Raw genomic sequence first — 288,358 nt, forward strand, 5'->3', positions numbered from 1 at the left:
TATTTTTACAGGAGCTCCATTTGCACTGGATTCCACCTTGCTTTTACTGTGTTAATCACAGCTGTCACGATGGTCTTACGTGATCATAACCTGTTGATGCCTCTTCCTTGTTTACCTGGTAAAGTTGTCCTGTCAACAATGTTTGAAATTTCAATAAAAAAGCAATGCAAAGTGTTTTGTTCAGTAGTTTTATTCCCGATTTATGTCAATGGAACATCATGAGACTTCACAATTGTACCACTAGTGGGGGGTGGACAGGTTTGAACCTGAAGTACACCTGTGGAAAAAAAGTTAGTGGTGTAGGAATTTCACATCTAATATTGCACATTTTTCCAAGTTTTAGCTTCTCAGCATAGGATTTACAACCCTCTGCAAAATCTGATTTCTGGCCAATGCAAATGAAATGTTTTCAAACTAAGTTTGCAGAATATTGACTCAAAAATTGCTCACAAAATATTGCTCATGTATTAAAGTAACCCTTTTGACAAATGGAGAGAATTTATTCCAGAAAAGGCTGAGGATGACACATTTTCTAAAACTAAAAAAAAAAAAAAGAACATACCATTTGAAGAATGGCACCTGGACTCATGTCATAAATGAGCAGACTTGGAAAGCAGTCAAAAGTCCTTGCACATTTATTTGTAAAAGAGCCAAGGTCTATCCATCAATCACAATTACACTGAAGTCAGGAGCTACTGTAAAGAGCACCATGGTCATCTGGACAGAACATGTGAGATAGAACCAGCAGTTAACAGCCCAATGGTGTTCAAATGTTGCATCAACAACGCTGGTGACTCCTGCACACTGGCTGTTCAAAGCATTTCATGTCTGGAAATATGCTTGTGCAGATGAACACAGAAATATGTGAAGGCAGATGGAAGCCCATGTACGGCAGGCATCACAGGCAAAGAAGCTGATGGACTTTGGAGATCCCAACCAAGCCATGGACCTAATTTGGCCACACTACACAAAGCAAAACAAGAGAGAAATGATTAGGAATCAGGTGACAAAGATCTCATTTTGTCATTGCTGTTGTTAAAATCCAGTGCACCTCATAGTGGGAGCATTAAAGACACTGGACTCCAGTTTTTCTATCACTACTGGAGTCAAACACAAATGCATCAGTGGCGGCTGCTCGTCTTTCAGACAGGGGAAGCTCATCGTCAGCTTACATAAAAAAAATTTTTTTAAAAATTGTCAAGTTATTTAAACATACATTCGGCCCTCCGTTCCTTTTTAAGAAAATGGTCAGTGACTTTATCGTACCAAGTAGGCGTCTTTTCCAGGGACTGGACCAGTGTCCTCTCTGCTTAGATTGCCTTGGCCCAGTGTGTTATGGGTGTAAGACTTCAGCCTTTTTAAACTAGAGATGCTCCTTTCACTCCGACCTAGCCGACAGTATGATTGATTTAACTATCTACAAAACGATATTCAACTCGAACAAGAAATGATTAAATTATGTAACTGAAACAAGAAAACGCTGAAATTATGTTGAATTGAAACAAGGAAGTACAATGAGTGTTTTATTTACAGTGCAAGAAATGAATGAGTAATTTCGTAGTGGTTTCTCTCTCTCTTTCACAGCAGAATGTGCGACGGTATTAAACTGAACTGTGTCAGTGAAGGAGTAGATCTGAAAACAGCTGTCAATCAAACGGGATTCAGCCTTTCGACTGATCCTCCAATCAGCACGTGGGATTCTGGCGTCCAGCCCGGCCGAGCTCCGCCCACAGCTCCATTCACCCCCAGAGACGTCCGGCGTCCAGGGGCGGGACAACATCGTGTCATTTATCCAATTACCGTCCAGTTTTCAGGCAATGAAAAAAACTGTTCCACTCAGTCCCATTGAAGCCCAGAGACGCCCGCAGTCTACGGACAAATGCACTGAGCAGAGATGGAGGAGAAAACAGCGCAACGGGAATGGAGGAGAAGTGAACAACATCGCCTCCATTGGTTTGTAAAAAAGCTGATTCTGAACGAACTCGTCTGTGAGATGAACGTGTTCTAACACATTTGTGGTCAATGAAATGTCAACACAACCGAACATATTTAACCATTTAATTTTCGTAATTTTAGGGGAAGCCGGGTTTCCCTTACAGTCTATGAGAAATCGCCACTGAAATGCATGTATACAAGACCTTATGACAGAAAACTGACTCAACAGTATGTTCTGATGATGATTTAGAGCGGCAGACAGAATTCCCTTTGAGTGAATTTCCCTTCACTCTGGTGCTCTAAGGAAACACATTTACTTTGAGGGGGGGCAGTCGTTGCTTTACAGGGAGGCTTGACCCAGGATGCTCTTGGACATTTTGTATCTGTGAGATGGATGAAGACCTAGGAAGTGGAGTGAAAACAGCATCAGAAAAAAGCATCAAAAAACACCAAAATATGCCCACATGCTGTGTTCTACACAAAACAGTCATCACTTCATTGCTTCATTTAATTCATTTGCAGCATTATTTTATCATTTCTTACTTTTTGGTACAATTCAGGCTTGTATCCTCACAAAATCCTTACTTCAGTTCATAGTTTATATTCATAATTTGTGTATTCCTGTTTAAAACTCAGCTATTTTTATGTTTTATTTTGGACATAAAGTCAGTGCTACAAACCTTAGTCATTTTTATTCATGCAGTCATCAACTTCAAATGCATATCTGTATCCCTGGTCCTCCACATCTACTGTCCTGCATGTTTTAGATGGATCCCTCTTCCAACACACCTGATTCAAATGATGAGCCTATCATCACACACTGCAGAAGCCTGATAATGACTGTCAGGTGTGCTGGAAGACGGTGACATCTAAAACATGTAGGATAGTGGCTCTGGAGGACCAGCGATCTATAGATATACATACATATATCTATACACATGTAGATTTATTATATCAATCTACAGTTTTACTGTTTGTAGGCAGTGCTGGCCAGTAGTGCACTGCTAGTAATATTACTGTAATTAAATTACTTTTTTCCAGTACTAAAGGAGGTTTGGTGCTGACTCCTTGAAGAAACACACTTTCTGCTCAGAGGTTTGAGAAGCTTCTGCTAATGAGATACAATCACTGTTTCACTTGTAAACATTAAGGCCCTGCTAAATGTTTCACTGCAAAGATAAACCAAATGTTAAACACTCTTCTTAGATCACATTCTACATTTTATTCAATGAGCTGATCTTTGCTGTTTTTATGAGGGACAACGCAGAAAGTATTACTTTAAAAGTCAGAATTTGAGTTCGTTCATTTGGATTTTTTGTTTCCATGTGTATTATTCACAGTACATTCCATACTGTGTCCCATCAGGTGATGAAACACTGCAGTGTTTACAACTCTAGGTTTTCTTCTGCACAGTTAAGGTAACGTAATGTTCAAATAAAATAAAATAAAGTGTGTTTAGTTCCCTAAGGAATAATCTGTTCAACATCAGGTTTTAGGGAAGGAAAATAATTATTAACTTAAAAGTAATGAAACTAATTCATTTAGCTACAAAGTCATAAGTAACCTAAATACATTTTAAATGAGTAATAAATGAAATGTAAGTTATTCCACTTTGTAACTTCACTGTTTGAAGGTGCATCCTAAAATACTCATCTTTGGTTTGATATTCTGTCCACTGAAAAAACAATGCCTAATAAACCATATAATACTAATCACTCAAATAATTACTGTTTAGCACAATAACCTAAAACAGCTGTTACCAAAAATATGGTGTGTAGTCTGGCAGTTTGTCACAGCACAGTAACACAAATGTAGAAGGAAAACTGAACATTAAACAACAACACTGGTATAACTAACTGATCTGATGAGGATCATATCCTTGCAGTTGTTTTCTACAGTCATAAAACAAGCAAAATACGTAAAAATATTTACCTGGAGTTCTTGTTCAGGGTGACATCCCCAGAGCTGGACTGGTTGACTGGAGGAGGAGTGAAAAACGCACCCAAACAGACAGAACCAGGAGGAAAAAAGACGAGTGTGGACCACAACAGAACCTGTACAATCTGTTTGTGCTTCATGTGTCTTTAATGTATTTGAATGAACGGGAAACACGGACCAAACCATTTTTGTGGTTAACTTGGAGGGGACGGGGTTAATACCAACAGCTCAAACAAAACTTTAAACAGCACTAACGACGCACAAACAAACGCAACCATTTCCACTCGATTTAGGGGGGGGGGGGGGGTGACGTCATGCCCGAAAATTCATCTTGTAATATGTATTAAACCAGTGAAGTATAAGATCAATGTCGACCCTTTTTGCTCATTTTGTCATAATTCGGATGAAACATTAACTCATTTGTTTTGGGAATGTGCATTTTGTCAAATATTTTGGTGTGACATCAATGTTTTTTTTAAATAGAAAGCTGGATATTTCTTTTAACTTCAAACTTGAAGATATTTTATTTGGTTTCTTTATTACTGATTCGCCCGTTCGGAAATTGTTTATTCTTAATCTCATTTCTTTATTTGCTAAATTTCATATACATACAAGCAAATTTGCTAATCAGAAACCCAGCTTTGTGGTATTTAAATCTTATTTGAAATCCTATTTAGACACACTCAACTTTTGCACCAACCCTAAAGCTGTGAAGACTAAAGCCTTATGTAACGAATTTAAGTTGTAATTTATTTATTTTTATTTAATTAATTAATTAATTTATTTATTTATTTATTTTTCTTTCTTCTTGTTTATTCCATTACTTTTATTTATTTATTTATTTATTTATTTATTTAAATTTACTTGTCTATCTATGTAATTGTATTTAAGTTCTTCCTGCGTCACCTCGAGCATTATGTTATGTGTTTTTTTTTTGTTTTTTTGTTTTGTTTTGTTTTGTTTTTCTCCATGCCATGTTCTGGTCTATGTGTATACAATATTTTGTAAATAAAGTATGAAAAAAAAAAAATCAAATCTATAAAACCATAATAGCACAAACGACAATTTTAACTGCACAAACCAGCACTAACGAAGCACAAACGAATGAGAATATTTATCCAGAGATTTTCGTTGGGTGGGGGGCCACTGTGGTGACAGTTCTAAAACAACTGATGATGGAGGAGGGGCTCATTACAGTTTCAAGAAAACAAAACTTTCCTGAGTTAATGTCATCCTATCAACACCTAACACAGACTTCAAAACTATCTACTTACTATTAAATACAGTGAAATGCATTTGTATCTGACCTTTAATGAAGGCTCCAAACAACAGAAGTAGACACACCACTCCTTGATGGGACATGTTTCCAGATGCTTCCCATCACAGTCAGCATGAATATACCACTGAAGGGCAGCCAGGTGGTCAGAACCAAATAGGTTTCATCTGCGGGTCACTGATTTGGAAATAATTATGTCAAACGTTATGTCATGAACAAATATAAATATTCAGAATAAATATTGCATTTAAGTGGAGAATGGTCTATTAAGTATGGTATGTATATGTGTTGTTTTGATCTTAAAACCTTTATATTTACATCATGTCATGCGTAAGTTTCACCTGTTTCACCGTCTAATGGAACAGTCCAACATGACAGGTTACGGGTGTACTGGCACCTGGGATGGCCCGGAAGTTGAGAAAAGGATGAACGAGGCAGAGAGAGAAAACTAAAAGGAAATGAGTGAGGCTTTTCTTTTTTTTTTTTCTTAGAAATGAGTGAGGCAGAGACAGAAATCTTAAAGGAAATGAGTGAGGCTTTTTTTTATTATTATTATTTTTTTTAGAAATGAGTGAGGCAAGGACAGAAAACTAAAAGGAAATGAGTGAGGCTTTTTTTTATTTATTTATTTATTTATTTTAGAAATGAGTGAGGCAGGGACAGAAAAGTAAAGGGAAATGACGATCTGCAAAAAAAAAAAAAAAAAAAAAAAAAAAAAAAAGAAGACGACGAAGTGGACAGAGAAAATAGACCCTTAAATCCTGAATGGACAGACTCATTTGTGTTCATACTTCCACTGGGAATATTAAACCAGTGTGTCTCATAAGTGCAGCCCCCATAGCACTTATTAATATATTAATAGTGCTGATATGAAGTAATTAATGAAGTTGACCCAGGGGCTGTTCTAGGATCAGAGGTTTAGGGGAGCTGAGCACCCAGAGTCCTGCAACTATGCAAGAGAAATTTCACTGTTTTGTATATTTTAACACAATTTCAGACCTTCATTCCCACATTTGTGACAGAAAAGCATTTCTGGGTAGGGGAAATTCTGTGACAAAACCATCAAATCTGATAAAAGTTTAAATGCTGAGCCACAGTAAAAGAGGACTGGATTGGAATCATAAAATAATTAAATCCTAACGCTAATTTCTGAAGAAGGCCAACTCATTCTGATACAGCAGCTCCTCAACATATGCACATAAACAGTACATGTCTGTTTCTGGAGTAAAACAGCCCCTATAGTGAGCACCAGAAATACTAAAAATGAACCTTGGAATTATTTTTTGGACTTTTATTTGAAATTCAATGCACAACATGTAAAACACATTAACAGAAATTTACATTTTCAATGTTTGTCTCTGCCTCTTTCGTTCTTGTCTGTATTATATAATACAAATACATAAATAAAAATAAACTTGTGTCCTGTTCAGAATAAAGTCCACTAATATATGTGAAGAGTACATATGCTTCTACAAAGCATTTAATGTAGGAAGAACACAAAACTTCCATGATGTATATGTAAAATTATATTGTGAATGGAATATTTTTCTTTCTCAGCTGAACAGTTACTGATTTGCCACTATTCTGTCTGTTTTCTTACGTTGTTCTTCCTGATCTTACACTCTTTCCTCTCCTTCTTTTCTTTCATCTCTCCCTCTTTGCACTGACAATCATACACAAATATATTGTTTTCAAGTTGATGGAAAAATGACCTAAATAAGAGAAAATACTAATAAGAATACTAATAAATAAAGTCCTCTCTCTCTTTGTACTGTTAACCAAAAGTCAAATAACCAAACAATGCCTTTTCTATCTAATAAGAGATATAAACTGATGCATTTATCCAAGTTATAATACATAATAATAACTAATAGAATATTTGTTTGCAGTGGAAAATGAACTCACACCATTTGATCTTACACTCATATCTGAACTCTTGCCTTCCACCTGACATACCATACTGTTCTTGAAGCTTGGTGAAGCTAAAAAAAAAACTCTGCTAAATCTCCTGTCATTCTTGCTGCTTGTTTCAGAAACAAAACATTGTGGATAAATGCTTCACCTCTGGAGTCTTCGAACCATCTCTTATTTTCATGAAACTGCATCTGCATGATCAGAATCTGTCGATTCCATTCTTACCTTGTAGACACACTCCTGAAGAAAAAAGCAGACACAGAACAGTGCAGTGTGTCATGTTTTTGTGGTACTGGAGGTTTTGTGTGTTATCACTTCAGCTCAGCTGACACCGAAACATAAGGTCAGGTATCAGTGACAAATAATGTTAACCATGATCTGACGTTTATTAATATAGACCAGGGGTGTCAAACTCATTTTAGTTCAGGGGCCAGATTCGACTAAATTTGATCTGCAGTGGGCCTGACCAATAAAATAATAACAGACTAGTATAGAAATAATTTCAACTCCGAACTTTTCTCTATGTTTTAGAGAAAAAAAGTTAATTTACATCATGAAAAGGTTTACATCTTTAACTATCCTTTCAAAAGATGTGAAAAACATGAACAAACTGAAAAAATAAGTGTAATTTTAACAATATTCTGTCTCAGTTTATCATTTCTACATGTACATTATAACTTACAGATCACAGTGGATTTGCAAATAAACAAAACATTTAATATCAGGCAGAATATTGTTAAAATTGTCCTTACTTCTCTTAAGGCATTTCAAGTTATTCACATTTTTTGCAAAATCATACTTTATTTGAGTGTAAATACATGAAAATATTTACATTTACAAAGAGAAAAATTTGGAATTGTGAGTATTTATTGATTATTATGATAGCATTTTACTGGTCCTGCCCACTTGAGCTTAAATTGGTCTGAATGTGGAACCTGAACTAAACGGATTGTTAATATCTTAGTGTAATTTTTGCATTTCACAAATTCATCCCAAGGGCCGGACTAGACCCTTTGGCGGGCCGGATTTGGCCCCCGGACTGCATGTTTGACACCTGTGATATAGACAGAATGAACTCTTTAACCTCTGATGTGTCTGTGGTGAGTGTTCTGAATGTATGATTTATTTTAAATATTCATAAAAATTCAACCGTTTGCTCAATAGGAAAAATTTCCAAACATGTTGATCAAATAGACCTTGGTCTTTCCATAGACATCTGAGCATGCTCAGTGCATCCCCCGCCGCCTGTGTAATGGGGGGGGCAAAACACAGATCAGTGAGTGAGAGTGACGTACTATAAAAATAGATGGTTTTGGCTTTTTTTGTTTTCCTTGTGGTTTTTCATCTTTACTGTTGTTTACAGTGTTGTAGTGATTTTTCTTTTTGTAATTTTTTTTTTTTTTTTTTTTTTTTACTGAGTTTTGACCGTGTAACTACTTTTTGGAGTTCAATTAAGTGCCAAAAAGCACCTGGACTGATTTAGAAAAAACAAAAACTACTGGGCCAAACTTCAAATACTTGTTCTTGTTCAGTGTGTTCCAGTTCACAGTTCATGTTCAACATCCTAAATCTCGTACTGATGTACATTCTGAGTGCCTTATTTAGTCAAAACCTGTCAAACTTCAATTCCTCACTTTGTCTTTTTCTTTAATTCCACCGTTTTGACCCTAAAAGACACAGCAAAGTACAACCACTGAAGACAAGGAACACAAGTCCATACTCACAGCAGCTTTTATGACACTGAAACAGAAGACAATTCACAGCAGCATGTTTACCTGGAATCATGGCTCAGGGGTTAAAGGGTTAAGTAAAATGTGATCACATCAATAAATATACCACATGCACATTATACTGTCTTTATAGCTTTATTTTTATCGTAAAATAGAAAGAAAACTACATATTTTCAGTGAATGACGTGTAATTTTCTACTGTTGCACTGCGTAACCGAACAGTCCCGTTCAACATCCAAATAACTTTCACTTGTACTGACTCGAACCAGTATCAGAGACCATATTTGTCCTGTGTTGGCTTCTCTGCACTGGCTCCCTGTAAAAACTAGGACAGACTTTAAAATACTCCTCCTCACTTCCAAAGTCCTTTATGGCCAGGCACCTACTGATCTGAAAGAGCTTTTAGTTCCATACAATCCATCTAGACCGCTACGCTCTCAACATGTAGGCTTACTGGTGGTTCATAGAATCTCCAAAAGTACGACAGGAGCTAGAGCCTTCAGCTATCAAGCTCCTCTATTGTTGAACCAGCTCCCTGCCTCGGTCCGGGAGGCAGACACCCTGTCTTTAAAAGTGGACTTAAAACTCTCCTTTTGGATGAAGTTTACAGTTAGGGCGGCTCAGGCTTAGTTCTGCTGCTACAGGCTTAGACTGGGAGACTCATCATGATACACTGACCTCCTCTCTGCTCCTCCTCTTCTCTGACCTCCTCTCTCCTCCTCTATTCACACCCCAGCAAACACATGTTACCGACTTGACTTCTTCCCCGGAGTCTCTGTATTTTATGTCCTGACAGGTTTTTCCTGGATCATCTCTGGACCTGCTGCTGTGGTCCTTCTCTCCTGCCTTCATCCTCATCACTCATTTATCCACATAGTTGTGATAGTGTTTATTATATAGTTACACAGATGGTGGAGGTTTCTATTATTGGTACTAACAGTTGCAGTAGTAGTATATCCACTGTTAGTACTTTTACTTGTAGTAGCAGTAGTATTAACAGTTATGGACATTAGTTCTAGTTATTTGTAATTATACTAACACCAGCTGTTCTACTTTTTAACAGTTCCAGTTCAGTTTGTTGTGCATCTATGTGTCTCCCCCCTCCCCCAGTCTCTCTCTCTTTCTCTTCCTTTAACCCTCTCTCTTTAACCTCAACTGGTCAAGGCAGATGACCATCCTCCAGGAGTCAGGGTCTGCTCCAGGTCTCTGCCTGTTAAAAGGATGTTTTTCCTCTACACTAACACCAACTGTTTGCTCCTGGAGGATTCTGTTAGTGTCTGTGAATTGGCTTAAGAGTCTGGTTTCAACTAGTTCTAAAAGGAAAGTGTCATTAGACAACTTTTGTTATGATTTAGCGCTATATAAATAAAAATTTGATTGAACATTGAAATTCAGACATTTTCAAGGATTTCAAGAACCCATACCATCCCTGCATTTTGTGCAAAATATTAAATGTATTAAAATTAAAAAGGTGAGTAGAATGTCATGAATATGATAAAAACTAATAATTCCAAATAAAAAGAAGCTAAAATTAAATGTTTGAAAACCAGAAAGTATTTCAAGTAAAAGTACTTCATAGTTTTTGTGCCAATAGTATATGAAGTACTAATACCAAATATACTAGATTCATGAGGTGCTTATTGGAAAAACTTATTTTATTCAGCATTGAATTTAGTCTTTTATACTATTTCACATGAGAACACTTTGGTAGCCTGGAGGGGATTTAGGAGTATGATTACTCCAAAAGTACACAGTAAAAGTAGTTCATAGTGTTTGTTGTGCTGATAGTATATGAAGTAATAATACCAAAAATACCAGATTGGAGGAAAACAATTTCATTTCATGATAAAAAAATGCCTTAAAACCATTTTATCCAACTTACTTTAATGTAATTATCAGATAAATAGTGCACATGAAAAACACTAGGGCAGGGGTATTCGATTAAAAATCACTGAGGTCCAGTTATTAAAATTTCCTGCAAGTAAAATGCCCAAACCGAAGTCCAACTTGTGTCTTTGTGCCTTCCCCTATGTCCACATTTTCAAAGGGTTTCAACAATACTTATTGTCAATTTTCAATGCAGGGAATGTTTATCAGACTGCAGAGCTAGATCTTTTACCACAAGTAAAAGTAGTCCCAGGAAAATACACTGAAGGCCTTTATTTCAGATTAAAGAAAACACAAACCTCAGTACAAAATAAATAAAGTGTAAACAGAGGTGAATAAGCTCTTTGCCTCAAAACAGGCTAATAACAGATAGGTAAGGTCTTCTACTGACTTCCACGTTTGTTGAATAGTGACAGAATTCCTTCCACACCTCCACCTGTTGTTTCAGCCCTGTAACACCCACTCATACTTGGGCATGGGCCGTGGTACATGCTTGTGAATGTAACATCTGCAGGAAAGGTGTGAATGTATTCAAATACTGTACAGACTTGGGTACACAGTGTGAAATCGCCCTAAAAACAACAGTTTCCCGCATCAACTTTCCTTGTTTTGGAGTGAGACATGCTGTCATCACTGTCTCTTCCTCTCTGTTCTGGTGTGTGTGCCACGCAGAGTAAACAAACGATTTGATTGGCTCATCTGAGTGAAGCTGTTGTCGTATTAACTGGAGTAGCAGCACCTGCTGTCTATAGCCGCCACAGTCGGAAAAAATACTTAATGAAAATGATCTATTCTCATGAATTTATCAGAGATTGGTCAAAGGTTTGGCCCGAGGTCTTCCATTTGGTGATGCCTGCACTAGGGGCTGGCTGGACCATGCAGAGGAGAATCAGGGCTGGCTTGACCACAGCCTAAGTTTGTGACTGAAACAATGTTCCAAATAAAACATATTATCGACGTCACAGAGCTAGCCCTGCGGCTAATGCAGAAGTGTTTACTAAGTGTTTGACTGAGCTACCAACAGCCACTGTAGTAAAATACAATGTTCAAGGCAAATGTTTGAACAAAATGAGCATTCTACACCTGTCTAGAAGGAAGACGGCCAACTCCAGATTTGTTTTCTTTCCTTTTAACTCCCTTAGTTCTCTCCATCGGTTCAAAGCAATGCAGAGGTTTACTGGTGTTTTAGCCAGCTTTCTGCCAGTCCAGCTCCAGTTCCAGTGTCCACCATTACAACAAAATAAATCCCAGAAATCCCTTTCTTTAGGAAAAAGGACAGATTTTACTCCTCACTCGTTCAGCTTACTTCTCACAGCTAAACTCTGCCGGTGGGTGTGGTGTTGTCATAGTGATGTAAGTCTGCCATAAATCAGTCCAGTCTTGTCCGACCCGACCAGGGAAGCTGGAAACAGCATTTGGATATAACCTATTTTGGTGCTGATAATCTCATTATAAATTGCAGACTACAGTCTACTATATAAAAATGAGACTTTTTCAAGATCACATAGAACGTGTGCACAGGACCTTTAAAGATGTTCAACCAAGTCTTCTTACTTTTGACACTACAGATTCAGTCTTTTACTGCTGGGGTTTTCTGCTCTGGGTTGGCCCTTGGTTGATGCTCCTCAGCAGATCCCCTCTGCCTCAAAGAATCAGTGGAAGTTACTTCATTCTCCTCCTTCAGCGGTGTTCTGGTTGATGGCGTTCTGGTCCAGCAAAAACACAGTAGAATTACAAGCACTTTACTGTAATGTTATTTGTACAGTATTTCTGTTGCGAAATAAAACTGAGCAGCTGTTACTATGGAAACAACAGCTGAATATTCAGTATGAAATCATGAAATGTGGACTGCACCTGAATTTGATTTTGCAAAGTTTCACAGATGAAATATTAAACCATAAATCCTGTACAATTCTATTATAAATATATTATAAAGACTTACTTGTGAGTGTCTTTGAGTTCCATTCCCACTTCCTCATCTTCATTCTCCTCATGGTCACTGTGAGAAAGACTGAAAGATGAAGAAAAGTCCAAGTTCAGCATGTGTCAGTGATGTATCTGTGTGTGGTGTTAAACATCTGTCTCAGTGAATCACCCAAGTTAATAATTATAAAAAGTGGACACTGAGTTGAAACATGAAAAGTACCATTTCATATGTTTTTTGAACAAAGATGTGATGACGACAGCAACAGCACCAGCACAGACCAGAACCACAGGCACTCTGATCCTGGTCAAACCTGTGAGAAAAAAAGGAAAACAAACCTTTAACATTTATAAAGTAACAACATAACAGAAGAGTTAGTGGTCTGAGTCCATGTGGACTGAACTTACTGTCATCACTGTCACTGGGTGAACGTTCCTCATCAAAACCTGGGGAAAAAAAAACAAACCATGAAAAGAAACTAATCACCAGACTATAAGTGTGTGTCTTTGAAAACATTTCTTACCAGGAATGGTTGTAAACACCTCTGTCTCAGAACCAAAGGCCAGTCGGACTGAACATCTAACTCTAGTACTGGTTCTGTGCAGACCTGACAGTACAGCTGTAGTGTTGACCGTCACTGTACCGTTAGTGTTGGGGACTCTGACGGTACTGGTGTGTGAAAAGTTTTGTCCCTGGACACTCAGAGTGACAGTGGGAGCAGGTCGACCAGTGGCTGAACAGGACACAATGAACTCTGCAGTAGAGGACGATTTACTGACATGTAGAACAGGTTCATTCAGCTCTGCAAGGAAAACACATGAACATACATGAGTGGGTTCAAGAGCAGGAATTTCCACTGGTATCAAAGAAAAGAAACACACATTCAATGATGCAGGAAGGTTTTTACCATAGATCTGGAGGCAGGTTTTGCAGATGATAGCCCTCTGGTGTTGGATGTTAAACAGACAGTTATAACATCCTTCATCCTGCTGCTTCACATTCTTGATAATTATGGTGCTGTTCTGCAGTCCAGCATCTTTAAACTCCACCTTGTCTCTGAACGCTGGATTGACTGTTTGGTTAAAGTACTTGTCACTGATGGCCAGATTAATCTGAGGTGAAATCTTCTGCCATGTGACTCGTACAACATCTTCAGATTTCATGAGATGACAGTTGAGGAAGGCTTCACCTCCTACCTTCACTGAAGTATTCCGAACCTGAGCATTTACACCTGAATGAAGGAAAACACAAATAAATATGTAATGTTTTGAGCAAATACAGTTTGGGAATAAATTAAATGACTCTCACAAAGTAGTGATAAGTAAAGACATCTCATAAATGAGTCTCTCAGAGCCATAAGTGTTTACTTATGTGGAAATATGAGGAAGAATAAAAAAAAAGAAAAAAAATCAGAGAAAAGACATATGACATGTTTGCTTTTACAGGTTTAACCCATAAAGACCCAAACATCCACCAGTGACCAAAACCATCTACTGATCTAAATGGTTTAATACCTGTTGATCCACTAATCCTATCAACACATGCAAATAATTGGTGTAAAATGCAGTTTGTCATCTTTCATGGTCATCAGATATGACCCATTTGGACGTTCAGAGGCTCCGTAGTGAAAATGGAAACCTGCGTGAAGTTGGACCCCCACCCAACGAAAATCTCTGGATAAATATTCTCATTCGCTTGTGCTTCGTTAGTGCTGGTTTGTGCAGTTAAAAATTTTGTTTGTGTTATTATAGTTATTGAGTTATTAACAATTCTTTTATAGGTCATTCAGAGATCAGCCAGCCCCCCCACTTGCTCCAAAATTAACCAAAATACTGGCGTTTGTTTGTGCTTCGTTAGTGCTGGTTTGTGCAATTAAAATTGTCGTTTGTGCTATTATGGTTTTATAGATTTATTTTCAGCCGATGACGTCACACAGCCCCCCCACTTCCTCTAAATTGAGTGGAAATGTTTGTGTTTGTTTGTGCTAGTTAGTGCTGTTTAAAAGTTTTGTTTGCGCTGTTATGGTTTTATAGATATTACATTTATTTTCAGCTGATGACGTTGTGCACCCCCCCGCTACAAATTCACCCGAAATGGTCTTTAATGTATTTTTACAGGAGCTACATTTGCACTGGATTCCACCTTGCTTTTACTGTGTTAATCACAGCTGTCACGATGGTCTTACGTGATCATAACCTGTTGATGCCTCTTCCTTGTTTACCTGGTAGAGTTGTCCTGTCAACAATGTTTGAAATTTAAATAAAAAAGCAATGCAAAGTAAGTGTTTTGTTCAGTAGTTTTGTTCCCAATTTATGTAAATGGAGCATCATGAGACTTGACAATTTTACCACTAGTGGGGGGTGGACAGGTTTGAACCTGAAGTACACCTGTGGAAAAAAAGTTAGTGGTGTAGGAATTTCACATCTAATATTGCATGTTTTTCCAAGTTTTAGCTTCTCAGCATAGGATTTACAACCCTCTGCAAAATCTGATTTCTGGCCAATCAGCTGAAAAGAAATCTTCTAATATCTATAAAACTATAATAGCAGAAATGAAAATTTTAACTGCACAAACCAGCACTAACGAAGCACAAACAAATGAGAATATTTATCCAGAGATTTTCATTGGGTGGGGGGCCAACTTCACACAGGTAAAATACAAACACCGTCATCTTCTACAACACTGATTCACCAGTAAAACCAGCATAGTCATAGTCACGTTATTGCTCTTTAGAAATCAGTGAGTCAGTGTAGGATGTCTTCTGTAGAATTATGTGTTTATGTGGTAAGTTACTCAATCTTCATTGTATTAACTGTACTGATATAAGGCATATTTAAAATACCAGCAATGACAGTAATAATCACAAAGTAATTCCATAATACATTTATTTAATGCTGCTGAAATATGTAAGTTATTTGAAAGTACATTGATGTCATATTTAAATGTAATAGTATTGTGACATGGGTTAGAGTTGGAAAGGAAGTAAAAACTGTATCACAAAGTGTATGAAAGGTTGCAGTCTTTGCCAGATTTGACCACTAATAACATTGTGACGTCCATGATATTTGAACAGGAGAAAGGAACTGCAAGTCTGCAGTTTATAGTCTTTGTTAAATTTAAATGTCAACAGTGTTGAGTCATACATAAGTCATTGACACAATAATAATTCTAATATTTCTAATATTATAATTCTTCATAAAGAATTGCATCATTGGCATGATGACACCAGAACAATTTAGGAACAAAATATCACAACAGGATACAGATTGTTCTGCCAATGGCTCTCACTCAGGGTGCAACTTTACAAATTACAAAAAATACAGAAAAAAATAAACAAAAAGTCCAATAAGCATTGCCATACACATATTAAGTCAAAACTAGTACTAACACAACAACCCCGCTGAATTCTTGAGCATAAAAATAACACATTTACAACATAGTACCCACTACCATAATGCACTGTGGCAAACATGCCACAATATTTTTTTGTTGTTTATTTTTTCACTGATATTCCTCAGCCAGTCATTTGCATTTGTGTACCTTCTTTTTATCTACTGTACACACATTATTACTGAATATTCAGCCCATGCCTATTGGAAGTATTTGTTCACACAAACTCAGCTGCTTTTATTTCTATCCTTAGCTTCAGCCTCCATATCAGTGGGAACAGTTCTACCACAGCTGATGATGGAGGAGGGGCTCATTACAGATGCAAGAAAACAAAACTTCCCTGAGTTAATGTCATCCTATCAACACCAAACACAGACTTCAAAACTATCTATTTACTATTAAATAGAGTGAAATGCATTTGTGTCTGACCTTTAATGACGGCTCCAAAGCACAGAAGAAGACACACAACTCGTTGATGGGACATGTTTTCAGTGGCTTTAAATCACAATCGCCCGAATAAACAACTTCAGCTAAACCAGGTGGTCAGAACCAAATAGCAGGCACGTGCATACATAGTGCCCAAAGGGAGCTTGAGCCCCTGCCCTTTTTGCCTCGAAGAAAAAGTGCCCTTTTAGTTGTAAAAGAAAACAGCTGTATAAAAACGCCACGGTTATCTACCGTACGCACTTCCTAGTTATAGCGCGTCATGGTATTGTCTGTGTGTTGAGTCTGATGCTTGTCTGTCTGCTGTCTCTCACTGAGGGGCGGGGCTTCCCTATGCTGCACGCTCACATGCATGTACGGAGAGAGAGAGAGAGAGAGAGAGAGAGAGAGAGAGAGAGAGAGAGAGAGAGAGAGGTACAAACTGTGGTCACATCTCCAGTCTATGTGTAACTCCTGCACAGATGAGACAGAACAGTGGATTGACTTCAACCTTTGTGGCCTATCAAGCCCCCCCTAAAATTACTTGAATGTATTGAATCACAGCGGAAACAGGAGGAATCATCCACTCCACTTGATTTTACTGACAATTTACATGTATGTCCAGATATTGAGTTTATTTTGCCTTTGCTGCTGTGAATGTGTCTACAGTAGGAACAGGAAACTCAAACAGCAGTCACAGTAGGACTGTTTTATGTGGAGCCTGGACTATTTTTTTTATTTATTTTTTTATTATTATTATTACTATTTAAATGAAAGCTGTGTTGATGTGCACCTTGGGAAAATATCATATTAGCCTTAGCTTACCAGTTTGGAAGTTATGACTCAGTTTTGGGGAGTTGGGAAATTGTTCTAGTTTATTGTGTAGCTCATCTCAGGTCTCAGACTATGTTAGCTATGCTACATCAACAACAAATCATTGAGATCAACATGTTGACTGCAGTCCTGTAGGCATGCAGGCTGAACTACAGACTAAACAGGACTGTTTTTCTAGTATTTATTTCTATATTTTTGTCAATGTTCAATGTTTCACAGTTGAATGTTCATGTGTTACAATCTTTATCTTCAACAATATATAGCCTGATAAGCCAATGTTTTATAGCTTTGTAGAATTGCAGCTGAATCGCGTGTCCTCCAAACCTCAGTATTATGATACATTTTGACAATAATTTGATGACACAAGAGAAACAGCAAGTGCATCACTCACAGCTACACAATATACACAGCTATGTTGTTGTTGTTATCTATGGCTATTTTATTAATTTTACATTAAGCCACATATTGTGTTATTAAGCCCTGAAAAAAATTTGGCGCACACATACTGCTCTTTTGTGACTTTGAGCCCCTGCCCCTCTATAATCCTGCGCACGTCCTTGGCAAATAGGTTTTAAATGTGGGTCATTGATATGGAAATAATTATGTCAAACGTTATGTCATGCACAAATATAAATATTCAGAATAAATATTGAATTTAAGTGGAGAATTCTCTATAAAGTATGATATGTATATGTGTTGTTTTGATCTTTAAACCTTTATATTTACATCACGTCATGCGTAAGTTTCATCTGTTTCACCGCCTAATGGAACAGTCCAACATGACAGTTTACGGTAGTACTTTCACTGTGAATTCTACATTTTATGACTCTTGTGACGTGATTGATAAATTTGCGACATTTTATGCTTTATTGCAGAGGTCACTACCAGACCGGACCCAGAAGCTGTCCCATATGGAACCCGGACCTACAGCCGGTGGTGGGACACTTCTATGTGAACCGGTGAGGTTGCTTCAGTGCCAGACAGTATCATCTGGAATGTGTCGTGTGGCAGCTTGCCTGATCGAAGCATCTCATACCCTATTAAGAATCCAGAAAACAGGTGGAGTGAGACCAGTGAAGTGACGTAAAAGGAAATGACGATCTATAAAAACTAAGCAAAAGATGTTGATAGTGAAAATAGACCCTTAAATCCTGAATGGACAGACATTTGTGTTCATATTTCCTCTGGGAATATTAAACCAGTGTGTCTCATAAGTGCAGCATCCACAGCACTTATTAATATTTTAATAGTGCTGATATGAAGCAATCAATGAAGTTAACCCAGGGGCTGATCTAGGATCAGAGGTTTAGGGGAGCTGAGCACCCAGAGTCCTGCAACTATGCAAAAGAAATTTCACTGTTTTGTATATTTTAACACAATTTCAGACCTTCATTCCCACATTTGTGAAAGAAAAGCATAGCATTTTCGGGGTAGGAGGAATTCTGTGACTAAACCATCAAATCTGATAAAAGTTTAAATCAAGGGTGTCAAACATGCGGCCCGGGGGCCAAAACTGGCTCGCCAAAGGGTCCAATCTGGCCCGCAGGATGAATTACTGAAATAAAAAAATTACACTGAAGATATCAACGATCAAGGATGTCAAAATAAATTTAGTTCAATTCCATTAAAAGTGGGTCAGACCAGCAAAATACTATCATAATAAACTACAAATAACGAAAACCACATACTTTTCTCTTTGTTTTAGTGTAAAAAAAAAAAGTAAAACTACACAAAAATGTTAACATTTACAGACTAGCTTTTTACAAAAAATGTGAAAAACCTGAACAAACATGAACAACCTGAAGTGTCTTAAGAGATTTAAGAGTAATTGTACCAATATTCTGTCTGTTATTAAATGTTTTGTGTATTTGTAGATCCACTGTGATCTGTATGTTGTAATGAACATGTGAAAATGAGAAGCTGAGGCCAAATAATGGCATAAATTGTTAAAATTACACTTTTTTTCTTAATAAATTTCATTTTGGTCATGGTTTGTTCATGTTTTTCCACATTTTTTTAAGGATAGTTTGTAGATGTAAAAAAATTAATAATGTAATCTTCCTTTTTTCCCTCTAAAACATAGAAATTAGACATACAAATTTTGGAATTGATATTGTTTATGTATTATTGTGTTATTATTTTAATGATCCGGCCCACTACAGGTCATATTGGGCTTTATGTGGCCCTTGAACTAACATGAGTTTGACACCCCTGGTTTAAATGCTGAGTCACAGTAAAAGAGGAATGGATTGGAATCATAAAATAAATATATCCTAACGCTAATTTCTGAAGGAGGCCATCTCATTTCGATACAGCAGCTCCTCAACATATGCACATAAACAGTACATGTCTGTTTCTGGAGTAAAACAGCCCCTATAGTGAGCACCAGAAATACTAAAAATGAACCTTGGATTTATTTTTTGGACTTTTATTTGAAATTCAATGCACAACATGTAAAACACATTAACAGACATTTACATTTTCAATGTTTGTCTCTGCCTCTTTCATTCTTGTCTGTATTATATAATACAAATACATAAATAAAAATAAACTTGTGTCCTGTTCAGAATAAAGTCCACTAATATATGTGAAGAGTACATATGCTTCTACAAAGCATTTAATGTAGGAAGAACACAAAACTTCCATGATGTATATAAAAAATTATATTGTGAATGGAATGTTTTTCTTTCTCAGCTGAACAGTTACTGATTTGCCACTATTCTGTCTGTTTTCTTACGTTGTTCTTCCTGATCTTACACTCTTTCCTCTCCTTCTTTTCTTTCATCTCTCCCTCTGTGCACTGACAATCATACACAAATGTTTTATATTAAACTAGATGGGAAAAATGACCTAAATATGAGAAAATACTAATAAGAATACAAACAAATAAAGCCCTCTCTCTCTTTGTACCGTTAACCAAAAGTCAAATAACCAAACAATGCCTTTTCTATCTAATAAGGAATATAAACTGATACATTTATCCAAGTTATAATACATAATAATAACTAATAGAATATTTGTTTGCAGTGGAAAATGAACTCACAGCATTTGATCTTACACTCATACCTGAACTCTTGCCTTCCACCTGACATACCATACTGTTGTTTTAGTGAAGCTAAAAAAAACTCTGCTAAATCTCCTGTCATTCTTGCTGCTTGTTTCAGAAACAAAACATTGTAGATAAATGCTTCACCTCTGGAGTCTTCGAACCATCTCTTATTTTCATGAAACTGCATCTGCATGATCAGAATCTGTCGATTCCATTCTTACCTTCTAGAAACGCTCCTGAAGAAAAAAGCAGACACAGAACAGTGCAGTGTGTCATGTTTTTGTGGTACTGGAGGTTTTGTGTGTTATCACTTCAGCTCAGCTGGCATCGAAACATAAGGTCAGGTATCAGTGACAAATAATGTTAACCATGATTTGACGTTTATTAATATAGACCAGGGGTGTCAAACTCATTTTAGTTCAGGGGCCAGATTCGACTAAATTTGATCTGCAGTGGGCCTGACCAGTAAAATAATAACAGATTAATATAGAAATAATTTCAACTCCGAACTTTTCTCTATGTTTTAGAGAAAAAAAAGTTAATTTACATCATGAAAAGGTTTACATCTTTAACTATCCTTTCAAAAGATGTGAAAAACATGAACAAACTGAAAAAATAAGTGTAATTTTAACAATATTCTGTCTCAGTTTATCATTTCTACATGTACATTATAACTTACAGATCACAGTGGATTTGCAAATAAACAAAACATTTAATATCAGGCAGAATATTGTTAAAATTGTCCTTACTTCTCTTAAGGCATTTCAAGTTATTCACATTTTTTGCAAAATCATACTTTATTTGAGTGTAAATACATGAAAATATTTACATTTACAAAGAGAAAAATTTGGAATTGTGAGTATTTATTGATCATAATGATACCATTTTACTGGTCCTGCCCACTTGAGCTTAAATTGGTCTGAATGTGGAACCTGAACTAAACGGATTGTTAATATCTTAGTGTAATTTTTGCATTTCACAAATTCATCCCAAGGGCTGGACTAGACCCTTTGGCGGGCCGGATTTGGCCCCCGGACTGCATGTTTGACACCTGTGGTATAGGCAGAATGAACTCTTTAACCTCTGATGTGTCTGTGGTGAGTGTTCTGAATGTATGATTTATTTTAAATATTCATAAAATTTCAACCGTTTGCTCAATAGGAAAAATTTCCAAACATGTTGATCAAATAGACCTTGGTGTTTCCATAGACATCTGAGCATGCTCAGTGCATCCCCCGCCGCCTGTGTAATGGGGGGGGCAAAACACAGATCAGTGAGTGAGAGTGACTTACTATAAAAATAGATGGTTTTGGCTTTTTTTGTTTTCCTTGTGGTTTTTCATCTTTACTGTTGTTTACAGTGTTGTAGTGATTTTTCTTTATGTAATTTTCTTTTTTTTTTTTTTTACTGAGTTTTGACCATGTAACTACTTTTTGGAGTTCAATTAAGTGCCAAAAAGCACCTGGACTGATTTAGAAAAAACAAAAACTACTGGGCCAAACTTCAAATACTTGTTCTTGTTCAGTGTGTTCCAGTTCACAGTTCATGTTCAACATCCTAAATCTCGTACTGATGTACATTCTGAGTGCCTTATTTAGTCAAAACCTGTCAAACTTCAATTCCTCACTTTGTCTTTTTCTTCAATTCCACCGTTTTGACTCTAAAAGACACAGCAAAGTACAACCACTGAAGACAAGGAACACAAGTCCATACTCACAGCAGCTTTTATGACACTGAAACAGAAGACAATTCACAGCAGCACGATTACCTGGAATCATGGCTCAGGGGTTAAAGGGTTAAGTAAAATGTGATCACATCAATAAATATACCACATGCACATTATACTGTCTTAATAGCTTTATTTTTATTGTAAAATAGAGAGAAAACTACATATTTTCAGTGAATGACATGTAATTTTCTACTGTTGCACTGCATAACCGAACGTTGGGTTACGGTGTAACCCTGGTTCTCTGAGAATAGAGAATATCTCTCCACTACATATAGAATATATGTTATGGGATTTACTGACATCCCCGCAGCTGACGTGAAAACTTCTTTAAGACACACCACGCCCACCGTGGCTTCCCCTGCGCCCTATAAATAGACCCAGCTGCGCAGGGAACAGCTGATTCACTCTGATTTGAACGGGTCCCGAGCGGCCTCGATGTGGAGAGATATTCTCTATTCTCAGAGAACCAGGGTTACACCGTAACCCAACGTTCTCTATCGTATGAGAATATCTCTCCACTACATATAGAATATATGTTATGGGCTCTGTAAGACACCCCGTGAGGGTCCCAAGGAGACAGAGCAGACACCGCTCCAATAGCAACCCCATGAGGTAGTATCGAATGAGACGTCACCACCCCGAGTGCACATTATTTACAGTGTGTACAAAATCACCACAGAACTATATACAATACGTACGCCTATAAGGTGGCGACACCGCAAGACGCTATGTGCCCACCACCAGCTGTACGTGATCCTTGCATACCCAACCCTGCCAGACGCAAGGGCTGGGTACAAGGAAGAGGTCACTCAGATGGCCCACACTCTGCAAGGCCACTGACTTGGATCTTGACATCACCCTGGCCAGGCCCGAGGTCTACTGGCCAGGGGCACAGTGAATCAGTGTTTAGGTTGACATGGCCCCCAGCACACGCTCCCCAAAGGAGGTACGGGTGGCCACATTCAAACTATAAAATCTGGCAAAAGCATTAGGCGTAGCCCATGTGGCTGCTGCACATACGTCTGAGAGGGCAGCTCCCCGCCACAAGGCCCAGGAGGTGGATACGCCTCGTGTAGAGTGCGCTTTCACTCCCTCCGGCGCCGGCTCACCTGTCTCACTGTATGCTCGGTGGATAGCCTCCACCACCCAGTGAGAAAGCCTAGCCTTAGACACCGGCTCCCCCCGACGCTGAGGCTGGAAACAGACGAACAGCTGATCGGTCTTCCTGAATGCAGCTGTCCGTTGAATGTAAATCTTGAGTGCCCTAACCGGGCACAGCGCTGACCATTGTGGACCCCCGCCTGCCCCCTGGGAAGGCCTAAGGGCTCGCAGTTCCACTGATTGATTTATGTGAAAATCAGTGAGCACCTTAGGTAAGAATGCCGGGTTCGGACGGAGGATAACCCCTGCATCCTCAGGAAGGAAGCGGCAGCAACTCTCCTGCACAGAGAGAGCATGCAGTTCCCCTATCCTCTTAGCAGATGTAATTGCAAGGAGGAAAGCCAGCTTGAGTGACAGCCACTGAAGGCTCACAGTTCCCAGGGGCTCAAAGGGCACCTGTCCCAAAGCTGACAGGACCCTGCTCAGGTCCCATGTCGGGATGGTCGGCCTATGGCGTGGCGCCAGCCTCTGTGCCCCCTTGAGGAATTGTGCTACGAGGCTAGCATCCTGTGCTGTAAGCTTAGCCGCACCAACACGAGAGGCTTTTATGGCTGCTACTACACCCCTCAGGGTGGAGCTAGATTTACCTGACTCAAGGAGACCTTGCAGGTATTTGAGTACCTCCGGAGCCGAACATGACATTGCGTCGACCTGGTTGGCCTTGCACCATGACACAAACAGCTCCCACCGATAGGAGTATGCTGCCCTAGTCGATGGAGCCCGAGCATTCTGCAGGGTATGAACCACTGAACCAGATAGCCCCATTTCTAATAAGCCGGCCCTCTCAGTGGCCAGGCCCATAGATCCAGCCCCTGTGGAAACGGGTGGAACAGCGTCCCCTGCGCCTGGCTCAGCAAGTCCCGGCGAACCGGGAGCTTCCATGGTGTCCCGTGCAACAGCGGTGTCACCCATGAGAACCATGTCATGTGTGGCCAATCCGGTGCCACCAGAACCACCTGAACTTCCTCCTGACTGATCCTCTGCAGCAGGTTCGGCAGGAGGCTGAACGGGGGAAAAGCATAGAGCAGCCCCTGAGGCCACTGGTGCACCATGGCATCGCAGCCCAGGGGAGGCGAGTCTCTCTCGATGGAGTAATACAGTGGGCAGTGAGCATTCTCCTTCGAGGCAAACAGGTCGGCCACCGCTCTTCCAAAGTGGTGCCAGATCTCCTCCACCACTGCCGGATGGAGCCTCCAGTTCCCTGGATGCGGTCCCCTCCTGGAAAGGAGGTCCGCCGCCACATTTACCACACCAGGCACATGCATTGCCCTGAGTGACAGGAACTGCTTGTATGCCCACGTCCACAGTCTGTGTGCTATCCTGCTCAGGCGCAGAGAGCCTGTGCCTCCCTGTCTGTTGATGTACGCAGCTGCCGTGGTGCTGTCGGTTCTTACAAGCACGTGGCAGCCCTGTAATACTGGGAGGAAATGCACCAGGGCCAGGTGGATTGCCCTCCTTCGTGGACAGCACCCCAACCTACGAGGGATGCATCCACCGAGATCACCTGACGCCGCAGCACAGGACCCAGCCTGCTGCCTCTCGCCAAGTTCTCTGAGACCTTCCACCACCTGAGAGCTGTGCACAACCTCCCGGTAACAAGCACCGACGCCCGTCGATGCCTCTGAGGGCAGAGCCCCAAGCCGTATAGGCACCTCTGTACTGGCCGCATGTGCAGGAGAGCTAGTGGCACCACCTGAACAGCAGCGGCCATGAGGCCTAACAGGCGAAGACACAGCTTCCAAGTGACCCTGGCCCCCAGGTAAAAGAGCTCCAGACATTCCCTGAGGGAATCCTGTCTGGCCGGAGTCAATGCCACCAACCCAGTCCTGGTATCCAGCCACATACCGAGGAACTGGATGGCCTGAGATGGCTGCAGATTGCACTTTTTGTCGTTGATGCGCAGACCCAGATACTGGATGTGCATCAACAACATCTGGACATGGCAATGACATTGCTCCTCTGTCTGAGCGCATATAAGCCAATCGTCCAGGTAATTCAGTATTCTGAGACCCTGCCGCCGCAGAGGGCCTAGGGTCGCATCCATGCATCTGGTAAATGTGCGGGGAGCCAGCGATATCCCAAAGGGGAGGACACAGAATTCGAAGATTTTGCCGTCGAAGGCAAACCTGAGGAATCTTCTGTGGCCCTCCCATATTGGAATTTGGAAATACGCGTCCTTGAGGTCGACTGTTGCGAACCAGTCTCCCACAAGGACTGCTTGCTTCACCCGCGGTATGGACAACATCTTGCACTTCAGGGGCCGTAGAAACTTGTTCAGGCCCCTGAGGTCCAAAATGGGCCGGAGTGTCCCGTCGCGTTTTGGGGTCAGAAAATAACGCGAATAGAACCCCATCCGCCTGTCTTCGTGCCCCACTTCTCTGATGGCCCTCTTGGCCAGGAGACTGGACACCTCTGAGCGCAAGATCTCTCTGTATTGGTGATCTGCCACGATGGTAAAAGCAGGTACTGAAGTCACAGGGGGGGCGCTCAAAAACTGAAGACGATACCCCCGAGTCATTGTTGAAACAACCCAGGGGTCCACCCCAGGGACTCCACCCCAGGGACTCCCATGCCACCTGAGGCCCCTGAGGGTTTGGGCGGAAAGTGGGAAAAATGGCGTCAGGACAGAGACTTGGGGCCCTGGGGAGCTTTGCCCCCACGCCCTCTTTGTCCTCTCCTGCTGCGTCGCCCTGCCTCCAGCTGGATCCTCAGATCCGACTGGGCCTGACTAGCTTGATGCTGTTGTCGGTGCACCTGCTGTGGCCGACGCACCTCTTGCCAGCCCGTGGCCTGCCTCATGGCATTTGACATTTCTCGAGCCGCACGACGAGCCTCCTGCGCCTGCTGGATCATTACCGTCGCCTGTGGCCCAAACATAGCTGTCGGTTCTACAGGCAGCCTGAGTAGACATGCCCTGTCGTCAGGCTGCAACTGGGACTGCGACAACCACAGATGGCGGCGTGCTTGCCAGAAACCTGACATGGCCTTGCCAGCAGCCTCCCCTTGCTCTCTCAGAAGCTTGGGGAGAAGTGAGGAGACCTGTTGGAGTTCCTCTATGAGCTGCCCCCCAGACTCCTCTGAAAGCTGCTGGGCTAAGTGCCGCTGATACAGGGACAATATGGCCGCCGTGTTGGCCAGTTTTGTCTGGACTGCCATAGCCCCATGCATCTTTTCCAGCAAACTGTCCATCACCTTGCAGTTCTTGCTCTGGCTCTTCCCTTTCCCCAGAACCGACTGTGAGGGAGCTACCAGAGCCGCCAATGGTGCATCCACAGAGGGTAGCGGCCCACAGCCGATCCTCTCTGGAGTGTGAACTGCAGTCATGGCCCTACAGAGCCCGGACCAGTGACCCATTGCCCGTGGGGTTCTAAACTGCTTCCTGACCACCTCCTCAAAGTCTGAGAGGAGGGGCACCAAGAAGCGCGTTGAAGGTTGAGACCCCCCTTTATCATCATCAAAACGTGATGGGCCCAGCCCTTGTATAGGTGGCATTTCCACCCCCAGAGCCGCTGCTGCTCTACTAATAAGACCTTGAAGGAGGGGAGACCGCTTCTCATCGAGCTCCCCCTCCTCTTGCTGGTCCGCAGCGAACCTATCTTCCTCTTCTGAAGGAAACAGGTTAACATCGTCATCATCCCCCTCCACGTCTATAAATGGGGATGCGGGGCGTTCCTCATCTGAGGGCCCTGGGGGAGAATGTACCACCCCGGCTGGGCCAGACCTGGACACAGACCGCACCCCCCCCACTGCATACACAGTCAGGGGGCCGGCACTGGGGCCCATACCAGCCTGTCCAGTTTCTACAGCCATAGGCTTGAACCGCTTGGCAGCCTGTAGGCCTATAGTAGGGGTCTCCCGTATTGTGCCTTGTCTATGAAACAACCGGCAACGTGCTTCCCTTTGCCTTGCTGACATGCAAAAGCAACTCATACATGCAGCAGGATCCTCCCTTGCTGCCAATGCATGCTCCTCTCCCAAGCAATAAACACATATGTCATGGGGATCGTCTATGGGGATCCTCCCCCCACAGCCCATGCACAATGGACTTTCCCGGCTCGTCATTGCGGTGACGTCACCGTCACGTGACCCGGAAAAGTTTATGGCGTTTTGTTTGCTAAGTGTGTTAGCTTCAAGTTTGTTTCCTCGTGAGTCTTCCCCTTTTTTCAAGAATAGACTCACGGAATGGGGCTTTATGGGGAGAGAAGCTATTTCTTTTGGACGCTGTTGTGCCACTGCCGACACAACACACAATATACAAGGAAGCAACTTTTTTTTTTTTTTTTTTTTTTAAAAGGCAAGAAAGCCGTCCCGGAGGAAAATGCTGGCCGTGCCCGCGACTTGTCGCATCTCCGGCCAGCTGTACCTATACGGCACAATCCTCCTAATGGACAACTTCCCCACGCTAAAAGAAAAAAGGAGGAGATATGAGAGAGGACGCTGGCTGTACCCGCGACTTTGTCGCTTCCTCAGACCAGCTGTACGCTCAGTACCCTCAGCTCAACTTCTCCAAAGAAATACAGGAAGCAAAAAAAGGCAACTTTTCACCCTGAGAGGAGTCTAACACAGACCAGCTCTCTACCCGAAGGTATGTGGATCGCACAAAAAGTCACCGTTCGTCTCCCTCTTTTTCGCTCTCACGTTGTCTGATCTGCAGTGAAAATCAGAGAATCAGCTGTTCCCTGCGCAGCTGGGTCTATTTATAGGGCGCAGGGGAAGCCACGGTGGGCGTGGTGTGTCTTAAAGAAGTTTTCACGTCAGCTGCGGGGATGTCAGTAAATCCCATAACATATATTCTATATGTAGTGGAGAGATATTCTCATACGATAGAGAACAGTCCCGTTCAACATCCAAATAACTTTCACTTGTACTGACTCGAACCAGTATCAGAGACCATATTTGTCCTGTGTTGGCTTCTCTGCACTGGCTCCCTGTAAAAACTAGGACAGACTTTAAATACTCCTCCTCACTTCCAAAGTCCTTTATGGCCAGGCACCTACTTATCTGAAAGAGCTTTTAGTTCCATACAATCCATCTAGACCGCTACGCTCTCAACATGTAGGCTTACTGGTGGTTCATAGAATCTCCAAAAGTACGACAGGAGCTAGAGCCTTCAGCTATCAAGCTCCTCTTTTGTGGAACCAGCTCCCTGCCTCGGTCCGGGAGGCAGACACCCTGTCTTTAAAAGTGGGCTTTAAACATTCCTTTTGGATGAAGCTTACAGTTAGGGCGGCTCAGGCTTAGTTCTGCTGCTACAGGCTTAGACTGGGAGACTCATCATGATACACTGACCTCCTCTCTGCTCCTCCTCTTCTCTGACCTCCTCTCTCCTCCTCTATTCACACCCCAGCAAACACGTTACTGACTTGACTTCTTCCCTGGAGTCTCTGTATTTTATGTCCTCACAGGTTTTTCCTGGATCATCTCTGGACCTGCTGCTGTGGTCCTTCTCTCCTGCCTTCATCCTCATCACTCATTTATCCACATAGTTGTGATAGTGTTTATTATATAGTTACACAGATGGTGGAGGTTTCTATTATTGGTACTAACAGTTGCAGTAGTTGTATATCCACTGTTAGTAATTGTATTTATAGTAGTAATATTAACAGTTATGGACATTAGTTCTAGTTATCTGTAATTATACTAACACCAGCTGTTCTACTTTTTAACAGTTCCATTTCAGTTTGTTCTGCATCTATGTGTCTCCCCCCTCCCCCAGTCTCTCTCTCTTTCTCTTCTTTTAACCCTCTCTCTTTAACCCCAACTGGTCAAGGCAGATGACCATCCTCCAGGAGTCAGGGTCTGCTCCAGGTCTCTGCCTGTTAAAAGGATGTTTTTCCTCTACACTAACACCAACTGTTTGCTCCTGGAGGATTCTGTTAGTGTCTGTGAATTGGCTTAACAGTCTGGTTTCGACCAGCTGTAAAAATAAAGGAAAGGTGTCATGAGACAACTTTTGTTATGATTTGGTGCTATATAAATATATTTGATTGAACATTGAATTTCAAACATTTTCAAGGATTTCAAGAACCCATACCAACCCTGCATTTTGTGCAAAATATTAAAATGGATTAAAATGAAAAAGGTGACAATAATGTTATGAATATGATAAAAATGAATAATTCCAAATATAAAGAAGCTACAATTAAATGTTAGAAAACCAGAAAGTATTTCAAGTAAAAGTAGTTCATAGTTTTTGTGTTAATAGTATATGAAGTACTAATACCAAATATACTGCATTCATGAGGTGCTTATTGGAAAAAATTATTTTATTCAGCATTGAATTTAGTCTTTTACACTATTTCAGATGAGAACACTTTGGTAGCCTGGAGGGGATTTAGAAGTATGATTACTCCAAAAGTACACAGTAAAAGTAGTTCATAGTGTTTGTTGTGCTAATAGTATATGAAGTAATAATACCAAAAATACTAGACTGGAGGAAAACGATTTCATTTCATGATAAAAAAAACGCCTTAAAACCATTTTATCCAACTTACTTTAATGTAATTATCAGATAAATAGTGCACATGAAAAACACTAGGGCAGGGGTATTCGATTAAAAATCACTGAAGTCCAGTTATTAAAATTTCCTGCAAGTAAAATGTCCGAACCAAAGTCCAACTTGTGTCTTTGTGCCTTCCCCTATGTCCACATTTTCATAGGGTTTCAACAATATTTATTGTCAATTTTCAATGCAGGGATTATTTAACAGAGTGCACAGCTAGATCTTTTACCACAAGTAAAAGTAGTCCCAGGCAAATACACTGAAGGCCTTTATTTCAGATTAAAGAAAACAGAAACCTCAGAATAAAATAAATAAAAAAGTGTAAACAGAGGTGAATCATCTCTTTGCCTCAAAACAGGCTAATAACAGATAGTTAAGGTCTTCTACTGACTTCCACGTTTGTTGAATAGCGACAGAATTCCTTCCACACCTCCACCTGTTGTTTCAGCCCTGTAACACCCACTCGTACTTGGGCATGGGCCGTGGTACATGCTTGTGAATGTAACATCTGCAGGAAAGGTGTGAATGTATTCAAATACTGTACAGACTCAAGTACGCAGTGTAGCGGTCCCTCGGATTAAAATCTCAGATCCAGAGCGTTTCCTACAGGTGCTTTAATCTTAGTTTGCGACACCGTGAAAACTACACAAAAAACACAAAATAACACAGTATACAATTGAAACAAACAATTCACACTAAACATTCACAATAATTAATACATTAACATAGCACTGCACCTCGCTCCGCTCTCCGAGGGCGCTCTCTAATGTCCACAATGAAGCCGTCTTTGCTACTCAACGTTTAGCTCCGTCTACACATTACAACAGTAAACCGGACAAACACGGAGATACACAAACAAAACAAAGCAAACAAAAGGCATACAAAATGGCTCAAACAAGTCTCAAACAAATACTCAATATAAATCAATTATATTTTACATTTTACCGTATTCTCAACTCCGCGGCTCCACACTAACAGGTAAAAGCCGGAAGTGTAACTCAACAAAAAAAAAAAACACACGAAGAAGAAAATGTGAGACTTTCAAAATAAAAGCATACACTAAAGAAGGCGCTACAGGATCACAATTTGTTGTAATCAATATAAATCATTTCATGCAAAGTCATTTACACGCAGTGTGAAATCGCCCTAAAAACAACAGTTTTCCGCATCAACTTTCCTTGTTTTGGAGTGAGACATGCTGTCATCACTGTTTCTTCCTCTCTGCTCTGGTGTGTGTGCCACGCAGAGTAAAGAAACGATTTGATTGGCTCATCTGAGTGAAGCTGTTGTCGTATTAACTGGAGTAGCAGCACCTGCTATCTATAGCCACCACTGTCAGAAAAACATAATTAATGAAAATGATCTATTCTCATGAATTTATCAGATTGGTCAAAGGTTCGGACCGAGGTCTTCCATTTGGTGATGCCTGCACTAGGGGCTGGCTGGACCATGCAGAGGAGAATCAGGGCTGGCTTGACCACAGTCTTAGTTTGTGACTGAAACAATGTTCCAAATAAAACATATTATCGACGTCAAAGAGCTAGCCCTGCGGCTAATGCAGAAGTGATTACTAAGTGTTTGACTGAGCTACCAACAGCCACTGTAGTAAAATACAATGTTCAAGGCAAATGTATGAAGAAAATTAGCATTCTACACCTGCCTAAAGACGGCCAACTTCAGATTTGTTTTCTTTCCTTTTAACTCCCTTAGTTCTCTCCATCTGTTCAAAGCAATGCAGAGCAGGGCCGTGCAGAGAGCTATAAAGGGGCAGGGGCTCAAACTTCCAAAAGGGTACATGAAAACGAATAACCACCAATTACAAAGTTCACATTTAGCAACAAGCAACATTATTAATCCACAGCAAGTCAAAGATTGACCAAATGGTCCAGATCAATGTCCTCAATACTGGGTGTGTCCTTCCTGAGCCCTAACACAGGCTGTGCACCTTTTGCGCATACTCTGGATTCACCTCCTGATCCTATCTTGGGGGATGTTGTCCCACTCTTCCTGAATTCAATTCAATTCAATTTTATTTGTATAGCCCAATATCACAACAAGGTTATCTCAAAGGGCTTTACAGAGTCAGTTGGATGTAAACAACAGTCAAATAAACAGCAAGAGGATGAGTAACGTCCTGGGCATCCCCTGTCCTTAGACCCTCCTTCTCGGCAAGGAAAAACTCAAAACCCAGTGGGAAAAGGGAGAAACCTCGGGGAGAACCACAGTGAAGGAGAGATCCACTCCCACGGACGGACAGGCTATAGATGCACCAGGACTGATGGACGTCCATTTGCAGATGTAGTTCTAGTCTGCAAGGATGCAGTAGGGTGGACACATGGGGGGTCCATCCCGCTGGATGAGACAGGCAGGGGCGAGGAGGCCCATCCACAGTGGTGAGGCCGAGGACGTCCATCCAGACAGGTGGGGGAGGGGGTCAGGACACAGGACAGGGCAGGACACAGAAGGGTCAGCGCAGATTCTGTCGTCATTGGCTCCCAAGCGGTTACAACTGAAAAAGTAGCCACTCCCCCGGAGGGGAGTGGGGAAAGGGGACACCGGGTGAATAGTACTGCACAGACTAAGTTGGCTAAATATTAAAAATATAAGTGCAGACCAGAATGGTACGTAGAACCAGAAACAGGAGATAGGACTCAGTGCCTGTACTTCCCCCAGCATTCTTGCTCCTAGGGCAGCTTAGACTGAACTGTGGGTTCAGTCTGGTTTGAACTAGCCTGACCATAAGCTTTTTCAAATAGGAACGTTTTCAGCCTGACCTTAAATGTAGAGACTGTGTCGGCCTCTTTAATGTTAACTGGAAGCTGATTCCATAAAACAGGAGCTTGGTAACTAAAGGCTCTAGCTCCTACTGTACTTTTACAGACCCTGGGAACTACCAGTAGACCTGCATTCTGAGAACGAAGGGTTCTGTTGGGATGGTACGGCACCAGAGCATCTCTGAGATAAGAGGGGCCCATACCATTAATGGTCTTGTATGTGAGGAGGAGGATTTTGAATCTAATTCTAAACTCGATTGGAAGCCAGTGAAGGGCTTGGAGCACAGGGGTGATGTGGTCTCTTCTATTTGTTCCTGTTAGTAATCTCGCTGCCGCGTTCTGAACCAATTGAAAACTTTTTAGGGAGCTTTTAGGACATGCTACGAGAAGGGAGTTGCAGTAATCTAATCTAGATGTAACAAACGCATGAACTAATTTTTCTGCATCATTTTTAGATTGAATATTTCTAATTTTGGCTATGTTGCGCAGGTGGAAGAAGGCGGTTCTGCAGGCTTGGTAAATATGTGGTTTAAATGATAGATCTGGGTCAAATAGAACTCCTAGGTTTCTAACTGTGGCGCTGGAGGCTACACTCACATTGTCCAGAGTGACTATCTGGTCAGTTAGGGAGTCTCTCGCATTTTTAGGGCCTATTATAATGACTTCTGTTTTTTCAGGGTTAAGTAAAAGATAATTAGCGCTCATCCAGGTTTTAATATCACGGACACAGGAACTTAGTTTATCTACTTGTCTGGTCTGATCAGGTTTAATTGATAAATACAGTTGTGCATCGTCTGCGTAACAGTGAAAATTAATGCCATGTTTTCTAATAATGTTACTTAAAGGCAGCATGTATAATGTAAACAAAATGGGCCCGAGGACCGACACTTGTGGCACGCCGCAACTAACTCTGGAATATGTTGATGATTGTTGGTTTACATTAACAAACTGGTACCTATTAGATAAATAGGATTTAAACCAGCAGAGGGCTGCTCCTCTGATGCCTATGTCCCATTCTAATCTCTGCAGTAAGATACTGTGGTCGATAGTGTCAAAAGCTGCACTCAGGTCCAATAAGACCAGGATCGAGACCAAACCATTGTCAGCAGCTAATAACAAGTCATTAGTTACTTTGACTAACGCAGTTTCAGTGCTATGATGAGCATGAAAGCCAGACTGGAAGTGTTCAAATAAACTATTGTCCTGTAAATGCTGACACAGCTGTTTAACTACCACTCTTTCAAGAACTTTTCCTGAAGGGCCTGGATGAGCATCTGGCAGTTGCCAGGTGCTGGATGCCTAGCATACACGGATCTACCAAGAATATCCCACAGATGTTCAATGGGATGGAGATCTTTGACTTGCTGTGGATTAATAATGTTGCTTGTTGCTAAATGTGAACTTTGTTGAACTACCCTTTGTCATATTTTACATTATCCTCTGGATACTCATCCACTGTTTTGTTGTTTGTTGTATTTTGTTTGTTAATTAAATGTTTTTTGTTTTTTTTAAGAACAAGAAAGAATTTGTTTTCATATTTAATAAAATGGTGTGAAATGGCATCACATAGAATATGTGATAAGTTTCTTTTGAGGTTCAGTTTCTATATAAGTGGAAACAAAGATGTAATGTGTAGAAGTTTTTGTGTGTTAATACCCTGCAAAAATCTAAATCTTACCAGGTGTATTTTTCTCATTTCTAGTCCAAATATCTCATCACACTTAAAATAAGACAAAATCACCTAAAGAGGAACTTTTCAGTGAGATATAAGAACTTGGTTTTAGACAATAGATCTGGAAAATCTTATTTCAAGAAATCTTAGTAAGATAATTTTCACTTGTTCCATTGGCAGATTTTTTTGCTTAATTCAAGATTTTTTTTGCTCAATTCACCAAAAAAATCTGCCCATGGAACAAGTGAAAATTATCTCTGTAAGATTTCTTGAAATAAGATTTTCTGGATCTATTGTCTAAAAATAAGTTCTTTTATCTCCCTTACAAGTTACTCTGTAGGTGATTATGTCTTATTTTAAGTGTGATGAGATATTTTGACTAGTAAATGAGAATAATACACTTGGTAAGATTTGGATTTTTGCAGTGTAAGTCCAAGACAAATTCTTCAAAACAGATGTTAAATTATGTATTAAAGCATGACAGTGAATGTTAATAACTAGAAATACCTTCATTTTACATCTGGTTTTACACCTACTTTTACAGTGAAACATTGAATATTTAGTTTCTTTTCATTCTAGGACATATTTATGATGATATTTAGGTTTTCCACAGTTAAGAAATAGCCATGTAGAGGAAGTGTTAGCCCAAGCCAAACCATTTAACATTACATGATAATAATAAAGTTTATATTGTAGTATTTACAGCTGTATCATTTGATATTGACCAGGTTGATGGGAATATTTGTGGAGGTTTGTGGTTATTTCAAATAAGATTCACTCAAGATGTTTGAGGCGAACACAGATATTACGATAATCGATCCAGCAGTTTCTGAAACGAAACCAGAAATGTCAAAGTGTCGGCACTGATGAAAGAGTCGAGGAATTTTACATAAGTTTTATGACTCTTGTACAGCAAACAGGCCGGATTTAGATATTGGATGAGAAGAAGACTTGGATGTGTTTTCTTTTTATGCAATATTATATCGGTTTAGCAGAATTTAATTACTTCAGCACATTTTAACCCATTAAGACCCAGTGGTACTTTTATGGCAGCTTCTAAATGATTTTTTTCTCTCTTTTTAACATTTCTCATGTGATTTATCACCATTTATTATAATAAAAACCTCTGTGTTTTGTATTTTTCAGTGTAAATCACTTCCTTTACTCTATATTTAATTTACTGATCATGTAGATGTTCATTAAAGCTCAGAGTAAACTTAAAGGTATTCTGCAAAAACAGAGAAAACTGAAGAAAAAGTGACTGTTTCAGCAAGTGAGGACTATTACCATGTGTTACAATTTTGCGGCTAAAACTCAACAGTTTATGGAAATAAAACAGAAGCAGATCTGTGTGAGTGCTTCAGCAGGACTCAGACTCAGGTGGACACCAGCTGTTACAGTGTGCTAGTCTGGGAGCTAATGCCATGACGTGACGATGATATTGAATTATTTATTCAATTACGATCGGTTTTTGGCCCCAAAACTATAGTTGTTGAAGAATAGGACCAGGACCAAGAGACAAGTGAATGTTTTGGGCAGATAGTGGGTGGACTCTCACGTACCTGGAATCGCAGCTCTTCCCTCCTCCTTGTTCATTCTCCAGACCGCATGACATCTGTGCGCGCGCGTGTGTGTACGGTGTGACAGAGATGAAAGGGCAACATGACCAGGTCCAGTGACAGCCAAATTAAACCACTCTTAACATTTATTATCATTGATCAAAAATAGCATTTGGATATAACTTATTTTGGTGCTGATAATCTCATTTGAAACTGCAGACTACAGTCAGGGATATATACAAAAATGAGACTTTCTCAAGATCACACAGAACGTCTGCACAGGACCTTTAAAGATGTTCAACCAAGTCTTCTTACTTCTGACACTGCAGATTCAGTCTTTTACTGTTGAATTTTTCTGCTCCAGGTTGGCCCTTGGTTGATTCTTCTCAGCAGATCCCCACTGCCTCAAATAATCAGTGGAAGTAACTTCATTCTCCTCATTGAGCAGTGTTTTGTTTGATGGCGTTCCAGCCAATGGCGTTCTGGTCCGGGAAAAACACAGCAGAGTTACACACACTTTACTGTAATGTTATTTGTACAGTATCTCTGTTGCGAAATAAAACTGAGCAGCCGTTACTATGGAAACAACAGCTGAATATTCAGTATAAAATCATGAAATGTGGACTGCACCAGAATTTGATTTTATAAAGTTTCACAACTGAAATATTAACCCATAAATCCAGTACAATTCTGTTATAAATATATTATAAAGACTTACTTGTGAGTGTCTTTGAGTTCCTTTCCCACTTCCTCATCTTCATTCTCCTCATGGTCACTGTGAGAAAGACTGAAACATGAAGAAAAGTCCAAGTTCAGCATGTGTCAGTGATGTATCTGTGTGTGGTGTTAAATATCTGTCTCAGTAAATCATCCAAGTCAACAATTATAAAAAATGGACACTGAGTTGAAACATGAAAAGTACCATGTCATATGTTTTTTGAACAAAGGTGTGATGATGACAGCAACAACAGCAACAGCACAGACCAGAACCACAGACACACTGATCCAGGTCAAACCTGTGGAAAAAGAGGAAAAAACCCTTTAACATTTATAAAGTAACAACATAACAGAAGAGTTAGTGGTCTGAGTCCATGTGGACTGAACTTACTGTCATCACTGTCACTGGGTGAACGTTCCTCATTAAAACCTGGGAGAAAAAACAAACCATGAAAAGAAACTAATCACCAGACTATAAGTGTGTGTCTTTGAAAACATTTCTTACCAGGAATGGTTGTAAACACCTCTGTCTCAGAACCAAAGGCCAGTCGGACTGAACATCTAACTCTAGTACTGGTTCTGTGCAGACCTGACAGTACAGCTGTAGTGTTGACCGTCACTGTACCGTTAGTGTTGGGGACTCTGACGGTACTGGTGTGTGAAAAGTTTTGTCCCTGGACACTCAGAGTGACAGTGGGAGCAGGTCGACCAGTGGCTGAACAGGACACAATGAACTCTGCAGTAGAGGACGATTTACTGACATGTAGAACAGGTTCATTCAGCTCTGCAAGGAAAACACATGAACATACATGAGTGGGTTCAAGAGCAGGAATTTCCACTGGTATCGAAGAAAAGAAACACACATTCAATGATGCAGGAAGGTTTTTACCATAGATCTGGAGGCAGGTTTTGCAGATGATAGCCCCCTGGTGTTGGATGTTAAACAGACAGTTATAACATCCTTCATCCTGCTGGTTCACATTCTTGATAATTATGGTGCTGTTCTGCAGTCCAGCATCTTTAAACTCCACCTTGTGTCTGAACTCTGGATTCACTCTTGGACTAAAGTACTTGCTATTGGTGGCCAGATTAATCTCAGGTGAAATCTTCTGCCATGTGACTTGTACAACATCTTCAGATTTCATGAGGTGACAGTTGAGGAAGGCTTCACCTCCTACCTTCACTGAAGTATTCTGAACCTCAGCATTTACACCTGAATGAAGGAAAACACAAATAAATATGTAATGTTTTGAGCAAATACAGTTTGGGAATAAATTAAATGACTCTCACAAAGTAGTGAAAAGTAAAGACATCTCATAAATGAGTCTCTCAGAGCCATAAGTGTTTACTGATGTGGAAATATGAGGAAGAAGAAAAAAAAAAAAAGAAAAAAAAAATCAGAGAAAAGACATATGACATGTTTGCTTTTACAAGTTTAACCCATAAAGACCCAAACATCCACCAGTGACCAAAACCATCTACTGATCTAAATGGTTTATTACCTGTTGATCCACTAATCCTATCAACACATGCAAATAATTGGTGTAAAATGCAGTTTGTCATCTTTCATGGTCATCAGATATGACCCATTTGGACGTTCAGAGGCTCCGTAGTGAAAATGGAAACCTGCGTGAAGTTGGCCCCCCACGCAACGAAAATCTCTGGATAAATATTCTCATTCGTTTGTGCTTCGTTAGTGCTGGTTTGTGCAATTAAAATAGTCGTTTGTGCTATTATGGTTTTATAGATATTAGATTTATTTTCAGCCGATGACGTCACACAGCCCCCCCACTTCCTCTAAATTGAGTGGAAATGTTTGCGTTTGTGCTAGTTAGTGCTGTTTAAAAGTTTTGTTTGCGCTGTTATGGTTTTATAGATATTACATTTATTTTCAGCTGATGACGTTGTGCACCCCCCACCCCCCCGCTACAAATTCACCCGAAATGGTCTTTAATGTATTTTTACAGGAGCTACATTTGCACTGGATTCCACCTTGCTTTTACTCTGTTAATCACAGCTGTCACGATGGTCTTACGTGATCATAACCTGTTGATGCCTCTTCCTTGTTTACCTGGTGAAGTTGTCCTGTCAACAATGTTTGAAATTTCAATAAAAAAAGCAATGCAAAGTAAGTGTTTTGTTCAGTAGTTTTGTTCCCGATTTATGTAAATGGAGCATCACGAGACTTCACAATTGTACCACTAGTGGGGGGTGGACAGGTTTGAACCTGAAGTACACCTGTGGAAAAATGTTACTGGTGTAGGAATTTCACATCTAATATTGCACGTTTTTCCAAGTTTTAGCTTCTCAGCATAGGATTTACAACCCTCTGCAAAATCTGATTTCTGGCCAATGCAAATGAAATGTTTTCAAACTAAGTTTGCAGAATATTGACTCAAAAATTGCTCACAAAATATTGCTCATGTATTAAAGTAACCCTTTTGACAAATGGAGAGAATTTATTCCAGAAAAGGCTGAGGATGACACATTTTCTAAAACTAAAAAAAAAAAAAAGAACATACCATTTGAAGAATGGCACCTGGACTCATGTCATAAATGAGCAGATTTGGAAAGCAGTCAAAAGTCCTTGCACATTTATTTATAAAAGAACCCAGGTCTATCCATCAATCACAATTACACTGAAGTCAGGAGCTACTGTAAAGAGCACCATGGTCATCTGGACAGAACATGTGAGATAGAACCAGCAGTTAACAGCCCAGTGGTGTTCAAATGTTGCATCAACAACGCTGGTGACTCCTGCACACTGGCTGTTCAAAGCATTTCATGTCTGGAAATATGCTTGTGCAGATGAACACAGAAATATGTGAAGGCAGATGGAAGCCCATGTACGGCAGGCATCACAGGCAAAGAAGCTGATGGACTTTGGAGATCCCGACCAAGCCATGGACCTAATTTGGCCACACTACACAAAGCAAAACAAGAGAGAAATGATTAGGAATCAGGTGACAAAGATCTCATTTTGTCATTGCTGTTGTTAAAATCCAGTGCAGCTCATAGTGGGAGCATTAAAGACACTGGACTCCAGTTTTTCTATCACTACTGGAGTCAAACACAAATGCATCAGTGGTGGCTGCTCGTCTTTCAGACAGGGGAAGCTCATCGTCAGCTTACATAAAAAAAATTTTTTTAAAAATTGTCAAGTTATTTAAACATACATTCGGCCCTCCGTTCCTTTTTAAGAAAATGGTCAATGACTTTATCGTACCAAGTAGGCGTCTTTTCCAGGGACTGGACCAGTGTCCTCTCTGCTTAGATTGCCTTGGCCCAGTGTGTTATGGGTGTAAGACTTCAGCCTTTTTAAACTAGAGATGCTCCTTTCACTCCGACCTAGCCGACAGTATGATTGATTTAACTATCTACAAAACAATATTCAACTCGAACAAGAAATGATTAAATTATGTAACTGAAACAAGAAAACGCTGAAATTATGTTGAATTGAAACAAGGAAGTACAATGAGTGTGTTTTATTTACAGTGCAAGAAATGAATGAGTAATTTCGTAGTGGTTTCTCTCTCTCTTTCACAGCAGAATGTGCGACGGTATTAAACTGAACTGTGTCAGTAAAGGAGTAGATCTGAAAACAGCTGTCAATCAAACGGGATTCAGCCTTTCGACTGATCCTCCAATCAGCACGTGGGATTCTGGCGTCCAGCCCGGCCGAGCTCCGCCCACAGCTCCATTCACCCCCAGAGACGGCCGGCGTCCGGGGGCAGGACAACATCGTGGCATTTATCCAATTACCGTCCAGTTTTCAGGCAATGAAAAAAACTGTTCCACTCAGTCCCATTGAAGCCCAGAGACGCCCGCAGTCTACGGACAAATGCACTGAGCAGAGATGGAGGAGAAAACAGCGCAACGGGAATGGAGGAGAAGTGAACAACATCGCGTCCATTGGTTTGTAAAAAAGCTGATTCTGAACGAACTCGTCTGTGAGATGAACGTGTTCTAACACATTTGTGGTCAATGAAATGTCAACACAACCGAACATATTTAACCATTAAATTTTCGTAATTTAAGGGGAAGCCGGGCTTCCCTTACAGTCTATGAGAAATCGCCACTGAAATGCATGTATACAAGACCTTATGACAGAAAACTGACTCAACAGTATGTTCTGATGATGATTTAGAGCTGAGACAGAATTCCCTTTGAGTGAATTTCCCTTCACTCTGGTGCTCTAAGGAAACACATTTACTTTGAGGGGGGGCAGTCGTTGCTTTCCAGGGAGGCTTGACCCAGGATGCTCTTGGACATTATGTATCTGTGAGACGGATGAAGACCTAGGAAGTGGAGTGAAAACAGCATCAGAAAAAAGCATCAAAAAACACCAAAATATGCCTACATGCTGTGTTCTACACAAAACAGTCATCACTTCATTGCTTCATTTAATTCATTTGCAGCATTATTTTATCATTTCTTACTTTTTGGTACAATTCATGCTTGTATCCTCACAAAATCCTTACTTCAGTTCATAGTTTATATTCATAATTTGTGTATTCCTGTTTAAAACAAAGCTATTTTTATGTTTTATTTTGGATATAAAGTCAGTGCTACAAACCTCAGTCATTTTTATTCATGCAGTCATCAACTTCAAATGCATATCTGTATCCCTGGTCCTCCACATCTACTGTCCTGCATGTTTTAGATGGATCCCTCTTCCAACACACCTGATTCAAATGATGAGCCTATCATCACACACTGCAGAAGCCTGATAATGACTGTCAGGTGTGCAGGAAGACGGTGACATCTAAAACATGCAGGATAGTGGCTCTGGAGGACCAGCGATCTATAGATATACATACATATATCTATACACATGTAGATTTATTATATCAATCTACAGTTTTACTGTTTGTAGGCAGTGCTGGCCAGTAGTGCACTGCTAGTAATATTACTGTAATTAAATTACTTTTTTCCAGTACTAAAGGAGGTTTGGTGCTCACTCCTTGAAGAAACACTTTCTGCTCAGAGGTTTGAGAAGCTTCTGCTAATGAGATACAATCACTGTTTCACTTGTAAACATTAAGGCCCTGCTAAATGTTTCACTGCAAAGATAAACCAAATGTTAAACACTCTTCTTAGATCACATTCTACATTTTATTCAATGAGCTGATCTTTGCTGTTTTTATGAGGGACAACGCAGAAAGTATTACTTTAAAAGTCAGAATTTGAGTTCGTTCATTTGGATTTTTTGTTTCCATGTGTATTATTCACAGTACATTCCATACTGTGTCCCATCAGGTGATGAAACACTGCAGTGTTTACAACTCTAGGTTTTCTTCTGCACAGTTAAGGTAATGTAATGTTCAAATAAAATAAAATAAAGTGTGTTTAGTTCCCTAAGGAATAATCTGTTCAACATCAGGTTTTAGGGAAGGAAAATAATTATTAACTTAAAAGTAATGAAACTAATTCATTTAGCTACAAAGTCATAAGTAACATAAATACATTTTAAATGAGTAATAAATGAAATGTAAGTTATTCCACTTTGTAACTTCACTGTTTGAAGGTGCATCCTAAAATACTCATCTTTGGTTTGATATTCTGTCCACTGAAAAAACAATGCTTTATAAACTAATTAATACTAATCACTCAAATAATTACTGTTTAGCACAATAACCTAAAACAGCTGTTACCAAAAATATGGTGTGTAGTCTGGCAGTTTGTCACAGCACAGTAACACAAATGTAGAAGGAAAACTGAACATTAAACAACAACACTGGTATAACTAACTGATCTGATGAGGATCATATCCTTGCAGTTGTTTTCTACAGTCATAAAACAAGCAAAACACGTAAAAATATTTACCTGGAGTTCTTGTTCAGGGTGACATCCCCAGAGCTGGACTGGTTGACTGGAGGAGGAGTGAAAAACGCACCCAAACAGACAGAACCAGGAGGAAAAAAGACGAGTGTGGACCACAACAGAACCTGTACAATCTGTTTGTGCTTCATGTGTCTTTAATGTATTTGAATGAACGGGAAACACGGACCAAACCATTTTTGTAGTTAACTTGGAGGGGACGGGGTTAATACCAACAGCTCAAACAAAACTTTAAACAGCACTAACGACGCACAAACAAACGCAACCATTTCCACTCGATTTAGAGGGGGGGGGGGGGGGGCTGTGTGACGTCATGCCCGAAAATTCATCTTGTAATATGTGTAAAACCAGTGAAGTATAAGATCAATGTCGACCCTTTTTGTTCATTTTGTCATAATTCGGATGAAACATTAACTCATTTGTTTTGGGAATGTGCATTTTGTCAAATATTTTGGTGTGATATCAATGTTTTTTTTAAATAGAAAGCTGGATATTTCTTTTAACTTCAAACTTGAAGATATTTTATTTGGTTTCTTTATTACTGATTCGCCCATTCTGAAATTGTTTATTCTTAATCTCATTTCTTTATTAGCTAAATTTCATATACATACAAGCAAATTTGCTAATCAGAAACCCAGCTTTGTGGTATTTAAATCTTATTTGAAATCCTATTTAGACACACTCAACTTTTGCACCAACCCTAAAGCTGTGAAGACTAAAGCCTTATGTAACGAATTTAAGTTGTAATTTATTTATTTTTATTTTATTAATTAATTAATTTATTTATTTGTCTTTCTTCTTGTTTATTCCTTTACTTTTATTTATGTATTTATTTATTTAAATTTATTTACCTATCTATGTAATTGTATTTAAGTTCTTCCTGCATCACCTCGAGCATTATGTTATGTGTTTTTTTTTTGTTTTTTTGTTTTGTTTTGTTTTGTTTTTCTCCATGCCATGTTCTGGTCTATGTGTATATAATATTTTGTAAATAAAGTATGAAAAAAAAAAATCTATAAAACCATAAGAGCACAAACGACAATTTTAATTGCACAAACCAGCACGAACGAAGCACAAACGAATGAGAATATTTATCCAGAGATTTTCGTTGGGTGGGGGGCCACTGTGGTGACAGTTCTAAAACAACTGATGATGGAGGAGGGGCTCATTACAGTTGCAAGAAAGCAAAACTTTCCTGAGTTAATGTCATCCTATCAACACCTAACACAGACTTCAAAACTATCTACTTACTATTAAATACAGTGAAATGCATTTCTATCTGACCTTTAATGAAGGCTCCAAACCACAGAAGTAGACACACCACTCCTACATGGGTCATGTTTCCAGTTGCTTTCCATCACAGTCACGCATGAATATACCACTGAAGGGCATCCAGGTGGTCAGAACCAAATAGGTTTCATCTGCGGGTCACTGATTTGGAAATAATAATGTCAAACGTTATGTCATGAACAAATATAAATATTCAGAATAAATATTGCATTTAAGTGGAGAATGGTCTATTAAGTATGGTATGTATATGTGTTGTTTTGATCTTAAAACCTTTATATTTACATCATGTCATGCGTAAGTTTCACCTGTTTCACCGTCTAATGGAACAGTCCAACATGACAGGTTACGGGTGTACTGGCACCTGGGATGGCCCGGAAGTTGAGAAAAGGATGAACGAGGCAGAGAGAGAAAACTAAAAGGAAATGAGTGAGGCTTTTTTTTATTTATTTATTTTTAGAAATGAGTGAGGCTTTTTTTTATTATTATTATTTTTTTTTTTAGAAATGAGTGAGGCAGGGACAGAAAAGTAAAGGGAAATGACGATCTGCAAAAAAAAAAAAAAAAAAAAAAAAGAAGACGACGAAGTGGACAGAGAAAATAGACTCTTAAATCCTGAATGGACAGACTCATTTGTGTTCATACTTCCACTGGGAATATTAAACCAGTGTGTCTCATAAGTGCAGCACCCATAGCACTTATTAATATATTAATAGTGCTGATATGAAGCAATTAATGAAGTTAACCCAGGGGCTGTTCTAGGATCAGAGGTTTAGGGGAGCTGAGCACCCAGAGTCCTGCAACTATGCAAGAGAAATTTCACTGTTTTGTATATTTCAACACAATTTCAGACCTTCATTCCCACATTTGTGACAGAAAAGCATTTCTGGGTAGGGGAAATTCTGTGACAAAACCATCAAATCTGATAAAAGTTTAAATGCTGAGCCACAGTAAAAGAGGACTGGATTGGAATCATAAAATAATTAAATCCTAACGCTAATTTCTGAAGAAGGCCAACTCATTCTGATACAGCAGCTCCTCAACATATGCACATAAACAGTACATGTCTGTTTCTGGAGTAAAACAGCCCCTATAGTGAGCACCAGAAATACTAAAAATGAACCTTGGAATTATTTTTTGGACTTTTATTTGAAATTCAATGCACAACATGTAAAACACATTAACAGAAATTTACATTTTCAATGTTTGTCTCTGCCTCTTTCGTTCTTGTCTGTATTATATAATACAAATACATAAATAAAAATAAACTCATGTCCTGTTCAGAATAAAGTCCACTAATATATGTGAAGAGTACATATGCTTCTACAAAGCATTTAATGTAGGAAGAACACAAAACTTCCATGATGTATATGTAAAATTATATTGTGAATGGAATATTTTTCTTTCTCAGCTGAACAGTTACTGATTTGCCACTATTCTGTCTGTTTTCTTACGTTGTTCTTCCTGATCTTACACTCTTTCCTCTCCTTCTTTTCTTTCATCTCTCCCTCTTTGCACTGACAATCATACACAAATATATTGTTTTCAAGTTGATGGAAAAATGACCTAAATAAGAGAAAATACTAATAAGAATACTAATAAATAAAGTCCTCTCTCTCTTTGTACTGTTAACCAAAAGTCAAATAACCAAACAATGCCTTTTCTGTCTAATAAGAGATATAAACTGATACATTTATCCAAGTTATAATACATAATAATAACTAATAGAATATTTGTTTGCAGTGGAAAATGAACTCACACCATTTGATCTTACACTCATATCTGAACTCTTGCCTTCCACCTGACATACCATACTGTTCTTGAAGCTTGGTGAAGCTAAAAAAAAACTCTGCTAAATCTCCTGTCATTCTTGCTGCTTGTTTCAGAAACAAAACGTTGTAAATAAATGCTTCACCTCTGGAGTCTTTGAACCATCTCTTATTTTCATGAAAGTGCATCTGCATGATCAGAATCTGTCGATTCCATTCTTACCTTGTAGACACACTCCTGAAGAAAAAAGCAGACACAGAACAGTGCAGTGTGCCATGTTTTTGTGGTACTGGAGGTTTTGTGTGTTATCACTTCAGCTCAGCTGGCATCGAAACATAATGTCAGGTATCAGTGACAAATAATGTTAACCATGATTTGACGTTTATTAATATAGACCAGGGGTGTCAAACTCATTTTAGTTCAGGGGCCAGATTCGACTAAATTTGATCTGCAGTGGGCCTGACCAGTAAAATAATAACAGACTAGTATAGAAATAATTTCAACTCCGAACTTTTCTCTATGTTTTAGAGAAAAAAAGTTAATTTACATCATGAAAAGGTTTACATCTTTAACTATCCTTTCAAAAGATGTGAAAAACATGAACAAACTGAAAAAATAAGTGTAATTTTAACAATATTCTGTCTCAGTTTATCATTTCTACATGTACATTATAACTTACAGATCACAGTGGATTTGCAAATAAACAAAACATTTAATATCAGGCAGAATATTGTTAAAATTGTCCTTACTTCTCTTAAGGCATTTCAAGTTATTCACATTTTTTGCAAAATCATACTTTATTTGAGTGTAAATACATGAAAATATTTACATTTACAAAGAGAAAAATTTGGAATTGTGAGTATTTATTGATCATAATGATACCATTTTACTGGTCCTGCCCACTTGAGCTTAAATTGGTCTGAATGTGGAACCTGAACTAAACGGATTGTTAATATCTTAGTGTAATTTTTGCATTTCACAAATTCATCCCAAGGGCTGGACTAGACCCTTTGGCGGGCCGGATTTGGCCCCCGGACTGCATGTTTGACACCTGTGGTATAGGCAGAATGAACTCTTTAACCTCTGATGTGTCTGTGGTGAGTGTTCTGAATGTATGATTTATTTTAAATATTCATAAAATTTCAACCGTTTGCTCAATAGGAAAAATTTCCAAACATGTTGATCAAATAGACCTTGGTGTTTCCATAGACATCTGAGCATGCTCAGTGCATCCCCCGCCGCCTGTGTAATGGGGGGGGCAAAACACAGATCAGTGAGTGAGAGTGACTTACTATAAAAATAGATGGTTTTGGCTTTTTTTGTTTTCCTTGTGGTTTTTCATCTTTACTGTTGTTTACAGTGTTGTAGTGATTTTTCTTTATGTAATTTTCTTTTTTTTTTTTTTTACTGAGTTTTGACCATGTAACTACTTTTTGGAGTTCAATTAAGTGCCAAAAAGCACCTGGACTGATTTAGAAAAAACAAAAACTACTGGGCCAAACTTCAAATACTTGTTCTTGTTCAGTGTGTTCCAGTTCACAGTTCATGTTCAACATCCTAAATCTCGTACTGATGTACATTCTGAGTGCCTTATTTAGTCAAAACCTGTCAAACTTCAATTCCTCACTTTGTCTTTTTCTTCAATTCCACCGTTTTGACTCTAAAAGACACAGCAAAGTACAACCACTGAAGACAAGGAACACAAGTCCATACTCACAGCAGCTTTTATGACACTGAAACAGAAGACAATTCACAGCAGCACGATTACCTGGAATCATGGCTCAGGGGTTAAAGGGTTAAGTAAAATGTGATCACATCAATAAATATACCACATGCACATTATACTGTCTTAATAGCTTTATTTTTATTGTAAAATAGAGAGAAAACTACATATTTTCAGTGAATGACATGTAATTTTCTACTGTTGCACTGCATAACCGAACGTTGGGTTACGGTGTAACCCTGGTTCTCTGAGAATAGAGAATATCTCTCCACTACATATAGAATATATGTTATGGGATTTACTGACATCCCCGCAGCTGACGTGAAAACTTCTTTAAGACACACCACGCCCACCGTGGCTTCCCCTGCGCCCTATAAATAGACCCAGCTGCGCAGGGAACAGCTGATTCACTCTGATTTGAACGGGTCCCGAGCGGCCTCGATGTGGAGAGATATTCTCTATTCTCAGAGAACCAGGGTTACACCGTAACCCAACGTTCTCTATCGTATGAGAATATCTCTCCACTACATATAGAATATATGTTATGGGCTCTGTAAGACACCCCGTGAGGGTCCCAAGGAGACAGAGCAGACACCGCTCCAATAGCAACCCCATGAGGTAGTATCGAATGAGACGTCACCACCCCGAGTGCACATTATTTACAGTGTGTACAAAATCACCACAGAACTATATACAATACGTACGCCTATAAGGTGGCGACACCGCAAGACGCTATGTGCCCACCACCAGCTGTACGTGATCCTTGCATACCCAACCCTGCCAGACGCAAGGGCTGGGTACAAGGAAGAGGTCACTCAGATGGCCCACACTCTGCAAGGCCACTGACTTGGATCTTGACATCACCCTGGCCAGGCCTGAGGTCTACTGGCCAGGGGCACAGTGAATCAGTGTTTAGGTTGACATGGCCCCCAGCACACGCTCCCCAAAGGAGGTACGGGTGGCCACATTCAAACTATAAAATCTGGCAAAAGCATTAGGCGTAGCCCATGTGGCTGCTGCACATACGTCTGAGAGGGCAGCTCCCCGCCACAAGGCCCAGGAGGTGGATACGCCTCGTGAGAGTGCGCTTTCACTCCCTCCGGCGCCGGCTCACCTGTCTCACTGTATGCTCGGTGGATAGCCTCCACCACCCAGTGAGAAAGCCTAGCCTTAGACACCGGCTCCCCCCGACGCTGAGGCTGGAAACAGACGAACAGCTGATCGGTCTTCCTGAATGCAGCTGTCCGTTGAATGTAAATCTTGAGTGCCCTAACCGGGCACAGCGCTGACCATTGTGGACCCCCGCCTGCCCCCTGGGAAGGCCTAAGGGCTCGCAGTTCCACTGATTGATTTATGTGAAAATCAGTGAGCACCTTAGGTAAGAATGCCGGGTTCGGACGGAGGATAACCCCTGCATCCTCAGGAAGGAAGCGGCAGCAACTCTCCTGCACAGAGAGAGCATGCAGTTCCCCTATCCTCTTAGCAGATGTAATTGCAAGGAGGAAAGCCAGCTTGAGTGACAGCCACTGAAGGCTCACAGTTCCCAGGGGCTCAAAGGGCACCTGTCCCAAAGCTGACAGGACCCTGCTCAGGTCCCATGTCGGGATGGTCGGCCTATGGCGTGGCGCCAGCCTCTGTGCCCCCTTGAGGAATTGTGCTACGAGGCTAGCATCCTGTGCTGTAAGCTTAGCCGCACCAACACGAGAGGCTTTTATGGCTGCTACTACACCCCTCAGGGTGGAGCTAGATTTACCTGACTCAAGGAGACCTTGCAGGTATTTGAGTACCTCCGGAGCCGAACATGACATTGCGTCGACCTGGTTGGCCTTGCACCATGACACAAACAGCTCCCACCGATAGGAGTATGCTGCCCTAGTCGATGGAGCCCGAGCATTCTGCAGGGTATGAACCACTGAACCAGATAGCCCCATTTCTAATAAGCCGGCCCTCTCAGTGGCCAGGCCCATAGATCCAGCCCCTGTGGAAACGGGTGGAACAGCATCCCCTGCGCCTGGCTCAGCAAGTCCCGGCGAACCGGGAGCTTCCATGGTGTCCCGTGCAACAGCGGTGTCACCCATGAGAACCATGTCATGTGTGGCCAATCCGGTGCCACCAGAACCACCTGAACTTCCTCCTGACTGATCCTCTGCAGCAGGTTCGGCAGGAGGCTGAACGGGGGAAAAGCATAGAGCAGCCCCTGAGGCCACTGGTGCGCCATGGCATCGCAGCCCAGGGGAGGCGAGTCTCTCTCGATGGAGTAATACAGTGGGCAGTGAGCATTCTCCTTCGAGGCAAACAGGTCGGCCACCGCTCTTCCAAAGTGGTGCCAGATCTCCTCCACCACTGCCGGATGGAGCCTCCAGTTCCCTGGATGCGGTCCCCTCCTGGAAAGGAGGTCCGCCGCCACATTTACCACACCAGGCACATGCATTGCCCTGAGTGACAGGAACTGCTTGTATGCCCACGTCCACAGTCTGTGCGCTATCCTGCTCAGGCGCAGAGAGCCTGTGCCTCCCTGTCTGTTGATGTACGCAGCTGCCGTGGTGCTGTCGGTTCTTACAAGCACGTGGCAGCCCTGTAATACTGGGAGGAAATGCACCAGGGCCAGGTGGATTGCCCTCCTTCGTGGACAGCACCCCAACCTACGAGGGATGCATCCACCGAGATCACCTGACGCCGCAGCACAGGACCCAGCCTGCTGCCTCTCGCCAAGTTCTCTGAGACCTTCCACCACCTGAGAGCTGTGCACAACCTCCCGGTAACAAGCACCGACGCCCGTCGATGCCTCTGAGGGCAGAGCCCCAAGCCGTATAGGCACCTCTGTACTGGCCGCATGTGCAGGAGAGCTAGTGGCACCACCTGAACAGCAGCGGCCATGAGGCCTAACAGGCGAAGACACAGCTTCCAAGTGACCCTGGCCCCCTGGTAAAAGAGCTCCAGACATTCCCTGAGGGAATCCTGTCTGGCCGGAGTCAATGCCACCAACCCAGTCCTGGTATCCAGCCACATACCGAGGAACTGGGTGGCCTGAGATGGCTGCAGATTGCACTTTTTGTCGTTGATGCGCAGACCCAGATACTGGATGTGCATCAACAACATCTGGACATGGCAATGACATTGCTCCTCTGTCTGAGCGCATATAAGCCAATCGTCCAGGTAATTCAGTATTCTGAGACCCTGCTGCCGCAGAGGGCCTAGGGTCGCATCCATGCATCTGGTAAATGTGCGGGGAGCCAGCGATATCCCAAAGGGGAGGACACAGAATTCGAAGATTTTGCCGTCGAAGGCAAACCTGAGGAATCTTCTGTGGCCCTCCCATATTGGAATTTGGAAATACGTGTCCTTGAGGTCGACTGTTGCGAACCAGTCTCCCACAAGGACTGCTTGATTCACCCGCGGTATGGACAACATCTTGCACTTCAGGGGCCGTAGAAACTTGTTCAGGCCCCTGAGGTCCAAAATGGGCCGGAGTGTCCCGTCGCGTTTTGGGGTCAGAAAATAACGCGAATAGAACCCCATCCGCCTGTCTGCCCCACTTCTCTGATGGCCCTCTTGGCCAGGAGACTGGACACCTCTGAGCGCAAGATCTCTCTGTATTGGTGATCTGCCACGATGGTAAAAGCAGGTACTGAAGTCACAGGGGGGGCGCTCAAAAACTGAAGACGATACCCCCGAGTCATTGTTGAAACAACCCAGGGGTCCACCCCCAGGGACTCCCATGCCACCTGAGGCCCCTGAGGGTTTGGGCGGAAAGTGGGAAAAATGGCGTCAGGACAGAGACTTGGGGCCCTGGGGAGCTTTGCCCCCACGCCCTCTTTGTCCTCTCCTGCTGCGTCGCCCTGCCTCCAGCTGGATCCTCAGATCCGACTGGGCCTGACTAGCTTGATGCTGTTGTCGGTGCACCTGCTGTGGCCGACGCACCTCTTGCCAGCCCGTGGCCTGCCTCATGGCATTTGACATTTCTCGAGCCGCACGACGAGCCTCCTGCGCCTGCTGGATCATTACCGTCGCCTGTGGCCCAAACATAGCTGTCGGTTCTACAGGCAGCCTGAGTAGACATGCCCTGTCGTCAGGCTGCAACTGGGACTGTGACAACCACAGATGGCGGCGTGCTTGCCAGAAACCTGACATGGCCTTGCCAGCAGCCTCCCCTTGCTCTCTCAGAAGCTTGGGGAGAAGTGAGGAGACCTGTTGGAGTTCCTCTATGAGCTGCCCCCCAGACTCCTCTGAAAGCTGCTGGGCTAAGTGCCGCTGATACAGGGACAATATGGCCGCCGTGTTGGCCAGTTTTGTCTGGACTGCCATAGCCCCATGCATCTTTTCCAGCAAACTGTCCATCACCTTGCAGTTCTTGCTCTGGCTCTTCCCTTTCCCCAGAACCGACTGTGAGGGAGCTACCAGAGCCGCCAATGGTGCATCCACAGAGGGTAGCGGCCCACAGCCGATCCTCTCTGGAGTGTGAACTGCAGTCATGGCCCTACAGAGCCCGGACCAGTGACCCATTGCCCGTGGGGTTCTAAACTGCTTCCTGACCACCTCCTCAAAGTCTGAGAGGAGGGGCACCAAGAAGCGCGTTGAAGGTTGAGACCCCCCTTTATCATCATCAAAACGTGATGGGCCCAGCCCTTGTATAGGTGGCATTTCCACCCCCAGAGCCGCTGCTGCTCTACTAATAAGACCTTGAAGGAGGGGAGACTGCTTCTCATCGAGCTCCCCCTCCTCTTGCTGGTCCGCAGCGAACCTATCTTCCTCTTCTGAAGGAAACAGGTTAACATCGTCATCATCCCCCTCCACGTCTATAAATGGGGATGCGGGGCGTTCCTCATCTGAGGGCCCTGGGGGAGAATGTACCACCCCGGCTGGGCCAGACCTGGACACAGACCGCACCCCCCCCACTGCATACACAGTCAGGGGGCCGGCACTGGGGCCCATACCAGCCTGTCCAGTTTCTACAACCATAGGCTTGAACCGCTTGGCAGCCTGTAGGCCTATAGTAGGGGTCTCCCGTATTGTGCCTTGTCTATGAAACAACCGGCAACGTGCTTCCCTTTGCCTTGCTGACATGCAAAAGCAACTCATACATGCAGCAGGATCCTCCCTTGCTGCCAATGCATGCTCCTCTCCCAAGCAATAAACACATATGTCATGGGGATCGTCTATGGGGATCCTCCCCCCACAGCCCATGCACAATGGACTTTCCCGGCTCGTCATTGCGGTGACGTCACCGTCACGTGACCCGGAAAAGTTTATGGCGTTTTGTTTGCTAAGTGTGTTAGCTTCAAGTTTGTTTCCTCGTGAGTCTTCCCCTTTTTTCAAGAATAGACTCACGGAATGGGGCTTTATGGGGAGAGAAGCTATTTCTTTTGGACGCTGTTGTGCCACTGCCGACACAACACACAATATACAAGGAAGCGACTTTTTTTTTTTTTTTTTTTTTAAAAGGCAAGAAAGCCGTCCCGGAGGAAAATGCTGGCCGTGCCCGCGACTTGTCGCATCTCCGGCCAGCTGTACCTATACGGCACAATCCTCCTAATGGACAACTTCCCCACGCTAAAAGAAAAAAGGAGGAGATATGAGAGAGGACGCTGGCTGTACCCGCGACTTTGTCGCTTCCTCAGACCAGCTGTACGCTCAGTACCCTCAGCTCAACTTCTCCAAAGAAATACAGGAAGCAAAAAAAGGCAACTTTTCACCCTGAGAGGAGTCTAACACAGACCAGCTCTCTACCCGAAGGTATGTGGATCGCACAAAAAGTCACCGTTCGTCTCCCTCTTTTTCGCTCTCACGTTGTCTGATCTGCAGTGAAAATCAGAGAATCAGCTGTTCCCTGCGCAGCTGGGTCTATTTATAGGGCGCAGGGGAAGCCACGGTGGGCGTGGTGTGTCTTAAAGAAGTTTTCACGTCAGCTGCGGGGATGTCAGTAAATCCCATAACATATATTCTATATGTAGTGGAGAGATATTCTCATACGATAGAGAACAGTCCCGTTCAACATCCAAATAACTTTCACTTGTACTGACTCGAACCAGTATCAGAGACCATATTTGTCCTGTGTTGGCTTCTCTGCACTGGCTCCCTGTAAAAACTAGGACAGACTTTAAAATACTCCTCCTCACTTCCAAAGTCCTTTATGGCCAGGCACCTACTTATCTGAAAGAGCTTTTAGTTCCATACAATCCATCTAGACCGCTACGCTCTCAACATGTAGGCTTACTGGTGGTTCATAGAATCTCCAAAAGTATGACTGGAGCTAGAGCCTTCAGCTATCAAGCTCCTCTTTTGTGGAACCAGCTCCCTGCCTTGGTCCGGGAGGCAGACACCCTGTCTTTAAAAGTGGGCTTTAAACATTCCTTTTGGATGAAGCTTACAGTTAGGGCGGCTCAGGTTTAGTTCTGCTGCTACAGGCTTAGACTGGGAGACTCATCATGATACACTGACCTCCTCTCTGCTCCTCCTCTTTTCTGACCTCCTCTCTCCTCCTCTATTCACACCCCAGCAAACACGTTACTGACTTGACTTCTTCCCTGGAGTCTCTGTACTTTATGTCCTCACAGGTTTTTCCTGGATCATCTCTGGACCTGCTGCTGTGGTCCTTCTCTCCTGCCTTCATCGTCATCACTCATTTATCCACATAGTTGTGATAGTGTTTATTATATAGTTACACAGATGGTGGAGGTTTCTATTATTGGTACTAACAGTTGCAGTAGTTGTATATCCACTGTTAGTAATTGTATTTATAGTAGTAATATTAACAGTTATGGACATTAGTTCTAGTTATCTGTAATTATACTAACACCAGCTGTTCTACTTTTTAACAGTTCCATTTCAGTTTGTTCTGCATCTCTGTGTCTCCCCCCTCCCCCAGTCTCTCTCTCTTTCTCTTCTTTTAACCCTCTCTCTTTAACCCCAACTGGTCAAGGCAGATGACCATCCTCCAGGAGTCAGGGTCTGCTCCAGGTCTCTGCCTGTTAAAAGGATGTTTTTCCTCTACACTAACACCAACTGTTTGCTCCTGGAGGATTCTGTTAGTGTCTGTGAATTGGCTTAACAGTCTGGTTTCGACCAGCTGTAAAAATAAAGGAAAGGTGTCATGAGACAACTTTTGTTATGATTTGGTGCTATATAAATATATTTGATTGAACATTGAATTTCAAACATTTTCAAGGATTTCAAGAACCCATACCAACCCTGCATTTTGTGCAAAATATTAAAATGGATTAAAATGAAAAAGGTGACAATAATGTTATGAATATGATAAAAATGAATAATTCCAAATATAAAGAAGCTACAATTAAATGTTAGAAAACCAGAAAGTATTTCAAGTAAAAGTAGTTCATAGTTTTTGTGTTAATAGTATATGAAGTACTAATACCAAATATACTGCATTCATGAGGTGCTTATTGGAAAAAATTATTTTATTCAGCATTGAATTTAGTCTTTTACACTATTTCAGATGAGAACACTTTGGTAGCCTGGAGGGGATTTAGAAGTATGATTACTCCAAAAGTACACAGTAAAAGTAGTTCATAGTGTTTGTTGTGCTAATAGTATATGAAGTAATAATACCAAAAATACTAGACTGGAGGAAAACGATTTCATTTCATGATAAAAAAAACGCCTTAAAACCATTTTATCCAACTTACTTTAATGTAATTATCAGATAAATAGTGCACATGAAAAACACTAGGGCAGGGGTATTCGATTAAAAATCACTGAAGTCCAGTTATTAAAATTTCCTGCAAGTAAAATGTCCGAACCAAAGTCCAACTTGTGTCTTTGTGCCTTCCCCTATGTCCACATTTTCATAGGGTTTCAACAATATTTATTGTCAATTTTCAATGCAGGGATTATTTAACAGAGTGCACAGCTAGATCTTTTACCACAAGTAAAAGTAGTCCCAGGCAAATACACTGAAGGCCTTTATTTCAGATTAAAGAAAACAGAAACCTCAGAATAAAATAAATAAAAAAGTGTAAACAGAGGTGAATCATCTCTTTGCCTCAAAACAGGCTAATAACAGATAGTTAAGGTCTTCTACTGACTTCCACGTTTGTTGAATAGCGACAGAATTCCTTCCACACCTCCACCTGTTGTTTCAGCCCTGTAACACCCACTCGTACTTGGGCATGGGCCGTGGTACATGCTTGTGAATGTAACATCTGCAGGAAAGGTGTGAATGTATTCAAATACTGTACAGACTCAAGTACGCAGTGTAGCGGTCCCTCGGATTAAAATCTCAGATCCAGAGCGTTTCCTACAGGTGCTTTAATCTTAGTTTGCGACACCGTGAAAACTACACAAAAAACACAAAATAACACAGTATACAATTGAAACAAACAATTCACACTAAACATTCACAATAATTAATACATTAACATAGCACTGCACCTCGCTCCGCTCTCCGAGGGCGCTCTCTAATGTCCACAATGAAGCCGTCTTTGCTACTCAACGTTTAGCTCCGTCTACACATTACAACAGTAAACCGGACAAACACGGAGATACACAAACAAAACAAAGCAAACAAAAGGCATACAAAATGGCTCAAACAAGTCTCAAACAAATACTCAATATAAATCAATTATATTTTACATTTTACCGTATTCTCAACTCCGCGGCTCCACACTAACAGGTAAACGCCGGAAGTGTAACTCAACAAAAAAAAAAAAACACACGAAGAAGAAAATGTGAGACTTTCAAAATAAAAGCATACACTAAAGAAGGCGCTACAGGATCACAATTTGTTGTAATCAATATAAATCATTTCATGCAAAGTCATTTACACGCAGTGTGAAATCGCCCTAAAAACAACAGTTTTCCGCATCAACTTTCCTTGTTTTGGAGTGAGACATGCTGTCATCACTGTTTCTTCCTCTCTGCTCTGGTGTGTGTGCCACGCAGAGTAAAGAAACGATTTGATTGGCTCATCTGAGTGAAGCTGTTGTCGTATTAACTGGAGTAGCAGCACCTGCTATCTATAGCCACCACTGTCAGAAAAACATAATTAATGAAAATGATCTATTCTCATGAATTTATCAGATTGGTCAAAGGTTCAGACCGAGGTCTTCCATTTGGTGATGCCTGCACTAGGGGCTGGCTGGACCATGCAGAGGAGAATCAGGGCTGGCTTGACCACAGTCTTAGTTTGTGACTGAAACAATGTTCCAAATAAAACATATTATCGACGTCAAAGAGCTAGCCCTGCGGCTAATGCAGAAGTGATTACTAAGTGTTTGACTGAGCTACCAACAGCCACTGTAGTAAAATACAATGTTCAAGGCAAATGTATGAAGAAAATTAGCATTCTACACCTGCCTAAAGACGGCCAACTTCAGATTTGTTTTCTTTCCTTTTAACTCCCTTAGTTCTCTCCATCTGTTCAAAGCAATGCAGAGCAGGGCCGTGCAGAGAGCTATAAAGGGGCAGGGGCTCAAACTTCCAAAAGGGTACATGAAAACGAATAACCACCAATTACAAAGTTCACATTTAGCAACAAGCAACATTATTAATCCACAGCAAGTCAAAGATTGACCAAATGGTCCAGATCAATGTCCTCAATACTGGGTGTGTCCTTCCTGAGCCCTAACACAGGCTGTGCACCTTTTGCGCATACTCTGGATTCACCTCCTGATCCTATCTTGGGGGATGTTGTCCCACTCTTCCTGAATTCAATTCAATTCAATTTTATTTGTATAGCCCAATATCACAACAAGGTTATCTCAAAGGGCTTTACAGAGTCAGTTGGATGTAAACAACAGTCAAATAAACAGCAAGAGGATGAGTAACGTCCTGGGCATCCCCTGTCCTTAGACCCTCCTTCTCGGCAAGGAAAAACTCAAAACCCAGTGGGAAAAGGGAGAAACCTCGGGGAGAACCACAGTGAAGGAGAGATCCACTCCCACGGACGGACAGGCTATAGATGCACCAGGACTGATGGACGTCCATTTGCAGATGTAGTTCTAGTCTGCAAGGATGCAGTAGGGTGGACACATGGGGGGTCCATCCCGCTGGATGAGACAGGCAGGGGCGAGGAGGCCCATCCACAGTGGTGAGGCCGAGGACGTCCATCCAGACAGGTGGGGGAGGGGGTCAGGACACAGGTCAGGGCAGGACACAGAAGGGTCAGCGCAGATTCTGTCGTCATTGGCTCCCAAGCGGTTACAACTGAAAAAGTAGCCACTCCCCCGGAGGGGAGTGGGGAAAGGGGACACCGGGTGAATAGTACTGCACAGACTAAGTTGGCTAAATATTAAAAATATAAGTGCAGACCAGAATGGTACGTAGAACCAGAAACAGGAGATAGGACTCAGTGCCTGTACTTCCCCCAGCATTCTTGCTCCTAGGGCAGCTTAGACTGAACTGTGGGTTTAGTCTGGTTTGAACTAGCCTGACCATAAGCTTTTTCAAATAGGAACGTTTTCAGCCTGACCTTAAATGTAGAGACTGTGTCGGCCTCTTTAATGTTAACTGGAAGCTGATTCCATAAAACAGGAGCTTGGTAACTAAAGGCTCTAGCTCCTACTGTACTTTTACAGACCCTGGGAACTACCAGTAGACCTGCATTCTGAGAACGAAGGGTTCTGTTGGGATGGTACGGCACCAGAGCATCTCTGAGATAAGAGGGGCCCATACCATTAATGGTCTTGTATGTGAGGAGGAGGATTTTGAATCTAATTCTAAACTCGATTGGAAGCCAGTGAAGGGCTTGGAGCACAGGGGTGATGTGGTCTCTTCTATTTGTTCCTGTTAGTAATCTCGCTGCCGCGTTCTGAACCAATTGAAAACTTTTTAGGGAGCTTTTAGGACATGCTACGAGAAGGGAGTTGCAGTAATCTAATCTAGATGTAACAAACGCATGAACTAATTTTTCTGCATCATTTTTAGATTGAATATTTCTAATTTTGGCTATGTTGCGCAGGTGGAAGAAGGCGGTTCTGCAGGCTTGGTAAATATGTGGTTTAAATGATAGATCTGGGTCAAATAGAACTCCTAGGTTTCTAACTGTGGCGCTGGAGGCTACACTCACATTGTCCAGAGTGACTATCTGGTCAGTTAGGGAGTCTCTCGCATTTTTAGGGCCTATTATAATGACTTCTGTTTTTTCAGGGTTAAGTAAAAGATAATTAGCGCTCATCCAGGTTTTAATATCACGGACACAGGAACTTAGTTTATCTACTTGTCTGGTCTGATCAGGTTTAATTGATAAATACAGTTGTGCATCGTCTGCGTAACAGTGAAAATTAATGCCATGTTTTCTAATAATGTTACTTAAAGGCAGCATGTATAATGTAAACAAAATGGGCCCGAGGACCGACACTTGTGGCACGCCGCAACTAACTCTGGAATATGTTGATGATTGTTGGTTTACATTAACAAACTGGTACCTATTAGATAAATAGGATTTAAACCAGCAGAGGGCTGCTCCTCTGATGCCTATGTCCCATTCTAATCTCTGCAGTAAGATACTGTGGTCGATAGTGTCAAAAGCTGCACTCAGGTCCAATAAGACCAGGATCGAGACCAAACCATTGTCAGCAGCTAATAACAAGTCATTAGTTACTTTGACTAACGCAGTTTCAGTGCTATGATGAGCATGAAAGCCAGACTGGAAGTGTTCAAATAAACTATTGTCCTGTAAATGCTGACACAGCTGTTTAACTACCACTCTTTCAAGAACTTTTCCTGAAGGGCCTGGATGAGCATCTGGCAGTTGCCAGGTGCTGGATGCCTAGCATACACGGATCTACCAAGAATATCCCACAGATGTTCAATGGGATGGAGATCTTTGACTTGCTGTGGATTAATAATGTTGCTTGTTGCTAAATGTGAACTTTGTTGAACTACCCTTTGTCATATTTTACATTATCCTCTGGATACTCATCCACTGTTTTGTTGTTTGTTGTATTTTGTTTGTTAATTAAATGTTTTTTGTTTTTTTTAAGAACAAGAAAGAATTTGTTTTCATATTTAATAAAATGGTGTGAAATGGCATCACATAGAATATGTGATAAGTTTCTTTTGAGGTTCAGTTTCTATATAAGTGGAAACAAAGATGTAATGTGTAGAAGTTTTTGTGTGTTAATACCCTGCAAAAATCTAAATCTTACCAGGTGTATTTTTCTCATTTCTAGTCCAAATATCTCATCACACTTAAAATAAGACAAAATCACCTAAAGAGGAACTTTTCAGTGAGATATAAGAACTTGGTTTTAGACAATAGATCTGGAAAATCTTATTTCAAGAAATCTTAGTAAGATAATTTTCACTTGTTCCATTGGCAGATTTTTTTGCTTAATTCAAGATTTTTTTTGCTCAATTCACCAAAAAAATCTGCCCATGGAACAAGTGAAAATTATCTCTGTAAGATTTCTTGAAATAAGATTTTCTGGATCTATTGTCTAAAAATAAGTTCTTTTATCTCCCTTACAAGTTACTCTGTAGGTGATTATGTCTTATTTTAAGTGTGATGAGATATTTTGACTAGTAAATGAGAATAATACACTTGGTAAGATTTGGATTTTTGCAGTGTAAGTCCAAGACAAATTCTTCAAAACAGATGTTAAATTATGTATTAAAGCATGACAGTGAATGTTAATAACTAGAAATACCTTCATTTTACATCTGGTTTTACACCTACTTTTACAGTGAAACATTGAATATTTAGTTTCTTTTCATTCTAGGACATATTTATGATGATATTTAGGTTTTCCACAGTTAAGAAATAGCCATGTAGAGGAAGTGTTAGCCCAAGCCAAACCATTTAACATTACATGATAATAATAAAGTTTATATTGTAGTATTTACAGCTGTATCATTTGATATTGACCAGGTTGATGGGAATATTTGTGGAGGTTTGTGGTTATTTCAAATAAGATTCACTCAAGATGTTTGAGGCGAACACAGATATTACGATAATCGATCCAGCAGTTTCTGAAACGAAACCAGAAATGTCAAAGTGTCGGCACTGATGAAAGAGTCGAGGAATTTTACATAAGTTTTATGACTCTTGTACAGCAAACAGGCCGGATTTAGATATTGGATGAGAAGAAGACTTGGATGTGTTTTCTTTTTATGCAATATTATATCGGTTTAGCAGAATTTAATTACTTCAGCACATTTTAACCCATTAAGACCCAGTGGTACTTTTATGGCAGCTTCTAAATGATTTTTTTCTCTCTTTTTAACATTTCTCATGTGATTTATCACCATTTATTATAATAAAAACCTCTGTGTTTTGTATTTTTCAGTGTAAATCACTTCCTTTACTCTATATTTAATTTACTGATCATGTAGATGTTCATTAAAGCTCAGAGTAAACTTAAAGGTATTCTGCAAAAACAGAGAAAACTGAAGAAAAAGTGACTGTTTCAGCAAGTGAGGACTATTACCATGTGTTACAATTTTGCGGCTAAAACTCAACAGTTTATGGAAATAAAACAGAAGCAGATCTGTGTGAGTGCTTCAGCAGGACTCAGACTCAGGTGGACACCAGCTGTTACAGTGGGCTAGTCTGGGAGCTAATGCCATGACGTGACGATGATATTGAATTATTTATTCAATTACGATCGGTTTTTGGCCCCAAAACTATAGTTGTTGAAGAATAGGACCAGGACCAAGAGACAAGTGAATGTTTTGGGCAGATAGTGGGTGGACTCTCACGTACCTGGAATCGCAGCTCTTCCCTCCTCCTTGTTCATTCTCCAGACCGCATGACATCTGTGCGCGCGCGTGTGTGTACGGTGTGACAGAGATGAAAGGGCAACATGACCAGGTCCAGTGACAGCCAAATTAAACCACTCTTAACATTTATTATCATTGATCAAAAATAGCATTTGGATATAACTTATTTTGGTGCTGATAATCTCATTTGAAACTGCAGACTACAGTCAGGGATATATACAAAAATGAGACTTTCTCAAGATCACACAGAACGTCTGCACAGGACCTTTAAAGATGTTCAACCAAGTCTTCTTACTTCTGACACTGCAGATTCAGTCTTTTACTGTTGAATTTTTCTGCTCCAGGTTGGCCCTTGGTTGATTCTTCTCAGCAGATCCCCACTGCCTCAAATAATCAGTGGAAGTAACTTCATTCTCCTCATTGAGCAGTGTTTTGTTTGATGGCGTTCCAGCCAATGGCGTTCTGGTCCGGGAAAAACACAGCAGAGTTACACACACTTTACTGTAATGTTATTTGTACAGTATCTCTGTTGCGAAATAAAACTGAGCAGCCGTTACTATGGAAACAACAGCTGAATATTCAGTATAAAATCATGAAATGTGGACTGCACCAGAATTTGATTTTATAAAGTTTCACAACTGAAATATTAACCCATAAATCCAGTACAATTCTGTTATAAATATATTATAAAGACTTACTTGTGAGTGTCTTTGAGTTCCTTTCCCACTTCCTCATCTTCATTCTCCTCATGGTCACTGTGAGAAAGACTGAAACATGAAGAAAAGTCCAAGTTCAGCATGTGTCAGTGATGTATCTGTGTGTGGTGTTAAATATCTGTCTCAGTAAATCATCCAAGTCAACAATTATAAAAAGTGGACACTGAGTTGAAACATGAAAAGTACCATGTCATATGTTTTTTGAACAAAGGTGTGATGATGACAGCAACAACAACAGCAACAACAACAGCACAGACCAGAACCACAGGCACACTGATCCAGGTCAAACCTGTGAGAAAAAGGAAAAAACCCTTTAACATTTATAAAATAACAACATAACAGAAGAGTTAGTGGTCTGAGTCCATGTGGACTGAACTTACTGTCATCACTGTCACTGGGTGAACGTTCCTCATCAAAACCTGAGGAAAAAAAACAAACCATGAAAAGAAACTAATCACCAGACTATAAGTGTGTGTCTTTGAAAACATTTCTTACCAGGAATGGTTGTAAACACCTCTGTCTCAGAACCAAAGGCCAGTCGGACTGAACATCTAACTCTAGTACTGGTTCTGTGCAGACCTGACAGTACAGCTGTAGTGTTGACCGTCACTGTACCGTTAGTGTTGGGGACTCTGACGGTACTGGTGTGTGAAAAGTTTTGTCCCTGGACACTCAGAGTGACAGTGGGAGCAGGTCGACCAGTGGCTGAACAGGACACAATGAACTCTGCAGTAGAGGACGATTTACTGACATGTAGAACAGGTTCATTCAGCTCTGCAAGGAAAACACATGAACATACATGAGTGGGTTCAAGAGCAGGAATTTCCACTGATATCGAAGAAAAGAAACACGCAGTCAATGATGCAGGAAGGTTTTTACCATAGATCAGGAGGCAGGTTTTGCAGGTGATAACCCCCTGGTGTTGGATGTTAAACAGACAGTTATAACATCCTTCATCCTGCTGGTTCACATTCTTGATAATTATGGTGCTGTTCTGCAGTCCAGCATCTTTAAACTCCACCTTGTGTCTGAACTCTGGATTCACTCTTGGACTAAAGTACTTGCTATTGGTGGCCAGATTAATCTCAGGTGAAATCTTCTGCCATGTGACTTGTACAACATCTTCAGATTTCATGAGGTGACAGTTGAGGAAGGCTTCACCTCCTACCTTCACTGAAGTATTCTGAACCTCAGCATTTACACCTGAATGAAGGAAAACACAAATAAATATGTAATGTTTTGAGCAAATACAGTTTGGGAATAAATTAAATGACTCTCACAAAGTAGTGAAAAGTAAAGACATCTCATAAATGAGTCTCTCAGAGCCATAAGTGTTTACTGATGTGGAAATATGAGGAAGAAGAAAAAAAAAAAAAGAAAAAAAAAATCAGAGAAAAGACATATGACATGTTTGCTTTTACAAGTTTAACCCATAAAGACCCAAACATCCACCAGTGACCAAAACCATCTACTGATCTAAATGGTTTATTACCTGTTGATCCACTAATCCTATCAACACATGCAAATAATTGGTGTAAAATGCAGTTTGTCATCTTTCATGGTCATCAGATATGACCCATTTGGACGTTCAGAGGCTCCGTAGTGAAAATGGAAACCTGCGTGAAGTTGGCCCCCCACGCAACGAAAATCTCTGGATAAATATTCTCATTCGTTTGTGCTTCGTTAGTGCTGGTTTGTGCAATTAAAATAGTCGTTTGTGCTATTATGGTTTTATAGATATTAGATTTATTTTCAGCCGATGACGTCACACAGCCCCCCCACTTCCTCTAAATTGAGTGGAAATGTTTGCGTTTGTGCTAGTTAGTGCTGTTTAAAAGTTTTGTTTGCGCTGTTATGGTTTTATAGATATTACATTTATTTTCAGCCGATGACGTTGTGCACCCCCCACCCCCCCGCTACAAATTCACCCGAAATGGTCTTTAATGTATTTTTACAGGAGCTACATTTGCACTGGATTCCACCTTGCTTTTACTCTGTTAATCACAGCTGTCACGATGGTCTTACGTGATCATAACCTGTTGATGCCTCTTCCTTGTTTACCTGGTAGAGTTGTCCTGTCAACAATGTTTGAAATTTCAATAAAAAAAGCAATGCAAAGTAAGTGTTTTGTTCAGTAGTTTTGTTCCCGATTTATGTAAATGGAGCATCACGAGACTTCACAATTGTACCACTAGTGGGGGGTGGACAGGTTTGAACCTGAAGTACACCTGTGGAAAAATGTTACTGGTGTAGGAATTTCACATCTAATATTGCACGTTTTTCCAAGTTTTAGCTTCTCAGCATAGGATTTACAACCCTCTGCAAAATCTGATTTCTGGCCAATGCAAATGAAATGTTTTCAAACTAAGTTTGCAGAATATTGACTCAAAAATTGCTCACAAAATATTGCTCATGTATTAAAGTAACCCTTTTGACAAATGGAGAGAATTTATTCCAGAAAAGGCTGAGGATGACACATTTTCTAAAACTAAAAAAAAAAAAAAGAACATACCATTTGAAGAATGGCACCTGGACTCATGTCATAAATGAGCAGATTTGGAAAGCAGTCAAAAGTCCTTGCACATTTATTTATAAAAGAGCCAAGGTCTATCCATCAATCACAATTACACTGAAGTCAGGAGCTACTGTAAAGAGCACCATGGTCATCTGGACAGAACATGTGAGATAGAACCAGCAGTTAACAGCCCAGTGGTGTTCAAATGTTGCATCAACAACGCTGGTGACTCCTGCACACTGGCTGTTCAAAGCATTTCATGTCTGGAAATATGCTTGTGCAGATGAACACAGAAATATGTGAAGGCAGATGGAAGCCCATGTACGGCAGGCATCACAGGCAAAGAAGCTGATGGACTTTGGAGATCCCGACCAAGCCATGGACCTAATTTGGCCACACTACACAAAGCAAAACAAGAGAGAAATGATTAGGAATCAGGTGACAAAGATCTCATTTTGTCATTGCTGTTGTTAAAATCCAGTGCAGCTCATAGTGGGAGCATTAAAGACACTGGACTCCAGTTTTTCTATCACTACTGGAGTCAAACACAAATGCATCAGTGGCGGCTGCTCGTCTTTCAGACAGGGGAAGCTCATCGTCAGCTTACATAAAAAAAATTTTTTAAAAAATTGTCAAGTTATTTAAACATACATTCGGCCCTCCGTTCCTTTTTAAGAAAATGGTCAATGACTTTATCGTACCAAGTAGGCGTCTTTTCCAGGGACTGGACCAGTGTCCTCTCTGCTTAGATTGCCTTGGCCCAGTGTGTTATGGGTGTAAGACTTCAGCCTTTTTAAACTAGAGATGCTCCTTTCACTCCGACCTAGCCGACAGTATGATTGATTTAACTATCTACAAAACGATATTCAACTCGAACAAGAAATGATTAAATTATGTAACTGAAACAAGAAAACGCTGAAATTATGTTGAATTGAAACAAGGAAGTACAATGAGTGTGTTTTATTTACAGTGCAAGAAATGAATGAGTAATTTCGTAGTGGTTTCTCTCTCTCTTTCACAGCAGAATGTGCGACGGTATTAAACTGAACTGTGTCAGTGAAGGAGCAGATCTGAAAACAGCTGTCAATCAAACGGGATTCAGCCTTTCGACTGATCCTCCAATCAGCACGTGGGATTCTGGCGTCCAGCCCGGCCGAGCTCCGCCCACAGCTCCATTCACCCCCAGAGACGGCCGGCGTCCGGGGGCAGGACAACATCGTGGCATTTATCCAATTACCGTCCAGTTTTCAGGCAATGAAAAAAACTGTTCCACTCAGTCCCATTGAAGCCCAGAGACGCCCGCAGTCTACGGACAAATGCACTGAGCAGAGATGGAGGAGAAAACAGCGCAACGGGAATGGAGGAGAAGTGAACAACATCGCGTCCATTGGTTTGTAAAAAAGCTGATTCTGAACGAACTCGTCTGTGAGATGAACGTGTTCTAACACATTTGTGGTCAATGAAATGTCAACACAACCGAACATATTTAACCATTAAATTTTCGTAATTTAAGGGGAAGCCGGGCTTCCCTTACAGTCTATGAGAAATCGCCACTGAAATGCATGTATACAAGACCTTATGACAGAAAACTGACTCAACAGTATGTTCTGATGATGATTTAGAGCTGAGACAGAATTCCCTTTGAGTGAATTTCCCTTCACTCTGGTGCTCTAAGGAAACACATTTACTTTGAGGGGGGGCAGTCGTTGCTTTACAGGGAGGCTTGACCCAGGATGCTCTTGGACATTATGTATCTGTGAGACGGATGAAGACCTAGGAAGTGGAGTAAAAACAGCATCAGAAAAAAGCATCAAAAAACACCAAAATATGCCTACATGCTGTGTTCTACACAAAACAGTCATCACTTCATTGCTTCATTTAATTCATTTGCAGCATTATTTTATTATTTCTTACTTTTTGGTACAATTCATGCTTGTATCCTCACAAAATCCTTACTTCAGTTCATAGTTTATATTCATAATTTGTGTATTCCTGTTTAAAACAAAGCTATTTTTATGTTTTATTTTGGATATAAAGTCAGTGCTACAAACCTCAGTCATTTTTATTCATGCAGTCATCAACTTCAAATGCATATCTGTATCCCTGGTCCTCCACATCTACTATCCTGCATGTTTTAGATGGATCCCTCTTCCAACACACCTGATTCAAATGATGAGCCTATCATCACACACTGCAGAAGCCTGATAATGACTGTCAGGTGTGCAGGAAGACGGTGACATCTAAAACATGCAGGATAGTGGCTCTGGAGGACCAGCGATCTATAGATATACATACATATATCTATACACATGTAGATTTATTATATCAATCTACAGTTTTACTGTTTGTAGGCAGTGCTGGCCAGTAGTGCACTGCTAGTAATATTACTGTAATTAAATTACTTTTTTCCAGTACTAAAGGAGGTTTGGTGCTGACTCCTTGAAGAAACACTTTCTGCTCAGAGGTTTGAGAAGCTTCTGCTAATGAGATACAATCACTGTTTCACTTGTAAACATTAAGGCCCTGCTAAATGTTTCACTGCAAAGATAAACCAAATGTTAAACACTCTTCTTAGATCACATTCTACATTTTATTCAATGAGCTGATCTTTGCTGTTTTTATGAGGGACAACGCAGAAAGTATTACTTTAAAAGTCAGAATTTGAGTTCGTTCATTTGGATTTTTTGTTTCCATGTGTATTATTCACAGTACATTCCATACTGTGTCCCATCAGGTGATGAAACACTGCAGTGTTTACAACTCTAGGTTTTCTTCTGCACAGTTAAGGTAACGTAATGTTCAAATAAAATAAAATAAAGTGTGTTTAGTTCCCTAAGGAATAATCTGTTCAACATCAGGTTTTAGGGAAGGAAAATAATTATTAACTTAAAAGTAATGAAACTAATTCATTTAGCTACAAAGTCATAAGTAACATAAATACATTTTAAATGAGTAATAAATGAAATGTAAGTTATTCCACTTTGTAACTTCACTGTTTGAAGGTGCATCCTAAAATACTCATCTTTGGTTTGATATTCTGTCCACTGAAAAAACAATGCTTTATAAACTAATTAATACTAATCACTCAAATAATTACTGTTTAGCACAATAACCTAAAACAGCTGTTACCAAAAATATGGTGTGTAGTCTGGCAGTTTGTCACAGCACAGTAACACAAATGTAGAAGGAAAACTGAACATTAAACAACAACACTGGTATAACTAACTGATCTGATGAGGATCATATCCTTGCAGTTGTTTTCTACAGTCATAAAACAAGCAAAACACGTAAAAATATTTACCTGGAGTTCTTGTTCAGGGTGACATCCCCAGAGCTGGACTGGTTGACTGGAGGAGGAGTGAAAAACGCACCCAAACAGACAGAACCAGGAGGAAAAAAGACGAGTGTGGACCACAACAGAACCTGTACAATCTGTTTGTGCTTCATGTGTCTTTAATGTATTTGAATGAACGGGAAACACGGACCAAACCATTTTTGTGGTTAACTTGGAGGGGACGGGGTTAATACCAACAGCTCAAACAAAACTTTAAACAGCACTAACGACGCACAAACAAACGCAACCATTTCCACTCGATTTAGAGGAAAGGGGGGGGGGCTGTGTGACGTCATGCCCGAAAATTCATCTTGTAATATGTATTAAACCAGTGAAGTATAAGATCAATGTCGACCCTTTTTGCTCATTTTGTCATAATTCGGATGAAACATTAACTCATTTGTTTTGGGAATGTGCATTTTGTCAAATATTTGGGTGTGACATCAATGTTTTTTTTAAATAGAAAGCTGGATATTTCTTTTAACTTCAAACTTGAAGATATTTTATTTGGTTTCTTTATTACTGATTCGCCCGTTCGGAAATTGTTTATTCTTAATCTCATTTCTTTATTTGCTAAATTTCATATACATACAAGCAAATTTGCTAATCAGAAACCCAGCTTTGTGGTATTTAAATCTTATTTGAAATCCTATTTAGACACACTCAACTTTTGCACCAACCCTAAAGCTGTGAAGACTAAAGCCTTATGTAACGAATTTAAGTTGTAATTTATTTATTTTTATTTAATTAATTAATTAATTTATTTATTTTTCTTTCTTGTTGTTTATTCCTTTACTTTTATTTATTTATTTATTTATTTATTTATTTATTTATTTAAATTTACTTACCTATCTATGTAATTGTATTTAAGTTCTTCCTGCGTCACCTCGAGCATTATGTTATGTGTTTGTTTTTTTTTTTGTTTTTTTTCCATGCCATGTTCAGGTCTATGTGTATATAATATTTTGTAAATAAAGTATGAAAAAAAAAATCTATAAAACCATAATAGCACAAACGACAATTTTAACTGCACAAACCAGCACTAACGAAGCACAAACGAATGAGAATATTTATCCAGAGATTTTCGTTGGGTGGGGGTCCACTGTGGTGACAGTTCTACAACAGCTGATGATGGAGGAGGGGCTCATTACAGTTTCAAGAAAACAAAACTTTCCTGAGTTAATGTCATCCTATCAACACCTAACACAGACTTCAAAACTATCTACTTACTATTAAATACAGTGAAATGCATTTGTATCTGACCTTTAATGACGGCTCCAAACAACAGAAGTAGACACACCACTCCTTGATGGGACATGTTTCCAGTTGCTTTCCATCACAGTCACGCATGAATATACCACTGAAGGGCAGCCAGGTGGTCAGAACCAAATAGGTTTCATCTGCGGGTCACTGATTTGGAAATAATTATGTCAAACGTTATGTCATGAACAAATATAAATATTCAGAATAAATATTGCATTTAAGTGGAGAATGGTCTATTAAGTATGGTATGTATATGTGTTGTTTTGATCTTAAAACCTTTATATTTACATCATGTCATGCGTAAGTTTCACCTGTTTCACCGTCTAATGGAACAGTCCAACATGACAGGTTACGGGTGTACTGGCACCTGGGATGGCCCGGAAGTTGAGAAAAGGATGAACGAGGCAGAGAGAGAAAACTAAAAGGAAATGAGTGAGGCTTTTCTTTTTTTTTTTTCTTAGAAATGAGTGAGGCAGAGACAGAAATCTTAAAGGAAATGAGTGAGGCTTTTTTTTTATTATTATTATTTTTTTTAGAAATGAGTGAGGCAAGGACAGAAAACTAAAAGGAAATGAGTGAGGCTTTTTTTTATTTATTTATTTATTTATTTTTAGAAATGAGTGAGGCAGGGACAGAAAAGTAAAGGGAAATGACGATCTGCAAAAAAAAAAAAAAAAAAAAAAAAAAAAAAGAAGACGACGAAGTGGACAGAGAAAATAGACCCTTAAATCCTGAATGGACAGACTCATTTGTGTTCATACTTCCACTGGGAATATTAAACCAGTGTGTCTCATAAGTGCAGCACCCATAGCACTTATTAATATATTAATAGTGCTGATATGAAGTAATTAATGAAGTTAACCCAGGGGCTGTTCTAGGATCAGAGGTTTAGGGGAGCTGAGCACCCAGAGTCCTGCAACTATGCAAGAGAAATTTCACTGTTTTGTATATTTTAACACAATTTCAGACCTTCATTCCCACATTTGTGACAGAAAAGCATTTCTGGGTAGGGGAAATTCTGTGACAAAACCATCAAATCTGATAAAAGTTTAAATGCTGAGCCACAGTAAAAGAGGACTGGATTGGAATCATAAAATAATTAAATCCTAACGCTAATTTCTGAAGAAGGCCAACTCATTCTGATACAGCAGCTCCTCAACATATGCACATAAACAGTACATGTCTGTTTCTGGAGTAAAACAGCCCCTATAGTGAGCACCAGAAATACTAAAAATGAACCTTGGAATTATTTTTTGGACTTTTATTTGAAATTCAATGCACAACATGTAAAACACATTAACAGAAATTTACATTTTCAATGTTTGTCTCTGCCTCTTTCGTTCTTGTCTGTATTATATAATACAAATACATAAATAAAAATAAACTCATGTCCTGTTCAGAATAAAGTCCACTAATATATGTGAAGAGTACATATGCTTCTACAAAGCATTTAATGTAGGAAGAACACAAAACTTCCATGATGTATATGTAAAATTATATTGTGAATGGAATATTTTTCTTTCTCAGCTGAACAGTTACTGATTTGCCACTATTCTGTCTGTTTTCTTACGTTGTTCTTCCTGATCTTACACTCTTTCCTCTCCTTCTTTTCTTTCATCTCTCCCTCTTTGCACTGACAATCATACACAAATATATTGTTTTCAAGTTGATGGAAAAATGACCTAAATAAGAGAAAATACTAATAAGAATACTAATAAATAAAGTCCTCTCTCTCTTTGTACTGTTAACCAAAAGTCAAATAACCAAACAATGCCTTTTCTATCTAATAAGAGATATAAACTGATGCATTTATCCAAATTATAATACATAATAATAACTAATAGAATATTTGTTTGCAGTGGAAAATGAACTCACACCATTTGATCTTACACTCATATCTGAACTCTTGCCTTCCACCTGACATACCATACTGTTCTTGAAGCTTGGTGAAGCTAAAAAAAAAACTCTGCTAAATCTCCTGTCATTCTTGCTGCTTGTTTCAGAAACAAAACATTGTGGATAAATGCTTCACCTCTGGAGTCTTCGAACCATCTCTTATTTTCATGAAACTGCATCTGCATGATCAGAATCTGTCGATTCCATTCTTACCTTGTAGACACACTCCTGAAGAAAAAAGCAGACACAGAACAGTGCAGTGTGTCATGTTTTTGTGGTACTGGAGGCTTTGTGTGTTATCACTTCAGCTCAGCTGACACCGAAACATAAGGTCAGGTATCAGTGACAAATAATGTTAACCATGATCTGACGTTTATTAATATAGACCAGGGGTGTCAAACTCATTTTAGTTCAGGGGCCAGATTCGACTAAATTTGATCTGCAGTGGGCCTGACCAATAAAATAATAACAGACTAGTATAGAAATAATTTCAACTCCGAACTTTTCTCTATGTTTTAGAGAAAAAAAGTTAATTTACATCATGAAAAGGTTTACATCTTTAACTATCCTTTCAAAAGATGTGAAAAACATGAACAAACTGAAAAAATAAGTGTAATTTTAACAATATTCTGTCTCAGTTTATCATTTCTACATGTACATTATAACTTACAGATCACAGTGGATTTGCAAATAAACAAAACATTTAATATCAGGCAGAATATTGTTAAAATTGTCCTTACTTCTCTTAAGGCATTTCAAGTTATTCACATTTTTTGCAAAATCATACTTTATTTGAGTGTAAATACATGAAAATATTTACATTTACAAAGAGAAAAATTTGGAATTGTGAGTATTTATTGATTATTATGATAGCATTTTACTGGTCCTGCCCACTTGAGCTTAAATTGGTCTGAATGTGGAACCTGAACTAAACGGATTGTTAATATCTTAGTGTAATTTTTGCATTTCACAAATTCATCCCAAGGGCCGGACTAGACCCTTTGGCGGGCCGGATTTGGCCCCCGGACTGCATGTTTGACACCTGTGATATAAACAGAATGAACTCTTTAACCTCTGATGTGTCTGTGGTGAGTGTTCTGAATGTATGATTTATTTTAAATATTCATAAAAATTCAACCGTTTGCTCAATAGGAAAAATTTCCAAACATGTTGATCAAATAGACCTTGGTCTTTCCATAGACATCTGAGCATGCTCAGTGCATCCCCCGCCGCCTGTGTAATGGGGGGGGCAAAACACAGATCAGTGAGTGAGAGTGACGTACTATAAAAATAGATGGTTTTGGCTTTTTTTGTTTTCCTTGTGGTTTTTCATCTTTACTGTTGTTTACAGTGTTGTAGTGATTTTTCTTTTTGTAATTTTTTTTTTTTTTTTTTTTTTTACTGAGTTTTGACCGTGTAACTACTTTTTGGAGTTCAATTAAGTGCCAAAAAGCACCTGGACTGATTTAGAAAAAACAAAAACTACTGGGCCAAACTTCAAATACTTGTTCTTGTTCAGTGTGTTCCAGTTCACAGTTCATGTTCAACATCCTAAATCTCGTACTGATGTACATTCTGAGTGCCTTATTTAGTCAAAACCTGTCAAACTTCAATTCCTCACTTTGTCTTTTTCTTTAATTCCACCGTTTTGACCCTAAAAGACACAGCAAAGTACAACCACTGAAGACAAGGAACACAAGTCCATACTCACAGCAGCTTTTATGACACTGAAACAGAAGACAATTCACAGCAGCATGTTTACCTGGAATCATGGCTCAGGGGTTAAAGGGTTAAGTAAAATGTGATCACATCAATAAATATACCACATGCACATTATACTGTCTTTATAGCTTTATTTTTATCGTAAAATAGAAAGAAAACTACATATTTTCAGTGAATGACGTGTAATTTTCTACTGTTGCACTGCGTAACCGAACAGTCCCGTTCAACATCCAAATAACTTTCACTTGTACTGACTCGAACCAGTATCAGAGACCATATTTGTCCTGTGTTGGCTTCTCTGCACTGGCTCCCTGTAAAAACTAGGACAGACTTTAAAATACTCCTCCTCACTTCCAAAGTCCTTTATGGCCAGGCACCTACTGATCTGAAAGAGCTTTTAGTTCCATACAATCCATCTAGACCGCTACGCTCTCAACATGTAGGCTTACTGGTGGTTCATAGAATCTCCAAAAGTACGACAGGAGCTAGAGCCTTCAGCTATCAAGCTCCTCTATTGTTGAACCAGCTCCCTGCCTCGGTCCGGGAGGCAGACACCCTGTCTTTAAAAGTGGGCTTTAAACATTCCTTTTGGATGAAGTTTACAGTTAGGGCGGCTCAGGCTTAGTTCTGCTGCTACAGGCTTAGACTGGGAGACTCATCATGATACACTGACCTCCTCTCTGCTCCTCCTCTTCTCTGACCTCCTCTCTCCTCCTCTATTCACACCCCAGCAAACACATGTTACCGACTTGACTTCTTCCCCGGAGTCTCTGTATTTTATGTCCTGACAGGTTTTTCCTGGATCATCTCTGGACCTGCTGCTGTGGTCCTTCTCTCCTGCCTTCATCCTCATCACTCATTTATCCACATAGTTGTGATAGTGTTTATTATATAGTTCCATAGATGGTGGAGGTTTCTATTATTGGTACTAACAGTTGCAGTAGTAGTATATCCACTGTTAGTACTTTTACTTGTAGTAGTAGTAGTATTAACAGTTATGGACATTAGTTCTAGTTATTTGTAATTATACTAACACCAGCTGTTCTACTTTTTAACAGTTCCAGTTCAGTTTGTTGTGCATCTATGTGTCTCCCCCCTCCCCCAGTCTCTCTCTCTTTCTCTTCCTTTAACCCTCTCTCTTTAACCTCAACTGGTCAAGGCAGATGACCATCCTCCAGGAGTCAGGGTCTGCTCCAGGTCTCTGCCTGTTAAAAGGATGTTTTTCCTCTACACTAACACCAGCTGTTTGCTCCTGGAGGATTCTGTTAGTGTCTGTGAATTGGCTTAAGAGTCTGGTTTCAACTAGTTCTAAAAGGAAAGTGTCATTAGACAACTTTTGTTATGATTTAGCGCTATATAAATAAAAATTTGATTGAACATTGAAATTCAGACATTTTCAAGGATTTCAAGAACCCATACCATCCCTGCATTTTGTGCAAAATATTAAATGTATTAAAATTAAAAAGGTGAGTAGAATGTCATGAATATGATAAAAACTAATAATTCCAAATAAAAAGAAGCTAAAATTAAATGTTTGAAAACCAGAAAGTATTTCAAGTAAAAGTACTTCATAGTTTTTGTGCCAATAGTATATGAAGTACTAATACCAAATATACTAGATTCATGAGGTGCTTATTGGAAAAACTTATTTTATTCAGCATTGAATTTAGTCTTTTATACTATTTCACATGAGAACACTTTGGTAGCCTGGAGGGGATTTAGGAGTATGATTACTCCAAAAGTACACAGTAAAAGTAGTTCATAGTGTTTGTTGTGCTGATAGTAAATGAAGTAATAATACCAAAAATACCAGATTGGAGGAAAACAATTTCATTTCATGATAAAAAAATGCCTTAAAACCATTTTATCCAACTTACTTTAATGTAATTATCAGATAAATAGTGCACATGAAAAACACTAGGGCAGGGGTATTCGATTAAAAATCACTGAGGTCCAGTTATTAAAATTTCCTGCAAGTAAAATGCCCAAACCGAAGTCCAACTTGTGTCTTTGTGCCTTCCCCTATGTCCACATTTTCAAAGGGTTTCAACAATACTTATTGTCAATTTTCATTGCAGGGAATGTTTATCAGACTGCAGAGCTAGATCTTTTACCACAAGTAAAAGTAGTCCCAGGAAAATACACTGAAGGCCTTTATTTCAGATTAAAGAAAACACAAACCTCAGTACAAAATAAATAAAGTGTAAACAGAGGTGAATAAGCTCTTTGCCTCAAAACAGGCTAATAACAGATAGGTAAGGTCTTCTACTGACTTCCACGTTTGTTGAATAGCGACAGAATTCCTTCCACACCTCCACCTGTTGTTTCAGCCCTGTAACACCCACTCATACTTGGGCATGGGCCGTGGTACATGCTTGTGAATGTAACATCTGCAGGAAAGGTGTGAATGTATTCAAATACTGTACAGACTTGGGTACACAGTGTGAAATCGCCCTAAAAACAACAGTTTCCCGCATCAACTTTCCTTGTTTTGGAGTGAGACATGCTGTCATCACTGTCTCTTCCTCTCTGTTCTGGTGTGTGTGCCACGCAGAGTAAACAAACGATTTGATTGGCTCATCTGAGTGAAGCTGTTGTCGTATTAACTGGAGTAGCAGCACCTGCTGTCTATAGCCGCCACAGTCGGAAAAAATACTTAATGAAAATGATCTATTCTCATGAATTTATCAGAGATTGGTCAAAGGTTCGGCCCGAGGTCTTCCATTTGGTGATGCCTGCACTAGGGGCTGGCTGGACCATGCAGAGGAGAATCAGGGCTGGCTTGACCACAGCCTAAGTTTGTGACTGAAACAATGTTCCAAATAAAACATATTATCGACGTCACAGAGCTAGCCCTGCGGCTAATGCAGAAGTGTTTACTAAGTGTTTGACTGAGCTACCAACAGCCACTGTAGTAAAATACAATGTTCAAAGCAAATGTTTGAACAAAATGAGCATTCTACACCTGTCTAGAAGGAAGACGGCCAACTCCAGATTTGTTTTCTTTCCTTTTAACTCCCTTAGTTCTCTCCATCGGTTCTAAGCAATGCAGAGGTTTACTGGTGTTTTAGCCAGCTTTCTGCCAGTCCAGCTCCAGTTCCAGTGTCCACCATTACAACAAAATAAATCCCAGAAATCCCTTTCTTTAGGAAAAAGGACAGATTTTACTCCTCACTCGTTCAGCTTACTTCTCACAGCTAAACTCTGCCAGTCTGTGTGGTGTTGTCATAGTGATGTAAGTCTGCCATAAATCAGTCCAGTCTTGTCCGACCCGACCAGGGAAGCTGGAAACAGCATTTGGATATAACCTATTTTGGTGCTGATAATCTCATTATAAATTGCAGACTACAGTCTACTATATAAAAATGAGACTTTTTCAAGATCACATAGAACGTGTGCACAGGACCTTTAAAGATGTTCAACCAAGTCTTCTTACTTTTGACACTACAGATTCAGTCTTTTACTGCTGGGGTTTTCTGCTCTGGGTTGGCCCTTGGTTGATGCTCCTCAGCAGATCCCCTCTGCCTCAAAGAATCAGTGGAAGTTACTTCATTCTCCTCCTTCAGCGGTGTTCTGGTTGATGGCGTTCTGGTCCAGCAAAAACACAGTAGAATTACAAGCACTTTACTGTAATGTTATTTGTACAGTATTTCTGTTGCGAAATAAAACTGAGCAGCCGTTACTATGGAAACAACAGCTGAATATTCAGTATGAAATCATGAAATGTGGACTGCACCTGAATTTGATTTTGCAAAGTTTCACAGATGAAATATTAAACCATAAATCCTGTACAATTCTATTATAAATATATTATAAAGACTTACTTGTGAGTGTCTTTGAGTTCCATTCCCACTTCCTCATCTTCATTCTCCTCATGGTCACTGTGAGAAAGACTGAAAGATGAAGAAAAGTCCAAGTTCAGCATGTGTCAGTGATGTATCTGTGTGTGGTGTTAAACATCTGTCTCAGTGAATCACCCAAGTTAATAATTATAAAAAGTGGACACTGAGTTGAAACATGAAAAGTACCATTTCATATGTTTTTTGAACAAAGATGTGATGACGACAGCAACAGCACCAGCACAGACCAGAACCACAGGCACTCTGATCCTGGTCAAACCTGTGAGAAAAAAAGGAAAACAAACCTTTAACATTTATAAAGTAACAACATAACAGAAGAGTTAGTGGTCTGAGTCCATGTGGACTGAACTTACTGTCATCACTGTCACTGGGTGAACGTTCCTCATCAAAACCTGGGGAAAAAAAACAAACCATGAAAAGAAACTAATCACCAGACTATAAGTGTGTGTCTTTGAAAACATTTCTTACCAGGAATGGTTGTAAACACCTCTGTCTCAGAACCAAAGGCCAGTCGGACTGAACATCTAACTCTAGTACTGGTTCTGTGCAGACCTGACAGTACAGCTGTAGTGTTGACCGTCACTGTACCGTTAGTGTTGGGGACTCTGACGGTACTGGTGTGTGAAAAGTTTTGTCCCTGGACACTCAGAGTGACAGTGGGAGCAGGTTGACCAGTGGCTGAACAGGACACAATGAACTCTGCAGTAGAGGACGATTTACTGACATGTAGAACAGGTTCATTCAGCTCTGCAAGGAAAACACATGAACATACATGAATGGGTTAAAGAGCAGGAATTTCCACTGGTATCAAGAAACACACATTCAATGATGCAGGAAGGTTTTTACCATAGATCTCGAGGCAGGTTTTGTAGGTTTTGCAGATGATAGCCCTCTGGTGTTGGATGTTAAACAGACAGTTATAACATCCTTCATCCTGCTGCTTCACATTCTTGATAATTATGGTGCTGTTCTGCAGTCCAGCATCTTTAAACTCCACCTTGTCTCTGAACACTGGATTGACTGTTTGGTTAAAGTACTTGTCACTGATGGCCAGATTAATCTGAGGTGAAATCTTCTGCCATGTGACTCGTACAACATCTTCAGATTTCATGAGATGACAGTTGAGGAAGGCTTCACCTCCTACCTTCACTGAAGTATTCCGAACCTGAGCATTTACACCTGAATGAAGGAAAACACAAATAAATATGTAATGTTTTGAGCAAATACAGTTTGGGAATAAATTAAATGACTCTCACAAAGTAGTGATAAGTAAAGACATCTCATAAATGAGTCTCTCAGAGCCATAAGTGTTTACTTATGTGGAAATATGAGGAAGAATAAAAAAAAAGAAAAAAAATCAGAGAAAAGACATATGACATGTTTGCTTTTACAGGTTTAACCCATAAAGACCCAAACATCCACCAGTGACCAAAACCATCTACTGATCTAAATGGTTTAATACCTGTTGATCCACTAATCCTATCAACACATGCAAATAATTGGTGTAAAATGCAGTTTGTCATCTTTCATGGTCATCAGATATGACCCATTTGGACGTTCAGAGGCTCCGTAGTGAAAATGGAAACCTGCGTGAAGTTGGCCCCCCACCCAACGAAAATCTCTGGATAAATATTCTCATTCGCTTGTGCTTCGTTAGTGCTGGTTTGTGCAGTTAAAAATTTTGTTTGTGTTATTATAGTTATTGAGTTATTAACAATTCTTTTATAGGTCATTCAGAGATCAGGCAGCCCCCCCACTTGCTCCAAAATTAACCAAAATACTGGCGTTTGTTTGTGCTTCGTTAGTGCTGGTTTGTGCAATTAAAATTGTCGTTTGTGCTATTATGGTTTTATAGATTTATTTTCAGCCGATGACGTCACACAGCCCCCCCACTTCCTCTAAATTGAGTGGAAATGTTTGTGTTTGTTTGTGCTAGTTAGTGCTGTTTAAAAATTTTGTTTGCGCTGTTATGGTTTTATAGATATTACATTTATTTTCAGCCGATGACGTTGTGCACCCCCCCCGCTACAAATTCACCCGAAATGGTCTTTAATGTATTTTTACAGGAGCTACATTTGCACTGGATTCCACATTGCTTTTACTGTGTTAATCACAGCTGTCATGATGGTCTTACGTGATCATAACCTGTTGATGCCTCTTCCTTGTTTACCTGGTAGAGTTGTCCTGTCAACAATGTTTGAAATTTCAATAAAAAAGCAATGCAAAGTAAGTGTTTTGTTCAGTAGTTTTGTTCCCAATTTATGTAAATGGAGCATCATGAGACTTGACAATTTTACCACTAGTGGGGGGTGGACAGGTTTGAACCTGAAGTACACCTGTGGAAAAAAAGTTAGTGGTGTAGGAATTTCACATCTAATATTGCATGTTTTTCCAAGTTTTAGCTTCTCAGCATAGGATTTACAACCCTCTGCAAAATCTGATTTCTGGCCAATCAGCTGAAAAGAAATCTTCTAATATCTATAAAACTATAATAGCAGAAATGAAAATTTTAACTGCACAAACCAGCACTAACGAAGCACAAACAAATGAGAATATTTATCCAGAGATTTTCATTGGGTGGGGGGCCAACTTCACACAGGTAAAATACAAACACCGTCATCTTCTACAACACTGATTCACCAGTAAAACCAGCATAGTCATAGTCACGTTATTGCTCTTTAGAAATCAGTGAGTCAGTGTAGGATGTCTTCTGTAGAATTATGTGTTTATGTGGTAAGTTACTCAATCTTCATTGTATTAACTGTACTGATATAAGGCATATTTAAAATACCAGCAATGACAGTAATAATCACAAAGTAATTCCATAATACATTTATTTAATGCTGCTGAAATATGTAAGTTATTTGAAAGTACATTGATGTCATATTTAAATGTAATAGTATTGTGACATGGGTTAGAGTTGGAAAGGAAGTAAAAACTGTATCACAAAGTGTATGAAAGGTTGCAGTCTTTGCCAGATTTGACCACTAATAACATTGTGACATCCATGATATTTGAACAGGAGAAAGGAACTGCAAGTCTGCAGTTTATAGTCTTTGTTAAATTTAAATGTCAACAGTGTTGAGTCATACATAAGTCATTGACACAATAATAATTCTAATATTTCTAATAATATAATTCTTCATAAAGAATTGCATCATTGGCATGATGACACCAGAACAATTTAGGAACAAAATATCACAACAGGATACAGATTGTTCTGCCAATGGCACTCACTCAGGGTGCAACTTTACAAATTACAAAAAATACAGAAAAAAATAAACAAAAAGTCCAATAAGCATTGCCATACACATATTAAGTCAAAACTAGTACTAACACAACAACCCCGCTGAATTCTTGAGCATAAAAATAACACATTTACAACATAGTACCCACTACCATAATGCACTGTGGCAAACATGCCACAATATTTTTTTGTTGTTTATTTTTTCATTAATATTCCTCAGCCAGTCATTTGCATTTGTGTACCTTCTTTTTATCTACTGTACACACATTATTACTGAATATTCAGCCCATGCCTATTGGAAGTATTTGTTCACACAAACTCAGCTGCTTTTATTTCTATCCTTAGCTTCAGCCTCCATATCAGTGGGAACAGTTCTACCACAGCTGATGATGGAGGAGGGGCTCATTACAGATGCAAGAAAACAAAACTTCCCTGAGTTAATGTCATCCTATCAACACCAAACACAGACTTCAAAACTATCTATTTACTATTAAATAGAGTGAAATGCATTTGTATCTGACCTTTAACGACGGCTCCAAAGCACAGAAGAAGACACACAACTCGTTGATGGGACATGTTTTCAGTGGCTTTAAATCACAATCGCCCGAATAAACAACTTCAGCTAAACCAGGTGGTCAGAACCAAATAGCAGGCACGTGCATACATAGTGCACAAAGGGAGCTTGAGCCCCTGCCCTTTTTGCCTCGAAGAAAAAGTGCCCTTTTAGTTGTAAAAGAAAACAGCTGTATAAAAACGCCACGGTTATCTACCGTACGCACTTCCTAGTTATAGCGCGTCATGGTATTGTCTGTGTGTTGAGTCTGATGCTTGTCTGTCTGCTGTCTCTCACTGAGGGGCGGGGCTTCCCTATGCTGCACGCTCACATGCATGTACGGAGAGAGAGAGAGAGAGAGAGAGAGAGAGAGAGAGAGAGAGGTACAAACTGTGGTCACATCTCCAGTCTATGTGTAACTCCTGCACAGATGAGACAGAACAGTGGATTGACTTCAACCTTTGTGGCCTATCAAGCCCCCCCTAAAATTACTTGAATGTATTGAATCACAGCGGAAACAGGAGGAATCATCCACTCCACTTGATTTTACTGACAATTTACATGTATGTCCAGATATTGAGTTTATTTTGCCTTTGCTGCTGTGAATGTGTCTACAGTAGGAACAGGAAACTCAAACAGCAGTCACAGTAGGACTGTTTTATGTGGAGCCTGGACTATTTTTTTTATTTATTTTTTTATTATTATTATTATTACTATTTAAATGAAAGCTGTGTTAATGTGCACCTTGGGAAAATATCATATTAGCCTTAGCTTACCAGTTTGGAAGTTATGACTCAGTTTTGGGGAGTTGGGAAATTGTTCTAGTTTATTGTGTAGCTCATCTCAGGTCTCAGACTATGTTAGCTATGCTACATCAACAACAAATCATTGAGATCAACATGTTGACTGCAGTCCTGTAGGCATGCAGGCTGAACTACAGACTAAACAGGACTGTTTTTCTAGTATTTATTTCTATATTTTTGTCAATGTTCAATGTTTCACAGTTGAATGTTCATGTGTTACAATCTTTATCTTCAACAATATATAGCCTGATAAGCCAATGTTTTATAGCTTTGTAGAATTGCAGCTGAATCGCGTGTCCTCCAAACCTCAGTATTATGATACATTTTGACAATAATTTGATGACACAAGAGAAACAGCAAGTGCATCACTCACAGCTACACAATATACACAGCTATGTTGTTGTTGTTATCTATGGCTATTTTATTAATTTTACATTAAGCCACATATTGTGTTATTAAGCCCTGAAAAAAATTTGGCGCACTCATACTGCTCTTTTGTGACTTTGAGCCCCTGCCCCTCTATAATCCTGCGCACGTCCTTGGCAAATAGGTTTTAAATGTGGGTCATTGATATGGAAATAATTATGTCAAACGTTATGTCATGAACAAATATAAATATTCAGAATAAATATTGAATTTAAGTGGAGAATTCTCTATAAAGTATGATATGTATATGTGTTGTTTTGATCTTTAAACCTTTATATTTACATCACGTCATGCGTAAGTTTCATCTGTTTCACCGCCTAATGGAACAGTCCAACATGACAGTTTACGGTAGTACTTTCACTGTGAATTCTACATTTTATGACTCTTGTGACGTGATTGATAAATTTGCGACATTTTATGCTTTATTGCAGAGGTCACTACCAGACCGGACCCAGAAGCTGTCCCATATGGAACCCGGACCTACAGCCGGTGGTGGGACACTTCTATGTGAACCGGTGAGGTTGCTTCAGTGCCAGACAGTATCATCTGGAATGTGTCGTGTGGCAGCTTGCCTGATCGAAGCATCTCATACCCTATTAAGAATCCAGAAAACAGGTGGAGTGAGACCAGTGAAGTGACGTAAAAGGAAATGACGATCTATAAAAACTAAGCAAAAGATGTTGATAGTGAAAATAGACCCTTAAATCCTGAATGGACAGACATTTGTGTTCATATTTCCTCTGGGAATATTAAACCAGTGTGTCTCATAAGTGCAGCACCCACAGCACTTATTAATATATTAATAGTGCTGATATGAAGCAATCAATGAAGTTAACCCAGGGGCTGATCTAGGATCAGAGGTTTAGGGGAGCTGAGCACCCAGAGTCCTGCAACTATGCAAAAGAAATTTCACTGTTTTGTGTAGATTAACACAATTTCAGACCTTCATTCCCACATTTGTGAAAGAAAAGCATAGCATTTTCGGGGTAGGGGGAATTCTGTGACTAAACCATCAAATCTGATAAAAGTTTAAATCAAGGGTGTCAAACATGCGGCCCGGGGGCCAAAACTGGCTCGCCAAAGGGTCCAATCTGGCCCGCAGGATGAATTACTGAAATAAAAAAATTACACTGAAGATATCAACGATCAAGGATGTCAAAATAAATTTAGTTCAATTCCATTAAAAGTGGGTCAGACCAGCAAAATACTATCATAATAAACTACAAATAACGAAAACCACATACGTTTCTCTTTTTTTTAGTGTAAAAAAAAAAAGTAAAACTACACAAAAATGTTAACATTTACAGACTAGCTTTTTACAAAAAATGTGAAAAACCTGAACAAACATGAACAACCTGAAGTGTCTTAAGAGATTTAAGAGTAATTGTACCAATATTCTGTCTGTTATTAAATGTTTTGTGTATTTGTAGATCCACTGTGATCTGTATGTTGTAATGAACATGTGAAAATGAGAAGCTGAGGCCAAATAATGGCATAAATTGTTAAAATTACACTTTTTTTCTTAATAAATTTCATTTTGGTCATGGTTTGTTCATGTTTTTCCACATTTTTTTAAGGATAGTTTGTAGATGTAAAAAATTTAATAATGTAATCTTCCTTTTTTCCCTCTAAAACATAGAAATTAGACATACAAATTTTGGAATTGATATTGTTTATGTATTATTATGTTATTATTTTAATGATCCGGCCCACTACAGCTCATATTGGGCTTTATGTGGCCCTTGAACTAACATGAGTTTGACACCCCTGGTTTAAATGCTGAGCCACAGTAAAAGAGGAATGGATTGGAATCATAAAATAAATATATCCTAACGCTAATTTCTGAAGAAGGCCAACTCATTCTGATACAGCAGCTCCTCAACATATGCACATAAACAGTACATGTATGTTTCTGGAGTAAAACAGCCCCTATAGTGAGCACCAGAAATACTAAAAATGAACCTTGGATTTATTTTTTGGACTTTTATTTGAAATTCAATGCACAACATGTAAAACACATTAACAGACATTTACATTTTCAATGTTTGTCTCTGCCTCTTTCGTTCTTGTCTGTATTATATAATACAAATACATAAATAAAAATAAACTTGTGTCCTGTTCAGAATAAAGTCCACTAATATATGTGAAGAGTACATATGCTTCTACAAAGCATTTAATGTAGGAAGAACACAAAACTTCCATGATGTATATAAAAAATTATATTGTGAATGGAATGTTTTTCTTTCTCAGCTGAACAGTTACTGATTTGCCACTATTCTGTCTGTTTTCTTACGTTGTTCTTCCTGATCTTACACTCTTTCCTCTCCTTCTTTTCTTTCATCTCTCCCTCTGTGCACTGACAATCATACACAAATGTTTTATATTAAACTAGATGGGAAAAATGACCTAAATATGAGAAAATACTAATAAGAATACAAACAAATAAAGCCCTCTCTCTCTTTGTACTGTTAACCAAAAGTCAAATAACCAAACAATGCCTTTTCTATCTAACAAGGAATGTAAACTGATACATTTATCCAAGTTATAATACATAATAATAACTAATAGAATATTTGTTTGCAGTGGAAAATGAAGTCACAGCATTTGATCTTACACTCATACCTGAACTCTTGCCTTCCACCTGACATACCATACTGTTGTTTTAGTGAAGCTAAAAAAAACTCTGCTAAATCTCCTGTCATTCTTGCTGCTTGTTTCAGAAACAAAACGTTGTAAATAAATGCTTCACCTCTGGAGTCTTCGAACCATCTCTTATTTTCATGAAACTGCATCTGCATGATCAGAATCTGTCGATTCCATTCTTACCTTCTAGAAACGCTCCTGAAGAAAAAAGCAGACACAGAACAGTGCAGTGTGTCATGTTTTTGTGGTACTGGAGGTTTTATGCGTTATCACTTAAGCTCAGCTGGCATCGAAACATAAGGTCAGGTATCAGTGACAAATAATGTTAACCATGATCTGACGTTTATTAATATAGACCAGGGGTGTCAAACTCATTTTAGTTCAGGGGCCAGATTCGACTAAATTTGATCTGCAGTGGGCCTGACCAGTAAAATAATAACAGACTAGTATAGAAATAATTTCAACTCCGAACTTTTCTCTATGTTTTAGAGAAAAAAAGTTAATTTACATCATGAAAAGGTTTACATCTTTAACTATCCTTTCAAAAGATGTGAAAAACATGAACAAACTGAAAAAATAAGTGTAATTTTAACAATATTCTGTCTCAGTTTATCATTTCTACATGTACATTATAACTTACAGATCACAGTGGATTTGCAAATAAACAAAACATTTAATATCAGGCAGAATATTGTTAAAATTGTCCTTACTTCTCTTAAGGCATTTCAAGTTATTCACATTTTTTGCAAAATCATACTTTATTTGAGTGTAAATACATGAAAATATTTACATTTACAAAGAGAAAAATTTGGAATTGTGAGTATTTATTGATTATTATGATAGCATTTTACTGGTCCTGCCCACTTGAGCTTAAATTGGTCTGAATGTGGAACCTGAACTAAACGGATTGTTAATATCTTAGTGTAATTTTTGCATTTCACAAATTCATCCCAAGGGCCGGACTAGACCCTTTGGCGGGCCGGATTTGGCCCCCGGACTGCATGTTTGACACCTGTGATATAGGCAGAATGAACTCTTTAACCTCTGATGTGTCTGTGGTGAGTGTTCTGAATGTATGATTTATTTTAAATATTCATAAAAATTCAACCGTTTGCTCAATAGGAAAAATTTCCAAACATGTTGATCAAATAGACCTTGGTCTTTCCATAGATATCTGAGCATGCTCAGTGCATCCCCCGCCGCCTGTGTAATGGGGGGGGCAAAACACAGATCAGTGAGTGAGAGTGACGTACTATAAAAATAGATGGTTTTGGCTTTTTTTGTTTTCCTTGTGGTTTTTCATCTTTACTGTTGTTTACAGTGTTGTAGTGATTTTTCTTTTTGTAATTTTTTTTTTTTTTTTTTTTACTGAGTTTTGACCATGTAACTACTTTTTGGAGTTCAATTAAGTGCCAAAAAGCAGCTGGACTGATTTAGAAAAACAAAAACTACTGGGCCAAACTTCAAATACTTGTTCTTGTTCAGTGTGTTCCAGTTCACAGTTCATGTTCAACATCCTAAATCTCGTACTGATGTACATTCAGAGTGCCTTATTTAGTCAAAACCTGTCAAACTTCAATTCCTCACTTTGTCTTTTTCTTTAATTCCACCGTTTTGACCCTAAAAGACACAGCAAAGTACAACCACTGAAGACAAGGAACACAAGTCCATACTCACAGCAGCTTTTATGACACTGAAACAGAAGACAATTCACAGCAGCACGTTTACCTGGAATCATGGCTCAGGGGTTAAAGGGTTAAGTAAAATGTGATCACATCAATAAATATACCACATGCACATTATACTGTCTTTATAGCTTTATTTTTATCGTAAAATAGAAAGAAAACTACATATTTTCAGTGAATGACATGTAATTTTCTACTGTTGCACTGCGTAACCGAACAGTCCCGTTCAACATCCAAACAACTTTCACTTGTACTGACTCGAACCAGTATCAGAGACCATATTTGTCCTGTGTTGGCTTCTCTGCACTGGCTCCCTGTAAAAACTAGGACAGACTTTAAAATACTCCTCCTCACTTCCAAAGCCCTTTATGGCCAGGCACCTACTTATCTGAAAGAGCTTTTAGTTCCATACAATCCATCTAGACCGCTACGCTCTCAACATGTAGGCTTACTGGTGGTTCATAGAATCTCCAAAAGTACGACTGGAGCTAGAGCCTTCAGCTATCAAGCTCCTCTATTGTGGAACCAGCTCCCTGCCTCGGTCCGTATCTTTAAAAGTGGACTTAAAACTCTCCTTTTGGATGAAGCTTACAGTTAGGGCGGCTCAGGCTTAGTTCTGCTGCTACAGGCTTAGACTGGGAGACTCATCATGATACACTGACCTCCTCTCTGCTCCTCCTCTTCTCTGACCTCCTCTCTCCTCCTCTATTCACGCCCCAGCAAATACATGTTACCGACTTGACTTCTTCCCTGGAGTCTCTGTACTTTATGTCCTCACAGGTTTTTCCTGGATCATCTCTGGACCTGCTGCTGTGGTCCTTCTCTCCTGCCTTCATCCTCATCACTCATTTATCCACATAGTTGTGATAGTGTTTATTATATAGTTACACAGATGGTGGAGGTTTCTATTATTGGTACTAACAGTTGCAGTAGTAGTATATCCACTGTTAGTACTTTTACTTGTAGTAGTAGTATTAACAGTTATGGACATTAGTTCTAGTTATTTGTAATTATACTAACACCAGCTGTTCTACTTTTTAACAGTTCCAGTTCAGTTTGTTGTGCATCTGTGTCTCCCCCCTCCCCCAGTCTCTCTCTCTCTCTCTCTTCCTTTAACCCTCTCTCTTTAACCTCAACTGGTCAAGGCAGATGACCATCCTCCAGGAGTCAGGGTCTGCTCCAGGTCTCTGCCTGTTAAAAGGATGTTTTTCCTCTACACTAACACCAACTGTTTGCTCCTGGAGGATTCTGTTAGTGTCTGTGAATTGGCTTAAGAGTCTGGTTTCAACTAGTTCTAAAAGGAAAGTGTCATCAGACAACTTTTGTTATGATTTAGCGCTATATAAATAAAAATTTGATTGAACATTGAAATTCAAACATTTTCAAGGATTTCAAGAACCCATACCATCCATGCATTTTGTGCAAAATATTAAATGTGTTAAAATTAAAAAGGTGAGTAGAATGTCATGAATATGATAAAAATTAATAATTCCAAATAAAAAGAAGCTAAAATTAAATGTTTGAAAACCAGAAAGTATTTCAAGTAAAAGTAGTTCATAGTTTTTGTGCTAATAGTATATGAAGTACTAATACCAAATATACTAGATTCATGAGGTGCTTATTGGAAAAACTTATTTTATTCAGCATTGAATTTAGTCTTTTATACTATTTCAGATGAGAATACTTTGGTAGCCTGGAGGGGATTTAGGAGTATGATTACTCCAAAAGTACACAGTAAAAGTAGTTCATAGTGTTTGTTGTGCTGATAGTAAATGAAGTAATAATACCAAAAATACCAGATTGGAGGAAAACGATTTCATTTCATGATAAAAAAACACCTTAAAACCATTTTATCCAACTTACTTTAATGTAATTATCAGATAAATAGTGCACATGAAAAACACTAGGGCAGGGGTATTCGATTAAAAATCACTGAGGTCCAGTTATTAAAATTCCCTGCAAGTAAAATGTCCGAACCGAAGTCCAACTTGTGTCTTTGTGCCTTCCCCTATGTCCATATTTTCATAGGGTTTCAACAATATTTATTGTCAATTTTCAATGCAGGGAATGTTTAACAGAGTGCACAGCTAGATCTTTTACCACAAGTAAAAGTAGTCCCAGGCAAATACACTGAAGGATTAAAGATTAAAGAAAACAGAAACCTCAGAATAAAATAAATAAAAAAGTGTAAACAGAGGTGAATAAGCTCTTTGCCTCAAAACAGGCTAATAACAGATAGGTAAGGTCTTCTACTGACTTCCACGTTTGTTGAATAGTGACAGAATTCCTTCCACACCTCCACCTGTTGTTTCGGCCCTGTAACACCCACTCATACTTGGGCACGGGCCGTGGTACATGCTTGTGAATGTAACATCTGCAGGAAAGGTGTGAATGTATTCAAATACTGTACAGACTTGGGTACACAGTGTGAAATCGCCCTAAAAACAACAGTTTCCCGCATCAACTTTCCTTGTTTTGGAGTGAGACATGCTGTCATCACTGTCTCTTCCTCTCTGTTCTGGTGTGTGTGCCACGCAGAGTAAACAAACGATTTGATTGGCTCATCTGAGTGAAGCTGTTGTCGTATTAACTGAAGTAGCAGCACCTGCTGTCTATAGTCGCCACTGTCGGAAAAAATACTAAATGAAAAATGATCTATTCTCATGAATTTATCAGATTGGTCAAAGGTTCGGCCCGAGGTCTTCCATTTGGTGATGCCTGCACTAGGGGCTGGCTGGACCATGCAGAGGAGAATCAGGGCTGGCTTGACCACAGCCTTAGTTTGTGACTGAAACAATGTTCCAAATAAAACATATTATCGACGTCACAGAGCTTAGCCCTGTGGCTAATGCAGAAGTGTTTACTAAGTGTTTGACTGAGCTACCAACAGCCACTGTAGTAAAATACAATGTTCAATGCAAATGTTTGAACAAAATGAGCATTCTACACCTGTCTAGAAGGAAGACGGCCAACTCCAGATTTGTTTTCTTTCCTTTTAACTCCCTTAGTTCTCTCCATCGGTTCAAAGCAATGCAGAGGTTTACTGGTGTTTTAGCCAGCTTTCTGCCAGTCCAGCTCCAGTTCCAGTGTCCACCATTACAACAAAATAAATCCAAGAAATTCCTTTCTTTAGGAAAAAGGACAGATCTTACTCCTCACTCGTTCAGCTTACTTCTCACTGCTAAACTCTGCCGGTGGGTGTGGTGTTGTCATAGTGATGTAAGTCTGCCGTAAATCAGTCCAGTCTTTTCCGACCCAACCAGGGAAGCTGGAAATAGCATTTGGATAAAACCTGTTTTGGTGCTGATAATCTCATTTTAAATTGCGGACTACGGTCAGGCAAATATATAAAAATGAGACTTTCTCAAGATCACATAGAACATCTGCAGAGGACCTTTAAAGATGTTCAACCAAGTCTTCTTACTTCTGACACTACAGATTCAGTCTTTTACTGTTGAAGTTTTCTGCTCTGGGTTGGCCCTTGGTTGATTCTTCTCAGCAGATCCCCTCTGCCTCAAAGAAACAGTTGAAGTTCCTTCACACTCCTCCTTGAGCGGTGTTCTGGTCGATGGTGTAGTAGTCAATGGTGCTCTGCTCAGTGGCATTCTGGTTGATGGCGTTCTGCTCCGGCAAAAACACAGTAGAATTAAACACACTTTACTGTAATGTTATTTGTACAGTATTTCTGTTGCGAAATAAAACGGAGCAGCCCTTACTATGGAAACAACAGCTGAATATTCAGTATAAAATCATGAAATGTGGACTGCACCAGAATTTGATTTTGTAAAGTTTCACAACTGAAATAGTAAACCATAAATCCTGTACATTTCTGTTATAAATATATTATAAAGACTTACTCGTGAGTGTCTTTGAGTTCCATTCCCACTTCCTCATCTTCATTCTCCTCATGGTCACTGTGAGAAAGACTGAAAGATGAAGAAAGGTCCAAGTTCAACATTTGTCAGTGATGTATCTGTGTGTGGTGTAAAACATCTGTCTCAGTAAATCATCCAAGTCAACAATAATAAAAAGTCGACACTGAGTTCAAACATGAAAAGTACCATTTCATGTGTTTTTTGAACAAAGATGTGATAACAGCAACAGCAACAGCACAGACCAGAACCACAGGCACACTGATCCAGCTCAAACCTGTGGAAAAAAAGGAAAAAAAAAAAACCTTTAACATTTATAAAGTAACAACATAACAGAAGAGTTAGTGGTCTGAGTCCATGTGGACTGAACTTACTGTCATCACTGTCACTGGGTGAACGTTCTTCATCAAAACCTGTGGAAAAAAAGCAAATCATGAAAAGAAACTAATCACCAGACTATAAGTGTGTGTCTTTGAAAACATTTCTTACCAGGAATGGTTGTAAACACCTCTGTCTCAGAACCAAAGGCCAGTCGGACTGAACATCTAACTCTAGTACTGGTTCTGTGCAGACCTGACAGTACAGCTGTAGTGTTGACCGTCACTGTACCGTTAGTGTTGGGGACTCTGACGGTACTGGTGTGAGAAAAGTTTTGTCCCTGGACACTCAGAGTGACAGTGGGAGCAGGTCGACCAGTGGCTGAACAGGACACAATGAACTCTGCAGTAGAGGACGATTTACTGACATGTAGAACAGGTTCATTCAGCTCTGCAAGGAAAACACATGAACATACATGAGTGGGTTCAAGAGCAGGAATTTCCACTGGTATCGAAGAAAAGAAACACACATTCAATGATGCAAGAAGGTTTTTACCATAGATCTGGAGGCAGGTTTTGCAGGTGATAGCCCCCTGGTGTTGGATGTTAAACAGACAGTTATAACATCCTTCATCCTGCTGCTTCACATTCTTGATAATTATGGTGCTGTTCTGCAGTCCAGCATCTTTAAACTCCACCTTGTGTCTGAACTCTGGATTCACTCTTGGACTAAAATACTTGCTATTGGTGGCCAGATTCATCTCAGGTGAAATCTTCTGCCATGTGACTTGTACAACATCTTCAGATTTCATGAGGTAACAGTTGAGGAAGGCTTCACCTCCTACCTTCACTGCAATAGTCTGAACCTCAGCATTTACACCTGAATGAAGGAAAACACAAATAAATATGTAATATTTTGAGCAAATACAGTTTGATAATAAATTAGACCACTCTAACAAGGTAGTGATAAGTAAAGACTTGTCATAAATGAGTCTCTCAGAGCCAAAAGTGTTTACTTATGTGGAAATATGATGTATTAAAAAAAAAAATCAATGAAAAGACATATGAGGTGTTTGCTTTTAAAAGTTTAACCCATAAAGACCCAAACATCCACCAGTGACCAAAACCATCTACTGATCTGTTTAATACCTGTTGATCCACTAATCCTATCAATACATGCAAATAACTGGTGTAAAATGCAGTTTGTCATCTTTTCATGGTCAATGGATTGTACTTATATAGCGCATTTTCTACACCAAGGCGCTACCAGAGCCTTGGGGGAGCAATTTAGGGTTCAGTGTCTTGCTAAAGGACACTTCGACATGTAGGCAGTCGGAGCCAGTATTCCAACCACCGACCCTTTGGTCATTCAATGACCCGCTCTACCAATTGAGCCATAGCTGCCCCACCGACATTTATTTTAAGGGTGCACCCAAATTTTCCAATAAGGAACAGTTTATTTGCTGGCTTAGAGTGTCGTTTTATATGTTCATGTGTTTTATTAATACAATTCAACGTTTACCATTCCATCGTCGCATCCTTTTTACTCACTGGTGTCTCTGTCTTAATCATCACCCCTTTTCATGAACCTACAGCAGTGGTCTCCAAACTACGGCCTGCCTCCACATCTGGCCCGGCCCCCTGAACAATACCAGAGACGCATTACGATTTTTTTTTTCAGTCTGGCCACGTGATCGAGACTTATACACACACAGAATGTGACATTCTATTCCACCCTTCTGCAGTCTGTGCCCCTATCTGAACCCTCCCAGAAAAAAAAACCTAGACTCACCCCTTTCAAATAGAGCGGAATAATGGTGAAAAGGTTAGGTAAGAGAAAAACTGATTCAGAATGCAGGGTATTTAACCTGCAGTGGACAAATGATTATTTTTTTGTTCAATGCAAAGAAAAGGCTGTTTGTCTCATCTGTCAAGAGGCGGTGGCGGTATTCAAAGAATACAATCTGCGCCGACGCTATGAATCCCATCACAAAGACAAGTATGATAGCTTACAAGGCCAAATGCGAGCAGACAAACTCTCAAAGCTAAAAAGTGGACTGTTAGCTCAGCAGAATACATTTGTACACCAAGCTCAGCTGAACCAGTCATCCGTTCAGGCCAGCTTTCAGGTTGCTCAACTGATAGCAAGCAGTGGTAAACCTTTCACTGATGGAGAGTTTGTCAAGAAATGTTTGAATGCTGTCGCGGAGGAGGTGTGTCCCAAGAAGAAAGATGTCTTTAATGCCGTGAGTCTGTCAGCGAGTACAATAACCAGACACATTGAAGAAATCCGGGGTAATGAATATGCCCAGCTGCAGCAGAAGACGAAAGAATTTGACTTTTTTTCATTAGCACTGGATGAGAGCACAGACGTGCAGGACACAGCGCAGCTGCTCATTTTTATTCGTGGAGTTAGCACAAACTTTGAGATGTGCGAGGAGCTGGCAGCCCTCCAAAGTCTCAAAGGGACTACGACAGGGGAGGATATTTTCAGCAAAGTATGCCAAACCATGGAAGAGTTGGACCTGGACTGGTCAAAGCTTGCCAGCATCACGACTGACGGGGCTCCTAGTATGGTGGGCGCGTCTCGGGGTCTAATAGGACGCATGAGATGGAAGAACGGGGTCTCACCGCCCCGCTACAAGTCCACTGCCTAATTCACCAGCAAGCACTGTGCTGCGAAGTGTTGAAGTGGGATTCTGTCATGAAGGTTGTGGTGTCATGCATAAACTTCATCAGAGCAAAGGGACTTAAACACAGGGAGTTCCAGCAATTCCTGTCTGAACTGGAGTCTGCGCACGGCGATGTGTTGTACTACACAGAGGTCCGATGGTTGAGTCGGGGCAGAGTTTTGAGGCATTTTTACGAGCTGCTACCCGAAATTAACATATTTCTTCATTCAAAAGACGAAATGGTCCCAGAGCTGATCGACCCATAATGGAATGGCACCTCGCATTTTTAACAGATGTGACAGAAATGCTGAACAGCCTTAACTTGCAGCTACAAGGCCAGGGGAAACTCATTTGCGACATGTATTCCCACATAAAAACATTTGAGGTCAAACTAGCGCTGCTTTTGGAACAAGTGAAAAGCACACCTTCATCCATCTCCCTGCTACCCAAAACCTCTCTGCAGAAAACCCAGCGGTCCCGTTCCCAGCTGAAAAGTGTGTGGAGCACTGGAAATGCTGAAGGCGGACTTCAGTGTGCGATTCCGTGAACTACATGTTAATGCAAAAGAAATCCGTCTTTTCCAGAACCCCTTTGCTGCCGACACTGATGAAGCCCAGCCTTCTTATCAGTTTGAGTTGGCCGAGTTACAGAACTGTGATGTTCTGAAAGACGCATTCAAGCCCAACAGTCTCATTGACTTCTATGCCGCCCTCCCAAACAACATGTACCCTAACATATAAAACCATGCAATGAAGATGTCCAGACTTTTTGGCAGCACGTATATCTGCGAGCAAACTTTTTCACACATGAAACTCCTGAAAACTCCGATGAGATCAAGATTGACAGATGAACATCTGCATCAGTGTTTGAGACTGGCTGTGACTAGAATGGAACCTGATATTCAACTTCTCACCAGCCAGATGCAGGCCCACAGTTCACACTGATGAACATACATAGGTAAGCTCACTTTTCTGACTTGAATGAGTCATTCTGAGTATAAACAAATATAATCAGAATAAAATCTACTGGGATAAAATCCATCTCCACATACTGATAGTGAAATGTATTGTGCTGTGTAGGTGCTGTATCATTTAGTTTGGTTTCTCAGCCTGCTTGCTTTGTGGTTTTCACAGGGAAGTTGATGAGAGAGAGAGCTGCAAACAGCGGTGTCTACAAGCCTACTGGAACCTACAAAAGGATTATAAGGAAGGAACACAAGAACTTTGAGAGACTGCTCATATGAGTCATTTAAGTAAGAGATTCTGCTCTGACAATTAAGCTGAACTTTTACTTGTTAAGATTGTGCATGGCATAACAGAAAGTTAATGTTCCATGGACTTTTTTTTTCTGTGAAGAACCCAGAGAGGGTTATTTGGTTATTATTTATTTCATAAATAGTATTATTATATATTTCCTGACTTTATTTTTTCTGTGAAGAACCCAGAGAGGGTTATTTGATTTTTATTGATTTCATAAATAGTGTAATTTTATTTCAGAAATAGTGTTATGTATTTCCTGACTTTTTTCTGTGAAGATCCCAGAGAGGGTTATTTGGTTATTTATTTCATAAATAGTGTTATTTATTTCATGAATAGTGTTATTATTTATTTCCTGACTTTTTTTCTGTGAAGATCCCAGAAAGGGTTGTTAATATTTGGTTATGTGTGGCTTTCTGGAAAACAATAAATGTTTATGTTTAGGCACCCCTGCGATCGTCACACCTTTTCTGTTACAAACTGACCCCAGCTTCCCCATCAGAGAAGGGAAACGTTATGTGGCCCTCAAAGGAAAAAGCTTGGGGACCCTGACCTAGAGTATTCTGGCCCATCAGTGTCTCCCTCAGTGTACGGGTTACATAATATACAGAAAAATAAAGCAAGTTCAATAGAGACCAAATGTACATTCATAGTGAGGATAAAGCAGGTTCAGATAATCAAAGAATGAATGAATGAATGAATGAATGAACGAAAGTTACTTTTAAAAACATTAACACATTAGAGTTGCCCAGATTTAATCTCATCCTAACAACATCAAACACAGATTTCAAGACCATCCATTTACTATTAAAAAGAGTGAAATAATTTTGTTCCTTACCTTTAATGAAGGCTCCAAACCACAGAAGGAAACACACCACCATGTTCTGGGGCATGTTTTCAACGGTTTTAACCACATTTGAACCTGCCACTCAGATGCAGCCAGGTGGTCAGAACCAAATAGGGTTTAACTGTAGGTTATTCATGTGGAAATAATTATGTCAAAAGTTATGTTATGAATAAATATAAATATTCAGTATAATAATTGTATTTAAATGAAGAATGTTCCGTTAAGTATGATGTGTATATGTGTTATTTTGGTCTTAAAACCTTTATATTTACATCATGTCATGCGTCAGTTTCACCTGTTTCACCGTCTAATGGAACAGTCCAACTGAACAGGCTACGGTAGTACTTTCACTTCGGATCCACTGTTGTATGAGTCTTGTGATGTCATTGATAATTTTGCTGCTTTTTATTCTTCATTGCATGGCTCACTACCAGACCGTGGACCGGGTCCGGACCCAGAAGTTGTCCCATATAAAACCCGGACCTACAGCCGGTGGTGGGACACTTCTATTTGAACCGGTGGGACTGTGGTGGGTTTTTAAAAGAGGAAGTGGTTTAGTGGATGAGGAAACGTTCAGACCAATTAGACGTGCGGAAAGTCATCCCACGTGATATCTGTTAACCAATCACATCACATCTGTGAGTTCAAGTTCACCGCAGAAGCTGAGAAAAAAACAGTTGAAAAAGGGGGAGAAAAGTAAAGAGAAAATGACACTATGCAAAAAAGAGAAGTGGACAGTAGAAATAAACCCTTAAATCCTGAATGGACAGACTCGTTTGTGTCCATACTTCCACAGGGAACATTAAACAGTGTGTCTCATAAGTTCAGAAATCACAGCACTTATATTAATAGTGTCGATATGAAGCACTATTATGAAGCAAAATATAAAGGGTTTGTTTCATAATAGAATTAATAAAGTTAAGCACTTTATTTAAACATGCACAACTGTCACATGTATTATTTATTGGGGCTGGCTAAGTGGTAACAGGTGAACAGCCTTACTATATTTTTCTTTGCCCCTTCACAACTATTAGGTAGAAAATGAATGATACTGCATTTTGCAGGGAATAATGAGCACTTTTGGATGTGACTGAAAAAAATGTTTTAACCTAATTTTCTGTCTTAAAAAAAAGTAAAAACCCCTCGGTACACATGGACAGAAAATTCAAATCTGTTTTTGACCACTTTATAAAACCTGCCTTAAAGTGCAGCTCCAATTGTCATTAAACTATAAAAGCTTTACTGTTGGTCCTCTGGGTGTCTGTTTTGCCAAACAGTAAACAGTTTGGATTTATTCAGTATATAAGGTCATGAAATAGCAAGAGTTTTACTCAGTGTTTCAGTAAGGGATGGACACAGTCATCATGGTAACAGATGGACAAGGGAAAAGAATTACAAGTTTCAGTTATTTATTAAGCATATTTATTAGTATACACATTGCATATCTACAAAGTCAAACCTTAATAAACTAATTTAATACATTTTAACATTTATCTATCTCAGTTTATTAGATATTTGTCACCACTGTAAAAGTAGCAAAAGGTTTTTGAATTGACCCATAAGTATAATATAGGTCCAATAGAAGAGCATCAAAGTTATGCTTAGAATTGCACTGGCAGACAAAGAATGCACACATGAATTTATGGTGAATATAATGCCATCTAAGTATTTTTAAAATATTTTTCAAAAAAAAAAAAAAAAAGTCTTGTGCTGGGCACAAGAAGGAATGTACTTTCAAAATATACAAGTCTTCAAAAGGTGATTTTGAATGTATTTTTAGATCTAGATGTTAACCTTCCCTTGGCCAGCCCCATTCATTTATTTTGTCTTATTTTGAAATGCAGCTCTGCTTTTATTTAATTTATGAGGGAACATACCAGAGTGCTTGTGCAGGTCTTGAAAGTATTAAATAAGTATGAAATTTTGATATGCTGTTTTCCAGACCTTGAAAAGTCTGGAATTTTGTGTGAAAGTCTTAATAAAGTTTCTCTCATAGTTGAATTTCAGAGTATGATCAAAGGCGCATAATCTTGCAAGATAAGAAATACATGAGGGAAGCAAATAAAAACAATATGATTTCGCCAACCAGCTGGTACTGGAATGATTCTAGTGAAACGTATTTGTATGATATCTATGCACTTTTGTGATTTTCACGTTTTGAAAATGTTTCTGAATTATGCATTCATTCATATATTTATTGAAATGAACTTTTCTACTACACACAACAGGTACAATCTCAGCCAGAAAAGTAGGCACACAAGTAGAAAAAATACATAAAGAATGACAAAGGTCTGGGGAAAAAACTGGACTTTTCAAAAAGTTTGGAATTTTTATTTGGATAAAGAACAAGCACCCTGTGTACATATCTGCAGTTAAACATATATGTTCAGTTCTGTCTTATGCAACAATAAATATTGTCAAAAAGTGTTTGAATCATACTGAATTCATTTAATTTGCCAGTCAGGTACTACCAGGCTACTTAAAAATATATCCCACTTAAATAGTTAGACATTAGGATTTTCCTGGACCTTTGCTTTAAGAAATGTTCTCTAACTGGACCTCTTTAAATTTTAGTTGAATACGACCTGCTTTATTGGATAGAGATATTTAAAGTCAGGTCATGTAATGAATGGAAAAGTCAACAACATTTATTAAATATATGTACTATATATGACTTAATCAGAGACGCTCATATAAAACTAATGGTATTTATGGACTAAATCACTGAACGAGTAAAGAAATTGCCCTAATAATAATTCGTTAATATTTTCATCTTGTCGACCACAGAAAGAACAAAGAATCATTTGATGTTTAAGTAGATAGAGATGGTGGACATGAAACTTCACGTGTAGCTGCAAATCAAGCCATTTTCTGTAGATTAATGATGAGCAGAACTTCCATGTGTAGCTTCATATGCGTGAAAACAAGTGAGTGCACTAGTGTAAATACATTTAAATAGAAAACTGAAGGATCTAATTACAATGGTCTGAAAACACCTGAAATCAGAGGAATGCACCCATGCATTTTATTAGACCACTAGATTATCTGTCATTTAATTTTCACATTTATGTAATGATTCTGTTCGAACAAAATCAATAAAATGAGGATTTGACAGTTATTTCTCTACTTTGAAGAAACAGAGGATGTTCAGTCCACCTACTAAGATTTTTGAGTCATCAAAAATGTAGAAAACTAAAGAAGTCTCAAGATTATAAACATGTTTTGGTGTCATTGAGGTAATAAATATGATACTGACCCAAAGGGTTTAGAGAAAACGTGATAAGATCTACTGGTCAGCACCAATGTTTGAGTATAATAATCTTTTTTCTAATTTGGTTTGTTTCTTTCTTTATTATTATTATTATTATTATTATTATTATTATTATTATTATTATTATTATTATTATTATTATTATTATTTGGTTTGTTTCTATAGGGTCTCTAACTTGACAGGATAGTGGATTAGACAGAACCATAGAACTGTATTTTATACTGTTTTACATGCATCTTATTTGTTTGTTTGTTTGTTTGTTTGATTGTTTGTTTGATTGTTTGTGTGTTTGTATGTTTAGCACAACAACAAACCAAACATCAGGACAAGCAAAGAAACAAATTGTGCAGGTGAGCTCAGAAAACCCAGCGGGGCTTATAAAATGAATCTCACCTCATTACAGCATTAGCTTAAAGAAAGACAATAGGAATAAAACAATAATATACAATGTACAACAAAAATATAAACAAAGAATAAAAGCAAAAGAGTATAAGTGTGTGTAAGGGGTAGGTGAGTGTGTGTATGAGGAATATTTCAATGTGTTGAATCAGATCTAAGCCTATTCCTTATTCTGTAAAAACACAATGAAAAAACATTACACAGAAGTGATATAACACATTATGCAGGTTTTAATTTTTCATCAAATACAGATACATACATGTATTTAGGAAAATAAGTTAATAAATATCAATACAAGAATACAGGTTTTGATTGTGTCTACAAACACACAGATCATAAGTGGTAATATACCTAATTAGTCATGTTAAAGTATATGTTTCTCGTGTGTATTTGTGTCTGCAAGTCAACAACATACAGAAACATTAACCATGTGCAAGAATGCATGAAAGTGCGACTATTGTTAACACATTTACACAAAACAAAACATATTACGTGTGTTGGAGAAACTGTAAGTTAAAGCATAGTTTTATCCATCTCTGCGCACTTTGCCTTGAACTCCATTCTCCATCTGGATCAGCAGACATGACGACTACAATCCAAGGTTCACAGACATATTTGGCCTAAATGATGTGTGTCCTTTACGAGTGTGCATATGTGCTATGTTAAAGTTAGGCAGATACCTGAAAAAACATTTTACATCTTTTCCCATGAGTTGATTTTCATAAACCTTTTCCTATATAATACATTCAGAGAGTCTTATGAGGGTTTTCTACATCTGCTCATAGAAAAATCACTCCTTAATGTGCAATTTAAACTTATATACTGTTATGGAAATGTTCAACTGATAACCCACACACAAAGAGGAGGAGAGAAAGTTAGAGTTAAAATAAATAAATGCATTTATTGAGAAGTCAATCACAGAGAAACTATGTAAGTGAAGTCTCCTTAAACAAGAGAAAACTAAAGATTATATAGAACCAAATCCAACCCCCTCAAACTATGATGTCATTCCTTACGTACATCGTACCACCCCATACTACTCCTTCTCTGCTCCGTGAAGAGGTCATGATGACCTCTTCACTCTAACCTTGCTTGGATCCAATCTGGAGTGCAGGCGCCATCCTCTATCTACACATTCAGACATTTAGGTGTTTGGGTTTTAACTCAAGGCAAGAACTCCGTTCCTGGGTTGGGGGTGTTACAGAGTGGTAAACATCACACATAATGAATCATGACTCAGCATTAAAAGAAGATGTACTAACAGTATAAAATATAAAGAGTATAAAATATAAAAAGTAAATTTTTCCACCACATTTCCTCCCTTTTGATTATTCAACCGAATCAATCATGCAAAAACATAAAATTTACGTACAAGTATCAATAAATGATTATAAATTATTATCAACCCAAAGACAATGTAGCCAAATTTCCAGACTTTGTGTCTTTTTTCTTTTTAGATCAGGTTTGACATTGGAGGACAAATAGCAAAATACTATGAAAAAAATACTATAAACATCCACCCATGATCTATCTGCTTTTGGACATCAGTCAGAACAGTAATTTCCAGTTTCACAATTTTTGTTAATTTGACAGGATTACACGTTGCTTTCTTCATACACCATCAAATCATCATCAAGATCATCTAAGTCATCAAAATCATAATTATCATCATCATCATCATCAATCACTTCATGCTATACCATACTAAAAGTACCAATCACACTGCTAATCATTGAACGTATTATTGGAATGATGCAACAGGATAATCCGAGGAGTAATACAAACACACCAAAAATCACAGCAATAATTTTCATCAACATTGCCTTCCATCCCCCAGACAGCAGCCAGCCCCAAAAATCCCAGCCTGTTGTAGTGTATGCAGTGTTTTCCTCATGTAGGACTCGTCTAGGGTGATCAAACTGATTGTGGAAACATCAGGTACATAGGTACAACACTGGTCGCCAATAAGATGACAGACACCTCCCTTTTCAGCCAATAGGAGATCTAAAGCTGCCCTATTCTGTAATGCGACAGTGCGGAGAGCTTTCATCTCACTGGTCATTAAACCCCTGTTCAACAGACGCAGTGAGATTCTCTAGCTCCACAGAAAGTTCTTCTATGTACCAGGCTAAACGAGCAGGGCCGTACATGGGAATAATACTGATTACAAACTTTTGGCCACCTGAAATCTGATCCCGTTTTACACGGGTGTGAGGCGGTGACATAACTGGGCTGATGGTCAATTTGGAGATAGCTGGAACCAAATAAGAGAGGTGACATGTACCTGCCCATCATGCTGGGAGATACAGATAAGAGTGTTGACCACACGTCCACACCATATCTGTAGGACAGCCACACCCATAATCAGAAGGAGTTAGAGCTACAGTGGCATTATATGTGGTAGTAACATTAAAAATAAAATAAAATAAAATAAAAATATGAGATCTTAGCATCATAATGTGTCAGTGGGGATGGTGTACCTAGTAATGCCGTGAGATTGTAAAGGACTATAACTGGAGAAAAGTAAATTTATCAGCCCTGTTTTCACAATTTGCTAACCCGCAGGCTACCTTGAGAGTAATGTTACACCCAGATGTGTGTCCCAAATTATACCGTGTGTGTTCTGTGACTGGGGAATGGAAGCAAAACTGTGGAATGAAAAAAAGATTAGACAGATCTCTGAGCCGAAAAAACAACATTTTTCTGTATCATAGTAATATTAGTGTCTCTAGAGAAATTTCTTGGATTTCTGAAGGAAGGTCATGTTGGGTCTCAGCCCCAGCCAGGGGTACGCCGTGACAGACGGCCACTGTCCATTTTATCATTGTCAATAGTGTGTGATTGATCGAGAGAGGATAAGGAGCGAACAGAGTATCTTCATGTGAGCTGTGTGGCATCAAACTACACACATAGCATGATTGATTAGTGACACGTCGTGTCAGATCACGTGTCACTCGCCACCATGTGTTATTGCTATAGTCATGGTGATCAATGAGGTGGAGGTCACGTCTGTGACGTCCCCGAAGCTCTTCTGACCCTAGCTGTCCTCCGACAGACCAGGGCGCAAACAGGAATGTGATGCGGTGGTGAAGGATCAGATACCTGATAGAATGTGTCCATGTACCACATGTACAGGCACAGGAGGGTGATGCAGATGACAGCTGACCCTTTGATCACCTCCATCGTCGTCGAATCAGTGTATGTGTGGGGCAGGGGGTCTTCAGTCACTCGCCAGTGACCAGGCAAAGGATAAGTGTATATGAGACGTCACTGGGGTCGTTACCACCGCTAGGTTTCAACCAGTGAGTCTTGTGAGTGTGGGTGCGTGATACAGCTGTGTCCAGCTAGGGTGTCCAGTCGTCCAGTCTACGCTGTCGATCGATGCTCTGGCCCGTCCTCGGCTGCAGCAGTCGGCGGTTCTCCCAGAAACCGCTTACAGTGGATCGCGTGGATCCACATGGCACGTTCAGCAACCTTGACCACTGTGTGCGTCATCAGGAGCACCTGGAAAGGTCCTCGCCACCTGCGCTGTTTCCAGTGCTTTCGTCTGAAGTCCCGGACCAGGATCCAATCCCCAGGCTGCAGCGGATGAAGCAGCCCCTCTGCAGGAACCGGTAATGCTGATTTCACCAGTACCTGTACTTGAGATAGTTCAGAGGAGAGTTTCCTACACTAAGACAACATGTCATGCTCCAACAATGATGTCAACCCGGTGCTTGGTTGGGGGGCCTGGAGACCTGTATATGGGGTCTCCCAAACATAGTCTCAAAAGGACTCAGCCCACTTCGACTCCTACGTCTCATTCTCATTTGCATGAGGACCAGAGGTAGGGCTTTGACCCAGTTAAGGCCTGTTTCCTCACAACATTTAGCCAGTTTTGATTTTAGGGTGCTATTTTCCCTTTCAACAGCGCCCCCTGATTGTGGATGGTATGCACAGTGTGTTTTGAGGTCAAAACCTAGTATTTCCCCTAACTCAGTTAGTGCTGTGTTCACAAAGTGGGACCCATCGTCTGATGAGATCGTCTTTGGGATCCCCCAACAAAACAAAACAAAATGTCAGTTACCAAAGCCTTAGCCACTGCAGAGCTGTCTGCATGTTTTGCAGGAAAACATTTATCCAACATTCCTCCCTTAGACACATGATCTACGCCACGTGTCAGCTTAGCAAACCAGGGGAAGAAATGTTTGGGCAGACAAGGTCGTCCATCAGCTGCCCCAGGTGAAACAAAAGACACAAGCCTGTGAAGAAGGACAACAAAGGAGAAGGTCATCAACATACTGTAAAGGAGCAACACCTGGTGGGAGGTCAAGGTGGGACAGCGAGTCAGCCAAAATCGAATTGTAAATGGTTGGGGCCTCACAATACCCCTGAGGCATGCGTGTCCATGTGTACATTTTGTTTCTGAACTGAAACGCGAACCAATATTGGCTCTCTGCATGCACGGGAACAGGTGTGAACGCGTTCGAAAGGTCAATGACAGAAAAGTGAGATGCAGACGGCGGAATTTGTGATAAAATCGTGTGTGGATTTGGGACCGTGGGCACACGTGGCACCACGGCTTTGTTTACAGCCTGTAGGTCTTGAATAAACCTCCATGTGTCTGGGTCAGGAGGGGTTCGCCCTTTTTTCCACAGGAAAAATTGGGGTCCTGACCGGTGAATCAGGACATGGGACTATAATTCCCACATTCAAATAAGCTTCGAACTCGGACTGTTTTTGACATGGCCTATAATCAGATCGCGGGGTAATGATGACCGGTGGGCAGTTTCGGACGAGACCCACATCATGTGGACCAGTAGCCCAGACACCAGGTGGGATATCAGCCAGTTTGGGTGGCACGGAGACGGGTGTGAGGCCTGTGGGAGATGTAGACATACAGGTGAGCTGAGCGCTTCATCATTTAACAACTGTACAGTTTTCTGACAGTGAAACACTGATATCATGCTCTGTCTGTATACCCCCAGTCGGGGAGCGAACATGATGGCCGGGTCAGAGGTGGGACACAAATCTGACACCTGCAAGGCCTTTTCCACAAACGGGCCCACGTCTTTCCAATCTGCATGGCATGGTTTGGAAAGAGCAACATGCGTGGTGCAGCACCAAGCCTGTAAAAAGAACGTTGGTTATCAGTCAGTGACACAGACAATGCACAAAAAATATGAATCCCAAAACATGTAACCAGTTGTGAGCTTATCAGACGTTGTGTGAAAAAACTCTTCCTCATATGTGGGGTCAAGGCCTCCAGGACTGAAATGAGAAGCACAATATAAATCATTTGGGGGTGAGACATAAGCGCCAGGCTGAAGTCTGCTGTCACTCAGCTCGACCCATTTTTCTGTAATTTGGGGGGAACAGATTTTCCAGTGGTATACAGAATCTGGTAACCCAGCAGCATACCTAACCATTGTGTGTGCGTACACACAATGTGAGTGGAGATCTGTGCCTGCGACTGTGTTTTGTTGAGTTATCGTTAACCCCTCTGGACCCGATTCAAGTTTTACCCCCAATTTGCACATCAAATCCCGCCCACACAAATTAATGGGACAGACGGGTGCGAGTAAAAAAAGAATGTTAGAAAGTACATTCTTGTGAAACACATGTCAACGGAACAGTAAAGCTCTCTCTGTCCTGTTTACCACCAGCCGACACAGAAATAATAGTTTTTCCACTCAACTTTAGTGTAGGTGTTAAGTCTACATGTCTGATCACAGAGTATGTAGCTCCACTATCTACTAAAAACAATAACTTAAACCTGCTTATAGTAAGATCAACCACAGGAAGCTTCTGATAGGAGTCAGTACACAGCTGAGCGTGTGTGTGTGTGTGTGTGTGTGTGTGTGTCACCTCCTCCTCCCTTGGGCAGTGCAGCAGAGGCTGTAGTGGGTGTGGAATCCGTGTCTGGAGACCCGCCCTCCAGGGCCGCGAGCCAATCCCCTGCCCCGTTCCCTCCACGTGGCTGTCTCCGCCCCGCCTTCTCTGTGGGCAGTCCCTTTTCCCATGTCCTGGTTGGCCACAGAGGTGGCCCACCCCTCCACATGTCGGACCACCCCTTTCCAGGTGTAGGTGGGCCTCGAGTGTTCTCCGGTCCCCGCCCCCGCCCACGCTGTTCCCCGGGGGGGGGTCAGGCGGACCAGTCCGGAGTGTCTGATGAAAGTGACCCCTGCCCTGCGTCTGGAATCTTCCACTGTCTCATCAGGCCTGTTTCAGGTTTGTCCATGCAGACAGAAAGCCTCAGGTGGGAAAAACGTCCGGCAGAGGCTAGGGGTCATCTGTGCAGCCAGAAGCCGCCTGAGTTCGGACCCGGTGGGTCTGTGTTCATTGCAGAAAGTCCCTCGGATGGATCAGGTAGATGTTTCAGTGAATGTCCATGCCCTGAACACCACAGCAGGACCGTCTGGTCCGCTGACTTCCACCATGGGCATTTGTGCAGCTGTGCCAGAAGTCAGTCCTCCCCCCTGCCTGCAGCATCAGCAGCGGGGGTGGAGTCGGGTTGTGTGGAGTCCGGCTCTGGTGGTGGAGAAGGCCGGGGGTCAGCAGACCTGGGGGGCCTGCTGGGGCCCGTTGACGTTTGGCCAGTTCTGGAATTACGGCTGAGTGTTCCGGGAGGGGGGGCGGGTTCTCGCGGCGTCTTTGTGGGCAGGCGTCCAGACCCGGACACCAACTTCGCTGCCTGCACAGAAACACAAGGGGGGGGGGGGGGGCATATGGTATATGGTAAAGTGGCAGAGCTCAAGCTCCTTGACAATTGAAAATATAACTGTTTAATCTGTATAATCTGTTTTATATCTGTTTTTATAACCAGCAGCATAATTTACCAGATCTTACAGACGTAGCACAGACGTAGCACAAAAATACAAGGGAAGTATAAAGTTATGAATGAAAAGAAGTGGTTTAAATATTCTAACAAATTAGGCATAAAAGGGAAAAAAAACACAGCTAGATGGTGTTTACAGTGTCATCTACGGTTACAAATGCCTCAGTTTGTTTTTGCTTCATTCACCACATCTCAAAACATTTGTTACAAGTTTCCTATTGTTTAAATTCCCTGACCTTGTTTTTTCTCTCTCTTTGCCTCCCTTTAACTCATTCAGTTTTTGCACACCCAAAGTTGGCGTTTTAGAAAAAATACCCATGTTTACCCAATAATCAGCACATTCAAGCACAATTTCCCCATATTTTCTTTTTACCCATGGGTTTTGGAATAGGGGCCTCTCTGTCCACACCCCCGTCACTGTGCCCCGGCCGGTTTCCCATTTTTACACTTAGAACGTCTTCTAAGTGGTTTTTGTTCCTTGGCGAACAAAATACTAAAAAACCCTGATTTTTCTTTTCAGTTGTCAGCGAAAAAATCACCTAAAACGCTTTCAAGTTTGTTATAAACTTTACTCTACTGTATTTACATACAGTAGCAACCTTATACGATTTTTCTTTTTGGTTGAAGGCAGGCGAAAAAATCTCCCAAAAACGCCTGTACTCTTGCATTTGCATACACTAGCAACCCGACTCAGGTCTATATATATATATATATATATATTTTATATATATATATATATATATATATTTATATATATATATATATATATATATTTATATATATATATATTCTTATTTTTTATTTATTATTTTTTATTTTCATTTTTATTTTTTTATTTTATTTTATTTTTTTATATATATAAACCCGAATCGCACGCCACTATTGTTTCAGTGACGTACCCAGTGACGTGAGTTTGGAACACAGAGAGTAAAAGCCCCACACACCCCAAACTGTAACTTTCTCACCGTGTGTGGCGTTGAACTCAGTTCTGATTCCAGTGGTGAGACGGGCGGGGCTCGGGGCCGGTCCCCCGTCTGCGGTGTCGTTTTACCACGGGGCTACAGCCACTTTTTGGCCCGTAGGATGATCAGTCCACCAACCTCCGTTCCCCGCCCGACAGCACACATGGAAACCTGCCGACAACGCCAATTTGTTATGGAAATGTTCAACTGATAACCCACACACAAAGAGGAGGAGAGAAAGTTAGAGTTAAAATAAATAAATGCATTTATTGAGAAGTCAATCACAGAGAAACTATGTAAGTGAAGTCTCCTTAAACAAGAGAAAACTAAAGATTATATAGAACCAAATCCAACCCCCTCAAACTATGATGTCATTCCTTACGTACATCGTACCACCCCATACTACTCCTTCTCTGCTCCGTGAAGAGGTCATGATGACCTCTCCACTCTAACCTTGCTTGGATCCAATCTGGAGTGCAGGCGCCATCCTCTATCTACACATTCAGACATTTAGGTGTTTGGGTTTTAACTCAAGGCAAGAACTCCGTTCCTGGGTTGGGGGTGTTACAGAGTGGTAAACATCACACATAATGAATAATGACTCAGCATTAAAAGAAGATGTACTAACAGTATAAAATATAAAGAGTATAAAATATAAAAAGTAAATTTTTCCACCACAATAGCGACAGAATTCCTTCCACACCTCCACCTGTTGTTTCAGCCCTGTAACACCCACTCGTACTTGGGCATGGGCCGTGGTACATGCTTGTGAATGTAACATCTGCAGGAAAGGTGTGAACGTATCCAAATACTGTACAGACTCAAGTACGCAGTGTGAAATCACCTTAAAAAACAACAGTTTTCAGCATCAACTTTCCTTGTTTTGGAGTGAGACATGCTGTCATCACTGTCTCTTCCTCTCTGTTCTGGTGTGTGTGCCACGCAGAGTAAAGAAACGATTTGATTGGCTCATCTGAGTGAAGCTGTTGTCGTATTAACTGGAGTAGCAGCACCTGCTGTCTATAGTCGCCACTGTTGGAAAAAATACTAAATGAAAATGATCTATTCTCATGAATTTATCAGATTGGTCAAAGGTTCGGCCCGAGGTCTTCCATTTGGTGATGCCTGCACTAGGGGCTGGCTGGACCATGCAGAGGAGAATCAGGGCTGACTTGACCACAGTCTTAGTTTGTGACTGAAACAATGTTCCAAATAAAACATATTATCGATGTCAAAGAGCTAGCCCTGCGGCTAATGCAGAAGTGATTACTAAGTGTTTGACTGAGCTACCAACAGCCACTGTAGTAAAATACAATGTTCAATGCATATGTATGAACAAAATGAGCATTCTACACCTGTCTAGAAGGAAGACGGCCAACTCCAGATTTGTTTTCTTTCCTTTTAACTCCCTTAGTTCTCTCCATCGGTTCAAAGCAATGCAGAGGTTTACTGGTGTTGTAGCCAGCTTTCTGCCAGTCCAGCTCCAGTTCCAGTGTCCACCATTACAACAAAATAAATCCAAGAAATCCCTTTCTTTAGGAAAAAGGACAGATCTTACTCCTCACTCGTTCAGCTTACTTCTCACTGCTAAACTCTGCCGGTGGGTGTGGTGTTGTCATAGTGATGTAAGTCTGCCGTAAATCAGTCCAGTCTTGTCTGACCCGACCAGGGAAGCTGGAAATAGTATTTGGATAAAACCTGTTGTGGTGCTGATAATCACATTTTAAACTGCAGACTACGGTCAGGCATATATATAAAAATTAGACTTTTTGAAGATCACATAGAACATGTGCACAGGACCTTTAAAGATGTTCAACCAAGTCTTCTTTCTTTTGACACTACAGATTCAGTCTTTTACTGTTGAAGTTTTCTGCTCTGGGTTGGCCCTTGGTTGATTCTTCTCAAAAGATCCCCTCTGCCTCAAAGAATCAGTGGAAGTCACTTCATTCTCCTTCTTGAGTCTGATCAGTGGCATTCTGGTCGATGGCGTTCTGCTCCGGCAAAAACACAGTAGAGTTACACACACTTTACTGTAATGTTATCTGTACAGCATTTCTGTTGCAAAATCAAACTGAGCAGCTGTTACTATGGAAACAACTGCTGAATATTCAGTATAAAATCATGAAATGTGGACTGCACCTGAATTTGATTTTGCAAAGTTTCACAACTGAAATATTAAACCATAAATCCAGTACAATTCTATTATAAATATATTATAAAGACTTACTCGTGAGTGTCTTTGAGTTCCTTTCCCGCTTCCTCATCTTCATTCTCCTCATGGTCACTGTGAGAAAGACTGAAATATGAAGAAAGGTCAAAGTTCAGCATGTGTCAGTGATGTATCTGTGTGTGGTGTGAAATATCTGTCTCAGTGAATCACCCAAGTTAATAATTATAAAAAATGGACACTGAGTTGAAATATGAAAAGTACCATTTCATATGTTTTTTGTACAAAGATGTGATGACGACAGCAACAACAACAGCACAGACCAGAACCACAGACACAATGATCCAGGTCAAACCTGTGAGAAAAAGAGGAAAAAACCCTTTAACATTTATAAAGTAACAACATAACAGAAGAGTTAGTGGTCTGAGTCCATGTGGACTGAACTTACTGTCATCACTGTCACTGGGTGAACGTTCCTCATCAAAACCTGTGGAAAAAAAGCAAATCATGAAAAGAAACTAATCACCAGACTATAAGTGTGTGTCTTTGAAAACATTTCTTACCAGGAATGGTTGTAAACACCTCTGTCTCAGAACCAAAGGCCAGTCGGACTGAACATCTAACTCTAGTACTGGTTCTGTGCAGACCTGACAGTACAGCTGTAGTGTTGACCGTCACTGTACCGTTAGTGTTGGGGACTCTGACGGTACTGGTGTGTGAAAAGTTTTGTCCCTGGACACTCAGAGTGACAGTGGGAGCAGGTCGACCAGTGGCTGAACAGGACACAATGAACTCTGCAGTAGAGGACGATTTACTGACATGTAGAACAGGTTCATTCAGCTCTGCAAGGAAAACACATGAACATACATGAGTGGGTTCAAGAGCAGGAATTTCCACTGGTATCGAAGAAAAGAAACACACATTCAATGATGCAAGAAGGTTTTTACCATAGATCTGGAGGCAGGTTTTGCAGGTGATAGCCCCCTGGTGTTGGATGCTAAACACACAGTTATAACATCCTTCATCCTGCTGGTTCACATTCTTGATAATTATGGTGCTGTTCTGCAGTCCAGCATCTTTAAACTCCACCTTGTCTCTGAACTCTGGATTCACTCTTGGACTAAAATACTTGCTATTGGTGGCCAGATTCATCTAAGGTGAAATCTTCTGCCATGTGACTTGTACAACATCTTCAGATTTCATGAGGTGACAGTTGAGGAAGGCTTCACCTCCTACCTTCACTGCAATAGTCTGAACCTCAGCATTTACACCTGAATGAAGGAAAACACAAATAAATATGTAATATTTTGAGCAAATACAGTTTAGGAATAAATTAGACCACTCTGACAAAGTAGTGATAAGTAACGACGTCTCATAAATGAGTCTCTCAGAGCCATAAGTGTTTACTTATGTGGAAATATGAGGAAGAATAAAAAAAAATTAAAGCCGCAAGCAGTATCTAAAGGCCCTCGCCAAGGGCACGTCCAGTGGAAGTATGCTCATCGTTCAGCAGGTGGCGCTGTAGCCCCAAATTTTGTGTCTTCTAATGAATGGGTGTAGGCCTGGGACATTGACAAATGATTTGAGACAAATCAGTGTTCGTATGTCCGAACTGAACAAAATTTTGTATATATAAATCTGTAGGGGGCGCTATGAGCAAAAATTTAATTTGTTCCATTGAATGGGTGTAGGCCTGTGAGATGTACCACTGAGTCAAATTTGAGCCAAATCGGTGTTCGTATGTCTGAACTGATGCAATTTTCGTGAAGGTAAATTTGTAGGGGGCGCTACTGAGCGAAGTGGCAATTTCTTTTGATAAATGGGTGTAGGCCTGGGAGATTGACAACTGATTCAAATTTGAGCCAAATTGGTGTTCGCATGTCTAACGTGAAGTAATTTACGTAAAGGTAACATTGTAGGGGGCGCTATGGCGCAGAATTTAAAATTTTTCTGATAAATGGGTGTAGGCCTGGGATATAGACGTCTGAGTCAAATTTGAGCCAAATCGGTGTTCGTATGTCCGAACTGAAGCAATTTTAATAAAAAATATTAAAAATTTTTGTAGGGGGCGCTGTAATGCAAAATTTCAGTTTCTTTTGATAAATAGGTGTAGGCCTTTGAGACAGATGTCTGAGTCAAATTTGAGCCAAATCAGTGTTCGTATGTCCGAACTGATTTCATTTTTGTAAATGTACATTTGTAGGGGGCGCTATAGTGCGAAATTTCAATTTCTTTTAATAAATGTGTGTAGGCCTGGGAGATGGACGTCTGAGTCAAATTTCAGCCAAATCGCTGTTCGTATGTCTGAGCTGAAGCAATTTTTATGATGGTAAATTTTCGAAAAAACTTCGCAAAGTTTGCAACCTTGTCACACAAAAACGGTGATGCCGATTCAAAAAATTTGGCTAAATTTTGATGCCCCACTTCTCTAGATACTGTACACCGATTTTGAGCTCATTCGGCCAAACGGCTTAGTAGGAGATAGTTAAAATACAACTTCAGCGAAAACGCTGACTCAGCATTTTGGAAATTTCAATCCAATATGGCCGACTAAGGGTTGGTTTAGGGGCGTGGCCATGATAATATTTTTTGTTTGTCTCCTCATGATGAATCTGTCTACCGATTTTCGTGGCTCTACGACAAACTTTATGTTGGACGCGCTCCCATTGGCGCAATGCATTTCCACTTTTCAAGGGGGCGCTGCTGCAACATTTCTTTACCGACATCTATGAAACCTATATGTAAATTCAATTTCTCACACTTCTGAATTTTAGGCAAAATTTGGTGAGTTTTCGTAAATGTTCAAAGGGTCAAAATTGAGCTCAAAGCGCAGGAGAAAGAAAAATAAGAAAAAAAAAAAAAAAAAAAAATCTGAGCAAGAACATCATAGCCGTTTCTATGGCAACCACGTATTTGCCCTTTTTTGAAAGTTCTCGAGGTCCCCCACATGTGTGTGGGGTCAGATGTCACCTGTCGTGCACTTACACACATGTGACTGACCCCGAGTGTGCCTGTCCCATTGACTCCCATTCATTCTGAGCAGGTGTAAATATGCGATTTGTGCACATGTCATATACATCGTCGGAAAGGTCTCAGTGCCGTGAATGTGAATATGTGTGAGAGTGGCGACAGTGGCGAAAGGCGACCGCGTCACTGGCGATTTCGTCCCCATGCGCCCACTGCAGACTCAATAGGCCCTGCGCCGGCTTTACTTGGCTCGGGCCTAAAAAAAAAGAAAAAAAAAAAATCTGAGAAAAGACATATGACATGTTTGCTTTTACAAGTTTAACCCATAAAGACCCAAACATCCACCAGTGACCAAAACCATCTACTGATCTAAATGGTTTAATACCTGTTGATCCACTAATCCTATCAACACATGCAAATAATTGGTGTAAAAGGCAGTTTGTCATCTTTCATGGTCATCAGATATGACCCATTTGGACGTTCAGAGGCTCCGTAGTGAAAATGGAAACCTGCGTGAAGTTGGCCCCCCACCCAATGAAAACCTCTGGATAAATATTCTCATTTGTTTGTGCTTCGTTAGTGCTGGTTTGTGCAGTTAAAATTTTCATTTGTGTTATTATAGTTATTGCGTTATTAACAATTCTTTTATAGGTCATTCAGAGATCAGCCAGCCCCCCACTTGCTCCAAAATTAACCAAAATAGTGACGTTTGTTTGTGCTTCGTTAGTGCTGGTTTGTGCAATTAAAATTGTCGTTTGTGCTATTATGGTTTTATAGATATTAGATTTATTTTCAGCCGATGACGTCACACAGCCCCCCCACTTCCTCTAAATTGAGTGGAAATGTTTGCGTTTGTTTGTGCTAGTTAGTGCTGTTTAAAAATTTTGTTTGCGCTGCTATGGTTTTATAGATATTACATTTATTTTCAGCCGATGATGTTGTGCACCCCCCACCCCCCCGCTAGAAATTCACCCGAAATGGTCTTTAATGTATTTTTACAGGAGCTACATTTGCACTGGATTCCACCTTGCTTTTACTCTGTTAATCACAGCTGTCACGATGGTCTTACGTGATCATAACCTGTTGATGCCTCTTCCTTGTTTACCTGGTAAAGTTGTCCTGTCAACAATGTTTGAAATTTCAATAAAAAAACAACGCAAAGTGAGTGTTTTGTTCAGTAGTTTTGTTCCCGATTTATGTCAATGGAGCATCATGAGACTTCACAATTGTACCACTAGTGGGGGGTGGACAGGTTTGAACCTGAAGTACACCTGTGGAAAAAAAGTTTGTGGTGTAGGAATTTCACATCTAATATTGCATGTTTTTACAAGTTTTAGCTTCTCAGCATAGGATTTACAACCCTCTGCAAAATCTGATTTCTGGCCAATGCAAATGAAATGTTTTAAAACTAAGTTAGCAGAATATTGACTCAAAAATTGCTCACAAAATATTGCTCATGTATTAAAGTAACCCTTTTGACAAATGGAGAGAATTTATTCCAGAAAAGGCTGAGGATGACACATTTTCTAAAACTAAAAAAAAAAAAAAGAATACACCATTTGAAGAATGGCACCTGGACTCATGTCATAAATGAGCAGATTTGGAAAGCAGTCAAAAGTCCTTGCACATTTATTTATAAAAGAGCCAAGGTCTATCCATCAATCACAATTACACTGAAGTCAGGAGCTACTGTAAAGAGCACCATGGTCATCTGGACAGAACATGTGAGATAGAACCAGCAGTTAACAGCCCAGTGGTGTTCAAATGTTGCATCAACAACGCTGGTGACTCCTGCACACTGGCTGTTCAAAGCATTTCATGTCTGGAACTATGCTTGTGCAGATGAACACAGAAATATGTGAAGGCAGATGGAAGCCCATGTACGGCAGGCATCACAGGCAAAGAAGCTGATGGACTTTGGAGATCCCAACCAAGCCATGGACCTAATTTGGCCACACTACACAAAGCAAAACAAGAGAGAAATGATTAGGAATCAGGTGACAAAGATCTCATTTTGTCATTGCTGTTGTTAAAATCCAGTGCACCTCATAGTGGGAGCATTAAAGACACTGGACTCCAGTTTTTCTGTCACTACTGGAGTCAAACACAAATGCATGTATACAAGACCTTATGACAGAAAACTGACTCAACAGTATGTTCTGATGATGATTTAGAGCTGCAGACAGAATTCCCTTTGAGTGAATTTCCCTTCACTCTGGTGCTCTAAGGAAACACATTTACTTTGAGGGGGGGCAGTCGTTGCTTTCCAGGGAGGCTTGACCCAGGATGCTCTTGGACATTTTGTATCTGTGAGACGGATGAAGACCTAGGAAGTGGAGTGAAAACAGCATCAGAAAAAAGCATCAAAAAACACCAAAATATCCCTACATGCTGTGTTCTACACAAAACAGTCATCACTTCATTGCTTCATTTAATTCATTTGCAGCATTATTTTATCATTTCTTACTTTTTGGTACAATTCATGCTTGTATCCTCACAAAATCCTTACTTCAGTTTAGGGCTGTGCAATTAATCGAAATTCGATTACGATTTCGATTATTAGACACAACGATTACAAAAATTATGTAATCGAGAAAAAACGATTATTACTTTTGAGTTGTTTTAATTCACGCGTACACAAGCTACCATGAGCTGCTCTGCACCGCCCCCCTCTAAGCTACAGCGGCCAGCTAGCCGACAGGTCCACCCCAAGAGGACAGTTGGACCTAGCGGTCTGGAAAAATGGCAGGAGAACCACAGCAGAAGTGCTTAGTAAACAAAAAAGGCAAGTCAAATTCAATTGTATGGAATCACTTTGGGTTTGATGAAGAAGACGAAGAGCAAAAACACATCACGTGCAAAAAGTGTTTCGTAGTTGTGTCCGCACCGACTGCTAACACAACAAACCTTTGAACCATCTAAAGTTTAACCACCGCCACCTTTATCATAATCTTATGAAAAACTAAAACACATAAAAACAACTCCGTCTACAACTTCGTCCGCAATGCAATCTTCAGTTTCCGAATCTCTTTACGCTGCAACTCCCGTATTAACCTAACCCTAACCCGTATAACCCTAACATACGAGGTCTGTTCAATAAGTTCATGGCCTCACCCAGAAATACTGGTTGTTATAATACAGGATGCTACATTCTTTCGTGATGGGATAATGATGCTTGAACATCGATGGACCAAGTGCATTGCTGTAAATGGAGATTATGTTGAAAAATAAAATATAAATTATCAGTCTGTGTTGTTCTGTTCTGGGTGAGGCCATGAACTTATTGAACGGCCCTCGTACGTATTCTAGATGGCTGATGTATACAGAAGGCCTGAACTGAAACCTTACAGCACGCCACTTAATTTACTGTTTCATTCTACACTGAACATACTTGAATTTATAATTTGCACTTTACGTGAGTTTTTTTTTTTTCTTTTTATTGCTACAGTTCTATGGCAAGTCTATAGCAGTTTAATTCCAGTGCACTATTTATTTACAAAAGGAAACATACTTGAATTTACAGTACACTTATTTGCATTCAAAGATTTTTTTGTTTCGTACAAAAGTGAACATACTTTGCTTTAGTGGTTAAAAGCTTTATTTATGTTTAAAGAGTATATTTTACATTGTTTTACAAGAAAAAAATAAACAACTTTAAGGTTAACAAATAATCGTTTTTAATAATCGTGATTTCAATTATTGCTAAAATAATCGTGATTATTTTTTTTTCTATAATCGAGCAGCCCTACTTCAGTTCATAGTTTATATTCATATTTTGTGTATTCCTGTTTAAAACTCAGCTATTTTTATGTTTTATTTTGGACATAAAGTCAGTGCTACAAACCTTAGTCATTTTTATTCATGCAGTCATCAACTTCAAATGCATATCTGTATCCCTGGTCCTCCACATCTACTATCCTGCATGTTTTAGATGGATCCCTCTTCCAACACACCTGATTCAAATGATGAGCCTATCATCACACACTGCAGAAGCCTGATAATGACTGTCAGGTGTGCTGGAAGACGGTGACATCTAAAACATGTAGGATAGTGGCTCTGGAGGACCAGCGATCTATAGATATACATACATATATCTATACACATGTAGATTTATTATATCAATCTACAGTTTTACTGTTTGTAGGCAGTGCTGGCCAGTAGTGCACTGCTAGTAATATTACTGTAATTAAATTACTTTTTTCCAGTACTAAAGGAGGTTTGGTGCTGACTCCTTGAAGAAACACACTTTCTGCTCAGAGGTTTGAGAAGCTTCTGCTAATGAGATACAATCACTGTTTCACTTGTAAACATTAAGGCCCTGCTAAATGTTTCACTGCAAAGATAAACCAAATGTTAAACACTCTTCTTAGATCACATTCTACATTTTATTCAATGAGCTGATCTTTGCTGTTTTTATGAGGGACAATGCAGAAAGTATTACTTTAAAAGTCAGAATTTGAGTTCGTTCATTTGGATTTTTTGTTTCCATGTGTATTATTCACAGTACATTCCATACTGTGTCCCATCAGGTGATGAAACACTGCAGTGTTTACAACTCTAGGTTTTCTTCTGCACAGTTAAGGTAACGTAATGTTCAAATAAAATAAAATAAAGTGTGTTTAGTTCCCCAAGGAATAATCTGTTCAACATCAGGTTTTAGGGAAGGAAAATAATTATTAACTTAAAAGTAATGAAACTAATTCATTTAGCTACAAAGTCATAAGTAACATAAATACATTTTAAATGAGTAATAAATGAAATGTAAGTTATTCCACTTTGTAACTTCACTGTTTGAAGGTGCATCCTAAAATACTCATCTTTGGTTTGATATTCTGTCCACTGAAAAAACAATGCTTTATAAACTAATTAATACTAATCACTCAAATAATTACTGTTTAGCACAATAACCTAAAACAGCTGTTACCAAAAATATGGTGTGTAGTCTGGCAGTTTGTCACAGCACAGTAACACAAATGTAGAAGGAAAACTGAACATTAAACAACAACACTGGTATAACTAACTGATCTGATGAGGATCATATCCTTGCAGTTGTTTTCTACAGTCATAAAACAAGCAAAACACGTAAAAATATTTACCTGGAGTTCTTGTTCAGGGTGACATCCCCAGAGCTGGACTGGTTGACTGGAGGAGGAGTGAAAAACGCACCCAAACAGACAGAACCAGGAGGAAAAAAGACGAGCGTGGACCACAACAGAACCTGTACAATCTGTTTGTGCTTCATGTGTCTTTAATGTATTTGAATGAACGGGAAACACGGACCAAACCATTTTTGTGGTTAACTTGGAGGGGACGGGGTTAATACCAACAGCTCAAACAAAACTTTAAACAGCACTAACGACGCACAAACAAACGCAACCATTTCCACTCGATTTGGGGGGGGGGGGGGCTGTGTGACGTCATGCCCGAAAATTCATCTTGTAATATGTATTAAACCAGTGAAGTATAAGATCAATGTCGACCCTTTTTGCTCATTTTGTCATAATTCGGATGAAACATTAACTCATTTGTTTTGGGAATGTGCATTTTGTCAAATATTTTGGTGTGACATCAATGCTTTTTTTAAATAGAAAGCTGGATATTTCTTTTAACTTCAAACTTGAAGATATTTTATTTGGTTTCTTTATTACTGATTCGCCCGTTCGGAAATTGTTTATTCTTAATCTCATTTCTTTATTTGCTAAATTTCATATACATACAAGCAAATTTGCTAATCAGAAACCCAGCTTTGTGGTATTTAAATCTTATTTGAAATCCTATTTAGACACACTCAACTTTTGCACCAACCCTAAAGTTGTGAAGACTAAAGCCTTATGTAACGAATTTAAGTTGTAATTTATTTATTTTTATTTAATTAATTAATTAATTTATTTATTTATTTTTCTTTCTTGTTGTTTATTCCTTTACTTTTATTTATTTATTTATTTATTTATTTATTTAAATTTACTTACCTATCTATGTAATTGTATTTAAGTTCTTCCTGCGTCACCTCGAGCATTATGTTATGTGTTTGGTTTTTTTTTGTTTTTTTTTTTTGTTTTTTTTCCATGCCATGTTCAGGTCTATGTGTATATAATATTTTGTAAATAAAGTATGAAAAAAAAAATCTATAAAACCATAATAGCACAAACGACAATTTTAACTGCACAAACCAGCACTAACGAAGCACAAACGAATGAGAATATTTATCCAGAGATTTTCGTTGGGTGGGGGTCCACTGTGGTGACAGTTCTACAACAGCTGATGATGGAGGAGGGGCTCATTACAGTTTCAAGAAAACAAAACTTTCCTGAGTTAATGTCATCCTATCAACACCTAACACAGACTTCAAAACTATCTACTTACTATTAAATACAGTGAAATGCATTTGTATCTGACCTTTAATGAAGGCTCCAAACCACAGAAGCAGACACACCACTCCTTGATGGGACATGTTTCCAGATGCTTTCCATCACAGTCAGCATGAATATACCACTGAAGGGCATCCAGGTGGTCAGAACCAAATAGGTTTCATCTGCGGGTCACTGATTTGGAAATAATTATGTCAAACGTTATGTCATGAACAAATATAAATATTCAGAATAAATATTGCATTTAAGTGGAGAATGGTCTATTAAGTATGGTATGTATATGTGTTGTTTTGATCTTAAAACCTTTATATTTACATCATGTCATGCGTAAGTTTCACCTGTTTCACCGTCTAATGGAACAGTCCAACATGACAGGTTACGGGTGTACTTGCACCTGGGATGGCCCGGAAGTTGAGAAAAGGATGAACGAGGCAGAGAGAGAAAACTAAAAGGAAATGAGTGAGGCTTTTCTTTTTTTTTTTTTCTTAGAAATGAGTGAGGCAGAGACAGAAATCTTAAAGGAAATGAGTGAGGCTTTTTTTTATTATTATTATTTTTTTTAGAAATGAGTGAGGCAAGGACAGAAAACTAAAAGGAAATGAGTGAGGCTTTTTTTTATTTATTTATTTATTTATTTTTAGAAATGAGTGAGGCAGGGACAGAAAAGTAAAGGGAAATGACGATCTGCAAAAAAAAAAAAAAAAAAAAAAAAAAAAAAAGAAGACGACGAAGTGGACAGAGAAAATAGACTCTTAAATCCTGAATGGACAGACTCATTTGTGTTCATACTTCCACTGGGAATATTAAACCAGTGTGTCTCATAAGTGCAGCCCCCATAGCACTTATTAATATATTAATAGTGCTGATATGAAGTAATTAATGAAGTTAACCCAGGGGCTGTTCTAGGATCAGAGGTTTAGGGGAGCTGAGCACCCAGAGTCCTGCAACTATGCAAGAGAAATTTCACTGTTTTGTATATTTTAACACAATTTCAGACCTTCATTCCCACATTTGTGACAGAAAAGCATTTCTGGGTAGGGGAAATTCTGTGACCAAAACCATCAAATCTGATAAAAGTTTAAATGCTGAGCCACAGTAAAAGAGGACTGGATTGGAATCATAAAATAATTAAATCCTAACGCTAATTTCTGAAGAAGGCCAACTCATTCTGATACAGCAGCTCCTCAACATATGCACATAAACAGTACATGTCTGTTTCTGGAGTAAAACAGCCCCTATAGTGAGCACCAGAAATACTAAAAATGAACCTTGGAATTATTTTTTGGACTTTTATTTGAAATTCAATGCACAACATGTAAAACACATTAACAGAAATTTACATTTTCAATGTTTGTCTCTGCCTCTTTCGTTCTTGTCTGTATTATATAATACAAATACATAAATAAAATAAACTCATGTCCTGTTCAGAATAAAGTCCACTAATATATGTGAAGAGTACATATGCTTCTACAAAGCATTTAATGTAGGAAGAACACAAAACTTCCATGATGTATATGTAAAATTATATTGTGAATGGAATATTTTTCTTTCTCAGCTGAACAGTTACTGATTTGCCACTATTCTGTCTGTTTTCTTACGTTGTTCTTCCTGATCTTACACTCTTTCCTCTCCTTCTTTTCTTTCATCTCTCCCTCTTTGCACTGACAATCATACACAAATATATTGTTTTCAAGTTGATGGAAAAATGACCTAAATAAGAGAAATACTAATAAGAATACTAATAAATAAAGTCCTCTCTCTCTTTGTACTGTTAACCAAAAGTCAAATAACCAAACAATGCCTTTTCTATCTAATAAGAGATATAAACTGATGCATTTATCCAAGTTATAATACATAATAATAACTAATAGAATATTTGTTTGCAGTGGAAAATGAACTCACACCATTTGATCTTACACTCATATCTGAACTCTTGCCTTCCACCTGACATACCATACTGTTCTTGAAGCTTGGTGAAGCTAAAAAAAAAACTCTGCTAAATCTCCTGTCATTCTTGCTGCTTGTTTCAGAAACAAAACATTGTGGATAAATGCTTCACCTCTGGAGTCTTCGAACCATCTCTTATTTTCATGAAACTGCATCTGCATGATCAGAATCTGTCGATTCCATTCTTACCTTGTAGACACACTCCTGAAGAAAAAAGCAGACACAGAACAGTGCAGTGTGTCATGTTTTTGTGGTACTGGAGGCTTTGTGTGTTATCACTTCAGCTCAGCTGACACCGAAACATAAGGTCAGGTATCAGTGACAAATAATGTTAACCATGATCTGACGTTTATTAATATAGACCAGGGGTGTCAAACTCATTTAGTTCAGGGGCCAGATTCGACTAAATTTGATCTGCAGTGGGCCTGACCAATAAAATAATAACAGACTAGTATAGAAATAATTTCAACTCCGAACTTTTCTCTATGTTTTAGAGAAAAAAAGTTAATTTACATCATGAAAAGGTTTACATCTTTAACTATCCTTTCAAAAGATGTGAAAAACATGAACAAACTGAAAAAATAAGTGTAATTTTAACAATATTCTGTCTCAGTTTATCATTTCTACATGTACATTATAACTTACAGATCACAGTGGATTTGCAAATAAACAAAACATTTAATATCAGGCAGAATATTGTTAAAATTGTCCTTACTTCTCTTAAGGCATTTCAAGTTATTCACATTTTTTGCAAAATCATACTTTATTTGAGTGTAAATACATGAAAATATTTACATTTACAAAGAGAAAAATTTGGAATTGTGAGTATTTATTGATTATTATGATAGCATTTTACTGGTCCTGCCCACTTGAGCTTAAATTGGTCTGAATGTGGAACCTGAACTAAACGGATTGTTAATATCTTAGTGTAATTTTTGCATTTCACAAATTCATCCCAAGGGCCGGACTAGACCCTTTGGCGGGCCGGATTTGGCCCCCGGACTGCATGTTTGACACCTGTGATATAGGCAGAATGAACTCTTTAACCTCTGATGTGTCTGTGGTGAGTGTTCTGAATGTATGATTTATTTTAAATATTCATAAAAATTCAACCGTTTGCTCAATAGGAAAAATTTCCAAACATGTTGATCAAATAGACCTTGGTCTTTCCATAGACATCTGAGCATGCTCAGTGCATCCCCCGCCGCCTGTGTAATGGGGGGGGCAAAACACAGATCAGTGAGTGAGAGTGACGTACTATAAAATAGATGGTTTTGGCTTTTTTTGTTTTCCTTGTGGTTTTTCATCTTTACTGTTGTTTACAGTGTTGTAGTGATTTTTCTTTTTGTAATTTTTTTTTTTTTTTTTTTTTTTTACTGAGTTTTGACCGTGTAACTACTTTTTGGAGTTCAATTAAGTGCCAAAAAGCACCTGGACTGATTTAGAAAAAACAAAAACTACTGGGCCAAACTTCAAATACTTGTTCTTGTTCAGTGTGTTCCAGTTCACAGTTCATGTTCAACATCCTAAATCTCGTACTGATGTACATTCTGAGTGCCTTATTTAGTCAAAACCTGTCAAACTTCAATTCCTCACTTTGTCTTTTTCTTTAATTCCACCGTTTTGACCCTAAAAGACACAGCAAAGTACAACCACTGAAGACAAGGAACACAAGTCCATACTCACAGCAGCTTTTATGACACTGAAACAGAAGACAATTCACAGCAGCATGTTTACCTGGAATCATGGCTCAGGGGTTAAAGGGTTAAGTAAAATGTGATCACATCAATAAATATACCACATGCACATTATACTGTCTTTATAGCTTTATTTTTATCGTAAAATAGAAAGAAAACTACATATTTTCAGTGAATGACGTGTAATTTTCTACTGTTGCACTGCGTAACCGAACAGTCCCGTTCAACATCCAAATAACTTTCACTTGTACTGACTCGAACCAGTATCAGAGACCATATTTGTCCTGTGTTGGCTTCTCTGCACTGGCTCCCTGTAAAAACTAGGACAGACTTTAAAATACTCCTCCTCACTTCCAAAGTCCTTTATGGCCAGGCACCTACTGATCTGAAAGAGCTTTTAGTTCCATACAATCCATCTAGACCGCTACGCTCTCAACATGTAGGCTTACTGGTGGTTCATAGAATCTCCAAAAGTACGACAGGAGCTAGAGCCTTCAGCTATCAAGCTCCTCTATTGTTGAACCAGCTCCCTGCCTCGGTCCGGGAGGCAGACACCCTGTCTTTAAAAGTGGGCTTTAAACATTCCTTTTGGATGAAGTTTACAGTTAGGGCGGCTCAGGCTTAGTTCTGCTGCTACAGGCTTAGACTGGGAGACTCATCATGATACACTGACCTCCTCTCTGCTCCTCCTCTTCTCTGACCTCCTCTCTCCTCCTCTATTCACACCCCAGCAAACACATGTTACTGACTTGACTTCTTCCCTGGAGTCTCTGTATTTTATGTCCTCACAGGTTTTTCCTGGATCATCTCTGGACCTGCTGCTGTGGTCCTTCTCTCCTGCCTTCATCCTCATCACTCATTTATCCACATAGTTGTGATAGTGTTTATTATATAGTTACACAGATGGTGGAGGTTTCTATTATTGGTACTAACAGTTGCAGTAGTAGTATATCCACTGTTAGTACTTTTACTTGTAGCAGTAGTATTAACAGTTATGGACATTAGTTCTAGTTATTTGTAATTATACTAACACCAGCTGTTCTACTTTTTAACAGTTCCAGTTCAGTTTGTTGTGCATCTATGTGTCTCCCCCCCTCCCCCAGTCTCTCTCTCTCTTTCTCTTCTTTTAACCCTCTCTCTTTAACCTCAACTGGTCAAGGCAGATGACCATCCTCCAGGAGTCAGGGTCTGCTCCAGGTCTCTGCCTGTTAAAAGGATGTTTTTCCTCTACACTAACACCAGCTGTTTGCTCCTGGAGGATTCTGTTAGTGTCTGTGAATTGGCTTAAGAGTCTGGTTTCAACTAGTTCTAAAAGGAAAGTGTCATTAGACAACTTTTGTTATGATTTAGCGCTATATAAATAAAAATTTGATTGAACATTGAAATTCAGACATTTTCAAGGATTTCAAGAACCCATACCTACCCTGCATTTTGTGCAAAATATTAAATGTATTAAAATTAAAAAGGTGAGTAGAATGTCATGAATATGATAAAAACTAATAATTCCAAATAAAAAGAAGCTAAAATTAAATGTTTGAAAACCAGAAAGTATTTCAAGTAAAAGTACTTCATAGTTTTTGTGCCAATAGTATATGAAGTACTAATACCAAATATACTAGATTCATGAGGTGCTTATTGGAAAAAACTTATTTTATTCAGCATTGAATTTAGTCTTTTATACTATTTCACATGAGAACACTTTGGTAGCCTGGAGGGGATTTAGGAGTATGATTACTCCAAAAGTACACAGTAAAAGTAGTTCATAGTGTTTGTTGTGCTGATAGTAAATGAAGTAATAATACCAAAAATACCAGATTGGAGGAAAACAATTTCATTTCATGATAAAAAAAATGCCTTAAAACCATTTTATCCAACTTACTTTAATGTAATTATCAGATAAATAGTGCACATGAAAAACACTAGGGCAGGGGTATTCGATTAAAAATCACTGAGGTCCAGTTATTAAAATTTCCTGCAAGTAAAATGTCCGAACCGAAGTCCAACTTGTGTCTTTGTGCCTTCCCCTATGTCCACATTTTCAAAGGGTTTCAACAATACTTATTGTCAATTTTCAATGCAGGGAATGTTTATCAGACTGCAGAGCTAGATCTTTTACCACAAGTAAAAGTAGTCCCAGGAAAATACACTGAAGGCCTTTATTTCAGATTAAAGAAAAACACAAACCTCAGTACAAAATAAATAAAAAAGTGTAAACAGAGGTGAATAAGCTCTTTGCCTCAAAACAGGCTAATAACAGATAGGTAAGGTCTTCTACTGACTTCCACGTTTGTTGAATAGTGACAGAATTCCTTCCACACCTCCACCTGTTGTTTCAGCCCTGTAACACCCACTCGTACTTGGGCACGGGCCGTGGTACATGCTTGTGAATGTAACATCTGCAGGAAAGGTGTGAATGTATTCAAATACTGTACAGACTTGGGTACACAGTGTGAAATCGCCCTAAAAACAACAGTTTTCCGCATCAACTTTCCTTGTTTTGGAGTGAGACATGCTGTCATCACTGTCTCTTCCTCTCTGCTCTGGTGTGTGTGCCACGCAGAGTAAACAAACGATTTGATTGGCTCATCTGAGTGAAGCTGTTGTCGTATTAACTGGAGTAGCAGCACCTGCTGTCTATAGCCGCCACTGTCGGAAAAAATACTAAATGAAAATGATCTATTCTCATGAATTTATCAGATTGGTCAAAGGTTCGGACCGAAGTCTTCCATTTGGTGATGCCTGCACTAGGGGCTGGCTGGACCATGCAGAGGAGAATCAGGGCTGGCTTGACCACAGCCTAAGTTTGTGACTGAAACAATGTTCCAAATAAAACATATTATCGACGTCAAAGAGCTAGCCCTGTGGCTAATGCAGAAGTGATTACTAAGTGTTTGACTGAGCTACCAACAGCCACTGTAGTAAAATACAATGTTCAATGCAAATGTATGAACAAAATGAGCATTCTACACCTGTCTAGAAGGAAGACGGCCAACTCCAGATTTGTTTTCTTTCCTTTTAACTCCCTTAGTTCTCTCCATCGGTTCAAAGCAATGCAGAGGTTTACTGGTGTTTTAGCCAGCTTTCTGCCAGTCCAGCTCCAGTTCCAGTGTCCACCATTACAACAAAATAAATCCAAGAAATCCCTTTCTTTAGGAAAAAGGACAGAGCTTACTTCTCACTACTAAACTCTGCCGGTGGGTGTGGTGTTGTCATAGTGATGTAAGTCTGCCGTAAATCAGTCCAGTCTTGTCTGACCCGACCAGGGAAGCTGGAAATAGCATTTGGATAAAACCTGTTTTGGTGCTGAAAATCTCATTTTAAATTGCAGACTACAGTCCACTATATAAAAATGAGACTTTTTCAAGATCACATAGAACGTGTGCACAGGACCTTTAAAGATGTTCAACCAAGTCTTCTTTCTTTTGACACTACAGATTCAGTCTTTTACTGTTGAAGTTTTCTGCTCTGGGTTGGCCCTTGGTTGATTCTTCTCAGCAGATCCCCTCTGCCTCAAAAAAATCAGTGGACGTTCCTTCATTCTCCTCAGTGAGCTGTGTTTTGTTTGATGGCATCCTGGTCAGTGGCGTTCCAGTTGATGGTGTTCTGGTCCGGGAAAAACACAGTAGAGTTACACACACTTTACTATAATGTGATTTGTACAGTATTTCTGTAGTGAAATAAAACTGAGCAGCCGTTACTATGGAAACAACAGCTGAATATTCAGTATAAAATCATGAAATGTGGACTGCACCTGAATTTGATTTGATAAAGTTTCACAACTGAAATATTAACCCATAAATCCAGTACAATTCTATTATAAATATATTATAAAGACTTACTCGTGAGTGTCTTTGAGTTCCTCTCCCACTTCCTCATCTTCATTCTCCTCATGGTCACTATTCTGCCCCTGCTTGTGTGTACAGCGACCAGCATGGCAGATAGACAACAGTCCTCTCAAGAAAAGCCGGACACGGAAACTTCTCTCCAAAGTTTTTAGTTGAGATTTTACTGTAAAACTGTAACATACATACAAAACATGTCTCAGTTACATTCATTTCTCCAGCACATAAACACAGGATTATACACTCAAATGAATAAGAAAAGGCCGCTAGCTCGATGCTAACACAAATGGGAAAACCCATAGACATGCTAACGATTAGCATTTACAGATCAACTTAAGATTTATAACGTCTTTAAATCTAGTAACAAAAGTTCGCACCAGAGACAGGTTCTACCATTTGTTATCATAACAACTGAACATAAAATACTCACAGACAAACGTTCTTTCTGGCCATACAACAGAATGAGAAAACGTGTTTGCTGTTTCCTTCCCACGTCCGCACTGACTACGGCAACACCGAAAGTACAAAACACACGCAAATGCAACCCACTCCGACCACCAGAGGGCCCCCTTTGCTTATTTTTAACAACAGAACATCACAGTCACTATGAGAAAGACTGAAAGATGAAGAAAAGTCCAAGTTTAGCATGTGTCAGTGATGTATCTGTGTGTGGTGTTAAACATCTGTCTCAGTAAATCATCCAAGTTAACAATTATAAAAAGTGGACACTGAGTTGAAACATGAAAAGTACCTTTTCATATGGTTTTTGAGCAAAGATATGATGATGACAGCAACAAGAACAGCAACACCACAGACCAGAAACACAAAACTGATCCAGATCAAACCTGTGAGAAAAAGAGGAAAAAACCCTTTAACATTTATAAAGTAACAACATAACAGAAGAGTTAGTGGTCTGAGTCCATGTGGACTGAACTTACTGTCATCACTGTCACTGGGTGAACGTTCCTCATCAAAACCTGGGAAAAAAAAACAAACCATGAAAAGAAACTAATCACCAGACTATAAGTGTGTCTTTGAAAACATTTCTTACCAGGAATGGTTGTAAACACCTCTGTCTCAGAACCAAAGGCCAGTCGGACTGAACATCTAACTCTAGTACTGGTTCTGTGCAGACCTGACAGTACAGCTGTAGTGTTGACCGTCACTGTACCGTTAGTGTTGGGGACTCTGACGGTACTGGTGTGAGAAAAGTTTTGTCCCTGGACACTCAGAGTGACAGTGGGAGCAGGTCGACCAGTGGCTGAACAGGACACAATGAACTCTGCAGTAGAGGACGATTTACTGACATGTAGAACAGGTTCATTCAGCTCTGCAAGGAAAACACATGAACATACATGAGTGGGTTCAAGAGCAGGAATTTCCACTGGTATCAAAGAAAAGAAACACGCAGTCAATGATGCAGGAAGGTTTTTACCATAGATCTGGAGGCAGGTTTTGTAGGTTTTGTGGATGATTGCCCCCTGGTGTTGGATGTTAAACAGACAGTTATAACATCCTTCATCCTGCTGGTTCACATTCTTGATAATTATGGTGCTGTTCTGCAGTCCAGCATCTTTAAACTCCACCTTGTCTCTGAACTCTGGATTCACTCTTGGGTTAAAGTCCTTGTCACTGATGGCCAGATTAATCTTAGGTGAAATCTTCTGCCATGTGACTTGTACAACATCTTCAGATTTCATGAGGTGACAGTTGAGGAAGGCTTCACCTCCTACCTTCACTGAAGTATTCTGAACCTCAGCATTTACACCTGAATGAAGGAAAACACAAATAAATATGTAATGTTTTGCGCAAATACAGTTTGGGAATAAATTAGACCACTCTGACAAAGTAGTGATAAGTAAAGACGTCTCATAAATGAGTCTTTCAGAGCCGTCAGTGTTTAAATGTGGAAATATGATATAAAAAATAAAAAAAATCTGAGAAAAGACATATGACATGTTTGCTTTTACATGTTTAACCCATAAAGACCCAAACATCCACCAGTGACCAAAACCATCTACTGATCTAAATGGTTTAATACCTGTTGATCCACTAATTCTATCAACACATGCAAATAATTGGTGTAAAATGCAGTTTGTCATCTTTCATGGTCATCAGATATGACCCATTTGGACGTTCAGAGGCTCCGTAGTGAAAATGGAAACCTGCGTGAAGTTGGACCCCCACCCAACGAAAACCTCTGGATAAATATTCTCATTCGTTTGTGCTTCGTTAGTGCTGGTTTGTGCAGTTAAAATTTTCGTTTGTGTTATTATAGTTATTGAGTTATTAACAATTCTTTTATAGGTCATTCAGAGGTCAGCCAGCCCCCCCACTTGCTCCAAAATTAACCAAAATAGTGACGTTTGTTTGTGCTTCGTTAGTGCTGGTTTGTGCAATTGTCGTTTGTGCTATTATGGTTTTATAGATATTAGATTTATTTTCAGCCGATGACATCACACAGCCCCCCCACTTCCTCTAAATTGAGTGGAAATGTTTGCGTTTGTTTGTGCTAGTTAGTGCTGTTTAAAAATTTTGTTTGCGCTGTTATGGTTTTATAGATATTACATTTATTTTCAGCCGATGACGTTGTGCACCCCCGCCCCCCGCCACACCCACCCCCGCTAGAAATTCACCCGAAATGGTCTTTGTCTTTTTACAGGAGCTACATTTGCACTGGATTCCACCTTGCTTTTACTCTGTTAATCACAGCTGTCACGATGGTCTTACGTGATCATAACCTGTTGATGCCTCTTCCTTGTTTACCTGGTAAAGTTGTCCTGTCAACAATGTTTGAAATTTCAATAAAAAAGCAATGCAAAGTAAGTGTTTTGTTCAGTAGTTTTGTTCCCGATTTATGTCAATGGAGCATCATGAGACTTCACAATTGTACCACTAGTGGGGGGTGGACAGGTTTGAACCTGAAGTACACCTGTGGAAAAAAAGTTAGTGGTGTAGGAATTTCACATCTAATATTGCACGTTTTTCCAAGTTTTAGCTTCTCAGCATAGGATTTACAACCCTCTGCAAAATCTGATTTCTGGCCAATGCAAATGAAATGTTTTCAAACTAAGTTAGCAGAATATTGACTCAAAAATTACTCACAAAATATTGCTCATGTATTAAAGTAACCCTTTTGACAAATGGAGAGAATTTATTCCAGAAAAGGCTGAGTATGACACATTTTCTAAAACTAAAAAAAAAAAAAAAGAATACACCATTTGAAGAATGGCACCTGGACTCATGTCATAAATGAGCAGATTTGGAAAGCAGTCAAAAGTCCTTGTATATTTATTTATAAAAGAGCCCAGGTCTATCCATCAATCACAATTACGCTGAAGTCAGGAGCTACTGTAAAGAGCACCATGGTCATCTGGACAGAACATGTGAGATAGAACCAGCAGTTAACAGCCCAGTGGTGTTCAAATGTTGCATCAACAACGCTGGTGACTCCTGCACACTGGCTGTTCAAAGCATTTCATGTCTGGAACTATGCTTGTGCAGATGAACACAGAAATATGTGAAGGCAGATGGAAGCCCATGTACGGCAGGCATCACAGGCAAAGAAGCTGATGGACTTTGGAGATCCCAACCAAGCCATGGACCTAATTTGGCCACACTACACAAAGCAAAACAAGAGAGAAATGATTAGGAATCAGGTGACAAAGATCTCATTTTGTCATTGCTGTTGTTAAAATCCAGTGCACCTCATAGTGGGAGCATTAAAGACACTGGACTCCAGTTTTTCTATCACTACTGGAGTCAAACACAAATGCATGTATACAAGACCTTATGACAGAAAACTGACTCAACAGTATGTTCTGATGATGATTTAGAGCTGCAGACAGAATTCCCTTTGAGTGAATTTCCCTTCACTCTGGTGCTCTAAGGAAACACATTTACTTTGAGGGGGGGCAGTTGTTGCTTTCCAGGGAGGCTTGACCCAGGATGCTCTTGGACATTTTGTATCTGTGAGATGGATGAAGACCTAGGAAGTGGAGTAAAAACAGCATCAGAAAAAAGCATCAAAAAACACCAAAATATGCCTACATGCTGTGTTCTACACAAAACAGTCATCACTTCATTGCTTCATTTAATTCATTTGCAGCATTATTTTATCATTTCTTACTTTTTGGTACAATTCATGCTTGTATCCTCACAAAATCCTTACTTCAGTTCATAGTTTATATTCATAATTTGTGTATTCCTGTTTAAAACACAGCTATTTTTATGTTTTATTTTGGACATAAAGTCAGTGCTACAAACCTTAGTCATTTTTATTCATGCAGTCATCAACTTCAAATGCATATCTGTATCCCTGGTCCTCCACATCTACTGTCCTGCATGTTTTAGATGGATCCCTCTTCCAACACACCTGATTCAAATGATGAGCCTATCATCACACACTGCAGAAGCCTGATAATGACTGTCAGGTGTGCTGGAAGACGGTGACATCTAAAACATGTAGGATAGTGGCTCTGGAGGACCAGCGATCTACAGATATACATACATATATCTATACACATGTAGATTTATTATATCAATCTACAGTTTTACTGTTTGTAGGCAGTGCTGGCCAGTAGTGCACTGCTAGTAATATTACTGTAATTAAATTACTTTTTTCCAGTACTAAAGGAGGTTTGGTGCTCACTCCTTGAAGAAACACACTTTCTGCTCAGAGGTTTGAGAAGCTTCTGCTAAAGAGATACAATCACTGTTTCACTTGTAAACATTAAGGCCCTGCTAAATGTTTCACTGCAAAGATAAACCAAATGTTAAACACTCTTCTTAGATCACATTCTACATTTTATTCAATGAGCTGATCTTTGCTGTTTTTATGAGGGACAACGCAGAAAGTATTACTTTAAAAGTCAGAAGAGAGTTCGTTCATTTGGATTTTTTGTTTCCATGTGTATTATTCACAGTACATTCCATACTGTGTCCCATCAGGTGATGAAACACTGCAGTGTTTACAACTCTAGGTTTTCTTCTGCACAGTTAAGGTAACGTAATGTTCAAATAAAATAAAATAAAGTGTGTTTAGTTCCCCAAGGAATAATCTGTTCAACATCAGGTTTTAGGGAAGGAAAATAATTATTAACTTAAAAGTAATGAAACTAATTCATTTAGCTACAAAGTCATAAGTAACATAAATACATTTTAAATGAGTAATAAATGAAATGTAAGTTATTCCACTTTGTAACTTCACTGTTTGAAGGTGCATCCTAAAATACTCATCTTTGGTTTGATATTCTGTCCACTGAAAAAACAATGCTTTATAAACTAATTAATACTAATCACTCAAATAATTACTGTTTAGCACAATAACCTAAAACAGCTGTTACCAAAAATATGGTGTGTAGTCTGGCAGTTTGTCACAGCACAGTAACACAAATGTAGAAGGAAAACTGAACATTAAACAACAACACTGGTATAACTAACTGATCTGATGAGGATCATATCCTTGCAGTTGTTTTCTACAGTCATAAACAAGCAAAACACGTAAAAATATTTACCTGGAGTTCTTGTTCAGGGTGACATCCCCAGAGCTGGACTGGTTGACTGGAGGAGGAGTGAAAAACGCACCCAAACAGACAGAACCAGGAGGAAAAAAGACGAGTGTGGACCACAACAGAACCTGTACAATCTGTTTGTGCTTCATGTGTCTTTAATGTATTTGAATGAACGGGAAACACGGACCAAACCATTTTTGTGGTTAACTTGGAGGGGACGGGGTTAATACCAACAGCTCAAACAAAACTTTAAACAGCACTAACGACGCACAAACAAACGCAACCATTTCCACTCGATTTAGAGGGGGGGGGGGGGGGGGGGGGGGGGGGGGGCTGTGTGACGTCATGCCCGAAAATTCATCTTGTAATATGTATTAAACCAGTGAAGTATAAGATCAATGTCGACCCTTTTTGTTCATTTTGTCATAATTCGGATGAAACATTAACTCATTTGTTTTGGGAATGTGCATTTTGTCAAATATTTTGGTGTGATATCAATGTTTTTTTTAAATAGAAAGCTGGATATTTCTTTTAACTTCAAACTTGAAGATATTTTATTTGGTTTCTTTATTACTGATTCGCCCATTCTGAAATTGTTTATTCTTAATCTCATTTCTTTATTAGCTAAATTTCATATACATACAAGCAAATTTGCTAATCAGAAACCCAGCTTTGTGGTATTTAAATCTTATTTGAAATCCTATTTAGACACACTCAACTTTTGCACCAACCCTAAAGCTGTGAAGACTAAAGCCTTATGTAACGAATTTAAGTTGTAATTTATTTATTTTTATTTTATTAATTAATTAATTAATTTATTTATTTATTTTTCTTTCTTCTTGTTTATTCCATTACTTTTATTTATTTATTTATTTATTTAAATTTACTTGTCTATCTATGTAATTGTATTTAAGTTCTTCCTGCGTCACCTCGAGCATTATGTTATGTGGTTTTTTTTTGTTTTTTTGTTTTGTTTTGTTTTGTTTTTCTCCATGCCATGTTCTGGTCTATGTGTATACAATATTTTGTAAATAAAGTATGAAAAAAAAAAATCAAATCTATAAAACCATAATAGCACAAACGACAATTTTAACTGCACAAACCAGCACTAACGAAGCACAAACGAATGAGAATATTTATCCAGAGATTTTCGTTGGGTGGGGGGCCACTGTGGTGACAGTTCTAAAACAACTGATGATGGAGGAGGGGCTCATTACAGTTTCAAGAAAACAAAACTTTCCTGAGTTAATGTCATCCTATCAACACCTAACACAGACTTCAAAACTATCTACTTACTATTAAATACAGTGAAATGCATTTGTATCTGACCTTTAATGAAGGCTCCAAACAACAGAAGTAGACACACCACTCCTTGATGGGACATGTTTCCAGTTGCTTTCCATCACAGTCAGCATGAATATACCACTGAAGGGCAGCCAGGTGGTCAGAACCAAATAGGTTTCATCTGCGGGTCACTGATATTGAAATAATAATGTCAAACGTTATGTCATGAACAAATATAAATATTCAGAATAAATATTGCATTTAAGTGGAGAATGGTCTATTAAGTATGGTATGTATATGTGTTGTTTTGATCTTAAAACCTTTATATTTACATCATGTCATGCGTAAGTTTCACCTGTTTCACCGTCTAATGGAACAGTCCAACATGACACGTTACGGGTGTACTTGCACCTGGGATGGCCCGGAAGTTGAGAAAAGGATGAACGAGGCGGAGAGAGAAAACTAAAAGGAAATGAGTGAGGCTTTTCTTTTTTTTTTTTTCTTAGAAATGAGTGAGGCAGAGACAGAAATCTTAAAGGAAATGAGTGAGGCTTTTTTTATTTATGTATTTTTAGAAATGAGTGAGGCTTTTTTTTATTATTATTTTTTTTTTTAGAAATGAGTGAGGCAAGGACAGAAAACTAAAAGGAAATGAGTGAGGCTTTTTTTTATTTATTTATTTATTTATTTATTTTTAGAAATGAGTGAGGCAGGGACAGAAAAGTAAAGGGAAATGACGATCTGCAAAAAAAAAAAAAAAAAAAAAAAAAAAAGAAGACGACGAAGTGGACAGAGAAAATAGACTCTTAAATCCTGAATGGACAGACTCATTTGTGTTCATACTTCCACTGGGAATATTAAACCAGTGTGTCTCATAAGTGCAGCACCCATAGCACTTATTAATATATTAATAGTGCTGATATGAAGTAATTAATGAAGTTAACCCAGGGGCTGTTCTAGGATCAGAGGTTTAGGGGAGCTGAGCACCCAGAGTCCTGCAACTATGCAAGAGAAATTTCACTGTTTTGTATATTTTAACACAATTTCAGACCTTCATTCCCACATTTGTGACAGAAAAGCATTTCTGGGTAGGGGAAATTCTGTGACTAAACCATCAAATCTGATAAAAGTTTAAATGCTGAGCCACAGTAAAAGAGGACTGGATTGGAATCATAAAATAATTAAATCCTAACGCTAATTTCTGAAGAAGGCCAACTCATTCTGATACAGCAGCTCCTCAACATATGCACATAAACAGTACATGTCTGTTTCTGGAGTAAAACAGCCCCTATAGTGAGCACCAGAAATACTAAAAATGAACCTTGGAATTATTTTTTGGACTTTTATTTGAAATTCAATGCACAACATGTAAAACACATTAACAGAAATTTACATTTTCAATGTTTGTCTCTGCCTCTTTCGTTCTTGTCTGTATTATATAATACAAATACATAAATAAAAATAAACTCATGTCCTGTTCAGAATAAAGTCCACTAATATATGTGAAGAGTACATATGCTTCTACAAAGCATTTAATGTAGGAAGAACACAAAACTTCCATGATGTATATATAAAATTATATTGTGAATGGAATATTTTTCTTTCTCAGCTGAACAGTGACTGATTTGCCACTATTCTGTCTGTTTTCTTACGTTGTTCTTCCTGATCTTACACTCTTTCCTCTCCTTCTTTTCTTTCATCTCTCCCTCTTTGCACTGACAATCATACACAAATATATTGTTTTCAAGTTGATGGAAAAATGACCTAAATAAGAGAAAATACTAATAAGAATACTAATAAATAAAGTCCTCTCTCTCTTTGTACTGTTAACCAAAAGTCAAATAACCAAACAATGCCTTTTCTATCTAATAAGAGATATAAACTGATGCATTTATCCAAGTTATAATACATAATAATAACTAATAGAATATTTGTTTGCAGTGGAAAATGAACTCACACCATTTGATCTTACACTCATATCTGAACTCTTGCCTTCCACCTGACATACCATACTGTTCTTGAAGCTTGGTGAAGCTAAAAAAAAACTCTGCTAAATCTCCTGTCATTCTTGCTGCTTGTTTCAGAAACAAAACGTTGTAAATAAATGCTTCACCTCTGGAGTCTTTGAACCATCTCTTATTTTCATGAAAGTGCATCTGCATGATCAGAATCTGTCGATTCCATTCTTACCTTGTAGACACACTCCTGAAGAAAAAAGCAGACACAGAACAGTGCAGTGTGTCATGTTTTTGTGGTACTGGAGGCTTTGTGTGTTATCACTTCAGCTCAGCTGGCACCGAAACATAATGTCAGGTATCAGTGACAAATAATGTTAACCATGATCTGACGTTTATTAATATAGACCAGGGGTGTCAAACTCATTTTAGTTCAGGGGCCAGATTCGACTAAATTTGATCTGCAGTGGGCCTGACCAGTAAAATAATAACAGATTAATATAGAAATAATTTCAACTCCAAACTTTTCTCTATGTTTTAGAGAAAAAAAAGTTAATTTACATCATGAAAAGGTTTACATCTTTAACTATCCTTTCAAAAGATGTGAAAAACATGAACAAACTGAAAAAATAAGTGTAATTTTAACAATATTCTGTCTCAGTTTATCATTTCTACATGTACATTATAACTTACAGATCACAGTGGATTTGCAAATAAACAAAACATTTAATATCAGGCAGAATATTGTTAAAATTGTCCTTACTTCTCTTAAGGCATTTCAAGTTATTCACATTTTTTGCAAAATCATACTTTATTTGAGTGTAAATACATGAAAATACAAATTTAAAATACAAATACAATACAAATGTAAATACAAATTTACATTTACAAAGAGAAAAATTTGGAATTGTGAGTATTTATTGATTATTATGATAGCATTTTACTGGTCCTGCCCACTTGAGCTTAAATTGGTCTGAATATGGAACCTGAACTAAACGGATTGTTAATATCTTAGTGTAATTTTTGCATTTCACAAATTCATCCCAAGGGCCGGACTAGACCCTTTGGCGGGCCGGATTTGGCCCCCGGACTGCATGTTTGACACCTGTGATATAGGCAGAATGAACTCTTTAACCTCTGATGTGTCTGTGGTGAGTGTTCTGAATGTATGATTTATTTTAAATATTCATAAAAATTCAACCGTTTGCTCAATAGGAAAAATTTCCAAACATGTTGATCAAATAGACCTTGGTCTTTCCATAGATATCTGAGCATGCTCAGTGCATCCCCCGCCGCCTGTGTAATGGGGGGGGCAAAACACAGATCAGTGAGTGAGAGTGACGTACTATAAAAATAGATGGTTTTGGCTTTTTTTGTTTTCCTTGTGGTTTTTCATCTTTACTGTTGTTTACAGTGTTGTAGTGATTTTTCTTTTTGTAATTTTTTTTTTTTTTTTTTTACTGAGTTTTGACCGTGTAACTACTTTTTGGAGTTCAATTAAGTGCCAAAAAGCAGCTGGACTGATTTAGAAAAACAAAAACTACTGGGCCAAACTTCAAATACTTGTTCTTGTTCAGTGTGTTCCAGTTCACAGTTCATGTTCAACATCCTAAATCTCGTACTGATGTACATTCAGAGTGCCTTATTTAGTCAAAACCTGTCAAACTTCAATTCCTCACTTTGTCTTTTTCTTTAATTCCACCGTTTTGACCCTAAAAGACACAGCAAAGTACAACCACTGAAGACAAGGAACACAAGTCCATACTCACAGCAGCTTTTATGACACTGAAACAGAAGACAATTCACAGCAGCACGATTACCTGGAATCATGGCTCAGGGGTTAAAGGGTTAAGTAAAATGTGATCACATCAATAAATATACCACATGCACATTATACTGTCTTTATAGCTTTATTTTTATCGTAAAATAGAAAGAAAACTACATATTTTCAGTGAATGACGTGTAATTTTCTACTGTTGCACTGCGTAACCGAACAGTCCCGTTCAACATCCAAACAACTTTCACTTGTACTGACTTGAACCAGTATCAGAGACCATATTTGTCCTGTGTTGGCTTCTCTGCACTGGCTCCCTGTAAAAACTAGGATAGACTTTAAAATACTCCTCCTCACTTCCAAAGTCCTTTATGGCCAGGCACCTACTGATCTGAAAGAGCTTTTAGGTCCATATGATCCATCTAGACCGCTACGCTCTCAACATGTAGGCTTACTGGTGGTTCATAGAATCTCCAAAAGTACGACAGGAGCTAGAGCCTTCAGCTATCAAGCTCCTCTATTGTGGAACCAGCTCCCTGCCTCGGTCCGTATCTTTAAAAGTGGACTTAAAACTCTCCTTTTGGATGAAGTGTACAGTTAGGGCGGCTCAGGCTTAGTTCTGCTGCTACAGGCTTAGACTGGGAGACTCATCATGATACACTGACCTCCTCTCTGCTCCTCCTCTTCTCTGACCTCCTCTCTCCTCCTCTATTCACACCCCAGCAAACACATGTTACTGACTTGACTTCTTCCCTGGAGTCTCTGTATTTTATGTCCTCACAGGTTTTTCCTGGATCATCTCTGGACCTGCTGCTGTGGTCCTTCTCTCCTGCCTTCATCGTCATCACTCATTTATCCACATAGTTGTGATAGTGTTTATTATATAGTTACACAGATGGTGGAGGTTTCTATTATTGGTACTAACAGTTGCAGTAGTAGTATATCCACTGTTAGTACTTGTATAGTATGTAGTAGTATTAACAGTTATGGACATTAGTTCTAGTTATTTGTAATTATACTAACACCAGCTGTTCTACTTTTTAACAGTTCCAGTTCAGTTTGTTGTGCATCTGTGTCTCCCCCCTCCCCCAGTCTCTCTCTCTCTTCCTTTAACCCTCTCTCTTTAACCCCAACTGGTCAAGGCAGATGACCATCCTCCAGGAGTCAGGGTCTGCTCCAGGTCTCTGCCTGTTAAAAGGATGTTTTTCCTCTACACTAACACCAGCTGTTTACTCCTGGAGGATTCTGTTAGTGTCTGTGAATTGGCTTAAGAGTCTGGTTTCAACTAGTTCTAAAAGGAAAGTGTCATTAGACAACTTTTGTTATGATTTAGCGCTATATAAATAAAAATTTGATTGAACATTGAAATTCAAACATTTTCAAGGATTTCAAGAACCCATACCATCCCTGCATTTTGTGCAAAATATTAAATGTGTTAAAATTAAAAAGGTGAGTAGAATGTCATGAATATGATAAAAATTAATAATTCCAAATAAAAAGAAGCTAAAATTAAATGTTTGAAAACCAGAAAGTATTTCAAGTAAAAGTAGTTCATAGTTTTTGTGCTAATAGTATATGAAGTACTAATACCAAATATACTAGATTCATGAGGTGCTTATTGGAAAAACTTATTTTATTCAGCATTGAATTTAGTCTTTTATACTATTTCAGATGAGAATACTTTGGTAGCCTGGAGGGGATTTAGGAGTATGATTACTCCAAAAGTACACAGTAAAAGTAGTTCATAGTGTTTGTTGTGCTGATAGTAAATGAAGTAATAATACCAAAAATACCAGATTGGAGGAAAACGATTTCATTTCATGATAAAAAAACACCTTAAAACCATTTTATCCAACTTACTTTAATGTAATTATCAGATAAATAGTGCACATGAAAAACACTAGGGCAGGGGTATTCGATTAAAAATCACTGAAGTCCAGTTATTAAAATTCCCTGCAAGTAAAATGTCCGAACCGAAGTCCAACTTGTGTCTTTGTGCCTTCCCCTATGTCCATATTTTCATAGGGTTTCAACAATATTTATTGTCAATTTTCAATGCAGGGAATGTTTAACAGAGTGCACAGCTAGATCTTTTACCACAAGTAAAAGTAGTCCCAGGCAAATACACTGAAGGATTAAAGATTAAAGAAAACAGAAACCTCAGAATAAAATAAATAAAAAAGTGTAAACAGAGGTGAATAAGCTCTTTGCCTCAAAACAGGCTAATAACAGATAGGTAAGGTCTTCTACTGACTTCCACGTTTGTTGAATAGTGACAGAATTCCTTCCACACCTCCACCTGTTGTTTCAGCCCTGTAACACCCACTCGTACTTGGGCACGGGCCGTGGTACATGCTTGTGAATGTAACATCTGCAGGAAAGGTGTGAATGTATTCAAATACTGTACAGACTTGGGTACACAGTGTGAAATCGCCCTAAAAACAACAGTTTCCCGCATCAACTTTCCTTGTTTTGGAGTGAGACATGCTGTCATCACTGTCTCTTCCTCTCTGTTCTGGTGTGTGTGCCACGCAGAGTAAACAAACGATTTGATTGGCTCATCTGAGTGAAGCTGTTGTCGTATTAACTGGAGTAGCAGCACCTGCTGTCTATAGCCGCCACTGTCGGAAAAAATACTAAATGAAAAATGATCTATTCTCATGAATTTATCAGATTGGTCAAAGGTTCGGCCCGAGGTCTTCCATTTGGTGATGCCTGCACTAGGGGCTGGCTGGACCATGCAGAGGAGAATCAGGGCTGGCTTGACCACAGCCTTAGTTTGTGACTGAAACAATGTTCCAAATAAAACATATTATCGACGTCACAGAGCTAGCCCTGTGGCTAATGCAGAAGTGTTTACTAAGTGTTTGACTGAGCTACCAACAGCCACTGTAGTAAAATACAATGTTCAAAGCAAATGTTTGAACAAAATGAGCATTCTACACCTGTCTAGAAGGAAGACGGCCAACTCCAGATTTGTTTTCTTTCCTTTTAACTCCCTTAGTTCTCTCCATCGGTTCAAAGCAATGCAGAGGTTTACTGGTGTTTTAGCCAGCTTTCTGCCAGTCCAGCTCCAGTTCCAGTGTCCACCATTACAACAAAATAAATCCAAGAAATTCCTTTCTTTAGGAAAAAGGACAGATCTTACTCCTCACTCGTTCAGCTTACTTCTCACTGCTAAACTCTGCCGGTGGGTGTGGTGTTGTCATAGTGATGTAAGTCTGCCGTAAATCAGTCCAGTCTTTTCCGACCCAACCAGGGAAGCTGGAAATAGCATTTGGATAAAACCTGTTTTGGTGCTGATAATCTCATTTTAAATTGCGGACTACGGTCAGGCAAATATATAAAAATGAGACTTTCTCAAGATCACATAGAACATCTGCAGAGGACCTTTAAAGATGTTCAACCAAGTCTTCTTACTTCTGACACTACAGATTCAGTCTTTTACTGTTGAAGTTTTCTGCTCTGGGTTGGCCCTTGGTTGATTCTTCTCAGCAGATCCCCTCTGCCTCAAAGAAACAGTTGAAGTTCCTTCACACTCCTCCTTGAGCGGTGTTCTGGTCGATGGTGTAGTAGTCAATGGTGCTCTGCTCAGTGGCATTCTGGTTGATGGCGTTCTGCTCCGGCAAAAACACAGTAGAATTAAACACACTTTACTGTAATGTTATTTGTACAGTATTTCTGTTGCGAAATAAAACGGAGCAGCCCTTACTATGGAAACAACAGCTGAATATTCAGTATAAAATCATGAAATGTGGACTGCACCAGAATTTGATTTTGTAAAGTTTCACAACTGAAATAGTAAACCATAAATCCTGTACATTTCTGTTATAAATATATTATAAAGACTTACTCGTGAGTGTCTTTGAGTTCCATTCCCACTTCCTCATCTTCATTCTCCTCATGGTCACTGTGAGAAAGACTGAAAGATGAAGAAAGGTCCAAGTTCAACATTTGTCAGTGATGTATCTGTGTGTGGTGTAAAACATCTGTCTCAGTAAATCATCCAAGTCAACAATAATAAAAAGTCGACACTGAGTTCAAACATGAAAAGTACCATTTCATGTGTTTTTTGAACAAAGATGTGATGACAGCAACAGCAACAGCACAGACCAGAACCACAGGCACACTGATCCAGCTCAAACCTGTGGAAAAAAAGGAAAAAAAAACAACCTTTAACATTTATAAAGTAACAACATAACAGAAGAGTTAGTGGTCTGAGTCCATGTGGACTGAACTTACTGTCATCACTGTCACTGGGTGAACGTTCCTCATCAAAACCTGGGGAAAAAAAAACAAACCATGAAAAGAAACTAATCACCAGACTATAAGTGTGTGTCTTTGAAAACATTTCTTACCAGGAATGGTTGTAAACACCTCTGTCTCAGAACCAAAGGCCAGTCGGACTGAACATCTAACTCTAGTACTGGTTCTGTGCAGACCTGACAGTACAGCTGTAGTGTTGACCGTCACTGTACCGTTAGTGTTGGGGACTCTGACGGTACTGGTGTGTGAAAAGTTTTGTCCCTGGACACTCAGAGTGACAGTGGGAGCAGGTCGACCAGTGGCTGAACAGGACACAATGAACTCTGCAGTAGAGGACGATTTACTGACATGTAGAACAGGTTCATTCAGCTCTGCAAGGAAAACACATGAACATACATGAGTGGGTTCAAGAGCAGGAATTTCCACTGGTATCAAAGAAAAGAAACACGCATTCAATGATGCAAGAAGGTTTTTACCATAGATCTGGAGGCAGGTTTTGCAGGTGATAGCCCCCTGGTGTTGGATGTTAAACAGACAGTTATAACATCCTTCATCCTGCTGCTTCACATTCTTGATAATTATGGTGCTGTTCTGCAGTCCAGCATCTTTAAACTCCACCTTGTGTCTGAACTCTGGATTCACTCTTGGACTAAAATACTTGCTATTGGTGGCCAGATTCATCTCAGGTGAAATCTTCTGCCATGTGACTTGTACAACATCTTCAGATTTCATGAGGTAACAGTTGAGGAAGGCTTCACCTCCTACCTTCACTGCAATAGTCTGAACCTCAGCATTTACACCTGAATGAAGGAAAACACAAATAAATATGTAATATTTTGAGCAAATACAGTTTGATAATAAATTAGACCACTCTAACAAGGTAGTGATAAGTAAAGACTTGTCATAAATGAGTCTCTCAGAGCCAAAAGTGTTTACTTATGTGGAAATATGATGTATTAAAAAAAAAAATCAATGAAAAGACATATGAGGTGTTTGCTTTTAAAAGTTTAACCCATAAAGACCCAAACATCCACCAGTGACCAAAACCATCTACTGATCTGTTTAATACCTGTTGATCCACTAATCCTATCAATACATGCAAATAACTGGTGTAAAATGCAGTTTGTCATCTTTTCATGGTCAATGGATTGTACTTATATAGCGCATTTTCTACACCAAGGCGCTACCAGAGCCTTGGGGGAGCAATTTAGGGTTCAGTGTCTTGCTCAAGGACACTTCGACATGTAGGCAGTCGGAGCCAGTATTCCAACCACCGACCCTTTGGTCATTCAATGACCCGCTCTACCAATTGAGCCATAGCTGCCCCACCGACATTTATTTTAAGGGTGCACCCAAATTTTCCAATAAGGAACAGTTTATTTGCTGGCTTAGAGTGTCGTTTTATATGTTCATGTGTTTTATTAATACAATTCAACGTTTACCATTCCATCGTCGCATCCTTTTACTCACTGGTGTCTCTGTCTTAATCATCACCCCTTTTCATGAACCTACAGCAGTGGTCTCCAAACTACGGCCTGCCTCCACATCTGGCCCGGCCCCCTGAACAATACCAGAGACGCATTACGATTTTTTTTTTCAGTCTGGCCACGTGATCGAGACTTATACACACACAGAATGTGACATTCTATTCCACCCTTCTGCAGTCTGTGCCCCTATCTGAACCCTCCCAGAAAAAAAATCCTAGACTCACCCCTTTCAAATAGAGCGGAATAATGGTGAAAAGGTTAGGTAAGAGAAAAACTGATTCAGAATGCAGGGTATTTAACCTGCAGTGGACAAATGATTATTTTTTTGTTCAATGCAAAGAAAAGGCTGTTTGTCTCATCTGTCAAGAGGCGGTGGCGGTATTCAAAGAATACAATCTGCGCCGACACTATGAATCCCATCACAAAGACAAGTATGATAGCTTGCAAGGCCAAATGCGAGCAGACAAACTCTCAAAGCTAAAAAGTGGACTGTTAGCTCAGCAGAACACATTTGTACACCAAGCTCAGCTGAACCAGTCATCCGTTCAGGCCAGCTTTCAGGTTGCTCAACTGATAGCAAGCAGTGGTAAACCTTTCACTGATGGAGAGTTTGTCAAGAAATGTTTGAATGCTGTCGCGGAGGAGGTGTGTCCCAAGAAGAAAGATGTCTTTAATGCCGTGAGTCTGTCAGCGAGTACAATAAACAGACACATTGAAGAAATCCGGGGTAATGAATATGCCCAGCTGCAGCAGAAGACGAAAGAATTTGACTTTTTTTCATTAGCACTGGATGAGAGCACAGACGTGTAGGACACAGCGCAGCTGCTCATTTTTATTCGTGGAGTTAGCACAAACTTTGAGATGTGCGAGGAGCTGGCAGCCCTCCAAAGTCTCAAAGGGACTACGACGGGGGAGGATATTTTCAGCAAAGTATGCCAAACCATGGAAGAGTTGGACCTGGACTGGTCAAAGCTTGCCAGCATCACGACTGACGGGGCTCCTAGTATGGTGGGCGCGTCTCGGGGTCTAATAGGACGCATGAGATGGAAGAACGGGGTCTCACCGCCCCGCTACAAGTCCACTGCCTAATTCACCAGCAAGCACTGTGCTGCGAAGTGTTGAAGTGGGATTCTGTCATGAAGGTTGTGGTGTCATGCATAAACTTCATCAGAGCAAAGGGACTTAAACACAGGGAGTTCCAGCAATTCCTGTCTGAACTGGAGTCTGCGCACGGCGATGTGTTGTACTACACAGAGGTCCGATGGTTGAGTCGGGGCAGAGTTTTGAGGCATTTTTACGAGCTGCTGCCCGAAATTAACGTATTTCTTCATTCAAAAGACAAAACGGTCCCAGAGCTGATCGACCCATAATGGAATGGCACCTCGCATTTTTAACAGATGTGACAGAAATGCTGAACAGCCTTAACTTGCAGCTACAAGGCCAGGGGAAACTCATTTGCGACATGTATTCCCACATAAAAACATTTGAGGTGAAACTAGCGCTGCTTTTGGAACAAGTGAAAAAGCACACCTTCATCCATCTCCCTGCTACCCAAAACCTCTCCGCAGAAAACCCAGCGGTCCCGTTCCCAGCTGAAAAGTGTGTGGAGCACTGGAAATGCTGAAGGCGGACTTCAGTGTGCGATTCCATGAACTACATGTTAATGCAAAAGAAATCCGTCTTTTCCCGAACCCCTTTGCTGCCGACACTGATGAAGCCCAGCCTTCTTATCAGTTTGAGTTGGCCGAGTTACAGAACTGTGATGTTCTGAAAGACGCATTCAAGCCCAACAGTCTCATTGACTTCTATGCCGCCCTCCCAAACAACATGTACCCTAACATATAAAACCATGCAATGAAGATGTCCAGACTTTTTGGCAGCACGTATATCTGCGAGCAAACTTTTTCACACATGAAACTCCTGAAAACTCCGATGAGATCAAGATTGACAGATGAACATCTGCATCAGTGTTTGAGACTGGCTGTGACTAGAATGGAACCTGATATTCAACTTCTCACCAGCCAGATGCAGGCCCACAGTTCACACTGATGAACATACATAGGTAAGCTCACTTTTCTGACTTGAATGAGTCATTCTGAGTATAAACAAATATAATCAGAATAAAATCTACTGGGATAAAATCCATCTCCACATACTGATAGTGAAATGTATTGTGCTGTGTAGGTGCTGTATCATTTAGTTTGGTTTCTCAGCCTGCTTGCTTTGTGGTTTTCACAGGGAAGTTGATGAGAGAGAGAGCTGCAAACAGCGGTGTCTACAAGCCTACTGGAACCTACAAAAGGATTATAAGGAAGGAACACAAGAACTTTGAGAGACTGCTCATATGAGTCATTTAAGTAAGAGATTCTGCTCTGACAATTAAGATGAACTTTTACTTGTTAAGATTGTGCATGGCATAACAGAAAGTTAATGTTCCATGGACTTTTTTTTCTGTGAAGAACCCAGAGAGGGTTATTTGGTTATTATTTATTTCATAAATAGTATTATTATATATTTCCTGACTTTATTTTTTCTGTGAAGAACCCAGAGAGGGTTATTTGATTTTTATTGATTTCATAAATAGTGTAATTTTATTTCAGAAATAGTGTTATGTATTTCCTGACTTTTTTCTGTGAAGATCCCAGAGAGGGTTATTTGGTTATTTATTTCATAAATAGTGTTATTTATTTCATGAATAGTGTTATTATTTATTTCCTGACTTTTTTTCTGTGAAGATCCCAGAAAGGGTTGTTAATATTTGGTTATGTGTGGCTTTCTGGAAAACAATAAATGTTTATGTTTAGGCACCCCTGCGATCGTCACACCTTTTCTGTTACAAACTGACCCCGGCCCCCCATCAGAGAAGGGAAACGTTATGTGGCCCTCAAAGGAAAAAGCTTGGGGACCCCTGACCTAGAGTATTCTGGCCCATCAGTGCCTCCCTCAGTGTACGGGTTACATAATATACAGAAAAATAAAGCAAGTTCAATAGAGACCAAATGTACATTCATAGTGAGGATAAAGCAGGTTCAGATAATCAAAGAATGAATGAATGAATGAATGAACGAAAGTTACATTTAAAAACATGAACACATTAGAGTTGCCCAGATTTAATCTCATCCTAACAACATCAAACACAGATTTCAAGACCATCCATTTACTATTAAAAAGAGTGAAATAATTTTGTTCCTTACCTTTAATGAAGGCTCCAAACCACAGAAGGAAACACACCACCATGTTCTGGGGCATGTTTTCAACGGTTTTAACCACATTTGAACCTGCCACTCAGATGCAGCCAGGTGGTCAGAACCAAATAGGGTTTAACTGTAGGTTATTCATGTGGAAATAATTATGTCAAAAGTTATGTTATGAATAAATATAAATATTCAGTATAATAATTGTATTTAAATGAAGAATGTTCCGTTAAGTATGATGTGTATATGTGTTATTTTGGTCTTAAAACCTTTATATTTACATCATGTCATGCGTCAGTTTCACCTGTTTCACCGTCTAATGGAACAGTCCAACTGAACAGGCTACGGTAGTACTTTCACTTCGGATCCACTGTTGTATGAGTCTTGTGATGTCATTGATAATTTTGCTGCTTTTTATTCTTCATTGCATGGCTCACTACCAGACCGTGGACCGGGTCCGGACCCAGAAGTTGTCCCATATAAAACCCGGACCTACAGCCGGTGGTGGGACACTTCTATTTGAACCGGTGCGACTGTGGTGGGTGTTTAAAAGAGGAAGTGGTTTAGTGGATGAGGAAACGTTCAGACCAATTAGACGTGCGGAAAGTCATCCCACGTGATATCTGTTAACCAATCACATCACATCTGTGAGTTCAAGTTCACCGCAGAAGCTGAGAAAAAAACAGTTGAAAAAGGGGGAGAAAAGTAAAGAGAAAATGACACTATGCAAAAAAGAGAAGTGGACAGTAGAAATAAACCCTTAAATCCTGAATGGACAGACTCGTTTGTGTCCATACTTCCACAGGGAACATTAAACAGTGTGTCTCATAAGTTCAGAAATCACAGCACTTATATTATTAGTGTCGATATGAAGCACTATTATGAAGCAAAATATAAAGGGTTTGTTTCATAATAGAATTAATAAAGTTAAGCACTTTATTTAAACATGCACAACTGTCACATGTATTATTTATTTGGGGCTGGCTAAGTGGTAACAGGTGAACAGCCTTACTATATTTTTCTTTGCCCCTTCACAACTATTAGGTAGAAAATGAATGATACTGCATTTTGCAGGGAATAATGAGCACTTTTGGATGTGACTGAAAAAAATGTTTTAACCTAATTTTCTGTCTTAAAAAAAGTAAAAACCCCTCGGTACACATGGACAGAAAATTCAAATCTGTTTTTGACCACTTTATAAAACCTGCCTTAAAGTGCAGCTCCAATTGTCATTAAACTATAAAAGCTTTACTGTTGGTCCTCTGGGTGTCTGTTTTGCCAAACAGTAAACAGTTTGGATTTATTCAGTATATAAGGTCATGAAATAGCAAGAGTTTTACTCAGTGTTTCAGTAAGGGATGGACACAGTCATCATGGTAACAGATGGACAAGGGAAAAGAATTACAAGTTTCAGTTATTTATTCAGCATATTTATTAGTATACACATTGCATATCTACAAAGTCAAACCTTAATAAACTAATTTAATACATTTTAACATTTATCTATCTCAGTTTATTAGATATTTGTCACCACTGTAAAAGTAGCAAAAGGTTTTTGAATTGACCCATAAGTATAATATAGGTCCAATAGAAGAGCATCAAAGTTATGCTTAGAATTGCACTGGCAGACAAAGAATGCACACATGAATTTATGGTGAATATAATGCCATCTAAGTATTTTTAAAATATTTTTCAAAAAAAAAAAAAAAAAAGTCTTGTGCTGGGCACAAGAAGGAATGTACTTTCAAAATATACAAGTCTTCAAAAGGTGATTTTGAATGTATTTTTAGATCTAGATGTTAACCTTCCCTTGGCCAGCCCCATTCATTTATTTTGTCTTATTTTGAAATGCAGCTCTGCTTTTATTTAATTTATGAGGGAACATACCAGAGTGCTTGTGCAGGTCTTGAAAGTATTAAATAAGTATGAAATTTTGATATGCTGTTTTCCAGACCTTGAAAAGTCTGGAATTTTGTGTGAAAGTCTTAATAAAGTTTCTCTCATAGTTGAATTTCAGAGTATGATCAAAGGCGCATAATCTTGCAAGATAAGAAATACATGAGGGAAGCAAATAAAAACAATATGATTTCGCCAACCAGCTGGTACTGGAATGATTCTAGTGAAACGTATTTGTATGATATCTATGCACTTTTGTGATTTTCACGTTTTGAAAATGTTTCTGAATTATGCATTCATTCATATATTTATTGAAATGAACTTTTCTACTACACACAACAGGTACAATCTCAGCCAGAAAAGTAGGCACACAAGTAGAAAAAATACATAAAGAATGACAAAGGTCTGGGGAAAAAACTGGACTTTTCAAAAAGTTTGGAATTTTTATTTGGATAAAGAACAAGCACCCTGTGTACATATCTGCAGTTAAACATATATGTTCAGTTCTGTCTTATGCAACAATAAATATTGTCAAAAAGTGTTTGAATCATACTGAATTCATTTAATTTGCCAGTCAGGTACTACCAGGCTACTTAAAAATATATCCCACTTAAATAGTTAGACATTAGGATTTTCCTGGACCTTTGCTTTAAGAAATGTTCTCTAACTGGACCTCTTTAAATTTTAGTTGAATACGACCTGCTTTATTGGATAGAGATATTTAAAGTCAGGTCATGTAATGAATGGAAAAGTCAACAACATTTATTAAATATATGTACTATATATGACTTAATCAGAGACGCTCATATAAAACTAATGGTATTTATGGACTAAATCACTGAACGAGTAAAGAAATTGCCCTAATAATAATTCGTTAATATTTTCATCTTGTCGACCACAGAAAGAACAAAGAATCATTTGATGTTTAAGTAGATAGAGATGGTGGACATGAAACTTCACGTGTAGCTGCAAATCAAGCCATTTTCTGTAGATTAATGATGAGCAGAACTTCCATGTGTAGCTTCATATGCGTGAAAACAAGTGAGTGCACTAGTGTAAATACATTTAAATAGAAAACTGAAGGATCTAATTACAATGGTCTGAAAACACCTGAAATCAGAGGAATGCACCCATGCATTTTATTAGACCACTAGATTATCTGTCATTTAATTTTCACATTTATGTAATGATTCTGTTCGAACAAAATCAATAAAATGAGGATTTGACAGTTATTTCTCTACTTTGAAGAAACAGAGGATGTTCAGTCCACCTACTAAGATTTTTGAGTCATCAAAAATGTAGAAAACTAAAGAAGTCTCAAGATTATAAACATGTTTTGGTGTCATTGAGGTAATAAATATGATACTGACCCAAAGGGTTTAGAGAAAACGTGATAAGATCTACTGGTCAGCACCAATGTTTGAGTATAATAATCTTTTTTCTAATTTGGTTTGTTTCTTTCTTTATTATTATTATTATTATTATTATTATTATTATTATTATTATTATTATTATTATTATTATTATTATTATTATTATTATTATTATTATTTGGTTTGTTTCTATAGGGTCTCTAACTTGACAGGATAGTGGATTAGACAGAACCATAGAACTGTATTTTATACTGTTTTACATGCATCTTATTTGTTTGTTTGTTTGTTTGTTTGATTGTTTGTTTGATTGTTTGTGTGTTTGTATGTTTAGCACAACAACAAACCAAACATCAGGACAAGCAAAGAAACAAATTGTGCAGGTGAGCTCAGAAAACCCAGCGGGGCTTATAAAATGAATCTCACCTCATTACAGCATTAGCTTAAAGAAAGACAATAGGAATAAAACAATAATATACAATGTACAACCAAAATATAAACAAAGAATAAAAGCAAAAGAGTATAAGTGTGTGTAAGGGGTAGGTGAGTGTGTGTATGAGGAATATTTCAATGTGTTGAATCAGATCTAAGCCTATTCCTTATTCTGTAAAAACACAATGAAAAAACATTACACAGAAGTGATATAACACATTATGCAGGTTTTAATTTTTCATCAAATACAGATACATACATGTATTTAGGAAAATAAGTTAATAAATATCAATACAAGAATACAGGTTTTGATTGTGTCTACAAACACACAGATCATAAGTGGTAATATACCTAATTAGTCATGTTAAAGTATATGTTTCTCGTGTGTATTTGTGTCTGCAAGTCAACAACATACAGAAACATTAACCATGTGCAAGAATGCATGAAAGTGCGACTATTGTTAACACATTTACACAAAACAAAACATATTACGTGTGTTGGAGAAACTGTAAGTTAAAGCATAGTTTTATCCATCTCTGTGCACTTTGCTTTGAACTCCATTCTCCATCTGGATCAGCAGACATGACGACTACAATCCAAGGTTCACAGACATATTTGGCCTAAATGATGTGTGTCCTTTACGAGTGTGCATATGTGCTACGTTAAAGTTAGGCAGATACCTGAAAAAACATTTTACATCAGTTCCCATGAGTTGATTTTCATAAACTTTTTCCTATATAATACATTCAGAGAGTCTTATGAGGGTTTTCTACATCTGCTCATAGAAAAATCACCCCTTAATGGGCAATTTAAACTTATATACATTTATTATTTGAGTAATATCGATTAAAGATTCAATGTAACAATTACAATCTTAACCCATAAAGACCCAAACATCCACTGGAACCACAGTCATTCACTGATCTAAAATGTTTAATACCTGTTAATCCACTAATCCTATCAATGCATGTAAATAATTGTTATAAAATACAGTTTGTCATGTTTTCATTGTCATCAGATATGACCCATTTGGACGTTCAGAGGCTCCGTAGTTACCATGGAAACACGGTAATTTGCTACAACATTGATTCACCAGTAAAATCCATTGAGTTGGATCAATGACAGTGGATGAACATACTGTATTTGTAAATATATTAAACAATATGCGCAAAAAGAAATAAGAAAAAAATTATAAAATATTAAATAACGTAAAAGAAATTAGCAAAAAAAAACGAATGAAAATGAAATTTAAAAAAAAGAAATGAGCAAAAACTGTCAAATTTACCAATAAAATGTACAATACTGAATAATAAATCAACAAAATGATAAGTAACATGAACAAAATGAGCCACAAACTGGACAAAATCGAAGAAAAGAATTAATGAGGCAACAAAATGAACAAAATCAGATAAAATAAGTAAAATGCATAAAAAAGAACAAAATAATGACTGCATTCATGGAAACAATAAAAGCAATGGTGTTGGATGAATATGGAGACACTTGTTTTTATGTTCAGTTAACACTATATTTTGCAGAAAGAAAAAAAAAAAATTCAGTTTTCTCTGTTTCTCATACAATATTCCTCAACAGTAATGTGAGCTTTAATGAACATCTAAATGATCAGTGAATTAAATACAGGAAAAAACCTGATTTTCACTTAAAAATGCAAAATACAGAGAATAATATTAGAGTAAATGGTGATAAATCACTTAATAAAGGTTAAAAAAAGAGGAAAAATTCATTTGGGAACTGCCACTAAAGCAGCATTGGGTCTTTATGGGTTAAATGTTCATTTTTAATCATGGTTTTGTACCAGTGTTATTTGTGAAGTAATTAAAAAGTGACACCAGGTGGTGCTATATGACCCTCTGGTGAATAGCTTCCTCATGGTATTTCCTTGTTTTCAGTTCGTTTCTCTTCCTAAGTGAACTTTTTGAACTCTTTCTTTCTTAATGCTTACTCAGGGGGTGGTATTAACACCCTGCTTGTCATCCACGCAACATTTCCTCCAGCTGAATCACTTCTTTCTTCAAAGCCGCCTCTGATGACTGTTTCTATTCTACTTGAAGTATATGCTGAAAACCCAGAATATTGCACTACTTTGAAGTCACTGTTAGTCACAGCTCCAATAAAATAATATTATAAATAGAATATATAAGTGGTCATTTATGCTGCATCATGTTCACATTCTACATTTATGTTTCACCTGCATGAAATTCAGCTTTTTTAGCAAAGATAAAGTGCAAAAAAGTGCATTGAAAAGTTTCCTATTTTGATGGATCTTTTGAATTGTTGAAATAATGACATTTCTTTATCACACTGTTTGCGTGCTTGAATGTCCACAATGACCACAGTGAAAGACAGATGAGGGTAAAACCACTGGACTCATAACATATTACCAGTTCCTCCATCAGCTTTTGTCCTGCCAGGAAAATAGAAGAGGAAGTTTCAGTATTATATGACAGCCACAACACTGATTACACAACGTACCACTGGAATGAACTCTTGTCACACACAGAGCTTATGTAACTACATTCCCAGCAGAATCTAACAAACAAAACGTTTGATGCGTCATGATTCAGTTTGCAAATATAAAACTTAATTACTTGATGTAATTTGTTTATTAAATCATTGCAGAAAAAATCAGCTCATTTGTGTTTTACATGTATTTACAAGCAAACAAATGGCTTCTCTCACCTTTTTTTCCTGATCTTAGCCACAACAGCAATGGCGAGAAGAAACACAACAAACATGATGGGAAGGACGATCCATACAAGAAGTGGTTGTTCTATTGAAAACAAAACAGAGTTGATTTATTATTTATTGGTTTGTTACCTATATTACCTGTATATATCCTATATTACCTGTATATATCCTATATTACCTGTATATATCCTATATTACCTGTATATATCCTATATTACCTGTATCCTATATTACCTGTATATATCCTATATTACCTGTATATAACCTATATTACCTGTATATATCCTATATTACCTGTATATAACCTATATCGCCTGTATATATCCTATTTTACATGTATATATCCTATATCACCTGTATATATCCTATTTTACATGTATATATCCTATATTACCTGTATATATCCTATATCGCCTGTATATATCCTATTTTACATGTATATATCCTATATCGCCTGTATATATCTTATTTTACATGTATATATCCTATATTACATGTATATATCCTATATCGCCTGTATATATCCTATTTTACATGTATATATCCTATATTACCTGTATATATCCTATATCGCCTGTATATATCCTATTTTACATGAATATATCCTATATTGCCTGTATATATCTTATTTTACATGTATATATCCTATATTACCTGTATATATCCTATATCGCCTGTATATATCCTATTTTACATGTATATATCCTATATCGCCTTTATATATCTTATTTTACATGTATATATCCTATATTATATGTATATATCCTATATCGCCTGTATATATACTATTTTATCTGTATATAGCCTATATTGCCTGTATATATCCTTATTTATTGTATATATTTCTCATCTGTATAGAGTTAACTTTTTGTATATATCAGTAGTTTTTGTAGTACTTTAGTAGTATATGTATTTTTAATCATTTATCTTCTAGCTTTCATTCATTCCTTACATTTTTCAGTATTTGTGTGATATTTTTTTTATTCAGTCCTTTTTTTGCGCTAATTGTTTTTGTTGCCATACAAATTTTCATTGTTCCCATGATAGTGACAGTAAAGATCTATTCTATTCTATTCTATTCTATTCTATTCTATTCTATTCTATTCTATTCTATTCTATTCTATTCTATTCTGTCGCTGTCATTTCCCTATGGAGGGTGGGGAATACTGTCACGTAACTTCCCAAACTTCAACAAAGTGAACGTCACAGAGGGGTTTTTCCTCAACATGAAACTTAGAGTCCTCCTAATATGAAGGAAATGGAACTGAAACTGTGGACTCACCCCCGTCTCAGCTGACTCACACTGACACTGTGTTTACAGTCTGCACTGGTAGATACGTATTCATTCATGCATTCATTAGACCTCCTGTTTACTGTTTCAGTCAACACTGTCTTATCTCAAACTGGTTCCTTGTTCTTCTCTAAGGAAATGAACAAAGGGGTGAACAATTCCCTTGAATTTCTGCTTGAGTAAAGGACATAAGAACAAAGGATGAGTCATCATCTGGTATGAATATCTAAACTGCATGAAGTAAAGAGCGGGTTGGTAGGCTACAGCTGAACCACACCCATCCTTTTAGAATTGTTTTATTCTGATTTCAGCACGTGGAAAGGGCCATCATTCTCAGGAAACTTCACACTGTTCTTTTCTCAGGTACTGACACCACTCCATGAGCAGGTCATCTTCTAATGAATTCAAACAGATATGGATGTGGGAAAGTACAGAGTCACTGCACTTACACTTCTATCATTACTCACAACACACTCACACACACAATAATAATAATAATAATAATAATAATAATAATAATAATAATAATAATAATAATAATAATAATTATTATTATTATTATTATTAGATCATGACTTTAATAACTCTGAGAACATAAATTGACTGAAATAATAATAATAATAATAATAATAATAATAATAATAATAATAATAATAATAACAATAATACTTTGCCAGTTATATGTACTAGTACTTTCTAATGTGTAATTGCAGTTTTTCCCTCCTCATTTTTACCTCCGCCAATGAGGTTATGTTTTTGCCAGGGTTTGTTTGTTTGTCTGTTTGTTTGTTTGTTTGTTTGTTTGTTTGTTTGTTTGTTTGTCTGTCCGTTAGTGTGCAACATAACTCAAGAAGTTATGGACAGATTTGGATGAAATTTTCAGGGTTTGTTGGAAATGGGATAAGGAAGAAATGATTAAATTTTGGTGGTGATTGGGGGTGGGGGGGCCCACAGGGGGGGCCACTGATCAGCCTTGGCGGAGGTCTGCGCTCTCCGAGTGCTTCTAGTTTGTAGTTATTTTATTTTATTTCATTTTTTTGTTTTTTATTTATTTCATTATTTTGTTATTTTCTTCTGGTTTTTCTTGTGTGTTTATTTGGTGTTTGTGCTGCTATTGGAACATCAATTTCCTGAGGGTTCTGCCCCAAGTATCAATAAAGTTCTGTCTAATCTAATCTAATCTAATCTAATCTAATCTAATCTAATGTAATGTAATGTAATGTAATGTAATGTAATCTAATCTAATCTAATCTAATCTAATCTAATCTAATCTTCTTCGTTTGGTGTAACTGTCTAAAGTCCTTTAATTTGGACCAAAGACCAGCTGTTCAGTCCACACCTCGGTCTGGGGCAGTGACAGCTGGTCTGTAGGGGGCACTGTGGTGCCACCCTCCATTTAAAATCATTTGGAGAAACAAGGCTATTTAAACGTAGAGTTAGATTCAATAAATATGGCAAAACTGTATCGATGTCTCAATCCGCACATCACTAATTTATGGGTAAGGAACCAAATATGGTCACTTCACTGCCTTTGATTTTGTAAATGACAATAAAAAATGTAGAAAAATTTCAAATATGTAATAAAGTCTTGTTATGTCCTCCAATAACACATGAAAGCTGAAATTTTGAATTTCAGAATATTTCTGTGAGTGAACTATGACGGGTAACTTTTACGAAGTGCTCCCTCATTTGCATGTTGCCCCAAAACAATTTCTTTACTGTTTTATTTTATAAATGCACCATCACAGAACCCTGTCCTCAGCACTACCAAAGGACAAGCCAAACAACCTTATAACTTCTACCCCTGTTCCAGAAGGACTCCAGAGGTTACCAGGGCTTTGGATTTGTGGAGATAATGTGGTTCTTCTCTTTTTTTTTTTTTGGCAAACCAGTGGTCTGAGTCTATCCTCTCATTGAAGGAGTAATGAATATAATGTATAGTAAATTATATGATTATGGAAAATGTATTATGATATACAATGTATAATAAAGTGAAATATATAATATGGGAGTAATGGGGAGTTTAAACCCATAAGACCCAAACCTCCACCACTGATCTAAGCCATCCACTGATCTAAGATGTTTAATACCTGCTGATCTAGTAATTCTATCAATCCATGTAAATAATTGGTGTAAAATACAGTTTGTCATCTTTTCATGGTCATCAGATGTGACCCATCTGGACGTTCAGAGGCTCAGTAGTGAACATGGAAACACCATCATCTTCTACAACATTGATTCACCAGTAAAACCCATTGAGTTGGATCAATGACAGTGGATGGAGACACTGGGTTTATGCATATTAAATAAAATGAACAAAAAAGCATAAAAAAGTACAGAATAATAAAGGAAGCAAAAAAATAGACTAATATTAAGTAAAAAAAAAAAAAAAAAAGCAACAAAATGAACAAAAACAGCCAAGATAATGAATAAAAGGAACAAAAACAGAATAATAAATCAACAATATGACAAGTAACTTGAACAAAATGAGACCCGAACTGAAGAAATTTGAAAAAAAAAGAAATTAAAAAAACACAACTAAATGAACAAATAAAATAAGAAATGAAATGAACAAAATGGAAAAAAACCAACAACATGGAGTTGGATCAATGACAGTGGACGGACACACTGGGTTTATGTTCAGTTAATGACAGATTTGACCAAAAAAGTCACTTTTTCTTCAGTTTTCTCTGTTTTTGATACAATAACCCTCAACTTTAATTTGAGCCTCTGTGAACATCCACATTATAAGTAAATTAACCTGTTTAACCCTGACCATATTTTCAGGGGAAAAACGCCTAAAAAGACATACCCAAAGTAAATGAAGAATTCCTTATAATACTTATAATAATAAGGTTCATATGGATGTTCTTGGTGTCTGTGGACATTTAGAGACCTCACAGAATCTATTCCCATTGTCTAAAATATTGTATCTATTACTATGCCTGAGTAAACTGTAACAAACTAAAAGAGAAATTAGAATTTTTTATCCTCGCCTGTTTTTTTTTTCGGCTGGATTGACGATGATATGCATAAATTAACCCTTTCATGCATAGTGGTCACTACAGTGGACAGTTACTCTACAGCTTTACTCTTGTATATTCATGGGTTTTGTTATTTTAGTTCCATATCAACCAACACAGTGGACACTTATACATCATCTCATAAACTGCAATTCATACCATTATTGTAACTTTACTGTTCTTGATTGGTTCTTGAGCGGAAATCAATTGTTAATATTTATTTTTTGCATATTATTTCCATGAAGTGAGTAATAACTAGTATTAGAATATGATCAAATGTGAGAAAACATCAGATTAGCTGCTTTAAACATGGTTGCATTTCACTGTTTTCATATCACTTGATGATATTGGGTTTTAAATACATGTTTCTTTGCTTCAAGAATAAAATTCATGGTGTAGCTGAGTGGACATTTTTGTAACTCCATGAAAAACAGGTTGATTTAAAAAAAAAAAAAAAAAAAAAAAAAAATCACATTGTTTTTTTTTCATGCCTAAAGAGGAATAAAAATACTCAAGAAAAAAAAATCTTGATTAAGGTTCTCATAATTCATGCATGAAAGGGTTAATTGTTCGTGTCGGAGATTTTTAATAGCATATATTTCACCCCACAAAGATTAAAAATCATGTTTGAACATTAAAGTTTGCACTAAAATACACTTTTGATGTACTTTTATTAACATTAGGGTCTAAACTTTGAGCAAAAGTTGAAAAAAACATCCATTGTCCTGATTTATTATGTTTTTATAGTAGATGAATATTAACCCTTTCATGCATGAATTATGAGAACCTTAGTCAAGATATGAGTGTTTTTATTCCTCTTTAGGCATAAAAAAACCCCAATGCGATTGACTTTTTTTTTTTATGAAACTATTTTTCATGGAGTTACAAAAATGTCCCTTCAGCTGGACAACATGTGTTTCATTTTTGAAGCAAAGAAACATTTAAAACCCATCATCAGAAAGTGAAAACTATGAAATGAAAACATTTTTCAAGCAGCTAATCTGATGTTTTCTCACTTTTTACCATCCTCTAATACTAGTTATCACTCACTTCATGGAGATAAGATGAAAAAAATAAACTGTTTTTAAAAAAATGTTAATTACAGTCTTATAACAATTCGCAATTGATTTACACTTAAACATGTTATTGCAGATAAGGTTTATTAAGAACAGGAAAGTTTAAAGGGTGTCAAACTCATTTTAGTTCGGGGGCCACATTCAGCCCAATTTGATCTCAAGTGGGCCGGACCAGTAAAATAATAACAGTAAAAAAAAGTAAAATTCTATTATGATCAGGTTTACATCTAGAAAGTTTCCTTCAAAATCTGAATAACATGAACAACTTGAATTGTCTTAAGAAAAACAAATGCAATTTTAACAATATTACACTTCGGTTTATCAGTTTATCATTTACACTTGTGCGTTACAATCGCACAAAACATTTAGTAACAAGCAGAATATTGGTAAAATTGTATTTACTTTTCTTAACACATTTCCGTTTGTTCATATTTGTTCAGGTTATTCACATTTTTTGTAAATGTATAGTTTGGTAATGTAAACATTTTCATGTAATTTTACTTTTTTTACACCAAAAAACAAAGAGAAAATTTGGTGTTGTCATTATTTATAGGTTATTATGATAATATTTTACTGGTTCTGACCCACTTGAAATCTAATTGGACTGTATGTGTCTGTATGTGGAACCTGAATTACAAATGATTTTGACACCATTAATCGTTAATATCTTCAGTGTAATTTTTACAATTTTTCACAAATTCATCCCGCGGGCCGGATTGGACCCTTTGGAGGGCCGGTTTTGGCCCCCGGGCCGCATGTTTGACACCTGTGGTGTATAGGATGGGGTATAAGCGTCCACTGTGTTGGCTGATATGGAACTAAAACAACAAAAACCGTGAATATACAAGAGAACAGCTGGAGAAGAACTGTCCACTGGAGTGACCAGTATGCATGAAAGGGTTAATATAATTTTTTCGACTTGTGGGCGGGCTGATAGGGCTAAAGGGGTTAAATATAGTAAAATAAAATAAAGTAAAATTGTGGGTTTTTTTTTTTTTTTTTTTTTTCTCTCTCTCTCTTCTGCCCAGTTTACTCAGTTCTGGTTGTAGTTATTGTCACCATTATAATTGTCTCCATGGTTGTTGCTGTTTGTATTGTTGATACTTTCTTGTGAGGGTCTTCACCACCTTCTTGTCTCTTGTTCTCTCCCCTTCTTCTACACCCCCACCCCCACCCCCCATGTCAGGTCCGGCATCGAAATGTGGTTCAACAAAACTCATAATAAACACAGTAGAATATCAAGGGCGCTTCATATACTTTATGAAGTTACCCTGGGCAAAGCAAATTTGTTCAGCACCAAAAGGAACCAGACTACCATTCTGCTGTTAGGACGCTGGACAAGACGAGTAGGGAAAAAAAAAAAAAGTAGTGTGGGATACTCCCTGGTAAAATGTCCAAATAAAAGAGGATACACAAGCAAAGGTGTTAGAAAAATGGGGAATGATGACTGGGAGTACAGTTGGTGTCGGCTGCTGCCTTATCGGTACAGACAGCTGAGCCCATAAAAGAAGAAGAAGAAAAAAAAAAGTAAAATAGATGATTTTCACTGAAAAAACACAAAATACAGAGGATAATAAAATAAATGGTGATAAATGGCTTTAGAAAAGTTAAATATGGAGAAAAACAAATATTTTGGAACTGCCACATAAGGAGCTCTGGGTCTTTATGGGACAGAACATTAGCAGCTGGAAAACCCAGTTAAAACTGTCAAACTCCTGCTGTTGCTGGATCAATAAAAAAAAAAACAAAAAAAAAAACTGTAAGCCTGCACAAACCTCCAGCTAAAACAGAGACAGAAAAAGTACATTGGTTGTTCTTAAGTGATGTTAAATCTTGCCTTTGTTTTTGTTCTTTTCCTTAGTTTGTGTAAAGGGGATACGTTGCTGCTGTCGTCCCCTCTGGTCTTGGTTCAGCACACAGTCCACATGTCCGTTCCATTCTGGAGGTAGTCGCAGTGTGATGTTACGGCTGCTGGTTAATGTGCGATCGCTGTTTTTTAGAACGCTTGTCTCTGATTGGTTGATGGTGACGGCTCCGGCTGAAATGTCCCAGTCGATGGTCGGAGCCGGTTTACCCGTGGCCGAGCAGCTAAACACAACACCAGGGTCTTCTTCACGCGCTTGTGTTTTCACCTCAGATATTCCTATGATAGACAGTCATTATTCAGACATCCCACATAAGTCTAGGAGTTTCCTTTTTCTCTATATATGACCTCTGGAAATTTACCTTGCACTGTGAGACAAGTTGGCCAGCTTTTGGACCCTTCAGGATAAGCGTTGAACGAACAAATATAACAACTTTCATCCGCCCATGTGAGATTCTTCACTGTAATAGATGTAGAGCTGAGAGACGCCTCTGTAAATACAACTTTTCCCTTGTACGGTTCGTTTACTTGTTGTCCAAAACGATTGCTGTAGGTCGCCATGTTCTCTATAGAGTCGTCACCTTTAAACAGCCTCTGCCACGTCACCTGGAGCACACCTGGAAGGGAGTCACATGGTCATGGTTCAACACTATCAGCATAAAAGCAGATTACAGCTGCAATATGAGGCTTCTTCTGTTAACCCACTGAGACCCAAACAGCCACCGACTCTGAAACCATCTACTGGTAATGTCGAATCCTATCAATACATATAAGTAACTGGTTAAAAAAAAAAAAAATACAGTTTGTAATCTTTTCATGCTCATCAGATATGACCCATTCGGACGTTCAGAGGCTCTGTAGTGAACTTCTGTCATCTTCTACAACATCGATTCATCAGTAAAACAGATTTGTAATTTGTAATAAATTTGTAATTTGTAATAAAAACCCATGGAGTTGTATCAATGAGAGTGGATAAACGAAACAAAAATGATTAAAAAACTCTGAAATAATAAATAATGTGGAAAAAATAAGCAAAAATATGTTCTATAACAAAGTAAAATAAGAAAAAAAGAGCAACAAAATGGACAAAAAGAAGCAAAGTAATTAATAAAATGATCAAAAAGTGGATAAAAAATCTGCAAAATAATAAATAATTAGGGATGTCCGATAATATCTTCCCACCGATATTATTGCCCCGATATTGGCATAAAAATGTAATATCGGTGAATATCGTTATCGTTTTTTTTGCCTATCATTAAAACCGATAAAATAATGCCTTGACATTTACGGCATTTACTGACGCGTAAATGAAGCACTGTTTGTAGCTGAAAGAAATGTGCAGTTTTCAAAATTGTACAGTAGAGTTGCCACACTGTAATAGACTCATGGAGGGAGGGAGAGAAAATAAATAAATATGGCATTTTTTCCACAACTTAAGTTGAAGTATGTATTCTTTGCACAGACAGTGTTTACATTTTAAAAGCCTTGTTGCATTTGAGAATGCATCCAATGGGGCATCACAGTAAAATTAGGCATGATGTGTTCATTCCATGACAGGAGATATGTGATGTCACCTAAAATTAGTTTAATATCCCACATATATTGGCAGCAGTATCAGTAAATATCTGAATCGGAAATTAAGCGTTGGACAATATCGGCATATCGGTTTTTGGCAAAAAAGCCAATATCGGACATCCCTATAAATAATGTTTTGTTTTTTCATTTTATTTGTGTATTTCGAGCATTTACAGAATACATGCAAATTCAACGTCCCAAAATCATTTATCTACATTTGAAAAGGAGTGGGAAGAAGAAAAACTTATTTAATCCCACCCCACGTTCTCATCATCAAATAAATTAACATAATAACGTTTTCAATACTCACACCTGTCCTTAGACTTCAAGCCAGAGCAATGAACAAAATAGGCCTCTACCGAATTAGAATAAACTCATTCGACAGTATTAACATGATATAAGCAAAATGTGTGTGAAAATAATGTGGAAAAAATAAGCAACAAAATGTTCTAAAACAAAGTAAAGAAAAAAAGAACAAAAAATGCGCAACAAAATTAACAAAAAGAGGCAAAGAAATTAATAAAATGAACAAAAATGAATAAAAACCTATGAAATAATAAATAATGTGGAAAAAATAAGCAACAAAATGTTGTAAAACAAAGTAAAGAAAAGAACAAAAAATAAGCAATAAAATGAACAAAAAGAGGCAAAGAAATTAATAAAATGAACAAAAATGAATAAAAAACCTAAGAAATAATAAATAATGTGGAAAAAATAAGGAAAAAATGTTCTAAAACAAAGTGAAGAAAAAAGAACAAAAAATAAGCAATAAAATGAACAAAAAGAGGCAAAAAAATTAATAAAATGAACAAAAATGAATTAAAAAAACCTAAGAAATAATAAATAATGTGGAAAAAATAAGCAAAAAAAAAAAATGAACAAAAAGAGGCAAAGAAATTAATAAAATGAACAAAAATGAATAAAAAACCTAAGAAATAATAAATAATGTGGAAAAAATAAGGAAAAAATGTTCTACAACAAAGTGAAGAAAAAGAACAAAAAATAAGCAATAAAATGAACAAAAAGAGGCAAAGAACTTAATAAAATGAGCAAAAATGAATAAAAAAAAAAGAGCGTATGAAATTATAAATAATGGGAAAAAATAAGCTAAAAAATGTTCCAAAACAAAGTAAAAAAAAAAAGATAAAAATACGCAACAAAATGAACAAAAAGAGGCAAAGTAATTAATAAAATAAACAAAAATGAATAAAAAACCTACGAAATAATAAATAATGTGGAAAAAATAAGCAACAAAATTAACAAAAACAGGCAAAGTAATTTAATAAAATGAACAAAAATTAACTAAAAAAAAAAACCTTTGAAATAATACATTATGTGGAAAATACGAGCAAAAAATGTTTTAAAACAAAGTAAAAAAAAAAAGATAAAAAATATGCAACAAAATGAACAAAAAGAGGCAAAGTTATTAATAAAATGAACAAAAATGAATAAGAAATCCACAAAATAATGAGTAACATGAACAAAATTAGCCACAAACTGAAGATGATGGAAGAAAAAAGAATAAAATAGGCAATAAAATGTCTTCTTCTACAACACCGATTCTCCAGTAAAACCCACAGAGTTGGATCAATGTCAGTGAATTAAATCAGTTAATGATATATTTAACAAAAAAGTTTTCTACATTTCTGATCAACTTTAACCTGAGCTTTTATGAACATCTACATGATCAGTGAATTAAATACAGAAAAATACCTGAAATTCAATGAGAAAATGCAAAATATAGAGAATTATATCACAACATACAGTGATAAATCCCTCAGGAAAGCTTAAATAGAGAGAAAAATTCATTTGGGAAGTGACACAAAAGCAGCACTGGGTCTTTATGGGTTAAATAAGATGAACTATTTGAGGATAAAAACCTAGCTTTCAGGTAAAAAAAAAAGAAAAAAAAAAAGAAAAACTAAAATGTGTTCAACTCCAATTCTGACGACCCATTTTGAATCAAATAACACACACCTCTGTGTGCAGCCAACACAAACATTCTCATTTGTACATGAATGTGGATCCCTTCCATCAGGACCTGACGCCACCTCATTCACCTCACAAACAACGCCTTCACTGGCAAACAAACCAGGAAATATCAGTTTACATGTCGCATACGAACTTGAAGTCACCCCAGCTCATTAACTTCTCTTCTTTCCCTGAGTTGTGTCGAATATGAACCCATAAAGGCCCAGACCTACTTTTGTGTCACTTCCCCAGTACATTTGTCTCTACTTTTAACCTTTACTTTAGCGATTTATCACCATTTATTGTAATATTATGCTCTGTATTTGACATTTTAAAGTAAAAATCCCCTATTTTCCTATATTTAATTGACTCATCATGTAGATATTCGTTAAAACTCACATTAAAGTTGAAGGATATTTTATCAGAAAACTGAACATTTTGTCCATGTTTTCCCTGATTTTTATTTATTATTTTGTAAATGTTCTTATTCGCTTTAAATGATTTTGTTAATGTAATTTATTATGTTTCTTGTTTTTCTTCATTTTGTTGCCCTGTTTTATGTTTTTCTTCAAATTAGTTCAGTTTGTGGCCTATTTTGTTGATGTTACTTATAATTCTGTTGATTTGTTAATCATTTTTGTTCATTACTTTGGCTCTTTTTGTTCATTTTGTTGCTTATTGTTTCATTTTTTTTAACTTTATTTTTTTGGGATAATTTTTCCACATTCTTTATTATTCTGTAGGTTTTTATTCATTTTTGTTCATTTTATCCACTGTCATTGATCCAGCTCCATGGGTTTTAGTGGTGAATCAATGTTGTAGAAGATGACAGTGTTTCCATGGTAACTACAGAGCCTCTGAGCATCCAAATGGGTCATATCTGATGACCATGAAAAGACAACAAACTGTATTTTACACCATGGATTGATAGGATTAGTGGATCAACAGGAGATGGTTTTGAATCTTTATGGGTTAAAGAGAAATGCTTTTTTCCCCCAATAATTATAACGTGTCTAAGGTTTTCAAAAATTATGTTGCTACACCCCAAACACAATTTTTACTTTTAGGGCATGGTTAAGGTTTGTATACTTTGGTCTAAGCATTCCCTTTGCTGTTTAACCCTTCAAACCTACATATCTATACATATATAGATCCATCCATCCACAGTAAACATGTTATTTCTTACCTGTCGGGTTGTCCAGTGTGCATCTGTAATTAGCCTCTCCTCCATAAACAGCTGTTTCAGAACCGCCACCACTGATACGTGCGGCTGAAGCTAAAAATAAAAGCATTTGTGACCAATATAACACAGGCTGAATATTCAGTAATAATGTGTGTACAGTAGATAAAAAGAAGATACACAAATACAAATGAGGCTGAGGAGTATCAATGAAAAAATAAACAAACAAAAAAAATATTATTACTATTTAAATTTAACCCTTTCATGAATTATGAGAACCTTAGTCAATATTTTTTTTTCTTGAGTGTTTTTGTTCCTCTTTAGGCATGAAAAAAACAATGCAATTGATTTTTTTTTTTTTTTTTTTTTTTTTTTTAAATGAACGTATTTTTCATGGAGTTACAAAAATGTCCACTCAGCTGGACACCATGCATTTAAGTTTTGAAGCAAAGAAACATTTATATAAAAATCATCATCAGAAAGTGATATACTGTGTGAAAACTATGAAATAAAAACATTTTTTATGCCACTAATTGCTAAATTGCTACTGTTTTCTCACATTTTATCACACTCTAATATTAGTTATTACTCATTTCATGGAGATAAAATCCTCCTGAGACCCAGAAAATGGACAGTTTTAGCTTTTTTACATTAAAAAATTGTCTTGATTGGAAATTGCATAATGCAACAGTTTTTTCAGATACATTTTTAAAACTATTTTTATTTATTGATTGATTTTTTTTAACCCTTTCATGCACGAATTAAGAGAGCCTTAATCAAGATTTTTTTTCCAAAGTGTTTTTATTCCTCTTTAGGCATGAGAAAAAAAAAAAATAAAAATAAAATGATGAACCTATTTTCATGGAATTACAAAAATATTCACTCAGCTGAACACCATGCGTTTAATTTTAGAAGCAAAGAAACATGTATTTACTGATATACTATGAGAAAACAAAACAAAACAAAACAAAACAAAAAAACATTTTTAATGCTGCTAATCTGATGTTTTCTCACATTTTAACATACCTGCATGGAGATAATATGCAAAAAAACAAACAAACAAACAAAAAACAAACAAACAAGCAATTTTTGTTTAAAAAACAAACAAAACAAGCTGTTTATTTCAGTCTAGTAACAATTAGCCTTTTTTTTTACACTCAAACATGTTACTGCAGATCAGGTTTATCTAGAACAGCAAAGTTGCAGTAATGATATGAATTGCAGGGATGATGCACAAAATAACAAAATAACAAATCCATAAATATACAAGAAAACACCTTTGATCAGCTGTGAACTGTATTGACCACCATGCATGAAAGGGTTAATGGAATGCACTTTATAATGGACAGCATTTTTAAAGTAAAACTGTCAAACTTTTGTCCCCTACAGAGGACAAAATGCATTGCTGGGTCTCAGGAGGATATGCAATAATAATAATAATAATAATAATAATAATAATAATAATAATAATAATAATAATAATAATAATAATTTGTTTGTTAATTACAGTCCAATACCAATTAGCGATTGATTTCCACTAAAACATGTCACTGCAGATCAGGTTTATCAAGAACAGCAAAGTTGCAGTAATTGTATGAATTGCAGTGTTTTGGATGATGCATAAGAGTCCTGATATGGAACTAAAACAACAAAACCCATGAATAAACAATAGAACAGCCGTAGAATAACTGTCCACTGGAGTGGCCACTACGCATGAAAGGGTTAATATCAATAATATTTTCAATCATAAATAACATATTTCAGCAGCATTAAATAAATGTATTATGGAATTATTGAATTACTTTGAGATTATTACTGTTATTGCTGTTATTTTAAACATGCCTTATATCAGTACAGTTAATACAATGAAGATTCAGTAAATTACCAAATAAATATAGAAGAAAACCTACACTGAATGTAAAGGGAAGTGTTCTCACTTACCTTTAAAAAGCAGTAAAGTGAATATGACTGTGAGCCACATCCTTCTCAGCAGGACAGAGAACACTTTCAGTTTTGTGTTTGGTGACTCCTCTTATACTCCTCTCCAAATGTGAAAGTGTAACTATGGGGCTTTCTGGAATAAAGACATCACAACACTCATCAGCACTTACATGGAGCTTTAAACTGTGCACTCATGCAGTATATATGTTGTATCACCAGCATCATCTTCCGTATTATTGAAACTGAAACTATCTTTTTCTTTTCTGTAACAGTTTAATATGGAAAATTATACGTTAACCCTTTATAGTTCACTTATAGAAACACTCTGAAATTCAACATTTAAACCTTAGTGTGTTTTTGGAGGTATAACAAGACTTAATTACTTTTGTGACATTTTTCAAAATATTTTATCGTTATGTAGAAAATCAAGGGTAATGAAGTTACCATATTTAGTCCCTTACCCATAAGTGGCAAAAAAAAAAAAAAAAAAAAAAAAAAATCAAAGTATATTTAAAAAAAAAACAAGAAATACACATGTAATATGAAAGGAACATGCATTTTATAACATTAGAACATCACTTTTAGAACATTTAAACAACATAAGTGCTGATCCAGACACGTGTCAACATATGTATTATGTTGTAATGTATGCAGAAATGACCAAAAATAGTCACTTGCCCCACATAGGGTTAAGACACAGCATTCACCAGGGGCTAATCAGAAACTTAATGTTTTATCAGGTCATTTCCCTAAACATTAAATATGGGTTCTATCCCGTGCCTCATTGGGCATGTATGTTTTTATAAAACTAAACAGTGATTCAGACAGATTTTATAGACATGTAGAAGGTGTAAATAGTGAATATGGGGGATTTTTGTCAGTTTATGACCTTATAACAGTTGTTTTATTGCATGTATTTACTTTTTTTTTTTTTTTTTTTTAGCAAGTGCTGCTCAGATGTTTTATGGCAATAAGAGGGAGACTGTTGTTACGGTAACCGACGAGGAGGTAGATGACAATGTCCAATAACACGCTAAGGTTATAACGATGAATTTCAGAGTATTTCAATGAGTGTCCTGTAAAGGGTTAATGAACTGTAACAGGTTTTGAGTCATTCTGTTTTACTTTTCTTTTCTTATTTAGAGTCCACTCATATATAGACATTATTTTAGTCATCTGTTCTCCTTTGTCTTTTGATTGGGGAAGTAAAATGTGCATTCCAGTCAATAGGTGCAAGTGTTTCTGCCAGATATCTGCCCCTGTTCTAAACTTCCTGGACATTGATGACTGGTAAAAAATCATATCCATATTTCAGGATGATTTTCAGGAACACTGGAGTTGAGTGAATATTAGACTAGGTATGACTGATATGTAAACACGGATTAAATCCATTAGAGACTGAGGTCTTGTTAAAAGCAAGTGTGTTGAATTCATTACTAAATATTCAGTGTTTGTATGAGCTCATAATTCAGATAAAAAGCAGATACAGATCGGTTTTGTTATAGCAAAAGTAAAATACATGTTTTGATGTTTCTGGGGTGAATGCAAATATAGAGAATCCTGAGTCTCCACTTCAAAATCTACACCCATGAATGCACTTATAAAGCTACACCTCCACATTTAGAGTATTGAAAGGATATTTTCAATAAGTGGCATATTATTATTACTGGAATATTATTAGTGAGACAACATATGAAACAGAATGTACCATAAGAAATGAGGTCACTTTTAAAATTCAATATTCCAGTTCCATTTATCATACTGTAAAAAGCAAAGTCCAGTAAACAGTCTGAACTTACCACAGAGCTGACGGTATTTATTAGTGCAGTATTCTCAGTGGTCTAAAAGCCCCAGAAAAGGGAAGTCCTCATGTCCACTAACGTAATAAGGTTTTTATATGCTCTCAGGGGATCTAAAAAATTTTTTTTAAGTCATTCCTACAGCTGTATTTAACTACGTTCCCAGGCTTGGTATTTTGCAAGTCTTTTCTTGAGCAGGATGGAATCAATTCTTTTTAATCATGTTTCATGTCACAAAAAATATTACACAATCCTGTCACTGTTCTTTTCTGGTTTTTGGTAAAAGGATGCCCTCATCTATGTGACACTTAATCCTGCCCTCTGTGATTTGTTGTGATGAAGAGGAAACGGGGAGTGTCCCACATGACAAAGTGTCAAGTTCATTACAGTAAGTGCAGTGCATGACTGTTTACAGTCATTTATCGTTCGTGTCATTCATGATATGAGACAAACTTTACTGTAGTGCAAGTACACGCAGCTGTAAAACTGCTAAACCAGATATTTCTTTCCCAGGTGAATTGAGCCTCTGGTTATATTGATATATATAGTCTACTGTAAAAAATGTTTAAACCATCATAACTAAAGGATTCTTCTAACATTGTGTGTGTGTGTGTGTGTGTGTGTGTGTGTGTAATAGGACTTAAAATTAATAAGTGTAGAAATAAAAGATGAACAGCAAAAATTGGAGAGTTGAATCAACTCCCACAGAGTTGATTTTAACTCTTTTTCAGAGTTTATATAGGTCCACACTTTACAGAGTTAAATTAACATTTTCATTGGAGTTAATTATTTAACACTATATCAGAGTTGCCTTTTTAACTCAGAAACCTGAGTTAACTTAACACTGACTGATTTAACTCCCAACACTCACCAGAGTTCATAAATGGTAAATGGACTGAACTTATATAGTGCATTTTCTACACCTTCATGGTGCCCAAAGCGTTTTACAATTCCTGACATTTACCCACACACCAGCAGGTAACTTTGACACATGTCATCATAATCTCACCGACCTGGGTTAAATGAACCCATATGGATTTATTATTTACACTGTCAGAGTTTCTCCTTTAACTCAAACAGAGTTAAATTAACACCATGAAAGTAACAAAAATAACACTCATTTGACTTAATTTTCACTCTGAAAGCAGTGTTAATTTTAATCATAAAAAAAGTGAATCCATCAAAAATGACTTAAAATTCAATGTGAACAGAATGATTCAAAGAAAGCTGATGCATTTTTTTTTTTTTTTTTTTTTTTTAGAAAATGTATTTTTCCTCTTTTTTCTCTCTGACAGTGACAATCTGATAGAAATTGCACAGGTTCACCTGGTTTGAAATGCAGGGGCCAGGCAAATTAACACTGGAGAGAAGCAAAACAACACTTCTGCTGAGTTAATTTCCACAGGTTTGACTAACTCTTTTCATTAACCCCAACTCTGAGTGACATTTAACTCACAGTGAGTTAAAACTACACTTTGAGAGTGAAAATTGACTCTCAAATGTTTAACCCTGAAATTTCAACTCTCCAATTTTTGCTGTGTGTAAAGTCATGTCAATAGATGATTAATGAAATATGGACTTAAATGCTGTTTTTGTTTTTGTTTCGTGTACCTTTTACCTTTCTTATTTAGTCTTTTAGTTGTTTTCTGACAGTCTTTTCATTCTTTACCATGTTGTTTTTGTGCCTGAACCTAACCAAGCCATGCAGCAGTCACGTGGTGTTTTTGTTTTTCTACTGCTCTGCTGATGCTAAGGAATGAGGACATGTTGTTTTCATTGGATACATCCCAACATAACATTCACATTCACATTCAGATTCAGAATCAGAATGAGAATCAGATTCAGATTCAGATTCAGATTCAGACTACTTTATTAATGCCCAAAGGACAATTCAGTTCAAAGTCTTTTTTTTTTTAATTATTTTATTTTTTATTTTTTATTTTTTTCAGAAGAGTCTCATACGATACAACACAGAACATCAATGGTACAAAGTACGCCGTTCTCTTTTTTTTTTTTTGCAAAGAAAAAAGGTATCAATAATGCTCACTGAAAGGAAGAAAAAGTAATGTAAATAAAGTAAATAAATAAGTAAAAAATGGATAATAATAATGATATTAACAAGTGTGTACACATAGGTAATCACACCTCTAGGAAATAAGAAAGAGAAAACTAAGCACAAATACGCATATATGTATACAAAAAAAGTAGTATTCATAATCACATTGCAAAGAAAAAAAAAAAGAAAGACGCAGCCTAACAGTGCACATGTACATTTAGTATTTAGATATTCAGGTATAAGAGGTTACTATTCCTTTTTGAACATAACAATCATGGGGGGACAATGGCTCAGACGGTAGAGCGGGTCGTCCAAAAATGGAAGGGTTGGGGGTTCGAATCTTGGTCTGTCCCAGTCGTGTGCTGTTGTGTCCTTGGGCAAGGCACTTCACCCACCTCCGGTGTCACTCACACTGGTGTATGAAGGCGTATGAATGTTTGGTGGTAGTCGGTTTGGCGTGAATTGGCAGCCACACTTCCGTCAGTCTGCTCCGGGGTAGCTGAGGATATAAATGTAGTTTATCAGCACCAGAGTGAGAATGTGAGAGCGAATGAATAATGGATCAATAATGTTGAAAAATGTTAAAGAAATTCATTCCATTATTATTATATGAGGAATCATATGTAATAGGACTTAAAATGAATAAGTGAAGAAAGAAAAGATGTAAAGTCATGTTAGTCAGAGACGATGAATGAAATATGGACTTAAATGCTGTTTTCATTTGTGTTTTGTTTACCTTTTACCTTTCTTATTTAGTCTTTTAGTCGTTTTCTGACCATCTTTCCATTCCTTACCATGTTGTTTTTGTGCCTGAACCTAACCAAGCCATGCAACAGTCATGTGGTGTTTTTTTGTTTTTTTTTATTTACTGCTTTGTTGTTGTGAAGGAATGAGGATGTGCTGTTTTCATTGGATACATCCCAGCATAACAAGAACATAACAAGGGATCATATGGCAGCTGACACCTGGTCATCTGTTTATCACAAGGTGTTTTTTTTTTATTTATTTTTTTTTAATTACTGTTTGAGTCTCTATTTTGAAGCCTCATGTAGCCTGTACTGGTTGGCAGAGTGACAAATGATAGTCATCTTTTGCTGTCTTGAGAAATGTTTACAAAATCAGAAACAGGGGAAACACTTATTAGCACTTTAGCATTATTCCTGGTAAGTTTATCATATGTTTGGAAAGAACCTAACTGCTTCTGCTGTGGTTATTGGAGTTCAAGTCACTTCCTCATTTAATGATAAGATTAATGACTTTGCAATGTTTTAATGAATCATATACTTCTGGCACATCAACCCTCATATGTTGCATGGAAACATATCTAAGTCAAACGCTGATAAACTGATATGATGCAGTAATTATTATGTTATTAAGATGATTTTAAAGATTGTATGGCAGTCACCAATGTAACATGTGATAGTAATTGCATCTGGGAAGTACCTGTCCAATCCACCAGGTACCACATGTCACATGACACTAGAGTGTGACACACAGGTTGTTCTCATGTAAGCCGTAAAGCCACAGTCCTACTTTCATATATCTTATATATGGACCAAATGATGCCAAGAATTAGATTTTTGGCCCTTTTACTGTAATTGTTTGTGGGAAAGGTTTTTTTTTTTTTTTTAATTCTTGTAAAAAAAAATATATATATATATATATGGAGCGTTCCACAAACAAAAGGGGAAAACCTCCAAAGGGGAGAATACATTTCCTGGTACCATCAACAAAAGAAGTTATAAAGCTACACAGATGCAACAGTTGAATTACTTCCTATTACTGTACATCTTTGTATGTATGTATGTCTGTATGTACATATGCATGCATGCATGTATGTATGTATGTATGTATGTATGTATATAAGAACATTTTGGCATCAGCTACGGGCAAAACATAGTCTAAAAAAATTTGGCTCAAAAATATGTGACTGCTGTGGAAAATGTAGGCGTTACCACATAAAGCTGTTGAAGTAGTTGCTTTGAACTTATTTGAACCTACCAGACCCCTCAGGTCATGTGGATCCAGTCTTTTGTCAGTTCCCAGAGTCAACATCAGACACGGAGACGCTGTGTTCAGCTTCTATGCTCCACATGTCTAGAATAAACTTCCAGAAAACCTCAAATCAGCTGAAACAGTTTATTTAAATCCAGGTTAAAAACCCACTTGTTCTCAGCTGCATTTGAACAGAGTTCTTCTTCAGAAGTTCAGATCTGCGCTGTTTCTTTTAAGCATTAAGTTTTTATCTGAGTTTATTTTGGTTTTTATGCCTACACTTTTTATTCCCTCCCCTGCACGTATCCCCTCCACTGCATGTAAAGCACTCTGAATTATCTTGTACATGAAATGTGCTGTATAAATAAACCTGCCGTGACTTGCTTTAACAGAAACAGTTCAATCATTTCCATTAACTGTTAAAGAGACTGTTATTTTTAAAGGCTGAATCATACTGTAACTCCACAGGTGTCAAACTTTGATAAGGACAAGTATGTAAATTCTGAAGATGTAAATGAACTGCATAATTATATGCTTAGTTGAACACAGTGTGTGAACATAAAGTGATGACAAACGAAGAGTACTGTTATAATTGTTCATGTTGTTTCAGGTTAACCCTTTATCGGACAAGTCACTATTTTGGGTAATTTCCAAATACATGCACGTATGTTGTTGTAATGTTCTAAAAGTGGTGTTCTAATGTTGTAAAATACATGTTCCTTTCACCTTACATATGTTTTTTTGTATTTGTTATATTTACTTCTTGGATTTAAAAAAAACTTATACATTTATTTATTTTTTTATTTATTTTTGTCAGTTAGGAACCAAATATGGCAACTTCATTGACTTTGATTTTCTGTATAACAATAAAACATTTAGAGAAATTTGCCAAAGGTAATAAAGTTTTGTTATGTCCTCCAATAACACACTAACGTTGACATTTTGAATTTCAGAGCATTTCTATGAGTGCCCTAAAGGGCTAAATACATTATTTTTGTCTGTACTTGTGGCACAGATGCATATTGGAGCACATATGACACAAGGACATACTATGTCAAAACGTCAAAGCGTTCGCATACATTTTCTTGCCACTAAAGAACAATTCACAGAGTAGGGACTTTTAAGTCTGATGACCACTTCCTCTGTGCAAGAAAGGGAAAGATAAAGTTTACACGCGAACAACTTGTAGCAAAACAACAACAAAGGGTTTCTTGTCAGTGCGGATGTTCAGATGTAGAAGAGGATGTACATTAAAAAGAGAGGTTAAGAAATGATTAGAAATTAACCCTTTAATGAATACTATTGTAACAGGCCGCCTAGATTTCTTTGTCATTTTTGCAATAAAAGTGTCAGAATTTTATTTATTTATTTTTTTTTACCAATTCATTTGCACCTTTTTTCAGGAAGAACTTAACTTTCAATATCTGTCCATTAATTACACTGGTCAACAACAAATTTATTGTTTAAGTTTTTTGAGCTGATTTAGGATAATTTTGGTGTGCTGAATCCAAAAATCACATTCATTTTGCTCAATCAGATCAACTTTCTGAACTATGCTGCATATTGGCTTTTTAACATTTTTGCTTACATTTATGGGCATTTCCACATCATATGATACAAAATTCTTTCATATTTCTTGCAATAAACGAGTTCTGAAGATTTTGCTTTTGCCAATTTATGATTGTTTTTTTTTTTTTTTTTAATATTACAGGTGAATGAAATGGCTTCAACTAGAAGATCTTGCAAAAATAAGCCTGACGTATTCTGCTACATCTGCAGTGAATACACCATTGTACCTAACAGGAATCAAGTCACAAGTTTCATAAAGTGTGCTTACCAATCTTATTTTGGTATTTATTATTATATTTTGTGAGAAGATCAAATTTTTCAAAATCAAATTAACAAAAAAACCCTGACCTGATTGAGAAAAACAGATGTCATTTTTGGATTTAGTGGTGCAAAATGGTCCTAATTCAGTTGAAAAAACCCAGACAACTTGCAAAAAACATTTTTTTGTAACCCAGTGTTATCATTATTATATGTAATAAATATTTAAAACAACGTGTTATAGCAACAAAAATAAAAACAAAAAATAACATTTGAATTTTTATGTTTACAATGAAAAACTACTGTAAATGTTCATAATGAAATTTTATGAGATTATAGAAATGGACTCAACTATTTTACATGTGCTCAGACATTTTTGTTCACCTAGATCATTCTGTGTCCATGTTCCAGCTTCTTATTTTTCATTGTTTCTAGTCATTCATCAATGAACTATATAAACTGCAAAAATACAGATAAAAACAGTGAAAAAAAATCAGCAAAACTGGACGGAAACACTGTAAAACAGCACTATCTCTATTATATACAATTATTTACAAGAATTCAGCACAGAAACATCACTAAAACCTCATTAAAACATTGCTAAAAGTAATAAAAATGTTCCATCGCCCTCTCGCTGAATGCACTCTGCTCCTCCCATTTCCATTCTTCCTTCTCAGCCTGTGTGGTCCTCTGTCCTAATGCATTAACAAAACAAAGCTCCCAATCTCAGCTTTCAGATGATATTTGGATTTTCTCAATAGCATCAAAAGCTCAGGAGTTACGATAAATTGGATGATGGTGGATGTAAAAATGCGTCACCAGAGACACAATCGTCCTAAAAGGGTTACAAACCAAAAAAGTATTATTAATTTTGATTATTTCATCCCAGTGGGACCTGTCAGTGGGTGGGATATGTATTGCAGCAAGTGAACGAGTAGATCTCAAAATTGATGTGTTAGAAACAGCAAAATGGGCAACATAAGGACATAAGTGATTTTGACAAGGGAGGAATTGTGATGGTCAGATCATCTCCAGAAGTTGTTGTTCATTCCCAATGTAAAGTGTTTAGAACCTGCTAAAAGTATCTAAAGAACAACCGGATCTGAACCAATCCAGTATCTATGTGAGCAGAACATTATTACCACCTGTTTAATAATATGTAGGTTTCCTCTTTTTCCACAAAACAGCTCTGACCCGAGACTTGGACTCCACCAGACCACTGCAGGTGTGTGTGGTATCTGGACCAAGACGTTAGCAGTAGAACTCTGAAGTCCTGGAAGTACAGAGGTGGACCATGGATTGGGTTTATTCATCCAACACCTCACACAGATGATCAATGGTCCTGAGGTTGAGATATCCTTCCTTAGTCCATTTTTGGTTGGTACTGACTTGGGATGTCCGATAATATCGGCCCACTGATATTATCGGCCCAATATTGGCATAAAAATGTAATATCGGTGAATATCGTTATCGGTTTTTTTGCCTATCATTAAAACCGATAAAATAATGCCTTGATTTTGCCGGCATTTACCGACGCGTAAATGAAGCATTGTTTGTAGCTGAAAGAAATGTGCAGTTTTCAAAATTGTTCAGTAGAGTTGCCACAGTGTAATAGACTCATAGAGGGAGGGAGAGAAAATAAATAAATATGGCATTTTTTCCACAACTTAAGTTGAAGTATGTATTCTTTGCACAGACAGTGTTTACATTTTGAAAGCCTTGTTGCATTTGAGAATGCATCCAATGGGGCATCACAATAAAATTAGGCATGATGTGTTAATTCCATGACAGGAGATATGTGATGTCACCTAAAATTAGTTTAATATCCCACATATATCGGCAGCGGTATCGGTAGATATCAGAATTGGAAATTAAGCGTTGGACAATATCGGCATATCGGTTTTTGGCAAAAAAGCCAATATCGGACATCCCTTGTACTGACCACTGCAGACCAGAAACAACCAACAGCACCTGCAGTTGGAGATGCTCTGACCCAGTCGTCCCCAACACACTATGGACCTGGTCAAAGTCTCCCACTTCTTTATGTTGGTCATTTTACTGCTCCCCAACAGATCAACTTCAAGGACTACTGTCTAATATGTCCAACCCAGTGAAAGGTACCAATGGAATCAAATAAATTACAGTATATTATTACCACCTAGAAACAAGTGATATTTTTAAATGACTGTATTACATTCTACGAAAGCCAAAAGCTAAGCCACTGGACAGTTTTTGTTTTGGATGCTGACATCCCAAGCCTCACAGATCTGGATGTTTTGGGCCTGTCTTGGCTGACACAGTTCACAGTGCATTATGTTCGTTGTCTTTCTTTTCTCAATGGTTTCAGTCAGTTTATGTTCTCAGAGTTATTAAACTCATGACCTAATAATAATAATAATATTTATTATTATTATTATTATTATTATTGTTATTATTGCTATTCTCTTCAGGTACTCTGGCTTCTTCCCGCCATCCAAAGACATGCACTGAAAGGTTAATTGGTTAATCTAAATTGCCCATAGGTGTGAACGTGACAGTGATTGTTTGTCTCTATATGTTCAGCCCTGTGATGAACTGGTGAAATGTCCAGGGTGTACCCCGCCTTCGCCCATAAGTAGCTGGGATAGGCTCCAAGAGACCCCCGTGACCCTCAAGCGGGTTCAGAAAATGAATGAATGTGTTATTATTATTATTATTTTTATTATTATTATTATTATTATTATTATGGATTAGATTTATATAGTGCTTTTCTATGAACGCATACTCAAAGCGTGTACAATGGATCCATTATTCATTCACTCACACATTCACACTCTGGTGGTGGTAAACTACATATGAAGCCACAGCATCCCTGGGGCAAGCTGACGGACCTAATAAGATTTCCTACTCATATTTATCATGATATCCTCTTTTGGGCAAACTCAATTATCAATGCGATTAAAAAGGGCGTTTTCATGCATTTTCCGCACAACAAAAAGTGTTTTTTGTTTTTTTTTTTCATTTGAGACATGTGTTTCTCAAACCTTTTTATTCATTTTCCCATTAATTTGTGTGGTTTAAGTAGAGCTGATGAACTGATCACCTAATAACATGTTCTTTCCATATTCATTATCCTATCCACACAAAGAAGGTGTTTTTGTCCCTTTGTCCTGGACTGACTAGAGTTTGGCACTATGTGTAAAAAAAAAACACCTGTTTCTGCCTTCTTTTTCATTTTTTTCACACCTGAGACAGACAAAGGGTGATCTAGTGAACAAAACAAACATACACCTACATGCAAGGCTGTGGGAAGTAAGGGTGAGCAGAGTGCTGCAGCACCCCCCTCTGGATCAGAGGAGAAAACATTCCAAATGTAAAATTTAAATAATTAAATAAAGTCATTGAATCATTCACTGAGGCACTTCACACTCACACACGTGCATGCAGACATTGTGGAACAGCTGGACATTCAGGAAATGAGGAAAGCTTTCATCAGTGTTACCTCGGACTGCCAGTGGCGGCACCAAGGAGGAAATGCCCCCCCAGTCACAACCTTTGCCCCCCCCCCCAGATTTGGGCAAATCTTTGGGAAAATTCGGGCAACGAAGAAATATGAAAAATCCATCAATGAAAGCGTGCATAACACATTTTGATCCACTTATAATACAAGTTAGTGTACCTAAGCCTCCAGATGTTGTCAGTGATTCTATACATGTGCCTGTAGTGGAAGCCATTGTATACATACGTTTTATTTGATTAGTTGGTTAGGCTATTAGTTTTATTTTGTTTTCAACATTTATTCACTGGCATACATTGGCACTGCTGTTTGTTTGCTGCATGTTTTTCTGATGTGTTTAGAAAAATATGTGAAAGTAGATTGTACCTATTAAATAATCAGAACAGAAAGTCTGAGTTGTTCATGCTGTAGTTTTTAACAAATACCTTGAATACATTAAGTTTGACCTGATTTTACCTAAAATTACCCTCTATATAAAGTGTAACAGATAGGCTATACATAAAGGTGGAAATGCTTCTGAAAAGTTTGTGAAAATAAATGACAGTAGGCAAGTAGTATGTGAAGAGCCTCCTTTTGACCTAATGAAAAAAACATACATATAAATGGTAAATTGTGGGAAAACACCATTGTTTAGAAAGTAATAATATGTGACCAACATTAACCCTTTCAGCACCATGGACAGCACTGCTCACATCCCTGTCAGCTGTCACGGGCTCACCCGCCAGTGTCTAATTTCATCACTGTTTTCATCACAAAAAACAAAAAACAAACTCTAGTGTTTTTATTGTCAATCTGCTAAGGTCTTTTAATGACAAGGGAGCCAATTCATTTCTCATCCCACATCAAATCTCACTCAGACTCGGCATAAATAGGCCCAGGTCTACTCATCATCACCTTAGTTGGAAGAAACATATGTCCGTTCCTTTCCTTTAATATTATTTATCAGTTGTCCATGCTCTTAAAGTAGTCTGTTTTGTAAATCTTGCTTTCTGCAGTCAGTAGTCTACACTGCCGCCAGTTGTGTGTTTGCCTGTGCTTCGAATTATTGTCAACTTTGCAAGTGGACAGTTGTTGGTACTTGCTGCAGTGTTGTGTAAATCTGGATTTTCTGTGAGTCAATGCTCAGTCAGTCACTCATTTGTCTCATATTTTGTGTAGCCTGTGTCTATTTATTTATTTATTTATTTAACATAAGTAATAATGCATTAATAGTCAAAAAAATGTGCAGTAAAAATGTCAATTATTACATGAATTCTATCAAATATGATAAATATTTGCTCTCGTTGACTTTTAAAGCATCTAATACGCCTTTTTTGGTGGAAAAACTGCAGCTGATAAACGATTTTTAAAAGTCTAGGCAGCTGTGACGTGGTAATATTTGGCTTTTTTTTGTGATATACAGTTCAATTTTTCCTCGTTTTTTCAGATTTTCAAGTCTCCTTAACATGGACCGGGGTCTAAACCGGGACGGACCTTGATTTACCTTAAAGAGACAACTGTGTCATCAAACTCAAAAGTCACATGTGCACATTAAAGCGAAATTTGAGAAAATATCTGCAAAACATCATTAGAAATTAACGTCATGATCTGTGTGAGAACAGAAAGTCACAGTTTGTGAAAAAATAGTTAAATAAAATAAGAAACACACACATAAACACAACCTGGTGCACATATGATCTAAAAATAAGCCGTAATTTCTCAAAACAGTCAAATATCTTAGTCTATTTAATATTTTGGTCCAAAATTAGCAGTTTTTTTGTGAGGATTTAACACTTTTTCTCAACATACGTGGCTGTAAAAACACTAAGTTTGGATTGTTGATGGAATAACTGAACATAAATGAAATGTACAATGTTCTGACACTTTCTGTTGTGAATAAACTGATAAAGACAAGTGTAATGTTATGACTCTGATCAGTATCAGGTGGAGAACACAGGCCCGGTGGGGAAATATATTAAATGTTGGGTTTGTTTTTATTCTATTAGGAGAAAACAAAACAAAACAAAACAAAACTTTCGATTAGAGTCATTATAAAAAAATAACAGAATGATAGAAATTAGGTTTTTACTCCATTTAATAATGATTATAATGAATTTTGTTGTGAATCCAAATGTTTGTTTGTTTGTTTTTTACTGTCAATGTCAATGTAATGTAAATCAGACTCAGATTTTTGGTAAATTGTTCATTTAAGCAACAAAACAACATGTTCCACCAACTCTGGACATGAATGAATGGACATTTTACTGCTGAAAAATGCTGAAGTATCTAGAAACAGATGGAAATAACACTCACAGGCCTTTATGACTAAAATACTGTAATCCCACTAATAAACAGGTGTTTATGGATGTAACTGTACAAAGGATAAATTTCATGTGTAAAGTGCCAAATTCTTTCCAACTTTTAGCCCAAAAGATGAATTTAATGCAGATGTGGAGGCTATTCCCCAGAAATTTCCACCTCTTTATGACTTTTCTGCAAACATTATAGGTTTATTCTGTAAATACTGTACTTTAAAGTAATGGTAATTTTCAACCTTAGCCATAATTCTCTCACTTTGTAAAAATGCTGATATATGAACTATTGTGAAGGCATCATCTTTGTTAGCAATTTCTTCAAACATCTTCTTCCCTGAAACTATTTGTCAAATGAATTTAAATTATACATGTATCTTCCTTGGTACAATGTCTATAAAGTTTGTTCAGTTTTGAAAAATTTAGATTTTTAAAAATGTGCCTTTCCTTCTAACGGTACATATTTTAATGGTTTATAACAATGTTTTCAGATATCAGCATAGTTCCTATTGATCACTGATAGAAGTCATATATGGACTTTGATTGAATTACTTGAGTTCTCCTCCAGTGCAAATACCACCCTCTTTTATTGTGCGATTTATCTCCTCAATCCCGACCACAGGACTTTAACACAGAGACAGAACCTGACAACTTCACAAATTCAACTGGGGATTGATTCTGGATAGTCCAGTTACACTTTATTAACAATAAATCACATTATCACAATCATGTCATTACGAGGAAAAATACTTTATTATAACATTATGGGCAGCAGTGTTATAGCATAATAACCTATAAGTAATGACAACTCCAAATGAAAAAGAGAACAAAATAATCAACATGAAGAAAAATATAACAAAATAATCACCAGAATTTATTTATTTTAAAATGAAATACTGTGCAAAGGAGCTTGCATTCTGCACACATCATAATAATTTTCAATGAGCTCCTCAACTTCTCTCATTTGTGTTGTGAGATGACAGAATTTGCCTTTCCTAGTTCCAATGATTAGTCTATGCAGCTTCTCTTGAAATGCCCTTCAGTGGGCTTTGGCTCCCTCTAATGGCCAATTTCTTCAGGCGTCAATTCCTTTCCAGAACTTTCTGCCATCTTCTTTAATCAATGCACAATTCACTAGCAAATGTCTAAACAGTTGAACCTCTCAACATCAAATGCTAATGTCCTAATATTCTTCAAAGTGCAGAGATAATCCAAACATGTAGATGGTTCCACACTTCCATGATTCACCCGATACAACGTTCTTACTGCTTGACTCAGTGCTTTCGAAAAGCAATAGCAGCTAATGTCAGCATAAGATAGTTTCAAATTTAGCTCATCTTTTCCAACTTCCTTTCAGATCTTTCCAAAGGTTTCCACTTCAGACTCCTAGTAATCCTTTTCACACTCGTAGAGTGGGTTTGCTGCGTGTCTTCTGCCAGTGAAGCAGAGTTTTTTCTGACTTTATGTAGTGGCAACCTCTTCTATCTCTGTATGTCGCTAACAGAACAGGTGTCTTGAAAACAGACTGATGTGACAAAATTCCCAAATACAAGGCTATTCATTCAAAAGGTTTACTAATGAACTTGTCAGAATACAAAAAATACAACATCAACAATCAAACTCTTCCTGGTCATAACTGATGGTGGTCGGTCCGAAAAAACTGTATCTCTCCATACCAGACTGTCCCTAATGAGAAAATGTGCACGTCCTGTGACATACACTGCACACTTCCGTTGCACTCCACCTAGTGGTCTACTAAACAAATGTACTTTACAATGATTAACTAAGTAATAGTCCCACCTACATGTATTATAAATGTACATATCTCAAAACAATATTCCAGCAAACAAACAATAACTCAAACTAGGGCTGCACGATTTTGGCAAAAAAAAAAAAAAAAAAAAAAAAATTCAGATTTTTTCCTCTAAAAACTCGATTTTCAATTTCAATTTTTGGGTAAAACTACAAAGACAAGAGAAGTCAGCATGTCGTTTTCATGAGCAGCCCACAATAGAAGTTTATTTTTTCTTAATTAAATCTTAATTGAATGAAGTAGAGTATACAAACGATGTCTACAACAATAAAATTACACAAGTTTGCCAGGGGGAATACACTATAATACAATGTCCAAATCAGAGCAAATACTTATGTTTTTTATAGCCTTTTTGTTTCCAGATTTATCTAACAGCTTTAAATAAAGTTCAACATCTTTCAAAAAATAAATAATATTTGATTTTATGTAACAGAACTTACATTTGTGAATGAAAAATTTAGCAAATAAGAGGACTAAATTAATTATTAAAAAAATGTTTTTCTTTTTCTTTCTTTTTGGGGTATCTGGCCCACAGAAGTGATACCAATGTAAGTCAGTGACAGGCATCAGTCGTGCGTGTGTGGACCACGTCAACATGAGTGATCCCCATGCAGTTCTATTTAAACTGGGGGATCCGTGCGTGGAACAGACCGACCCAGGACATGCTGGAGGGATTCTGTCTGTGGAGCTGGTGGATGTGTGCGGGCACAGGGCTGTGTGGGCTCCTCTGCTGAGGCTGATGCCCCCACAACCCCGGACCCGGTTCGGTATGGATCCGGGACAACGTAAGATGAATGATCTGCATGCAGTTCTATTTCAGTTGCGGGATCCGTGCGTGAAGCCACGGCTTACATTGCTATAAGTACTGCGCGCTCATTAACACATTTAAAGTCCGGTCGTTACACGGACTTCTGTGACAGACCGCTGTCACTGATAAGAGGAAGAGCCTACGGTAGCCCGCAAGCGCGCAGCCCGGAGGCACGAGAGAGATGAAATCGATTTTACGATTTCCCTTTTTTAAAAAATCGTCCTAATTAAAAAATCCGATTTCCATTTAAAATCGATTAATCGTACAGCCCTAACTCAAACCAAAATAAATTTCTCAACATGGCTTTTACAACATCTCCACAACACAACTACAGTTCACATAGAGACACTGAGGATTCAGTCCCGAGTCCAAAACCTCCAGACACTGGTTCAGTGAATGTGGTGTTGAAGGTGTAGATGTGGATCAGTTTGTCAGAGGAGACTTTGTAGAAGGACACAGATCCAGCAGGACAGTCCACATACACTCCTACTCTGCCAGAGGAGGAGAAGGGCGGAGGGAGCCATGTTTCTTTGTTATTATGCCAGACAGAAAGATCCCTTTCACTACAGAACAGATTCCAGGACTGATCATTTCCTCCAAACACACAGTCTTTACTGTTTCCTTTCCTTCTGATTCCTCTGTAAGTCACTGCTATAGAAACATATCCATTCCACTCAACCTCCCAGTAACAGCGACCAGTCAGACCAGTTGAACACATGACCTGAGGCCAGACCTTAAATCTGTCCTGATGATCAGGATATGACTGAACCTCCTCCACTCGAAACACCTTCGTGTTGTTTTCATACAGTAGGAGTTTTTCATTCGCTGTGTTTGGATCCAGGGTGAGTTCACAGGAATCTGATGGACAGAAGAAAGCACAAAACAGCTGCAGTTATTGATCAGTGATCAGCTTGATTTGACTTTAGGGGAAAGACTAGAGAATTACTTCTTGTTTGCTTCTCCTGATTCACACACTGTTACTGTGACACAAATGACCATATGTTGTATTGGTGATGTGTGTGTTTTATAGCTGTAAGCTAGCTGCTAGCTGTGCAGTCACAAGGAAAGATGCCTAATTAGTTGGAATATAAAACTACAGTTACACAACCTCACATGGTGCTACAAGACAAACACTAATACACAACAAAATAAACAAAAACTGAGGACACAACTCAGTAAAATTAATCATCAGTCAGTAAAATGAATGAAAATGAAACAAAAACAATATTAAATACAAAATTAATGACACTAATAAAACTAAATACAAAATTAATCAGCAAAATTAGCAAAAATAAAACAAAGTGAACAAAATAATCAAAAGAATGTTGAAATTTTGTTGAATATTCATAGGATGTCCTTTGTAACTTTGCTGTTCTCGCTGTACTTAATTTTATTTTTTGTTAATTTTGGTTCAGTTTGTAGGATATTAAACATAAGTGCTGATAGTTGTACAAGTCCTAGTAGTTCATTCAATGAACTAACAAGTCGAGAAGTTACCATGAAAATCTACCACAAAAATATGTGAATAAATAAATGCTAATCATGTGATCACATTGATAATGTGTGTTCCAGTGCAGACCGCTGATGGGTAGCAGCGTCATAGCACTTTAAACCTACACAGGTTTTTTGTTCTGATGGTTTTGTGTAAATTGATGATGGAGACAAATTTCACTGTCAAAAACCTTCCTGATTAAAAAAAAAAAAAAACGTTATTAGCGATGACCTTTCCACAGATTTTTACCTCCTCCAAGAAGGTTATGTTTTTGTTGGCGTTGGTTTGTCTGTCTGTGTCCGTGTGCAAGATAACTCAAAAAGTTCTGGACGGATTTGGATGAAATTTTCAGGAAATGTTGATTCTGGCACAAGGAACACATGATTAAATTTTGGTGGTGATCGGGGGTGGGGGTGGGCCACAGGGGCCCACTGCTCTGCCTTGGCGGAGGTCTGCGCTCTTCAAGTGCTTCTAGTTTAATTTAATCTTTCCCTTTTTCCTTGTTGTCCGTAAAATCCAAAAAAATTACAGCCTTTAACTAATGGATAATAAATATTTATGGAAGTGATTTTTTTTTGGTTTAACTTGTTACTGTGATCAAGTCATTCTGATCGACTCAGCTGTGTTTTTTACTATGTTTTTTGTTCGTTTTCCACCTTTATCAGACAGTGGCACAAGAACGACACTAGAATGATCCATAAAGACAGAGGAGGTGTGATTGGCCAATGGTCTGAGGTTTTGAGGACTTGTTCCTCAGGGTATTTGTGTCCATGTGATACATATCCTGACCAATCAGCTGTCAGCTCACCCACTGTCTTCACTGACAGTTGATGTGTTTTCTAATGTGGTACCAGCTCCCACTGTATGTTCAGGTTGTGTTTACTCTTTAATCCAATGGAAATCCACTTACACTTCCTCAGACCTGGTTTCAACCATTGGACTCCACTGGGCTCCAACCTGAAAGGAGGAGGGGGGGGGGGGGGGTCAGAGCAGCATTAAACATGGACATCACTCTGATCTGCTTTTCTGTTCACATCCTGTCAATGGTTACTATCAGTCCCTTATTGAACGTCTGTATCTGGGACCGTAGTCTGGAACTTCAGTAAAGGATGTGGAATCAGCTGTGACAGTGTTCCTGTCAGCTCCACCTGTTCTGTCACACATTATCTGTGTGTGCATCAGCTCAGTCCATACCTGACAGTGTCCAGTCTCCAGTGTGGATCCTCCACTAGAGCACACAGCTCCTGTCCTGAGGCTCCTGGATGGTTGTAGCTCAGGTCTAGCAGTCTGAGATGGGACGGATTGGACTGTAGGGCTGAGACCAGAGAAGAACATCCTTCCTCTGTGATCAGACATCCTGACAGTCTGCAACACAAAACATCACACATCATCTGAGGAGGGAAAAGAAGCAGCGTCAGCTGTTGGACACAGTTATTCTGTGGATGGATTTCAGCACAAATGGGATTTACCTGGAGCCAGTTTCTATTGGACTGACTCGGTTCAGGACAAGATCTGAACACAGACTCAGATTAGTCCAGTCCCTGTCCAAAGTCTGGAAAGACCTGATCTTTTATTGTTACTCAGACAAATTTAACTGGATGAAGATTGACTTTGACCAAATAAAGACACAAATGATACAGATATTGGTACAAAAAACAAAGTGCATAAATTAACATCCTTCACCAGCTCCAAATAAAAGATTCAACGGTTCTTCAATTCCTGTGTTTTAACTGACAAACTGCTTTGAATTACAGTCCAGCCCTCAGACTTTAGACACTTCCTGTCCTTTGTATAATAGCTGTATATTTACAGGGTGGGGAAGCAAAATTTACAATGAACATTTAGTTGTGTTTTCTCAGCAGGCACTACGTCAATTGTTTTGAAACCAAACATATATTGATGTCATAATCATACCTAACACTATTATCCATACCTTTTCAGAAACTTTTGCCCATATGAGTAATCAGGAAAGCAAACGTCAATGAGTGTGTGATTTGCTGAATGCACTCGTCACACCAAAGGAGATTTCAAAAATAGTTGGAGTGTCCATAAAGACTGTTTATAATGGAAAGAAGAGAATGACTATGAGCAAAACTATTACCAGAAAGTCTGGAAGATACTATTAAAGAAGAATGGGAGAAGTTGTCACCCGAATATTTGAGGAACACTTGCGCAAGTTTCAGGAAGCGTGTGAAGGCAGTTATTGAGAAAGAAGGAGGACACATAGAATAAAAACATTTTCTATTATGTACATTTTCTTGTGGCAAATAAATTCTCATGACTTTCAATAAACTAATTGGTCATACACTGTCTTTCAATCCCTGCCTCAAAACATTGTAAATTTTGCTTCCCCACCCTGTATACTTATTTGGTTAAAATGCATCTTCATACAGTTACTGTGTTTGTTTTATATAAATAAAAGGAACATGCATGTGTTTCATGTCAGACACTGAACAGCTGCTCTGAAAACCAGGTCAGACTGATCCACTACAGGTACATCATGGTTTTAATCATCATCGTTCACACTGGTTGAACAATCCAAACCTGAGAGTCTCCAGTTTACAGTCTGGACTCCTTAGTCCATTTGACAGGATCATCAGTCCTGAATCCTTCAGGTCTATGTTGCTGAGGTCCAGATGTATCAGACTAAAGGAGTGGGATCTGAGAACTGAGGACAGACCTTCACAGCTTTTCTCTGACAGGTTACAGATACTCAACCTGGAGGGCACAGATAATGACACAATCAGGCCAGGTCTGGAATGAAGGACCATTACAGTCCACATAGATGTCAGTTTGTACTACAGCTCAGATCTAAATAAAGTTGCAAAAAACACATTTTTACCTCAGGAGGTATTGTGATTGCTTTGCTTTGTGTGTTTGCGTGCTTGTTTGTTTGTTTGCGTGTTTGTTTGTTAGCAGGATAACTCAAAAAGTTATGGACAGATTTTCATGAAATTTTCAGGAAATGTTGACACTGGCACAAGGAAGAAATGATTAAATTTTGGTGGTGATCGGGGTGGGGATGGGGGGTGGGCCACAGGGGCCCACTGATCTGCCTTGGCGGAGGTCTGCGCTCTCTGAGTGCTTTTCTTGTTTTTATTGTAATTTGAGTCTGCTTGCATGTTTATCAAAGAAAATGAATAGACTAGTCTTTTAACAATGTCAGATTAAACATGAAGACTGAAACTAGAGTAAAAATACCAAAACTTTAAAGTAAATAACACTTTAATGTGAATTTTCATTTTCATGATTTCCACAGTATCTCCATCTGCTCAGTGTCACTAAATTCAAATCATCACCGCAGAACAGAACAGAACAGAGGTGTGGTTGAATGATTTTTCCCTAATTTTCCATTTGGAACACCCATAATCCACCCAAATCCTGGCCTTTAAATTGTTCTCTTTTTCCATTTTTAACTCACAGGTTGACATAACAATTTGTGATTGACTTGATTGTGCAGCTCTAAAACACAACTTCATTTTTAACAAGTAGAACATGATTTAATAAAATTCATTCAGGACCAAAAGATCTGAAATAACTGAATTCAGATTCTAACTTTATCTGACCTGAGAGTCTCCAGTTTACAGTCTGGACTCCTTTGTCCATCTGACAGTATCTTCAGTCCTGAATCCTCCAGGTCGTTGGTACTGATGTCCAGATGTGTCAGACTACAGGAGTGGGATCTGAGAACTGAGGACAGACCTTTGCAGCCTCTTTCTGATAGGTTACAGATCCTCAACCTGGAGGACAGAGATGATGATATGATCAGGTCAGGTCTGGACTGAAGGACCATCACAGTCCACATAGATCTCAGCTCAGGGAGGAACACGATGCTGCTGAGAGTAGGAGTGGTTGGTGGAGTTCCCCACCAAGTCTCGATACTTTATTACTTGTCTACTATTTGTTAATCTCATTGTATGTCTGGTAGGGCTGCACTGACTAACTGACAAAAAGTCGACCAGTTTAGTAGTTGACAGGTCATTAGTGATGTCATCATGTGTATCCAATCCCATGCTAAACCATGTTTGACTACAGTCAGTTGAAGAAGCTCAGCGTAAGACATCTCACTTCTCACAGATCTTTGATGCACTGACAGGACTTGCACACTAATGATCTGGAACAGAAGGAGCAGCAGTAGACGCTGACTGAAGCGAGGCTGCAAGAAACAAATGGTCCAAAATTTAGGATCATTTCATAAGTGACACAATCAAGAAAACTGTAACATGTGAGACCTGTATCTGAGCCTGGTGTACCACAGGACCACTTCAACTGTGAAAGAACATTAGAGGAAAAACATTTAGGGAAGACAATAACGTGACAAATTTTATGCAGCTTTAAGAAGAGTAAAGGAGCCATGGACGGCTTTTTGCAGAAAAAGCAGACGTGTACTCCTCAACATCTTACTGCTCTGACTGAGTCAACATGATTCTAAACATGAATCATTAATTACACACCAAACCAGGCCCTACTGTCCATGTATGTTATGATCTTCTCCCATATCAAATTGTCCAACAGTTTGGACTCAAGAACCTCCTCCTAAAATAAAACACATCTGTTCTTGATACAATCAAGCTCTAAAAATTAGGGATCAAAAAGCCAATTTGCTGGTATCACTGTCACATCCTGAAAAAATATAACTTACTAAGCTTTGAATGTTTCACTGATCTCTCCTTCTTGAAATTAATTCACAAATATATGAATGAATTATCACCAGAGTCACTTCATGGTTTCATCCAAAGACAAGACGGCAGCAGAGTCACCAGGAGCTCTGTTGACAATTACTGTCAAATACCCACCGTAAAACCTAAAGGGTGACAGTCAGGATTCAAGTAGTGCCACCTATCAGTGGACAGTGAAGTCACACTCAGCTTAATATTGCCTCATCCTCAGTCATGTCAGACCTCCAGACCCCTGTATTCCTGCAGTTGCAAAACCCTTGACTGTGACCCGCCCTGAGTTGCGTGGGTACACGAGGGCCACCATAACGGCTTACATTTACTAGACTTTTACCGTATGTTTTCTTGGTTATCAAGACAATAACACAGATTAGTCATTTAACACTGTCAAGTCCACCATAAAAACTGAAACTAGTGTAAAAATACCAAAACTTCAAAGTAGAAACATTTTAATGGTGTGATTTTCATTTTTCATGTTTTACACAGTATCTCCATCTGCTCAGTGTCACTAAATCCAAATCATCACCATATAACAGATGTTGTGTTGAACTGTTTTTCCCAAATTTTCCATTTGGATCACCGTAAATCCATCAAAATCCTGACCTTTAAATTGTCATCTTTTCCCACTTCATAATTACACAGGCTGATCGTTAAGTTATGTTTTATACTGCTTATGTGTGAATTGGAGGATGGACATGGTATCCTCAGTTACGTTATGTTACATGGATGTGGCTATTGAATTAACATGTGTGTTGGAGGTTGGAAAAAAAGGGAAGGGTTACAAGAAAAAAACAAGTGTGGTTATTGACTCAACAATTATTACACAGGTATTTGATTGTGCAGCTCTAGATGTAATACACCTTCATTTAAACAAGTACAACATGATTTAATAAAACTCAGTTAGGACCCAAAGATCAGAAATAATTGAATTAAGATTTGAACTTTATCTGACCTGAGAGTCTCCAGTTTACAGTCTGGACTCCTTAGTCCATCTGACAGGATCTTCAGTCCTGAATCCTCCAGGTCATTGGTGCTGAGGACCAGATGTCTCAGACTAGAAGACTGGGATGTGAGAACTGAGGCCAGACCTTCAAAGCCTGTTGCTGACAGGCCATAGACTGTCAGTCTGCAGAAACAGAACAGATTGTTTTGTTATATTAAAAACAGCAGTTCCAGAAGTTCTAGAGATAATCACTGGTTTTGGTAAAATATCAGGCTATAAAGTCAGTGTATCGCAGAACTACTATTTCCTGTTAACACTCAAACAAACTGTATGGACCTTCACTGCTTTTCATTTATGATTATGGTTACAACACCTTTATTTATCTGGGGGTCTCAGTAAGACGAACATTTAAAGATTTATTTTTTAAAAATCTGCTACCAGCATTGAAGACCAAACAGGATCTAAATCCATGGTTCACCATAAACTGACTCAGATGTTTGATGGACTGGATCAGATGTGCTCCTACTGTCATAGAGATGAAGTGTATTGTATGTGTATTCCATCAAGTTATGTTGTTGGTTAATATCATCAGTGTAATGGTTTGATAAGGAATGAATAAGGTGGAAATGTGTCATAAAACAGACTAAATTCAATAAACTCAGTAGTTCCAAAAGTTCTAGAGCAGTGGTTCTTAACCTGGGTTCGATCGAACCCTAGGGGTTCGGTGAGTCAGTGTCAGGGGTTCGGTGGAGGTCAAGACACACACTCGACTCATTAGTCGGGTGTGTGTGTCGGGCTAGGTCCGTGTATGTAAACAAACGGCTTCGGAGACTCTCTCTGATTGACATCCAAAATACGCGGTGTATTGTTGTTGCTTATAGCACTACAACACATCCGGAAGTGTTCATAATCTCTTCCACTCGTCTGACGATGAATTATTTGAGTATTTTCCACAACGTTGTTATGACTTTTGCTACTTCCTGTTAACCACGGAGGCAGCCATGTGTAGCATTTGTTTACATTTTTTGGTCACCGCACTGGTCAGTTACAATCATGTGACGACCAACGCACAGTCGCGGATGGAGAAATCGTATTACGCTAAAGCCGAGCAAGCGCCTTAATAAAACAGCGATCACAAAAATACTGAAGGAGTATAACGAGAACGTTTTATTGATACACTACGTGCAATTATCTTTTTTTTTTATGTCAAAATTGTGTGGTTCGGAAAGTTCGGAGCGAGATGAAACGAAAACCGGGTTGACCTGACAGCCTACATATGATTTGTGATGACACGCCCCGCTTGGCCATCACTAAAGAAGGGTTCGGTGAATGCGCATATGAAACTGGTGGGGTTCAGTACCTCCAACAAGGTTAAGAACCACTGTTCTAGAGATAAGCACTAGTTTTGGTAAAATATCAGGCTATAAAGTCAATGTATCGCAGAACTACTATTTCCTGTTAACACTCAAACAAACTGTATGGACCTTCACTGCTTTTCATTTCCTATTAAGGTCGCATGGTTCCGTTATTATTATTCTATGCTGCTTTGAATGCAGATTTGACCCCCTGAACGTTAACATAAAGTCAAATTTATTTGACCAAAAATTCAAGCTCGGCAAATTTTTTTTTTTTTATTTGAAGTCGCCAAGAAAAAATATCGCAAAATGACTCAGCCACGCCCCCTCAAAAATCAAAATACATTAAGCAGATGGCAGCCCTCCCCAATTTTTTTTCATCGTACAAACATGAAACTTGGTACAGACACAGCCCATGTTGGGACAAGTAAAAAAATTACATTATGGCCCTGCCCTAAACCCAACAGGAAGTCAGCCATATTGGGTGGAAGTGTGGACCTATATATATATAAGATAAGATAAGATATTCCTTTATTGATCCCACAATGGGGAAATTCACAGTGTTGTTAGCAGCATAAAAAAAAACATACACAGACATACACATACACATAAAAACAGTCATATAAATTTGAATAAAAAAGTGTTTAAAAGGAGAGTGCAAATATTGTTCAATATGATGTAGTGCAAACGGTTATAAATATAAAAAATATATATATATATATATAAATATATATATAAATATATAAATACGGATTGAATAACATAAGTGGAGTGGAGGGAGGGTTGTTATTACACATTGTGCATGAATCTCACCCCTCATACTTTCATCATCTCCTCCTAGGGTTTACATCCAATTTGGACCAAACTTGGTGAAAATCACCCACACACGTGTGATCAACAGTTACCATTTACATTTCTGATCAAAAGTTGGGCGTGGCTGTGATGACCTCACAATGAAGTGGCCATTTTCAGAAGTATAAAAGTGTGTATATCTCACACACAGAGTGTCAGATTAAGATGGACCCAATGTAACATTTGTGCGGACTGACAACCTGAACACGATGAAATGTAACTCGTACATTTGGATCGTAAAATGGTTCTCTGACACCTCCTACATGTTTAGAATGGGACAATTTTTTTTTTTGACAGTCAAAAGAAATTTGGCACCCACATCCCTCATGCCAAACTGAACCAAAAACTGTGTAAAAACTGCGCCACAGAAATAAATGGATTTTTGGCAGAACCCCAGTCAGGATATCAGTGTTGCTGAAGTCCAGAGGAGGTCGACACTCATGCAGACCGTCTAAGATGAACACCACCTGGAAGTCTTCAAAGATCCAGATTCCTGCTTCTTTGGTTTCAGTGAAGAAGTGATGAATGAGTTCCACCAAGCTGAACTTCTTCTGTTTCAGCACATTCAGCTCTCTGAAGGTGAATGGAAATATGAAGTGGATGTCCTGGTTGGCTTTGTCTTCAGCCCAGTCCAGACTGAACTTCTGTGTTAAGACTGTTTTCCTGATGCCGGCCATGCCCTTTGTCAGCTGACAAAGGGCATGGACCATCTCTGTCAGGTGGTGTTTTAAAGACGTCTTCACATGTGATGGTTATTTCTGGTCTGTGTGGGTTCCTGGATGCTGTTTCAATCTGTCTGACCTCATGGTCCTGGTTGACCTCTGTAGTCTCACCCTCTGTGATGTAGAGCTCTGTGTAGATCTGGTTCAGGAGGGTTTTGGGGTTTCCTGCTTTAGTGATGCCCTTAAACACACACTCAAACTTGTGCTTCAGGTTACGTTTCAGTCTACGTTGATGAACTCCAGACTGACTTCCTGAATGAAGACCCAGATAAAACCATCAGTCTCACAGTCTCACACCCCTCATACTTTCAACATCTCCTCCTAGGGTTTACATCCAATTTGCACCAAACTTGGTGAAAATCACCTACACATGTGTGATCAAAAGTTATTATTTACATTTTTTATCAAATGTTGGGCGTGGCTGTGACGAGCTCGTGACGAAGCGGTCATTTTAGAAAAGTATAAAAGTGTCTGTATCTCGTAGAATTTCAGATTGAGTGCACGATACAGTGTCCTCTTACTGTTGGATGGCCTCAACGGTCACGTGGGGAGGCAGTCGGGCGAGGGCTTTAACACTGCTTGCGGTTTTAATTTGTGATTATGGTTAGGACACCTTTATTTATCTGGGGGTCTCATTAACAGGAACATTTAAAGATTTATTTAAAGATAATCTGCAACCAGCACTGAAGACCAAACAGGATCTAAATCCATGGTCAACCATAAACAAACTCAGATGTTTGATGGAAAAGATGTGCTCCTACTGTCATATAGATGAAGTGTATTGTATGTGTATTCCATCAAGTTATGTTGTTGGTGAATATGATCAGTGTAAGGGTTTGACAAGGAATGAATAAGGTGGAAATGTGTCATAAAACAGACTAAATTCAATAAACTCCACTCTGTCTGGACTCACACAGCTTTGTTGGAGGCTTTGACGACTGGCAACAAATTCCGAAGAGCCTTGTCTGAATCAGAGTATTTGTTCAGGTCAAACTCATCCAGATCTTTATCTGATGACAGTAAGATGAAGACCAGAGCTGACCACTGAGCAGGACGCAGACAATCTCTGGAGAGATGTCCTGGTGTCAGGTACTGTTGGATCTGATCCACCAGAGATCGATCCTCCAGTTCATTCAGACAGTGGAACAGGTTGATGCTTCTCTCTACAGACAGGTTACCACTGACCTTCTCCTTGATGTACTCAGCTGTCTTCTTCTTGGTCTCTGAGCTACTTCCTGTCTGTTTCATCAGACCTTGTAGGAGTCTGTGATTAGTCTGCAGTGATAGACCCAGGAGAAAGCGCAGGAACAGGTCCAGGTGTCCATTTGGACTCTGTAAGGCCTGGTCCACAGCGGTCTGGTAGAACTGTGACTCTGCAGATCCAGACCTGTGGGATGTGGTTTGTTCTTCCGACAGCAGATTGACTCCAGTGTTGATGAAGGTCTGATGGACATGAAGAGCAGCTACACACTCCTGGACACTCAGATGGATGAAGCAGAACACCTTGTCCTGGTACAGTCCACTCTCCTCTTTGAAGACCTCTGTGAACACTCCTGAGTACACTGAGGCTGAGCTGATATCGATGCCACACTCTGTCAGGTCTGATTCATAGAAGATCAGGTTTCCTTTCTTCAGCTGCTCAAACGCCAGTTTTCCCAGAGACTCAATCATCTTCCTGGTCTCTGGTCTCCAGTGTGGATCTGTCTCAGATCCTCCATCAAACTTGATGTTCTTGACTTTGGCCTGAACCACCAGGAAGTGGATGTACATCTCAGTCAGGGTCTTGGGCAGTTGTCTTCTGTCTGTGGTCTTCAACACGTCCTCCAGAACTGTAGCAGTGATCCAGCAGAAGACTGGAATGTGACACATGATGTGGAGGATTCGTGACATCTTGATGTGGGAGATGATTGTGTTGGCCTGTTTCTTTTTTCTGAACCTCTTCCTGAAGTACTCCTCCTTCTGTGGGTCCTTGAACCCTCTGACCTCTGTCACCATGTCAACACACTGAGCAGGGATCTGATTGGCTGCTGCAGGTCGTGTGGTTATCCAGAGGCGAGCAGAGGGAAGCAGGTTCCCCCTGATGAGGTTCATCAGCAGCACATCCACTGAGGTGGACTCTGTAACATCAGTCAGGATCTGAGTGTTGTTGAAGTCCAGAGGAGGTCGACACTCATCCAGACCGTCTAAGATGAACACCACCTGGAGGTCTTCAAAGATCCAGATTCCTGCTTCTTTGGTTTCAGTGAAGAAGTGCTGCACCAGTTCCACCAAGCTGAACTTCTTCTGTTTCAGCACATTCAGCTCTCTGAAGGTGAATGGAAATATGAAGTGGATGTCCTGGTTGGCTTTGTCTTCAGCCCAGTCCAGACTGAACTTCTGTGTTAAGACTGTTTTCCCGATGCCGGCCACGCCCTTTGTCAGCACTGTTCTGATTGGTCCACCTCTGTCAGGTGGTGTTTTAAAGATGTCTTCACATGTGATGGTTATTTCTGGTCTGTGTGGTTTCCTGGATGCTGTTTCAATCTGTCTGACCTCATGGTCCTGGTTGACCTCTGTAGCCCCTCCCTCTGTGATGTAGAGCTCTGTGTAGATCTGGTTCAGGAGGGTTTTTGGGTTTCCTGCTTTAGTGATGCCCTCAAACACACACTGAAACTTGTGCTGCAGGTTACGTTTCAGTTTACGTTGATGAACTCCACAATGACTTCCTGAATGAAGATCCAGATAAAACCATCAGTTTCACATTAAATCCAAGTATTTTCATCTGTTCAATCTGTACAGAATGGTCTTACTGCGGTGCAGACGCTCAGCCAGCTCCTCCTGCTTCAGCCTCCTCAGGAAGTTCAGTGTGATCTTCAGAAAAGCCTCTGAGCTCCTCCTCTGCTCTTCATCCTCATCCTTCAGACTCTCTAAGCATTCTGGGTAATCTGTACTCAGAACCTGGTGGAACTTCTTCAGTTCATTCATGACAAAAGTGCAGATGTTCTCCTCCAGCAGCTGAAACAGAAAATATTATAAAAGACACAAAGTCCAACATGGACCAAAGCTCAGGTCCATGTTGGACACAGTGACGTCCACTGATCTGAAACCAGCAGCAGGAGATGATTGGACATAACAGATGGACCAGTAGATGTTGGACATGTACACACCTTAAATATGGAGTCTAGCTGAGTCTGATGCTGCTGATCACTGGAAACCTCTGAGCTCTGCTGCTCCACTCTGTGGACCAATCATCAACAATGAGTTCACATTACGTCTGTCCACACTGACACCAACAAGTGGACACACCTGGACATCAACATGAGTCACATGACCCCCTACAGTGGGAAAGGTGTCCAGGTCCTGCCGATTCCACTGAGAATCATCATCTCAGTCTGTTTGGAGCTTCACACTCACTGTTTGAGTTGATCAACAGGTTCAGTTTAGTTCAGTTTCTCAGGATTCCCATCAGCGACATCATGGCAGCAGGACTGAACGGAGTTTAGTCACATATAAATGTCATTTCTGACACTGAAGATTTATTGAACAGTCACTTTCAGACAAAACAAAGAGACGCCTGTCAGCCAATCAGAATTCAGAATGGTCAGTAACTAAAGAGAAGCCCAATGATGAGTTGATTTGTGGAGCTATAAGATTATTATTACCTCCGCCAAGGAGGTTATGTTTTTGCCAGGGTTTGTCTGTCTGTTTGTTTGTCTGTCCGTTAGTGTGCAACATAACTCAAAAAGTTATGGACAGATTTTGATGAAATTTTCAGGGTTTGTTGGAAATGGGATAAGGAAGAAATGATTAAATTTTGGTGGTGATCGGGGGTGGGGGGGCCCACGGGGGGGGGCCACTGATCAGCCTTGGTGGAGGTCTGCGCTCTCCGAGTGCTTCTAGTTCATCCTGTAAACAGAATAATTTCCTCTGCCAAGGAGGTTATGTTTTTGCCGGTGTTGGTTTGTCTGTCTGTCTGTGTGCAAGATAACTCAAAAAGTTATGGACGGATTTGGATGAAAATTTCAAGAAATGTTGATACTTGCACAAGGAACAAATGATTAAATTTTGGTGGTGATCGCGGTGGGGTGGGGGGGCACGGAGGGGCCCACTGATCTGCCTTGGTGGATGTCTGCGCTCTCCGAGTGCTTCTAGTTAGATTTATTTGATCAGGTAACAGCAGTTATCTGATTATAATAAATCAGATGAACACACCTGGATTTGTCTCCAATACTCCCTTGTCTTTGTGCATGTGAACAGGTTAAACTGATTTATTACCACCGCCAAGGAGGTTATGTTTTTGCCGGTGTTGGTTTGTCTGTCTGTCTGTCCATGTGCAAGATACTCAAAAAGTTATGGACGGATTTGGATGAAAATTTCACGAAAAGTTGATACTGGCACAAGGAACAAATGATTACATTTTGGTGGTGATCGGGGGTGGGGGTGGGCCACAGGGGCCCACTGATCTGCCTTGGCGGAGGTCTGCGCTCTCTGAGTGCTTTTCTAGTTTAGTTCTGTTACACCTGAATATGTGGTAAAACTAATAAATCATAGAAAACAGAAGTTAGGTAGTCAAATGTGACTTCAAAACAATTAGAGAAAATTTGATTCTACCATCACTATGTATGTACAAACTCCGACAGAAATCCAATAATGGACTGGAGCGTCTAAACCAAAGTTTTCAATTTTTGCATTGAAGTGCACGTAAATATATCAGACCTGAGTATTACAATTATCTGACTACTAATAGTCATCAGATTTTTATGGTCATGGAAACAGACCCAATGATGTGAAGAATCAGCGGAAAATGAACACATTATAAACTTTCAAACTTGAGTCAATGTTTAATATATATTTAACAAACAGTCGACACATGGGACATTTACACCGAACTTACGTCTCTGCAGAAAAATAAGGTGGGTTCTGCTTGGACCTGTCACTCCTGAAGGACACACAACTGGATCCAGGATCAGGTCCATGGGACTCTGGTCTCTGATGGATCCTGGTCATTAGAAAATAAAGTGTTTAGTCTTCAAACAAACTGTAGAAACAATGAGAAAATGATAAATACAGTGAAGATCAATAAAGTCTGAATCTGATCAAAAAATTCACAGATCAATGAAACTCAATGAAACATTAGATCAGGATCATTTAATTTATTCTAAGTTGATCAGATCATGAATAACTATTGAGAATAAATAAATAATCTTTTTCATGTATTTGTTAGTCTTTGTTACTAACTAAAACCAGGTGGATATAATAACAGACTATTTGTACTATTTGTGTGTCCACAGCCAACCATCATATTTCCACCCAGCTGATGTATAAACCTACTACTGTATGGAAATGTGGCTGAAAACTGAAACTGAACCCACAAAACTCCATCACATGAGGGAATCCAAACCCAGTTTCCTGTTGAGTTCTGGACAATCCGTTCATCCATAGTGTCTGTGGTTGGATCAACATTTACATACAAGTGTTTTTGTGTCGCACTCAGGTCTAAAGATCTGAATGAGGATGACGTACACTGACTCTGATGAATATTTCCCTTTGAAGTTAATAAAATATTCCTTGGAGTCAGTACTCTTCATAGACATACAGCTGGGTCCAGGTCCAAGTCTGTGAATAGCAATATCAGTGGTTTTAGTGCTGAGCTCTGACATGGAGAACAGTGGTGGACAGATCCAGATGGTAGTCTTACCTCTGAGCTTTCGAGGGCCTGTCAGGTCCAGGTCCAGGTCCTGGGGGGGTCCTCTTGGTGGTCTTTTGGGAAGGGGCTCCCTCCTCTCTGTTCTCACACTGATCCATTCTGCTGAATCCACATCAGTCACACAACAAACACTGAAAACACAGCAGAGTTTGAGACGTGGTTATATGATGGAGAAGCGTCAGATGTGGACCAGCGGTTCAGAGATAAACCAGACTTGGGGTTTTGGACCAAGACCTGCATCCCACATCTCATATGGTGTGTGTTTAATCTAGATGTGACTTAATGAAGGTGTTTGTCGGTGCTGTTTGTGGTGCGAGTGTGAATGTGAGTGAGTGTTGAAGTGTCATGACTGATACATGTGGGTGTGTTCGTGGCTACTGTTGTTCTACTGTCAGACCACTAGATGGAGTCCTGAAGCTGATGATGTGCAGTGAAGTGAGGGAGAAGCAGCGCTGATTCTCAAAGTCTATAAAGAAAATACACTGAAGATGTTGAAAATTAACTGGTTTAGTCTACTGGTTTACAGTCCCTGCCCAACACCATGTGATGATGGTTTCTCAGATTTCCATTAAAACCTGAAGGACTAAACCAATCCAGAGCAGAGGTCACATGACCAGCGGAAGCAGTTGAATCACCTTTAAGTCACAAACAACTGGTTCTAATTCTTAACTGTTCACTATTCATGTTCTCCAATGGAAACCTGGATAGAACCTTAAATTACACTAATGTTCTGCAGGTTTAAGTGTCTGGACCCAAACTTGAACATGTGGTTTATTTGGACGTAAGCTGATTGGTTTAGATTTGATGACAGAGGGTGACATCAGAGGTCAAAGGTCAGTGTGTTACATCATCCAATAGGAGTTTCCATTTCTCTGAAATAACTCAACTGTTTTGTGCTGTGCTTCTCAATTATTTTCTGTTATGTCCCCCCCCCCCCCCCAGAAAAAGAAAACATTTCACACCCCCCCACTCTCCACCAAGACTATAAATAGTATCATTTGTCTCCAAAATTGTTATAAGTACAGGGTGGGGAAGCAAAATTTACAATATTTTGAGGCAGGGATTGAAAGACAGTGTATGACCAATTAGTTTATTGAAAGTCATGAGAATTTATTTGCCACAAGAAAATTGACATAATAGAAAATGTTTTTATTCTATGTGTCCTCCTTGTTTCTCAATAACTGCCTTCACATGCTTCCTGAAACTTGCGCAAGTGTTCCTCAAATATCTGGGTGACAACTTCTCCCATTCTTCTTTAATAGTATCTTCCAGACTTTCTGGTAATAGTTTTGCTCATAGTCATTCTCTTCTTTCCATTATAAACAGTCTTTATGGACACTCCAACTATTTTTGAAATCTCCTTTGGTGTGACGAGTGCATTCAGCAAATCACACACTCTTTGACGTTTGCTTTCCTGATTACTCATATGGGCAAAAGTTTTTGAAAAGGTATGGATAATAGTGTTAGGTATGATTATGACATCAATATATGTTTGGTTTCAAAACAATTGACGTAGTGCCTGCTGAGAAAAAACTAAATGTTCATTGTAAATTTTGCTTCCCCACCGTGTACACCTTTGCACAACATTGTATCCTTATTAACCCTTAATAGGTAACCCTGGGTCCCAGCAGACCCCACGTTTTTAATTTTTTTATGTTTTCACGCAGTAAAGGAGAACTGTACTTCACGCAGTAAAGGAGAATTTATTTGCAAAATAAAGCACAATTTTGTTATATTTTTTTCGTTTCATTGCTATCCTTTCATACTACAGGGTGTTTCAAAAAAAAGTATACACTCAGAAAAATGCCTAAAAAATGAAAATTTCATAAGTTTCAGAAAATATCTATATGGTTATTGATAGACCAAGGTCTCATGCTTTCATAACCACAATGGCAGGTATAAGCCGTTCCACATGAGTGAGCATGGTCCTTGCACTTTATTGGGATAGAAAATGGCTTGCGCACAGATATGAGAGGGATAAAACAAGATCAGACACGACAATTGGAAAGCTTACGCAGGTGCTTTAACACTTTCAGTGCCATGGGCCGATTAAATCGGCTTTATGAAAACAACCTGTAAAGTGCCACGGGCCGATCAGATCAGCTTTGGAGAACACGCCATATTTGTGTACAAACAAACCATCCACCCCCATTTCTTTCTCACATTTCGATGACGTTCTTTCTGTGTCCCCCTTTTGAGACCAAGCAGACGGGAATTTGAGGTCACGTGACCGAATAATATTTTATATCTTTTTAATGTTTCTTGTTCTCCGGTGTTTCATCAGAGGGAGCCCTCCATGCCGGGGGGCGGCTGTGGACTCCGGGGGCTGTGGCGCCTTCTCTCACTGGGGTCCGCTCCTTTCTGGTGGGTGGGGGTCCCAGTTGGCCCTCTCCCACTAGTTGGGATGCGGGGCTGTTTTGCTGGTGCCTGGTCGCTGGGGTCGGCGGCTGCCTCCTGGTGCGGATGGCTCCCTGAGACAGCGCCTCCTAAACTGATGTTTTACTTTTACTTGTACATTTTTTGTTCTGGTCTACCCGTGCTCAGTCAGTCTTCTTAAGTATGTGTGAGCTTGTGGGTTTGCATGTATATGTGTATATGTGTGTGTGTGTGTGTGTGTGCAGGTGAGTGGGTGGGTGTGGGTGGGGGGCGGTACTGATTTTTAAACTGATATGTAAAGCACTTTGTGCTACAGTTTTTAATGTATGAAAAGTGCTATATAACTAAAGATTATTATTATTATTATTATTATTATAAATTATGCAAATTACGATCAATAATGAATCGGCTGCGTCCGGTGCGTTTTGAATCTAATCAGTAATCGGTCGGATGTTACCGAGCGGTTTCCTGCAGGATTCTTCAAATATTATAAAAACGACGCGAAATACTGAAAAACGGCCAAAATCTGTGGCACTTTTAAGGCTTATTAGCCCCTTAACTGTCTGGCACCGAAAGAGTTAATGCTGTGTAATTTACAAGAAAATTCAGTTAACCCTTTGTCTTCCAGAAGCTTCCAAACTTTGCACCCAGGTTGAGCCATCCAGGCATGTCTACGTAAATTTCTCGGAAGCTACGAAGCACTGTTTACATTTGTCAGACCACAGTCCATTTTAGGCCTGTGGGCAAATTGAAATGGACTGTGGCTGTGTCTTCTTTGACAAATCAATGAACCATGGCCTTAAAAATGTGCACTTCCTGGCCTTCAAAATTACTGAACCATGGCCTGGAATCGCGTCATCGCACTGAACCATCCCGTTGAGTGGCCCCCAAGATCCCCCGATCTTACCCCACTTGACTTTTTCTTGTGGGGCCATCTGAAGTCAAAGGTCTACGTCACTCCGCCAAGAAACCTGGATGACCTGCAGGATCGTACTGAAGCTGAAGTAACTCTTTTGAGGCAGGATGGTGGAATGATAAGGCGTGCGGTTTATGACATGTTAAGGAGGGCAGAGCTGTGCCTGCGACGAAATGGTGGCCACGTAGAAGACTGAACTGTGTGTGCCTGCATTCTTTGGCATGGACTACGATCAGAACCAGACGTGCAAGGACTTGCTGTTTGAGTGAAGGAAGGCACAGCCTGGGTGCAAAGTTTGGAGGCTTCTGGAAGACAAAGGGTTAACTGAATTTTCTTGTAAATTACACAGCATTAAAGCACCTGCCTAAGCTTTCCAATTGTGGTGTCTGATCTTGTTAAAACCCTCTCATATCTGTGCGCAAGCCATTTTCTATCCCAATTAAGTACAAGGACCATGCTCACTCACGTGGTATGGCTGATACCTGCCATTGTGGTAATGAAAGCATGAGACCTTGGTCTATCAATAACCGTATAGATATTTTCTGAAACTTATGGAACTTTCATTTTTTAGGCATTTTTCTGAGTGTACACTTTTTTTTGAAACACCCTGTATATGCAATAAAGTACCGTAGCTGTGGGGGGCACCATGGTTACCTATTAAGGGTTAACATTAAAGAAAACAAAAAAAGAAAAACGAAAGAAATATAGATCAACCTACAACAAAGAATAACTTTATTAACATTGTTTTTTTAGTCTGTAACAGATAAGCTTTAAACTGCGTCAATTTGCCTGAAATTAAAAAAAAAAAAAAAAATCCAGCATGTTCTCCAGTAGTTCTTAATTAAACTTAACAAATACCGTTCAAAATAACCACAGTCTATCACAATAGACGAAACAGAAAGAAAGAAAACACTTTTAAACACAAAAGAAAAGGTTACAAACTTACTGTTTCTCTGTCGGCCAGCTCACTTCGGTCCATTTTACACACCTGTCTCTATCCGCGTATCCTGCGACAGGAACCACAACAGCCGTTCTGATTGGCCGAACAGAGTCACACTTTCTTAAAGCAACAGGATGCTCATTTTAATCAACTAATTGACAGAGTAATTCACTAACAAAGATGAAATATTGCTTTTAGTCTTATTTATCTGCTTTTATCACTGCTTTTATAAGAAATATGAAATTTGAAATAATGAAATTTGGCTCAACATATTTATCCTATTTATTGATAGTATTTATTAACTTAAGCAATTTTGACCTGGGTTACATGTGTAAGCCTGTTGGAAGAGTCAAAGTGTTGGTAGTTTCATGTGACCTGTGTTTTGAATGAAATACAACGTCACCTGGTCAGACACATTCCACCAGCACCTGTGGGAGGAGCTTAGTTTGACTGTCCGTCATGTTTTTCCTGACGTTAATCTCAGTCTGAGTAGACGTTCTAGAACAGGGGTCTGCAACCCATGGCTCCTGGGCCAAATGTGGCTCTTTAGCCTCCCTCTATGGCTCCCACTGTCAAAAAACATTTAAGGAACATTTTGAAATAAACTGAATAAGTTTCATTACTTTTTAACATTATTATAGGCCTGAATCTATTCTAACTTTGTCTATCTGCAAAAATGTACTGACTATCCATGGAATAAAATATTTTTTGACAACATATAAACCAAAATGTGTGTGTGTGTGTGTATATATATATATATATATATATATATATATATATATATATATATAGTTTAAAAGTCAGCCTCTACATGAAAGTTGAGCTTTTTCTCAGTTACACAATATAATTATGTTTTGGAAATAGTGTCCATCATTTTTAAAAAATCCTACACATTTTGAATGTTTTTTTTTTTTTTTTATTGTAGTTGTATAATTTCACAAATGCACCACCCATTGCTTTATTGTAATGGAATACAAAGTTAAATAGCAAACTAATCACAAATAGGCTACATCAGAGCAGCCACCTCCTGGTAAAATGTAGATGGGTTTAAATATTTTTTTCATGGCTCCAGTTAGAGTTCTTTCTTCTTTTTCGAGACAAAAATGGCTCTTTAGGTTGTAAAGCTTGCCGACCCCTGTTCTAGAATGTCAGCAGACGATCCACACTCATTCAAAGTTTGAAACATTCTTGACTGTCATTTCATTAGATGCATAACGTACACAGAACTGAGATACTGTTTCTCTCTCACCTTGTTCAATGTCATGCATTTAAAAAAAGGTAACAAAAATTGAATAAGAATAAATAAACAGTATAAAGCGTAAACTACAGCAGGATATAAAGTGTATATGTCCATCTATTTACAGTAGCAGCAGTAGTGGAATACAATGTGGGTGAGGCGGGTTTGAAATATGTCTGTGAGGGAGGGAGGAGGGACACCGATGATCCTACTGGCTGTATGCGTTGTCTCTTTGGGCAGGAGGCAGTGCAGCCTCTGTACCAAACACATGATGGGGGCGGGACTTGTGTTCTCCTCAGTTTATAGAGGAAGTAGAGGTGTATTTGATTCTTCTTGGCCAGTGATGTGATGCTGTCTGTCCAGGACAGATCCTCTGTGATGTGCAGCCCAGGAACCTTCTGCTCCTCACCCTCTCCACAGCAGTACCGTTGATGGTTAGTGGGGGATGCTGGGAGTGTCTTCTCCTGAAGTTGACCACAATCTCTTCAGTTTTCCCCACATTCAGGAAGAGATTGTTGTCGTTACACCACTAGACCAGTTGGTTTACCTCATTCCTGTAGTTGGCTTCATCATTGATGATGAGGCCCACCACAGTCATATGATCGTCGTTGATGATGTGATTGGTTCTGTGAGTTGGTACACAATCGTGGGTTAGCAAGGTGAAGAGCAATGGGCTGAGCACACATTCTGAGAGGCCCCTGTGCTCAGTATGATGGTCCTTGAGGCATTCCCGCCCTACTCCTAACAAGGTCCAAGGGGTCTAGTCACCAACAATCATAAAATCAAAGTTACATGTAGGCAAAGAAAAGGATTACAGCATTAATTCATATTTGAGCACATACCAGTAGCAGTTGTCTCCTAAATCTCTTTTTAAAAACACATACAGTTGGAGACATTTGTAAGTCTTTATCAATATCATTCCATACCTGCGGACATTTGGAAACTAGACTGAGACTAGTGCATTTGAGTTTCCCTTTTTTCTCCTTGATATGATGCTTCATCCTCCTTCTTCTCCTCCTCTTCATGTTCCTTCTCCTCTTTGCCCTCCTCCCCTTCTTCTTATTCCCTCTTCCTCCTCCTCTTCATCCACTTCCTCTTCCTCCTTACTCCCCCCTTCCTCCTTCTTTTCCTCCTCCTCTTCATCACTCTCTCAGCTCCTGTTTTTCTCTCGGTTCTTTTCCAGATTCTTCATCATCCTGTATAAATTCCACATTGTTGGAATGTGAACTGTCCCATTTGGGCTGAAAATGACACTGTTGGAGTTTTCACAGCAGAGACAGTTATTTTCAGCTTTTTCAATTAACTCACAACATATTGTGTGACTTTTATTCCTAAACATCCAAACACATTTAACACATGAAAACCTCCCTTTGTCCATTATTGGCCCATGGCTGATGATGTCACTGATACTCCTTTTCCACCAAAAAGTACCTGGTGCTAGTTTGGAGCTGGTGCTAGAGCCAGTGCTTAACTGGTTCCAACCTGGTGCCTCCAAAGAATCAGTTTGCTTTTCCATAGGCCAAGAGCCAAGCGGAGCCAAGTCATTACATCACCGTAAAATGTGATCACGTGACTGTGAGTCTGGGATCAAGCACAATAACAAACATGGGGGACCTCATCGTACCGATCAGGGCCAGCCCGTGGCATAGGCCATACAGGTGCCAAATACATATCTCACTTAAGGAGCCAAAATGCCTAGAACCAGCTCTGGTACTGATGCAAGTGCTGCTCTTGTCTTTTACAAGCCTACATTGCAATCCAGAGGCAAAAAACATAAATATTGCTGGCTACCCGTCGAATTCATGGTCGAAACAAACAGCGACTATGTTTGAGGAGAGAGGTATATCGAAGAGACTTTGATATTTAAATGAACGTGTTGTTGTTAGCCATTGTTAGACACTGGATGTACCTTGGCTGCTTAGTTTTAGGGTTGCCAACTCTCTCAGACAAGTGCAATGAGACATTCATAAGTGTTTACTGTGTCTTTATAGCTGGTCCTACAGCTGATTACGAGATGGAGGTCACATGTTGCCTGGACACATCCACTGCCTGGGTTACTTGACACACGCTTCGAAGCCTCGATGCGAAACATCACATCAATAGTTTCTATGACGTGTGCAGTGAGGTTTTTCTTCAATAAACTCACTGAAACCAACAGTCTATTCTTCTCCATTCACTCCGTGGCATTTGTCATAAACATAAATATATGGGTTTTTATATTACATACGTAGAAACATAATGCAAGGAGGCCAGATCAAGCCAAAGTGAACATTAGTGTCAAAATTAAAGTTTCACCTGTCATTTCTCAAATAGGCTCATTTTTTAAAGAACTACATTTATGGAAGTGTTCACAAAATTTCAGTATCAGAAGTTCCAAGCTTACTGATCAATATAAAATGAAACTTAAAAAGGACTAAAATATGTTAATGCACAATTAACTTTAATACTTTTTCTTGCTTATAGATGTTATATTTTAAGTCTGGGAATCTGTAGGAACTAGTTATTCAACAGTACAAGAATATAGAAAAGTTATGTACAATCAAATTATTTGTAAAATATGCCCTGCTATTAGCTGTATATATCACTTCAGTTGTAATATGTATGTTAAATAAAAGTTTATTAGCATATTTGTAGTCTTTTAGTTCTAGCAGTCTTTTATTCTGACCCCTGTAAGACAAACTGCTGTCCCTGTGTCACAACATATTTGTCTTCATAAAACCTTCAACATTTTTATCCAATCTTGATCACAATTGTAGTTTAACATAGCTAAAGCCCTATGTTTAATTTAGGTTCAATTTATTACAAGAACAGCATGTTTTGTACATTTGTGCAAAGTCAGAAAAAAAAAAAAAAAAAAAAATCAATAAATTAAAAAAAAAAAATATATATATATATATATATTTATTATGTTTTTAGTCTGTGTCATGCACCAGTAAGTATTTTTACTCCTGTAAATTGTAACAATGTGTCATGTGAATGTACTTACTGAGACCTATCCATACATGTGTTAAACATGGAGATAACTTTAGTTTTCAACACAGAGCTTACTGAACAGGAAATGTGTCCCCGTGGCACCACTTGATCTGGCCCAAGGATAGTCTGTAAACAGATAATTACTGAGGTCAGCGGGGCAGTATGGTTACCCAAGTTTATGTGAGGCATAGGAAAACATGGGCAAAATGACCTTTTTGCATTTCAAATGGGTTTATTCACACAAGTACTAAAAGACAAATAGGCAAAAATTAAAAAAAAAAAAAAGCTTCAAAAATGTTAACAAAAAGGGAAGAAAAATGGAGAAGCTGTTGCTGTGCAAAAACAGCGGTGAGTCCAGTCTTAACATCTTCATTTCTGTGAAAGACCCTCCATCACAGAAACCATGCGCCCCATCAGACCAACAAGTGCGCTTTCCATTTCATCCATCATCTGCATATTTTGGAGCAAAGCTGCTGTGAGGTCCTGGTCCCTCCTGGTCTGCTCCAGAAACCTCTCCTCTGACCTCTTAAGATATTCTGTCAACTCAGTGGTAGAATCCCTCTTTCTATTTCCTATGTAAAAGCAAAACAATGAAACGGTTATATATATCTGTAGTGACTATTTGTCATCAAGATTAAACCAACTTAAAAGTGACTGAACATAAGACTTTTCCATAACTCAAATAACCACTAGATGCACCATGGGTTTGTGGTTTACAGTCAAAAACACAATGTCCAGTCCATAGATGTATTTCACATGATTTATTCTCAGGTTTTGCAGGCAAACAACAATTAAGGCCTGTTTGCTGCCTCTCCTGCTCATCCTGACATGCTACTGACTGACTGGTAAAAAACCACAGGCCCACCCAGGTACATGCTGGTCTCCCTTGGTGCTGCCTATTTATGCCCATGTGCCCACGGTCTACACAACAAAAGGTGCTAGGCCTAAATACTAAAGAATGAAAGTAATAACCATTAAACTCAAAAATAAATTCTAAATATTTAACAAACAAAAAAGCAAACAATCAATAACAGACAATTAGCAAAAAATACTAAATTACAAAACAAAAAACTAAATGAACAAATAGCTCCTACAGCATCAACATTACACAATAATGCTATGTTTGGTTAGTGAAGGTGGTGTGACTAGTTTAAAAAATGATCTGCATGGTGTGTGCGTGCAGTGAGCCATCGGTACAAATCTTACCTGTTCTGGTTTGATCAGAGGTGGAAGAAGTACTGCAGGATGGAGCTGGCAAGCTGCAGACAAGTGGTTGCGGCAACTTGGAATCTGCCTCCTGGTCCATAGGAAACAACTCTGTAAAGAACAAAACAAACAAAAAACAAAAGCTTTAATTTTACATGTTCTCCCCAGTGTGGACAATAACCCTGTCTACTGTAAGTCAACTACTCAGTTCAGATCTGCCTTTTATGAACCCACCGAGGAAACATTGTTGGAGACAAGAATACTCACTAGGGCTGGGTATCATGGCCTGTTTCCATAATCGATTTGATTTCGATTTGTAAGGTTCTGAATCGATTAATCACGATTCGATTTGATATTAATTGATTGATTCAGAGGCGACACGGTGGTTAGCACTCCTGCCTCACAGCAAGAAGGTCCTGGGTTTGATTCCAACACCAGTCAACGGGGGGTGGGACCTTTCTGTGTGGAGTTTGCATGTTCTCCCCGTGTCTGCGTGGGTTCTCTCCGGGTATTCCGGCTTCCTCCCACAATCCAAAAACATGCACTAATAGGTTAATCTAAATTGCCCATAGGTGTGAATGTGAGAGTGATTGTTTGTCTCTATATGTTCAGCCCTGCGATGAACTGGCGACTTGTCCAGGGTGTACCCTGCCTTCGCCCCATGTAGCTGGGATAGGCTCCAAGCGACCCCCGTGACCCTAGTGAGGATAAAGCGGGTTCAGAAAATGAATGAATGATTGATTCAGAGTAATTTAGTGATACCAAAGTACAATTTTGAGTTGTAACCTGATTATTTGAGTATCACAGTCATGCAACACATCAATACTGGTATCAGTATTGATATTAGAAAGGACATACATATGACACTTCTGCAGTAAATTGCTCAGTGTGCTCTTAAATAATGAACGGCACAGAAACAGTGCCATGTTCCTTCAGTGGTGAAGAACGGACTTCATCACCTTTATTCTGTTTTATGGCTGGTGGCTTCTACTTACTGGGGGGGGGGGGGTGATGGTGGTGGGGCGGGGGGGTGCGCGCTCCGTGATTGTTATTCGGAGCGGGGCTGGGGGGTGCACGCTATCCCGGAGTGTTGGGGTGGGGTGCGTGCTCCGTGATTGTTGGTCGGAGCGGGGCTGGGGGGTGCACCCTATCCGGGAGTGTTGGGGGGGGGGGGTAAGTCGGACACTGTCGCTGTACTCTTCCTCTAACTCCATACTCAGCCATAGGTGATAGTATGGATCCAAGTTATTATACCAAGAATGACCGGCTTCAGAGACTCCCCGGGCGGACAGTCCCCTCACACTGCCGGTTCCAGTTTGAGGCTGGAGGACCTCCAGTGGAAGGGTTTCCCCACCGCGTGTTTTCCGCGTCTTCCCCCGGGGTTCGCAAGACGGTTCCGCGTAGTCCTGGTCCTGCTCTGAAAAATCGATCTCATCCACTATTAATCGATTACGCAAAATTACAATGAGATCGATTAAACAGATTTTTTTTTCACCCAGCCCTAATGCTCACATTACCGAAGTGTCATTGTTAGCTTGTTGTTAGCATACCACTAGCTAGCGTTGTAACGACCGTAACGTTTGTAGCTCGCTTTAATCTCCAAAGTGGACTTTTTGAGTTATTAACCACGCGTTTGAGAAACACAACTCACCAGTTTCGTTTGCCGCTGCTGTAACAATGGAGTCGTCCACAATGGAAAGCAGTATGTCCGTGGCTGACCTCAGTTCACCGGTAGTCTGATTCACCGGCCTGTCCCCTAAAATGGAGTCCAGCAGGTCGAAGTACAGAATGTTTTTGGTCCGGCCGCTGCTTCCTGTCTGTCTCCTGTGGTCCCTGTAGTCCTTCTTTAACTTCTTCTGTTTGGTCAGAAGCTGCTCCAGGCTCCGCTCGTAGCCGGCAGCTGCCATCTCGCTTTGTATTTTTTCCAACAACTTGTCTTGGACTTCGGATGAAGCCCACAGTGCCAGAAAGCACTGGGTCTCCTCCTCAGACCACTGCTGCTTGTTTTTGGCTTCCATAATTCTTTCTCTAAACACTAAAGTTAAAACGCGGTAGTTGTAGTTTATAAAATGGCGGTTCATGGCGTTCGCGCTTCCTATATTAGTCTGTAATCCCCGCCCACTGATGACGTCAGGGTTACGTCATCGGTTCTTAACATGGCCCTGGTTTAGCCCAGTTTGAAGTTAGTGCTAGCCTGGAACCTGGAACCTGGTCCCGGATAACAAAGAACCGGTGCTAAATCTAAGTCTTTTTCTTCTTTATTTTTTAACGGCGGCTGCAAACATTATTTGTGCATTTCCGCCACCCCCCAGATATGAATTACCTCTTATGGTTTACAGGCTATAATAACACACATTAAATTAAATGTAAAAAACAAAACAACAACAAACAAACAAACAAACAAATGATGCTAAGTCAGGCACTGGCTCCAAACCAGCATTTCAGTGGAAAAGGAGTTGATTGACTTCAATAACAATAGATTATACTCATCTGTAAACCTACTGAGTGTGACAGCTTCCCTTTTCTCTCTCTCTCTCTTTGTGTGTGCTATTATTACACTGGGTTACAAAAACATGTTTTTTGCAAGTTGTCTAGGCTTTTTCAACTGAATTAGGACCATTTTGCATCACTAAATTCAAAAATGACATCTGTTTTTCTCAATCAGGTCAGGGTTTTTTGCTAATTTGATTTTGAAAAATTGGATCTTCTCACAAAATGAATTAATACCATATTAATTCCAAAAATATTAATACCAAAATAAGATTGGTAAGCACACTTCATGAAACTTGTGACTTGATTCCTGTTAGGTACAATGGTGTATTCACCACAGATGTAGCAGAATACGTCAGGCTTATTTTTGCAAGATCTTCTAGTCGAAGCCATTTCATTCACCTGTAATATTAAAAAAACACATTAATCATAAATTGGCAAAAGTAAAATCTTCAGAACTCGTTTATTGCAAGAAGTATGAAATAATTTTGTATCATATGATGTGAAAATGCCCATGAATGTAAGCAAAAATGTTAAAAAGCCAATATGTAGCATAGTTCAGAAAGTTGACCTGATTGAGCAAAATTAAGGTGATTTTTGGATTCAACACACCAAAATTATCCTAAATCAGCTCAAAAAAACTTAAACAATAAATTTGTTGTTGACCAGTGTTATTATTAGTATTATTATTATTTAATTTTTAAATAATTATTTGTATTTCATTTTTCTCTTACACAGTTTGTGTGTGTGTGTGTGCAGTGAGGTTAGTTTGCATTTCACTGTGCATTTAGTGTGGTATGTGTTGATGTGTTATGTATGTTTGTCTATTGGAAGTCACTAAAAAGCAAAAAATAAACAAACAAACAAAAACAGCAACAACAGCCAACACGTGGACATAGAGGAGGACATGGTTATCTTCTATATGGACACTGAGTCTACAACCATCACTAGATGTTGGTAAATTCATCTCCAAACTCAGTTCCATCATCACGTTTTTATGGCAGTTATTTTACATCTGGTTCTGAAAGAATTCAACAGTTCAATCACAGATCAGTGTCGATAGAATCAATGAAAATAATCAAATTTTACAACTGAACTTGTTTTGTTTAACCTTTTCATGCATGAATTATGAGAACCGTAGTCAAGATTTTTTCCTGTGTGTTTTTATTCCTCTTTAGGCATGAAAAAAACAATGTGATTCAAAATTTTCTTATATAAAAAATAAATAAATAAATAAATAAAAAGTTAAAAAAAAAAAAGTAAAAAAATATAATAATAATCATCATCATTATCAGCTGGACACCATGCATTTAATTTTTGAAGCAAAGAAACATGCATGTACAGATAAATTGTGTAATAACTACTGGTGGTGGTGGTGGTGGTGGTGGTGGTGGTGGGGGGCTTGTGATTCTGGGGGTTTATGCTCAGGGGAGATCTACACAATGTTGCCAATTCATGTCAGAAAAGATATGGAATGTGTTAAAACTTTAATCAAGATATGTGTAAAAAACAACAACAAATAAACCAAAACAACAAAATCCATGAATATACAAGAGAAGAGCTATCTGTCCACTGTAGTGACCACTATGCATGAAAGGGTTAAAGCTGTTTTTAACATGAGGACATTGAAACAAGTTAAGAAGTAAAGTCATATGTCCTTAAAAATGAACAGAAATTAATATTAAGAAAGTTAAGTCAAGTGTCAGACATTAATGAGAATAAAACAATGACATTTAATATTTTTTTTTCGGTAAATGTTAAGCATCTGTAATATTCTATGGTTTTATGTGTAAAAGTATTTAAATGAAAATCAGTGATGGATTGACTCATTAACCTGTGTCCCAAATTGTTGTGTTTGTCTGACACCTAGTGGTCATTTAATAAACTACAGCATCAACCACATGGAACAAGTTTCTGTTCACATCAACACACTTCCTCCTGTAAAACCGGTGAAGAAGATTTAAGAGCAGTGAAGGTAAAGTTTATTGAAATGAGGTTAATAGTTGCTGCAGGTTGTAGATTTGGGTTCAGCTCCACCTGAACCACATTCATGTTAAATCAGTGTGAAACTTTACAACTCGCTGATCTGATGGATGGAGTGGAACCGGACACACATTCTCTTCTCAGGCCTTTGACCTGTTTTTTATCTGTTGGAGCTTTTGGATTCATTTGTGATTCACAGATGGTCAATGTAACTGTCCGCTCATTCATTCATTGTCTTCCAACTGGAACAGTTAAATAACATTAAATTATATTTTTATTGAAACAGTCGAGACCTAAACCTGCAGCCACATCTGCATCTGCATCAATCTTAGGCTGGAATTATAATTATTATTAATACTGTACAGTGCAATATGACTAATATGCTGCTAAGGACTTGGACTTGTAACTGTGCAATATTCCCTGTGTGCTACAGGACACACAACCACCATGACTGATCTGTTTGTCTGTTATACCCGTGTCAGTCTAAGACTGGGTCAGCTGTCCTGCATCGCATTAATGCACCTTTTGTATCGTAATCCCTTGTGTCAGACCCCCATGTACTTCATTCTCACTATATATGGTTCCTGCTATACATACACTATATTGCCAAAAGTATTCGCTCACCTGCCTTGACTTGCATATGAATTTCAGTGACATCCCATTCCTAGTCTATGGGGTTCAATATGACGTTTGCAGCTATAACAGCTTCAACTCTTCTGGGAAGGCTGTCCACAAGGTTTAGGAGTGTGCTCATGGGAATTTTGGACCATTCTTCCAGAAGCGCATTCGTGAGGTCACACACTGATGTTGGACAGAAGGCCTGGCTCTCAGTCTGCGCTCTAATTCATCCAAAGGTGTTCTATTATGTTGAGGTCAGGACTCTGTGCAGGCCAGTCCAGTTCATCCACACCAGACTCTGTCATCCATGTCTTTATGGACCTTGCTTTGTGCACTGGTGCACAGTCATGTTGGAAGAGGAAGGGGCCAGCTCCAAACTGTTCCCACAAAGTTGGGAGCATGGAATTGTCCAAAATGTCTTGGTCTGCTGAAGCATTCCCAGTTCCTTTCACTGGAACTAAGGGGCCAAGCCCAGCTCCTGAAAAACAACCCCACACCATAATCCCCCCTCCACCAAACTGGCACAATGCGGTCCGACAAGTATCGTTCTCCTGGCGACCGCCAAACCCAGACCCGTCCATCAGATTGCCAGATGGAGAAGCGTGATTGGTCACTCCAGAGAAGGCGCCTCCACTGCTCTAGAGTCCAGTGGCGGCGTGCTTTACACCACTGCATCCGGCGCTTTGCATTGCACTTGGTGATGTATGGCCTGGATGCAGCTGCTCGGCCACGGAAACCCATTCCAGGAAGCTCTCTGTGCACTGTTCTGGAGCTGATCTGAAGGTCACATGAAGTTTGGAGGTCTGTAGCCACTGACTGCAGAAAGTTGGCCACCTCTTCGCACTCTGCGCCTCAGCATCCGCTGACCCCGCTCCGTCAGTTTACGTGGCCTACCACTTGGTGGCTGAGTTGCTGTCGTTCCCAAACACTTCCACTTTCTTATAAAACAGCTGACAGTTGACTGTGGAATATTTAGGGGCCAGGAAATTTCATGACTGGATTTGTTGCACAGGTGGCATCCTATCACAGTTCCACGCTGGAATTCACTGAGCTCCTGAGAGAGACCCATTCTGTCACAAATGTTTGTAAAAGCAGTCTGCATGCCTAGGTGCTTGATTTTACACACCTGTGGCCATGGAAGTGATTGGAACACCTGATTCTGATTATTTGGATGGGTGAGCCAATACTTTTGGCAATATAGTGTAGCTGTTAATGACAATAAAGATGATATTCATCATGCCGTCAGTAGCTGTAACCGTCTCTGTTCCATGGGCTTTGGACATCTTTTTGCAGCTACAAACTATAATCTGTAGAAATGCGATCTATAACACACTGAAACGGCATTCGATCAAATGATTAAGTTGTTTACTGAGAAAATACGTACATTTGTGTGTTTGTTTGATCACCCTGCTGCACTTTTTTGTTGTGTTTACCTCCATCTTGCCAATGATTCAAGCAGAATTATGGGAAATTTCTCCTACCCTTCCATTTGTAGTGTGGTCTTGGAACATCTCCATTTCGACGACCCCTTCACGTGTACGCGTGGGCCAAGGGGTGAATTTGGATTCAGCCTTAGTCTCCAAGCTGATGTATTGGAAAATACAGACTGGGCAGTGAAAGGATCTTTGAAATCCAACCTTTTATTTGCATGTTTGCTCACATGATTTAAATGTGACAGGCAGTACACTGTGTTCATGGAAGTAAATATGGATCTACTGAGGCCCGCCTCCTCTAGTGGACATTTGTTGTCTATTTAAATATGCATTTTTGGTACATTTTATTGCATTTGTTGACATTTGTTTCCTTATTAATCAATCAAATAGAATACATTTGCAACCAAAAAAGAGATTTGAGAGCAAAAGACAATAAGTGCAATAAAAAAAAAGAGATCATTTTGTTTATAAATCAGTCCTCTTTGTTTGCAAGTTCAGAAGGTTTATTTGCGAGTTAAACTGCACTTAATGGTGCGGGGCCTACGCAGATGGATGAGAGAAGAGTTTCTATTGGTGGGTTTGACCTGGCTCAACCCTCCGCGTTACACCCACTTCTCCATTGTCTTAAATGACACTCGGAGAAACTAAATGATACTTTCTTTCTTGCTGATGTTATAAAACACACGCTGCTCCTAGGGGTGTAAGAAAATATTGGTTCCACAATATATCACGATATTTCATTTCATGATACTGTATTGATATTAAAAAGTACTATATCGATATTTTTAGGTATTTATTTAAATGGGTATTTTACTCGGTTGTTTGTATACTAAAAAGGTAGTATTGTGATATTGCACGTCATGCATGTAGTTTTTTTTTTTTTTTTTTTTTTTTTTATGGATAACATTGTTTTGTTAAATAATGGTTATTTCAATCATCCTAAAAGCACTTTTTACTGTCTGAGAGGCACATGTTAGTTCCTTTGTTGGGCTCGCACAAAAATAATGTTATGATGTTGAATGATTCAGTTACTGAACATTATAAGTTCATTTCACAACTAATAGAATATGAACATTTGAGCAGGATCTTAAACTGTAATGTCTGTAAACATAATTTTATGTATTTATTTATTATTATTGTTATTTATAACAAAATTTCGTTTTTAAAAAGGAAAGTTTTGTGATATAGTATACAAAATACGGCCAAACACCAGGTTCATACTTCACGAGAAACTTGTGCCGAACTCAGAAGTGGGTCATCTGCTTGTCCATATTAACCACGCCCACTTCGAATATCTAACCAATCGTGCAATAGTTCACATGCATGCGAACAAAGCTCTCCCTGGACGGTGTAGCTTGCTACATAACAACAGAGAAGTTTTTTCATCTTTTTGAGGTGGCAAAAACAAGAATAAAGTTAGTTCTGGTCAATACATTTCATACTTCATGAGAAACTCAAGTGCCAAACTCATCAAAGGAGGCGGGGTCCTCTGCACTAACCACGCCCACTTTGAATACCTGACCAATCGCACAATAGATCTCGCACACTGCATGAGAAGAAAGTTCTGCCTGAACGGTGTGTCGTAGCAGCCTTTACTCAGACACTGTAAACCACACAATAACAAACCTGCTTCTGTTGTTCAACAAATCCCACTTTATTCAGGGACAATTTTGACTTTTCATTTCTGTGTTGACACATTGATAGCAGCAAAGTGCAATCTATGGATATTTATACGGCTATTAACAATAAACCTTGGCAGTTAAATAGTAAAATAAAGTGTACATGTGTTTTAACTAAATCAAGCACAATTCAGTTCAGTCATAGCTGCTATAGCAACTCTACAGAAAGGTAGAGTTAGAAATTACATTAATATACTGTTCCTGATGGCTAGAAATACTTGTGTGTGAGAATGATTTAAATTCTTTCTGAACTGTGTGAATTTTGGTCAACTCTTTGGTAACTTGTACCTGCATTTCAAACGATCACAAAGGCACCCTTAACTATGATATACGATCATAACTTAAATTAACACATGTACAAACTGCTGCAGACTTGAAGTAAGGCACTTTCAGGTTTTTTAAGGACAATCTGGTTATTTGAAACTAATTTCTGGACGGCACACAAAACAGAAAATAAATAGTGTTGTATGTATTTTTACAGCAGTGATTTCCAGGCACTTGGCCTGAAGGAAACAGCGTCGTGTGCATAGATCAGACCACTTGGTTCAGGCAACGGCATCTCGTCCTCCAGAAACCTGCTCACCGTGCGAAGCGGACGCCCTCACTTCGTTCACTGGAGGATGATGGGCCACGAAAAGAGCCCGGGCACTTTATGTAGCCTCACGGCCAAACGTTCAGAGTGTCTTTGAGCTTACATTGCTGTCTCATAATATATGCCTTCTGATTCGGAGAATCCATTCGACAGGTTTGGACGGGTTCTGCTATCATAGGCCTGAAACACAGAGTAAGGGGAATTTTGTTAAACACTGTTTATTTTTTTACACATAGAAAGAGCACTGATGTTGCTAGTAAAATATTTATATAAAAATAATACTTATCAAAATCTAAATGCACTATTTTTTATATAGACTTGGTCATAATATACATACTGTTTTCAAAGATATACATACTGTTAATATCATTCATAGATATACGTACTGTCACACATTGTTAATAACCTTACAATGTGAACTTATGTGCAGTAAGTTGTGCAACAATCTTGTATTCTGCAATAATAATGCAATACTTATTCATATTTATAAAATATAAATGCACTATTTTCATATAGACTTGGTTCATAGGTATACATACTGTCACATACTATTAATACTGTAAATTTGCATCTATTCATATTATGTCCAAATTATTTTTTTATTCTATTTAGCTCTATCCTTATGTTACTTTGTAAAATTTTATATTCTATTTTCTTATCTTATTTTTAGTTTTTGTAATTTTACATTCGCTCTATTCTTATTTCTGTAGAACTGGTGTTTTGTTAAATGTTGTTGTACTGACTGGAGTAGCACTCCTAATTTAATTGTACACACAGTGGCAATAAAGGCTATTCTATTCTATTCTATTCTATTCTATTCTATTCTATTCTATTCTATTCTATTCTATTACTAACCTTTTGAGCTGCTTCTAGTAGAGCAGCTGCTTCCTGCTTGCCAGTCTGCTGCACCATTTTGTAAAAAATACCGTCTTCATCTTGAAGTAAGGTGTAAGGCTCATCATACGCATGGATTCTTCCTGCATCTAGGACCTGAATGCAAAAAGAAATTAAGCTTTTAATGCTTGGAGTAATAATTGCAAATATTGACAGTTTAAGAGGGTTTGTAGTGAGACCATCCAGCCCTTTACTCTGTAGGAATAATCCTGACTTTGGACTCACCAGAATCCTGTCACTGTCTATGATGGTGTTGAGACGATGAGCGATGGTGAGCACAGTACACTCGCTGAACTTCTCTCGTATGGTTCGCTGGATGAGCTCATCTGTCCTGAACAGACAAAACATATCCAAGAAATACTGTGAAATCACCTTGTCTTTAATGAAAACAACACCAACAACATCGCTGTTCTGAGCTTTTTGGGACTAGAAAATACAGTCAGCTGATGCAGCCTCAGACTTCACCTCCAAAAACTCACATAACCCTGTGATGGATCGAGTCATGCTCACGGCAACACTGAAATTTAAACAGCTGGACAGATGTCTTCCACATTTGAAAAAAATCTTTTAGGTGAAAGGTAACTGAATGGACAAAGTTTTCATTAAATTATTAATCCAGTTTTCCACAAACAGAAATTGGATCTGACGGGAAATGTTGGTTCTAACTCAATATTTCTAGTAGGCCTGTAATGGTACACGTACCGAACCGAACCGTTTCGGTACACACCTGTTTGGTACGGTACACAGCTGTACTGAAACAGCACAGTATGTTGAGAAAAAGAAAAAGGAACGAAAGACGTTGTTTGATGCGGAACTTTAAATCCGTGCAAGTTCCACACGGACATATTGAAGGACGCGCACATTGAAATGCGCACTATGAAATGGCAGATGATACAAGGTAAAAAAAACCAAAAAAAACCCCAAACAAATATGATGTGAACCTGGAAGGAAGAGACTGAAGACCCTCCACCATTATTACAGTCCCATTTGGGATCAGTTCAGGTCCCGGTGAAAGACAACAACGGGGAAATAGACGATATTAAGACGGACGTTGTTTACCGCCTATCAACTACGGTAGTTCTGAAACACTTACACTAGCTCTGTCTGTCTCACACACACACACACACACACACACACACACGCTGTATAACAGAGGAACAGAACCCGAAGAAGAAAAAAAAAAAAAAAAGGAACAGAACCCGGAGTTGGACATTGAAAGAATATAAAGTTTCACTTTCGTTTCACGCCAGCGTTTGTTACGTTAGTTATGGACCCCCCAATCCCCCTGGCTCCGACCAAAAAAAAACCAAAAAACCCAAAAAAACCCACAAACACCCCCCCGACAAATTGCACCCTGCACGTGCACATGCATGTACACAAAGTGTCCTAAACAGTTTGTTCTCTGTCCTAAAATAAATAATTTGGTTAATTTTTTGTTGTCAAAGTTGCTCTTCAGTTTGTTTAAAGAGAATACCAGTTTATCCTCTTGTTAATGTTGCACTTCATGTGGAATTTTTTTGGTATTTTTATGCAGAATGTGAACTGACAGAACTGTGATTTGATTTTTGTTGTTTGTTCAAAACTACCTGTCAGGGAAAAGTGCAATACTAAAGTTTAACATACATTTAGTAATATTAATAATTCATTTTATTTTCTATTTGATTTAGAGCAGCAGAATTATATTCCTGTTTTTCTATCTTCTATTGTGTCCAAAATTTGGGGGAAAAATTTTCAAAAATTCATAAACGTATTAAAGACATTTTGAGGGGTTTTCTTTCTTCCCGTACCAAACTGAAAAAAAATTAACCGTGGCTTTCAAAACCGAAAACATACTGAACCGAAAAGTTTGTGTACAGTTACAGGCCTAATTTCTAGTGTTATTCATATTGGCAATCGCTGGTGGACAAAGATCAAACTACGCCTGGCTTCTAGTAACTTTCAGCATTTTCACTGAAACTGAATGGATCTAAACTCAGCTTTAATAAGGACTGACTAATCTTTATCAATGGATTGATCCATATGCGCAAATCTAAATGCAGCTAGATTAATTTCATTAATATATGTTTTGAAAAAGATTGCTGTAGTTTGTTAGCATGTCCATTAGAGGGCGCCAAATATCCCTTCAGACTACTAATGGTATGTTATTGAATACTAAAGCTTATCATAGAAATACTAACAGTAAAAGCTCAGAGCTGAGCCATGACTTGCAAAATCTCACACTGTCATATTTTGATTAGTAAAATACTTCCAGGGTGATTTAGACACCTGGCTTCAAGTGTCATGCAGCTGAAACCGTAGTATTTTGCGGTCCACCACCTGAAGATGAGGGTTAAAGTGGCCAATACTGTGAAGATCCTTGAACTGAGATTCAAGGGATTGTATTGTCACCTTCCTGAAATAATTACCCATACCCTGTTTTTTTGAGGGTTTTTTGCTTGACAAAAATGACTTTTTTTCTCCTTAATCATCAAATACTCAATTTACTTTTTTTCTGTTTCATTTTGTGTTTCTCTAAAAATCTGAAAGAAAAAAAAAGGCATATCTCCAATGTCAGATGATCATGTGGACTCATATTTCCTCATAAGTCCTGAACGCTGGTCTCTGTGTGACCTCCAAACACTTCTACCAACATGAGCCACTGGGCCAGAGGCAGTAACTACAGATTTTTTGAAATTTTGCAATTAAAAAATACATTTTTAAATTTTATTTACTACATAAATAAACAAACAAATAAATAAATTAACCAAAATGTAAGGTTTTGATTCAGTGTCGAGCTTTTAAAAACTGTGCACTGCAATGTGTAGTGTCAAGACATTCAGTAGGAAAAAATATGATAAATAATCAATAACAATAAATGAATGAACTACACTTATTTTATACTACAGCTTTAGTATACCTGTAATTCGTCATCTCACATGTTAAATAACATAACAGATGAAACAGATACACACTTTTATTAATATTCTCTTATTTTAACCTATTTCAACTGATCTTTTGGGACTATAAAGTTAGCTGATGCAAGACCTAGAATACCAACAACAGCAAAGAAATACAAATACATAAGAATGATGCTAATTCTCTTATATTTATATCATTTAACATTCCTAATAATCCCTAACAATCTCTTTTTCATTTTAGGTGCTTTTGAAACTCAGAGAACTCATTTATGTCTATTTATGTCATTCAGTCATTTTAACAAATTAGTCACTTTAACAAATTTGTTTTATATATATATTTTTTATCTTCTCTTTATTTTTCTATTGTATATGATGTTTATTGTTTTTATTGTATATTTTATTGTGTATATATATACATATATATATATATATACATATATATATATACACATATATATATACATATATATATATATACACATATATATATATATATATATGTATATATATATATATATATATATATATATATATATATATATTTTTTTTTTTTTACACTGTTTTCCTTGTCGTTTTTTTATTTTTTTTATTTTTACTGTTGTTTGCTAGAGCGATAAAGTATAGCCTATCTGATCTTTTGCCAAAACAGGAACATCTATGTTTTATATTTGTTCTTGTGTTGAAACCCTCCTCAATTACATTCTCTTTCATTATTTTCTAATTCCAACAGGAGGATTTTGTAACGGTCACTGTGAACCCATACCTGGGGTCTACGTTGGCGGTGGCCTCATCGATGATAAGGATGCGGTTCTTCCTCAGGATGGCTCTGGCCAGACACACCAGCTGCCTCTGACCCACGCTGAAGTTAGAGCCCGACTCGGCCAGAACCGTCTCTAGTTTCCCGGGCAGCTCCTCCACCACAGATTTCAGCTGGACCTGTGTAATGAATGCACAGTGTAACACAGGGGTGTCAAACATGTGGCCTGCGGGCCAGATCTGGCCGACCACAGTTCCCACTCCGGCCCGTAGGATGAATTTGCAAAGGGCAAAATTTACACTAAAACATTAACAGTCAACTGTGTTAAACTTAATTTAGCCCAATTTGATCACAAGTGGGTCAGACTAGTAAAATAATAGCAGAATAACCTATACATAATGTCAACTTCAAATTCCAAACTGCTAAGTTTTAATAATATTCCTTCTGTTAATAAAAGTTTTGCGCCTTTATAGACCCACTGTCTGCAAAACACATAGAAATAAGTTAAGACATAATATTGTTAAAATTACATTTATTTTTCTTAAGACAGTTCAGGTTGTTCAGGTTATTTATTATTTTTTGCAAAAAAAAAGTGTTTGTAAATGTACACATTTTAACATTTTCCTAATTTAATTTGACTTTTTTGCACTAAAACAAAGAGAAAAAATTGGAATTGCCAATATTTACAGGCTATTTTTTCCATTATTTTACTGGTTCGGTCCACTTGAGGTCATATTGGGCTGAATATGGCCCTGAACTGAAATGAGTTTGACACTGCTGGTGTAACAGAAGAGAAATTTAGACCTTAATCAATCTTAGCTGTTGTGAAGGACTATGATTGGCAGATGGATATTTCAATCAAACTTCTGTCTCTTTAACTATGTGCATACATCTTTAGGCTTGGCCCATAATCAGGTCATTACAGCTTTTGGAGTACATGAGCTTTATAGAGTTGGATGCACCACTCCTCTGCAAAACACATTCTATTTTCATGATAATGCATTAATTCCCAGTATGACATCCCGTGTGATCCTGCCAAATAACACAGGATACATACACACTTAACCAGTATATGCTCTAAAACTAATAAAATATTTAATATTTGATGTAAAACTTGATGGTCACTGAGAAGATGTGTGGACTCATTCATCTGTGAGTGTAAATATCTGAACCCTCTGAAAGCGTACCTCTTGCAGAGCATTCCACAGTTCTTCATCTGTGTGTTGGTTAAACGGGTCCAGGTTCTTCCTCATAGAACCAGTAAACAGCACCGGGTCCTGTGGAATAATCATTGGGAATTTTTGGCGGGATGTTAAACCAGTAAAACTTGCAAACCATGGTTAGACATTTGTACACTATTATTATTTTTGTTTGCAACATTACCATTTACATTTTGAAAGCCTGTTAGTTTTACTGCTGTTTTGTTTCTATTTAATCACAAAAACATCAGAAGTGACAATGTCTGGTACAATTATTTTACATCATTTCTTATTAGAGCAAAATAGGCCCTGGTTTACATTTGCCACATCTATTAAAGTTTAGTTTCTTTTGACCCCTTTTCTCATAATTACAAGAATCTTGATCTCGTAATAATGAATAGGTTATGAAAAGTTCAGGAAAATAATCAATCATTGTCCTAGAGCACTTTCTTGGAATACTAAAACACACCTTATTTAACAGAATTTTATATCAATATTTTTTGAAGGCATTCCATGGTATGTGACAATGATCTATTAGTAGCCTTGAGATTTTTCCTTGTTATTATGAGATGGGTGGCCTAGAAAAGGTGTCTTTAATGAATGGAATGTATTTTTATAGTTTAAAAAATGCAATAAGGTTCTGAATGCAATCAAGCAATTTACAGTGGTTCTCCCAGCTTTAACCCTTTAGCCCCTGACGTGTCTGTGGGGAGCATTCTGAATGTATGATTTATTTTAAATATTCATAAAAATTCAACCATTTGCTTAACTGGAAACATTTCAAAACATGCTGATAAAATCAACCTTGTTCTTTCCATACACATCTGACCATGCTCAGTTTGCCACCCGCCACCTGTGTGATGGGGGGACAAAACACAGAGCAGTGAGTGAGACCGACTCACTATAAAAATAGACATCTTGGGCTAAAACCGTTTTCCTTCTTCTTTTCTATGTTTACTGTTTGCAGTGTTATTGTTATTTTCCTTTAGTTATTTTATTTTATTTTTTACTGTGTTTTGACCGTGTAACTACTTTTTGGAGTCCAACCAGGAGCCAAAAAGCAGCTGGACTGATTTATAAAAAAAGAGCCCCAAAACAAACACTACTGGGCCAAAATTCAAATACTTGTTGTCGCTCAGTGTGTTCCAATTCACGTTCAACATGCTAAATCTCTTACTGATGTACATTCTGAGTTCCTTATTTAGTAAAAACCTGTAAAACTTCAATTCCTTTCTTTGTCTTTTTCTTTTATTCTAGCCTGTTTTTAATTTTCCATTAAAATGACAGTAGTTGAAGTAGTTAAATATTCATACTACTCTTCGCTGGTAATCAGGATGGTTAGAGTTTTAATAGCACCATTGTCATGGTGGCAGCCCATGCTCTGTGAGTGGTTTGAACCTCTATCCTTCATTCTCGGGCTCTGGGCCTGGTGCTGAGTTGGCCTGCTAGCCTAGCTGGTCTAGTTTTGTTTGTTCCTGGTAATCATATAGTCATCACTTTTGCATCCTCGGAAATATTTACATATTGGGCCCACAAATCAGAATACATTTTGGGTATCCTAGTATTTTTCTTTTGTTCATTCTTGTTACCCACTCCATGTTCACTCCATCTCATCACCAGGTTCTAGACCAGTCAATTAAACAGGAAGAAGGAGGTTCCCAAACCTTTTACAGCAGAAGGCATCAGAACATACCAAGTGTGGCAGCAATCAGAGGGGAGTGTTGTGAGTTTGACAGATATTAACCATTAAATACCCTAAACTATGTCTGATCTGTTTTGAGACTTTTTGGGGGAGTTGTAAAAAATAAGGTTTTAGTAGGGATTCGAGTATATTTCCAGTACATGGTAACTGTAAGGGAAAAGTAATACTCATGGATGGTTTGATCATAAGGGAGGGGCAACAGGTATATAAGGCCTGAAGTAGATGATCCTTGAGAATGAAGTTTGGCCCTGCTTGTGTGGCGCATGCTGATGGAGCTGGGTGCCCGTAGCTATGGACTGAGCTTTAGTTTCTGTTGACAATATCTGAGTTTCCTTATGTTCTGTCCGGCTGTTTTTCATCAGTTAGTTTTTGGTTGGTTTTTTTTTTGGTTATTTTTTTGCACTAACACAGCCCTTATGGCTATGTTCCTTAGATGGTCACTGTAAATAAATTACAGCGCAGTGAAGATCATTCCAGTCTCCTGGTGTGTTTCCTCCTCCGCTCTCCTCCGCCAATCGTCACAGCCATACCAGAAACAGGGTAAGTATAGTTATATACATGATGTACCTGAGGAATGATGGACATCTTCTGCCGCAAGTCATGGAGGCCGATCTCAGACGTCAAAATTCCATCGATGTAGATCCTTCCCTTCGGCTCTGCCAGGCGGAACAGAGCTGAGACCAGGGAGCTCTTTCCAGCCCCGGTCCGACCCACAATACCAACCTGATGGACAGGAAACATGGATACTGTTAAAGCTGTCGGTTCAGGTTTAACGTCGTGACTTTTTGACAGTGCACAATATCTTACCTTCTCTTTGGGTCGGAACATTGCTTTCATGTTGTGCAGAACTACAGGCCCCTCGGGGGAGTAGGAGAAACTGACCCCATCAAACTTTACCAGGCCGTTGCTGGGCCAATCAGGAGGGGGACGCTTCTGGGTTTCCCAGGGTGCTTCATTCTCCAGTTCAGTGTACTCCACTACTCTCTCCACTGAAGTCATCTAAACACAGCAGAAACAGAAAACCTCACAGATTTAACTTTACATTCACACTAAACCAGGGCTGTCAAACTCATTTTAGTTCAGAGGCCACATACAGACCAAAACGAACTCAAGTCAAACAAGGAATTCATTTGGAGAGCGCAGACCTCCGCCAAGATAGATCTGCCCCCCCCCCCAAACCGATCACCACCAAAATTTAATCATTTCTTCCTTGTGCTAGTATCAACATTTCCTGAAAATTTTATGAAAATCCATCCATAACTTCTTGAGTTATCTTGCTAACAAACAAACACACAAATAAAAACACGCACGCATACAAACACAAAAAGCAAAGTGATCACAATACCTCCTGGCGGAGGTATTAACATGAAAATATTTGCATTTACAAACTGTCTTTTAAAAAATGCGAATAACATGAACAACCTGAAATTTCTTAAGAAAAAGAAGCAATTTTAACAATATTATGCTTCAGCTTATTATTTACACATGTGCATCACAACTTACACATCACAGTGGATCCACAAATACACAAAACATTTAGTAACAGGCAGAATATTGGTAAAATTGCTCTAACTTCTCTTAGGACATTTCAGGTTATTCATATTTTTTTGTGAAAGGACAGTTTGTAAATGTAAATATTTTCATGTAATTTTAGTTTTACACTAATGCAGAGATAAAACTGAAGTTGTCATTATTTATAGGTTATTATGTTATTATTTTACTGGACTGACCAGATAAGATCATATTGGTCTGTATGTGAACACTGAAATAAAATGATTTTAACATCCTTGACTGTTAAGAGTATATCTTCAGTGTAATTTTTGCATTTCACAAACTCATCCCACAAGCCAGATTGCATGTTTGACACCCCTGCCCTAGACTAACAGAACCTGTGGACCTCATGTGATTCACAACTTTCTGTTCTGTGTGGTGCATTCACATATTGTATAATCATACTTTGCAGGGATTTTTTTTACTTTACAAATCACAGACATGGTGACTTTTATCCTTGACCGTAAGATGAAGCCTTCCTCTTTTTTTAGTTTCTGTATTAATGCTGTTTGAAGGAACACAAGTACTTCTCAGTTTCATTCTTTCTGCCACTTCCTTTATATAAGGTGTTAAATAAAATGTGTTTCTTACAGAAAAAAATGAATCTGTTACGACAACGTTGCCTCCATATTAAGGGAGAATACAGAGTGTCCACAAAGTCTCTTCACAATTTAAAAAATGTATTACAAAAGCAATTGATGAGATATGTTAATCAGCTTAGTTCTATGTATTCGGTGGGATCATGTGCAATTGAATCATTGGTCCATTTTTCTTGAATGAGTGATCAAGTACTTCACGTTTACCTTGACCTTTTGACTGAATATGTGTCACCACAACTGGATGACCTTCAACCAACCACCATTTTCCAGGTACAACGATGCACCACCACATTGGGGACTGTATGTTGGTGGGTTCCTAAATCAAACATTTCCACACTGGTGGATTGGAAGAGACGGCCCGTTTCCCTAGACGCCTTGTTCACCAGATATCAATCCCCTGGATTTCTTTCTATGGGGTTTGTTTAAAATAGTGTGTATCGAACAAAGATACGGGACATCAACGACCTGAAGCTGAAGATCACTGATCCCACTGGCACCATTGATGAGGCTATGATACAGACAACATGTCAAGAAATCCAGTACCGTCTGGATGTGCTTTGTGCCTCTAATACTCCCATATACAGGTGGATTAAATGGGGCAAAAACATCTTAAATATCTGTTTTATTTTATAATAACTTTCACAGATTTGTCTATTCATTTGCTTTTGTAATACATGTGTTACATTGTAAAGAGACTTTATGGACACCCTGTATATTAGATCACTAGTTCTCAACCTTTTTGCTGCCAAGCCCCCCCCCCAAACACACACACACACCAAAGACATTTCACTCCTGCGTGTTTAGCTAAAAGGGCGACAAAATTTATTTAAGTGGTTGCTTAAAACAAATTGCAAACCATTGGTATGAAAGTGCACAGCAACAGTGTAGGCTAATACAGCGAAGCTGGTGGGGGAGTTTAGTGAAACTACGTCCTGCCCACAAACATGTGTAATTGCAGAGCAGCATTTTAATGTAGCAACATTAATGTGACCATGGGGAAATGCATGTGGTGGTTGTCTTGGCAAGAAAACATGGCAAGAAATCCAGTACCACCGTGACATACTCCATGCAACTAATGGTGCCCATATAGAGGTGTATTAAATGAGGAAAAAAAAACATCTACTTTTCATTTTGTAATAATTTCCACACATTTGTCTATTCATTTGCTGTTGTAATAAATTTGTTAAATTGTAAAGACACTTTATGGACACCCTGTATGACCGTGAAAACCCTTGTTATGATACAGGTAATTTTTAGGAAACTCACCATGTTCTCCACTTCTGCACTCTGCCTCACACCCCACTGAAACATGCCCATCAGTGTGACGGCATAAGATAGAGCCAAACCCACGGAGCCGGCGTCCAGCTCTGTAAGACGAGGAAAAATGACGATGCTGAAATTTCAGTTTCTGTGTTTTGCACATATAAGACAACATTTCATATTGTATTTAAAGGGGAAATGCGAAAATTCTTCCATACGGTGTCTGAGCAGCAGGCATCCAAAGGTAGTGACTGTGACAAATATGGAACAGATGCCGTCGAGGCGCACAGCAAACCAGCGTGAAGTAGTCAGAAACAGGAACCAGGCCCCTGTTTGGGACAACGAAATATGTCACTGAAGTACCATGAGAGTAACAATGCATGTGTTAGAGCAGTGGATATACATCTGTTTGTCTTGTTCCAAAGTTGGATGAGAACAGTGAATATGAACCTGAAACGTACCCGAGTGCAGATCCTGATGAGCGTCAAAGGTTTTCTGGAACCTTTCCTCTGCACCGAAAGCGCGAATCGTCCACAGCCCCTGAAGAGACGAGGACAGATGGGAGAAGACCGGACTCCGAGCTACAGGAAAGATGACAGAAAGGGTCGTGTCAGAACCTACAGGATATCCAATACTTTTAAACCCATTTAACAATAAAACAAACAATATTTTTATGCATTAACCCATAAAGACCCAAATATCCACCAGTGACTAAATGCATCTACTGATCTAGACTGTTTAATACCTGTTGATCCACTAATCCTATTAATACATCTAAATAATTGGTGAAAAATGCAGTTCGTCATCTTTTCATGGTTATCAGATATGACCCATTTGGACGTTCAGAGGCTCTGTAGTTACCATGGAGTCACCGTCATCTTCTACAACATTGAGTCACCAGCAAAACCCATGGAGTTTGATCAATGACAGTGGATGGAGACACTTGTTTCATGTTCAGTTAATAATATATTTTACTGAAAAAGTCCCTTTTTGTTAAGTCTCAGTTCTTGATAATAACCGTCAAATGTAGCGTTAAATCTGATCAGCAAATCAAATCTCAGAAAATGCCTGATTTCGCCTGAAAAAAAAGCTAAATGGAGAGGAAAATCTTATGATGAATGGTGATAAATCACTTAATTCAATTTCCACATATGGATTGTTGTGATCTAAAATAAAAATAATGGCATAATAACCTGTAAATAACTACTTCAAATTTTCTTCTGGGTTTAATGTGGAAAAAACAAAATTTATATCATGTTTATAAATAATGACAACTCCAGATCATTATCTTTGTTTTAGTGCAAAAAAATAACATTAAATTATGAAAATATTTCCTTTAACAAACTATCCTTCAGCAATAAAATGTGAATAACCTGGAGAAATATGAACAACCTGAATTTTTTTTTTTAATTAAGTGGAAATTTTACAATATTTTGCCTGTTACTAAATGTTTTGTGTCATGCACATGTATAAATGATAAACTGAGCCATAATAGTATTAAAATTGTACTTATTTTTCTTCAGAAATGTCCTTTTTGTCATGTTATTCACATTTTTTCTGTTCAGATAGTTTGTAAATGTAAATATTTGCATAATTGAATGTGTTTCTTTGTGCTCATAGAAAGAAAAATTTGGAGTTGTCATTATTTATAGGCTATTATTTTATTATTTCACTGGAGATCAAATCAGGCTGAATATTGAACCCGAAGTAAAATGAGTTTGACATTCCTGATCTAAGTTATTCAGTCAGTGTCAATTAAGTACTGCTGCTAAACATACTGAATGCACCCTAAAGTTCATGACTCAAAGTCTAAGTCACAGTTAAATTCATACCTTGCTTTTGTTTGGTTCTTTTCGTATTTTTTTGAGGATGAAATACACCTGAGTGCAAACTAACTTTAATTCCAATGATCAATAGTGTCACACTAATGAACAAAGTTAAAAGGGAGTGTGTGTGTTGTATTGTACTCACTTGTGGACTCGAGGCGTTTGATATCTCTGGACGTCCGCAGGAAGTAACGACGCAGCCAGAGGAAGACGCCGAGGAGGGGGATCACAGGGACGAGGATCAGAGGAATCACAGACGCTGCCACACAGATCACACCAAGAATCTGCAAGAAGACCTGCTCGCCAGAAATAAAACCTAAAATGATTTATCCTCATATATGCAGTGCACTGAAAAGGTAAGTGGAATGTTAAAACTCTAACCTGAATAAAGTCCACAAAGGTCCACGGCATGTTGGAGTCCAGCATGCCGATGTCCTTAGAAAACCTGTTTAAAATTCGTCCTGAAGGTGGAAGAGAACGATCAAACACAGCTCAAAGAGGCGCAGTCAAGTATTCATGTACTTTTACAACATATCATCAGCCTCGTAGCATAATAACCTAAGTCATAGCCTATATGGACAAAAGTATTGGGACATGTTGAATTCAGGTGTTTCTTTTCTAACAGGGGTCTGGTATACAAAACAATAATGAGAAATGTCATAATATAGTTTTATATTGTGATAAATATTATATTGATTATTAATATTTATGTTTATAGCTAAAATCATCATGAATAGGACATCTTACAGCTATAGTTATGATGTGTCCCAGTATTTTTGTCCTTATAGTTTAGAAACATCAATATTTCCTTAATGGGAGATGTGAAGAAAGTAGATGGTTAGTTGTGGTAGAAAATTATTATTTACAGTGAGAGCACGGAAAATATTTTAGACGTTTAGAGGTGGAATATTTAAAATCATAGTCATGGATGAAGAAAAAAAAAATCAAGGTTGAGATAAATAAGTAAAAACCATCTCTGAGGCATTTTGGAATTAAATATAACAATTTAAACCTAACTAACCAATACAATGCAATGATATTTATCCCAATATAAAACTATATAATGACATTTGTCAATAATGATTTATATCCCAGACCCTTGTTAGAAGAAATACCTCAATTCAACATGTCCCAATACTTTTGTCCATGTAGAGTATGACATAGAAATTATGCTATGAAGCTAACAATATGCAGTGTTTCTGTTTAAGTATGCTTTGAATTAGTGTCTGTTCAAAGTAATGTTCATACTACAAATCTGCCCCCATGACAATAAAGTATATCTTATCTCATCTTATCCAAACAGATTCATATGGTTATTGCCTTTAGCATAAACATTTAAGAAACTACAGAGGCAGACACATGGTATTTTGAGACACAAACCTACATTTTAGATTTGAAATGATAAGACCATCTGTCTGTCAAATTTGTAAAACAAGTATTTCATGTGCCTTTTGTCAGATTTTTGCCTTGGTGTTAGAAATTTAGTTTATGGCAATTGTTGAACTTTTACTTATGGGTCATAGTGGCCTACTATTTCCAAAGATGTATTGAACTGGCATTTTTCCAGACCTAAACCTCACTAAAAACCTCTGAACCATCAAACTGCTAGGCTAAACTACTGCATTTTAAGTAGCATGAAGCACCAGCACCAACAATGTGAAAGACTGGCACAGATGAAACAAATGAAATCTGTAACTGAAAAGGAGGGTTGAGCCATCAAATTTTAATTTCAAAACTACTACTTCTAGATTAAAACAGTTCTCAGTAATTTGAACAATATGAGGTCTGGCATTAGTGCAGCAAATACAGTATAATATAACAACAGTAACTATAAATACTAACACAACTGGTATCTAAACTTTTTCCAGATGTGTATAACACTGGTCGACAACAAATTTATTGTTTAAGTTTTTTGAGCTGATTTAGGATAATTTTGGTGCTGAATCCAAAAATCACATTAATTTTGCAGAATCAGGTCAACTTTCTGAACTATGCTACATATTGGCTTTTTAACATTTTTGCTTACATTCATGGGCATTTTCACATCATATGATACAAAATTCTTTCATATTTCTTGCAATAATCGAGTTCTGAAGATTTTACTTTTGCCAATTTATGATTAATGTTTCTTTTCAATATTACAGGTGAATGAAATGGCTTCGACTAGAAGATCTTGCAAAAATAAGCCTGATGTATTCTGCTACATCTGCGGTGAATACACCATTGTACCTAACAGGAATCCTGTTAGAAAATGATTTTTTTTCTCTTAAAACCTATTTTGGGCGAGAACTACAGGGTGGGGAAGCAAAATTTACAATATTTTGAGGCAGGGATTGAAAGACAGTGTATGACCAATTAGTTTATTGAAAGTCATGAGAATTTATTTGCCACAAGAAAATTTACATAATAGAAAATGTTTTTATTTTATGTGTCCTCCTTCTTTCTCAATAACTGCCTTCACACGCTTCCTGAAACTTGCGCAAGTGTTCCTCAAATATTCGGGTGACAACTTCTCCCATTCTTCTTTAATAGTATCTTCCAGACTTTCTCGTAATAGTTTTGCTCATAGTCATTCTCTTCTTTCCATTATAAACAGTCTTTATGGACACTCCAACTATTTTTGAAATCTCCTTTGGTGTGACGAGTGCATTCAGCAAATCACACACTCTGACGTTTGCTTTCCTGATTACTCATATGGGCAAAAGTTTCTGAAAAGGTATGGATAATAGTGTTAGGTATGATTATGACATCAATATATGTTTGGTTTCAAAAAATTGACGTAGTGCCTGCTGAGAAAAAACAACTAAATGTTCATTGTAAATTTTGCTTCCCCACCCTGTATATAAAAAATCAACTGATTAAGTCACAAAAATGTAATCAATTTTGTGAGAAGATCAAATTTTTCAAAATCAAATTAGCAAAAAAACCTGACCTGATTGAGAAAAACAGATGTCATTTTTGGATTTAGCGGTGCAAAATGGTCCTAATTCAGTTGAAAAAACCTAGACAACTTGCAAAAAACATTTTTTTGTAACCCAGTGTAATTCATGGATTTCAGCATTAATTTAAAAAGGTCAATAAATGCAGGGATTTGTAAACTTACCAATTGGGTTAATGTCAAAGAAGCGCACTGGTGTTCTGAGGATGGAGTTGAACATGCGGTTGTGCAGGGCTTGTGCACATCTCACCAGCACATTGAACAGGAACAAATTCCGCATGAAGCCGAAAATGATAGTGGCTGCAGTCAAACCTGTAAAAACAACCAGCGGCATAGTTGTATTTACAGCGTGGCTGATTCACACAGTATATCCAACACATCAAGATGCTGTGTAGCTCAGCTTTCAGATTACCTGCATAAATACCCAAGAAGAAATCTAAATCAAGCTCTTTAGTGACATTTAGTCCATTTTCAATGATGGTGCCGTTTACATTCAGTTTGTCCTGCTCCTCAGCCCTGAAAAATCAAAGTGGCAAAATTATAAAACCATAAATAAGAATCAGTCCAAGCAGTAAAAACAATGTCACAGGGATTAAAGATCCACATTATAATTTTCTTTTACCAGTAAGCCAGCCACCAGTCCTGCATTATGTATGCTCCCTACAAAGAACAATGGGACATACAACAGGTTAGTACGGTGCTTTCATAAAGAAAAGGAACAGCCAAAAGATGTTATTCAGCAACTATTCAACATCCTTATCATTAATTATTCACATTTATGTGGAGTAAACCCCACATGGTAGGAATGGATACACAAAAAGTTGGCACGATAAAACATTAAATATCATGTCTTGCATTGAAATCTAAGTAAAACTAGCTCTAACAACATTGCCTCCTGTTTTTATGTGTGTTTTCAAGACCATTCAAACTTGTGTTGTTTGGGTTGATTTTAACAGTGTCATATCCATAACATTTAAACAGATTCATGTAACTCAGAGTCCATTTGCATACCTGAGCAAGAAGGTTGGTCACTAAGACAAGCACCAGGACCAGGATACTGGCCCCGGCTCTCAGGTATTTGGCATATAGACCCATTCCGATGGTTCCCTGAGCGCGACTCTCCTCCATGACTGTTTGCACTGGCTCTGCCTGGAAGGACAACACATGGAATTATTACATCCTAATATGAGATAAGATAAGATAAGATAAGATAAGATAAGATAAGATAAGGAGATAAGATGAGATGAGATGAGATAAGATATTGGCTTGAGAGTCTGGTTTTCAACTGGCTCTATATGTAAAGGGTCATGAGATAAATTTTGTTGTGATTTGGCGATATATAAATAAAATTTGATTGATTGATTGATAAGATAAGACTCTCCTGTTCACTGATACCCTGCCTACCTAGGTTTTAATTTTGAGTCTTAATATTCAATCTTTCACATTTCAAAAATGTGTAAGAAATCCAAAAATTGAGAGAAAGGCAAACAGAAACAAAAGAAAGTAAAAAAAACCTGTGTGAAATTAGAAAAGAATCGAGTGAATAGTCTTTGAGAAATTGGTTGGACAAATTTTCTAAGATGAAATTTGCAAAAATTTGTAAAAAAAAAAAAAAAAAATTAAAAATTAAATTCAGCCATCAAATTGTGCACTGCAACTCTCCTAGTGGTAAAGAACACGTGAAATTGGAAAAAAATCAAAACTGTTATTTGTTGATGCTGAACTAAAAACCTAAGGCTACACTTACACGTAGCCAGGTATTTTGGAAAACTGATATTCCCTAACCCCTCTCCGTTTAAAAAAAAAAAAACCTTGCACAGATGTGACTGTTTTCAGAAACATCTTTGTTTACACAATCCCTTATATTTACACTGTCAAGAGCATGGCAAGCCTGTAGATGGCAGTGTGGTGAGACGATTGAGTACCATTAACCAATCTGAATCCTGAAAAGAATCACAACAAAATGTTACGTCTGTTACCCTTTTGCATGATACAATCAAGGTGCGAGGATCATTTGTCTGGACAGATAAAGACGTCGAGCTTTTGTTAAATGATTATAAATCAACCAGGCTGCAGGAGAATGTCGACGGGGAGTCGTGCTAGACCACTACCCTAAACGCATCCATAACCATGGCTAAAACTAAATGAACCAAGTCGCAAATGTGATGCAAATGTATTTCCGTTGAAAACTGTGACATCCTTCTGAGAGTTTTTACAAACCATAATTTTGGGTAGGCGTGGCCATCGTCGTCATCTAAACGAATGCACAAATGCAGAGAAAAATCTGTTTTGCCAGATACCCAGCTATGTGTAAACGGAATGTAATATTCAACAGGTTGGATTTAGGGTTTGTACACATTTTCAAGGTCAAATTCAAGTAATAGTCAAGCACTTTTAAGGGTCTTTTCAAATTTTTCCAACACATCACCTTATCACTGAGATAAAATGCATATCTGCAGGAATAAACATACTCATGATTTTTTTTTTCCACTTTTTATCACAATGATGTACACTGTATTATGTTATAAACATCTAAAATTATGTTTCATAATAACAAAAACTTTAGAAATTAAAGGAGAACACAAAGTTTTATCCAAAAAAAGGGAAGCCATTTGGCCTTCTTTAGACACACTAGCACCAAGCCAAGGATTAAGATAAAATTGTAACTGGATGTAACTAATTTTCTTTTTTGACATAAAGTTTTATTTTTCAAAATGTATCACCTCTCTGTAAGTAACTTTGGCTTGCCATCTAAGCTGGCAGTGTTAATATTTAGGATAAATAAATACCTCACATCACAAACTTATAATTGCAAGCACTTTCATGCACTTAAACTGAAATTTAAGCACTTTTCAGACCCTGAAAACACAACATTGAAATTCAAGCATTTTCAAGGATTTCAAGCACCCATACAAACCCGGTGGGTTTTATCAGAATATCAAAAGAAGGAGGCAGTCTCAACGTCTGACACGCAGTAAAAACAAGCTTTGGCTTTTTTACATGAAATAATTGTAAACAGTATGATGCAACAGTTTTTTCAGACACATTTAAAAAAAAAAAAAAAAAAGGAATGTCCTTTGCAGTGGACAGCATTTTTTTTTTTTTTAACTTCCCCTGCTGAGGACAAAAATGCACCACTGGGTCTCAAGGTGTGAAGCCATTTCAGACTAAGATGACTGATTTTATATGAACCTGGTAATATGTCTTATTTCTGGCTGAAAGGTAACAGGTAATCAATAGGATGGGTGATGCACAAACCGGTAACTGGTCTCCATCTTTGACCGAGTGCATGGAGGAGGTGTGGGAAAGCACTGAGTTCTGCGACAGAGTTCTGTTGCGGATGGGGAGGTCCTGAGGCGGCGGCTGCTGCTCCTCCTCCTCGTCCTTCTTCAGTAGTGAGGTGAAGTCCACTCCAGAGCGCTGCAGCTCTGTGTACGTCCCCTTTCCGACCATGTGGCCCTGATTTACACAGACAAGTCAAGTCAAGCACATGATGAAAATAAATACCGACAATATAATATTCATCCCAGTTTGAACTCCATTTTTATCAGATTTTTTTTGGCATATTTTGTCCATAAAAACCTAACTTGTCCAACAGTACTGACTTTACCATCTGTTCTATATGTGAGAGAATGTAGTATCATGAATAAAAACTATTATATATGTTTTATTAGATGAAGTCAAAATAAAATGAGGCTTGTATTTGAAAAAGAAAATAGAAATATGTGTCCAAGAAACTAAAATTATGAAGTAAATGTTTCCTGTTGTCTTTGAGCCTGGTTGTTGTGTCCGGTTACTGACACAAACACAGACTGACATGACGCTCTACCCTTTTTTAGTCCCGTTCTTGATGAATACTTATTGAATAGAGGGTTAAACACTGAATCCAAATAAACTAAACTAAAGCTAAGTAAAAAACAAAAACAAAAGAGTCAACCTACTAAAATAATTCAAACTAAACCAAAACTGAAAAAACACTTAATCCCAAAAGAAAACAGTTGTGACTTTAGGATTAGGTATTTGATACAAACTTAGGGTACATTACACATCTGTTTTTGTGTTTACATGCCACTGGGAACACCTAAACACTTCCCCCTCAAGAATACACAAACCTTAAAAAGTTTACGCTAAAACATTACACTGACCAATTCAAACACAGTCTGAACCCAGTGACCTACACCAGTTTCAGACAGATGTTGGACTGTAAGCAGTATAACTACAGAAAAGCTCCCAGAATGTCTTAAAATCCTTTTTTATTTTAACATAAAAACAGAAATCTTTTCATTCCTAACATGAAAGTGAAATTTCTGTCCTGCTGGTTGTGCTAGAGCAGGGCTGTCTAACATGTCGTCCATGGGCCAAAACCGGCTCGCAAAAGGGTCCAATCCAGCCCAAGGAAAGAATTTACAAAGTGTAAAAAATTACACTAAAGACATTAAGAGTCAAGGGTGTTGAACTAGTTTTAGTTCAGGGACTACATACAGACCAATATAAGTAATATGATAGCATAACCTATAAAAAATGACTTCACATTTTCTTCTGGGTTTAATGTGAAAAAATAAAAACTACATTATGTCATCCAAATTTTTTTCTTTGCTGTAGTGCAAAAAAAAATTATAACAAATTATGAAAATGTTTACATTAATAAACTATCCTTTAACAATAAAATGTGAATAACCTGAACAACACGTCTAAAGAAAATTAAGTGCAAATTTAACAATATTATGCCTGTTGCTAAATGTTCTATGTTGTGCACATGTAAAAATAACAAGTTGAAATTGCAGGTTTTTGTTTTTTTTTTTAATCAGGTTATTCACATCTTTTTATGTTTGGATAATTTGTAAATGCAAATACTTTCATAATTTAGTGTTGTTTTTTGTGCTAAAACAAAGAGAAATATTTGGAGTAGTCATTCTTTATAGATTATTATGTTATTATTCTACTGGTCCAGCCCATTGGAGATCAAATTGGGCTGAAAATGAGTCTGAGGGAAAAAAATAATGTTTGAGGTACAAACTAATTTGCAGGTTTCACGTGTTACTGTATATAAGAATATGAATACACAGCAACAAAATATGTAATTAACACTTACCTCCTTCAGTACAATGATCTGGTCAGCTGCCTTAAGATACTGTAGCTGGTGTGTGACCAGGATACGAGGTTTGTTCCTTAGGAAGCCACAAATACACCTGATACATGGACATACAGAAAATTTGGTGTTAGTTTTAGGAAAATTAACACCTTAAGATCATTTATTCTTCTTAAATTTAACTTGTTGCCTCGTTATTCAACATTTTTGCACCTTTGAGTAGTTGCAAAAGCCAAAAACACTGATTAAATCTATGAATAGCATCTGCAGTTAGTGTAAAACATACAGATTTGGCAACTTTTGGAAATAATAGCTACTAAGTATGTAGGATGAACTCGTTAGAGGATGTACATATGCAGAAATCAAGATGACAACGTCACTAATTTGCAGAGAAAACTCAACTCAGTGTGAAAACTTGTGAGCTGTGCGTGACATTAAATGTAAGTCTGTGCTTGGAAACTATTTGTGCAATAATTCACACTGGTCAATGGGTATATCAGACTGATTCAGCAAACACAAAGGTCATTCCTAGCATGGAGTATGGAGCAAAGAGTATTTACAGAGTTACAAAATGTTGAGTAAACCAGAGATATTAGCTCTGCTGTTTGCAGTTTATACTGTTATACACCCATGATCAGACTTTTTTTTTTCATTTTATTTGGCTTTGATTTAATCTCTTGAGTTGATCGAAAATACATTTCCCCTAAAGCAATGAATAAAGTTCATCTCTGTGTCAGTTAATTGGTTTGTGTCTGTTTTACTTTGTTTTTTAATACTTATGCATATTAACCTCCTAAGACCCAAGCAAGTAAAAGTTTTGGCTTTTTTACATTAAATAAACGTCTTGGTTGGAAACAGCATCATGTTTTCTCAACAGTTTTTCCAGATACAATTTTTTAAATTTTCTTTTACGGAATGTCCTTTGCAGAGGACAGTGTTTTTTTTAAGTAAAGCTGTAAAACTCTTGTCTCCTACAAAAGACAAAAATGCATTGGTGGGTCTCAGGAGAATAATATAAGTTAAGTTAAGGTCTTAGAGGGTTAAGATGAAATGGGCAAATCTCTATTTGCCTTCCTATTCTTTATTACTTTGCTGCCTAATGGTGTGTATGACTGAATATCCAAGGGGAAGAGAGGGAACAGGAAGAGTGGGGCCAATTTCAATTGTCTGCCTGACACTGAAGGCACCACACCTGTTCCTGAATCAGTACCAGTTCTTTAAAACATGAAAACCTGGTCTTGTCTCACAAACCAATGGAAGCCAAAATACAAGACCTAATTCACTCTCTAGAACTAAAAAAGAAGCATCTAAACAAATAGGGTAAAAAAAATTAGTATTGTGTAACCATGCAGACATGTATACATCTCGTTTCCACCTCCTGTTGTGCTTCGACACTGCCTTTGAAGCAAACGTCCCATAAACACTGAGACCAGAATACATCAGCACTTTCCTGTGTTTCTTTAGTGCACACAGATTCTACGAAACTGACCAAACCCTTTCCTGCTGCTCTACTATTTACACTGCAGATTATGTAGATGTGTTGTGACAGACAGGATAACTTCCATAGGGTGAATGTAAGAGTTTCAGTTTTTTGACAAAGTCTGTTTATCTCCACCCAGGAGTTAACTCTTTAAAACCTGATGTGTCATCACTGACACACCCTTCACACATGCAGTTTGGATGGCTGTAACTCTTTCACTGTTTGTGCAGTTATAAAATTCCAACAGTTTCTGAAACCTGAGACATTGCGCTTTATAAATTTTTTTGGGTTATTACAGTAATTTCACTCATGCCTGAACTACAAGCTGGTAAATAAGCCATTTTAGCAGAATTATAACATGCAGTAAATTGTAAATGACTGTTAGATTTTGAAAATTCTAAGTGCTCTGGAAAAATGGCCAAAAGGACTCACTCACAACACATTTTCTAACCTAAGAAAAAAAGTCCAGACGAACCATTTTAGGCTCAGGGTTTAAAGGGTTAACTGACACAGTCCAGGGTAAAAACATGAATGTACACATACTTTTCAAACAGATGCCTCCCGACCTCAGCGTCCACAGCACTTAAAGGGTCATCAAGGAGGTAGATGTCAGCATCCTGATACACAGCTCTAAAAACAAAAACATACACAAGCATTAGCATAATAATCAACAGCAGGCCAAAATGTTCAGTTAGTTTTCAGGATGCATTACAGCACTGTCACACCAAGAGATGCAAAGTAGAGATGAGACAAGGATTTATCAGAGTATTTATCAGTGGATGAAGCTGGGAGACAAAGGAATGATCACAGTAGAAATGATACAATAAAGTAGAACACATTGATAGAACCCAGCAGGTGTAATGGGTGCATGCTCCTCGTACCTCGCCAGGTTGACACGAGCCTTCTGTCCCCCACTCAAGGTAGCGCCTCTGTCTCCAATTAGAGTCATATCTCCATCCGGCAGCAGCTCCAGGTCCTGCCAGAAAGCAGGAACTCAGTGAAATCAAACAGAAGACGATGACTCTAATATCTATGAAGACACATTTGTATCCCTTGAGAAGTATTATTAGCCGCTGTGCAGTAAAATTGTTCTTGTCTGTGTTCTACTATTATTATATTTGATGTTTTTGGATCCATAATATATTATATTATATTATATTATTTTACATTAGATTAGATTAGATTAGATTAAATAGAACTTAATTGATCCTTTGGGCAGAGCCCTCAAGAAATTGAGGTTCCAATAGCAGCACAACATCAAGTATACACACAAGAAATACCACAAAAAATAGCAACACAATAACTATAAATAAAAAAAAAAAGTAGTGAAAAATTGCAATTGCACATTGGAAAGTACTAGCGGTACAAAGTAGTACTAATATATATATATATGTATGTATATATAAATATATATATGTAAAATCACGAGATATGAGACACGAAGGGGATGAAAGCTCTTAAAAGTAACTGTAGCTGTCAAGAGAAGTGGAGCGGCATGGAGTAAAGACACATAAAGAGTTGCTTTTAACATATATAATCCCTCACGTGTGTACTTTGGACTATACTTGAGTAAGAACACATTCCATCTCTATGACAAACGCAGGCCCTCCTCCTCCCAGCACCATCTGATCATTATAATGACACTGTGTCAGCTTAAGCCTGCAATACAGCTGTAATGTTGATTTAAAGGTAAAAAATACACACACACACACACACACACGCACACACACATGCAAGCAAGTTTAAAAGATCTTAATTTTTTTTAAGTACAAAATAAGTTCACTTAGATTGACTCATGCAACAGGGCATTTTTGACAAAGAAGTCTAGTGGTTTTGCAGAGCACTTTGGGGCTTCAGTTCAGAGAGGACAAACTTTCATTTGATGTGATATGGATGAGATCCAAAGGGTTTTTCAGAATCAGCTTTGAGAGAGTGACGTCCCAGTGTTTAACCAATAACTTTTATACTGGTGTTACAAACATTTACACCAGCACTAATGTGTTTCACCACAGCACAGTCATATAATACAGTATACAGCTCGTGTCATACTGACCAGTACATATGGAAGAAATCATTAATCAAACCGCAGTGACTCAGCTATCATCGCTCCTGTCAAACACATCATGTGAGCTTATTTACAAAGATGGACCCGGTTTATGGTCGACTGATAAGGGACAAATTGTGTACTAGCTCATAGGCCCAGTCGTGTAACTCACTGACTGACAGGATTTTTACAGTTCAACCTGGTTTAACATCTCTTGTTTATACCATGATATGATTCAGAAACACAGTAATTAAACTGTAACTCTTTTAAACAGTACCTCAACTGTCCAAATAAAAAAACTGACTTGTACTTTAGCTAAACATTGACAGTTTTTAGCTACTTCCATGTAGGACTAATGACTCATGTTTTTTTATATATACATATCTCACTTCCCTACAATGAAATTGTAACTTTTTTTTTTTTACTATTATTAATATATATGTCATTCAATCACTTGAATAAATTAGTGACGTTGGCAAATGGGTTTTATATATTTTTTAAAATGTTTTCTTTTTCTGTGTTTTCTGCTTTTCTTTCTGTTTTTCTGCTTTTTGTTGTTTCATCTGTTCTTTTTTTTTTTTTTTTTTTTTTTTTTTTTTTACACTGTTTTCCTTGTTGTTTTTTATTTTTACGGTTGTTTGCTGTGTTGTCATGATTTTCCTTTATTTATTTTTTTTACTGAGTTTTTTTTTACTGAGTTTGTAACTGTTTTTTGGAGTTCAACCAGGTGCCAAAAAGCAGCTGGACTGATTTGGAAAAAAGAGCCCCCAAACAAAAACTACTGGGCCAAAATTCAACACTTGCTGTTGTTCAGTGTGTTCCAGTTCACAGTTCATGTTCAGCATCCTAAATCTCTTACTGATGTACATTCTGAGTGCCTTATTTAGTAAAAACCTGTCAAACTTCAATTCCTCTCTTTGTCTTTTTCTGTTAGTCCACCCTGTTTTGACCCTAAAACAAACAGTAAACCACTGAAGGAAAGGAACACAAGCACATACTCACAGCAGCTTTTATGACACTGAAACATGCAAATTCACAGCAGCACCTTTCACTGAAATAATGTCTCAGGGGTTAAAGGGTTAAAGAACTACAAACAAGCCAGAGTTTTTTTTTCCCTTTCTCAGAAACATAATGGGTTCACTCAGCCCTCACACACCACTAAACTGACATGTGGAGCTGTGACTATGCAAGTTTACAATGCAGTACAGATAATAATAAAGGTAATACTCAGAGATATTAACAATGAAAGTAAATTATGGGTGTATTCAGACCTACTTTGTTTGGTCCAGATGGAGCAAAGTTCATTTTCCCAGAAAGTCCAGACTTTTTTTTTTAGGTGTGAATACATACAAGCAAACTCTGATTCAAATCAAATAGGCGGACTGTGGGCCATTTCACTTCTGATGTGAATATAACCGGCCTTGAGCCAAAACAAACCAAGAAACCATGCACCTTTTTGTGCTTGATGAGCCACTGTAGCCACTGGAAGTAGCCGAGCCGCAGACAGACGTGGAGCAATGACGAGATTGAATGTCTCATTGACATTTGGTCAGATGCCCATATGACAAAACTGGCTCTGAATGAGCTGTTTTTGACAATTAACATTATTTTCGTAAATTTGTGGGTGTAAAAATAGAGTACATATTCCAAAAACAATAACTGCATGTAGGACTATGCAAGTTTGTCTTTTCTGTCATGTCTTTTCTGCCAAATACCAGTGTAGTTCGTCACATGCGTGCTTCTGTTCACAAATTTTGGTGCACTAGGAAAAAGTGCAATGAGGATACAATCCGACCCAAACAAAAAAAGTAAAGTCCGCACTTGATCCGAATCAAATAAGCGGACCGAAGGGCTTTCAAGGTGTGAATACACTCTATGTCTTACCCTCTTTAGAGCACAGGCTCTGAGCACTCGTTCATACTTCTGGGGGATCAGCTCTTTCCCAAACAGAATGTTACTACGGATGGTTCCAGGGAAAACCCAGGGCTGCTGTGACGCATATGTGAGCTGACCTTTGACCTTCAGCACCCCCTTTTCACTGGGCAGCTCTCCGAGGATTGAACTCAGCAGAGACGACTGAACATGCAGGCAGAGAAGATGACAACATTCTCAATTTTAATATTTAGATTAGATTACATAGAACCTTATTGATTCTTTGGACAGAGCCCTGGGGAAATTGAGGTTCCACTATCAGCACAACACCAAATATATACACAAGAAATACCACAAGAAAATAGCAAAACAATAACTATATACAAAAAAAAAAACAGTAGTGAAAAATTGTAATTGCACATTGGAAAGCATTAGTAGAAACAAGTGGCAAAGCAGTAATAATAAAGCAGTAATAATATTAATAATAATAATAATAATAATAATAATAATAATAATAATAATAATAATAAGAAGAAGAAGAAGAAGAAGAAGCCATGAAAGAACTAAATTACCAACAGCAAGAAAACACACATTGCACACTGGAATAAACAAACTAAACAACATTGTACCATTTAACTAATAAAGTTAAACATTTTCTAACTCAGGTAACTAAATAAACAATTCTAACAGGTTTTTGTTCCAAAAGATGACTGACCTTTCCTGCACCCACAGGTCCAATTACAGCCAACAGCTGCTGAGAGTTCAGAGTGAAAGAAACGTTCTGCAGCGACGGAGCATCTAGACTCTAAAACATAACACATATACAGCATATTTATATTCTATTTAAGTCTGAATTTGCTGTAATATTAGACTGAAATGTGTTGTCATGGATGCTGTATTTCAATGAGTGCATCTTTTACGATGACAAGTATCTTTCACCCAGTTACACAGTGAGTACACATAGTTTGCGCTTCTGCAAGTCAATTCAATGTAATGTGAATGTAATATTATGTGACCTTGTCCCAATAGCACATCAGGTCCTTGATCTCCACAGAGACCTCCTTCTTCTCATCCTCCTTAGGCTGCACAATGTGGCTTTTGGGAATCTCATCCAGCAGTAAGAACTCCTGAAACAGTTTTAGGCACCAAGATCCAAACGTTATGCAAACATTCCAAGTATTACTGACTGAATCGGATTCTTAACCCACACATAACAACTCATAAATTCTGTTACATTTAACTTTTTATTCCCATAGAATGCTGCTCTACCACTTATAATTTAGGTATCTGTAAATTGTGTGCCTTGTACATGTTTTGTGCTTCATAACTATATCTGTTTTAGCAGCCTGTATGTGTGCATTAAATCTACAAAATCAACTAAAGCAAAAATTCTCAAGTTGGTGAAATTACGATTCAAAATTCTGGAGGTATGTGGAAAATAACAGTTTTAAAATGGCTTTAAAAAATCCAAATAAGATAACATTATAAGACAACTAAATCCAAATTAAACTGATACTCCAACAATAAATGTTTAATAAATAATATAATGTGATCATTTAAAATATTTCACATGAAAAAAAATGCAAAAGATTTGTTTGAAATTTTACGGTACACACTTACACCCATCTACTACTTCAAAAACTGAATTAAAAATCAAGTTTTGTTTGGAAAACTGAATGAGTGATAGATTCAATACCTGGATCCTGCGAATGCTGACACGAGCCTCGAACAACTTCTCAATGGCACATGGGAAGAAGAGGGTGACGGTGAGTCGCACAGCGGTGTACAGTGACACCGTTACAAACACTCGGCTGGCTGACATTTTATTCCCCAGGAGAACATAGAGGGTGAAAGTAATGAAGACGATGATTTTGCTGGCACAGAAAAAGGAGGCCATGTTAAGGCCACGCAGGTAGGAGCTTTTCATGATCTTGGAGATCTCCTTCCTAAAATACAAGAGTACAGAAAACTCACACACTGTACCTACTGACCTTGTACCAGTGCATATTCCAATAAAGGCACAATAGAAACTGAAATCACACACTTCACACTTCTACAGGTGTTACAAATGCACTGACGTAGTCAGAGGAGGCAGAACCTCACCTGTCATCATGAAAAAAAAGTTAAATTAAATTCAAGATTTAAGAATGCTTATTGTCATTATGTGCACATAACGAAATTTTTCCTTAAAGGTAGTTCTCGGCCACATAAAAAAAGAGAAAATATAAAAACACTCAAGAATATGTACATCAATATAAAATCACTCAAGAATAAATATATCAAGACTATGTACATTATATATAGAAAAGAAATGTAGAACACAGTATGTACAGACCAGTGCAGTGAACAGTATGTGCTGTAAGGATGCAAGTGTGTGCAATATTGTGTGCAAATTTCGCAAATAAGGTAGTAAATGTAAAAAATAAAATAAATAATAACTAAATAATAAAAAACAAATGAAATAAATGTTGATATTTTTCCAGTGATCTGTACTACAAACATGTGATTCCTATAATTTTGATTATTTTTCAATTCAAAATTGCTGAATTTCCGCATTTCCTGTTAAAATACAGGGAAGAGAGTTGCGGCGTGGCAGCAGCGAGCTCAGCCTCACCTTGGATTGTGTAATCCCTCACAAACTGTACTTCATCCCAAGGAATTTGAGTGTGTTACTGTCTCTGTATATCACCAATAAAATGGTTTCAAACACTTTGATTATATGTTCTGACGCTCCATAGTCTGAATAATGCATAAAATGTATGTGTGTAACTTACTCAGTCTAGCACAGGGGTCGGCAACCCTGGTCCTACAGAGCCACTATCCTGCATGTTTTAGATGTTTCCTTCTTCCAACACACCTGATGGTCATTACCGGGCTTCTGCAGAGCGTGATGATAGGCTTATCTTTTGAATCAGGTGTGTTGGAAGAGGGATACATCTAAAACATGCAGGATAGTGGCTCTGTAGGATCAGGGTTGCCGACCCCTGGTCTAGCAGATCGATCATTATGCCGCACTATAAAAAAAGCACTTGGTGAGGTAGCCAGTACTCCTGCCTCATGGCAGAGGGCGCTCCTGAGCCCACAGGTTCTTGCTACTGCAAGAGCTACAATCTTATTCTATGGTTATAATTAACAAGCCAAGTGCAGCAATTCATTTATTTTTCCTTCTCGCCCGAATATCAAAATAGAAGATTATCCAGCATAATTTGATTGAAAACTAAATTTTGACCTTAAATGAAATATGTGTCATCTATGTATGTGTAAGGAATGCTGATATGAGATATGAAACATAACCTCTTAACTGTTGCCAATCAAATGGTGAATAGTAACAGTAATAAGATATTAAGATAGTAGTAAGATACTCTTTTGGGTTCATATATTTGTAGATCTGACTCTGAATGAGTCAGCTCCTCAGCAGCCATGACCCTCATTGCACGTCACTGAACAAATGTATGTACTGTATGTACTCTGTCCAAAGAATGTTAAAAATGTCTTCTATGTCTAGTGTGTGTTTATGTCTCAACTCAAAGTTGGACCATGTCTTATGAAAGGCTTATTTCTGTGAGAATCAACAATAAGTAGATGAAAAGACTTATATTTAACATATGCGGAATCCATCATCTAATACTGTCTTTATATGAACCTGGATAGATGGGCAACAGTGTGAAATAACAGTGAGAAGTGCGAGGTGCGTGTCCTTTGGCACAGAGGAATTTGCCCCAGAGGCCATATCTGGTCTAAGATTTATGAAGGGACTGAAACCCCAAACAGGAAATGTCTAAAACTAGACAGTGAAGTAAACTAACACTGGCACACATATCGTTAGCCTCATAGTATAATTGCCTAAATCATACACTCTGTGGACAAAAGTATTTGGACGCGTTGAATTCAGGTTTAAAATATCTTTGCTTCCAAAATGCTTCGGAGATGTTTTTTTTTCAATCCATGATTATGACTTAAATGTTCAAACTCTAAATTTCTAAAATATTTCTCGTGTTCTGACTGTAAATATTAATTTTCTACCACAACTAACTATCTACCTTCTTCACATCTCACTTAGGAAGAAAAATCTCCCATTAAACTTTAAGAAAATATTGATGATTATAAATTATTTGGAAAAAAATAATCAAACGCATCATGGCTACAGCTGTAAGATGTCCTGTTCATGCTGATTTGACAAATAAACATCAATAATTATGATATTTATCCCAATATAAAATTATATTATGATATGTGTCATTATTGTTTTGTAGCCCAGACCCCCGTTAGAAAAGACACACTTGAATTTTCCGATGGCTCTGCCCGAAAGGATCAATAAATTTCTATCTAATGTAATGTAATGTAATGTAATCTAATCTAATCCAACCCAACAGGTCCCAATACTTTTCTCCACATAATGTATGACTTTTTAGGCGATTATGCAGTGAGGCTAATGACATGTAATCTATGTACAACTTCATTAAGGCAATGTGAAAAATGGAAGGTTTCTAAAAACGCCTCTTTAAATGCTTCATTTTATATATCTAAAAAAAATCCACATTAGACAGAAAATTCATTAACAGAACATTACCTTCTAACGTCAGAGACCAGAGCAGCAAATGGTTTCTCCCAGGCGTACATCTTGATGATTCTTATCCCTGACACCACTTCGTTCATTGTGCGGATTCTGCTGTCTGTCAGAACAGCCGTCTTACTCCTACAGAGACAAAACAGGGACAATACTTTAGTTTGCATACATGTTTGTTCACTGCAGAACCATCATGTGACACAAACATGTAGACAGCATTATTATGAGACATTATAATTAAAAATAAACATTGCTGGACAGTCATAACTTACAGTAATATTGTCACTTTTACTAGTAATGAGGAGTGAAAGGAACTGCATTTTCAAAAAAATTACAGTTAGTAATCCAAGTAACGTGGCGTTATTTGACAAAAAATGACCAACTGAATGATATCTGCACAAATACTATGCAATTTGCGTCTTGATTTTTGCAGAAATGCTATGTTTTTTTGTCCATCAGCCGAGGAGTTGTACAGTGTGTCAAGCAGTTCATAAATAGTTTACTGTAAAACTATCACATTTCTAGTTCTGCAAAAGAACTGCAAAAACATATCAAAGGAAAAGAAATAAAAAGCAAAAGGAACTCCAACATGTGATGATAAATTGTTCAAGTATGGTGAAAGAGAGACTGCAAACCAGTAAAATGGAAAAAACATCTGATTAGCATTTTTACTAAAAGGTCCACATAATATATCATTTGATTGACTGAAACTTTTTAAATTAATAATTATTTGTGTTTCTGATGGCTACATATTTATGTAGCCATCAGAAACACAAATAATTATTAATTTAAAAAGTTTCAATACTAGTGAAAAACTGCAGCTCAAAGACAAAAGTGTCAACACTGAATCTTAGAGTTGATTAACTGCCAAGAAATTTTTGTTGTTCAGTTGGTATTTGTATTAGTTATATTTGTTCTATTAATCTGCATTATTGCTTGTTTCCTGACAGAGTATGTTTGTCATAACTTCAGTTTCTATTCTTGTATTAGTGTTATTTCTTAAAAGTCTATCTGGAAATAAAGTCTGCAAATTAGCTAAAGCTTCAAGTTCTTTGCATCTGTTTCCAATTCTTTTAAATAGAGCATTGCCTTTATGCCCTCGCAAAAAACAAAAACAAAACACAAACAAAAAAAAACAGACAATAGTGAATGGCTTTCCAGTTCTGTTCCTAAAACAACGTAATGATGGACAGATAGGATGACCGCTATGTCTCCTGTATTATATGTCAGGTGAACAGAGCTGATGATTGTAATTTCAAACTTTATTCAAGACCCTTCAATAGCACAGTGTTAGGGAAAATGTGGGAAAATGTGGGAAAATTGGGGATCACACACACATCTTTTGGGACTACCCAGTGATCCCAGGGTAGTTGGAGACCTAACCGCTGATCTAAAATACACACTGCGCATACTGTCGTTGACTGCAAAAAAAGAATCATTACTGTGAAGTGGAAAGCATTAACCCACCAACCATAACCAAACGGAAACAAAAGGTAAAGCGAGTGTATATTATGGAACAAATGAGAACAGACCTGTTCATTCAAAGGTGGACTTGGTGAATTTATAACTCTTGGGTTGTTGAACTAGCTCTTTAATTAAAGGAAATTGACCCCGTCACAAGGTTAATCTGGGTGTTTTTATTTATATTACGTACATTCATTTGCAATGTTGAAGTTGTGTAACAATGCCTTTGTATATTTTATTTAAAAAGCCCCCCCTCCCCCCAAATCTGAACTGATGACAGGGTCGTCTCTGTAGCACCATAAATGATATGTTTATAATAGTTTGTTCTCACTTATTACCATTTTTCAACAGTATTAATATTGCATATTTTGATAACTTCGATTGTTGCTCCGCCCTTCTGAACACCCAATTTGATGTGCATATGCAGCAGAGGAAACTGAATAAAAGTCAAAAAGCTTAAAGAAGGATGAGACAGAGCAATGTTTTCAACTGAGTTAAATAAGATGTAAAAACATTATCATGAAAAAAAATTTGTGCCAGAAGCAAAATGCTTCCACACACAAATATTAACTTTACTGAAGCCTCCAATATGGCAGCACAGCAGCAACACATGCACTGAATCAACAACACAAAGTCAATTTTAGACCAGATCTCATTAAATGGATCTCTAAGGAAGCTTCTTGCTGTGTATTTTCTCAGGTTTGAGCAACTGCAGTGTTTTGCATTTACAAGGTGTGACACCTCCTGTAAAGTTAATTACTTCGTTTCAATGCCAGAAATGTGAATGCACGTGAGCGGAAGCAAATGGTTAAACCAAAGTTAGAGGGTTGGGGAGTCAGAGGTAGAGACAGGGAAATGTACACTATGTGGACAAAAGTATTGGGACATGCTGAATTCAGGTGTTCATTTTCTAACAGTGGGCTGGGATACAAAGCAACGATAAATGTTATAATATAGTTTTTTATTGTGATAAATATCATTGCATTGGTTAGTTTGGTTTTTGTTATCTTTGCTTCCAAAATGCCTTAGAGATGGTTTTGACTACATTTCTCTAAACACTGATATTGCTTTTTTTCATACATAATTATGACTTTAACCCTTTCATGCATGAATTATGAGAACCTTAATCAAGATTTTTTTTCCTGAGTGTTTTTATTCCTCTTCAGGCATGAAAAAAAAACCCGATGTGATATATATATATATATATATTTTTTAAATCAACCTGTTTTTCATGGAGTTACAAAAATGTCCACTCAGCTACACCATGAATTTTATTCTTGAAGCAAAGAAACATGTATTTAAAACCCAATATCATAAAGTGATATAAAAACAGTGAAATTAAACCATGTTTAATGCAGCTAATCTGATGTTTTCTCACATTTTAACATATTCTAAAACTAGTTGTTACTCACTTCATGGAGATAATATGCAAAAAATAAATATTAACAATTGATTTCCATTCAAGAACCAATCAAGAACAGCAAAGTTACAATAATGGTATGAATTGCAGTTTATGAGATGATGCATAAGTGTCCACTGTGTTGGTTGATATGGAACTAAAACAACAAAACCCATGAATATACAAGAGTAAAGCTGCAGAGTAACTGTCCACTGTAGTGAACACTATGCATGAAAGGGTTAAATGTTCTACCTCTAAATTTCAAAAATATTTTTCATGCTCTGACTGCAAATAAGTTTCTATCACAACTAACCATCTACTTTCTTCACATCTCACTTAGGAAGAAAAATCTCTTATTAAACTTTAAGGAAATATTGATGTTTATAAACTATATGGATAAAAATATTGCGACACATCATGGCTACAGCTGTAAGATGTCCTGTTCATGCTGATTTGAGATAAAAACATTAATAGCAAAACTCAATATGATATTTATCACAATATAAAATTATATTATGACATTTGTCATTATTGTTTTGCAGCCCAGACCCCTCTTAGAAAAGAAACACTTGAATTCAACGTGTCCCAATACTTCTGTACATATAGTCTAAAAAGTGAGAGTACAAAACAAAAAAATTTAAAATTTAAAAAGGGCCATCCTTAATCATCCTTATACTCAGTGCAAAACATTTTAACATCAAATTAGTATAGTTTTTAAAAATTTTTATCACAGATTTTATTATGTACGTTATTTAACTGTGGATATTTATATATTTTTATACTGACTATTTTATTCGAGTGTTTATACAAGTGTTTTATCTGTGTGTTTTTTATTGAGACCAATGCATCGTCATTTTGTTTTTGCATTACAGCTATGATGTAAATGTTTAAGTGAATCTTAACATGATGTTACACGACCAAAGCTCGTGCTTTACCTAAACTTGGAAAAGAGCCTTCCAAACATGGATTGCATGGGCATCAGGAACATGAGCACAACCATGCCCGCCAGGCAGGATGGTCCGATCTCGTTCCAGAGCAACCCCACCACCACTGCTGCCTGAAGGGGTCCGACCCACAGGAAGTGCAGAAAGATTGTCACCTGTGGAAGAAAAAAAGGCACAAGTCAGGATAATCTCGACACCAAGCAACAAAAGAACATCATTTTTTTCCCAATTCCATCTGATTCACACTCCTCCATTCCATCTAGTTTCAGGGTACTTGCTCTTTATCCAAATAAAAATTCCAGACCTTTTCAAAACTGCTATGTTTTCCCCAGATCTTGACTTTACGCAGTTTCATACTTGTGTACCTACTGTTTAGTTGAGATTGTACCTGTTGTGTGTAGTAGAAAAATGAATTTTAATAAATGTATGAATGAAATGCATGCACAAATCACAGTAAATTATGTTTTACTGACAGAAACATTTTCAAAACATATAAAAAGTGCATGGATATCACACAAACAAGTTTCAATTTAGTGAAGTAGGGAAGTATTACTAGATAGTTATGTTTTTTGTTTTGTTTTTTTTTGTTGTCTGTTGGTTTGTTTATGTTTTGTTTAGTTTGATTGCTGTTCACTTTGTTTTATTGTTTGCTTTATTGTGTATTCATTTTGTATTGCCTTCAAGGATGTATATATGTATATACTGTATTTATTTATTTATTTTTCTGGTATGTCAATATAGGTGTGTATGTATGTATGTGTATTTGAAGATGATAAGCGAGGTTACTATTTACACAAGATCCATGGGAATTGATTTTTCATACATTATGCTGATAAGAAGCTAAAGGACAGACTGTTGTGGGGAGGAGGGGTGGGATTAAATATGTTTAACTTCCTCCCACTCCATTTTCGAATGTGCAAATGAAGTTTGATATTTTGTTGATATTTTGTTTTCATGTATATGTATAAGTTTTTTCATATTTTCTTGCAATCTGTTTTATTTCTAAGGACTGAAGTAGGATTACTTTGGTTTTGTTGCATATTCGAAATAAACTAAACTGAACTGAACTCCAGTCCAGAACACTTCTGTGTAATTAACAGTTCTCTGCCAAAACAGCACAGGTCCTGAGGCTCTGAGATACTTTGCTACACAGCAGGGGTTGACTAACTGATTAAAACGACACTTGAGACACAAATGAAATAACTGGATTCACTGCCAGAAAGGCTTGGTACATAATGAAGCATGAAGTTCAAGCTGGGACAGACTGTGAGTGTTTCAAGTTGAGGCAGTGATGACATAAACCCTGTTAGCACGCACCTTGGTGAAGGTATGCTGTTCCCATTAAATCAACGTACCTTACAGCTACGATCACCCCCGAGATCTGAAGGGCCTCCCGAGTGCTGGCTTGCAAAATTAGGTGAGACACGAACCCAACAAATGACACTCCTATTTGTTAACACGCTCCTATTGTTACATAACACATTAAAATTCCTGTACGTGTCTTTCAACGTTCTCTTCTCTCTGGGTTGTATGGAACAGAAGGTGAACTCATTAACCCTAGTGACTTGCATTAAAAAAAAAAAAAACACCATATACATTCATTTTTTTTTCTAAACTTCCATGTTTCCTCAAATAAATTCCTTTTTTCCTAATTTCATTTCATTCATACACACAATGACAGTAAAGGCTATTCTATTCTATTCTATTCTATTCTAGTGATGTCCCGATCTGGACTTTTTTGCTTCCGATCCAAATTTTTTTATGATTAGTTTTGCACATTCCAATCCGATCCAACACCAACTTTTTATTATGAAATTTTGACTTAAATTTGGAGTCATTATTTTATAGGTTATTATGCTATTATTTTACTTGAGATCACAATTGGGCTGAATGTGGAACCTGAACTAAAACAAGTATGACACCTTTGACTCTTAATAACTTTAGTATAGTTTTTCCACATTCCAAATTCATACTGTGAGCCAAATTAGAACCTTAGTCGAGCCGGTTTTGCCACCACTGCTGTAGCGCATATTTGAACAGGTCCGACCAGGGATTATATGAGGGTGCGTTCCATGCCGTATATTAGTGATGCTCGGATCAGAGCTGGATCAGGTGGAATAGGGATACATCTGAAACAGGCAAGATACTGTCTCTCGAGTACCAGGGTTGAGGACTAGGGGTCTAGCTGGTCTTGACTACAATGCTACGAACAAGTTTACGGCAACAAAACTTAAGACCCATCATATCAAATTCAATAACTTTTAAAGACTATTTTAATCTAATAAATGCAGATTTGTAAATCAAGGCTTTTAAGACTTTTTAAGACCCTGTGGGAACCCTGATTGAAAGACCAGAGAGCAGTTTGAGGCTCTGTTTGGGATGTTTCCTCTACACTGCACCTGCGACTACTATTAACCATCCAACTGAGTTTCCTATTTGTCATCCCAATAGTAGATAACTAATCGTTACGCCTCACAGATGCTCATCTCTGACCTTTTTCTTGCGTGGTAATGGTAGTAAACATGTGAAACGGCTTTTGTGGGAGACAGCAATGACTCAGTTAGTCATTTGTTTACTGCTGAGGTCCAAAGTGTAATAGTCAGACCAAGACAAGCATGTAATACATCAACTATATGCATCTGGGAGTTAAGTATGTCTTGTCTTCGGTCTTAATTAAATCCTGGTTCACCTCCAACTTTGTAAAACTCACTAGTGACAAAACAGAAATGCTCCTCATTGGCACAAAATCCACTCTTTCCAAAACCAACACCTTTTCCCTCACTATCGACAGCTCCTCAGTCTCCCCCTCCCCTCAGGTTAAGAATCTGGATGTCATCCTCGATGGCCTACTATCTTTCAAATCCCACAACAATAACGTCACCCGGTCTAAATATTTCCACCTGCACAACATCAACTGTCTCTGCCCCTCCCTCACCCCCCATACCACCTTTATTCTTGTACAGCCTCGTAACCTCCCGCCTCGACTACTGTAACTCCCTCCTATCCGGTCTCCCCCAAAAGTCCCTCCATAAGCTGCAACTGGTCCATAACTCTGCCGCCCGAATCATCACCAAAGCCCCCTCCTACCACCACAACGCCCCCATCCTCCAGGAACTACACTGGCTCCCAATCAAACAGAGAAATGAATTCAAACTCCTCCTGTACACATTTAAATCCATCCACAATCTCGCTCCTCAGTACCTGTCAGACCTCCACCGTGTCACCACTCCAGCCTGTTCCCTCAGGTCCTCCTCCTCTATCCAGCTCAGCGTGCCCCCTTCCCGCCTCAGCACCAAGGGAGGCCGAGCCTTCAGCCGCCCTGCCCTTCAGCTCTGGAACTCCTTCCCACCATCTGTCCGTAGCTGTGATTCTCTCCCCACATTCCCCACATTTTCAGAATAGCCTACCCCCCATAAGCTCTACTCTCCATTTTACATCTTCATTTCTATATATAGTAATTATTTTTTATCTGTTTATTTCTTTGTATTTTATGGATTGTTTGTTTTATCTTGCTGTACAGTGTCCTTGGGTGTCTTGAAAGGCGCTTATAAATAAAATTTATTATTATTATTATTATTAATCAGTCATTGATTTAGCTAATCTCAAAAGTCATACATGGTCTTACTTCATCAAACTTGCTGACATCATTGGAGAGGAGGTTGACGATCTGGCCTGTGGTGGTCTTCCCCATGGCTGCACTGCTCAGACACAAGGCCTAGAGAGACAGAATGAGCACGAAATTACTGATTAATGCTTTAGATGAGCAATCAACAACTATGATAACCACTGTGCATTCTTACCTTCTTGTAGATCATGTGACACATCGCCACTCGGATCTTCATGCCTGCTCTCTGGACGTGGTAGAAGTAAAGGTGATGGAGCAGTGTCAGCCCGATGCTGCAGATCGATAAACCGGCCGCATAGCCCAGGGTTTCATATAAAGCGGTCATGTCATCTGAGTCGTAGTTCTCAAAATATACAATCATCTCCCCAAGGAGGACCGGCTGGATCACTTTAATGACCTCCTAATAAATAGCCAAGCAGATGAGAATTAAAGGGTTAGAATTATAAGTGGAAAAAATTATAAGAATTTTGGTCGACATTTTTTATGATGCCATAGGTAATAATTCCATAATTACATTTCAACATATTGTTAGCCTCATAGCATAATTGCCTAAGTCATACCCTATATGCACAAAAGTATTGGGACACTTAATTGAATTCCGGTGTTTCTTTTCTAACAGGGGTCTGGGCTAAGAAAATAATAATGACAAATGTCATAATATAGCTTTATATTGGGATAAATATCATATTGATTATTAATATTGATGTTTATATCTCAAATCAGCATGCATCTTACAGCTGTAGCCATGATGTGTCCCAATACTTTGTGCATATAGTTTATAAACATCAATATTTCCTAAAGTTTAATGGGAGATTTTTCTTCCTAAGTGAGATGTGAAGAAAGTAGATGGTTCGTTGTGGTATAAAATTATTATTTACTGTCAGAGTATACAAAATATTTTAGAAATTTAGAGATAGAACATTTAAAATCATAGTCAACGATAAAAAAATAAGCAAAACAGTGCTGAGAGAAATTAAAAAAATACCATCTCCGAGGCATTTTGGAGGTAAAGATTACAATTTAAACCAAACTAACCAATGCAATGGCATGTATTACAAAAAGTAATTATATTATGACATTGTCATTACTGTTTTGTGGCCCAGACCCCTGTTAGAAAAGAAACACTTGAATTCAACATGTCCCAATACTTTTGTCCATATTGTATATGACTTAGACTATTATGCTATGAGTCTAACGAATATTATAAGTCATGTGATCTGACAGGAAACAAGAATCACACCAACCTATGTGAACTCAGTACAGGGGTTAAATATTTAAATGACTGCTATAATTACTGTCTACTGCTCTACTTTGTGACATACCACAGAAGCTAGAAAACTGGCTTTTATTTTCTACATACAGCAGTGAGAAACAACATCAGATTCGTTTGAATGGCGTGAGCTGTGAAACGTAGCGTATTTTCTCTGCGTTTTGACTCTTGCAGCTTTAATTACAACTGCTTACTTTCTCAATATTGGTATCAGATTATGTGTCCGACACTGACTCAAACAGTTACGAGGTATTGCTGACATTTCGGGGTTTTGTTTTTTGCTATTTTGTATGTTAAGTCTGTGTATGTAGCTGTGTGTTTTTTGCCTGTGTATTTTACTTATGATTTTACTGTAAAGCACTTTGTGAATTATTTCTGTGAAAAGTGCTAGAACTTTATTATTATTGTCATTGTTCTGTTATTCTATGTCACTCTGCTAAAGATTTTTTCTTTTTTTCAACTAAGATCGAGAGCAATTCTACAAATCATTTCAGAACAACAGGTCTGATATTTGATTGCTAGACTGATGCAAAATTAAGTATCTTTTTTTTTTTTTTTAAATAATTTGGTATATTTATGTATTTATTTCTTATATTTTGTTTTACAAAGTTACATTGCATGCAGTGAGGTGTGATGTTGCTTCATATGTAGCAGCCTGGTGTTATCTGAATCCCTAATGTGTAAGATTATGTTGTTTGTTCAAGCTAGAAGAACACAGCATGCTGGGGCTATCAATTATCATACAGGGGGGAAAAATCATTAATTTTTCTGCTTCGTGTGATGTTGTGGACATGTAAAGTGCCTCCTACCTTTTTTTAGTGTATAATCTGTAAGTTAGTTCCATTTGGCTGATTAATTACTATGATTCAGTTATTTTGAAATGAAAAGGACAGATAATAATAGATTATAAGAGACTTTTCATGCTCCATCTGTCAAATGAACACTGAGAAAGTCTAACGCAACCTCTGATGAACTTGAATTTAATTGTTACCCGCGGGAACAGAGAAGAAGGATTTTATTTCTCATCTTGTCTGTTTGCATGTGACCAGCCTAAATCATTAAGATTTACTGATCACTGTAAAACTCAAATGTGATTTTAACATTCTGCCTCAGTTTATCATTTCCACATGTACATTACAACTTACAGATCACAGTGGATCTACAAATACACAAAACATTTAGTAATAGGCAGAATACTGTGATAAATACACTTATTTTTCTTAAGACATTTCATGTTGTTCATATTTTTTTCAGGTAATTCACATTTTTTGTTTGTAATCGTAAATATTTTTTATGTAATTTTACTTTTTTACACCAAAATAGAGAGAAAAATTTGGAGTTATCATTATTTAAAGGTTATTATAATAATATTTTACTGGTCCAACCCACTTTAGATCATATTGTGCTGTATGTGAAACCTGAACTAAAATAATTTTGACCCGTTTGACAAATATCTTAGTGTGCTTGGTCTTTATCAAAATAAAAATTCCAGACTTTTTCAAAACTGCATTGTTTTCCCCAAGATCTTGACTTTACATACTTTACCTGTGTGCCAACTTTTTTATTTGAGATCATACCTGTTGTGTGTAATAGAAAAGTTCATTTTAAACCATAAAGACCCAGTGTTACTTTTGTGGCAGTTCCCAAATAAATGTTTCTTTAGATTTCACCTTTCTTACCATTTATTATAATATTATTGTCTATACTTTGTGGTTTTTCAATGAAAATCCTGTATTTTCCTGTATTTAATTTACTGATCACATAGATGTTCATAGAAACTTAGATTAAAGTTGAGGGTTATTATATCAGAAACAGACAAAACTGAAGAAAAAATGACTTTTTCAGCAAAGATATCATAAAAACTAGTGCCTCCATCCACTGTCATTGATCCAACTACATGGGTTTTACTGGTGAATCAATGTTGTAGAAGATGACGGTGTTTCCACGTTCACAACGGAGCATCTAAACGTCCAAATGGGTCATATCTGATGACCATGAACAGCTGACAAACTGTATTTTACACCAATTATTTACATGTCTTGGTGGGATCAATGGTTCAGATGTTATTAAATATTTTAGATCAGTACATGGTATTGGTGCCCAGTTGCTGTTTGGGTCTTTATGGGTTAATAAATGTATAAATGAATGAATGCATAATTCACAGTAAATTATGTTTTACTGACTGAAACATTTTCAAAACATATGAAAATCACAGAATTGCATGGATATCACACAAACAAGTTTCACTAGAATCATTGCAGTACTGACCAATTAGTGAAATCATATAACATTTTTAATGTTTTCCTCATGTATTTCTTTTTTTACAGGATTATGTGCCGTTGAGCATAATCTAAAATTCGACTATGAGAGAAACTTTTTTCCATACTTTATTAACACTTTCACACGAAATTCCAGACTATTCAAGGTGTGAAAAAGTGTATTTCAAAATTCCACATTTTTTAAGACTTTCAAGACCCGCGCAAGCACTCAGTGTTTATATCTTCAGTGTAATTTTTGCATTTCACAAATTCATCCCATTGGCTAGATTCGACTCTGTGGTGGGCCGGTTTTGGCCCATGGGCCGTATGTTTGACACCCCTAATCTAAATGGATTATAACATTATGGTATGTGTATTTTGTTTCTCAAGCAGAGCATCCCCTCTCATATGCACCTTATTACTTGTTTAATATTTTATGTAATCTCTATATAAACAATTAACTCCCTTGGAAAACCAAAATCCACTGATTCACCACATTTCAAGTGTCAAGCTGTGAAAGTCTGAATGTTCGACTCAGCACTGACCTCGACAAGGGTGAAGAATCCCAACACTGCATAAGATTTCCAGTAGCATTGAATGATTGCTTTACTGAGACTTGGAGCCTGCATGTTTTTGTTTGCCTTCTGGACGCTTTGGTCCCAGTAACTGTCGGAGAGAGAAAGATGCCACATTATAGAACAGAATAAAATAGAATAGAATAGAATACAATACAATACAATAGAGTAGCCTTTGTTGTCATTGGGTATACAATGAAATTAGCAGTGCTACTCCAGTCAGTGCAGCAATATTAACAAAACACCAGTGCAACACAAATAATAGCGCAAACATAAAATTACAAAAACTATAAATAAGGTATGAAAATAAAATATACATTTTACAATTTTACAAAGTAACATAAGAATAGAGCTAAGTAGAATAAAAAATGAAGATGGACAAAATAGGAATTGACACAAATTTACAGAATTAACAGTATGTGAAAGTATGTATATCTATGAACAATATTATCAATATTTACAGTATGTATTACTAGGGGTGTAATGATTACTGGTATAATGATAAACCGCGGTAAAATTGCAGATGGTTAGTATTACCGTTTAAATTCTAATTATCATGATAACCGTGTTTAATTGCCACACTTTTACAGGAAAAAACCCTATGTAAAGCTTTGCTTTTATGTCAAATATTTGAGTATAGTTTTAATTTATTACAATTTTAATTTTCTATACCTAATATTTGGATATCTATGAACAATATTAACAATATTTACAGTATGCATTACCCACAAAAACAGTATGTATATTTATGAACACTAGTAACAGTATTAACAGTATGAAAACAGTAAAAGGTTACGTTACTTTTAAGAGTTTTTGATGTTCGTGTTATATGCATTGGGCAACAGTTGAGTCACAACTTGTCTGTGAAGATCACAAACAGCAGATAGGTGTATAATCACAATAGTGTTTATAACTTAATTACCCTAAGTGCAATAAGACATTACAAAGGAAAAAAAAGCACTGTATAGTGATCTATCCAGCCAAAGGCATGTTCCAACATGTATGGATAATTAGTACATGCACAGCTACATGTTGTTTGCTACAGGCGATCACTTTTTTGACTGACTCTATTATTTCTAATAATACTTTATTAAAAACTAGGGGTGCAAGAAAATATCGGTTCTGCCATATGTCACGATATTTCAGTTCATGATATTAAAAAGTACTGCATTGATATTTTTAGGTATTTATTCAAATGCAGACATGGTGGAGGTTCATTTTTGTTTTTTCTTTTTTGTTTATATTTTTTGGGAGTCCTGTGAGATATTTTATTTATATATTGACATGGGTATTTTGCTCTGTTGTTTGCATAGTAAAATAAAGTTGTACTGTGATATTGCACGTCATGTATGTAGTTTTTGAAATTGATAACACTGTTTTGTTAAATAATGGTTATTTCAAGCATCCTAAAAGCATTTGTTACTGTCTGAAAGAGGCAGATGTTAGTTCCTTTGTTGGGATTAAACAAAAATAATGTAATGATGTTGGATGACTCAAGGACTGTGCACTATGCATGTGTGTGTGTGTTTTGTGCCAGATGACAACACTTTATTTATCCAAATTCTGCACTTTAAGTTTTTACAGAGGAAACTTTTGTGTTGTAGCATGAGATCCTGTTTTGATCAAATACAAATTTTGTTCATTATTTGTGCATATTTCTGGCGTAATAAATTTTTTCCTGGAAAAAATCTTAAAAAAAAAAAAAAAAAAGAAACAAAACACAAAAGTATTGCCTTGTTAACACTATCACTACACTAACCAGATTCTTGCCAATATACACCCCTATTGAAAACATCACTTCCTTCGTTTTTAATGAGATAACAGGATTTCCATGACAGTGTTACAGACGACCCATATAACAACTCCACTGCTTTTCATCCCTTTACTTTACTGAACGGGTATTTCACTGGAAAACACCTCAATCTGAAAACAGTCCCACTCTATAACTATGGTTCCTATTCATGATTACTGTTAATAAAGGGCCAGTTCATCTCAAGTGCCTTAAGCGAATTACAAATCCACAACAGAATCTTCTTTCTTCTTACACTCGCGCCATGTTCCAGAATATCTTTCAGCCACACATCAAGATGGCAAATAAAAACAGAAAATGATGAAAAAATTTGTTGATATGATCAATTACAATGATTCAAATAAACCCATAAAGACCCCATGCTACTTTTGTGGCAGTTCCAAAAAAGTTTTTTTCCTCTATATTTAACTTTTCTCAAGTGATTATCCTCTGTCTTTTGTAGTTTTTCAGTCAAATCAGGTATTTTCCTATTTGTAATTTACTGAAACTGTAGATGTTCATAAAAACTCAGATTAAAGTTGAGGGTTATTATACCAGAAACAGAGAAAACTGAGGAAAAAGTGACTTTTCTATACTTTTAAATATATGATTAACAGAACATAATCCAAGTGTCTCCATCCACTGTCAAAAGGTATTAAACAGTTTAGATCAGTGGATAATTTTGGTTGGCTATTCAGGTCTTTGTAGGTTAAAGAATGATTTTTGGTCCTTAGTGAAAGTTGAAGAAAGCACTATTTGTGTTTTTAAAGATACACAACAGGATGAACACACACCTGTAGTTTTCCCCATTTAGTGTTTATTTTTCTTCCTTTCTTTTAGTTCTTATCCGGTAAAATAAAAACAATGCATAAAATAGTTATTTATTTGTTTTGAACTATTTTTTTCCAGTCAGAACATGTCAAACACTTCAATATTCCTGAGTAAAATTAGGTTAAACAACAAAACATTAAAATATTTTGTATTGTATTTGATATGCTTTGATAAGCTTTCAAACTACATCCCGATACCCAATAATCATTATCACGTAAGTCCGAAACACAAAAGGGGTTTAGTAGGGTTACAATAGAGAATTCAGCTACATGACAAAAATCTAATAAAAAAACAGTGTTAAAAGTGTTTACAGGGAACTTGACTTTTAAGAAATCTCTCATTAGAAATATTACATACTGTACTGTGGAAAAACATAAACAGGAGAGAGAAATGTGCGAGTTTTCATCTAGTTGCATTTTTTTCTACTACCTTAGATAAGCAGAGTGATAACCATCAATTTTTATGCCATGGTACGACTTGATTACGGGAGGATGTCTAAGTTATGCAACTTCAGCTGTTCTCATTTTCTTGATGTGGGATTTATTTTTTATTACTTAAATTGTGGCGACCTGTTTTTGGATTTGAGAGCAGTGTGTGTTGTATAATAAATATCTTATTAATACATTGTGTTTTCTAAAATAATAATAATAATAATAATAAATTGCATTTATAAAGCACTTTTCATTTTTAAGAATCTCAAAGTGCTACAGTGAAAGAGAAAGTCTTAGTAAAATACTAGGAAATACTAAATGTAAAACAATGCAAAACATCAGGGTGGGCTATGAAAAGCCTGTCAAATTAGGAAATACAATAAAATTAGATACTGAATAAACTCCGAACTTCACCTTTTAGTATATAGAAAACTCCTTAAATATGTTTCAAACAGTGGTTAAATACTCACAGCTATGTTATGTGAATGTTTACCCGCATTCAAAGGCCCAGAGGTCGCGTTAACTGAAAATATTCCATCATTGACGCATTTTTTTTTTTTTAAATGACGGAAAATTCTGAAAGCTGTCCGTCATTTTGATAGATTAAAATACTGAGGGTAATCATTGTTTAGCTGACTTTAGCCAAAATTAGATGCTGCTTTGCTAGCGCAAACTGTGAAGACAGCCGAGTCTCCTTAGTTATTTTCAAAAGCCCAGTAAATGTGATGGCACTGATAAAAGCAGTGAAAATAGAGGGACTGATGCGGTGAAAGATGACGGACAAGCAAGTTATACACCAGTTCTGATGGCATTTGGTGTGCTATATGTACGCATTTTGTACCTTTCATGTGTTATTTGATGGCATGTCAATTTGTACCAAGATCTGTGGTTCACATAACCTGAACCTGAACCCTCCGTGCATGGGATTGGCACTGCATGAACAAACACAAGGAAGGCTTATAATGTCTACAGATAACACACCAATTAAAAGTGGCGTATATAATTATGCAAGTCGTGATATCACGTTGGTTTATCAGCCAACAGCAACCACAGCTGCTGCATCATTGAGATGTTTTTGAACATTAAATACTGCTAAATATATGTCATTATCATTAAAAAATAAAAATTTGAAATGACTGATAATAATAATAATATGTTATGACGGAATTTTTACGACCCTGTCCGTCAAAATGACGGAGTATAAAAATGTCTAGCGCAACCTCTGCAAAGGTCTAATATCACCTCAGGGTTTTGTTTTATGGACATCGCTCACATAAATTCTCTGTATTTTCTCGTCACAAACCATACTAAATCCTGTTTTCATCCTCCATTAAACGGTTCAAAAGATAAATACATAAATGTCAACTGTGGACAAACAGAGCTATTCTACAGAGATACTTTAAAGAGAGACTTTGTGTTTCAGTGGCCACTAGAAAAATCTAAATTTCACAAATAAACGTCCGTGCCTGATGGTCGGCTGTTAGCATCACTACTGAACCAACCCCATGAAACACACTGTAAATAAAACTGTGAAACAGTGCAGAAAAAGTCCACTGTCCATTACCACATTTCCAAAGTTTATCATCAACCCAAAAAAAACAGGCTAAACAAGTCTAAAGATACATTTTTAAAATTGTAGAGCAAAACTATAATTGGTAGCATTTTTTCTGCCACACCATGCAAGCAGTTCAAAACATTAACTCTGGTCTGACATGACTGTTCTTCCGCGTTCCTTGTCGTGCTTGTTTTCATTACATCTGAATCACAGTTTTGAAAGTAAATGAGGTGTGGATGGTACCTAAGAAATACCTAAGAAATTGAAATGTGCTGGCAGTTAAAATGAAGTCACCATGAAACACCATATCGTTAGCCTCACAGCATAACTGCTTCACTCATACACCATATGGACAAAAGTATTGGGACACGTTGAGTTCAAGTGTTTCTTTTCTAACAGGGGTCTGGGCAACAACACAATAACAACAAATGTCATAAGTACTTTTAGATATCAACTTGTCCATATAGTGTATGACTTAGGCAATTATGCTTTGAGGCTAACGATATGGTGCTTTCTTTAAAGCAGATTATGGAAGAATAAAGCATTTTTAAACTAAAAACTACTAAACTACTACTACTCAACTACTAAAAGAGACAAGTAAAGAGTGAATGAAGTTCCTAGACCACAAATGTACTGTGATGTTGGTTATGATGACTGCTAATAAATCTTGATGAAATTGATTATTTAAGATTCTATGTTACTTGTATATGTGTTTGATCTTAAATGTGTTAGAGTGATGAGGATGTTATTATAAGATACTCTGCTTCGGATTAAATGTCAGAGCTCTACTGGGAAATTACTAGTTTTTAAGTATCGTTACTATAGTTTCATGTATAAAAAAAACAACTAGAGATGAAACTGATAGGTTACTTTACAAATTAACTATCTGCTGAATTTCATTAGGCTTCAACCCAGAATGTGATTTTAAGGGAAAATAACTCAAGAGACAAAAATACACATTTTTACCCCTCGGTCAGCTTCAGGCCGAAGGGGTATTGTGATTGTTTTGTCATCTGTCTGTCCATCTGTCTGTCCGTTCTGGCCGAGGGGTATTAATGCATAGCATGTTATGTTTTACATCTACTTTGCTTCTCAGTTCCATTGTATCTGATCAGTTTCTCTGCATTTGATGTTAGATTTGTTTCAAGTTTTTATTAGATTGACTTAGATGTTCAGTTCAACACTTATCTGGTTTCTAATAAGGTCGAAGGGTTGTTTATTTCATAGATTTTGAGAGGGAGAGGGGTGCAAATGACAGTGAAATTTTAGATCTAGACATGTCCATAAAACTTCAGACTGCCATAGAGTCATTGGTAAATAATAATGTAGTGTTTTTTTTCTGTGATGACTTTGTACTTTACCTCTGTAGCTCATGTCCCAGTCTTTCCGACTTGTCCTCTGCGAGCACTTCGAACATGTCATCTTCCTCCAGGCTCCTTTTGTATCCCGTGCTGAACAGGGGATTGAGCCACCTGAGGGGTAAAAAAATAAGAGGAATAACAAAACGGAAAGAACAGAGACAAGAAATATAACAGAGAAATTCAGTGGTCATGCTCAAAATGACTTTCCCTGAGGTGCATATATTTTAAATCATACATTAAAACAGGAAAGGACTGTTTAATTCCTCTTTATAATCTCATAACACTAATTATGCATAACAATATTTTTGCAAACTTTTTGTGCATTTATGTATATTTCTTTTACTTATCATATTGAATTTGTCTAGTTCGTAATTGCTTTTCTAATTGTGTTTACACACACACACACACACATATATATATATATATATATATATATATATATATATATATATATAGAGAGAGAGAGAGAGAGAGAGAAAGAGCCATATATGTGTATATTTAGAGCTTTATTAATTAATGTGTATTAGAACCAGGCCGATTAATTGGTGGGCCAATTAAAGCATATCACCGATTAATCAACATCGGTCAATATGTAACCGATGTATTAACTTTTCGGCTGCGCAGAGATTCTGTCTCTCTTGCTCCTGTGTGTCTGTGCTGCCCGGAGAGTTAGTCAGTTTCACTTTAACACTGACAGCCACAGACCACCACCCCTCCCTGTGCTTTCTGTGTACCTCACAATTTCATTCTGCAGGTTCGTCTGGATATTCATATTGTAGATTAAGTGTCACTTACATTTTAAAGAATGATTTACCAAACAATGTTTATGTCACTACTTATAAAATATAGACTCACATCTTTTCCCATAAGTCTATTCTCCCCAGCATAAAAACTACCACATCTACACGGGTCATATACTAGTCTAATATAAGACGATTATACAGTGTTTTAAAGATGTGTCAATTATCTTTGTGAGATAAACAAAGATGCAACTGTTAATTAACACATCCACCATTATCGACTATAAGACTATTATGTCCTGTGTATATATTTATTTATTTAACCTTTATTTAACCAGGAAGTCCCTTGAGATGAAATCTCTTTTTCGAGGGAGACCTGACCAAGAGGCACATCAGTGCAATACAAATGAAGTAACAGAGTATAAAGCTACATACAATTAAGACAATATAAAATGACTAAAAACATAAAAGCTAAAAACCAGTTTAAGAATAGCAGTCACCCACTTCTGTTAGACAGTTTGACAGAAGATACACAGCAAAAACTGGAGAGTTGAAATTTCAGGGTTAAACATTTGAGAGTCAATTTTCACTCTCAAAGTGTAGTTTTAATTCACTGTGATTTAAATGTCACTCAGAGTTGGGGTTAATGAAAAGAGTTAGTCAAGCCTGTGGAAATTAACTCAGGATAAGTGTTGTTTTGCGTCTCTCCAGTGTTAATTTGCCTGGCCCCTGCATTTCAAACCAGGTGAACCTGTGCAATTTCTATCAGACTGTCACTGTCAGAGAGAAAAAAGAGGAAAAATTAATTTTCTAAAAAAAAAAAAAATGTATCAGCTTTCTTTGAATCATCCTGTTCACATTGAATTTTAAGTCATTTTTAATGGATTCACTTTTTTTTATGATTAAAATTAACACTACTTTCAGAGTGAAAATTAAGTAAAATGAGTGTTATTTTTGTTACTTTCATGGTGTTAATTTAACTCTGTTAAAGTTAAAGGAGAAACTCTGACAGTGTAAATAATAAATTCATATGGGTTAATTTAACCCAGGTCGGTGAAATTATGAACTCTTGTGAGTGTTGGTAATTAAATCAGTCAGTGTTAAGTTAACTCAGGTTTCTGAGTTAAAAAGGCAACTCTGACATAGTGTTAAATAATTAACCCCAATGAAGTGCGGACCTATATAAACTCTGAAAAAGAGTTAAAATCAACTCTGTGGGAGTTCATTCAACTCTCCAATTTTTGCTGTGTGTGTATATAGTATATATATATATATATATATATATATATATATATATATATATATATACATATAGGCTATGTATATTTAGAGTTTTATTATGTATGAATAGAAATATTATAGTGTTGATAATTTATTTCCTGCTACTTTTTCTTACACTTGCACAAGCAACCGTAACGAATTAATAAAGCCTTTTGTAATATTTTGTGGTATTTTGTAATAAAATATTATTCTGATCTGGACAAAAAAAAGTGTTCAGTAATTCCAAGAGGAAGTGATGGTAAAAGAGCTGCATTAGACACTTGTCGGTGTGAACCAAACCATAGTCTTGTCATTTATTACTGTGATATTAGTGTAAAGCCGGTGCTTTACCTTCTGTTTATACATGCCTTTGATAGCAGGTATTTTTGCGTGGGAGCCCCTAGTAGAACAGCAGAAGGCACAGGCATGTTTTCAGCTTTTCCATTAGACAGAGGTAACCAAAGCAAATGATTCAACGGGAAAGTATTGTTGCATGAAAACGGGGAAATGATGTCAGGGACCTCAACCAGAAAGCAAGTTTTTTTTTTTTTTTTATACAAACTATAAAACACTGTCACGCTTTACTGAGGTCAGCCTATAGAAGTAGTTTGCAGAAGCTGTCAGTTTACGTCCGCTACTGTCAGATAACTTAGCTCATGTTTTATGTTTATATGTTTGAAGGTTCAAATCCCAGATAACTTAGCTCATGTTATAAGTTTATATGTTTGAAGGTTCAAATCCCAGATAACTTCGCTCATGTTATAAGTTTATATGTTTGAAGGTTCAAATCCCAGATAACTTCGCTCATGTTTTATGTTTATATGTTTGAAGGTTCAAATCCCAGATAACTTCGCTCATGTTATAAGTTTATATGTTTGAAGGTTCAAATCCCAGATAACTTCGCTCATGTTATAAGTTTATATGTTTGAAGGTTCAAATCCCAGATAACTTCGCTCATGTTATAAGTTTATATGTTTGAAGGTTCAAATCCCCCGCTTGTTCACCATTAGCCTCTGCCATCCGCGAGCTCCGTCGACTTACCAGAAAAATATCTTTGACACCAGATTCGCCGTCTCTGCCGGGTTGGTTTTGGCATCTTTCCTGACTTTTTCCATGGTGGTCCGCGCTCGCACGGCACTTTTCCCCAACTTTGACCCCCTCAGGAAACAGTTTGTCGGAGCTTTGATGTGTAAACGCGAGGCGGACGCATGTCCTTATGACATCCGCGTCCACAGTGTGCTCGTTACGTATGCGAACAGACCCTCTACAGAACAAATCTATGGAGTACCGCATGGCTCCGCCCCCTGGCTCCTGATTGGCCGAAATAACCATCACCGCTGACGATTGGCTGCGTTCTCTGCCCCTGCTTCCCATCATTGGCTGACAGGCACACCTGCACATTATGCAATAATGGTAATTATGGTTCATTTGATTTATTTGGAAAGAAATGAGAGTGTGGTTTACTCTAAGAAAAGGACAGTCACAGGAAATTTAATGTGGACTTCTCTCAGACAGATCTGAAAATGTTGGCAGCAAAATGAGTTTAAAAGTAACCAGAAACACTTACTATAGTTGTAATAGCAGAAACAATATTAATTACAAATAATATTAAAGTATTAATAAATTAGTAATAAAGTCAAGTATAAATATAGACACTTTTGACACTTTTATTGCTCTGCCTTTGCAAATACACTTGCTTCTTGATTTTTGCTCTTTTTTTTCCTTTTGCATGTATAGTATTGTGACATGGATTTCGTGTGTGGGATATGAGCCTATAATGACAACTGTCATAGCATAAATGTCATCTACACTTAAAAACGCTTCAGGTTTGTTTGTTGTTTTCTTTTTTTAAATATTTACAACTGTTTTAAATGTTCTACAGCTACGTTTTTAAAATGTTTGCCCTTCTTTTTCTCTCTAGCACTGTGAGATTCCATTGACTGGCAAGTGCTTTATAAATGCAATTCATTATTATTATTATTATTATTATTGTTATTATTATGATGTTTTGACCATAAATATTTTTCAACCTTAAGTTACCAGCTGATAAGAAATATTGATATGACACTTTGTTAATATTTCCGATACACAGGAAGGGGCTTAAGGTGTACATTTTTGGGTTCCTCCATATACTAATATTTTACATCTGTTAATCTGTGCTTTTTCTTCTTCTTCTTCTTCTTCTTCTTCTTATTATTATTATTATTATTATTATTATTATTACTATTATTATTATTATTATTATTATTATCTAGTAGTAGTAGTAGTAGTAGTATGTTTTTCATTTAGTAACAGGTCATTAATTAACTGGAAAATTTTTATCTTCCAAAGAATCCACATGAACTTCCTTTAGGTGTGCATGACCTGAGACGGTATGGGTCAGAATTACTCACCAAAGTCTATTTCCTCATTTTTATCTGTCAGACACACAATGTGCGGTCACTGAACCTCAAGCTCTGACTAACTGTATCTCATGATAACAAGAAAAACCATCTCAGTGTTGATACAAGGAATTACAGTGTAGCAATCCATATGTGTGAACTCCAAACACATGCATTTAACCACATGTTATTTCCATATTGTGAATAAAAAAACTCCATCGAAAATGTCCCTCCTCACGCCCAGTCTCCAACACAAACACAGAGACACGTGATGCCCACTTACAGAGGATTTCCTATGAATAAAAAGCAGGTTGTCGATGACAGACGCTCCCTGACACACTACAGGTGTTTCCTGTGCAGATATAAAAGACCTGGCTGACATATGAGAGAAACCACACCCCCCTCCTCTTGCTCCCAGTGCCTCACTTCTCTTACCCTCCATCTCCTGTTTCATTGTTTGAGGATATTTTCAAAGAAATCCAGCCACATGTAAGCAAGGTAAACTATTTCCTCTACACTGCTATCCAACCATAACAGACAACCTGGATGTTGATGTTTAGTTAGAACCGAATGGGAAAAAAGAGTGAATGAGAAAAGCCAGCAGGAGATTATTACAAGCAGCTGAACTCAGCCCAATAACTCTCATCTGTAGGGGATCAGCGTTTCTTTCCCATGCTGGCCAACCTTGTGATGAGCCTGGTTTTCTCCCCAAACTCACACACAGCACTACTTTATTCTCAGGTCCATTCTTGCCTTAATAATTACACCTACCTCTAAATAATCATAATCAGTTAGTCATAATCAGTCATAAATCAGATTACAACATATTAACTCTTTAACGCCTGAGACATTATTTTAATGAAATGTGCTGCTGTGAATTTGTGTCAGCTGAAGTGTCATAAAGCTGCACTGAGTATGGGCTTGTGTTCTTTTTATTCGGTTGTTTTACTTCACTATGTGTTTTGTGCGTCAAAACAGGGTGGACTAACAGAAAAAGACAAAGAGAGAAATTGAAGTTTGACAGGTTTTTACCAAATAAGGCACTCAGAATGTTCATCAATAAGAGATTTAGGATGCTGAACATGAACTGTGAACTGGAACACACTGAACAACAACAAGAATTTGAATTTTGGCCAAGTAGTTTTTGTTTTGGGGCTCTTTTTTTTCCCAAATCAATCCAGCTGCTTTTTGGCACCTGGTTGAAATTTAAAAAGCAGTTACAAAACTCTGTAAGCACACAGTAAAAAAAAAAAAAAAAGTAAAATCATGACAACGCTGTCAACAACAGTAAAAACAAAAAACAAGGAAAACAGTAAAAAAAAGGAAAAAAAAGTCCAAACTGTCTATTTTTACAGCGACTTGGTCTTACTCACTGCTCTGTGTTTTGCCCCCCCTTCCACAGGTGGTGGAGGGTGTACTGAGCATGCTCAGATGTCTATGGACAGAAGATCTCTTCTATCAGTATGTTTTGATGTTTTTGCTATTTAGCAAATAGTTGAATTTTTATGAATATTTCAAATATATCATACATTCAGAACACTCACCACAGACACATCAGGGGTTAAAGGGTTAACTAAACTGCACTGTAAATAATTCATACAAGCAGCTACAAATTCATTTTCAGGAAGAAAATATCCGACTAACTGAGGTGACTTCTTTGACCCCTTTTAAATCCAAACTGAGAGTTATTGAGGCCGACTCTGTAACTTGCACCTGTTTTTCTTAATCTGCTTGTAAATGTTATTTTTGAGTAGCTATTTATTGTCATGTGTGTCTGTTATATGTGTTTTAATTGTGTAATGTTATAACTGTGTGTTGTATTTGCTGCCAGGACTTGGCCAGGACTCCCTTGTAAAAGAAGTTCGTAATCTTTATGGGATTTTTCCTTGTTATAAAACGGTTAAATAAAAAAAATCCAATAATTCTAAGATGTCATGAAGCAGTTTTTTCAGAGTTCTCAGCCGCTGCTCTAGGGCACTATCCACACTGTTACAAAACAGGTTCAACAAACACACACACCATTACTTGGATGAGCACACAAAACTAGGGTAGTACATGTACTTCACCGATTAAAATGATCAAATGAGCTTTGTAGGAACTGTTTGCTTTAGCATAGTGATTTACAGTTATCTCAAGGCTACTGCTGGAGGAAAATCATCAAATTCAGTAGTTTATGTGTTAACATCATCACAGTGAGTTGGAAATAAATATTTTCAGATGTTGCTGGTAGGTGTGAATGTCTTGCCAGTTCCTGATTTGGCTTGCACTTTGGATGTAGACTTGAATGAAAAATACACACCTACCACCTTTACGAATTTAATTACCTTAAAGATGATTGTTATTATTTAAAAAAAAAAAAAAAAAATCTGCATGAGCATGCTAGATTTCAAAAAATATATCCAAGGACACTGTAGGATTTGTGTAAAAATAAAATGCCTTTATTAATTCATGGCATTCTTTAAAATACAGCCAACGCATTGCGACCTCTGGTCTTCATCAGGGCCTTTTTCACTAGTGAGTTGCACACCTTCATACAATCACTTTAATGACCTGAAGAAGGGAGGTGTGAGGGAAAAAAAAAACAAAAAACATGCATACAGACACACATATACACACGCACACATATACACATATACACACAAAAAAAAATTTTAAAAATTAAAAATGAAAAATAAAGAAAGAAAAAAAAAATATATATATATATAAAATAAAAATAAATAAACAAAAACAAAAACAAAAAGTAAAAAACAAAAACAAAAACAAACAAACAAAAAAAAAACATACAGCCAACACGTTGGCTGTATTTTAAAGAATGCCATGAATTATTAAAGGCATTTTATTTTTACAGAAATCCCACAGTGTGCCTTGGATATATTTTTTGCAATCTAGCATGCTAATTTGGATTTTTTTTTTTTTTTTTTTTTTATTCTAAATAATCAGACACACCACAAGTTTCCAAAGAGCACCTGTGGATAATCACCAAGAAGAAGACCCAGCAGCACTTCCACTTTGTTGGATTAGAATGATTGTTATATAAGTTTTAACAGCAGTACGGGCAAAGCAGTGTACTGACGCCCCTACAACAACTACTAACAGGAATTATTATTGACTTGAAGTCAGTGGTCTTCAGGATGTTACTTTCCTTTCACATCAGTGAAAGCCAGTTCAAACGATGCTGCCCCATTGTGCTACGAAGCTGATTTTTTAAATAAGTTTCACTATTAAAAACGAATGTTCTCCTGTACAGTTGGTCACCATCATGCACATGAACACTCTGAGAGTAATTTCAACATTGGGGAATACACATTTCAAATTGCTGGAAATTATTTTTCTGTACAAATTCTAGTACAAAAAAAAAAAATCTGTAAAAAAAAAAAAAAATATGGTTGAAAATTTTTGGTACAAAATGAAACAAAACCTGTACCAAATGACTGAAATTTTTAGTACAAATATAGAATATCAATAAAAAATGAAAAAAAAAAAAAAAAAAAAAAAATTACATTATTTATTAAAAAAAAAAATCTATAAAATGATTTAGAAAATTCAGTACAAAATAATAAAATCTTTATAAAATGATTGAGAAATTCTAGTATAAAATACAACAAATCTAGATAAATCTAGATAAAATGACGGAAAAATAATTACAAAAAACATACTCTTGGAGGATCCATCAAGGCATTTCATACACAGGACAAAAGCAACAAAAAATTAGACAAAAACTAAGACAAAGAGAATGAAAACAAGGTTAGAGGTGGAATATGACAAGATAGTAACAAGATGACACAAAATACATACACTGACCAAAACTTCCAACGCAACACATACAATTTTGAAATATTTGGTGTACATAAAATGGGATATTGGTTTTGAGTCATGATACATCAACTACACCTTAAAGGCTCAGAAAATTGTTTTGATTTTGTTGTGTGGGCAGCTCGTTCCGCTTGATTGCACATTGTTTAGAATTTTGCCTATCCCGTCAGGTTGAGTAGAACTCTTTGACCAATCCTTCCAGAATTTGGTCAATAAATTGCCGTAGCAATGGGCAACTTTAATATTCCTTTGCATTGTCCTGGGTCAACGTGTGACCATGCCGCGTCTAGGTCAAAATCAGCGAGAGGTATGCTCACTGGTGGAATGTCGCAAAGACGGGTTGCAAGAAACCTTGGCGTCCACGTGTTGACCATATCACGTCTCTGGAGCCGGTATAATGAAACAGGAAGCACCAGTGATCGACCACGTGCCCCCAGACCACGTGTCACCACCCCTCGGCAGGATCGCCATATTCGCCTCCAGCACCTGCACAATCGCTTCCTGCCAGCTACAGTCACTGCTGCTCAGACCAGAGGTCGTCACCAGAACCGGATTAGCGACCAAACTGAACGCAACCACCTGCGAGAAGCCAACTTGCACAGCCGACGTCCCCGCCGTGGTATGGTGTTGACTCCTGCACGTCGCCGCATCTGTCTGCGATGGTCAAGGGCACATTTGGGCTGGAATGCTCTCAGGTGGAACAGGGTGCTCTTCTCAGATGAATCGAGGTTCAAGTTGAGTGTGGCTGACGGAAGACTGCGTGTTTGGCGTAGGCGACAGGAACGTTATGCTGACGCTACCATCCTGACCGCTGGGGTGGACCCAGTGTAATGGTTTGGGCTGGAATAAGCAGTAGACACAAGACAGACCTCAGTGCGGCCCGTTACTGTGACGAAATCCTGACCCCTGTCACAGTTCCACTCGTCCATCGCTATCGCCTAACGCTGCAACAGGATAACACGAGACCACATGTCGCCAGAGTCTGTCAGGAATACCTGAGGCAGAATAATGTTCGGTGTCTTGATTGGCCTGCGTATTCCCCAGATTTAAACCCAGAACATCTATGGGATATTCTGGATCGCCGGGTGAGAAGGCGTGATCCAGAACCAGCCACAGTCCGGCAGTTGCGTCAAGCACTCCAGGAGGAATGGGACCGCATCACACAGGCTGAAATTCGGCAATTGATTGACTCCATGCATCGCAGAATCTAGGCTGTGTGTGACGCCACAGGAGGCCATACGAGATACTGACTTCGGTGATCCAGAATTGCGCCTTCAACTGATGCAATGAATTTGAAACCAGGAAAAATCTGTTCTTCATTCCTGACTCTGAAACTGTGTTTTTTGATTTGAATCTTAATATTTGTTATGTATTGTTAAATTTAGCGTAAGAAAATGACAAGTGTTGCAATAAACCCAAGTCTTGCGTTGGAAGTTTTGGTCAGTGTAAGTAATAAACTATGTAAGAGACAAAATCCGATGTAATAATACATGTAAATTAAAAGATGTAATTAACCAAAATGCATGTTTCAGAGACTTTACTTTTTCACTTTTACTTGAGTTACGTTGAATCAGTACTTCTACTTGTGAATAAGAGAAGAATGTGTGTAATTTTCTCTGATATGACAATTTTCTCTGATCTGACAATTTCCAGCATGCTACATGATTAAATAAATAATACCAATAGAGCAAAAATATTGTAGATGTATCATTTGCATGGGGTTAATGTGATCCTTGCTCCACTTGTTTTATGTCCTGCAACAATTGATTTCTGAGCTTAAAGGAAGTCAGAAAAAAATAAGGGCCATTAAATGATTAGATTCAATCATGACCGGATTTGTACAGATAACAACCTGGCCCAGCTGTTGCCTTTTCATTACCAGGTTCGCAGGATTAAGGAGCCCTTGGAGAGAGCTTAGTAACAGTGGTCATGGAAACGCAGTCAAGACTTCAGCTCTTGAGAGATTTACTTAACAATGCACTGTATCACCGCTGTTAACTGTAGGCAAAGCACCTGGGATTAGTGTTCTTGGATGGCTGGGTTTTGGAGGAAAATCCCTTTGTTTTGCTGCATTTGATGGCACTCAACTCAACAAGAGGGAAACTCTAAAATAGCAAAAGTTCAGGTGTTTAAGAAGGTACATGTTCAGTTTGATAGAGACTTGGAACCAGGCCTGTCGACCAATAATAATAATTGAAAGACAACCTAAGATAAGATAAGATAAGATAAGATAAGATAAGATAAGATAAGATAAGATAAGATAAGATAAGATAAGATAAGGTAAGGTAAGGTAAGGTAAGGTAAGGTAAGATAAGGTAAGGTAAGGTAAGGTAAGATAAGATAAGATAAGATAAGATAAGATAAGATAAGATAAGATGAGATAAGATTTTATTTCTAATACTTTATTTATCTTACTAATTTATCTTACTAATACTTTATTTATGTTTATAAGACTTTATTTATCCTACTGTGGAGAAAATTCACAGTTAAAAGCAACAAAAAACTGTGGTATTTATAAAAAATATTCATATAAACATAGAATTAGTATTACAATTAAAACTAAATATTATTTACATGTCTACAAACTTGCACAAGAATAGATTGGTGCAAATATAAAATGTGTTTAACTCAAAGTTGCAATATTGTGACTAACAGCATAACTAGATGAAACAGCTTTTTGAAATCTTGATATCAAAACTGAATACTGAATTAAAAAACAAACAGGTGCCTAAAGACTAAATACATTTTTTTATGAGATAAAATAAAAATACCTTCTTTAAAGTATTATTATTATTATTATTATTATTATTATTTATTTATTTATTTATTTTAAATAAAAATCAAGTCCAATCCTAGAAATTTCCAAAAACTCCCCTCTAGAGTGACAACATTTGGTAAAAAAAAAAAAAAAAAAAATCATACTATGATTATTGCCAGAAATATTATGATTGCAATGTGACTCTTCTTGTGCAGCTTTTAAGGAAAATGAACAGATTACAGATTTATTTACTTATTTATTTAACTCAGTCATACAAAGTTGCTCAAAAACTTAAACAAGAACAACAATAAGTGAAGTCAGTCAGATGCCTCCACTGTACTTGTACCAAACAGCTCTCTCAGTTACTCATAGATATGGCTCTGACAGGTCAAAACAGCCCTGACCTTAGAACTTTGAATATTAAAATTTTATCAATTCATCTTTGCCTTCAAGGGAACATTTCCACCAAACTGGAAGAAACTCAATGTGTACTGGATAAAGATTAAGACCTTTGGCCCCCGGTGCCTTCTGATATCATGTGGTCGAGTTTGTGTTCAATTAGTCATACCATTCACGGATTATCATGTTTTAAACATAATGGAAATGGATGGACAGACTCTTATATAATTGTGTTGTGGATGAGAATATAGTGACTTTCATGATGCATGTTTTCTACAGTACTTCTCTCTGCTCAGTGTCACAAAGTATCATCATCATAAAATAGAGGCTGTGTTTAATATTTTCCAATTTCGACAATTAGATCAGCTTCAAAGCTCCTAAATCTGGACATTTAAATTGCAACCATTTGCCATTACAAAGGCTGAGCTTGTGATTAAGATTTAATTAACTGTGCTCAGCTGGTCTCTGTCTTTGCTAATATAATTCAGTGGAGTTAGCATAGCATAGTATAGTATAGTATAGTATAGTATAGTATAGTATAGCATAGCATAGCATAGTATAGTATAGCATAGCATAGCATAGCATAGCATAGTATAGTATAGCATAGCATAGTATAATATAGTATAGTATAGTATAGTATTGTATAGCATAGCATAGTATAGCATAGTATAGTATAGTATAGCATAGCATAGTATAGTATAGCATAGCATAGCCTAGTATAGCATATCATAGTATAGTATAGTATAGCATAGCATAGCCTAGTATAGCATAGCATAGTATAGTATAGTATTGTATAGTATAGCATAGCATAGCATAGTATAGCATAGTATAGTATAGCATAGCATAGTATAGTATAGTATAGTATAGTATAGTATAGTATAGTGTAGTGTAGTGTAGTATAGTATAGTATAGTATAGCATTGCATAGTGCAGCATAGCATAGTACAGTATAGTATAGCATAGCATAGTATAGTATAGTATAGCATAGCGTAGTATAGTGTAGTGTAGTGTAGTATAGTATAGTATAGCATAGCATAGTATAGTATAGTGTAGTATAGTATAGCATAGCATAGTATAGTATAGTATAGCACAGTATAGTGTAGTATAATATAGCATAGCATAGTATAGTATAGTATAGTATAGTGTTGTATAGTATAGCATAACATAGCATAACATAGTATGGACGGATGGACGGACGGACAGATAGATAGATAGATAGATAGATAGATAGATAGATAGATAGATAGATAGATAGATAGATAGATAGATAGATAGATAGATAGATAGATAGATAGATAGATAGATAGATAGATAGATAGATAGATAGATAGATATTATATAGTACATAAGTTCAGTGGAAAATTAAACAAATGTAGAAACTAAAATGTTGTATAGGAATAAAAAAAAAGTAAATGGTGATCTCATTGTCTATTGCACACAAAAAAAATGACCAAGTCATGGTTTGCCACAGAAACAGAGCTTTAATCTAATCCTTGTTTGGAAAAGCTTTCCCACAGTTGTTGACAGTTTATTGCTTGATTAGGAATTTAACTCTTCAGTACCAGGCTCTGTGGCTTGTTTTGCTTGTGATCTTATTAATATTCTGATTCCCATATTCTGAGCAAGTAAAACCACTACTTTCATAGACCTGTGTATTTATTATGTCTCCAAGATATTTACTCTGTCGTCCACCAACCATGTTCACACAATACAAAGTTTATCTGTAAATCATCTCTCTTGAGTCCAACTATAACAGCCAAGCATTTCACCAGCTTTTTTTTTTTTTTTTTCATGCCAAGTATAACAAAGACCACCAGCACAGAACTGAACCATAAAAATATTAAAAACCACCAAGAACCAAAACAAACAATGCTGGCTTACATTAACTGATAGTAATTCAACAACTGGGTAAAAAACATGACATTAAGAAATAAGTAACATTTACTTGCCAGTAGATGGAGCCATAGTGTTATATGAAAGGTGATCTATGCTCTAACTTCTATTTAAGAGTAGTTAATATTAGACTGCTTACTTTTGGTATGAAACACACATGCACAACGGGGTCACCGTCCCTGTTTAAATGTCTTTTCACTATTGTCACTGTACAATAGTGGTTCTACCTGTCAGCTTAGGCCATATTCACTGCAATACATTTTAACATCAAACTACAACAGTTTTTTTTTTGTTATTACAGATTTTATTATGTCAATTTTTTTTTTTTTTATGGATATTTACATATTTTTGTACTAACCATTTTATTCTCTCTACAATGCATCATTATTTTGTTTTTGCAGTACATGTATGATGTCATGTTTAAATGATAAATAAAGAATTGGAATCAGACATTTCATTCATTTAATTCAGTCATTATTTCAGCTCTACTTTTGCTGTTCCTCATCTGTTAAAGACTTTTCAGATCCTTTCAATTAAAGGCTTCCATCTCCCACAGATCCTCTTGCAGACCCTCTGTGGAGTGATGAGCCCCCCCCCCCCCCCTCCCCCCCGACACACACACACACACACACACACACACACTATATTCAACAACTGATTGAAAGAGAATTGGTTCGTCAGACATTGATACTCAGATATAAACCGAGCAGCTGAGGAAGGAACAAAAACTGACGTACCTGTCTTGGACTGATCCTCCCGCCTCCTCTCAAAACCTTGAACATCTCAGATAAAAAAAAAAGAGAGCGAGCCAGTGAGGACCTCGAAAACTTCTCCGTCCCGTCCCAGTGTGGACCTCCAGGCCACAGGAGAAGGTAGCAGATAAAATGGGCAACATGGCAACAGAGATCGTCGCCTTTCTCCTCACCATCTCTGGGTGGATCCTGGTGTCTTCCACCCTGCCCACTGACTACTGGAAAGTGTCCTCTGTAGATGGGACTGTCATCACCACAGCTACATTTTGGTCCAATCTATGGAAAACCTGTGTGACCGATTCCACCGGTGTGTCCAACTGCAAGGACTTTCCTTCAATGCTGGCTCTGGACGGTGAGTTTGGGGTCGTGACTGTTGATGTGTTTCCTTAGAGTCAAAGACAAATAGAAACATGAATGTTGTAGAAAGTTGTATGTTCTGGCCAAAGCCCTAATGCCAAAAAGTGAACACCTGTAATGGGAGATGAATGACTACCATTGTAAAATAGAGCATTTGGAACTTGATATTTCCTCTGGTGGGTCTGGCATCAGCCTACAAACAACCACCACACTTAAAGTCACTAAAGGCCACCTGAGGCATATGTCAGGAAAGGACCTGGGCTGGACCTGGACCACTATGACTTCCTAATATGTCAGAAAGACGCAATCTGAGAAAGTCACACAGTCTTGCAGAGGTCACGCACCAAATCCTTTTACAGTACACGAAAAAAATACCTTCGATCTAAATACTACTAGCATAATATCTTGAAGAAATGTTATGTTTTGTCACTCAAACCCCTTTGGTTCATTGTAAAAATGGACTTTCAAGACAGAAAAAAAGTTGTTCCTGGAATGTGAATCTTATTTGTCTTTTTCTATAAAGAAAAATATTCTTGTTGAACATGTTTTTAAGGAAAGTACACCAAACTTTTCAGATAATATTGAGGTAGATTTAACATTGTAATATTTTTGTGGGTAGTATTCTAAGAGAGGTAGCACTTGTACAACTTTTCACTTGTAACAACAGAACTTCCATGAGTTTTGGAGCTTAGGTTAATGCTTCAGCATCTGGATTTCTGGAAATCTAGTGAAACAAGCCTCGCCCTATTGGCAGTTTTTCTTCTTGCATGGCACCAGAATATTTTGGTTACATTTCTGGTGATGCTGCATTTGTCTTCTTTAAAGCTCTGTTCATTGTCTCCAACACGAAGCCTACATTCAGGTTTGTCGGGGTCTGATGATCACCGCTGTGTGTCTGGGTTTCTTTGGTGCCTCCCTCGCCTTGGTAGGAATGAAGTGCACCAAAATAGGGGGCTCCGAGACCACCAAAGCACGTCTCACCGTCCTGTCTGGCTTCCACTTTATTCTAAGCGGTAAAAACGATGGACTGCTGCTGCATGTCTGAAATTCTTGGGGATGGAGTTCATTCTTTACACATTTCCAGCCATGTCTTTCATTCTTTCCCACAGGCCTCTGCTGCATGACTGCATGCTCCATCTATGCTCGGCGGATCACAACTGACTTCTTTGATCCCCTCTTTGTTGCCCAGAAGTAAGTATTCAGGATTAACCCTTTAACCCCTGACGTGTCTGTGGTGAGCGTTCTGAAAGTATGATTTGTTTTAAATAATCATAAAAATTCAACCGTTTGCTCAATAGCAAAAATTTCAAAATGTGCTGATAGAGTAGACCTTGGTCTTTCCACAGACGTCTGAGCATGCTCAGTGCAGCCCCAGCTGCCTGTGTAATGGGGAGTAAAACACAGAGCAGTGAGTGAGACCGACTCACTGTAATAATAGACAGTTTGGGCTGTTTTCCTTGTGTTTTTTTTTTTGTTTTTGTTTTTTACTGTTGTTTGTAGTGTTGGGGTGATTTTCCTTAATTTTTTTTCACTATGTTTTTACTGAGTTTTGACCGTGTAGCTGCTTTTTGGAGTTCAACCAGATGCCAAAAAGCAGCTGGACTGATCTCGAAAAACAAGTCCAAAAAAAACAAAAAAAACTGCTGAGCCAAAATTCCAATTCAGTGTGTTCCAGTTCATATTTCACGTTAAACATTCTAAATCTCTTATTGATGTACATTCTGAGTGCCTTATTTAGTAAAAACTTGTCAAACTTCAATTCCTCTCTTTGCCTTTTTCTGTTATTCCACCCTGTTTTGACCCTAAAACACACCGTAAAGCAAAACCGCTGAAGAAAAGGAACACAAGAATGTACTCACATCAGCTTTTATGACGCTTCCCACAGCCCGTTTTTACTGAAATAATGTCTCAGGGGTTAAAGGGTTAAAGAAGGGATGATGAAAAGGGCCCAGTCAGTCACACATTTCATTTCACCTTCCAGGTTTGAGCTGGGAGCTGCTCTCTTCATCGGCTGGGCCGGTTCTGTGCTGTGTATTTTAGGTGGACTTGTCTTCTGCCTCTCCCTGTCTGACGGCTTCAGTTTGAGGCAAGTCACTTACTTTTTCCAGAGCAAGAATATGATCCTTCATCTGTCATCGGCAACAAGGGCAGACTTCTCTGAGGAAATCTAATTTGACATGAAAGTGCAATGACTCCCTAATGCAGTTTAGGGCAATTTGGATTATTACTTTAACTGCAATGAGGACAATTCGAATAAAACCTCCTCTAATCTCTTTCAGCATCTTGTCACGTAATTGCTGAACCTACCGGGTAAATTGTATGATTGTTATTTTTGATACCCGCCTGTTGATGGCTGAATGTTTCCTTTGTTACGCTCTAGTAATGAGGACCCTTTCTGAGTGAAAGTCACCTTGACTGAGGGCGCCTATAGGGAAGTGTTGCATTAGGCCGGAGAAATAAAGCTCCCCTTTTAATTTAGTTGACATGTCCTATCAACATTTGTTTATTAACCACTTTATCCTGGTTTATGGATTGGTTTCACTACCATGTTGTCTATCTTCTGCAACAAATACACAGTAAAGGGATGTAAATTTTTCAATTATTGAACTTAAATATAAGTTTAATGTACTTTTACTTTGACAGCTTTAATACCTTTTCAGAGTTTTTCAAAGGGATGAAGTGTTTCTCTTACAGATAAAGAAAAATCACTGTCTTAACCTATAAAGACTATGTGGCAGTTCCCAAATGATTTATTTTTTTTTGTCTATATTTAACCACCGTTGAGTGATTTATCACCATTTATTGTAATATTATCTTCAGTATTTTTTTGTTTATGGTATTTTCCTACGTCTAATTTACTGATCATGTAGATGTTCATAAAAGCTCAGATCTAAGTTGAGGATTATTATATGAAAAACAGAGAAAACTGAAGAAAAAGTGACTTTTTCAGCCAAATCTATTTTTATCTGAACATAAACCAAGTGTGTCCATCCACTGTCATCGATCCAGCACCATGGGTTTTAATGGTGAATCAATGTTGTAGAAATGACAGTCTTTCAACATTCAGTACGGAGCCTCTGAATGTTCAAATGGGTCATATCTGATGACTGTGAAAAGATAATAAACTGCGTTTTACACCAAACATTTCCATTGACTGATAGGATTATTGCATCAACAGTGATTTAACTTTTTATATCACTAAATGATTTTGGTTGCCATTGGATGTTTGGGTCTTTATGAGTTAAAAAAAAAAAATTGATTCACTGCAAAATGCATTAAAATAGGCTCATGAAAAGTTGACTTTTTAGAGCAGTTTTTCCTAAACTTTTAAAGTTCAAGACCCAAAAGAGAACTTCTTCCTCAGGCCCCAAACTTACAAAAACTCATGATGAATTACAACAGATCTAAATTCTTTGTCACTTTTTAATGTCTTTTCCATTATTTTTGTCTTGCTGTATCTTCCATGCCATTTTACTCTTTTTAGCTCTTTTATTTTGATTTGGTTTTATCTTTTTAAATCTTCTGTTATAATTGTTTGCCATTTTCATTTTGTTACATCTTCTTCATCACTTTCAACAACTGGTGTCTTTGTTGAGGTCTACATTTAATGAACATATTTGTCATGTTTAGGAAAAATGAATCAGCATATCATTTTATCTGGGGCGTTTTATCCAATGGGCATTCATTTGAGGGCCACTGGACACCACTGAGGACAAGATTTTTTCCTTAAATTTCCATTCAAATGGCAAATATTCATTTACTGCAACTGATTGATGCAACTGACAAAATAGTATTTGACTGTTGATAAGACCTAAAATAATGTTTTCTGTAGATCTCAAGTGCCCTAGAACACTGCAATTCTTCTCTTCTTTAAGGCTTTTAGTCAGATCATAGTTACTAAATACTGATTTATTTATTATTTTGCATACCACAGTGCTTTTAGACCTATTCTGTATATGGAAACTATGCTACGTCTTATTTATTGAAGAAAGAATAAAACTGAAAGGGCCCATGAAATCAGCTCCGGTACCAATTTAAGGTTCCAACTTGAAATCTGGGAAACAGAGTTTTTCCCACAGGACAATGACTTACAAACATACATGATTTTGTAGAACATGATGCTTGGCTGTAACAATTAAACTACCAACAGTTTCTACAATGGTTAAAAAGAACACAAATTTAAACAGTTAAATGCAACATACAGTGTAGATCAGTATTAAAATATCATACTATTAGTCTCATAGCATAATTGCCTGAGTCATATACTATATGGACAAAAGTATTGGGACATGTTGAATTCAGGTGTTTCTTTTCTAACAGGGGTCTAGGATACAAAACAATAATGATAAATGTCATAATATAAATTTATATTGGGATAAATTTCATTGCGTTGCATTGGTTTGTTTTGTTTAAATAGTTATCTTTATCCATGACTATGATTTTAAATGCTCTACCTCTAAATATCCTAAATATTTTTCATGCTTTGACTGTAAATAATCATTTTCTACCACAACTAACTAGCTACTAACTACTTTCTTCACATCTCGCTTGTGAAGAAACATCTCCCATTAAACTTGAAGGAAATATTGATGTTTATAAACTATATGGACAAAAATATTGAGGCACATCATGGCTACAGATGTAAGATGTCCTGTTATTATATTTGTTGCAATGTAAAACTATATTATGACATTTGTCATTATCGTTTTGTAGCCCAGACCCCTGTTTAAAAAAAAACAAACCCTGAATTCAACCTGTCCCGATACTTTTGTCCATATAGTGTGTGACTCAGGCAACTATGCTATGAGGCTAATGATATTGTTGTAAAACACTGACAGGAATCATTTACTGCACAATGAGTCCTTTAAATTTTCATAAGCTAAGTACATTTTCTTTATAATATTTAAGAAGGTAAGTAGCTCTAAATGCTTCTTTTTTGTACTTTTTATAGGACAGAGTACTCCTACAATGGAGCTGCATCCTTTGTGACAACACGCCACAAACAGAGTAAACCAGCCAGCAGCCTGCACAAGGAAACACGAGAGCCACCGAGGCAGTTTGGAAGAAACGCCTACGTCTGAAATTGGACTCTGCTGCTACTGGGTTAATTGCAAAATGTACCAAAATAGTTTTGTAGTCCCAGAAATGATATAACAGATCAAAAGCGTACACTGTGTCTGTGCCTGAATTATACAAAAATGAACAGTTTACATTTTTTTTTTGTACTGTGCAACGATAGTAAAACAGTTATTTAAAAACAACACATTAAAAAAACTGAGTAAGATAACTGCCCCCCGGCCCATTTTTGTCAGTGACCCATTAATAAATGATACGCTTGTTTTTCTTTTAAAGCAGGAAATTTGATTTGGCGCAAAATACCTCTCAAAACTCACCGGTCACCTTCAACACTCCGCCTGTCTCACACACAAAAATGTCTTTCATAATATTAAGCAAGAACCAAAGAATTGGACGCAAAAGGAAATAAAAATGGGGGTGTTGGTTGGTTTTCATTACTCCTGCTGAAATCCTCAATCCATTATAATCCATATCTGGATACTTGATTAATCTTGGGGGGGGGGGGATTACTGGATGTTACAGTGGCTCCATTCAAGTGTAATAAAAAGTAGCAGGAAGACGTTATCAATACAACAGAAAAGATATAAATAGATACATATATAAGTTCTAAATACACAAACATATAGCTTTGAATAATTATATGTATACCAAATATCCATATTAAAACACTCCATTAACCCATAGAGACCAAAACAGCCATCAGTGACACAAACCATCCACAGATATAACTGTTTAACAACTATTAATCCACTAATCCTATCAATACATGTAAATAATTGGCGTAAAATACAGTTCATCATTTTTTCATGGTCATCAGATATGATCTATTTGGATGTTCAGTGGCTCCACTGTGAACATGAAAACACTGTCATCTTGAGCAATGTTGATTCACGAGTAAAACGAGTTGGCTCAATGACAGTGGATGGAGACGCTTGTTTTTTACATTCAGTTAGCAATATCTTTGCTGAAAAAACAACTTTCTCTTAAGGGAAGGGAAGGCAAGGGGGTTTGTTTGTTTTGTTTTGGTTGAATTCATACCAAATTGATTTTATAGCTTGCCAGTGACCCAGAATAGACCTGATTACATTTTGGGGAAAAGTAGCTTAAAGTTCAATTTTTTATGATTAAAAAAAAAAAAAAAAAAAAAAATCCCTTTGCTTATAATTGGCAAAATTTCAAATGTCTGTAGCAGCAAAACTATTTGTTAAATTCATACCAAATTGGGTTTATAGATTGCCACTGACCCAGAACAGATCTAATTACATTTTGGGAAAAGTAGGTTAAAGTTCAAATTTTTTATGAATTAAAAAAAAAAAAAATCTCTTTTACTTATAACGGGCACAATTTCACATGACTGTAGCAGCAAAGCTTTTGGTTGAATTCATACCAAATTGAGTTTTTCTTCTCATTTCAAATGTCTATAAATACATCAATTTTGTTTTAATTTACTTTAAACTTGGCACATATAGAGGTAATTAATATGCTAACATCACCACATGCATAGACATGATGACATCAGCTGGATTGATGCCAAAATAAGATACAATACATGCAAGGGGCGGGGTTTGTTGTGCCTGGCACCACTTGTAACTTTGAAATTACTCTGAATTTTCAGAAACATCTACATAATCTGTGAATTAAATGTAGGAAAATACATGATTTACACCAAAAAATGCAAATACAATAATAATAAATAAATCAATTAAGAAAGTAGAAATAGAGAACAATTCATTTGGGAACTGCCATAAAAGTAGCACTGGGTCTTTATGAGTTGACACAAAATTACAACAGAAATTTGTACAACATGTACTGGACAATATATTATTATCATAACCGTCCTGTAATGCATTTTCAGCTTTTTCTTCTTTATAAAATGCTTCAGTGTATCTAAAATAGAAAAGCTGGATCCGTAAGAGACCTCTGTTGTGGTCCACTGATCTGACCTCCAAGGGTCACTAGGTCACTCCGAGACCCAGAGATGGTTATGCAGATCTGAGGGCTCGAACCGGACGTTTCCCCTCATATCAGCCATCCATCTCCACCTAGGAATTATTATCGGTAGGAACCTCAGGCTATGTTACGCAAACCCTGTTGGCCCAGAGGTTGGATACTTGAACCAGCTGGCAGAGACCGGCTGCCCTGGCTACTTTCCAGTGCCGTTGTTTCCGTAAACAAGTGTCAGGTTGTCCGGCCTGCGCTGAACACACTCCCATATAAAGGTTGTATTGTCTTCTTTAATGTGGGCACTATCCTAGGTAGTAATAAGTACAACTGGTACTGAATCTAATATGTCAGTTTAAAATATGCTACAACTTACAACATTTTCTAATCTGAAATAAAGCAGATTTTACAAAAATGAAAGGCAGCACAATATTAGCCTCATTGCATAATTGCCTAAGTCATACACTTTGTGGACAATGTATGGGGACACATTGAATTCAGGTGTTTCTTTCCTAACAGGCGTCTGGGCTACAAAACAACAATGACAAATGTCCTAAATAGTTTTATATTGCGATAAATATTACTGCATTGGTTAGTTTGGTTTAAATTGTTAAATTTGCTTCCAAAATGCTTCAGATATAGTTTTTACTTCAGTTTTTCTCACACTGATTTTTTTTTTTTTTTATCCATGACTACCTCTCAATTTCTAAAATATTTTTCAGGCTCTGACTGTAAATAGTAATTTTCTACCTCAACTAACTATCTCACCTAGGACAAAAAATCTCCCTTTTTACTGAGGAAAAATGGAAGTTTCTAAACTATATGGACAAAAATATTGGGACATATCATGGCTAAAGCTGTAAGATGTCTTCTTCATGCCAATTTGAGATATAAACATCAATATGAATAATCAATATGATATTTATCACAATATAAAACTATATTATGACATTTGTTATTATTGTTTTGCAGTCCAGACCCCTGTTAGAAAAGAAACACCTGTTTCACTGTGTTTATATTAAAATAAAACCACATTTAAAACCTTTATAATGTGTAAAAACACCTGTGATTAGTGTCAGAGAGCACATTTTCTACAGCCTGGAAACATAGACCAGGAGTAGATGAAGAAGTCTTCAATTTGCTAAAAACACTTAGCTGCTGTGTTTAAGTGTTCTAATAGTTGGGTAACCAATTCAGAATGTATGTGAAGTTGGTCCAATGAGTGCATTAATGTGAACACCCCACCAGAGTGCAGTAGTAATCCATGTTTAAAGCTGGACAGATTTGAGGAGAAACAAGATTAAACAGACAGAATTAAGTCTTCTTAACTGTTTTAGTGAGAAAAACACACATCTATTCAAATGTCTTTTTTTTGCAGCAATATATTCCCTTGCTGGACATACTTTTTTTTTTGGTTACACTAGAGAACCCATAAAGACCCAAACAGCCACTATCGACCAAAAGCATCTACTGATCTAAACTGTTAAATAACTGTTGATCCACTAATTCTATTAATGCATTTTAAGTAATTAGTGCAAAATGCAGTTTTCATCTTTCATGGTCATTAGATATGACCCATTTGAATGTTCAGAGGCTCCATGGTGAACGTGGAAACACCGTCATCTTCTACAACATTGATTCACCAGGAAAACCCACGGAGTTGGATCAGTGACAGTGGTTGGACACACTTGTTTTTACATTCAGTTATTAATATCTTTGCTGAAAGTGTCACTTTTTCTTCAGTTTCTCTGTTTCTGATGTAATAACCTTTGAATTTGCTCTGAGCTTTAATGCACATGTACCCCATCAGCGAATTAAATATAGAAAAACAACTGATTTTCACTGAAAAGAATACAAACATTACAGAGGATAATATAATAAACGATGATGAATCACTTAAGAAAGGTTAAGTCAGTGACCCCCATGTGGGGTCATCGGAATTCAAATGGGGTCGCCTGAAATTTCAAGTAATCGATAAAAAAACAAAAAACAAAAAAAAAAAAAACACCTTATTAATAAATATATATGGTGGGTTGAGAGAAACAGTCACAATATGTGAAAGAGATGACAAACTGTGAAGCTGAAACTGAAGCACTGTGGTTCTGTTTATCCTTCAAATGTTCATTGTGGTCAGTTCCAGATGCTGCAGCTCTTTCATCATTCATAGTTTGAGTTCTTGTTTTTTCAGTATTAATTGTCAGCCTTGTAAATCCAAGCTGAACTGACTGTACATATCCTGACCAAGGAAAATAAAATTCTCACTTTGTGCAGTAATCTACACCAGGCTTTTCTGCCTCCGTCCACAAGAAAATACATTTAACCCTTTCATGCATAGTGGTCACTACAGTAGACAGTCACTCTACAGCTTTAATCTTGTATATTCATGGGTTTTGTTGTTTTAGTTCCATATCAACCAACACAGTGGACACTTACCCATCATCTCATAAACTGCAATTCATACCATTATTGTAAATTTGCTGTTCTTGATTGGTTCTTGAGTGGAAATCAATTGTTAATATTTATTTTTTGCATATTATCTCCATGAAGTGAGTAATAACTAGTATTAGAATATGTTAAAATGTGAGGAAAACATCAGATTAGCTGCATTAAACATGGTTTTCATTTCACTGTTTTCATATCACTTTATGATATTGGGTTTTAAATACATGTTTCTTTGCATCAAGAATAAAATTCATGGTGTAGCTGAGTGGACATTTTTGTAACTCCATGAAAAACAGGTTGATTTAAAAAAAAATTCAATCATATTGGTTTTTTTTTTTTGGTTTTTTTTCATGCCCTAAGAGGAATAAAAACACTCAGGAAAAAAAAAAACAAACATCTGATTAAGTTCTCATAATTCATGCATGAAAGGGTTAATAGCTTGAATCTCATCTAAAATTAATGTATATTTGCAACATAGTATAGCAACTATTACATGATCAAAAACAAATTAATTGTACCAAAACAAGTCTTCGTTTTGAATGTCTGGGGTCGCCAGAAACTTGTGATGTTAAATGGGGTCATGAGCCAAAAAAGGTGGGGAACCACTGGGTTAAGTCTACAGTAAAATTCCTTTGGGAACAGTCACGAAAGTAACACAGGGTCTGTACGGGTTAAAACTGATCAAATAAGGGGTTACCCAGCAGCCACCTTTTCTAATATCTCCCTACCACTGCCAATACCTTCTGTCATAAGCCAAGAAAAAAAGAGCTCTTTCATCCCCTCAGAATGAACATTCATCACCCCCTGTAAGTCTCATTAACCCAGATTTAACGGTAATTATAACGGGACAAAGACGTTGTGGTGTAAAAACGAGACCCTCAGCACAGTGAGGTCACAGAAAAAAGGACTAATAACCAGCTGAAAGCCTGAGGCATAGTGCAGCTCACCAGAGGTCATAGCAGCCACGTTATTACTGATTTCACAGAAAGGAACATGGAAAGGTCACTTCGAATATTCTGTAAATTATTGTATAAATATAATACAGAAGAAGTTTTAATAAGAGAATATCTGTCTTCTGAATGTAAATACTCAAGCTCCAGCAGCCAGTTTATCTACAGGATGTTAATTTCATGATGACGTTAGCCTCATAATAGTGTAGTATAATTGCCAATGTCATGTACTATGTGGACAAAAGTAATGGGACACGTTGAATTCAGGTGTTTCTTTTCTAACAGGGGTCTAGACTACAAAACAATAATGACAAATGTTATAATATAGATTAATTTTAGTTTAAATTGGCAATGGATTCTAAAATGCCTCAGATATGTTTTTTACTTAAATTCTCTCAACATTGATTTGTTTTTTATCCATGACTATGATTTCAAATGTTCTACCTCTAAATTTGTCAACAATTTTTCATGCTCTGACCATAAATAATAATTTTCTACCACATCTAACCATCTACCTTCTTCACGTCTCACATAGGAAGAAAATCTCCCATTAAACTTAAAGGAAATATTGATGTTTCTAAACTATATGGAC

General features: G+C 37.8%; 13 protein-coding genes, 1 long non-coding RNA gene and 1 pseudogene across 23 annotated transcripts in view; 1 reads left to right on the forward strand and 14 right to left on the reverse strand.

Moving 5' to 3' along the window:
- The window catches only part of LOC115435153 (OX-2 membrane glycoprotein-like), a 9,863-nt gene extending 4,547 nt beyond the window's left edge, over window positions 1–5,316 (reverse strand). For all 3 annotated transcript variants that reach the window (XM_030157389.1, XM_030157380.1, XM_030157371.1), the window contains exon 1: window positions 5,181–5,316. In XM_030157389.1, coding sequence (XP_030013249.1) covers window positions 5,181–5,235 — 55 coding nt within the window. In that variant the 5' untranslated portion in view covers window positions 5,236–5,316. The remainder of the gene's footprint in view (window positions 1–5,180) is intronic.
- A 1,839-nt stretch (window positions 5,317–7,155) lies between these two features.
- Window positions 7,156–16,651, reverse strand: LOC115435188 (OX-2 membrane glycoprotein-like). Of its 2 annotated transcripts, XM_030157455.1 has the most exons (8): window positions 16,424–16,651; window positions 13,512–13,835; window positions 13,128–13,406; window positions 13,012–13,050; window positions 12,827–12,917; window positions 12,623–12,691; window positions 12,235–12,386; window positions 7,156–7,303 (listed from the first exon to the last, which is right to left on the reverse strand). In XM_030157455.1, the coding sequence occupies exons 1-7, from the start codon at window positions 16,476–16,478 to the stop codon at window positions 12,251–12,253; spliced, it is 993 nt and encodes a 330-aa protein (XP_030013315.1). In that variant the 5' UTR covers window positions 16,479–16,651; the 3' UTR covers window positions 7,156–7,303; window positions 12,235–12,250. The 2 variants fall into 2 exon arrangements, with proteins under 2 accessions (XP_030013315.1, XP_030013306.1); XM_030157446.1 differs by lacking the exon at window positions 7,156–7,303 and having other exon boundaries at window positions 10,661–12,386.
- Window positions 16,652–23,957: 7,306 nt separating this feature from the next.
- LOC115431636 (uncharacterized) lies at window positions 23,958–25,708 on the reverse strand. The gene is made up of 2 exons (XM_030152190.1): window positions 24,759–25,708; window positions 23,958–24,666 (listed from the first exon to the last, which is right to left on the reverse strand). Exons 1-2 carry the CDS (start codon window positions 25,706–25,708, stop codon window positions 23,958–23,960), a joined length of 1,659 nt encoding a protein of 552 aa, XP_030008050.1.
- Window positions 25,709–35,819: 10,111 nt separating this feature from the next.
- LOC115435166 (OX-2 membrane glycoprotein-like) lies at window positions 35,820–43,612 on the reverse strand. Its single transcript, XM_030157402.1, has 7 exons — window positions 43,540–43,612; window positions 37,304–37,627; window positions 36,920–37,198; window positions 36,806–36,844; window positions 36,620–36,713; window positions 36,416–36,484; window positions 35,820–36,179 (listed from the first exon to the last, which is right to left on the reverse strand). Exons 1-7 carry the CDS (start codon window positions 43,592–43,594, stop codon window positions 36,029–36,031), a joined length of 1,011 nt encoding a protein of 336 aa, XP_030013262.1. The 5' UTR covers window positions 43,595–43,612; the 3' UTR covers window positions 35,820–36,028.
- A 5,356-nt stretch (window positions 43,613–48,968) lies between these two features.
- On the reverse strand, window positions 48,969–50,715 carry LOC115431640 (uncharacterized; annotated as a pseudogene).
- A 10,099-nt stretch (window positions 50,716–60,814) lies between these two features.
- LOC115435139 (OX-2 membrane glycoprotein-like) lies at window positions 60,815–117,410 on the reverse strand. 2 transcript variants are annotated; one of them, XM_030157360.1, is made up of 7 exons: window positions 117,319–117,410; window positions 62,308–62,631; window positions 61,924–62,202; window positions 61,809–61,847; window positions 61,615–61,717; window positions 61,411–61,479; window positions 60,815–61,174 (listed from the first exon to the last, which is right to left on the reverse strand). In XM_030157360.1, exons 1-7 carry the CDS (start codon window positions 117,371–117,373, stop codon window positions 61,024–61,026), a joined length of 1,020 nt encoding a protein of 339 aa, XP_030013220.1. In that variant the 5' UTR covers window positions 117,374–117,410; the 3' UTR covers window positions 60,815–61,023. The 2 variants fall into 2 exon arrangements, with proteins under 2 accessions (XP_030013220.1, XP_030013214.1); XM_030157354.1 differs by lacking the exon at window positions 117,319–117,410 and adding an exon at window positions 68,541–68,678.
- On the reverse strand, window positions 63,963–67,693 carry LOC115435225 (uncharacterized). The gene is made up of 3 exons (XR_003937674.1): window positions 67,245–67,693; window positions 65,632–65,716; window positions 63,963–64,341 (listed from the first exon to the last, which is right to left on the reverse strand). It is a non-coding gene; the product is annotated as an uncharacterized LOC115435225 (long non-coding RNA).
- Window positions 70,557–83,938, reverse strand: LOC115435173 (OX-2 membrane glycoprotein-like). 3 transcript variants are annotated; one of them, XM_030157435.1, is made up of 8 exons: window positions 79,787–80,055; window positions 76,865–77,197; window positions 76,487–76,765; window positions 76,372–76,410; window positions 76,187–76,277; window positions 75,983–76,051; window positions 75,595–75,746; window positions 70,557–70,664 (listed from the first exon to the last, which is right to left on the reverse strand). In XM_030157435.1, the coding sequence occupies exons 1-7, from the start codon at window positions 79,839–79,841 to the stop codon at window positions 75,611–75,613; spliced, it is 1,002 nt and encodes a 333-aa protein (XP_030013295.1). In that variant the 5' UTR covers window positions 79,842–80,055; the 3' UTR covers window positions 70,557–70,664; window positions 75,595–75,610. The 3 variants fall into 3 exon arrangements, with proteins under 3 accessions (XP_030013295.1, XP_030013285.1, XP_030013276.1); XM_030157425.1 differs by lacking the exons at window positions 70,557–70,664; window positions 79,787–80,055 and adding an exon at window positions 83,874–83,938 and having other exon boundaries at window positions 74,021–75,746; XM_030157416.1 differs by lacking the exon at window positions 70,557–70,664 and having other exon boundaries at window positions 74,021–75,746.
- On the reverse strand, window positions 87,269–94,395 carry LOC115435129 (OX-2 membrane glycoprotein-like). Its single transcript, XM_030157344.1, has 7 exons — window positions 94,331–94,395; window positions 90,121–90,444; window positions 89,737–90,015; window positions 89,622–89,660; window positions 89,437–89,524; window positions 89,233–89,301; window positions 87,269–88,996 (listed from the first exon to the last, which is right to left on the reverse strand). The coding sequence occupies exons 1-7, from the start codon at window positions 94,383–94,385 to the stop codon at window positions 88,816–88,818; spliced, it is 1,035 nt and encodes a 344-aa protein (XP_030013204.1). The 5' UTR covers window positions 94,386–94,395; the 3' UTR covers window positions 87,269–88,815.
- A 5,666-nt stretch (window positions 117,411–123,076) lies between the features above and the next one.
- On the reverse strand, window positions 123,077–144,314 carry LOC115430436 (OX-2 membrane glycoprotein-like). Of its 4 annotated transcripts, none has more exons than XM_030150444.1 (8): window positions 144,250–144,309; window positions 131,619–131,764; window positions 126,212–126,544; window positions 125,828–126,106; window positions 125,715–125,753; window positions 125,528–125,621; window positions 124,774–124,950; window positions 123,077–124,537 (listed from the first exon to the last, which is right to left on the reverse strand). In XM_030150444.1, the coding sequence occupies exons 2-8, from the start codon at window positions 131,671–131,673 to the stop codon at window positions 124,426–124,428; spliced, it is 1,089 nt and encodes a 362-aa protein (XP_030006304.1). In that variant the 5' UTR covers window positions 131,674–131,764; window positions 144,250–144,309; the 3' UTR covers window positions 123,077–124,425. The 4 variants fall into 4 exon arrangements, 3 of the variants coding, with proteins under 3 accessions (XP_030006304.1, XP_030006320.1, XP_030006312.1); XR_003936940.1 differs by lacking the exon at window positions 123,077–124,537 and adding an exon at window positions 125,207–125,350 and having other exon boundaries at window positions 124,820–124,950; XM_030150460.1 differs by lacking the exon at window positions 123,077–124,537 and having other exon boundaries at window positions 124,808–125,350.
- A 5,669-nt stretch (window positions 144,315–149,983) lies between these two features.
- LOC115434153 (OX-2 membrane glycoprotein-like) lies at window positions 149,984–164,719 on the reverse strand. Its single transcript, XM_030155905.1, has 6 exons — window positions 164,575–164,719; window positions 162,640–162,729; window positions 158,270–158,524; window positions 157,881–158,186; window positions 150,645–150,735; window positions 149,984–150,369 (listed from the first exon to the last, which is right to left on the reverse strand). The coding sequence occupies exons 1-6, from the start codon at window positions 164,612–164,614 to the stop codon at window positions 150,333–150,335; spliced, it is 819 nt and encodes a 272-aa protein (XP_030011765.1). The 5' UTR covers window positions 164,615–164,719; the 3' UTR covers window positions 149,984–150,332.
- A 26,364-nt stretch (window positions 164,720–191,083) lies between these two features.
- Window positions 191,084–199,913, reverse strand: LOC115430573 (NLR family CARD domain-containing protein 3-like). The gene is given in 7 exon segments (XM_030150667.1): window positions 191,084–193,368; window positions 193,453–193,693; window positions 193,846–193,915; window positions 195,573–195,677; window positions 196,202–196,294; window positions 196,377–196,516; window positions 199,669–199,913. Coding segments are annotated over 6 exon segments (2,376 nt in total). The 5' UTR covers window positions 196,484–196,516; window positions 199,669–199,913; the 3' UTR covers window positions 191,084–191,608.
- Window positions 199,914–205,044: 5,131 nt separating this feature from the next.
- LOC115433592 (uncharacterized) lies at window positions 205,045–208,325 on the reverse strand. Its single transcript, XM_030155077.1, has 3 exons — window positions 207,685–208,325; window positions 206,034–206,144; window positions 205,045–205,399 (listed from the first exon to the last, which is right to left on the reverse strand). Exons 1-3 carry the CDS (start codon window positions 208,112–208,114, stop codon window positions 205,197–205,199), a joined length of 744 nt encoding a protein of 247 aa, XP_030010937.1. The 5' UTR covers window positions 208,115–208,325; the 3' UTR covers window positions 205,045–205,196.
- Window positions 208,326–214,187: 5,862 nt separating this feature from the next.
- LOC115433584 (multidrug resistance-associated protein 4-like) lies at window positions 214,188–266,262 on the reverse strand. Its single transcript, XM_030155065.1, has 31 exons — window positions 266,047–266,262; window positions 263,006–263,116; window positions 257,009–257,129; window positions 253,111–253,335; window positions 252,936–253,025; window positions 249,302–249,465; window positions 245,507–245,632; window positions 242,633–242,882; window positions 241,953–242,063; window positions 241,652–241,741; window positions 240,949–241,140; window positions 237,902–237,996; window positions 237,564–237,650; window positions 235,544–235,640; window positions 233,710–233,910; window positions 231,463–231,600; window positions 231,074–231,111; window positions 230,864–230,967; window positions 230,617–230,763; window positions 227,895–227,974; window positions 227,659–227,809; window positions 226,149–226,268; window positions 225,906–226,016; window positions 225,694–225,794; window positions 223,085–223,276; window positions 222,845–223,000; window positions 220,564–220,653; window positions 219,383–219,555; window positions 215,948–216,053; window positions 215,684–215,818; window positions 214,188–215,008 (listed from the first exon to the last, which is right to left on the reverse strand). The coding sequence occupies exons 1-31, from the start codon at window positions 266,118–266,120 to the stop codon at window positions 214,928–214,930; spliced, it is 3,957 nt and encodes a 1,318-aa protein (XP_030010925.1). The 5' UTR covers window positions 266,121–266,262; the 3' UTR covers window positions 214,188–214,927.
- A 10,870-nt stretch (window positions 266,263–277,132) lies between these two features.
- LOC115433601 (claudin-10-like) lies at window positions 277,133–282,506 on the forward strand. The gene is made up of 5 exons (XM_030155089.1): window positions 277,133–277,352; window positions 278,209–278,370; window positions 278,467–278,548; window positions 279,339–279,443; window positions 282,309–282,506. The coding sequence occupies exons 1-5, from the start codon at window positions 277,133–277,135 to the stop codon at window positions 282,436–282,438; spliced, it is 699 nt and encodes a 232-aa protein (XP_030010949.1). The 3' UTR covers window positions 282,439–282,506.
- The last annotated feature ends 5,852 nt before the right edge of the window (window positions 282,507–288,358 follow it).

Source organism: Sphaeramia orbicularis, chromosome 2 (genome assembly GCF_902148855.1).
Source record: "Sphaeramia orbicularis chromosome 2, fSphaOr1.1, whole genome shotgun sequence".
In the NCBI taxonomy this organism is placed as follows: domain Eukaryota; kingdom Metazoa; phylum Chordata; class Actinopteri; order Kurtiformes; family Apogonidae; genus Sphaeramia; species Sphaeramia orbicularis.

Bases quoted from the DNA above. Each gene is read 5' to 3' on its own strand.
- LOC115435188 (XM_030157455.1), bottom strand. From the start codon at position 16,478: ATGTCCCATCAACGAGTTGTGTGTCTTCTTCTGTGCTTTGGAGCCGTC. The intron at 13,836-16,423 runs GTCAGACACAAA...TCCTTCATTCAG, and splicing joins CTTTGGAGCCGTCATTAAAG to GTGTAAATGCTCAGGTTCGG. The intron at 13,407-13,511 runs GTAAAAACCTTC...TTTTCCTTGCAG, and splicing joins AACCTGCCTCCAGATCTATG to AGCTGAATGAACCTGTTCTA.
- LOC115431636 (XM_030152190.1), bottom strand. From the start codon at position 25,708: ATGACTCGGGGGTATCGTCTTCAGTTTTTGAGCGCCCCCCCTGTGACT. The intron at 24,667-24,758 runs GTGGTGGAAGGT...CATCCCTCGTAG, and splicing joins AGGTTGTGCACAGCTCTCAG to GTTGGGGTGCTGTCCACGAA.
- LOC115435166 (XM_030157402.1), bottom strand. From the start codon at position 43,594: ATGACCCATGTAGGAGTGGTGTGTCTACTTCTGTGGTTTGGAGCCTTC. The intron at 36,845-36,919 runs GTAAGAAATGTT...TTTTTCTCCCAG, and splicing joins GGTGTTTACAACCATTCCTG to GTTTTAATGAGGAACGTTCA. The intron at 36,714-36,805 runs GTAAGTTCAGTC...CTTTTTCCACAG, and splicing joins ACCCAGTGACAGTGATGACA to GTTTGACCTGGATCAGTGTG.
- LOC115435173 (XM_030157435.1), bottom strand. From the start codon at position 79,841: ATGTCCCATCAACGAGTTGTGTGTCTTCTTCTGTGCTTTGGAGCCGTC. The intron at 76,052-76,186 runs GTACTTTTCATG...TTCATCTTTCAG, and splicing joins TTCAAAAAACATATGAAATG to TCTTTCTCACAGTGACCATG. The intron at 75,747-75,982 runs GTAAGTCTTTAT...TTGCTGGACCAG, and splicing joins GAACTCAAAGACACTCACAA to AACGCCATCAACCAGAACAC.
- LOC115435129 (XM_030157344.1), bottom strand. From the start codon at position 94,385: ATGCCCCAGAACATGGTGGTGTGTTTCCTTCTGTGGTTTGGAGCCTTC. The intron at 90,445-94,330 runs GTAAGGAACAAA...TCCTTCATTCAG, and splicing joins GTTTGGAGCCTTCATTAAAG to GTGTAAATGCTGAGGTTCAG. The intron at 88,997-89,232 runs GTAAGTCTTTAT...TTGCCGGAGCAG, and splicing joins GAACTCAAAGACACTCACGA to AACGCCATCAACCAGAATGC.
- LOC115435139 (XM_030157360.1), bottom strand. From the start codon at position 117,373: ATGTCCCATCAAGGAGTGGTGTGTCTGCTTCTGTGGTTTGGAGCCTTC. The intron at 62,632-117,318 runs GTCAGATACAAA...TCCTTCATTCAG, and splicing joins GTTTGGAGCCTTCATTAAAG to GTGTAAATGCTGAGGTTCAG. The intron at 62,203-62,307 runs GTAAAAACCTTC...TTTTCCTTGCAG, and splicing joins AACCTGCCTCCTGATCTATG to AGCTGAATGAACCTGTTCTA.
- LOC115430436 (XM_030150444.1), bottom strand. From the start codon at position 131,673: ATGTCCCATCAAGGAGTGGTGTGTCTACTTCTGTTGTTTGGAGCCTTC. The intron at 125,622-125,714 runs GTAAGTTCAGTC...TTTTTCTCACAG, and splicing joins ACCCAGTGACAGTGATGACA to GTTTGATCTGGATCAGTTTT. The intron at 124,951-125,527 runs GTACTTTTCATG...TGTATGTTACAG, and splicing joins CTCAAAAACCATATGAAAAG to TTTTACAGTAAAATCTCAAC.
- LOC115434153 (XM_030155905.1), bottom strand. From the start codon at position 164,614: ATGTGGCTCACAGTCATATTCACTTTACTGCTTTTTAAAG. The intron at 162,730-164,574 runs GTAAGTGAGAAC...TTTTATTTTTAG, and splicing joins CACTTTACTGCTTTTTAAAG to CTTCAGCCGCACGTATCAGT. The intron at 150,370-150,644 runs GTGAGAGAAGCC...TTTTCCTGGCAG, and splicing joins GCTAAGATCAGGAAAAAAAG to GACAAAAGCTGATGGAGGAA.
- LOC115433592 (XM_030155077.1), bottom strand. From the start codon at position 208,114: ATGAACCGCCATTTTATAAACTACAACTACCGCGTTTTAACTTTAGTG. The intron at 206,145-207,684 runs GTGAGTTGTGTT...TGTTCTTTACAG, and splicing joins AGCAGCGGCAAACGAAACTG to AGTTGTTTCCTATGGACCAG. The intron at 205,400-206,033 runs GTAAGATTTGTA...GCTTTTACATAG, and splicing joins CTCTGATCAAACCAGAACAG to GAAATAGAAAGAGGGATTCT.
- LOC115433584 (XM_030155065.1), bottom strand. From the start codon at position 266,120: ATGGAAAAAGTCAGGAAAGATGCCAAAACCAACCCGGCAGAGACGGCG. The intron at 241,141-241,651 runs GTCAGTCATCTT...CTGCATGTTCAG, and splicing joins GACCTGTGGGTGCAGGAAAG to TCGTCTCTGCTGAGTTCAAT. The intron at 230,764-230,863 runs GTAATCTGAAAG...TTGTTTTTACAG, and splicing joins CTTCTTGGGTATTTATGCAG to GTTTGACTGCAGCCACTATC.
- LOC115433601 (XM_030155089.1), top strand. From the start codon at position 277,133: ATGGGCAACATGGCAACAGAGATCGTCGCCTTTCTCCTCACCATCTCT. The intron at 277,353-278,208 runs GTGAGTTTGGGG...TCCAACACGAAG, and splicing joins TTCAATGCTGGCTCTGGACG to CCTACATTCAGGTTTGTCGG. The intron at 279,444-282,308 runs GCAAGTCACTTA...TACTTTTTATAG, and splicing joins TCTGACGGCTTCAGTTTGAG to GACAGAGTACTCCTACAATG.